This window comes from Prionailurus viverrinus, chromosome X (assembly GCF_022837055.1).
Source record: "Prionailurus viverrinus isolate Anna chromosome X, UM_Priviv_1.0, whole genome shotgun sequence".
Classification (NCBI taxonomy): domain Eukaryota; kingdom Metazoa; phylum Chordata; class Mammalia; order Carnivora; family Felidae; genus Prionailurus; species Prionailurus viverrinus.
Genome location: NC_062579.1, coordinates 31,877,988 through 32,159,645, shown reverse-complemented (window position 1 = coordinate 32,159,645; position 281,658 = coordinate 31,877,988). Strand labels below are relative to the sequence as shown.

General features: G+C 54.2%; 2 protein-coding genes, 1 long non-coding RNA gene and 1 other non-coding gene across 18 annotated transcripts; all 4 read left to right on the top strand.

The window, feature by feature from the left end:
- The first annotated feature begins 17,173 nt into the window (after positions 1-17,173).
- On the top strand, positions 17,174-20,628 carry LOC125156943 (60S ribosomal protein L28-like). Its single transcript, XM_047843243.1, has 4 exons — positions 17,174-17,274; positions 18,089-18,250; positions 20,012-20,393; positions 20,596-20,628. Exons 1-4 carry the CDS (start codon positions 17,174-17,176, stop codon positions 20,626-20,628), a joined length of 678 nt encoding a protein of 225 aa, XP_047699199.1.
- Positions 20,629-63,149: 42,521 nt separating this feature from the next.
- BCOR (BCL6 corepressor) lies at positions 63,150-178,476 on the top strand. 11 transcript variants are annotated; one of them, XM_047843513.1, is made up of 16 exons: positions 63,150-63,298; positions 154,188-154,313; positions 155,673-155,751; positions 156,769-159,618; positions 160,303-160,356; positions 160,844-161,030; positions 166,670-166,930; positions 167,322-167,666; positions 168,218-168,543; positions 168,848-169,102; positions 173,390-173,556; positions 175,142-175,287; positions 175,753-175,830; positions 176,023-176,179; positions 177,346-177,633; positions 177,887-178,476. In XM_047843513.1, exons 2-16 carry the CDS (start codon positions 154,228-154,230, stop codon positions 178,008-178,010), a joined length of 5,403 nt encoding a protein of 1,800 aa, XP_047699469.1. In that variant the 5' UTR covers positions 63,150-63,298; positions 154,188-154,227; the 3' UTR covers positions 178,011-178,476. The 11 variants fall into 11 exon arrangements, with proteins under 11 accessions (XP_047699469.1, XP_047699472.1, XP_047699468.1 ...); XM_047843516.1 differs by lacking the exon at positions 63,150-63,298 and adding an exon at positions 94,533-94,553; XM_047843512.1 differs by lacking the exon at positions 63,150-63,298 and adding an exon at positions 94,556-94,576.
- A 16,201-nt stretch (positions 178,477-194,677) lies between these two features.
- On the top strand, positions 194,678-194,779 carry LOC125158003 (U6 spliceosomal RNA). Its single transcript, XR_007149136.1, has one exon. It is a non-coding gene; the product is annotated as a U6 spliceosomal RNA (small nuclear RNA).
- Positions 194,780-209,565: 14,786 nt separating this feature from the next.
- Positions 209,566-223,783, top strand: LOC125157755 (uncharacterized). Of its 5 annotated transcripts, none has more exons than XR_007149061.1 (3): positions 209,566-209,649; positions 221,174-221,357; positions 221,871-222,246. It is a non-coding gene; the product is annotated as an uncharacterized LOC125157755 (long non-coding RNA). The 5 variants fall into 5 exon arrangements; XR_007149062.1 differs by lacking the exon at positions 209,566-209,649 and adding an exon at positions 210,792-210,924; XR_007149059.1 differs by lacking the exon at positions 209,566-209,649 and adding an exon at positions 212,345-212,458.
- Positions 223,784-281,658: the final 57,875 nt, after the last annotated feature.

Here is a 281,658-nt window from a genome sequence, read left to right as displayed (position 1 = left end):
TCCGGGGAGCAGGAGCAGGACAGGTTCAAGGTCATCATGGAGTGCTGGTAGCAAGGGTGGGCTGAGAGATGGGAAGTCACCCCACCCGCAGACTGTGGTGGTTGGGCCATAAACACCAGCCTACCATAGAGCCAGCTATGCCATTCAGTGGACGTGGCATTTTAGGTAAGTCTTTTTTTTTTTTTTTTTTTTTTTTTGAGACTGTTACATGCGCAGCCCCTGATGAGCCATGCTCCCCGCACCTGTGCCCTTACATCGTCCCTTCCCACGTCAGCTCTGGGTTTGGTCATGTGACTTTCGTTGGCCAATAGGACATTCACAAGCACGATGCCAAGCAACCTGCATGCCGAGGTTGGTCCTCTTGGAACGCTCTGTCCTGGAATCCAGCTGCCATGCGGGGGGGAAGCCCAAGCCAGCCTGGTAAAAAGACCTAAAGCAAAACACCGAGGCAGCCCGGCCAAGAGCCAGCACTAAGACCCCCAGGCGCGTGAGAAGCCCTGTTTGACCTTTCAGCCCAATCTAGCTGCCCACCGACTGTATCCACATGAGGGACCCCAGGTGCCTTCAGCTGGAGTCCAAGAACCACCCAATTAATCCGTAGAATCGGGAGACATTATTGCCCATTCATTACCACCCAGCTCTGCTTTGCAGCCACTAAGGTTTGGGATGGCTGCTAGACAGTAATAGATAACTGAAAGACTATTTAATCTTTCTCAGCCTCAGCTACCCCCTCCACAAAATGGGGTGATGATATCTGTTACCAAAAGGTATGAGAAGAAAATTGAAGACACAGGAAGATCATTTGCTGAGCACCTGCTGTTTCAGGAACCATGGTCGATGCCTTATGGATATCATTTATTTTTTAGTTTATTTATTTAGTTTGAGAGAGACAGCGTGAGTCAGGGAGGAGCACAGAGAAAGAGAAAGAGAGAGAGAGAGAGAGAGAGAGAGAGAATCCCAAGCAGGCTCCATGCTGTCAGCACAGAGCCCCGTGTGGGGCTCGAACTCACGAATGACCTGAGATGAAACCAAGAGTTGGACGCTTAACCCGCTGAGCCACCCAGGCGCCCCTTTACGTATGTAATTCAAAGCATCTACTCTGCAGAGCCTCCCTGGGCAGGAGGTGCTGTTTGGTCCACTTTACTGGTGAGGAGACTGAATTCCGAGGGTTCAGTAAGTTGTCCATGGCGGTGCATATAGGATCAGAACTGGGACTCTAACCCATGTCCCTCTGGTTGTAGCCACTGTGGCCCAGCAGGGTCTCCGCTGTCACCCATAAATGGATGGCCTTCCAGCAAAGCACCAAACCTTCCTACCTTTCAAGAACTCGGTCTCGGGGCGCCTGAGTGGCTCAGTCGGTTCAGCGTCCGACTTCCGCTCAGGTCATGATCTCGCGGTTTGTGAGTTCGAGCCCCGCGTCGGGCTCTGTGCTGACAGCTCGGAGCCTGGAGCCTGCTTGGGATTCTGTGTCTCCCTCTCTCTCGGCCCCTCCCCTGCTCACGCTCCGTCTCTCTCTGTCTCAAAAATAAATAAAACATTAAAAAAATTAAAGAAAAAAAAAGGAACTGGGTCTTTGTCAGATCGCTGGAGGAAGGAAGCAAGCTTGTGTCCCCTTGAGAGCGGGTTAGCATGGCTCCTGTTGGTGGCCAGTCCTGTGCTCTTGGTGCTGCTTCTGCCAGCCCCGGGGTCACCAGGGATGACAGAGCTCAGAGCAAATCCATTTTCACTTCTAGGAAAGCAGCTAATGGGGGTCAGCAGCTCCACAGTCACAGCCAAAAGGTAGCTTGTTTCTCAAGAGGCAGGAAGTGCCTGGGCCACGGGTGCCCTGCCCCCATCACTGGAGTGCCTCAAGAAGCCAGAAGCCAGCCCATTTGTCCCCCCACGAGACAGCCCCCCCAACACTAACCCATGGTGGTGGGGGTGGCTGTGGGGACCTGGCCCACAAGGGAGGGGGAGTGGGGTGCCACCAGAGAGGCCCCCGCTGGCCCAGGCAGACACTGCTGGGAGGCTCCCCACCCTCCCAAGAACTGGTGAGTGACACTGAAGAAGGAGGCAGAGGAAGCAGCTGTCCCCACCCCGGGGGGCCGGGGGCAACCATGTCCTGGGTGGGCTAGAGAACCCCCCGTGAAAAGACCCCACGGCCTCCCTGTCTCCTCGATTCCACCCACCTTACTCAGAAAGCCTTTGTCTTCGCGGGATCAGAAATGCTTTCAGAAGTGCTCACCCATTCGGAAGGTGTATTGCTAGAATGATCTCAACTCTGCCTAAAGATCGTATGTATTTTGGGCACCTGGGTGGCTCAGTGGGTTAAGTGTCCGACTTCGGCTCGGGTCATGATCTCACCATTCGTGGGTTCGAGCCCCGCATCAAGCTCTGCACCATCAGCTCAGGGCCTGCTTGGGATTCTCTCTCTCCCTCTCTCTCTGCCCCTAACCCACTTCCTCTCTCTCTCTCTCTCACTCTCAAAAATAAACAAGTAAACATTTTTAAAAATTAAATGTATTTAAAATTTATACGTATATATATCTATGAAAAATATATGAAAATGAGTGGCAAGAACCATCTGGAAATGTTGACAATGATGGTCTCAAGTGGTAAGGTGAGGTTTCTTTCTTTTCTTCTTTGTATCTTTCATCTTTGACTTCCCTACCAAGGGCATGATTGCTTTGCGAATCTGAAAATAAACTATATTGTCTCTGCTGCTTTTTATGAATGCGAGTGGCCTGGAAAAGTCACACCTTAAAACTCCTTTCATCCAGCACCTACATAATTGGTGCCCACCCGCATTATTAGCTGGCGTCTCAGGACATTTTAGTCTTCAACCAGGGGAGCGGTGGGGAGAAATCCGCACCAACCCTTAAGGCAAAAAGGGCAGGACCACTGAGGCAAACGGAAGGGGGCAGGTCAGTAGCTTAGAGACCTGGGCCCCGCCGCCCGTGCAAGCCTGGGCTGGAGAAGTTGCCGGAATGGAGGGCCACCCCTGCTCGGCCTGGGGGTGGAAATACGATCCTGAGGTTTGATCATGCGTGCCACCTGGTTCCCGTCGGACCCCATCACTCAGAGTGACGGCCCTACCTCGCAGGCTGAGCGCGGATTATCGGAGGTGAGGTGGTATACATACAGTGCTCAGCACGGGTCCCAGCACACACCAGGCACTCAATAAATGCAGGTAGGATTGTTAGGGATAAATGATGCCCATGAGCACCCGCTCTCTGGGTGAGCTCCGTGTCTCAGTCACCCGATCTCAGTGCCAGAAAGGGAAGAAGCTATGCCACACCCTCAGCCAGTGATCCCCTGTTCTGTCCCTTGATGGGTCCTGCTGTCCATGCAGCCAGAGAAAGTTTTTTCTACCCCCAGAGCGGCTTTTAGATGTGCATTGGCCAATGCAAGCAGCTCGTTAGCATGGGTGGGGAGTGTGCAGGTGACACCACCAAAGGCCATTAAAGTAGCCCAGACGAGGGCCGCCCTGGCAGCTCAGTCGGTGAAGCACCCGACTCTTGATTTCCGCTCAGGTCGCGATCTCGCGGTGCGTGAGTTCAAGTCCCGCCTCAGGCTCTGTGCTGACAGTGTGAAGTGACATTTCCGCCATCGTCTTGCACTTTCAGGCTTGCAGGGACCAGCTGCTCGCTCCCCGCTCTCACGTGCACGCCCGATCCCAGGAAGGGGTTTTGCAGTAAGTCATTTACACGTTAGCATGAACTTCACTGCTCCCGGGGGCCTCTGGTTTCATCGTGGAATAAAACGCTTTATTCTCATCCCTTGAAATCCCACTATATGGGAAGGTCGTTGGCCTTAAGTGAGAGAATGAGAAAGAGTTCTAATTTTGGTGTTGTGACCATCCTGGCCTCAGTCACCCACATCCCCAAGGTCGGGACCTCCTCGACTCTCTGGGTCCAGCAATATGTGCACTCCCTTTTATTTCTCTCATTAAGGAGACTTGAATAAAAACACGAAAAGCTTCTCTCTGTATCCTGAAAAGAGAAGGATTTAGAGAGGAAAAATAAAAAAGTGTTGAACTGACTAAAAGGAAAAAGAGAGAGAGAGAGACAGAACGGAGAAGTCATAAAGGAAAAGATGGACAGATGTGACAACACAAATCTCCTTTTAGTGCTTACAATTTTTTGAACGAGTTGCCAGCGCTTTGAAATTGGAAGTTTTCCCATACAAATGTATATTCCCAGCATCCTCTGAAGAATCGTTAGACCTGGCACCCTTGGTTCCCACCTTCCCACCGGGCAATGCTTGGCGGGAGCCCAGCAGAGGGGGGCGCGCTTCGCGGGCCCGCCACAGCCCCCGAGCGAGCGTGCATCACTTATTGGTACGGCTTGCCTCGCCTCAGCCGGCCCCTGAGCTGTGCCACGAACTCGGCGAAAAGACAAGAGATGCTCCAGGAGAACAGGCTTGCAACACATCCAGCAAAGAGTTAATAGCCATTCCAGATAAATAAGAACCAGACAAACAGTTCGATGGCAACCTACCGGTGATTAGGAAAATGCAAACGAAAAGGAGAAGGTGCTTTTTTTCCCCCCCCCAGAAGCCATCACATTGGCAAAAAAAAAAAAATCAAACCGCTTTTCCAGCATCGCCGTTGCCAAGGGTGTGGGGCTCCCAAGGCCCCTGGGAGCAGTGAAATTCATGCTCACGTGTAAACGTGCAGAACCCACGTGGGTTATCGGTGCGTGTGCAAATTGGTGCGATCTTTTTGGAGGGTGATTTGCAGTTCTGATTATTATTTTAAATACACACGCGTTTAAAGAAATGTGGGTAAACTATCAAAGTAGAGCGCGCATATAGAAAAGGACCCAAATCATGAGTGCGTGTGACTATTGCCTGGATCGAGAAAGAGAGCAGAGCATTATCAGTGCCCAGAAGCCCCCGTGCTCTCTCCTGCTCAGTAAACCCCCCAGGTAACCGCCATTCTGACCCCAAATAGGAGCCGCCTGTTTTTGAACATCCCATGGGTGGAATTACACAGTATATATTCTTTTGTGTCTGGTTTCTTTCACCACATGTTATATTTTGAAGCTTCATCTATATTGCTCCGTGAAGCAGAACATTCATTTTTGTTGCTGTATAGAATTCCATTGCACGACCAGACCACGCTTTATGATTCTGTTGTACTGTCGAAGAACATTTGGGTTGTTTCCAGTTGGGGGCTATTGTAAACAGGACTGCTATGAACATTTTTGTATGTGACTTTGGGTGCACGTAGAAACACGTGTCTGCCGGGCGTATCCCTCTTGACAACACTTTTCCTCTGGAATCTATCTCACAGAACCCCCCCGGACAGAATAAGCCTGAATGTCCGAGGGTGTTTATTGTAACGTTAAAAAAAGGTGGGGTCGGATCACTTCTCGGCCCTTTGGCTAAGATCAAGTGTAAAAATAGTGGGGTCGGGGCGCCTGGGTGACTCAGTCCGTTAAGCGTCCGACTCTTGATTTCGGCTCGGGTCATGATCCCAGGGTCGTGGGATCAAGCCCCGAGTCAGGCTGTGCGCTGAGCGTGGAGCCTGCTTACGATATTCTCTCTTTCTCAGGGCGCCTGGGTGGCTCAGTCGGTGAAGCATCCGAGTTCGGCTCAGGTCGTGATCTCGTGGTTCGTGAGTTCGAGCCCCACGCTGGGCTCAGTGCTGACAGCTCGGAGCCTGGAGCTACTTCGGATTCTGTGTCTCCCCCTCTCTCTGCCCCTCCCCCACTCATGCTCCGTCTGTCTCTCTCTCTCTCTCTGTCTCTTAAAAATAATAAACATTAAAAAATTTTTTGAAAGGTATTGTCTCTGTCAAAAAAATATATATATAATCTAATGCCTAATCCTGACTTGGAATAGTCTGCAGCCAATAAAAAAGGAGGGTGAGCTGGCTGTGTGGGCTCTGATATGTCAGGCTGCCCACCTACCGTCAAGTGGAAAAAAAAAAGGCATGTGGCAAAAATACCGATCCCACTTTTTAAGCCAACAAAAGGCCAAACAGAGCTTTATACGTGGAGACTTGTGTGCATTAACTGTCTAGAAAGACTTTTCACATATGAGCCGGGGAAGGGAGTGCCATGGGGTGGGGACGGTGAGATTTGCCATACATCCTACGTGTCTCCAGTGTATCCACTTTTTTCCACCTTCATCGCCACTGTCCTATACTAAGCCACCATGACCTTTGGTGTCGACTCGGCGGGCCGCCCGTGGAAATGTTGGCCTCCAGAGGACCCTGTTGCAGCAGAGTCCGATTTTTAAAATAAAAATTTTCTTATTTTTTTTAATGTTTATTTTTATTCTTTTTTTTTTAATTTTTTTTCCACGTTTTATTTATTTTTGAGACAGAGAGAGACAGAGCATGAACGGGGGAGGGGCAGAGAGAGAGGGAGACACAGAATCGGAAGCAGGCTCCAGGCTCTGAGCCGTCAGCCCAGAGCCCGACGCGGGGCTCGAACTCACGGACGGCGAGATCGTGACCTGAGCTGAAGTCGGACGCTTAACCGACTGAGCCACCCAGGCGCCCCTTTAATGTTTATTTTTGAGAGAGAGAGCGTGCGCACGCTCGAGTGGGGGAGGGGCAGAGAGAGAGGGGGAGCCGCAGAATCGGAGGCCGGCTCCAGGCTCCGAGCTGTGGGCACACAGCCCGACGCGGGGCTCGAACCCACGAGATCATGACCTGAGCTGAAGCCGGACACTGAACCGACCGAGCCACCCAGGCGCCCCGAAATAAGAAAGTTGAAAGTGAAAACAATACTTCACAAGTGAGCACAAACAGGCGCATTAAAATCTTTGAAAGCCGCGGCTAGCACGCTATCTCATTGTCTACCAAGCGGGTTGCAGGCAAGTGCTCCCCTGGGAACCGCTGCCCCACGGCGTCCCAGTGACCTGCCACGTGGCCGCGCCGGCAGGGCTTGAACCGCCACTGATCTGGGGCCTGGCAGAACGCGAGAAGATCGAGGTCTGTGGGGAACTGCTCTGAGGCCGGCTTCCGGGAGCCTCCTGTACTACGGGCTGGGGGCTCAAACTCCAGAGATCTGATTTGTCACAGGTCCAGCGCTAGACGTCCCAGGTCAAGGTGCCAGCCAGGTGGGCTCCTTCTGAGGGCTGGGGGGAGGGAGGGGGCCCGTGGCAGGCCTCTCCTTGGTTTGCAGATGGCAGAAAAAGCCCCGTGTGCTCACGGCTTCCTCCCTCCGTGCGCCCTGTCCGTGTCCTAGTCTCCTCACGAGGACAGCAGTCACGTTGGATTAGGAGCCACCCGTAGGATCTTGCTTCTGTGCAATCAGTTCTTTAGAGGCTCTGTCTCCAAATACAGTCACTAGGGGCTAGGACGTCAGCACACGAAGTGGGGTAGGGGGCGCAAAATTCAGCCCATAACGCCTCCCCATCTCCCCTGGGAGGCTGTCGGGAGAAATTCCTGGATTCTGATGCGGTAGGAGACCTTCCTACCACCTGTCACGGGACAGGGCTGCAGACCACAAAACCGCCTCGTTTGATGCTTATTTCAGTGGCATCCTTTTTGGTGATCTTCCTTTCGCTGTTTTTGTAAGTAATAAAGCGTCCAAATCGAAAAGTGGCTCACTGCGTCTTTACCAGCCAAATTAGCCCAGCCTTGGCCTTGGCTTTCCTGGAAAGTCTCGTGTGTGCTTGACGACAGACACTGGAATGTACTACAAAAACAAAAACACAGACCTTGCTAACAGAGGTGGGAGGAAGGGAACGCGAGTTCCACGTTCCTCTCCCCCACTGCATCCCGCGCCCAGTGCTCTTATGCCGGGATTACCCAGCCCTCCCCACCCCAGCTTTCGGATTCACTGCATTTGAACTTGCTTGATGTTTACAAAATAGGGGCGCCTGGCTGGCTCAGTCAGAGAAGCGTGCAACTTTTGATCTCAGGGTCAGGAGTTTGAGCCTCACGCTGGGTGTCGAGGTTACTTAAAAAAATAATAATAATAAATAAGGCGCCTGGGTGGCTCAGCCGGTCAAGCATCTGACTCTTGATTTTGGCTCAGCTCATGATATCCTAGTTTGTGAGTTCGAGCCCCACAGCAGGCTCCGTGCCGACAGTGTGGAGCCGGCTTGGGATTCTCTCTCCCCTTCTCTCTCTCTCCCCTGCCCCTCCCCTGTTCCCTCTCTCTCTCTCTCTCTCTCTCTCTCAAAAAATAAGTAAATAAGCTTAAAAAATAAAAGTAAGTAAATAAACTCCAATAAAATGAAACAAAACATAAATTAACAAAAGATAAAATACAATTGTGGGTGCATATCTGTGCACATTGAAATATTCAGAAGAACGTTCTGCGCATGAAGTGATAAGGTACGTGGAAGGGATCTGAACATGTCATAGGTATCTTCTACAACGGGCCCCAGAGAGCCGGTGAACCTGTCAAGTCGTGGGAAGGCTGGCCTCCCGACGCCCCAAACTGAGTCCACTCACAGCAGGAATCACTACTTTGCGCCCATTACTCTCTGCCGCTTCCCCAACAAGTAAGTTTAGCTACAGCGCCAAACCACAATGAGAGACCCGTCGGCACCCGTTCAGATGACGGTTGGCAAAAAACAAATACACAAAGCAACAGAAAATAAACAGTGTCGGCAGGGATGCGGAGCAATCGGAAGCCTTGGGCCCTGCTGGGGAGAATGGAAAATGGTGGCACCCCCTCTGGAGAACAGGAAGCCAGTCACAAAAGGACAAGTGCTATACTCTACTCTAGAGTAGTCATATTCATAGAGACAGAGTGGAATGGTGGCTGCCGGGGGCTGGGGCACCGGGGAAAGCTGGGAAGTTAGTAGTTAAGGGGGACAGAGTTTCTGTTTGGGAAGATGAAAACGCTCTGTACGCTTAAAAATGCTTAAGATGGTCAACTTTATGTTATGTATGTTTTACTATATTAAAAAGTGGGAGAGGGGTGCCTGGGTGGCTCAGTCGGTTTAACGCGTCCAACTCTCGGTTTCCACCCAGCTCATGATCTTGCGGTTTGTGAGTTCGAGCCCCACATGGGGCTCGGAGCTGACAGTGGGGAGCCTGCTTGGGATTATCTCTCTCTCCCTCTCTCTGTGTCCCTCCCACGCCTGGGTGGCTCGGTGGGTTAAGCGGCTGACTTCGGCTCAGGTCATGATCTCGCATTCCGTGAGTTCGAGCCCCGCGTCGGGCTCTGGGCTGACAGCTCAGAGCCCGGAGCCTGCTTCCGATTCTGTGTGTGTGTCTCTCTCTGCACCTCCCTGCTTGCACTCTGTGTGTGTGTGTGTGTGTGTGTGTGACTCTCAAAAATAAATAAACTAGCATAAGAGACTCTTAAAAACCGAGAACAAACTGAGGGTTGATGGGGGGTGGGAGGGAGGGGAGGGTGGGTGATGGGTATTGAGGAGGGCACCTTTTGGGAGGAGCACTGGGTATTGTATGGAAACCGATCTGACAATAAATTTCATATTAAAAAATAAATAAACTAAAAGAATTCAAACAGATAAATAAACTTAAAAATTAATTAAAAATTTATTAAAATTTTTTAATGTTTATTTTTGAGAGAGAGACAGACAGAGCATGAGCAGGGGGGGCGGGGGGGCGGGAGCAGAGAGAGACAGAGACACAGCATCCAAAGCAGGCTCCAGGCTCCAAGCTGTCAGCACAGAGCCGGATACGGGGCTCGAACTCACAAACTGCGAGATCATGACCTGAGCCGAAGTCGGATGCTTCACCGACTGAGCCACCCAGGCGCCCCACCCACCCCCCCCCCCCCCCGCCACCACCAAGAATTTTTAAAGTGGTAAAGTGCTCGCTTTGGCAGCACGTATGGAACGATCTAGAGACAGTCAGCTGAGCCCATGCACAACAGTGGCATGCAAAATTCAGGAAGCACTCCATGCCGGGGTTGTTGTTTTTTTTTAATGCAGAAGAGATATGAAGACTGGAATAAAAATGTTCTAGTATCCTACTACCTATCTCACCACAAAAAAAAAGTATAAAAAATGATCTCTTCTAAAATAAACTTTATACTACACGCACGCGCGCGCACGCGCACACACACACACACACACACAGAGTTTAGCTAAAGATTTGAGAGGCCCTGCTGCCTGGAGATGGAACTTAATAAAGACACCAGCTCCCTGGCGCCAGCTGCTCACCTGTTGAGAGTCAGAATGAGCTCATCCACCTTCGAGCTAATTGCCAAACTCCCCGTGGGAGGACAGTCTCCCGCCAGAGAAATGGACACACTGTGGGCACGTCATTTCCCTTTTCTCTCCTCTGTGTACAGCCCGAGGGAGAGGACACAGGGTCAAAAGCTGAGACACGCGCAGCCTTCCTGAATCCCCTCTTCATCCTCTCTGTCTCGCCCTGTCCCCGACCCATTGCACTTCCTCCGTGGAACCTTCTCGAACTCTTTCTGCCCCATAGCTGCTGCGGCAGTTATTTGTCCCAGATGTGTCTTTCGGTACGTCTGACTTACTACTTAATATCATTAGCTGACTTTGTGTGGCTGTGCGTGTCTTCTCTCTCCAACTAGACGAGAATTTCCTCAGCGGTAGACGCTGATCCTTTGCCCCTTTTGAATCTCTTTAGCGCTCACATCAACGTCTAGTGTATAGTAAGGGGGCAGGCACATCCAGACAACGGAATACCATTCCATGCTAAAAACAAATGAGCTGTCAAGCCATGAGAAGATATGGAGGAAACCTAAATGCATGTAACTAAGTGAAAGAAACCAATCGGAAAAGGCTACGTACCGTATGAGTCCAACTATGTGACGTTCTGGAAAACAGAAAACTATGGAGACAGTAGAAAGATCGGCGGTTGCCAGGGGCTCGGGGGGGCCCAGGGAGGGATAAATAGAGCACAGAGGATGTTTAGGGCAGTGAAACTACTCTGCGTGACACCGTCACGGTAGATACATGACATGACCTATACGTCAAAACCCATAGAATGTAAAACACAAAGCGTGACTCCTAATGCAAACTACGGAGATCGGTTGGTGATAACGGACCAATACTGAACCAGTCTTCTAATGGGGGAAATTGGGGTATATGGGAACTCAATCCTGTCTGCCCAATTTTCCCGTAAACCACATCCACATCCTCCCTCAGTTATGAGGGAGCTGGAAAGGTTTATCCAGGCCTGACATTTTTTCTAATTGAGGTATAATTGACATATAACATTTTATTGGTTTCAGGTGGGCAACATAAGGATTCGATATTTGTATACACTGTGAAATGATGACCACAAGAAGTCTAGCCTCCCCCCCCCCCCCCCGCCCTTGCCCCCACATAAAGTTACATAATATACAATCCGATGTTGTTGACCATAGTTGTCACGCGGTACATTACAGCCCCGTGACTTATTTATTTTATGGCTGGAAGTTTGTACCTCTTGACCCCCCTTCTCCCACCCCAACCCCCTTCCCCTCCGGCAACCACCAATCTGTTCTCTGCATCTGTGAGCTTTGTTTTGTTTTGCTTGCTGATTTGTTTTGTTTCGTAGATTCCACATATAAGTGAAATCATATGGTATTTGTCTTTCTCTGTCTGACTTATTTTATTTTATCCTGTAGGTCCATCCATGTGGTCGCAAATGGCAAGAGCTCATTCTTTTTAATGACTGAGCTGTAGTTCTCGGTACGTATATGCCGCATCTTTTTTGTCCGTTCATCCATCGACGAATTGGTCGATTCCCTATCTTGGATATCGTAAACGATGCTGCGATGAACAGAGGGGGGTGCCTGTAGCTTTTCAAATTAGCGTTTTCATTTCCTTTGGATATATACCTAGCAATGGAATTACTCTATTTTTGACTTTTTGAGGAACCTCCGTTCTGCTTCCCACAGTGGCTGCACCAATTTACATTCCCACCAAGAATGCGTGAAAGTTCCCTTTTGTGCACACCCTTGCCAATACTTGTTAGTTCTTGTCTTTTTGAGTCTAGTCGTTCTGACAGGTGTGAAATGATATCTCATCGTGGTTTTGATTTGCATTTCCCTGATGATGAGCGACGTTGAGCACTTTTTCATGTGAGTGTTGGCCTTTTGTATGTCTTCTATGGAAAGGCATCGATTCGGGTTCTCTGCCCATTTTTTAATGGGACTGTTTGGTTTTTTGCTCTTGAGCTGTAGGAGTTCTTTGTATATTTTCGATATTAATACCTTATTGGATATATGATTTACAAATGTCTTCTCCCATTCCATAGGTGGCCTTTTAATTTTGCTGACGGTTTCCTTTGCTGTGCAGAAGCTTTTTGGTGTGATACAGTCCCACATCTTTATTTTCGCCTGTGTTGCCCTTGCCTTTGGAGTCAGATCCCCCAAAAAAAAACCAAAAAAAAAAACAAAAAAAAAAAAAACCAAAACACATCGCCAAGAGTAATGTCAAGGAGCTTACCGTCTATGTTTTTCTTCTAGGAATTATGTGAGTTTTGGTCTTCTATTCAAGCCCTTAGTCCATTTTTTTTTTATTTTTCAATGTTTATTTATTTTTGAGACACAGACAGTGAGAGCCAGGGAGGAGCAGAGAGAGAGAGAGAGGGAGACACAGAATCTGAAACAGGCTCCAGGCTCTGAGCTGTCAGCACAGAGCCCGACGCGGGGCTTGAACCCACAAAGCACGAGATCACGACCTGAGCTGAAGTTGGACGCTTAACCGACTGAGCCACCCAGGTGCCCCTTAGTCCATTTTTTGAGTTGACTTTTGTGTGTGATGTAATACAGTGCTCCGGTCTCATTTTTCTGCATGTGGCTGCCCAGTTTTCCCACCACTATTTATTGAACAGACTGTCCTTTCTCCATTGTATATTCTCGCCTCATTTGCCGTAAATTATGTAGCCATGTGTGCATGGGTCTATTTCTGGGCTCTCTATTCTGTTCCATTTGATCTATGTGTCTGTTTTTATGCCCATACCATACCGTTTTGATTACTATGGCTTTGTAGTATAGCTTGAAATCAGGGAGCGTGATGCCTCCAACTTTGTTCTGCTTTCTCAGATTGCTTTGGCTACTCAGGGTCTTTTGTGGTTCCATACAAATTTTAAGATGGGTTGTTCTATTTCTGAAAAACAAAAAATGCTGCTAGAATTTTGGTAAGGACTGCATTGAATCTATAGATTGCTTTGGGCACGGACCTGACACTTTTCAAAACGCAGTAAAACATAGTTGGGAGTAAATTAAAGTTTCTCCCTGAAGCCAAAGAAGAAAAATTAGAAGATGAGTCAGCATTTATCTGTGAGCTAAAATTTACTCAGAAAGTTGTGCTTCTTTACATTTTGGCCTAATTAGTGTATTGCATTCTGTATTGAAATCGCGCGTAATTTTTACAGAGAATCAAAGTGTCCTTATTTACATCCGAAATCCCCTATCGAGGCCTTCTCCAGCTCTGACCTCTGAAGGGAAGGAACAGGCCACATATCGCTTCTTCCATAGGACTCGGGAAAGGAGTTAAAACCCAAACGTCTGCGGCATCTGGCAAGCCCAGTCGGTAGAGCATGCGACTCTTGATCTCGGGGCTGTGAGTTCAAGCCCCACGTTGGGCACGAAGCCCACTTAAAACAAACAAGCAAACGAAAACATGTCCCCCATTGTAGCAGTTGTATTACCTGCCTACCAAACGGCTTCTGGAAAGACAGTAGTCAGGGAAGGTGCAGAAAGAGACACAAAGCCTCTGAGGTCAACAGGTATTTGTCAAGAAAGTGCTAGGCCCAAAGGCAGTGGCCCGTGTCAATTTCCGCTGCCTTCCTGCCTCTCCAAACCCACGATGCAGCGTGCAAACAGGTTGAAAACCCTCCTGGATGTCCCAAGAGCCCAGCCTTCACTATATTTTGCATGTGCAGCCAGCGGCACTACCGTTATCCTGTAGGCGTTGGGGGCTCCCGACCTCAGGGTGCCAGTGTGTGGGAAGGAGAGGCAAATTGGTGCCTCCAGCCAGTGGTCCTGACACTCGGTTTTGCGTGGGACCTTCCCACGGTTCCTGGCTCCCAGGTGACTGCGTTTCTCAGCTTCACACCACACCACGGCTCCCTCTTGCATTTATCATTCTTTACCCGCCCCCCGTGCCAGCCTCTGATGAGAGGCTGGAAAACCGGCCCTGGGAGGGAGCCAATTACTTACGTGGGGGACCCAGAGGCCAAGCGATGGCTTGGTAACGATCTCTGTGCACCGTGAGGGTTATTATCGCGGGCCATGGTGACCAGCAGCGTCTCAGGTCAGGTTCCCTGGAATCAGAGCCCTAGACACGGATTCTCGTGCTAGTGGATTACTGAGGGAGGGCTCTCGGGAGTAAAAGGTCGAGGCAGGAAGGAAACAGACTCGGGCAGGAGAAGAAGCTATAAGTGAAGATGGAGGTTTAGCCTCAGCCTGACCCCCCGGTGGAAGGCGGGGTGGGGGGGATCACAGAGTCTTTTATCCACATACATGACAGAGGGGGTCAGGAGTTTATATCCCCCCGTGTCGGTCAGTCCTTTACTACAGGCCACCCCCACTGGGGGCAGGGAGGCACATAAACCCCAAGCCGTCGGCTGTGGGCCAGGCCGTCCCGCGGGCAGAGAGCAGTTCCCGAGAGCAGACTGAAACGGTGAACCGCTCGGCTGGGGATGAGCTCTGTGGTCGGCGCGGGGAATCTGGCCGGACGCCGCAGCGTCCATAAAGGGCTGCCCGCTGATCCAACAGCAAGAGAGAAGGAGGACAGACACAAGGAAAAGCCTCTCGAGGAAGCTGGACGCTCTGGAGCTCCTCGTAGCCGCCAGCCGCCAGAACAGACAGACAGGGAACGGCCTCAACCTCACTGGATCCTTCTAGGCAGGCCCAGCAGGTGCCTTCGGAAAAGACCCAATCTAAGAACCACCACGTGTGCCGCCCGGTGCTGTCCCTCCAGCTGGGGCAGACCCGGTGTTAGAAGGCAGGAGACCAATCTGGATGCCAGCAGATGAGCGCGTTTGTAAACCTCGGCATACATCAGAATCACCCCTGGCTGCTACACTACAGAACCTAGGGCCTCATCCCGAACCTACTGAATCAGGACCCAGGACAGAGAGGCAGGTGACAATCTACACACGGAACAAGCTCCCCAGGTGTTCTGACACCGGCGGCCCACAGGTCATTCAGACAAAAGAGCAGAGGCCACGTTCAAGGCCCAGCTCTTGCACTTCCTACCGGTGCGACCTCAGAAAAGTGAAGCAACCTCCCTTGGCCTCAGTTTTTCTCAAATCTGAACGAAAAATAACAGGGGTGCCTGGGTGACTCAATCGGGTGAGCGCCCAACTCTTGATTTCCGCTCACGACATGATCTCGCGAACCGTGAGATCCAGCCCCGAGTTGGGCTCTGCGGTGACAGCAAGGAGCCTGCTTGGGGTTCTCTCTTTCCCTCTCTCTCTGCCCCTCCCCTGCTCATGCTCTCTCTCTCTCTCAATAAATACACAAACTTTAAAAAATTAAAATAAAATAATTATAATAATAATTGTTCCTCTTAAGATTTTATGAAGTTTAGGGGCGTCTGAGTGGCTCAGTCAGTTAGGCATCCAACTTGTAATCTCAGCTCCGGTCTTGATCTCAAGGTTGTGAGTTCAAGCCCCATGTTGGGCTCCAAGCTGGATATAAAGGGTACTAAAAAAAAAAAAAAAAAAAAAAGATTTTGTAAAGTTTAAATTGCTATGCACACCTAGCATATATATATATATATTTTTTTAATATATGAAATTTATTGCCAAATTGGTTTCCATCATATATATTTTTTTAACTATATGTAGGTATATCTTACATATATACACATATATAATGTAATATATATTACATACATACATGATATATCATCAGAGAGCATATATAATATGTATACATTATGTATGTAATACATCTATATATAATGAATATGTGATATATATGCAATACATCTGATCTCCCGATTACAGAGATTATGCGCTATGCGATATATATGTGTATATTAGACAGAGGTCAAGTAGACCAAACTATTACGGGTGGCCACTTGTAGGGAGAGAAATGAGGGGGTGGGGTAAAAAGGGTAGAGAATGGCCTGGAAGAGGCGTTCACTTTTTCCTCTGCCTATTAAATTTTAAGTTTTTACAAAGAGAATATATTAAAGCTCTGCATATATAAAATGTATTGCACCAAAACCAAAAAGGCTAAATGGAACCATCTAGATAAGGTGCCTGGCACACAGTAGGTACTCAGTGGTAGCTGTCAGTATTATTATCATCATCCACAAACATTTGTTGAGTGTCTATTATGTGCAAGCCATCATACCGAAGCTCCATAGGGAGGCAGAGAAGCACAAAACAAAGTCCCTGCTCTTACGTGCACAAAAACCCCCCAAACGCCCAATGGCAGTGTTTACTTTGGGTCCAATGAGTGCTATAGAAAATAAAGCCTTTAAGGAGTTGAAATGAGAGAGAGATCATTTCCAGCTGGCCTCTTCAGGGGAGGTGGGGCTTGTGCGAGGCATTGAGGAAAAGGGAAGATTTCAATAGGCAGAGAAAGGGGGAGAGAACATTCCAGTGGCAGAAAAGAGCTTGGTTCAAAGGGCAAAGGGACTCCGTAGGCATGCGCAGATGCTGAGGGGACATTTGGCTTGGCTCCCCGGGTCTGCAGGAGCCAACCCCGCCGGATCCGAGGCAGGCAAAGGCTCCCCTCCCTCAACTGAAATAACACAATCTCTAGCCCCAGCCCTTCCGGTGCCTGGAAGGGGGCCAAGATCGACTTTCTGTAACAATTCTTGACCCTTGTGGGCTGAGCCTAGAACGGGAAGCAAAGTAGCCACGGCGATGAAAAGCCTTTAAAAAGGGGATCCTCTCCCTTCCCCGCTGGGGCCCAAGGGTCCGCAGGGCACACGCGGGGAGTTCCGGGCGCAGGGTGGAGCGCGCGTGGTAGCGTGGGTCCGGGCGCAATACGTGCGTGTGCGTGCTGCTACGTGTAGCATGTGTGGAGACCGACGCGTGAGCGTGCACGTTGTAACGACATGTGGTATTTCCTGTGATTGTGTGCTGTGATATACTGGCTGGAGTTATGAGTTCAGTGTGTGCTAACCACATTCCTGGAGGCTAATCTCTGTGAGAGACCAAGAAGGGGGCAGAGGGAAGCAAGGAGCCAGCGGGGCATCTATCCACAGAGCACGTCTCCGCCTTCCGTGGGCGGGGCTAGAGCCCGGGGGGGGGGCGGGCCGGGGGGGCGGGGGGGGCGGGGGGGGCCGGGGGAGGGGGTGGGTAGCCGGCCGAGGTTGCGTGGAAATGTTCCCGCAAGGCATTGAAGTGATCAGGCCTGCAACTGGCGGCGTGTGGGTTCTCCGCGGGCCCCGGAGTCGCCTCGTCATCAGCAAAAGTGCCGCACGGTGGGTGTGCGTTTGGCCCTGCCTGTAAAGCACCCCGACGTCTCCCTAGATCTGGTGCCTGTGTGCGTGTGTATACACAGCGTGTCTAGAGAGACTGGAGGTAAACACTTTTTTAAAAAGTGAGAGCTTGATTAGCCGAACACCACAAGGCCCTGGGAAATTGAATTTAAAGGAAAAATTGGGATAATTGGAACAGCGTATACTATCGAGAATGTTAAACACACACGTCAGCTGAGCACACAGAGTTTATGGCGAGCCCTGATTAAAATGAAGTTTCTGATAATCAAAGTTTTAATGGCAGAGGCTCATTTGAATCTCTTCTGTCTCAAAGGGAGATTAGATATCGTGTGCACAGAATATCTTGTGATGGTTTCCATTCTTCCCGTTGGGTCACATGCATGCTCCGTATGTATTTATTTCATAAAAAGTAACCTACCCTTTGGTCTGCCCCCAAATAGCCAAAACAGGACTTGCCACAGATGTGTTTATCAGATTGCTCTGCAAATGTAAGGAGAGGAAAAGTCTGCCTATCGCCTCAGTGATTTCAAAATCAAAGCCATCCCAGGCACACCAGAAGCCTCAAGCGGCCAAGAGATAGGCCGAGTTTATAAACTTCCATAATATGTTTATTGCAAGGATGGCAGTTACCCAATATCCCTGCCCTCCTGGGTCTGAGATCAGAATATTTCCACAGAAAGAAATCTGTGTTTGACTGCATTTAACTGGTCATAATTCCAGATGTCTGGAATGTTCCAACACCAGGCGCAGGGTTGGGGAGGAGGAAGAAAGGAAGCTGACGATCACTCTGTTACAGCTTTGTCGTCGTCGTCGTCGTCGTCGTCGTGTGTGATGGCATGTGGCTGCTGGTGCCTCGTCCTGTCCCCCGTGGCCAGGTGTCGGGGAGCATGGTTGTTTTCGGGGAAAATGGCAGCCTTTTCTGTTCACCTCTGGAAACGCGACACGTCACATCAGAAATGTAATTTCTTTTTCTTTTTAATGTTTATTTATTTTTCGGGTGGTGGGGGGGGCAGAGAGAGAGAGAGAGAGAGAGACAGACAGACAGAAGATCCGAAGCAGGCCCCGTGCTAACAGCAGACAACCCAATGCGGGGCTCGAACCCACGAACCGTGAGATGATGACCGCCTGAGCCACCCAGGCGCCCCCCACCCCCCCAGAGATGTAATTCCTTAATGAAATGACTGCAGCGTGCGTAATTTATGCCAGAACAGAAACAGCTGACATGGCAGAAGGGACACTTGTCCCTGTGGTTGCAGGAGCACATGTGGGCCACATCGCTCAGGACTGAATCAGGCCAGCATTACGGGGGCAGCCGGCTAGGAGAATTGCCTCCTCACGCGCTCCTGTAAAGTGTTAAGGTTATTTACGGCGTGCGTCCACGCCGGCCCATTCTACCCGGGGTTGTTGGAACACAAATTTGTGTGAGCCCAGCCGGTTGTCCCGGACTCCTTCCCGAGCACGAACAAGAAAGGCAGGGTAGTTCTGCAGAATCACCGGGAGGATTTATTCTGCCCTTTCCTCTGGGGCTCTTCTGGCAAACATTAAACATCACAACACCCCATTAAAGGAAGGTGAAGTTACTCATTTCACGGGCAGAAAGACTGATGCGGAGGGTTTGCCTCCGTGGCAAGTTATAGCCAACGGCACAGATTCCGCACCCCCTCCCCCCACCCCAGCAAACTGTGAGATGTGGTGGCAAGGGTATGGTATGGCCAAAGAGGTCACGGTTTCTTCTGATCGTTGCGGGGCGGGGGTGGGGTGTTAAAGTCTGAAGCCTTTACCCTTTTCTCACCACTGGGCCAACAGGAAGACTTTCTCCACTGGTCTCTATGCCAGAAAGTCTCCAAAGCCGGGTAACACACACCCTACGTGATAGACCAGACACTCCTCTGAGCGGTAGGGTTGATGGGTTGAATTGGCGTCCCACCAAAATTGGTATGTTGAAGCCGTAAGCCCCAGTACCTCTGAACGTGACCTTACTTGAAGATGGGATGTTTACAGAGGTCACGGAGTTAAAAATGAGGCCATTACGGTGGGACTAGTGTCCTTATAAAAGAGGGAAATTTGGACACAGACAGACGTAGAGGAAAGACCACATGAAAAGACACAGGAAAAAGACCGGCCAGGGAGAGAGGCCTTGAACAGAGGCCCCCTTGGGGCCCTCGGAAGGAATCCACCCTGCCGGCACCTTGATCTCGGACTTCTGGCCTCCAGAACCGGGCGACGGCACGCCTCTGTTGTTTAAGCTACGCAGCGCGTGGTGCTTTGTCACAGCAGCCCTAGGAAGCTAATACAGGTACGAAGAAAATGCCAGAACTTTCATTTCTGTCACTATGGTGGTTTGGCTTCTTGATCCTAATTCACGGCCCACTGTAGGTCCTAGGTGGCTATAGTCACATCAGCCCGGGCTCCAGACCTGCCCCAAATCTGTCGCCTGGAGCTCCTGATCAAAAGGAACAAGCAGGGGCGCCTGGGTGGCTCAGTCCGTGAAGCCTCCGACTTGGGCTCAGGTCATGATCTCACGATTGGTGCGTTCGAGTTCCACGTCGGGCTCTGCGCTGACAGCTCGGAGCCTGGAGCCTGCTTCCGATTCTGTGTGTGTGTGTGTGTGTGTGTGTGTGTCTTTCTCTCTCTCTGCCCCTCCCCCACTTGTGCGCTCTCTCTGTCTCTCTCTCTCTCAAAAATAAACTTAAAAACAAAGTGTAATTTAAAAACACAGAGAGAGAAACAAGCAGACGTTCAGCACTGACCCCAATAACCCGAAGGCTCGCAAGTCCTCTAACGACAACGGGTTGATTCACCTCTACACTGTGGGCATGAAGTCTGGGGCTGATGGCAAACGGGTAGTGGTGGTCACGAAGCGGAGATCCCTCCAGGGAAAACCCACCACCCCCTACCTGTGGACCACCACGAACAAGAACGCCCGGGCCACCCTCGGAAGCATCGGGCAGAGGATCCACAAAAACAAGGACCACCCAGATCCGTACGTGGTCGCCATTCGCACAGCCAGCGCCATCCCTCGCCGCCAGAAGCCTGTGACGGTGAAGAGGAAGAGGCCCGCCCCACCAAGAGCTCCTGAGCACCTGCCCCCCACCTCCAAAGCAATAGAGATGTCAACCACTTCAAAAAAAACAAACAAAAACAAAAAACTGCGACCCGGAGCCACTCCCGGCCAACCCGCAGCCTGAAATAGCCAAGCCCAGCCCAGATCAATCAGATCCCCACAGCCCTGCCGGACCCCGAGCAAGAAAAATAAATTCCCATTCTTGTAAGCCACTGAGTTTCGGAGTGTTTGTTCCGCAGCCTTATTGCGGCAAGAGCCGACTGTTACAATGACCAATATGCAACGTGCAGATTGACCCCGGGCCTTGTTTGGGCTGTACGTCACCGCTCGGCATCCAGGGTGACAGGTGAGGAATGCTGAGGCAAGAGTGGCAGTCCTATGACTTGGACAGCATCCACCTCAAATGATTTTTCACCTTCAGCAAATGGCCTGTTATAAGTGCTATATTGAGTTAATTTACAGATTATATTATGTCACTCTAACCAAACTAATCATCACAAAGCAGACAAGGGGCTTGAAATGATTCCTCTAACGAAACTGTGGCTTAAAGAAAGTACTGTAAATGGAAGCATAAGCTTGGAAGAAGCTGGCAGAGCTCACAATTCTCTTAGATTGAGAGCTAGTTCATTTAAAAAATTTTTCACACCCAGTGGCCCCTCGGTGGCTCAGTCACTTGGGCGTCTGACTCTTGATTTCAGCTCAGGTCACAGTCTTGTGGTTTGTGGGATTGAGCCTCGCATTGGGCTCTGCACTGGCAGCACAGAGCCTGCTTGGGATTCTCTCTCCTCTCTCTCTCTGCCCCTCCCCTGTTCTCTCTCTCCCAAAATAAATCAATATTAAAAAAAAAAAATTCAGGGACACCTGGGGGCCCAGTCAGTTAAGCATCTGACTCTTGATTTCAGCTCAGGTCATGAGTCACGATTTGTGGGTTTGAGCCCCGCATCAGGCTGTGGGCTGGTGGCACAGAGCATGCTAAGGATTCTCTCCCCCCGCCCCTTCCCTTCTCCTGCTCGCACTGTCTCTCGCACAAAATAGATAAATACACTTAAAAAAAAATTCACACTTGACAAGAAGATAATTTGAAATATGGCTTTTTGACTTCTATCGTTAATAATGGACCTCACACATAGGCAGATGGCCTTATGATCTTAGCAAAAAGCATTAGCACGTGAATATAAGTTATAAGTAATTAAATAAACCTATGGTGGGGGGGGTGTACTAAAATGTTTCACTGTTGGGATTGAGACCACGTGAAAGTCACTTGAAAGCTCACAAAAAAAGAAAAAAGGAAAGGAAAGAAGAGAAGAGACGAGATGAGAAAAGAAAAGAAAAAAGACTCTTAACCGACTGAGCCACCCAGGCACCCCAAGATTTGATCTTGTTTGGGGTCATGAGTTCGAGCCCCGCATTGGGTATAGAGTTCACTTTAAAATCTCTAGGGGCGGGGCGCCTGGGTGGCTCAGTCGGTTAAGCATCCGACTTCGCTCAGGTCATGATCTCACGGTTCGTGAGTTCGAGCCCCGCGTCAGGCTCTGGGCTGACGGCTCAGAGCCTGGAGCCTGTTTCCGATTCTGTGTCTCCCTCTCTCTCTGCCCCTCCCCCGTTCATGCTCTGTCTCTCGCTGTCCCAAAAATAAATAAACGTTAAAAAAAATTTTTTAAAAATAAAATAAAATCTTTAGGGGCGCCTGGGTGGCTCAGTCAGTTGAGCGTCTGCCTCTTGATTTTGGCTCAGGTCATGATCCCGGGGTCATGGGATCGAGCCCTACGTTGGGCTCCACACTAAGCTCCTCCCCTACTTGCTCTCTGTCTCTAAAATAAAATTTCAAAAAAAAAAGGAAAAGGAAAAGGAAGTCAGCTCACCATATCAAACTGATTTCTGAACTTGTTGGATGTTTTCATTTGTTTTTAATGTTGTGGAATTATGATGGTGTTCTCACTGAAAGACCCATCCCCTTGAGGCACAGAGTACACAGAACCATGGGCTTTTTCCAGTGTTGTGCTGTGTTCATGCTGTTTCTGAAGCCTAGGGGAGACATGCTGTCACGGAAAAAGTGAGGACAGACCTCGGTGCTGGGCTTAATGAACACCATCCACAGCCAGGATCTGCAGTGCTCTGCGGCAGAGAGGGTGCCTGGGGCCCCTCACGGAGGCCCCGCTCCCAGCCCTAGCCTCCTCCTAGCTTTGCAAAAACCTCCGTTGACCTTCCCCATCTCCAACACCACCATTCCAGCCATGGAGACAAAGTGTGGCCTCGCTGTCGACCAGAAACTCTGCTCTGAACCCATTGGGTATCCTCCCCCTCCCTTGTGCAAACCTTGCTCCGGGCAGAGGCACCGAGCAGGGTTATGGAGTAAGGGCTTTGTCACGGAACAAGACTCCCCAAGGAGGGGGTGGGGGGTGGAGTCTGGGAAAGGAAGGGTCTGAAGGGGAAGTTGGAGGGTCAGAGGCTAGGCTGCCGGAGCGGGGCCATGAAGGAGAGCTTGGGGAGAAGCCCATGGAAGATATGTCTCTACACCTGACGGCCGGCCTGGCATGATGTGGCTGTGGTGCAGCAGGGCCAGCGGTCGAGAAGCAGAATTGCATGCAGGGCAGAAGAGAGTAAGGACAAGCTGGCACCTTCTGGCACCTTCCGGCACCTTCCGGCACCTTCTGTCGTTCACCGCATCTAACCACGATGACCAAAGAGGAGTGACAGCTGCTTCTCCTCCACCTTCCAAATGTTGTGCAGATTTCCCTTCTGCCCTGATCTGGAACCATAAAAGGAAGGGAATTGGGGGAGACTCCCCTGCAGCCCTGGTCAAGGTGACACGACACAAACTCCCCCCGGGGGTCAAGATTTGAACTGATTGCCAGAGCGTCTGCTGTCGCTCTTCGGCCCTGCCAGTTTCAAGGGGAGGATTACGTTGCCAGTCCTCAGACATTCCTGTACCCCAGGACTGGGCAGGTGCACTTGGCTCGTGAAAGGAAAGACCTTCACGGGCAGCCTCTTCCAAGCCTCCCCTGCAGGTCAACCTCAACGCGGTCATTTTAACCCACTTACCACTTGAGAAAGATGATTTCAGGCTGGGAGACTCAGAGAGGGGGGGGGGGAAGGAGAGACAGAAACAGCTAAGGGCCTGTGGCAGGTTGTATTTTTCAAAGATGGCCACTGCTATGGACTGAGTAGTGTCCCCCCTACCCCGGAAGTCATACATTGAAGCCCTAATCCACAGTGTGACTGTATTTGGAGACAGGGCCTATGAGGAGGTAACTAAGGCTAAGTGAGATCACAGGGGTGGGGCCCTAATCCATTAGGAGTAGCATCCACATAGAAAGAGGAAGACACTCCTGGGACGTGCGCGCAGAGAAGAGGTCATGAGAGGACGCAGGGAGGACAGGTCTGCAAGCCAAGGAGAGAGACCTCAGGAGAAACCAAACCTGCCAACACCTTGCTCTTACACTTTTAGCCCCCAGAACTGTGAAAGAACAAATTTCCATTGTTTAAGCCCCGCAGCCTGTAGGATTTTGCTGTGGCGACCCCAGCAGATGAATACGGCCACCGCATCCCTCCCCTCCCGCAGGCTCTTCCTCAAGGCGACGCCGGCTTTCCAATGACGACGACGTCTCCAGGGATGGAGTCTATGTCCCCTTTCCCTTGAACCCGATCAGGCTGTCGTGACTGCGTCCACCAAGGGAAGACAGCAGAAGCTAGGTCATGAAAATGCTGGGGCGCCTGGGTGGCTCGGTCGGTTGAGCATCCGGCTTCGGCTCAGGTCATGATCTCACAGAGCCCGTGCTAGATCTGTGAGTGAAGGAGCCTTCGGATGGCTCCAGTCCCCAGCAGTCAGGCCTCCCCAGAGACACTGTATGGACTAGAGACGAGCTGACCCCCACTGGCCTCGCCCAGACTACAGATTTGTAAGCAACATACGTGATTGCTGTTTTGAGCCGCTAATTTGGAGGCGTTTTGTTATGCAGATAACCAGAACTAAGGGGCTTCGGAACAAATGCATCCAGGACACCCCCTGGGGGGAAAGGAAGCCAAGTCAGTAGACAGGCTTTACCTGCTTTGGGGGTCGTCGCAGTGATTCCAGACAATCAAACCGATACAAACCTCTGGCATCAAAGGCGACGGAACAGGCTGTCAGCTGAGCGTTTCTGCAAAGACCACACCCACTTTTACCATTCCCGTTCGTTTTCGGATGACTGTGAAAGTCTTCCCAAGGAGATCTGTTCATTATTATTATTATCAAGGTTGATCAGGCTCCGGACAGAGTTTAAAGGGAACAGATGTGCAGAAAGAAGATGGTGGAACCTGGAGGTCAAGCTGGAGGCGAGAATAATTAAAGGTCAAACTCCAGGTTTGCATTTGGTATTTATAGAACGTTCCGCGCTTGGTGTGACGGTTTTAAAACCAGGCTGATGAGGGAAGCTCCCTTCAGCTCTTAACAGGAGGGAAAGGATTTTACCATAAGGAATCCAGCCTGTCTAGTTCAAAGTTTTAAAAGGCAGAGTGATTAAGCGGCTTTGTTGCTTCGGGTGATGCTGTAAAGGTGAACAGGGCTGGGAGAGGAGGCTGTGTGAACAAAACAAAGCCAAACAAAACACTTTTTTCCCCGACCGGGCACCCCGGGCTGTCAGCCGCGGGTCCCCGGGTCATCAAAAGCTGTTTTCTCCTCCGTTGCTACCGGCCCCCCCTCCTCCCCCCAGGCTCGCTGCTTATGGCATTTGACAGGGGCCAAGGCAAATCAGGGAGGTGGCGTTCCGGTACATTGTGAGAGTCACCAAAGGAGGCGCACCTCTGCTCTGCTTCTCGCCCCTCTTTCCCCTCCCGTCTTCAGCATAGAAAATCACAGAAACTCCTCTGTGTGTCTTTCAGCTTGTTGTTATCGGCTTTCGAGAACTGGATGTCTCCTTTTGTTTCCTGAAGCTTTGATGGGGGGGGGGGGGGAATGGGAGGATGGGGGAGGCGAGAGGGACCCGTGCTCCAGGCTCAGACCGATCTCCCAGGGATCGTTTTGCAAACGGGTCCCGGTCCAAACCTTCCAAAGGCGCGGATGGAGAGGCTTGTAAGAACTTGTCTACGCCGGCACTGCATTTCTTCGTGAAAATGGGGTTGCTCTGACGGACTGTACGCAGCTATTGAGGAGGAAGAAAGATTATGAAGACCACGTGGCAACATGGAAGAAGGCAGGCGTGATATAACGTTACACGAAATACCAAACTGTGCCCGGGTGCCGTTGCAACAATGTTAAAAGCGGATCAGGAAGCAGTGACTCGAACGGATACAGGACCGCCACAGTTCATATACAGTGGAAATCACCCAAGTGCCCACAGACAGATGAAGGGAGACACAACCCGTGGATACAATGGAATATCATTTGACCTTGAAAAGGAGTGAAATTCTGACATACATATGCTCCAAGGCTGAAGCTTGAGGATGTTATGGAAATAATATGAAATAAGCCAGTTGCAAAAGGACACCTACTGTATAAGTCCCCTTCCTGAAGTCCCTAGGGTGGTCAGATTCATAGAGACAGGAAGTAGATCGGTGTTTGCTGGTGGGGGTGGGGGGGTGGGAGTTAGTGTTTAATGGGGGCAGAGTTTCTGCTTGGGAAGTCGCAAAAGTTCTGGAGATGGACGGTGGTGATGGTTGCCCGACAACGTGAATGTGTTTAATGCCTAAACACAAAATGATGAAGTCTATGTTATGTATATGATACAGTGAAAAAATTAATTTTCCTAAAAGTTAAGTCGGGGGGGGGGGGTGCCTGAGTGGCTCAGTCGGTTAAGCAGCCGACTTCGGCTCAGGTCATGATCCCACTATTCGTGAGTTCAAGCCCCACATGGGGCTCTGTGCTGACAGCTCAGAGCCTGGAGCCTGCTTCGGCTCCTCTGTCCCCCTCTCTCTGCCCCTCCCCCATTTGTGCTCTCCCCCAAAATAAACAAATCTTTAAAATAAAATAAAATGGTTAATTGTATGTTGGGTGAATGTCACCTCAATATTTTAAAAAGTGGATTAGGAGGACCTTGAAAGGGAACATAAGAAAAGGAGAACAGATTAGGATCGTATCGGTGGCTTCATTTTGGTTTCTGAAAACAAACAAACAAACAAAAACTGTTAAAACAGTTTGGGCAATGTACTTTTCATGTGTTTAAGATAAATCGGTCGGGCAAAAAGTCTATTATAAAAAACAAACTGTTAATCAACTGTAGCATAAGTCTTGTACAGAGAGAAACACCATAAGGAAAGAGAAATCGAGGACTGAGCTAAGATGTGGCTTGTCACTTTTTTTTTTAAGTTTATTTATTTTGAGTAGAGGGGAGGGACAGAGAGACAATCCCAAGCGGGCTCTGCACCGTTAGCGTGGACCCCGGCGAGGGACTCGATCCCACGAACCCCGAGATCGTGACCTGAGCTGAAATCAAGGAAAAAAAAAGAAATAAATATTCAACAGCCAGTGTTGCCAGCATGATGCTGGGCCCAGAACATAGAGAAACGAGAGAAGCTGCCGCACGCAGAGGCTGCCTAAAGGGAGACAGGGCACGTCGGCCGGACCTGGGGCCATGATGGGGTTTTCAAAGGCCAACGGGAAACAGCAGACCCTCTAGCGTGACAGAATAGGCAGGGGGCAGGAATGCCAAAGTCTTTGGTCAGGAGAAGGGAGGGGCGGGCAGGGGGTGTGCCAGGTGAGCTGAATGCAGCACAGTTAAGCAAGCTGTGACCGGCTCCCCGAGGGACAAACGCTGCGGGCAGTAGGCAACGAGGAGCCGTGGTTGACTCCTGACCCAGGGGGGCCGGAGAGGCCCAAACACGGCCGGAGCCTCAGCCCTGACGCGGATTACGGTAGCAGCAACAAGGAGCCATTCTGGAAACCCTACTCTCTCATTGATGGTTTATAGTTTCTCGTCCCCGAAGGGAACGCTTTTGGAAAATACATTCATTCCTCTGCTTCTTTCCCAAACCTCATGAAAATGAGAGTAAAGGAATTTTTAAAAGGCATTTGCCTGCAAGTATAGAGGGAACAGGAAAGGAGAAAATAGCCCAGAGTTTTGGAAGCTGGAAAGCAGAGGGTTGTTTAGTGACTAACTTACAGCAACACTAAGAAAACCGAACCCTGGGACGCCCGGGTGGGTCAGTTGGTTAAGCATCCGACTTTGGTTCAGGTCATGATCTTGCGGTTCGCGAGTTCAAGCCCCACATCGGGTGAGCACAAGACCCGCTTCTGATGAGCCCCCACTTCTCTCTCTCTCCCTCCCTCTCTCTCTGTCCCTCGCTCACTTGCACCCATTCTCTCTCTCTCTCTTAAAAAAAAAAAAAAAGGCTGAACCTTAAGCTGGCAGTGGGGAAACGCTGAGAAACTACCAGAATTGCATCACAGAACCTGTCTCGCCTCCAAAGACCCAGAAGCAGCCACGCAGGTGCTTCTGGAAGTGCAGGTGACACTGATCAACTGCAAGTCCTTTCTAGAAGCAGTCAGGTATTCAGGTGCCTTCCCTGCTCTGTACATGTAAGTAAGTGTCCCCTCACAAACACCCCCTCCAGGCAGAAGGCTGGACCTCTACTATCCGGACAGAAGCCAAGAAAAGAGTCTTTGGACAGAGATCCCAGGCACTGCTGAAAGTACTATGCTCAAATGCAAACAGAGAGATTAAGTGTAAGTTTTCTTATCAATATCGTGCCCCCAGCCAAGCTCTCCTGCCCACTGAACTCCCAGACACTTGACCTTCCTGCTCAGGGGCCCTCTAGGGAGGAGGTTGGATACTGACATCAGACATTTCTCCATTAAAAAGCCTAGCCAGATCACCGTAGAACTGTGGTTCTCAGAATCCCCTGGACGGTTTGTTAAAACACAGACAGCCAGGGTTTTGAATCCAATAAATCTAGAGCGGGGATTAAGAATGTGCATTACTTAGAATTTCCCAGGTGATGCTGCTGCCGGCCGGGGGGACCACACTTTGCAAACGGCTGCTCTAGAGTGAAGTCTGCGTTTGGCAGGCCACATGCACACACACAGAGGGTCCTAGCAGCTTTTGGGCCGACACACAACTGTAAATGTCAACACAGAACTGGTGATCGCCAGACATCTAGGAAAACCTCTAATGTGAACGACAAAGACCAAAAGGAACAGATAAAGCCTCCTGAAGGGAGCAGACTATGCTGGGGAATGTAAACCCCACCCGAACACACGACAGGTATGTGCACATGCCTATCAGTAAGGTCCCAGAGGAGACATTATTTTAATAGTATTAAAAAGAGGGGCCTCTGGGTGGCTCAGTCAGTTACGTGTCCGATTTTGGCTCAGGTCATGATCTCACCGTTCATGAGTTCGAGCCCCGCGTCGGGCTCTGTGCTGACAGCTCAGAGCCTGGAGCCTGCTTCCGATTCTGTGTCTCCCTCTCTCTCTGCCTCTCCCTCTCTCTCAAAAATAAAAAAAACATTTAAAAAAATTTTTTAATAGTTTTAAAAAGAAGCATTCAGGGGCGCCTGAGTGGTTCAGTCAGTTAAGCATCTGACTTCCGCTCAAGTCATGATCTCACACTTTGGGAGTTCGAGCCCCATGTCAGGCTCTGCGCTGACAGCTGAGAGCCTTCTTGGGATTCTCTCTCTCCCTCTCTCTCTGCCCTGCCCCCGCACTCTCTCTCTTTCAAAATAAATAAATAAACTTTAAAAAGAAGAAGAAGAAGAAGAAGAAGAAGAAGAATTCAGGGAATAAAAAGGAACTTCCAGAGAATCAAATTTGAGCTATTGGAAATTTAAAATATGACAGCATAAATGAAAAAAAAAATTAAGTAGAAGAATTTGAATATAAAGTTGGGAATGTTTCCTGGAAAATCGAGAAAAGAAAAAAAAGATGAGAACTGGAAAAAAATTATAAATGATTAGCTTGAAAGTTCAAATAAACAGAGTTTTAGAAAGAAAAAACAGAGATGGAGGGAAGAACACATCAAAGAAAGAATTTAAGAAAACATCCCATACCTAAAGGACATGAGCTTATAGATTAAAAGGACCATTGAAGGGGTGCCTGGGTGGCTCAGTCATTTGAGTCTCTAACTCTTGATTTTGGTTCAGGTCATGATCGCAGGGTCTCAGGATTGAGCCCCTCATGGGGCTCTGCACTGAGCGTGGAGCCTGCCTGAGATTCTCTCTCTCTCTCTCTCTCTCTCTCTCTCTAAAATAAGGAAGGAAGGATGGAAGGAAGGAAGAAAGGAAGAGAGGGAGGGAGGGAGAGAGATAGAGAAAGAAAGGAAGGAAGAAAGGAAGAAAGAGAAACAGGAAACCATTAGAATACATACAACAGTGGATGACAATAGACCCACATAAGTGCAAACCATCATGAACTTTCAGAGCGCTGGAGACAAAGATCCTGAAAGCTTCTAAAGAGAAAATATGTATTATACACAAGGATTGAGAGTCCGTATGGCCCTGGACTTCTCCATAGCAACCCTGAAATTTGGGAAAAAAAGAGAAAAAAATGCCTTTCAAAATTCTCGGGGGAAACGATCCAACTTAGAATTCTATATCCAGCCAAACTATCCGTTAAGTGTGAGCATAGAAAAATACTTCTCTGACATGCGAGATCTGAGAACATTGCTGCCCATGCATCCTTTCTCAGAAAGCTGCAGGACAAGATGAGTCATCAAATGTTGGGAAAAATCAAGAAAGAGGAAATGTGGAATCCAGGGAACTTGGGGTGCCACCGAAGACAGAGGCAGAGAGAATCTCCAAAATGAGAGGAGACACAGAGTGACCACTGAACAGTAATCACAGGAAGTGACTCCTCTAGATGGGGACTGCTCAGAAGCTTCTTGCTAACCCATGGCCAACAAGGTCTTGAGCTGTTTGGACACAGTGAGAAATCTAGTAAATTGCAAGGGTTTGGGCTTTAGCAACCTCCTTAAACCGAGGCAGCCAGAAGGTGGTAAGACAGCTCAGTGACTACAGCCTGGCCTGAATTCCGATTTTCCATGCAAAGATGAAAAGGCCCAGATCCCGCCTCTGCCTTCCTCCACCAGCAGCCACATCCCCGTGCACATTTGGAAAGGCAAAAATATCTAGGCCAATTTTATCACACTAAAAAGGGAAAAGAATCATCAAAGTTCAAACTCTCCATCATCAAATGACCTCAGAGTCTCCCCAGTGTGAAATTCCAAATGTCTGGATCCTGGCACTCTCATGGGTAGAGGGAAAACGGGTGATTGGCAATGGTCATTGTTTTATTGAACGAGAACTTGCTAGGGTATAATTAGACGACACAGATTCCTTTTTCGTTTTTTATAGGGAAGCATTTTGCCGTTACATCGGACTATGGCATATGTTTTGTGGCCAAGGGATTTTTCACTCAGATAGTATCTCTTTCAGTGGTTCTTTTAAAGCCAAAATGACACCAAAATGGACCAAGTGGTCCAACTGTTCTCTCCCCAGCCCCACCCCAGAGCTACCGGGCAGGTAAGTGTCTGTCCCCTTTTATACTTCCCTTCCGTGGGCCTACAGTTTTCCTGGTATAAAATGTAGGACTAATCGGGGGTGGAAAAGTATCTCAGTAGGTGGAGGTAAATAACAAGTCTTGTCTAGGTGCCCCCCCCAAAAAAACCACCTGCACCCTCCAAATAATCCATCGCATGACTCCATGATATAATCAAGAGTCTTTCAAAGAGGGACGAATCCCTGTAGGCTTTGGCCTCATCCTCCTGCCTGTCACGCATTCACATGCCCACCAGCCGTGAGGACCCTTTCCAATCTCCCTACCCCAACACATCTCCTCCGACCAGACGAGGGGTCACTTCCAGACGGAGCCCCCAAGCCCCAGTGCCCCCTACCTTCTGTCCACCTACATAGGCAGCCTACTCTCAGAGGCCCAGGACTGTTCGCTGCTCGTCTCCCCTCAGATTGTGCCAAGGGAGGGTGGAGAGCGGAGATAATTCATCTTTGAACCTGAGCACCTAGCAGAACCTCGCATGAAGCAGTGCTTAATGCACACTTGTGGAATGAACGAACAAATGAATGAGCAAACAAAATAAATGCATGCATAATATGACTTCGGCGGAGGGGCGCCTGGGTGGCTCAGTAGGTTAAGAGTCTGACTCTTGATTTCAGCTCAGGTCATGACCTCACAGTTCGTGGGATCGAGTCCCACGTGGGGCCTCGCGTGCGGAACCTGCATGGGATTCTCTCTCTCTCGCTCTCTTTCTCTTTGCCCTTCCCCTGCTCTCGCTCTGTCTCAGGATAAAGAAATAAACTTAAAAAAAAATATGACCTAGGGGCTTTGGTAAACGCCACATAAATTTATTGTGTCATGTGACTGCCAAAAAATGCTAATACCAAAGGCTTATCCTGTTGAGCTGTTGTCCTCAGCATTGTGCTGTGGTGCATTGACAACTTTAGTTTCTCTCTGATGATTTAGGATTTAAAAATATACATAAAAGCCGTAAGGTAAATATTAATGGAGATTCATTTCTTTTTAATTTTTTTTTAATGTTTATTTATTTTTGAGACACAGAGTGCGAGCAGGGGACGGGCAAAGAGACACAGACTCCAAAGCAGGCTCCAGGCTCCGAGCTGTCAACACAGAGCCCGAAGCGGGGCTCGAACTCACAAACCGCAAGATCATCACCTGAGCTGAAGTCGGACGCTCAACCGACTGAGCCCCACAAGCTCCCCGAGATTCATTTCTTTTTATTTGTAGATTCAAATCGATGTGACTAGTCTCTATGTTTACTGTGCAGCTTGCCAGTTGCGAATGCCCTTACTCGGCCAGTACAACGGTAAATGTTTGTCACCCGTGGCACCTGCGTGACCAGGAGAAGAACAGGAGGCCGGCCGACTTTCTCCTCCACTGTCAGCATATTGTGACGCATTGCAGCTTACAGGTGCCTAGCGATGTGGATTTACTGATCATATGACCTAGTTTTAACCTAACTCTGATGAACGGCAGAAGCCTCCAGAACGGAGGTCCTTAAACGTAAATAAATACAGCGGATTGCAAAGGAAGCCAACAGCATTTAAATCATTGCCAAATTATTAAAACAAATTTGTGATACAGATATTTATGTGCTTCGTTCGTAAATCATTAACTAACAAGTTCCTGTGGCAGATCGAATAACTATCATCATTTCATAGTGCTGATGAGCATAAATGATATTTCAAGATATCTGCCACAACGGGAATGTGATTTCAATTGGTGACGGTCGCAGGTACGGCTAATGCTACAGAGGTTTGTTGCTTAGGTTCGAAATCGAAGGAAATGCTGAATTTCAGTGAGAAGCTAGTGAAAATGAAGATACCGTTTTTATCCCGCATCCAGTTCACAGACCCTGTGAATTTTATCCTTGAACCTCAGGTTAAGAGCCCTGGCCTATGACAGAGTAAAGGCTACTGGTCCCGCTTCTCGCAACCTGGCTACCAGGTGTTCTGTCGAATATCATTTAAAAACAAGTATAGCCAGCCTCCAAGTGAATCACGAATCGCACATGAAAGCCCCCTTGTGTGTGGTCCCTGGGCTTGTCAGATTCATAGACCCCCGCTCAGGCGATGGCAGAGGTGCTAGTATATTTCCAGTCAATTCCCCATGTCTGGAGCATCGCTTCTTTTATCCCCGGAAACTTCTTTCCCACAGAGGTAAATCCTCATGGGTGAGCCTTCTGATGCAGATTTAGATATCGTGGATGTGCTCGAGGTAGTTGTCTTTGCAGCTTGGATTTCTGATTCGGGTTTTTCAAATGCTAACCATCCCTGAGGTGTGCATGCTTCATTAGTGTTTCAAATGTAAACCCACCTCTTCTACGGTGGATATTAAAAACAGCAAAGACTCGCAGAGCCACACTGAAGCACTTTGTTACAGACTGGATTGTGTCGTCCCCCGACCTCAAATTCATAGGTTGAAACCCTAACCCACAATGTGGCTGAGGTTAGAATCTGTAGGGAGATAATGAAGGTCATATGAGGTCATAAGGGTGGGGCTCTGATCCTATAGGACAGGTGTCCTTATGAGAAGAGGAAGAGACATCAGAGAACTCTTTCTCTGCATGCACAGGGGGAAGACCGCGCGAGGACAGAGCAAGAAAGTGGCCATCTCTAAATCAGAAAGAGAGGCCTCACCAGGAACCAAATTTGCCAGCAGCTTGATCTTGGAATTCTAGCCTCCAAAACTTGGGAGAAAACAAATTTCTGTTGTTTAAGCCACCCAATCTGTCATACTTTGTCACAGCAGCCCGAGCTGGCTCGGACACCCGCCCTCCATGGATGGGCTTTCGACTATTTCAAACAACAGCAGAAGTGACACTTTGTGACTTCCAAAGCTAGATTAAAAAAAGCCATGCAGATCCTGTCTCGCTTGGGGGGAAGAGGGAGAGGGGGAACACTCGCTCTTAGAGTCTGAGTCATCGAGTAAGAAGTCTTGCATTATGGGTTAAATTATGTCCCCCCAAAAGATATGTTGAAGTCCTAACCCCCGACAACCTCAGAAGGTGACCTTATTTGGAAGTAGGGTCCTTGAAACCGGTGGTTAGCTAAGTTAAGACGAGGTTGGGGGTGCCTGGGTGGCTTCATCGGTTAAGTGTCTGACTTTGACTCGGTCACGATCTCACGGTTCGTGGGTTTGAGCCCCGCGTCCGGCTCTGTGCTGACAGCTCGGAGCCTGGAGGCTGCTTTGGAGTCTGTGTCTCCCTCTCTCTCTCTGTCCTTCCCCCACTCACACTGTCTCTCTCTGTCTCTCAAAAAATGAATAAACGTTAAAAAGAATTTTTTTTACAGATGAGGTTACACTGGCGTAAGGTGGGCCCTAATCCAATCTGACTGGTGTCCTTATAATAAGAGGGAAATTTGGGGGCACCTGGGTGGCTCAGTCGGTTAATCATCTGACTTCAGCTCAGGTCCTGCTCTCACAGTTCGTGAGTTCGAGCCCTGAGCTGTCAGCACAGAGCCTGGAGCCCACTTCAGATTCTATGTCTCTCTCTCTCTCTCTCTCTCTCTCTCCCTCGAAACTTAATAAACATTAAAAAAAAAAAAAAGAGGAGGGTAATTTTGGACATAGAGCCACAGAGATAAAGGAAAGTTCATGTGAAGATACAGGAAGAATGCCGCACAAAGACAAGAGCAGAGGTTGGAAGGATACATCCAGAAGCCAAGGAATGCCCGGGGCCACCAGAAGCTGGAAGAGATAAGGAAAGATCCACCCCTAAAGGCTTCAGAGGGAGCCTGGCCGACACCTTGATCTTAGACTTCTGGCCTCCAGAACTGTAAGCCCATTCCTGTTGTTCAAGCCGCCCAGCTAGTGGCACTCGGTTACAACAGCCCTGGGAAACTCATCCCTCCCTCCAGCCCGAGGCTGCCGTCAACAGTCGCAGCTGATCCTGACCTTCAGCTTTTGCGGGCCCAGGTGCCCGCCATGCTAGGGAAGAAGCCATCTTGGAACCAGACATGACGGAGCCGAGACAAGCTGTCCCCTGCATGCCCTTGCCAGATTCCTGACTGGCAGAGTCTGGGCGCTGTTCCTCTGCTTGTTTTCTGCCCCTAAGTTTTAGGGTAGTTTGTTCCGGGCAGAACAGTAGTACTCAGTATATTTGGCCTTCGTTTCTACACTTCAGTGATCATTCTTCCTCCTTTCTGGCAGCCAGAGGGGCCCCGTATTTGGTTTGATGCTTTGCTGTGTCCGTGTGGAAACTCTGAATAATCTTTCGAACGCAGGCCCTGCATTCGAATCTTTTCTTTTTCTTTTTTTTTTTTTTTAAATTTTTTTTTCAACGTTTATTTATTTTTGGGACAGAGAGAGACAGAGCATGAACGGGGGAGGGGCAGAGAGAGAGGGAGGCACAGAATCGGAAACAGGCTCCAGGCTCTGAGCCATCAGCCCAGAGCCCGATGCGGGGCTCGAACTCCCGGACCGCGAGATCGTGACCTGGCTGAAGTCGGACGCTTAACCGACTGCGCCACCCAGGCGCCCCATTCGAATCTTTTCGAATGCGGGCCCTGCATTTTCATGTTGCGCCAGGCCCTACAAGTTAGGCACCGATCCCGGCTGGAGCCTGAGAAGGCACGCTGAACCCCGAGAGGACTTTAGGAAGGAAGGACACACGCCACAGATGAGAGGACGCTGACAAAGGGTCTGGATGCAGGAGCATTTCCCAGAGAAGAGCTACCATACTGGTTTTGGACGCCTTCCTCCACACTTCGATGTGACCGGGCATCTCTCTTGTTGAAGCCACTGTTTTTAGGGTTTCCAGTCACTCTCGGTTGAGACCAATTCCCCCTGCTACAATGTGGGAGCGTGAACTCTGAGTCTGCCAATCATCGTTCTGGAAATACAGCTGCCGAGGCAAAGCCTATACACCCCTGGGTCTCTTACAGCTGGACGTGACCACGAGACTGCGTTCTGGCCAATGGGATATAAGCAGAAACTTCAGATGCAATTGCCAGAAAGTGTCCTTAAATGGAGATTGGGTGCCCTTTTTCGTCGCTTCCTCCTTCCTGCTGGCTGGAATGCAAACATAATGACTGGAGCTTCTGCAGCCATCTTGGGCCATTAGACACAACCCGTGCTGAGAATGTCAGAGCCACAGGACTGAGGGAGCTCCAGTCTCTGACAGCTTTGCACCAGCTCTCGAATGCCTATCCTGGACGTCTTTTGTATGTGAGAGAAGTAGGGGTGCCTGGGTGGCTCAGTTAGTTGACGATCCGACTTCGGCTCAGGTCGTGATCTCACGGCGCGGGAGTTGGAGCCCCGTGTCGGGCTCTGTGTGGACAGCTTGCCCTGGAGCCTGCTTCTGATTCTGTGTCTCCCTCTCTCTCTGCCCCTCCCCCACTCATGCTCTGTCTTTCTGTCTCTCTCTCTGTCAAAAATAAACATTTTAAAAAAAGAGAGAGACGGGGCGCCTGGGTGGCACACTCGGTTAAGCGTCCAACTTCAGCCAGGTCACGATCTTGCGGTCCGCGAGTTCGAGCCCCGCGTCGGGCTCTGGGCTGATGGCTCAGAGCCTGGAGCCTGTTTCCGATTCTGTGCCTCCCTCTCTCTCTGCCCCTCCCCCGTTCATGCTCTGTCTCCCTCTGTCCCAAAAATAAATAAACGTTGAAAAAAAAAATTTTTTAAAAAAAAAAAGAGAGAGAGAGATTCGGGGGCACCTGGGTGGCCCTGTTGGTTGAATGTGCGGCTCTTGATCTCGGCTCAGGTCATGGTCTCGCGGTTCCTGAGATCAACCCCCACGTCCAGCTCTGTGCTGACAGTGCTGAGCCTGCTTGAGAAGGCCAACAAGTCCCAAGATCTGCAGCCTACAGTCAGTAGTTCCAGCCTGGATGCCTTCAGCCTCAAAACCCGGGAAAGTCATAGTTTCAGTCCGAGTTGGGAGTTGGAACTCATGAGTCACCGATATGGCAGCTCAAGGCAGTCAAGCAGGGGGAGTGCCCCCTTACCCCCCCCCCCCCCTCCGCCCCGGAGAGGCAGCGTTTATCGTGGCACTCGGGCCTTCAACTGATTGGGCCTTCACCTGATCGGACGAGGCCCACCCACGTTAGGGCGGGCGATTGGCTTTCCTCAGTCTTACCAATTCACACGTGAATCTCATCCAAAACACTCTCACAGACACACCCAGCGTAACGTTTGACCAAACATCTGGGCGTACGTGATCCGGTCAGGTGACACCTACAGTGAACCATCACAGGGTCCTCCGTGAGCTCAACTTGTTTACCCCTGGACACTTTTCGCTTGTACTACCAGTTTTGCTCTTACTTGGCCTAAATTTTCTGCTGTAAGGAGTCCTGCCCTCACCTATACATAATTTATGTGTTTTCATCTTTTTATGGATGTTGATAATATCTCTTCTTAAATTAGGAGGAAATAGGTAGAGACAAGACAAAAGGGGCGTCCTAGTTCTAAATACTTTTTCTTAATAGATCTTGGGAGAAAAATCAATGAAAAATACCTTAATAGGAAAAACTGAGGAAAAGTTTAATAGTCTAGTGCAGTGGTTCTTACACGATCAAGTGCATCGGAGTTCCCCATGTGCTTGTTAAAACACAGAGGGCTGGGTCCCTCTCTCGGAGTTTCTGGTTCAGTAGGTACGGGGTAGGGCCTGAGAATTTGCAGCTCTAACCAGTTCCCAGGTGATTCTGATTTGCTGGTTCAAGACCACATGTCAAGTAGGAAAATGTTAGGGGACCACGCCTGTCCATAATGTGCCCAGAACTGATATGGCACTTAGGGACCCATGTTCCTTCCATCTTGGCACTCGACCCTTCTATGCCACCTCATAGCCCAAGATGGTCACCTGAGCTCCAGCCATCAGGACTAGATTCCAAGCAAATGTTAGAAGGAACCCAGAACCACCCCTTCTTTTAAGGACACTTCCCTCTTCCCAGAAGTTGCATCTACGACTTCCGCTTACGTTCCATTGACCAGAACGTAGTCACGTGGCACCCCTAGCTGCAAACAAGCTGGGAAATAGAGGGGCTTTTTTTTTTTCTCCAGGAGGCTATGTGCCCCAACGAACATTCTATTACTTACAAGCAGGGGGGGAAAGGGCGATTTAGGGTCAACTGATGGCCTCCACCCTGGGGATCTTCCAGCTTGTTTGGAACACGAAACAATTCATTCCCTATGACAGTGTGTAACCTGGGCCTGTGTTTCCTTCCGAGCCGGAAGCACCATCGACGCAGCCCAATAAACAGGACTTAGAACCTGGAAGACTGACCATGAAATCCAAAGCTCAATACATTTTCATGCTCCCTCTCACTGGGTTAGTTAATTGGTTATCCTGTTAACTGGCAAAGGTTTGCCTCCTCCGGATCTCTGGTCTCCCGAAGTCCAGTCAAGACCAGACATCAGCAAATTCAGGGGGAAATGTCCTCTGGAGGAAAGACCAGGAACGCCAGCAATGCACATAATTACACTCACTCAGCTCCAGAGAGAACACCAAATAAATGAACTTTTAACAAACCCCGTAACTGGGCCAGATGACAGAGGTTTAATTTTTAAGTGGAGCCCTGCTTGGTAGAACGGAGCAAAAAAAGAAATTGCTAGGGGCGCCTGGGTGGCGCAGTCGGTTAAGCGTCCGACTTCGGCCAGGTCACGATCTCGCGGTCCGTGAGTTCGAGCCCCGCGTCGGGCTCTGGGCTGATGGCTCGGAGCCTGGAGCCTGTTCCCGATTCTGTGTCTCCCTCTCTCTCTCTGCCCCTCCCCCGTTCATGCTCTGTCTCTCTCTCTGTCCCAAAAATAAATAAAAAACGTTGAAAAAAAATTAAAAAAAAAAAAAAAAAGAAATTGCTGTCCCCTGAGTAACCCTGGTAGCCCCTGGGGGCCACTAATGATTTGTTCCGTTAAGCAAACTGTAAAACTGTTTAACTTGGGGGAGGGGGGAACGGGGGCGGGGGGATGCTCAATGCAGATGACTTTGGTAAAGCAGGAAAGGAATGTTGGGAAAAAAAAAAAAAAAAAAGCCTGTGCGTCTATATATTCCCTTAGATGTATGTTGGTTATTTCTTTTCCCTTGACTTCCTGTCGCCAGACAACATCATACTTTTGTTTCTTTGTAGTATCTCCTCCTTGATCATTCTCTCATAATAAATTTCAGAGCAACATTTTCACAGCCGTTTCAAAAATTATGTTTCCTAGGGGCGCCCGGGTGGCTTAGTCGGTTAAGCGCCCAGCTCTTGATCTCGGCTCAGGTCATGATCTCAGGGTTCTGGAGACCAAGGCCCTTATCGGGCTCTGTGCTGACAGTACAGAGCCTGCTTGGGATTCTCTCTCTCTCCCTCTCTCTTTCGACCCCTCCCCCTCTTGCACACATGTGCACTCCCTCTCCCTCTGAAAATAAACTTAAAAATATACATATATAATTATGTTTCCTAAAGTCCCCTACACCTAGAAAGAATTAAGAAAGAAAGAAAGAAGAAAGATGTAGGAACTGTACTGCTCTATGATTTCATAATTATTTATGTATGTCATCATCAACAACAAATGTTTATAAAGTGCCTGCTATGTGACTGGGGCTGGGGAATAGAAAACTCAACAGGGTTCTTGCCAGCAAGGTTTTATACTCTCTCTTAAAAAATAAATAAATAAATAAATAAAATAAAATAAACGTCTTGGGGTGCTTGGGTGACTCAGTTGGTTAAGCGTCTGACTCTTGATCTCAGTTCAGATCTTGATCTCAGGGTGGTGAGTTCAAGCCCTGTGTTGGGCTCTGCACTAGGCAAGGAACTACTTAAAAAATAGGGGCGCCTGGGTGGCGCAGTCGGTTAAGCGTCCGACTTCAGCCAGGTCACGATCTCGCGGTCCGGGAGTTCGAGCCCCGCGTCGGGCTCTGGGCTGATGGCTCAGAGCCTGGAGCCTGTTTCCGATTCTGTGTCTCCCTCTCTCTCTGCCCCTCCCCCGTTCATGCTCTGTCTCTCTCTGTCCCAAAAAAATAAATAAATAAATAAACGTTGAAAAATAAATAAATAAATAAAAAATAAACTAAAATAGGGATGCCTGGGTGGCTCAGTCGGATGAGCTCAGGTCATGATCTCATGGTTTGTGAGTTTGGGCCCCATGTCAGGCTCTGTGCTGACAGCTTGGAGCCTGGAGCCTGCTTTGGATTCTGTATCTCATTCTCTCTCTGCCCCTCCTCCACGTGTGCTCTGTCTTTCTCTGTCTCTCAAAAATAAATACATGTAAAAAAAAATTTTTTAATAATAAAATAAAATAATCAAAATAAAATACATCTTATCTCCCACAAGAGACATTTTTTTTTTAAATTTTAAGGAGGCTTCACATACAACGAGGGGCTTAAACTCACAACCCCAAGATCAAGAGTAGTATATTTCACCCACCGAACCAGCCAGGTGCCCCCATACTCTCTTTTAATGGAAATATGACATACAGTTGAGAATAAAAAGGTAGGTAGGTAGATTGGTAGGTAGGTAACTGTGGCCAAGACTATGGGTTGCTTATCCAAGGGTCATTTCTGTCCTTCTGTGTCCCCAACTTCCCTCCATCTCCCTTGATGGCCAAGCGTAAATTACCTTCTAGTAGTCACCATTCCCTGTGGTCACAGAAGGTGACCCTTCCCCAGTCCTGGGAGCAGTGAATCATGCTTGGTCTAAGCCAACCATGGTGGCTTCATATATATCCCTTTCCCAGGATGACTGAGCACGGCCATGTGACCCAGTCCTAAGACAATGAGACTAGAAGTGAAATCCACTAAATACTCTCAAAGAAGGAAGTATCCTTTTTTTTTTTTTTTTTTAAGTTTCTTTATTGTCGAGAGACAGTGAGAACACAAGCGGAGAACGGGCAGAGAGAGAAGAGAGAGAGAATCCCGAGCAGGCTGCACGCCATCAGTCCGATGCGGGACTCGAACCCACGAACCACAAGATCACGACCTGAGCCGAAGTCAAGAGTCAGACGCTTAACTGACTGAGCCGCCCCGGCATCCGAGGAAGTATCAGTTTCTTTAAGTCGAACCTATCGTGGCTGGAATTGCTTTGGTCATCTTTAGACCACGAGGAGAGTCACCTCCAACAAGCTGAGGACAGCAGAGCAGAGAGGTGAAAAACTCAGTTGCTAGACCCACCCGGGAACAGGTGTGCCTCAGGAGTCCTTGTCTTGGGAGATACACCCCCTTCTTGTTAAGCCACTTTAAGTGGGGTCTTTGGTTCCTTGCAGCTGATGGCACCCCATCTGATGGCCATATGTATTGGCTGCTTTCCCTATGTTAGCTCATCCATCGTCCACCTGCCTGTGAAGAAGACATTTTAAGCCCATTTTAGGGATGGAGTCTGAAAGGCTGATATCACATCCAAGGTCACACTGGTGGAGCCGTCTTTTTATTTTTTGTGTAATTTTTTTGCAGTGTTAATTTAATTTGAGGCGGAAAGAGAGAAGGCAAGCAAGGGAGGGGCAGAGAGAGAGAGACACAGAGACAGAAACAGAGAATCCCAAGCAGGTTTCGTGCTGTCAGCGCAGAGCCCGACTCAGGGCTCGAACTCACGAACGGTGAGATCATGACCTAAGCTGGAATCAAGACTCAGACGCTTAACCAACCGGGCCACCCAGGCGCCCCTAATGGAGCCCTCTTTTAAACGCGGTCTGTGCCCAGTAAAGGCGCAACGGATGAATGAATGACCGAGCAGGGGGTGCTGCTAAGGGGCTGAAGGTCACCGCCCATCCTGGGGGCCCAGAAACACAACCTCGTGTACGACGCACCCTGTCCCAGTCTTCAGATCGTTCCTTGACTCTCCAGCCTCAGCATCTTCAAATTCACCCCAAACAACAGCTTTCTGTGTTCCATCAAAGAGCCTCCAATCAAAATCCAGATGGAAGACAATCCTTCCGGACGGGAAGTCCTTCCTCGGGTCTCACCTCAGAGTCCTCTGCTGGAGTGCGGTTTGGTCCCTGACCCGAGCACAAGACAGCCCTGCCCTCTTCCTTGGACTCAGCACCCCTCCCTCCGGGCAGAGCAGCGACTATCAAAACAGATCTCACTGGGGGACAAAGGCTGCCGGGCTCCGGGACCCCACCCCCCCCCTCGCTTTCAGGCGTCCTTCACTCTCCTTAGCCAAATGGAAAGCCCACACGGCAAAGTGCTGCTTACGCTTCCTTTTCTTTTGTTCGGCGTCCATTACAGGACGGCGACGACTGTTCAGACGCATTTCCCTCTGGCTCGCCACCCGGCTCCGGAGCTGGGACGTGAGGGCTGTCCTTCACCTGGTGCCACGCTGCATCAGATCACCGCCAGCTTCCCGAGGGCGGTGTTCCAGGCGAGGAAAATTGCTCCCGAGATTGCTTAAGGCCCCTGGGGAAATGACAAGGAGAGATTAATCTTCCATTGCTAATCTTCCTACGCGGCTGGATCAGAACGGTTGCCTGCAGGAGACCGCCGCCTGGCTCCCGCGGGGGCCCCGGGTCCCTCCACGTTGCCGCCGGGAAGGGGGCAAGGCAGAGGTCGCGAAAGCAGGCGCGGTGTGTGATTCTCCGGCGCCCGGCCCTGTGTCTGTCCGCATGACAGACTTCCCCAGCAGTTTGGTCCAAATCGCTGCTGTTTGACACTGAGCGTCCGTCTACACCTACCCCTCCGGGCCCACGGGATCTGGATCTGCTCCAGCCTCTGCTGACAGCCCGCCCCCTCTGGGCTCCGGGACCCACGCCCTTCTTTCCACAAGGCCTGGACTTCCGCCGGGCTCTCTGCCTGGAGCCCTTGATTGTCCCCGGTGTGAGGACTTTCATGTCCGTTTCCCTGCTGGACCGTGAGGACGAGTACCCCATCTGCCCAGGTAATAGGGGTGCGAGGAAAGAACCCGTTCTGGCAGCTGACGACGTGCAGGCACCGGGGAGGTACAGAAGGAGCACGCGGCTTTCGTGGTTGTCACCGTAGCCAGTAAACTTAATCTGCGCCGGTGACCTCAAGGGGCAGGTACAATTATTCTCTCCATTGTACAGAAGGAGAGGCTGAGGCACGGAGAGGCTAAGTACCTTGCTCGCGATGCAGGCGACTGGTTCTCGAACACCTGCTAGCCATCCCCGTGCCTCTCTGACTACAGGTTGCTGTCGGGGGGACTCCCCTGTGCCTTCCCCCCCAGGCCGCATCTTGTTTTAGGACAAAGCACCACTCAGCCCAAAGGAGCCATAGCCTGCTTTTCGCGGGACTGCACGCTCTCAAAAACAAGCCAGAAAGGGAGGAGGAAATGCAGATCACGGGGAAATCAGGAAACCGTCCAAGACGCCGGGGCGGTTCAGTCGGTTGAGCATCTGACTGTTGGTCTCGCCTCAGGTCATGATCTCTCCCCCCTCCACCACACCCCCCGGTTTGTGGGTTCGAGCCCCGTGTCTGGCTCTGCTGTGGCAACGAGGAGCCCGCTTAGGATTCTCCCTCTCACCCTCTCTGTCTCTGCCCCTCCCCTGCTTGTGCTGCCTCTGTCTCTTGCAAAATAAATAAATAAAGCTTAACATTTTTTTTTTCTCAAAAAAGAAGGAAGTTGGGGCTGGAAAGTTAGGTAAGGGGGCCAGAGACCTGCCCAGCAGTCTCTGAAACCGCCGGCATTCCTTGTGCTTTCGGTGCGGGAAGCAGGAAGCAGGATTCCCAGGGACGCCTGTCCAGCCCGCTTGGTCACTGGCAGGAGAGGGGAGGCTGTGCTGGCCCGGAGAAGCCTGACTCGCTGGCCCCAGGACTCAGATATCTGGGAAGCAACCCCTGCTGACTTCGGTGCCCTGAGCAGCTGTACCCGTTAGAACTGCCGTCCGATGCAAATAACCACCAACTCCACCAACAAGCATCCCGAACAAACCTAAGCGTTATTTTGCTCACCCAAGAAGAACTCGAGAATGTGGTGCCTACAGGCGTGAGTTCAACGCATAAAGCATCAGGGACAGCATTTCGGGGATTCTCTTGCCCCTGCCTTCGGGCCTCAAAATGGCTGCGGAGCTTCCAAGAGCATGTTCAAGGTCAAGGCACAGAGGTGGGAGGAGGTGGGGCGGCACCAAAAATGTCTGTTCCCTTTATGAGGAAGTGAAAGCTTTCCAAGAAATCTTCCGGAGGACTGCAGCTTATGAGGCACCCATAACTGTGAAGGGGTCCCAGCAAGGTAAGCACTCAGCCCCTCCACCTCCTACATCAGGGGAGGGGGTTGGGAATGGGGGTCGGTTGAGGTTTCCCCAAAAGCAGAGCCTGAGAGGAAGGCTTGGGTCGCTGTGCAAGCAGCTTCCTCAGAAGGTGACCCCAGGAAGTATGGTGAGGGAGGGGGGGAAGTGAGACCGAGAAGGAAGCTGAATCAGGGGGCTGTTGATGAGCGAGTTACCGCTGGGAGCGGCTGAGGCTCGATCCCACCGGAAACCCCATGACAGGCTGCGTACGACACGCTTCCGGACACACCCCCCACTCTAAACATCCAGCTTGGGGCACCCAGGTCCAGGGTTCCCCCCCATGGTGCTAGCTCCGTGGCATTTGCACGTTGCATGCTTACAGCAAGATCTCTGACGCCAAGGAAAGCCCAAAGGCCAAGAAGAAAAGAGAGGAGAGCAGTGTAGGCATTCCAGAAACAGCCCACGGCAGGCGGGCTCAATCAGGCTCTGGGCTGACGGCTCAGAGCCCGGAGCCAGCTTCAGATTCCTTGTCTCCCTCTCTCTCTGCCCCTCCCCCGCTTGCATTCCGTGTGTGTGTGTGTGTGTGTGTGTGTGTGTGTGTCTCCCCCCAAAATAAATAAACATTTAAAAAAATGTTTTAATAAAATAAATAACTTAAAAAAAAAAAAAACTAGTGCCTGCTGTGGGCACCAACACTTATTGCCAGAGTGACAAAGGGAGAGTCTCCTACCGTCCTTCGTCAGTTCCACCCCTCAGGGTCGCTCCCATCAGCCCTCTCCCTGCTGGGTCCTTCTCCATCCACGCATCCACGTATTTTCACTCTCCCCTAGCCCCCCTACCCTCAGGCCCTTTGGCACTCCCAGTAGAATGTGACGAGCTAAGTTACACTACCTTGTATTGATATATCAATAACAGTAACATCTGTATGGTTCCTTGGAGTTCACCGTGAACTTTCACATGCGTTATTTTGTTTCAAACTCACACCATTGCTTAGACGGGAATCGACCTCAGAGATGTTAAGGAATTTTTCCAGGGATACGCAGTGAATAAATTGACCAAACTGAGTACCTTCTAAATGCTAATACTCCTGGGGCGCCTGGGTGGCTCAGTCGGTTAAGCGTCTGACTTCAGCTCAGGTCACGATCTCGCGGTCCGTGAGTTCGAGCCCCGCGTCGGGCTCTGGGCTGACGGCTCAGAGCCTGGAGCCTGTTTCAGATTCTGTGTCTCCCTCTCTCTGCCCCTCCCCCATTCATGCGCTGTCTCTCTCTGTCTCAAAAATAAATAAACGTTAAAAAAAAATTTTTTTTAATAAAAAAATAAATGCTAATACTGCAGGGGCTCCTGGGTGGCTCAGTCGGTTAAGTGTCTCTTGATTTTGGCTCAGGTCACGATCTCCCGGTTTGTGGGATCGAGCCCCTTGTCGAGCTCTGTGCTGAGCGTGGAGCCTGCTGGGGGTTGTCTCTGCCACTGTCTCTGCCCCTCCCCCCCCCAAAATAAATAAATAAATAGATAAATAAACAACTTTAAATGCTAATATTCCAAATATCAAGCTATCCCAACCTCTCCACGATGCCTCCTGGTTTCTTGTCATTAGTAGGCACTCAATAAATATTTACGTTGGACGGACTTTTTCACCAAAAAAAGAAAAATTGCTAATTGTGGGAACGGTCGACATCAAAGAGTCTGTTAGGAAACAGGTTCTAGAAGAAAATCCAAACTCTTTACCCTGGCCAACGTGGCCCACAGGGTCCGGTACCTGACCACCTTCCCTTTCATCTGTCTCTCTCCTCCTGTCTACCTGCCCTCCCTTCCACAGGCCACTTCCTTCATTAATTACCCTCCTGTTCCTTGAACGGGCCAAGCTGTTTCCTGCCTGTGAGCCCTGCTTCTGCTGTTCCCTCTGCCTAAAATACTCTTCCCCTTGTTCTGTCATTATCAGCACTGACTCACCCTGAAGCTCTCAAGTTAAATGTTGCCTCTTGTCAAGATAGGAGTTCTCCCTCGGTGGCTCCCTGGGTGGCTCAGTCGGTTAAGCGTCCAACTCTCGATTTCAGCTCAGGTCGTGATCTCACAGTTTGTGGGATCGAGCCCCAAGTCGGGCTCCACGCTGACAGCACGGAGCCTGCTTGGGGTTCTCTCTCTCTCCCTCTCTCTCTCTCTCCACTCCCCCATCTCTCTCTTCCTTGCCTCTCTTTTCCCCTCTTTTTTTCCAAAGTTTATTTATTGATTCTATTTTTTTTTAATGTTTATTTGTTTTTGAGAGACAGAGAGAAAGAGAGACGGAGCATCAGCAGGCAAGAGGCAGAGAGAGCGGAAGACACAGAACTCGAAGCGGGCTCCAAGCCCCCGCGCTGTCAGCACCGAGCCCGACACGGGACTCGAACCCATGAAGCTGTGAGATCACGACCCGAGCCTGAAACCAGGAGTCGGAAGCTTAATCTGTTGAGCCTCCCAGGCGCCCCATCCCCCCTCTTTCCCTCTTTCTATCTCTCTTCCTCTCTCTGTCCCTCCCCCCACTCAGCCCCTCTCCCCCCTCCCCTCCCCCACTCCGGCCCCACCCCTGCGCTCAGCCTTAGAGCCCAGCTTCCTTGCTGTGAGGAGGCCCAGGCCACCGGCATGGGTCCTATGCAGCTGTTCCAACAACACACCCAGCGTCAACCCACCGAGGAGGCCTTGGGGTGATCCCAACCCCCAACCTTCTACCCCCGCCGCTGACATGGCTGTCGCTGCCAAGCCCTGCTCAAATCACGTATTTTATGGGGAAAATCAACGCTGTGCTCGTTTTAAGTCTTGCCGTGGTTTGGTGCGCAGCTGGAGACGGGCGAAAGTCAGTGGGTCCCTGTAGGGGCGTGGGGACCCCTTCCTCATGCCACGGCCGGCCGGGGCTCAGCCCATGGGGAGAAGGGAAGCAGGAGGGAACTGGGGGGCTGGGGTGTGTCCGGCCACAGCCCTGATCCTAGCCCGTGAGCAGGCACTCAGTTCACATACACAAAGACTAAGCCGGAAATCATGACTGAGCGGTATAGAGTCACGGGCCCTGGAATCCAGTGGGTCTCTGCCACACCCGGAGCCCCGTCCTGAGGCTTCTGGCAACGAGGGAGAAGAGGAAAGAGCGGAAAAGATCAGTGCGGTGTGGACAGGCCCGCGCTGCTCCAGCGTGGGGAGGGGGGCACACACGGGCGAGCTGCTCAGAGGGTCGTCACATGCTGGCCTAGTCGCTTTGTGGACAATCCAGACAGAAGGCAGCGGCCGATGGACCAGATGCGCCTCCAGGCATCCCCAGCCTTCCAATTCTGAGACAGATGTTTTATGACTCAAGAGTTTTGGGAAAGCAATCTTGCTTCAAATATTCCTATTGTAATCTACATCTGAAGTTTTTACAAAATACGCTTTTTTTTTTTTTTTTTTTTTTTTTTTTTTTTTTTAACTTTAAAGTACCTGAAACGGCTCTCTGTCCCCAAACATGTGTTGGGAGCTCTTTGGCTCAGTCCATACAGCTGAGCGGGACTGTAATTTTTTTCCCCCCTCGAACAAATTAGGTGCCTATTCTCAGGAATCACACATGGTTGCCATTAACGCTCGTGATGTTTGGGGTTTGATGTAAACCCACATTTTATCCATTGAACTATTTCTTTTTTCCAAAATAGTGAAAAGAACTACAAAACACAAAAGCAATTACATGATTTAACTTTCCATCTCTGTCAAGCCGTGATTAAAAGTGGAAAATAAGTTGCAAGTTGAATGCCATCAACTGCCAGCGGAAGAGACGAGACGAGAGACGAGAGACGTGGAGAGCAAGGCTGGGGATTCCCGAAAGGGCAAGAAGCTAAGACAAAAGGACTGTCTCGTGAGTGACAAGGGCTTGGTGACCTCTCCGGTCCTACAAGAAACGTGAGATCTCCACCGTCGTGATGCTTGGGATTATTGCTTAATCTCTGATGCCTCACTTATTTCTGGTAGAATCCAAGAAGACTGGCTGTGATAGTGTGATTTATAATAAGAAATAACACAGTTGGTCTTTGCCCCAGTCTGGCTCCGAGCTCCTAAAACCCTTGGAATTTCTTAAGCCTGAGAATGATAAAGATGTCTTTTGTTATGTTAACGAGATGACTTTTGGAAGGCCCTAGATCACCTAAAGATGGGGGGGGGGGGGGCTGGTCAAGAGAAACTAACCAAGTGATTGCAGAGTTGCAAGTTTCAGTCCCACCCCCTGACCTCTGGGGAGGGGAGGGGGCCTGGAGGTTGAGTCAATCACCAATGGCCAATGATTGGATCAATCATGCCCGGGTACTGAAGCCTGCATAAAACCCCCCAAAAAAGCCGGTTTGGAGAGCTTCCGGGTTGGTGAGCACGTGGTGATGCGGGGACACTGGCGCGTGGCATACCTGGAGAGGGCGTGGAAACTTCAAACCCTTTCCCCAGACCTCGCCCTATGCATCTCTTCCGTCTGTCTCTTCTTGAATTATATCCTTTTATAATAAAGCAGCGATACAGTAAGTGAAGTGTTTCTCCGCGTTCTGTGAGCCGCTCTGGCAAATTAATGGAACCCAAGGAGGGAGTCGGGGGTCACTGGAACCTCCAGTCTAGAGCCCATTAGTCAGAAGCACAGATGACAACTCGGGCTTTTCTCAAGGCGGGGAGAGGGGAGAGGGGAGCAGTCTTGTAGGACTGAACCCCTAACCCGTGGAATCTGATGCTGTCTCCAAGGAAGCAGTGTCAGAACCTAGTAAATCTCCCCATCCAACGTGGGGCTCCAACTCACAACCCCAAGATCAAGAGTCACGTGCTCTTCGAACTGAGCCAGAGGGGCGCCCTTCCCTGGAGATTTTATTTTATTTTATTTTTTTAATTTTTCTTTAAAAAAAATTTTTTTAACGTTTATTTATGTTTTGAGAGACCGAGACAGAGCATGAGCTGGGTGAGGGGACGGGGCGGGGGGGGGGGGGGGGGGGGGGGGGAGGTCACAGATTCCGAAGCAGGCTCCAGGCTCTGAGCTGTCAGCACTGAGCCCAACGCGGGGCTCGAACTCATGAACCTGATCCGAAGATCACGACCTGACCCGAAGTCGGATGCGTAACCGACTGAGCCACCCAGGCACCCCTTCCATTTTGTTTTTAATGTTTGTTTATTTTTGAGAGACAGAGTGCAAGTGGGGGAGGGGCAGACAGAGGGCGCGCGCGCGCGCGCGCGCGCGCGCGTGAGATAGAGAGAGAGAGAGAGAGAGAGACACAGAATCCAAAGCAGGCTCCAGGCTCTGAGTTGTTAGCATAGAGCCCGACGTGGGGCTCGAACCCACAACCCTGAGATCAAGAGCCGTGTGCTCCCCCAACTGAGGCGGCCAGGCGCCCCTCCCAGAAACTTTCAAGTCACCATCCCAGGACTTATTTTATAAATGCAAGTTTGTACATTTTGACTCCTTTCACCCATTTTGCCTGCTGCCCACGTCTGGCAACCACCTATCTGTCTTCTGCATCTATGAGCTTGGGGTTGTGTTCGTTTGATTGAGCTTTTTTTTTTCTTTTCTGTAGATTACTTAGCAGAACATTCTCAAGGTCCATCTGTGTTTTTGCTGATGGGAGATTTCACTCCTTTTGATGACTGATTAGTATTCCATTGGATATATACCATGTTCCCTTTAATGATGGGGTGGGTCATGTGTAGACTTCATTTCAGCCAATAATGGGCTGGGCCTTCCAGTGAGCACCCTGCCATGCGCAGTTTAGAAATGGTTTCGACCCAAACTCCTCGGTGTTTCTTAAATCCTATTTTTTGATGTTTACTTACCGTTGCGACAGAGAGAGAGACGGAGAGAGAGAGCTTGAGCAAGGGAGGAACAGAGAGAGAGAGGGAGACCCAGAATCCGAAGCAGGCTCCAGGCTCCCAGCCGTCAGCAGAGAGGCCAACGCGGGACTCGAACTCACAAACCGCGAGATGGCGACCTGAGCTGAAGTCAACCGCTTAACCAGGACCGAGCCACCCAGATGCCCCCAGGGTATGTTTTTCAAAGTTGGATTCAACAGCCAAGAACGTCCCTGCTGAAACTGGCTTCAATTCCGATTGGGAGATATATTGGTTCCTATGACCTTAGAGTCCAGAGATAGAACTGGCTTCAGGCAAGCCTTGATCCAGCCATGTTGTATTATCCCCTATGCCCTGGTACCTCCCCGTTTCACTGTGCTGGTTTCCAAGGCACAGGCTCCCTCCTCGGCTTTGCTCCCTGAGGCCGACACTATCGATGCCCCATTCCTGGTTCCCCCAACCTGTCTGAGTTCAGTGCAGCTGCTGGAGACAGTTCACTATATAGTGTCACAACTTCCTTTCCTCCAGCATCCACATATCTCTGATCTTCCTGGATACCGTCTTCTTCAACAGGGGGCTGAGACTTGCTGCTCATATATTGTCTGTGGCTGTTGTCACTGCCCGTGAAGCCTCTGTCTCTGACCCTTTACAGAAAAAGTTTGCCAATCTCTGATAGAGAATATTGACCCTGGCAATATTTCTAGGCTGCAAAACAATATTGCTGGGTGTCCGTAAAGAAGAAAAGTTTCGTTGTTTTTTGCAATGTATGAAAAATATATATTTCATATGTGTGTATGCACATCATATGTGACTTATGTGACTATCCCGTACGTGTGTATCTCTTGGACCAGGACGTTGAAGTCCCTGCTTCCAAGTGATGACCCACCCCACATGAATTGTGGCTAAAATGGGAAGCGTTTCTAACAAGCTCTGAACAACTTGCCAGAGAGGTATAAAAAATGTTCTTATTAGACTCAGGATGGCAAAGTAACATGCCCAAAGTCACACAGCTTGTAGGTAACGGAGCCTGGTCTCCAGTCTTTTTTTTTTTAATGTTTGTTTGTTTATTTATTCATTTAGAGCTAGTGTGTGTAAGCAAGGAAGGGGCAGAGCTAGAGGGACAGAGAGAATCCCAAACAGGGTCCGTGCTGTCAGTGCAGAGCCCGACATGGGGCTCGAACCCGGGAACCGCGAGATCATGACCTGAGCCGAAATCAAGAGTCAGACGTTTAATGGCCTGAGACACCCAAGCACCCCTCCAGACTTTTTTTTTTTTCTTCCCCAAGGAAACTATCTTAAACCTCCAAAAGAAAAAAAGTTACCAAATAGAGTCAAGCTGATACAATGTAGCTCGTTACTTTGGTCTGTCCAGAACTCCTTTTCTCGCCTTTTCTTCTGACACTCGCCTCCCCTTTGGTGAATAACTCCAGCGGTGGGGCCCTGGTGTGGCTGGGTGTCATGACATCCTTACCTTCCCTGAAGGAAGCTAGACGGAAGCTAGTTTACTTCCTCCCCCACGCAGTGAGTGGCTCAAGGGATAAGCATGTGACCGAAGCCTGGCCAGTTGGAGACCTTTCCCAGAATTTTCTAAGAAGGAAGTGGAAGGCTGCCTGGGTGGCTCGGTGGGTTAAACATGGGACTCTTGATTTTGGCTCAGGTCATGATCTCTCAGTTAGTGGGATTCTTTCTCTCCTCTCTCTCTCTCTCTGTCTCTCTCCCACTGACCGCTCTCTTTCTCTCTCAAAACAAATAAATAAACATTTTATTTGTTTGTTTGTTTTTAAGGTTTATTTATTTGGGGGAGAGAAAGCATGAGTGGGAGAGGGGCAGAGAGAAGGAAGGACAGAGGATCCGAAGCGGGCTCCAGGCTCCGAGCTGTCAGCACAAATCCCGACTCAGGGCTCAAACGCACGGACCGCCAGATCATGACCCGAGCCGAAGTCGGATGCTCAACCGACTGAGCCGCCCAGGTGCCCCCCAATAAATAAATACTTTTTAAAAATATGTACAGAAGGCAATGTGCTAAGTACTGTGGGGGCGGAGGGCACAATGTAGTGAGTGAGACACAGCCCGAGTCACCGGCAAGGAGTTGACAGGTGGTATTAGTCTGCCCGGACTACCATAACGAAACACCACAGATCGGGAGGCTCAAGTGACAGAAATCCACTCCTCACGGTTCTGGAGCCTGGAAGCCCAAGATTAAAACATCGGTAGGTTTGCTTTCTTCTGAGGCCTCTCTCCCTGGCCTGCCGTAGGCCGCCTTCTCGCTGTGTCCTCACATGGCCTTTTCTCTGCGTGCATCTGATCCTGGGGTCTCTCTGTGTGTCCGCATATCCTCCTCTTATAAGGACACCAGTCAGATTGGACTAGGGCCCACACTCACAGCCTCATTTTAACGTAATCACCTTTCGTAGGGCCCTCTTTCCAAAGGCAATCGCATTCTGAGGTTTGGGGGGCCAGGGCTTCAACATACGAAATTTGAGGGGGCACAATTCAGCCTTTTCGGGATGATAATCGTGAGAGACTGGAGTGTCGTTCGGCAAACAGTCACCCGCCTCCCCGCCCCTCTCCCTCTGCTGTGTTCCCCGGGCCCCGCTGACTTTGGGCTTGACCCTGTGACTTGCTTTAAGTCAATGTAATGTGAGCAGATGCGGTGCCAGCAAAGGCTTTAAATGTGCTTGCGCCGTTTGGCCTGACTTGCACGCTGGTGATCTACCATAAGCAGAATGCCCCAGGAAGCTGCCGGTCCGAGGAGAACAAGGAGACATCAAAGCAGGCCTTTTGTTACACAGCATTATTGCACCAATAGCTAGGCAATGTGACAAGTCATAAAATAAATTACTACGCCATGTAGACAAAAAGCTTCTCCTCGGGGCGCCTGGGTGGCGCAGTCGGTTAAGCGTCCGACTTCAGCCAGGTCACGATCTCGCGGTCCGGGAGTTCGAGCCCCGCGTCAGGCTCTGGGCTGATGGCTCAGAGCCTGGAGCCTGTTTCCGATTCTGTGTTTCCCTCTCTCTCTGCCCCTCCCCCGTTCATGCTCTGTCTCTCTCTGTCCCAAAAATAAATAAACGTTGAAAAAAAAAATTTTTAAAAAAAAAGCTTCTCCTCTACGCTGAGGCTTATTTTATCGAAGATTTCGAAGACATATCATTTCTTTTTGTCTAATGGTCAAACCGACGAGGCATAAATTGTTTTGATTATCTAACGTATTTGACAGGGAGGGGAAGTTTTTCCCAAACACATTGCATATGTTTTCACTTCCAAGAGGATTATTACTGTTTCGTGAGTGTCAGCAATGCGCTAAGTGCTGACCTGGGAATCCAGGAAACTCAGCTCATGCCCAGAAACCTCAATCCCGGAGTCACCTAAGGACCATCAGACGGATGAGGTCATGAGCTAAGAATTCCTTAAATATGTGAAAGGATTGTGAGTAATTATGTAATTACACTGGCGATTAGAAGTCCAAGTTCACATACCATGAATCTCAGGTATGAATCCCTACCTGTTTCCAAACTGACATTTTTCAGACTTGCGTAGCCGCGGTCTGTTCCAGCTTCTTCTTCCGAACCCTGTGAATCTGCTCCCAAAGTTGGAGGCACGTCTTACACCCGACAGGGTTCGAACACTGTGGTAACCTGCCATGATTCAAGATTTATAATCAACGGCGTGGGATTTTGGACATTAGTTGAAATTACGCTTTATAGGGTCTCCAGATCATCCGTTTTATTTCATTTGGGCTCACCCGTTTCCATTGCATCTAGAAGCAAAGGTCACGACCTCTCTTGAAAAGGGCTCAACGGAAGGGAAAATAGCAAGTCTACGTGTTGAAGTAAAAGAATTTGGTTCACAAAATAAAACTAAGGCAACAGAAGGCAAAGGGAGTTTCCACTGTTTGAAAAGGGGCTTTCTCAGCACAAGCTTGGAAAAAAATGTTGATGATTTATGCAAATGAGAAAGGAAATGTGCCCCGAGGGATCTTGGCACAGAAGCTCGAGTTGGAATTCTGAATTCAAGGCTGGCGGTGTCTCTGATTCACTCTGTGACTGGGGCTGAGCCATTTAACCTCTCTGTTTCTAAATACCCTCATCTATAAACGCAGGCGAACAACGCTGTTTTTCCTGCCCCTGAAGGGGAGGCAGTAAAAATGAATGAAATGTCGGGGAATTACTTCTAAGAGCCATCGATTAGAAATACAGCATATGGTCTTAATGAGAGCTTGTTTCTGCCACAAATTTTTCCCCGCTCCCTATGATCACTCCAGCTAGAGTGCCACAGAAATCAACTTCCCTCTTCAGCTATCTTTACACGCTGCTCTTAAAATCACAGAGGTCTTTAAAACAGAACTCCTGCCTGTTCTGGGTATGCATGATGAGGCCGTGGCTCCTGGCTCTTTTCTCCACAGAGCCACGCAGCCCGGATTTTCCGAGACGGTGATGATTTAAAATATTCCGTCCCATTGTCAGACCATGTGTTGGAACATGTGTCGGATCACGTGTCCTGATCATTGCTTCAGAAAATATGGTCGCTCACACCTTCACGGGAAAGGAAGCACCTGCTTGCCGCCTAAAGTCCTCTTTGGAAACGGATGGGAATAAGCAATAAAGCCATAGAGGGACCAATTGATTGATTGAGCGGCGGGTGTATAAATAGGGGAGGGGGAGCATGCTAATTTGACTCGAGCATTACTGTGTGCCAGGTGGGGTGGGATGAGTTATGTGCTTATTAAGTAGCTAGGCTTGCGCTGGGCGCTGGGCTGAGCCCTGCAGTTACAGAAAGTGACAGACAACGTCCCTGGCCGTGGCGGCCTACAGTCCAGTGAGGGAGAGGGGCAGGTAGCAATTAACGAGCCAGCAACAGCAAGCTCTGTTGGTGCCCCACCCAAGTCCCTCCAGCCAGCTCGGAAGGCACCTGGAAGGACTTCCCACCTACAATGAGGACTTCCTGAAACTCCATCAGAGGGAGTTCTGTGGCCTCTGAAGCACACTCAGCTGGCCACCATATGTGTGGGCAGATCCTGAGTGCTTGGCTTCCCAGAAATAACCCCCAACTAATGCAGAATGAGCACAGGGGTGTGTTGGAGCAGGGGTACTGGCTCTGGAGAACCTGATTGTGACATATTCGGAAAATGTGCAAGCCAATTGTTAAACCGTCGCTAGCTCGGACTCGGCCACGGTGGGAACCTGTTATATCATGGCAATTGGAGAACACTACAAATCGGGACTTTCTTGGTCCTCCCAGGAGCTGGTTACCAGCACACCCCTGGATGGGAGTTGGGGGATAAATACTTCCTCAACCCCTCACTGGGACAGTTCGGAGGGACGTGCTACACAGAGAGGCCTCAGCGGGACGGAGTCCCCTTGCCCGCATCGGTAACCTGCCCACCAACGCGCCCTTTGGCCTCTCTCCATTCCCACTCTCTCACTGTGCTTCCCGGGATCACTGCTCTTCTGCGCCCAAATCCTTGGCTCAGGGTCAGCTTCTGGAGGTTCCAGATCAAGACAGGAAGGGAAGCAAGACAGCATGGAGTTTTACGTTATGTGAGTATGTTACCGCGATACACAAAAAAAAAACCGGGGGAAAAAAAAGAGACTGAGGACGGGCAAGTCGAGGACTAGGTCGGTGAGAGAGTCCAGGGAAGAAATGATGAGGGTGTCAGACCATGGTGGCGGGTGCCATCCACATTGACCATGATGGAGTGAACACAACTCTGAGCGTGGCCAACATTGTAGGAGCAGATACCAGAAGAGGAGGCTGGGAGAGAAATCTGGAGGGAAAGGAGGATAGTGTCAAGGAAACCAGCGTAACGGGAATGTCAAGGAGGACGTGTCCGCAGTGCCACAGGCCAAAGAGAGGTGGTTGTGAGATTTCAATAGGTCGAAGTTTAGTATCCGATACAAATGTTTCATTAAAGCCTCACGAGAGTCCTACATTAAATCCAGTGACCTTGCTGAATTCCCTTACTAATTCTGAAGGTTGGATTGTAGGGTTTTTCTTTTGTTACCTCTATGTGCACAACCATGTCACCTGTGAATGACAGTTTCATCTCTTGCTTTCGCTTTGGATGCTTTTTATTTCTTTTTCTTGCTTTATTGCACTGGCTATGACCTCCAGAATAATCATGAATAGAAGCAGTGAGAGCAGGTGTCCTTCTCTAGTTCCTGATCTCAGGAGGGAAGGCTTTCAATATTTTACCATTAAGTATGCTGCTTGGTGTAAGTTTTGTGTGTATAGGCTCTTTATCAGATGAAAGAATTTCCTTTCTCTTCTAAGTCTGTTAAGCATTTATATCGTGAATGGGTGTTGAACTGTATTTTGGATTTCTCTGGGCGACGCCGGGAAAGTTACTTGAAACTGTAAACTCTACGCTCACCTTCTGTGTTGGCATTAGCTATATCTGAGTTCAAATTCCAGCTGTACCATTTTCTAGCTATGACTCGGGGCAAATTTTTTTGTTAATTTATTTGTTTTGAGAGACAGAGACAGTGCACATGGGCGTGCACAGGCGCGTGCAAGCAGGACAGAGATTATGACCCTAGCAGAAGTCAAGAGTCACACGCTTAACCTACAGAGTCACCCGGGCACCCCCTGGGCAATTGAATTCAGTTTTCCCCCAAATATAGAAAATGGAGATAATTATAGTAACTCCCTCATAGGAATCGGAGGTGTTTTTCTGTAAGTTCAAGAGCCTGAGAGGCTGGTTTTGAAGCAGGACTAGGGTTTAACATCCAAAACCCAAGAACTTAGTTCTCAGATACTCTGCAGAGGTTAATGTTCCCAAGAGCCTTTCCGTCTCCTGCTGCTCTCTCAGCATCCCCCTGAACCCTTTTGATGACGACGGGGATGGACCTGAGCTCTTCCGTCTGTGCGCTCACGCTCCGCCTCCCAGGACTGAGGGCACAAATGTATGAGTGGTTGGTCCACTGTGACGGCGAGTCTTCAAAGATGGCCCCTAGGTGACCCGCATTCCTTGGTATTCACGCCCTTGTGTGTGTTCTGGCTGAACTTGTGACTCTCTTGTAACTAAGTGAACTGGCAGAAGTGATGTCCAAGGCTGCCTCACGTCCAAGGCTAGGTCAGAAGGAGCTTTCTAGATCGTCTTATTCTCTTGGAACACTCCCTGCAAGACCTGGGCCACATCTACCACCCGGTACCACTGAGAGACCGTAGTCAACCCCACATGGAACAGAAGAATCACCCGTCCTAGTCTTGCCTCAATTCCTGGCTCACAAGATCCCAAGATATGGTTACACGGTTGCGATTTTAAACCTCTGACTTTGGGGGCTGTTCGTCGTGCGGCAATGGAGAAGTGGGATTATCTACCTTATGTGTTCAGGCTTTCGCCATGGAAATGCGCTAAGCAAACCTATCCAGTGCTCAAACCTACGACCTTGTTTGACCTCAAACCTCTTGTTTGACCCTACTTTATTGTTTTCAATGTTTATTTATTTATTTTTGAGAGACAGAGAGAGAGACAGAGAGAGAGAGACCGCACACAGGCAGGGGAGGGAGATACAGAAGCAGAAGCAGGCTCCGGGCTCCAGGCTCCGAGCTGTCAGTGCAGAGCCTGCTGTGGGGCTTGAACCCACGAACCACGAGATCGTGGCCTGACCTGAAGGCGGATCCTCAACCGACTGCGCCACCCAGGCACCCGCACGCTAGTTGAACCACTTGAGTTTCCCAAATTCAAACAAGCAGTTTTTAAGTACTGAGAAACCAGTGAGAGAAGGAAGTCGTTTTGCTCTAAATTTCCTGCACCCTTTATGCCTTAAAGGCCCTCTATTACCAAGAAAGGGCCCAAACGTTGAGCAAATGAAGGCTCCGAGAGAAAAACGAACTTGCCAAATATCGCAGAATTAGTGAAATGGCGCCGTTGGGACTGGAGCCCAATACTACGAACTGCAAACCAAGCTTTCTTTTTGGGGGCGGGGGAAGGGGTTGGGGAACTTGCAGTTGGCAATCTGAGAAATCCGTTCATAGTAGCACAGGGAACAGAAGAGGAGCAGAAGCCCCTCCAGGCTGCCCCCGAGGGGCGGGGGGAGTGAACAGGACCCCGGCACGGAATCCCCTCCAGGCAGTCATCTTCGCCCTCTCTGGGGCCCCGTGTTTCTTTTCTTTCTTTTTTTTTCTTCTTTCTTTAACACTTTTTATTATTGAGAGACAGAGAGACACAGAGCGTGAGCACGGGAGGGGTAGAGAGAGAATGAGGGAGACACAGAATCCAAAGCAGGCTCCGGGCTCCGAGCTGTCAGCACAGAGCCCGACGCGGGGCTCGAACTCACACACCGCGAGATCATCACCTGAGCCGAAGCCAGACACTTAACTGACTGAGCCACCCAGGTGCCCCTCTTTTTAATTTTTTTTAATGCATGCATCCATCTTTCTTTCCATCCATCCCTCTGTCCTTCCATGCATCCATTTTTCCATCCATCCACTCATCCATCCATCCATCCATCCGTCCGTCCGTCCTTACATCTATCTACCCGCTCACCTATCCACTCATACTTGCAATCAAGATATTCCAACCAATATTACTCTCTGTGTTTCCCCAGACCGGCTTTCCCTGGCCCGACACACACAGGCTGGAACACAATGGCCCCACGGTCGGGCAGGGCTGACCACTTAATTTGCAGGGCCCAGAATGAAGTTAAAACGCAGGGCCCCAGCCAGGGGCAGGGAAAGCTGCCTCCTTGCCCCACCCCAAGATGCCGTGCACACCTGACCCTGACCCTTCCCAGTGTCAGCACCCAGGTCCCTACCAGGGGCAGAAGGAGGCAGCAGCCTCAGCCAGGACGGTATCGGGGAAGCCAGGCAGGGCTGGGGGCACCGAGAGTTGGGGAGCAGGCATTCGAGAACCCATCTCAGGGAGGTAAACCAGGAGGTGGGACCATACATGACCTGAGGCTCCAAGCCCCTGGTTCACGCTCCCTTGTCCCAAGAGCTTCACCTACCGAACACGAATTCGAAATCACATTGTTCAGAATGTCCAGACAGCAACCGCAGAGCACTGAACCCTGAGCACGGAGCTGCGTGACGGCCACGGTCACGTGCCACAGAGCCAGCCCTGGCCTGACTGACCAGCTTTCTCTTCCAATCGGCCACGCTCGGGGGGGGGGGGGAGGAACAGAACTGGCTCGGCCAGGGGCAGGTTCCACCAGCAGCTACAGCAACAGAGGCTGCTGGCGTCCCAACCCCAGGCGGGTGGGGGTGGGGGAGACAAAGGGCCATTTCCCGGGGAACCGGGATGGGAACCAGGAACAGACCCCACAAGGCCCCTCTCCTACCACGTACTAAGCAGTATCATACGCCCTGTCACACACTCTTTGCGAGTAGATGAGCAGAGGTGACTGGCTGCCTACCCCAATAGCCATCCGTCCTCTTGGTAACTCGAGGCAGCCACATATAACCTGCAAGGCAACATCGCTTAGCCTCCCTTGCAGCAAAAGGTGGCCAATGAGACGGAAGTGGAAATCACTGGGCAAGACTTCTGAGAAATCTTTTTAAAGGAGGCTGACTCAGTTGGAAGGGGGTGTCCCTTGTGCCCCTTGTCCCCTCCCCTTCTGGCTGCTTAGAGGATTTTCAAGCAGTGCATGGAGTGATCAGACGGAGGAGGTAAGTTTGGGGAGGGTGGGTTCAATTGCTTCACCAAGAGTCCCAGGGGAACGGAACGAAGGCAGTCACATGTGTCACGATAGATGTTATGGACGCAGGACCCAAAGGATTTGACGGTGGCACCACAATCCTGCGCCATTTGTGTGCCAAGCAAAGTAGAATGTAAGCTCTGTCCTCGCAGACTTCGGCTCGGGTCATGATCTCACGGTTCGCGGGTTCGAGCCCCGCATGGGGCTCTGTGCTGCCAGCTCGGAGCCTGGAGCCTGCTTCGGATTCTGCGTCTCCCTCTCTCTCTCTGCCCCTCCCCTGCGGGCGCTCTGTCTCTCTCTGTCTTTCAAAAATAAATGTTAAAAAAAAAATGAAAAGAATAGATGAGGGACGCCTGGGTGGCTCAGTCGGTTAAGCGTCCGACTCCTTTTTTTTAAATTTTTTTTTTACATTTATTTATTTTTGAGAGACAGAGACAGAGGGCGAGCGGGGGAAGGGGCAGAGAGAGAGGGAGACACAGAATCCGAAGCAGGCTCCAGGCTCCGAGCTGGCAGCACAGAGCCCATGCGGGGCTCGAACCCATGAGCCGTGAGATCGTGACCCGATCCGAAGTCAGACGCTCAACCGACTGAGCCACCCAGGCACCCCAAGAGTCCGACTCTTGGTTTCAGCTCAGGTCACGATCTCATGGGTTCATGGGTTCATGGGTTCGGGTCCCACACCGGGTTCTATCTGCTTATCTCCCACTCACGCAGCATGCACACTCTCTCTCTCAAGGTAAATAAATAAACTTAAAAATAAAGAATAAATGAAAAGTGCTCCAGAAGAAAGCAGGCTCAAGGGGTCAGGAGCGTCCCTCTCCCAGGAGACCCTTTGTACACAGGAAAGTATTACTTCTCTTGCTTTGTGTCACCTGTGATTGCCCACCATCCCCACGCTCAAAGCCAGGCTGGGTCGCTTGGGGCCTGGAGGAGAAAAGCCTTAGGAAGGAATGCCACCCTGCTTCGAGCTATTCCCAACTCCGGCTCCGAGGCGGCGTGCGGGCCAAGTTAATGCCACTGTTTCCACAACATCACTTCCTCTGCAGCGTGAGAAAAGAGGAAGAAAACTCGCTATGTGACTCTCCTCTTCCCCCAGGGAAAGCACAAAGCTGTTGGGAACAGTAAAAGCAGCCCTGGGTAAAGGGGGGGACTTGTGTCTGTGCCGTCAGGGGTTGCTGCGCCTGAGACTTCCTGCAGGGACATTCGGCAGCTTTGCAGATAAATAAATGCTCACATTCAGAATGACCAGCCTAGAACACTTTTATGAGCCTTTTCTCCTCCCCAGGCTGTACACAGATAATAAATCAAATGAGCATCCCGAACCTCCCGTTCAGCATCACTTATCACCCGTCCGCCTGCACCAGGGTGAGCAAGGCTGTTCTCGGCTACAATCCGGCCACGTGGGACTGAGGCCCGTGGTCTCTTTGGAAATCATCTGATGCTTCCAACCCGGGCTGGCCCCAGGCTGAGGTCACAGGGTCCCGCTGGTCACTCGAGAGCAGACCGTGAAAGAGGCTGCCGAAACCCCAGCCTGAGAGTCAAGGCTGGGCTGTTACTCAGAAAATAAACGTTTTCATTTCTCGGTTAATAATCCTAGGAACATGAGCCAAAGTAGACAACCGTCAGGAAGGGCGGGAGGGAAGGAGGAAGGGAGAGAGGAGGCAGGGAGGGGGAAGAGGCTATATCAATAATCAGAAACAGAGACTAGGCATTTTCCTCCTCCGTGTTCCGCCTCGTGTAGTGACTTACACCACAGACGCGTCAACAGATGCTGGAGGAATCAGATTGGAAAGGAGACAGTTTACTTCCAGGTAACCTGAAGTGAAACTTGTCCTCATTTCAGATTGCCCAACTGGTGACACGAAAGGGACAACTGGTTAGGTTTACAAAACGGAGAGGGAAACGGCGCCTGGGTGGCTCAGTCGGTCGAGCATCAGACTCGGGCTCGGGTCAAGATCCCGCGGTCCGTGAGTTCCAGCCCCACCTTGGGCTTGCTGCTGTCGGCGAGGAGCCCACTTTGGATCCGCTGTCCCCTCCCCTCTCTCTGCCCCTCCCCCACTTGCTACCTCTCTCAAAAATAAATAAAAGTTGGGGCGCCTGGGTGGCTCAGTCGGTTAAGCATTTGACTTTGGCTGAGGTCATGATCTCACGGTTCGTCGGTTCGAGCCCCACGTCGGGCTCTCTGCTGTCAGCAAGGAGCCCGCTTTCTGTCTCCCTCTCTCTCTGTCCCTCCTCTCTCTCTCTCTCTCAAAAATAAGCATTTAAAAAAGTGATATTTTTAAAAAATAAAACAAAATAAAAGTTAAAAAAAAAGACAATGAGGAAGGAAGAATAAGAAGATGATATACAAGTCCGTTCTTTTGGATTATCTAGAGAAGTTTGGTGGGTTTTTTTTGTTTTTTTGTTTTTAGAGAGAGGCGGAGCGCAAGTGAGCCAGGGGCAGAGAAAGAATCCCAGGAGGGGCAGAGAGAAAGACAGAGAGAGAAGTGGGGTTCACCCGAAGCGGGGGTCGTGCTCACCCGATGCAGGGCTCGAGGTCACCCGATGTGGGACTCAAACTCACCAACCTTGAGATCATGACCTGAACCCAAGTTGGATGCTTAATGACGAAGCCACCCAGGTGCCTGAGACACTGCTCGTAAATGTGAAGCTTTCCATCTTTTTTTTTTTTTTTAACGTAATGTTTATTTATTTTTGAGAGAGAGACAGGGGTGGGGGTGGGGGTCGGGGCAGAGAGAGAGAGAGAGGGAGAGAGAATCCCAAGCAGGCTCCGTGCTCAACGTGGAGCCCAGTGCAGGGCTCGATCCCACAAACCAGGAGATCGTGACCTGACCCGAAACCGAGAGTCAGACGCTTAACCGACTGAGCCACCCAGGTGCCCCAGGAATATTTTCTGTTTTAATCGCATCCTCTTTTGGGTCCCCGGCGGGAGGGGGGACAACACAGGGCACCACCAGGCGCAGCTCTGTAAAGGGCAGACGTGGTCCCACTGACCAGCATCTCAGAGCTATATGGGGTTAAGGTAGGTCGTGGAGATGTGACGTCACAGCGGATGAGGGCCGTGACTGAAGCTACCTTCGCAGGACGGTGGTGGTCCTTATGGGGTCTGTGCCTACAACAAGTAACCACTGAGCTGCCAGCCATATGCTTCCCCCAGCCCACCACCACCCGCCTGTGGAAGGGAAGCCCACGAGCCGTGTCTTCCCTAAAATCACTGGCCATCGGTGACCAGGTCAATCACTCATTCAGGGACCCGTTCATCCCACCAATGTTCGAGTGCCTGCTATGCACCAACCCCAATGCCTCCTGCAAAATACAGAGCCCTCCAGCGATCACTAGGTTTTGCAGACGGCTCTGTACTTTTGATTCCAAGGTGAGCACCAGAGCAGAATGTTCAACCACCCTGGACTCTGGGCCAACTGGGCTCGAATTGTCGCTAAGTCATTTAACTAGTTGGGTGACCCTGAGCTAGTTATGGAACTGACCCTTCTCTGTGCCTCAGTTTCTTGGGCTGCAAAGTTGGAGAGTTTCTGAAATTCTCAGCACAAAGCAGAAGTGGGAGCTACTATTAATTATTTAACGCACTCTCTCTCCACCCCACCCCAGCTCTGTTCGGTGCCACAGCCCACCGCTGGGTGGTATTTCCGAGGCTGGCCAGGCCCTCTGCCGCTGGGCCGTGACCCTGGAAATCGGGTCAGACACTAGTCAAGGCGGCATATGCGTAGGGTGGGGGTGGGGGTGTGTGCTTTCTTTGCGCGCGGCTGCGAGCGTTTCCCCAGGGCCTCCGGCTAGTCTAAAAACTCACTTTGGAGGAGAGGAAGGAGCGTGAAGTGGCTCTTTCGATCTGAGACACCCCCTCCTGGAGAAATCACCCCCTCCCCCCAGCCCAGCGCGGAGTGAAATCTTAGAAGCTGCCGCTGCTGGGTTTGAACGGAATGCCGGAGTCGGTGGAAGCCGGAGCTGGTCCGCCCGAAGGTCAGCGAGTTGTTTTGAGTTCTCGTACCCGGAAGAGGGGGGCAGGGAGGAGAGGACGCCAGGGCCCGAGAGACCCCGCGTCAGAGCAGAAATTGTTTGTGCTCCGGAACAGGCAGCTCAGCGGAAGCCGCGACGGGGGCGGGTCACGTGCGGCGGTGGCGGCGCAGCTGGCGGGGGAGCCAGGCTGGGACAAGGGCCCGGCCGGGCGGGGGTGGCGGTTTTCGCAGCCGAGGGTAGAGCCGGCGTGCTAGGGGCGCTGAGAGCGAGCGGCGCCCCGAGCCCGGGGCGAGGGAGGCGCGCGAGTTATGGGGGGTGGCGGGGGTGCTGGTGTGGGAGCCAGGGTGCTCGGAGCTCCGCGTGGTGCGGCACAGGCGGGACGAGGAATTGCTGGGGGGTGGGGGGGGGTGGGGATAGGGGTGCGGAAACGGGCCCCCGAGGCCGGAGTGGCGATGGCGGGACCGACGCGGAGACTGCGAGGCCGTCTGCACCCCGAGAATGGAGGCGCGGCTCCTCTCGTCGCCGGCCTTGTTTTCTTCTCGCACGCAAATCCCGGAACGACCGGAACCGCCATCCCCGCCTGCGTCCCAGGGGCGCCCCGTTCCGCGTGCAGGAGGCTGCATCCCGCAAGGCGACTCCGGGCGGGGATCGGCTGAGGCCGTGGCCGGGGAGGGCTGCCGAGGTGGCTCCGCGGAGGGTGGGAGCCGGAGCCGTGGTGCACACGACACGCACGCCTCCCCCTCCCCCGGAAGAGCCGGCGAGCGAAGGCGCGGGCCGTCTCGGGGGGCTCTCTGGGGACTCCCCGGGGGTGTGCGAGCCGTGCGGCGGCCGCAGAGCGGGAGAGGGTGCTGTAGAGAAACCATCGGCCCCACCTTGCAGACAAGAGTGGCCTCGTGGCCGGGGGTGAGGAGTCTCACGCTTCCCCCAAAGCGGCGCGCGCTACTCCAGCGTGGGAGGGAAAGGACACAAACTTGGCCACCCGCCAGAGCCCTTGAAGACGCCCGACTTTGGTGTCCTCCCCCACCCGGTGGCTTGAAATGTATTCCCCGCCGCCGTAGCCCACGAGGTTCAGGTCCGAGGCCTGGAGGAGTGGGGGAGTGTGGTCAGGCCCCGGACGGGAAGCCCACCTACGTTCCTCTCCCGCGCCACGCGAGGAAGGCGCGGAACAGTTGTCTCGCAAAGTTTCCCGCGTCCCCTCTCCCCACCCCACCCCCCAGTCGGGGAAGGGCGGCTTTTCCGGACGTGGGGGCGGGGGAATGGCCTCGGAACGGGGAGTGGCGCTAGCTCCTTTTCCCGAGACCCCGGCGCAGGAGAGGGGCGCGGGCCTCCAGCGTGTTCGCGTCCCCAGAGTGGTGGCGCTTGGCCCGCTGCGACGTCTGCTCGGGGTCGCGGGGCAGCGGGAGCTGGGCAGAGTCTGGGACGACGTGAGACGCCATTTGCATTCCCCCCTCCCTCCTGCAGGTTGGCGGGGGCGGGGGTGTCGCCCGCCGCGGAAGCGTATTCCTGGCAGTGACACTGATTAGATGCTGTGTCGGTACGTGCACAGAATCGGGGTGGGCCTTCACCTCTCCTGTGCGCATACACTTTCTGTTGGAAAAGTTGCAGTTCCCCCCCCCCCCCCTCCTCCCCTGCTCTCGCCGCACAGCTGCTGTCTCCAGGGCGGAATTAGGCGAGCACGTTTGCTCAGCCCGAGGGAGAGAGGATCGCGCCGGCGCGGGGAGGCCGCCGGCCCCGGGCCGCGAAAATCCAGCCCTGGCTTTGCGTCGAGCTGCAGAGTGCGGCGCTTACGCGCGCCCGGCCAGCGGAGGCCTGGTTTCCATCTGCCCCTTTTGCCTCCGTGTTAAGTTCGCCGGGGAAAACCCAATGATCCGTGCAGAGCCCCTCGGAGGAGAACCCCCCCCCCCAGCCCGATTCTGACCGATGGAAAAAATGACAGTATAGGTCAGAGCCGGCTGCCCGCGAGTATTAATGCGGCCGCCTCCGCTCCCGGTGCTTGGGGAGGATGGGCGCCTCGCCAGGAAACCGCCGGAGGGGGAGCCACGAGGGCCGCCTGCCCCTTCCCGGGCTAGAAAACGTGGATTCTTAGAGAGACTAGACAAATGGGGTCAGACAGCTGCGGGAACTTAGCCTATCTAAATACAGGTCGTCCATGTATCTTTCAGGCAAGATCAATTTTTTTTTTTAACCGAGTACACGTTGAGTCAGTTATAAATACTACGAGAACTGGTTAATCAGTAGATGGGAATGAAAACCTCGCTTTCTGCCTGGTATTAAAACGTAGCGCAGGAGGCGCTGGGCTGAGGACGATGTCTCTTGGCACGGTTCGTGTGTGTCCTTAAGAAGGCGCGGTCCCCTTTGCACTCCACCTTGGAGGACTTTTCATATAACTCTAAAAGGGGATTTATTTTAGTTGTTTCTATTTGGAGGTTGCTTACTCCTTGCAAACGCCTGTCTAGGATTGTTTGTACTTAGATTGCCCTGGGTTTGGGCTTTTAAAGCCCACGTTTTTCACTTGGCTTTTTCTTTTCCTGTGTACGTGCAGCTGGGTACGGGGAAGCTCCCCACCCCCGCCCCCCTCCAGCCAGACGTGTGCTGCACCACCTTCAGTCAGTCGCTTGCGCACCACGCGGCCTCGGAAGAGGGGAAATGTGAACTCTCCGGGTGGCGCTCGAGAACTGGAATTCTGACTTAGGGCTGCGGGTGTGTTCCGGGCAGCGGCTTGGGGGCCGGTGGCTGTAAAGGGGAAGCCCCGTAGGTGACCCTGAGGCTGCGGGAGCAGACCTGGAGTCAGCCGCGTCTTTGTCTTCCGCGGGGCTGGCAACCTGGCACGCAGTTCCGATAAGGATCAACCAAGAGCGAGAGCGCACCGCCAGCACATTTCAGTGATTAGGCGAACGCCTGCAGCCACGTTAGCGAAAGGCCATTTGCGTCGTCTTTGAAAAGGCAAAGGCTGTCCCACCTAATGAATTATGGGTGACCTGGGAGAGGCCAGACCCCGGAACGAGTGGCGCTGAGGCCTCCTCAGACCCTTCTCTGCCCCACCTCCTCCCCATCGCACAGGAGACCCCATTTCAAAGGAAATGGGAAGCTTCTCGAAGTTAGAAATCTGACCAAGTCTAATTACATAAATAGTGGCGCATGTATGTGTCCTTAAAATGAGGCCCACCGACAGCCCGGGAACTAGGCCTACCACATCCCAGCCCTGGACCAGGGTTAAGCTCCCGCTAAAGTACATCCCCAGAGGATGTGGCATTTGCCCAGCACCTCCAAGAGCTGGTTTACAGGAGGTGGCTTTGAGCCATCAAAAAAGGGCGGCCTGGAAGAGTCTACTGGAGGTCCTCTCCACCAGTGCTGTTTAACCACGGCCTCGGGGAGAGGGTGGTGGGTAATGGTGCCTGAGCCCTGGCAGAAGCTTCCCATTAATCCAGTCTAAATGAGCCCCATTAAAGCGCACGTCCGTTCCTCCCTACATCCCAACGGCACACGCAGGCCTTTAAGGGAAAGTGTAGTCCAGACCGTTTGAGCCCATTTTGCCTTCTGGCCCTTTTTGTGTGGGCAGCACTGCCCTGTGGTACCTGCCCAAACCCCTGACTCCATATAGGCCTTTGGGGTCTTTAACCTGGCTGTTTTTCTTACCCGCGCTCTATTCAGAGGTAAGAGAGTACCAAATCATAACAACGGACACATGTATGAGAGACCGCCTTCTAGGTGTTTTATGTATTAACTCATATTATCCCCAAGACAACCCTATGAATTAGATTAGAAGGAGGTCACTGAAGGCCAGAAGTGTTAAGCAGCTGGACCAAAGCAACGCTGTTTAGGATGGGGCAGGGATTGCCCTGAGGGAGAGAGAGCCGTGTTGGTCACCAGTGTTGTGTAGTGAAGGCGAGCCCTTTGGGGGATGTTTCCAAGTGGACTGCCTGAACCCCCTACCTTCCAAAGGAAGAAGTCATGGAGAGAAACAAGAAGGCCCAACATCTGGACCTTATTTTGCAAAAGAAAGTTTTGAGGCTTCATAGTTATCGTGGCTCCGCATTGGAGAAGGGGTCAGAAAAGGCAGTGCAAAGGCCCCTCGCCCCACCTTGCCGCATAGCATCCGGTGGTCACGTCCACCGGAGGTGACTGGGGGCTGGGGACAGCCGATTTCGGAGGAACTCCTTATCACCAAGTGTCAGTGGTCCCGGGAGGCGGAGCTAAACGGACGCTTGTGGGGGCGGCTGGGTCACACGGGTCCCTGGGCTCCGGGTGCATCCCTGGGCTCCTCCCGCAGAACTGGACGGGTGTCGTAGCCTCCCCTCCTCTTGAGCCGCCAGTCCCGGGCACGGAGCTCCATGGCTGGGGGTTTGGAGAGGTCAGCTTGTCAGTCCCGGTGGGGATGGCTGGTTCTGGGTTGTTCACACTCACCCTGCCTCTCGTAAACTCTGGACCCCCTTTCCGGGCGAGAGCGCGCGCGCGCGCGCGTGCGCGGGATCCAAGCGCACAGCCGGCCCCCCAGGCCTCTGCCTTCCCTTCCTCCTCCCAGCTAGGGCGCGTCAGAAGCCCTTGGCGGTTGTGTGCTGCCCCGGGTGTGGAATCAGGGTGGAGGGGGGCCGAGCTGCCCTCCACTTCCCCAGCGTCAGTGTGCACGCTGCACGCCTGGGGCCCGAGGTGGTCAGGCCTGTGCATCTCTCCTCTACCCCACCCCCTCCCGGCAAGTGGCAGAGGCTGGCCTGGGACCTGTGCGCTGTGTTTCCTGATGGGTCGGGGCTCAAAGGGGAGGTCCAGGCAGTAGGGTGGGCGCATGGATGAGGATGGTGATAAATCTCTCCGGCGAAGGCTGGCCCGGCCGGTCCCCGGCCACGGCTAGTAGGAGTGTACCCCGCAGGTCGCAGGTCTCGCATCGGCCATTGGCCACAGCTTGACGCCTTTGCGTGCCCGGGGCCGGAGTGGGGGGTGTGGGGGTTGGTTCGTGGTCTGATCCGGCGCTGGGCGATCAGCTCCCCACCTCCTCGAGCCTTTAATTTTAACACGCGGGGACTTACGACCCGCTGCCCTGGCCACTGAGGGGGCCCGCAGAGGGGCAGACCGGCCGCCCTGGCCGCACTTGCGGGCGTTGAGAGCGGGCGTTGAGAGAGCCTGGGCCGGCCGCCGAGCCAAGGGAGGGAGCGCAGCAGCCCGCGCGCCTCGAGGCAGAACACACGCCTTTCCCGGAACCTTGAAACCCAGGGGAGCCGCTGCCATCTTCGCGTGACGAGCAGCGAGACGCCGGTGATTAAGTGTTTCTTTCCGGCTCCCTCCCCGGGTTGCGGCTCTGCTCCTTTCCACAGGGCTGGGAGAATAAAACCTGGGGAAAAAACACAACTGCGCTCTCCGCTCGCACTCCACGTCCCTGCTGATCTCCCAGGGTGCGTCTACCCGAGGCGCCTCGGGCTCCCTACACCTGGCCTCGCCAAGGATCGAGGTCCTGGGCCACATGCCTCAGTTTCCACCGGCCTCGGCCCAAGTCGGAGAGCTTAATGGGGAGGGGGCACACATTACCAAAGTCACGCGACCCTCCCCCTCCGCGTCTCTCTCCTCCCATGGGAATTAAACCTTAACACAGGAATCCCCCACCTACACCAGGGACTAATCCTGCCGCCCCTCCTGGGATTAACTCGGCTCACAGGTCCATAAAACACTTCCGGCGCGGCCAGAGGGTCTGTCTGCAGAAACACTTTAAAATTGTCCTCCCGGGTCTGCAGTCGAAATTGACTCGGTGGAGGCAAGTGAGTAAACAGGAGGCTGTAAGAGCTGAGATCCCTGCGGTTTGCAGGCTGTGGAGGAGCTGCCCCAAATGTGGGCGGTGGGGGCTGCCTCAGCCCCCCCCCCCACCGCCGCCGAGGGTGGCCCAGGACCCCAGTAGATACATCTCACAAAAGGATGCAACGTTTACTAAATGACACTAATCTGGAGGACGGTGGATGCCGGCAGGGGCAGGTGGGTGTCAACTGGGTTCTGGGTTCAGTGAGGACGACTAGATTCCTAAAATTTATGGGGAGGAGGGGCTCAGTGTCCTTGGCTGGAAAATGGGAACAATAACAGTTCCCCTGCCCTGCTCAGGTGGGCGTCTGAGGACCAAATTGTCACAGCACTTTGTGAAAGGGGCTTGACCCCTCCACTTCACGGGCGATCAATGTTCAGCCTCTCTTGCCCTAGAAAACACAGCGATTTTGACCATTAGAAAACAAAACAAAGTAAAAATCAGCCCTTCCTCAAATCCATGCAGGAATGTGCAAGATAAAGGGAACCCAAAGGCAACTTAAGGCGTTGAACCTCGTTTTCTTTTACGTCACTTCAACTTAAGCTTCTCAAGTGGTGGGAGAATCCTTTGGAATGTCCTAAGGAAAATCTCCGTCAAAAATTGAGGGGTTCAATGGAAAGAAAAGGGACCTTCAGATGAGCTCCAAGCGCACTGTAAGGAGAAGAAACCCGGATGAAGAATATAAATTCGAAGTAGCTTTCTAGCCACTTCAGTTAGTCCGGAGAGCAGATGCCATAGACAGCCACCCCCCCCCTCAGGACCCCGGAAGTAGGCCCTGACTCTGGCTGGGTCAGCTAAGTATGAGGTGACGTTGACGTTCAGGGTGGGGACAGTGAAGAAGGACAAGAACATGCTTAAAATGAACATCAGAAGACCTAGGCCTGCCCCACCCCCCACGTCCTGAAAGCCCAGAGCTGCTAAAACTGTGTATGGGAGGGGCTCCCCCTGACCTCCTTCCCACAGATGGACTCACGCAGCGTGACCGGCCCCAGGTGGCGCCCAGGCACGCTGGGGACAGAGGCCCAGGCTGCGCATTCACCCAGCCTAGCAGATTGCAGGCGGGGGCCTCTGGCTGGACCGCCCACCGACCTTCGTCTCCACTCCGTGGCCCTGAGGCCTCGGGGCAGGGTCAGCTCGCCTCCACCCCACTGCCCCTTGTGCCGCGCCCTCCCCTCCCTGGCACCCAGCCCGGATCCCGAGGCCTCCTCCGCCCCGTAGTCCCCGCTCTTCCCCCTCGTGATTCATTTAGCAGCGGTGCAGAAAGCCTGTTTACCTCTGCAGCCCAGGGCGACTCGATCTGCCGTAAAAAGCCCTAACGCCAGCGCCGACCAGTAGGGGGGGATTGTCCTATAGATTATTTCTCCTCCTGTTTTTTTTTTTTTTTTTTTTTTTTAATGAGAAGGCTCGGTTGGAGAGGGGGTGGGGTGGCGTGTTGCTGCTGTTTTTTAAAACACCGTATTTGAAAGAGAAACAAAAGCCGCACAAAAGCCGTTTAGGAGGTACCAAGGCTGTTTTTGCATATAAAAAGTGCAGCGAATACCAAGGGGCCCCCAGCAGTGATAAACTAAATGGTTGGCCGATTCCGACAATTAGCAGTTAATCTGTTATCTGCGATCTGCAAACAAGTTTTGAGGCTCGAAGGACACCGAATTCCTGTTCCAGTCCGCAGCATGGTTCGTCCTCGGATCCGGTGGGCACCTCCGATGCTCTCGGTTCCTCTGACTGTGAAGCCAGCTTCCGCAAACATATGTTTCTGGGGTTGGAGCACAGACTTGAGCCACAGAAAATTCACTTCGGCAGCCGAGGAGCCTCCGCCTGCATCTCCCCTCGGGCCTGAACTTGTCTGTTTGGTTACGATTTCTCCAGATCGGTTTTTACCCTCCCCCCACCCCCAGTTTCACAGACCTCCTAATTTTGCACGTAGTAGGCCTCCAGCGAATGTGGCATGCGTGCCAGCAACTAAAATGAGGCTCTCGGCCTGGAAGGCAGCGTGGTGCGCGGCCTCGCCTTCGGAACCCCATTACGGTGCCCAGAGCCCCCTGGTCGCCGCAGCCTGTGCGCAGCTTCGCCCTGCGCGGGCCGGGGCGGGCGGGGGAGGCCGGGAGGCACGAAGCGCCTGGAGCCTGCACGATGATAAATATTGCGCAGACAGCCCATAAATAATTTGCATTATGTTCAGCTGACAACGCAGGGCGATTAATTTTAATAGCTACATATTTGCCTGGGCTGCTGCTTTCGTAGGCCCGGTAATGAAAGGCGAGAGGCCGCCCTGGCTCCGTGCTCGCGGTCTCAGAAGGCAGCCGGGAGGTGCAGGAGGGCCCGACGTGGCGTCTCCTCCACGCCGTCCCCCGGGAAGCCCTAGCCCCAGGGCCCCCCCTCCCGCCCTCCACCCCGGGTAGGGATGGGGTGCGAGCGCCCGCCCGAGCATCCCGGGACCCGAGCAACAGGAGCCACCATAATGACACTGCACATTTGCCTGTATGGGGAGAGCCACTTGTGGACCAGGAGACCCTCCCCGAGGCGATGCACCCCACCCGGACCAAGTCCGAACGAAGTGAACTCCGGAGGGGATTTCACGTGTTCCAATTTGGTGGCGGTGGGGGGTTGCTGGCGTTGGCCACCGCCAATTCGCCGGTGGGCCCCAGGGCGGCAGAGACTTTTCCGCCCTCCGGACCCGGACAAGGGACAGAACAAAGCCCGGCTGCCCACGCGTCCTCTCCGCGCGCGTCCTGAGTCCTGCCGTCCCGCGCCCCGCGGGAGGCCCCCCCTAAAATGCTTCCCGAGCTCCTCGATTAAAAGGATCGCATACATAAAGGACGGAAGAAAGGGTTTGGTGGAGCTCTTAAAAAGAGGGGGCGGGGAGGGGAGCGCAGGGAGGAAGGACACAGCGCAGCGGCCGCCGCGGTCCCGTGGTGGCCGGGTGCGCGCGTGTGCGTGTCTGTGTGTGCGTTCCGATGACAAAGCCCCGCCGCCGCCAGCAAGCTCCTGGCTGCCTGAGCATTGGTGGGGGAGGGGAGGGGGAGGAGAAGAGCCAGCGCTCGCGTAGGTAGCGGGGAATCGAAGCTTCCCTAGAGAAAGAGTTCATTCATGAGCTGGAGGAGGCCTCCTGGCCGGGCCAGGTGGAGCCTCCTGAAGCCAACACCTGTGTATTTCCCCTTTTGGAAAGCGGGGGGGGGGGGGGGGGGGGGGGTGAGCGCATCGATCATTACCATATTTTAATTGCCTTTTGCAAAGGTCATCTCTAATTATGGGTTGCGAGGAGGGTTGGCCAGAGGTCTGTAGCCCTTTATTATCTGTGTGTGTGCGTGCGTGCGTGTGTGTGTGTGTGTGTGTGTGTGTGTCGCCACTGAGACAATGCATCCAGCTCTTCTCGAAATGCCAATCCGAGGGTGTCCGTGCGCGCCTGCGAAGCGGTCACGACGTGCTGAATCCACGCAGACAGACCAGGCTGCGTGCACAATAAAAGCCGAGCAGGCGGCGAAGGGCCGTGCAGACCCACGGTTTTTCTTTTTAGAAACGGCGGTGCGAAGAGACTTGACAATAATAACACGCAGCAGGATTGAATCAGGGCGGGAATAAGAAAATGCATTTTCGTTTCGAGAACCGCGGACTGTGTTTAACCCATCCGATCCCCCAAGAGCTTTTTGTTCCCGCGTGGAGTCCCGCGCAGGGACAGGTGCTGGGCACTGAGCAGCTCGGGACTGCCTGATGACGTTCTGGGACAGCCACTTTGTTTTAATATTAATCTCTTTCTTTACTCCAGCATGTTGTCAGTTACAGTGCGGTGGAATTCTGAATGATGCCTGTTTGATGGGAAATGATAACCGGCCAGTTGAAAAGGAGAAAGAAAACGTTGAGGGTTTGTTTTTTTTTTTTTTAACTTCTCAAAGTCTGCATTTCCTTAATTTTCGTCACTTGCGCAAACCCTTGAGGCAGAAGTCTATTTTAACTTCGTCAGAAGGAGAAGAGCAGTCCAGAAGGTTGTTGGATGGTCAGGGGGTTCTTGGGAGGATATTTTAGAGATGAGGTGTTGGTGATCAGTAAAGAGCTATTTGTTGGTCAGGAGTGGGCAGCGGCCACTATGAACTTGACTTTCTCAAAGGATCCTGGCACCTCTGACCCACCATGCTGTTTTTTTGGGGGGGAGTCCTGCCTGGCAGAGCCAGGGGCTGGGGTCAGGAGTCTTAGTAGAGAATTGGGGAGTTTCCTACTGGCTCTGCTTCCTGCCTGCTAACCCTCCCCACCCCTCCCCTCCCCACACACACCTGGCCTCCTGGCCTCACCAGCAGCCAGCTCTGCCCGGAGGAAGACAGAGCCAGATGACTGGTCCAACCCCCGAGAGACTGCCTGGCTTTCTCCTCCCCTGTAATCAAAACCAGATGCACTTAAGCGCCTTTCATCAGAGGAAGCCCAAAGCCCTTTAACAGGCTTCCATAAAAGCCTTACTAGGGCCTACCAGCCTGCTCAGTGTCTGGGCCCCTGTGCCCATTTTCCAGCTGAGGAAGTCTGGGACTGCAGTCAGGGTCTAGGAAGGGTACCAGGATTCCTGCCAGGTGTGTGGGTGCAGACTCCTTTGACAGGAGAAAACAGACATGGGAGGGAAGCCAGCAGCTAATGCCCTAGGAAGGACAAGAAGAGTGGCCTATCAGAAGGAACCAAAGGAGCTAAGAAAGTAGAGGTGGGCTGGAAAGGCAGTAATGATCAGGATATTCAGACGGACCCCATGGTACTTAGACCATCTCGCCTTCAGCCCCCTTATCCCACTGTGTTGCCGTGTTTCTGCCTCCCCCACTAGACTACCAACTCCCCAAGGGCAGAGACTCTTTTATTGATCTTTGCAAGCCCACCTCAGGGCCTGGCACAACATACATGATCAAAATGTTTGGGACATTAAAATATATATAAATAAATTTCAGGGGCGCCCGGGTGGCTCCGTGGGTTGTGTCCGACTTCGGCTCAGGTCATGATCTCGTGGTCCGCGAGTGCGAGCCCCGCGTCAGGCTCTGTGCTGACAGCTTGGAGCCTGGAGCCTGCTTCAGATTCTGTCTCCCTCACTCTCTGCCTCTCCCCTGCTCTCTGTCTCTCTCTCTCTCAAAAATAAACATTTAAAAAATGTTTTTAAATGGGGCGCCTGGGAGGCTCAGTTGGTTAAGTGTCCAACTTCGGTTGAGGTCATGATCTCACGGTTCATGATTTAGAGCCCCGAGTCAGGCTCTGTGCGGACAGCTCGGAGCCTGGAGCCTGCTTCCGATTCTGTGTCTCCCTCTCTCTCTGCCCCTCCCCCACTTGTGCTCTGTCTCTCTCCATCTCTCAAAAAATATATAATAAAAAAACCCAACATTAAAAAAAAATGTTTGGGAGGTTGGGATGCCTGGCTGGCTCAGTCGGTAAAGCATGTGACTCTTGATCCTGAGTTCCAGCCCGTGTTGTTGGATGTAGAATTTACTTTAAAAAATGTTTGGGAGGGGCGCCTGGGTGGCTCAGTCGGTGAAGCGTCCGACTTCAACTCAGGTCACGATCTCTCGGTCCGTGAGTTCGAGCCCCGCGTCGGGCTCTGGGCTGATGGCTCAGAGCCTGGAGCCTGCTTCCAATTCTGTGTCTCCCTCTCTCTGCCCCTCCCCCGTTCATGCTCTGTCTCTCTCTGTCTCAAAAATAAATAAACTTTAAAAAAAAATAAGAAATGTTTGGGAGATCACAGGTGTGATGGAAACCTTTGGAGCAAGACACATGTGGGCTTACGATGGGACCCTCTGCCCCCGCCCCCACCCTCCCCCCCCCCCCCCCCCCCCCCCCACACACACAGTGCTTGTATAACCTATCTGAGCCTCGGTCTCCTTATCTGTGAAATCTGTTTGAGAATGCCTCCATCACAAGATTGGGGAAAGATTAGATGATACAATTGCATGGAAAACACCGGCAAGGTAATAAGATTTTAATGAATGTTGTGCCCTTGTTCTTGAAGGCGTGAGGGAGTTTGGGCTGGTATGATTTGAAGTGTAGGCAGGAAGGTTGGTGCCAGGCCCTAGCCGGACACAGGTTTCGCTGGGCTGGGATTTGGGTCAGAAGACAGAATTGGTTCTAACAATGTGTGTGCCAGCGGCCCTGTGAATTGGAGCCAGGGACCCCACAGTCCAGCAGGGGCGGGCAGCCCCCGTGTGAGCGCTGGACTCGGGTTCTGGGGAAGGGGCAGGTCCCAGGCCCGTGGGCTCTCCTGAGCAGGGCTGACTTGTGACTGAGCCCTGGCTGTGCTCCGAGGGTCAGGCCTCCCGGAGATGAGTGAGCGGCTGATAATCCCAGTCGGTGCTGGCTTTCTGTGGTCGGGGGAACTGTCCCTTCCGCCTGACCTCTCCGCCTGTTCCCTGGCTGCTTTGCTTGTTGGGGGGAGGTGGGGAGGTGCCACCGGGAATCCCCATATTCCCCACTACAGTTCTCCGCTTTCTACATGGTCGCAACCCCTCCCCAGGACTCATCCTCTGAGCTCAGCACTTCCCCAGGAGGGCAGGCTATGAATTAGGGTCTGTGGGCCGCCGGGCAGCAGGGGCTAGTGAAGGAGGAGGTGCCGAGGGACAGACCAAAGGGCACTGAATCCCTGGGTGATTCTGTGGCCGTACGGCCTAGCCAGTGTGACAGAATGAGAGTTGGAGACAGAATGAAAGATGTGGAGTTGTGGGGGAAGAAACTGACGCTGACCTCCCTTCCATATTCCATCCCTCCCCATCCCTGATGGGAGAACCTTCGAGAACAGGCGAGAAGAATGTGGGGAGAGAAGAGAATCGATGGGAGAGCAAAGCTAGCCGGGTGGAGGTGCTTGGTCCCTGTCTCCTGCCCGGTGAACTGACTCCCTTGTGCAGCCAGTGTAAGTCCGGCGGGGACAACAAGCAGGGTTCTTTCAGCCACGTCCTTCGGGAAGTGTGAGATCAGATCTGAGAAACAGATGGACCACTGTCCTATAGGGTTTCCATGAAGAACAACAGGTTACTTAGGTCATAGAAGGTGGAGGATTTGGGTCATGATCAAAAATGTCCTGCCTTCTACGCTTCTATTTTTTTTTTTAATATTTATTTATTTTGAGAGAGAGAGAGAGAGAGAGAGAAAGTGCAAGCAAGGGAGGGGCAGAGAGAGGGAGAGAGAGAGAGGGAGAGAGAATCCCAAGCAGGTTCTGCACAGCCAGGGCAGAGCCTGACTCAGGGCTCGAACTCACGAAGCGTGCGGTCATGACCTCACCTCCACGCTTCCACGCCTAATCCAGCTCACCGTCTTCCATGGCTTTCACAACATGTTATAATACTGGTTTCCCCTACTTACTATCACAAAAATAAGGGTCATCGCCGTGTCAGCTGCAAGGGAGCTCACTCAGAAGCAACTGAATTCTGCTCGTGGATTCTGTGGGTTCAGAATTGGGTGGAGAGACTCCACAGCGGGGAGCTAGAATCGCCTGGAGGCAGCTGCCCCCCGCCCCCGCATGTCTGGCTGCTGGGTGGGACCTCAGCTGTGTCCCACAGCACAAACAGGGGGCTCTCTGTGTGGCCTGGGCTCCCACATAGCATGGCGGCTCATGAACTTGAGGTTACATAGCGGCAGCTCAGGGCCCCAAGACCAAACCCGCCAGCAAATGGGATGAAAACTGTATCACCTTTTCTGACCCATCCTCAGAAGTCACGTGGCATCATTTCACCTGTTATTTGCCTGGTTACGACAAGCCCCAAGCCCGTTCGTTCAGATTCAAGGGAAAAGGACTTAGACTCTACCTCTGTTGGGAGGAGTGTGAAAGAACTTATGGCCAGGTTGGGGCTGGGGGGCAGGGTGTGGAGCCCTGCCAGGCTTAGCTCTAAACAGAATAGTCTGTGTTATAATAGGAACCGGTACTCTCAAGAGGCCGCGGGCGTTATACAGGGGGTGGGGGAGGCAGTTAAAATTAGGCCAGGGTAAAAAAAAAAAAATAGATCCAGGGGCGCCTGCGTGGCGCAGTCGGTTAAGCGTCCGACTTCAGCCAGGTCACGATCTCGCGGTCCGTGAGTTCGAGTCCCGTGTCGGGCTCTGGGCTGATGGCTCAGAGCCTGGAGCCTGTTTCCGATTCTGTGTCTCCCTCTCTCTCTGACCCTCCCCCGTTCATGCTCCGTCTCTCTCTGTCCCCCAAAAAATAAATAAACGTTGAAAAAAAAATTAAAAAAAAAATAGATCCATAAAGCAAATATGGGGTTTATGAAAAATAGACATTATCGAAGGACAGCTCTCTCTGTGGAGCTCGTCAAGGATGGGAAGGACGGAGGAAGAATTGTGTGTTGGGATCAGATGGGTTCTAGACCCTTCGGCATTGAAAGGGAAAGCGGGTAGGGGACAGGACTAGCAATCTGGCTGCCCCCAGCCTTTGCCCTCCATCTGTGGGGGGGATCTGTGCCGGCCCTTCATTGCTTCAGACAACATCATTTTTACCATTTGCTTACAAGTCCCCCCCCCACCCTTCTTTTTCCCCAACACACCGGTATCTTTATGTTGGTACAAAGCTGGAAATGTGGTCTATGCGCTTCCTAAAGTAGGTGCGGAAAAAATAACATATTAGTCTGATAATAAATTACTCTAATACTTAATGTGTGTCCCCTACCCTCAGGTGTGGTTTTAAATATCCAGCATGGAGAACACTGTGACTGAAAGGGGCTGCGTACATCTCTAGGGCCCCAGGTTCCCATTATCTTTGTCTCTAACCCCTGAATGGAGAGTTTGACTTCTAATTTCATGCTAGGGGTTTCACAGGCAACATAATTGTATTTGCCTCTGCCTTTGATCTGCTATTTGATCCGCTATTTCATTGTGGCTCAACTAGGAGACAGAGATAGAAACGCGGTGAAAAACATGATTTTGTTTTGCTTTGGAATTGGCAGTTATTATTTTCTCTGGCTGTCTTAACGTGACACACCTTCCCTAAATCTGAAATCCAATCATTTTCCCGTTTTTGAAAATCCAAAAGGCATGTGCACCCTCTGGCCTGCTTTCCTTTTTGCTCATGAAGACTTCATTTTCAGCCAGGCTTTGGGGCCGGAGGCTCACGGTTTAGATCCCAATGAAAAAAACGAAGTCCCCGGGTTAGTGGAGAAGTCCTGGGTGAACTTCGACCTACCTGCCCCTTTCCTGACCTCACCTCCACCGTCCAGGATGTTCCGGGATGTACCAGGATGTACCTGGCTTACTCCAGCCTCCCTTCAGGTGATTTCAGTCTGTGGGGCTGGCTACTTCTCTTTTGGAAACCAAAGAAACCCAGATGCAGCGGGAGCCTTGTTGGTCGGAACCAAGCAGCATTCAGGGAGGCCCCTGAAATAAGCTGGCTTCTCAGGCAGGGCCGCCGCATCCGTTTGTGAGGTTCGTGTATTGCACAAAGGTTCCCCGGCCAAGACAGGGAGTGAGGGCTGGAATTCAGGCCCAGGGCTCCTCACTCACTCCCGTTCTTACAGTCACCAACTGGGCCAGTGGCAGTCTTCCTCAGGGCAGAGGAGAAACAGATTCTCTCTCTGATCAAGAAGAAAAGGGATGGTGACAAAGGGCAGGACAGGGGTCAAAAGGGCATCTTGGGAGCAGAGCAGGACAGCCGAAGGCTGCAGACCAAGCCAGTGTTGACCCAGCAGGTTGGAGCACTAGGGCCCATTTACTCTTTGCTTTGTCACCTCTCATCTGCAGGGTCCAGTGTTCATAAATCACTGGGTCTCTCCTAGGTTTTGTTTGGAGATAAAGAAAGAAAGAAAAAAAAAGACAGGGGTGTCACTCTATCTATGTCTTGTTTAGCAGGCAAGGTGGGATTATTTTGGAGGGGGCGTGTTTTCTTTGGTTTTGAATGTGAAGACTTTAAGGGATGTTAACTGCAGGCCTTTATGTACTGGGTGTAGGCGTTTGAGTGTAAGACCCTAACAGGTGGTGCAATAGAATTTGACATCCTAACAAGTTACCTGTGAAAGGAAATTCACACTAATGTGTAATGGATGAGGATCATTTACATTTAAAAGTGGAAGAACGGATGCCTGGCTGGCTCAGTGGGTAGAGCATAGGACTCTTGATCCTGGGGTCATGAGTTGGAGCCTCCACATGGGGTGGAGAGATTATTTAAGAATAAGAAAAAATAAAAATATATAAAGTAAATGAAAGTGGAAGATCAGGGTGCCTGGCTGGCTGACTTAGTGGAGTTTGCAACTCTTGATTTCAGGGTCACGAGTTTGAGCCCCATGTTGCGCATAGAGCCTACTTAAAAAAAAAAAAAAAAAGTGGAAGATCATCCCAATAAAGCAATTAAACAACTCCAGAGAGGGTTTTTTTTCTTTCTGGTGTCAGCAATAGGCTGGTAGGGAAAGCCTTTGGAAGCCTTCTAAATTAGCCCTGTAAAGTCTACTCCTGTTCATTTCCATCAATACTTGGAAAGGTATTTTCACAGGAAGGCCATAAATGGCGTCTCTCTTGACAAGGACAAATTTAGAGGATTTGCTCTTCCTTTTTAACCAGGAATGTATAGTCTGGGAGCCCCAAAACCATTCACCTCCCTCCCCGTTTCCTTCCACACTTTGGGTAATTTGAATTGGGTGTGTTGAAGGAAGATAGTTTCAAAGGACATTAGTTACATCATTGTGACTGAGTCGTTCTCAGAGTTTTATGCTTCCAAGAATGTGTGTTTTTAAATTTTTTTTAATTGTAGTTTTTCACAAAGGAATATTTGCCCAATGAAGCCAAATAGTATATAAAGTCTTGGTACAAAACGTTCTGCAGACCCCTCCCTTGTTCTGCTTGTTTCTTCTGGTAGATACCACCATATTTCTAAAAAAAAAAATTTTAATGTTCATTTATTTTTGAGAGAGACAGAGTGGCAGCAGGGGAGGGGCAGACAGAGAAAGAGAGAGAGAGAGACACAGAATCTGAAGCAGGCTCCAGGCTCTGAGCCATCAGCACAGAACCTTCAGCACAGAGCCCGGTTATGGGCTAAAACTCACAAACCATTTAGATCATGACCTGAGCCAAAGTCGGACCCTTTACCGACTGAGCCACCCAGGCGCCCAGATACCACAATATTTCTAATACACAGATGTGGCCTTCTCTTGAATAATCCATGGTAATTATCATCTGTCGACCTCCTAGTATGGTAGAAGAGGATTTTAATTTTTTAAAACGTTTATTTATTTTTGAGGAAGAGAAAAGAGAGAGCACAAGCAGGGGAGGGGCAGAGAGAGAGGGAGACAGGATCCGAAGGTGGCTCTGTGCTGACATCAGAGAGCTTGATGCAGGGCTTGAACTCAAGAACCATGAGATCATTACCTGAGGAGTCAGGCACTTTTTTTTTTTTAATTTTTTTTTTCAACGTTTATTTATTTTTGGGACAGAGAGAGACAGAGCATGAACGGGGGAGGGGCAGAGAGAGAGGGAGACACAGAATCGGAAACAGGCTCCAGGCTCCGAGCCATCAGCCCAGAGCCTGACGCGGGGCTCGAACTCACGGACCGCGAGATCGTGACCTGGCTGAAGTCGGACGCTTAACCGACTGCACCACCCAGGCGCCCCCTTTTTTTTTTTTAGAAGTCAGACACTTAACTGAGCCACCCAGGTGTCCCATGATTTTAATTCTTTTAATGTTTATTTATTTATTTATTTATTTATTTATTTATTGGGGGGGGGGCAGAGAGAGAGGGAGAAAAAGAATCCCAAGCAGGCTCCGAATTGTCAGTGCAGAGCCCGAGGCTGGGCTCAACCCCCCAAACCATGAGATCAGCCAAAGTCAGACACTTGACTGACAGAGCCACCCAGGTACCCTTGGTAGAGGAGGGTTTTAGTCCTCTGTATCATACTTTAGCTCTCCCACTCTTATGATAGAGCTATATCATAATTTCTTATTAAATACATATGCAGTGTTTACTTTATGACCACATATGTATTGTTTATTGCCCAGACAAATGAACTTCAGTGATTGCTTTTCCTTTCTTGTCCGCTTTTTTTTTCCTGGGGTTAATAATTGCCTCACTTTTTAATTTGCTTAATTTTCTTCGACCTATGACTAATTTTCCCACACTCCCCAACTTCTGTACAAATTATCTTGGGACAGTTTTCTGCACGTTCACCTCCTGGAGACCATCTGCACATAAATAGGGTGATCTTTTTTGTTCTGTGTGTTTTCTTTTAATTCCCATTATCTGTAAGCCTGAAACCTTTCTACAAGTTTCTAATCCTCCATTTAGTTTTATTTTTAAAACCTTTGGGTTTTGATAGAAAATTGCATCATCTCTACCACCCGGCTAATGTCAGGAGCTGATAAATGAATCCGAAGTTTCTGATTCTTGGTATTCTGCTTAGTTTAAATAAACTTTCGCCATTTTTCCTAAACATCAACCTTTGAGAAGTGATGACTGTTATTCCCTGGAACCCTGGAACTCTCCAGTGTTAGTAAATTTTTATCCTTTCCTCTCCTCCCCTCCCAGAACTGGGTTCTGTATTTTTAGGAGTAAAAGTTATTTTTAAAATCATTAATTGGCCCTTCCCCAGGCCATTTACTGCAGGATTCATGCCCTTTGTTTACATTCATTTCGCGTTGCCTTTTATTTGTGTTTAGTTAGTCATTTACAAGTCTGCCTTCCCACCTAGATTGTAAATCACTTGAGGGCCAGGGGATGCCTTTTTAAAAAATTCACTTTTGTACTTTTGCATTCCCCTAGGACCTAACACAGTGCCCTGCCCTTAGCCAGCCCTCCATAAACGCATGTCAAAAAAGTGGACAAATAGAGTGGCAGTCTTCTCCAATCAAGATCCCTTAAAGAGAGGTAACTTTCCAATCTTATCTTGCCCCGAGAGCGACTGAGAAATCTCTTGAACGGTGGGGATCGCGCCGCAGGCCTCGCCCCCTCCCCGCCCCGCCCCGCCCGGGGAGCTGCCACCGCACGCTGCGGTCGGGGACAGCAGCCCAAGTTCGGCGGGAGAGGTGACAACGTGTTGACCGTTGCCGGAGTCCGGGAACCAGAGGTCGTTTCTCGGGATTAAAATCCGCTCGGGCGGCGCGGCGAGGGGCGACTCCAGACTGCGCCTTAAGCAGGGGCGGCCGCCCGGGGCCGGGGGTCGGCCGTGCCCCGCCGCGCGGAGGGGGCTCCGGAGGGAGCGGGCGCGGCGCCCCGCGCGCCACCCCCCACCACCCCCCACCACCCCCGGCTGCCCGGGAACGCCCGCGCGGCCGCCTGCGCCGGGCCTGCGGCTCTGCAGTCCCACCGCCGGGGGCAGCGCCGCCCGCGCCGCCCGGGCTAAGATGGCGGCCGGCGAGCAGCCTCGCGGGCCGCCGGCGCCGGGGGTGGCGGGGGAGGCGGGCGGCGCCCCCCACCCCACCACGGGAGTCCGTGCGGGCGGCTATGTCCCCCCCCCCGGGGCGGGCGGGGGGGAGGCCGCTCCTCCGTGGCCCGCTGGGACCCCCGAGGACCCGGTCCTGCGACTTCCCCAGACAGGCACCCTGCCAGGCGCTCTACCTGGACTAGCCCTAAAGGGATATTTTGTCACCCAACTCCCCCAGGCTCCGGTTCCGAGGAGGTAGGGCTAGGCCCTGGCCAAAATAAGGACCGTGAGGATGGCTGTTGGAGTAGACGTGGTGGGCAGAGGACCGGCAGGTACCAGTAGATGCAGGCCTCACCGCCCCCCCTGCCCCCCGCCAGAAGACTGTCCCACCCCACCCCGCCACTCCTGCCTTGGCAGATCGTCCTGTAAGCCTTGGAACACCTTTGGGGCACGATGACAGAACGCCAGTGACCGCAGGTAGGGGCTCGTGCCCGGGGAAGACACAAGGCCCAGAGCTCTTGAAATCAGAATTCTCTTGGAAAATCTGGTACATCCGGTTATGAGATCCGTAATGGTACCTAGTAAAAGACTACAAAACGTGTGCCGCTCATCACATGGGCTCTGACATCGGTATGCGCACAGCGTAGGCTGCCTTCTTCCTAGGACACTCCAAAACCTGAGGTCCAATTTACCAGAAATGGCATTGATGAATGCGGTGCATTCTGAGTGATCTCGCCTCGGGCTCAGGTTGGGAGGTCACAAGGGCTCCCCTAGGGAGCAGCCGATGCAGGTAGAATCACAAATGGTGGCAACAGAGATGTACCTGGAAAAGCTAGCCCTTGTCCTTTGTAAACTTCACGGCTGGCCCCTCCCACCAGTTCAAGGTTCCATCCAAAGTTTGCATGTTGCTTATCAGCTCAGCGTGAGAGGCTGAATGAGAACTTTTTTGGTTTTGTTTTGGTGAAATAAACTCGTTCTGCGTAACATTTGCACAGGCTTGTTATTCTTCTGGAGAACACTTCCTCCACCCGCCTAAGCAACAACCACACAGCCTTTCCTTCCTTCTGCGGCCCCTCTTTTAATTACCTCTCTTGCCCCAGTTTAGACAGCTCCCTGCGCTTTGTTCAAGTACAGCAATAAACCCAACACCGGACCTAGCCGTCCCTGGTCCTGACCTTCCCTCTAGCGGGCCTGGAGCCTGGAGGAGCGTCCTGACTCTCCCCAACCGATCGGGGCCAAGAACGCTGCATGTTGTGTTTATGTGCATTTTCTCCCCTCTGCACACTCGTTGGTACGTTTTAGACATGATGCTTTACCAAAAAATAAATCGTATACAAGACAAAATTCAAAGCGGCCCTTTGAAGCCAGGCCTCCAGGAACTGAGGGTCCATCCTGCCACCAAGCCAACCATCCGCTTTCCAAATTGTAGTCAGCACCAAAGGGTTACTGCTGACCATGTGCCCACCGAATTCCTCTAGTAACACCAGCACGGGTGGCCCCGGCGCACCCACCTCCGGCCCTGTCCAGCCCTGCGACCCTCCGGGAAGGTGCGGTAACCATAAAAGGCACGACAGACGGCCCACGGAGCAGGTTCGGTGAAGGCTCCCTGCAGACCGCCGCCTGGAGCGGCAGGCCCCATCTGCAGTGCAGCTGAACGAGTTAAGCTGCCCCAAGCGGGAGCGGTCTGGGTGGGGCCTGGATGAGAAAGAACCAGCCGCGGCTGGGGGCAACCTCCGTCTCAGGATCCCCCAGTTACAGAACCTGGTGGATCTGACTCTCCGCTTTCCAAGGGCTGTGTGAGGCCCGGAAGACCCCCGTCACGGGTTGGGAAGGGGCCTCGGAGCCAGGCCCGGTGTGAAACTGTGCTGGGGACCTTGGAGATGCAGGGGGACGCCCCCTCAAGGTGCCCCCGGGGCGGGTAAGGCGCTTCTGTGAGGAGCTAGCAGGGAGGAGCTGCAGCACGCGACCCTCAAGCTCCTGAGACCGAGAGGAGTCCACGATGCAGGCAGGCAAAGGAGGCGAGGCTCTTGGTGTGGAAAGGTTACTCGCCATCTCTGGGACAGCCACCCCCCGCGGAACCACCCCTGCCGTCTGCCCTCGGGCACCGGCCAGAACCGGGGCTGCGTGTGCCACCGCTCTAGGACCGCCAGGCTCAGCCCAACTCGACCCCGCCTCGGCCTCACAAAGGCCGCGTGCGGCTGCCAGACGAGGACCGGCCACGACTCTCAGATCTTTAATTACGCCCCTACCCTTCCCCCTACCCCATCGCCGGCTTCCAGCCCTTTAATCAATTTCACGATATTAAATATTAATTTCCCGCCAGCCAGGCTTTCTCAGAGGAGGGGGAAGGGACCGGCAGGGCAGCTCTGAGGGAAGGATGGCTTTGTAGGGTGTGACCCGGGTGGTAGGGCGCGGAGGACGCGCGGGCTCCTAAGTGACCTGCGCCGGGAACTCGGTCTGCGCTTTGCGGCTGGAGAACTTGGAGAGTAATGCAGACCTCCAAGAGGGGCAGCTAGGTGCGCAGGGAGTCCCAGTGCGCTGGGCGACAGCTTCCTGCTCCACACCCCCCGCCCCCAGCCCCAAGTCAGCCTCTCGCGGGCCCGCGGCGCGCAGCGATGATGGATCGCGCCTGGCGGGGGTGATTTGGTGTTGATCGCACATTATCACTGGCAGGTTGGACTGGTTGCTGATGGACGACTTCTAGCGGCGGCAGCAGCAGCGTCTTCAGACACCGTGCGGGGACTCGCTGGTTCTGCGAGGGTCTCTCTTTATCCCCCAACCACACCTCGCCCACTTGCCAGCGTCGGGAGGATCTGAGAGTCCGAGAGGGGTCTTGCGCACCCAAGGCCGCTCGTCCCCGTCCGGGTCCTGGTGTGGGCCGCAGGCCGGACGAGGAGGGGAGCCAGGACGCCTCTCCCACTTCCTCCCATTCCTCCTTTCCTTGCCGCCTGCCCCCCCCCCCCCCACCATTATTTCCTGCTTCCCCATCGAAATCGGGAGGGCCTGGGTCACTCGCCCGGTGGTTTCCCCGCCGCGGGTCCAGGCCGCGGGGGACGGGGGGGGGCGAGTTCCCCCGCCCTGCGGCCCCCGCCCCTCTCTCGGGGCTCGCAGCACCGCGGCGCTGCGGTGCGCCCCTCCTCGCCTCTTTTTCTAAAGTGCCTGCAGATACAAAAGCGGTTTCGTAATGCCTTCCGTCTGCGAGAGCCGGAGGACCTTGGCTGACCTTTCGGAAACTGATTGCAACTGCCTGTTAACAGCCCGTACTGACCGCACCGAGCAGAGCGGAGGACAATCATTTAAGTGACAGACGGCGAGGTGGCCTCGGCTCAGTCGAGCGGCCTGGTTAAGCCCGCCCCGCCCCTCCCCCCCCCCCGAGTCCCCCCGCCAGCCCCGGGCGCACTGCGGGCTGTGGCGGGCGTCCGGGCGGGCGGGGAGGGCGCGCCGCGCGCGCGCGTGAGAGTGTGTGTGTGTGTGTGTGTGTGTGTGTGTGTGTGTGTCTGTGTGCGCGCCCGCGATTACCGGTCGACGGGTTAACCCTTCGCCGAGCGGCCGGCCCCTTTGAGGCCGGACGCTGCCGGCTTAATCTGCCATCTGCAAAAGAGGAATAAAAGGGCCGCCTCCGCCGACTTTCCCTAATGGATAAACTGTCCCCCCTCAGCGCGACCGGGGCTGCGTCCCCGCTGCTGCCGGGGAAAGATCCCGACCCTCAGCTCTTCCGGCACGTCCCCGGGTCCCCTCCTTGCGCCCCCCTCCCTTCCCCGAACAGCAAGACGCCGACACAGGAACAGCACAGGGACTGCGCGAGGGGTCCAAAGGCTCCGAGAGACTCGCGGTGCAGTGGACGTGGGTGTTCCCGGTGTTTTCTGTTTTGGAAACTGGAGAAAGGTGGGGGGGGGGGTAGGCCCGCACTAGGAAGACGAGGTGGGGGAGGGGAGGCTGGTGACAGGGCACCTCGGGCTGCGCTCGCTCCCTCTCTCGGGAGAGATCGCCAGCTGCTCTCCAACAGGCAGCGCCCTGAAATCTATTTAAAGAGAGGGAAAGGGGAGGAGAACAAAGGGGGAGGAGGGGGGCGGTGAGCGGAGCCTGGGCGAGAGCGAGCGAGCAGGGAGGATCCGCCGCTCCGCGGGCACATCAAGCGCTCACATCTGTACACTCCGCGATCGATGGGGAGAATGGATAATATTTGTCAGCTGCAGACCTTTCTCTTCCCGGTTCCCGGGGAGGGGAGGGGGCGAGGGAGGGGGAGGGGCGGGCAGGCCAGGCGAGAGAGGCCGCCTCAAGGACAGCGCGCTTCCCCCTGCAGCCACACGGAAACCTAGAGCCATGAAAGCCCGGGGATTTTTCTCTTATTATCATTATTAATTATTTTTTATTATTCCACAGCAGCCAGCGAACGCTCAGCGGCGCCCCTCCCCCGCTCGCCCGCCGCCTCCCTTTGTTGATTCTCAGCTGCGAGCGCGGCGGGCCCGAGCTGCTGCCGCCGCCGCCGCCGCCGCCGCCGCCGCCGAGCACGATCTGCTCTTGCGCCCTCGGTCGCAGCTGCGGCCCAGGAAGCCGGGGCTGCGTCCCCGCCCCCCACCCCCCACGGCGCGGCAGCCCCGGCACCCCCTCCCTGCCGCCCGCCACGAGGCCAGCCCAGCCTCTTCGCTGCTTTTCGCTGCGGCTCCGCGTCCCCAACGCCGAGCAGAGGCGCTGGTTGCTGCCGCCCCGAGCCTCCGGCTGCGCGGGGGCCTTCGCCACCCCTCACCCCCCGGCGGCTACACTCTGATGCCGCCGTCCCCACACATGGTCTTCATTTCGCACACTCGCGGCGTGCTTCCTCTCGGCTCCTCTCCTCGGGGCTTTTCGGAGCGAGGAGGGAGGTTTAGAGGAAGTTAGAAACCCAGCGAGCCCAGGGGAAAGGGGGAAAACCCTGGCTCTGTGTCTGAGCTTCCAGGCGGAGGGGAGCGCCCCGCGGGGGGTGGGGCAGAGCCTGGGTGCCCTCCCGATCCTTAGATGCGGGAAGGTGAAGTGAGGGGTGGCGGCCGGAGGAGGACAGGGCGCTGGAGAGCGAGTGAGCTCCAGGTTTGCTTTGGCTCGTCCCCATGCCCGATCCTGCCGGCCAGGGCAGAACTGACCCGCCCCCTCGGAACGGCACAGCGGGCCTGGGAGCCGATCGGATTAGCGGTCATCAAATGAGACCAAAGACACCTCAGACTGTCCCCCACCTTCCGCGAGGGAGTTCCCTGGGCCTTTACCCCCACCCTCCTCCAAGGTGTAAAGCCTAGAGCTGACGCCCACAGGCCCGGGGTCCGGGCCCACTCGGGGAGGGGGGGCGCGGGTGTATGTGCAGAAAGTTCTAGTCGGGGTTTACTTGTGGCTTCGCGCCCCCACCCCCACCCCCGCTGTCCTCCTGCGATTCCGGGCCAGCCTGCGGCGGCGTCCCCGACTGCTCCGCGGTCCTGGGCAGGGCAGGAAGCTGGCACGGCCGCCGGCTGGGCCGGCGCCACTTGGCCGGGCCGGCTGCTCGCTGGAACTCGCGCGGCACCTTCGCGCCGAGTCGGGTTCCCGGGTCTCCCGCCCAGTCACCCTGAGCGGCTCCCCCCGTCACCCCCCTCCCCGCTCTGTACGTCGTCCTCTCTCCGGAGTCTCCCGGTCGCCGCCCGCCCTCTCAGCTTTTCCCCTCCTCGGTCTGTCTCGGGAGCCCCGTAGCGCAGTCAACCGCCCTTCCCGAGATTCAAAAAGAAGTTTTGTGTTTCCCCGGGGGCAGCAGCCTAATGCTTCCCTTGTTTTCCGGAACAAAGCAGACATTCAGTGGGGAGGGGGCAGGCGCTGACTCCTTCCCCTCCCCGCAGCACCCCGCACCCCTGCAGGTTCAGAACGCTCGCTCCCGGGCCCCGGTGGCCTGGGCATGGGGTGGGGGCCCTCTTTCCCCAGGCTCGACTACAAAAGCCGCGCCGCCCGCGCCCCAGTCTCCCCTAGCCTCTGCCGGGAGCCTGAGAGAAGGCGACATGGTGTTTGGGTGAGGTTCCCAGCCCGGGCTGGGAGGGCGCGCACGCAGCTGTTTACAGTGTGCCTGTGCTGCTGGAAGCTCACCCACCGCCGCCTGACAGCGTGGGGCACCCGCGCGCTGCCAGCTCAGAGGAGGCGCGGAACGGCGAGCCCTCCGGCACTCGGCCCGAGGCCTCCGCAGCCCTGGGGCCAGGGCGCACCGGGAGGCTCGAGGTCTACGATCGCGCGAGCCTCCTCTAGCCCACAGACCGCCCCCTCCTCCCCAACAATGGCCTGAATCGGGTAGTATATCAAAGGGACTGGAGGGAAGGGGTGAAGAGCTCGCGAGGGGAGCTCACAGCAGCCCCTGCGCCTGGTTCTCAGCAGTCCTTCCCCTCCCAGGGGGAAGTTCTCCGGCTAGAGTAAGCAAAGCACCCCACTCTGGCGACTCGGAGATACCTCTCGCTGCGGGTAGCTCCCCGCAGCCCCGCCCTTCGCGGTGGACTTCCCCCTCACCCCACCCCCGGGGGGACGGCTGCACTAGCTGTGCCCACGCGAGCCGGGCCTCGTCCGCGCACTGCTGCCTTAGATCCCGCTCCAGCTCTTCCCCTCTCCCGGGCCTGTGGCGGGCCCCCGGCGCCTCCATCGCGTCCTGAAACTTGATCCCGTGTCGGAAGGACAGTGTGTAAACACCAGGCGCGCTCCGAGAGCCCGCGGGAGGGGCCGGGCGAGGGCCGCCCGGGCAGCGCCGAGGCCCCGCGCCCTCGCCCGCCTGCTCGCCCCGGGCACGATCAGCGGGGCCGCCGCCTCGCTCTCTGCCTTCCCAGTTGGCTTAGCTAATTGGAACCGCCGCCGCCGCTACCGCGGCGGCCTCTTGTTGAATTTTCTAGATCGCAACCGTTCAGTCGTGGCTGCCTGCGGCTCCCCTCCCCCTCCCACAGCTGTTATCTCGGCCGGCAACTTGTTGGTGGTGGGGACGCCCCTCCGCTGACCCTGGCCTCAGACTCTGTGTTCACCCCAGCAGTTCGGGGGTGTTTTTTCTGCGGGACGTGGGAAGGGAGGTAGAGTCTTATGGAACAGTGAGGCTTTGCGCCGGAATCCGAGGCTCGTTTCGGTGAGCACGAATACTATCCAGAGGATCCTCTCGGGCCGAACGCCATCGCCCTTGCTGTCCTGCACCAAGAGTAGTGACAGTCCCCAAGGGGCTTCAGGAGCAACTCCACTAAGTAACTTCAGTTCATTCCAGGAAAATGTTGCAGAAGGGTGGGGGGTGTTGGGAGGCACCAAGATACCCGCTCTCTCCTGCCCTGCCCCCAATCCCTCTCAGCATTTGGGACTTGCTACAACAGGGTTCTCCTACACCTGGGGCCTAGCCCACCTGAACGAGAGAGAGGGCCGCTTTCCCTCTTGGTTTGAAGTATACCGGGTGGGTCCAGGGGGCACTTGTCTGGAGGCGTACCTCCCTCAAGCTGGGTCAGCTCTACGCTTGTGCCAGCAGGCCCTCCTGGGCCTTGGGTCTCCCCTGGGGAGCCTCCCTTCTCCTTGGCCTGCCGCCGTGTACCGTAGCCACATGCCCGTGCTTGATGCAAACGGTTGGCTCTGCATGGGTCTATAGGAGGCCCAGAGCCTGGCCCAATGGCCAAGGTGGAAAGAAGTGAGGCAGTTTGATAGTAGCGAAGTATTCAAGAAAACACCGCTCACGATGCTGGAGCACTGCCCTATAACCAACAACCGCCTTAGAATAACTTTTCCTCCGAGTAGAACGTTTTGCTAGTGGGTTTCACAGGCCCAGAGCCGATGTTATAAAAGCGGCTGCACCCCCAGCCCGGAAACGCATAAACACACACAGGCAAACTCCCAGAGGGCTGGGTCTGCAAAGCACCGCTGAGGGGATCTGTGGCAGCCGGAGAGCGTCAGCTTTTCCTGTGCCGGTTCTGAGAAGGGCGCCTGTTCCCTCCCCTTTGATGGCTCTCTGACAACTGTTAGGGAACAAAGAGGCAAGGCCACTAGCCCATTAACTGTCACTTTCCAACACCTCTTTCCTTCCCTTCTAACTTTTACCCAAATCACCTCTTTGGGGTTTTTCCCCCCGAGGTGTTCTCTCAATCTATTCATAACCAGAGCAAGATTTCCAGCTCAGTCCATATCGATCTGAGCTACGATAAGAAGGGAATCTATAAAATTAATATTGTAACTTGGTGTCCGGGACGGCACTTTGGTAGGTCAAGTTCACCTAGTTCTTTGGCGTCTAAAAGCCTCCAGGCCCTTCCAATCAGATCATTGAAGTTATTTCCCCCACTGCTAGTTTCTCTTCTCTTTCTGTAGTGGAAAAAAAAATGCTCAAAGATGTTTATTCTCCTTCACCCCTATCCTATCAGTCTGTGACAACCTTGTTTCTGTGCAGGGTAAAGTGAATTCCTGTGTTTTGATAAAGAAGAGAGTAATTTGTGTCCCTCTTCAGGCCTGAAAAGATAATTATGTGTCCTGGGAGCTCGCTCTTCTGGCTCTCTAACAGACAATCTGGATTCTCATCCTGGAGCAGGAGTGCTTCCGTGTCCCAGCCTCCTCATCGTCGCCCCCTTCCCTCTGTCACCACCCAGCCATCACCAGGTCCTTGGGTGGGCCACATGGCCCGAGGGTTTCTGTCTTGAAGGCTAGGGGTACTTCAGAAGACCTTGAGGCTCTGAGTCTGGTATCAGGCATTCACGTTCCATTGACTGTGCAAAGAATATTCTGAGCCATTGGAATTCCTTTTCCATCTCCCTGAAAGCTTATGCCAAGAGCGCCCCATGGGGCCTATGGTGATGGATGTCCTGAGGCCAGAGGAAGGAGCCATCATGGTGGGAAGAGTTGAGTGCTTGCCCGCAGGACTTAGACCTGACCCAAAGCAAAATGCAAACAGCAACCAAAAAAAAAAAATAAATAAATGAAAGAAAGAAAGAAGGAAAGAAAGAAAGAAAGAAAGAAAGAAAGAAAGAAAGAAAGCAAGCAAGCAACTAGCTCCGTCCACCTGGTAGCTGGCTCGGAAACAGATCCTACCCAACCCCACCCCGCAACTAGTAAAGCCTGGGGGCAAACCATTCCTTCGGCCTCCCTTTAGCTCGACTTACTTACGACTTACGGGTGGTGCAGTTAAGCATACCAGGAAGCTGAGAGGCATCCACTACTCCTCACTTCCCCTGGCGCTGGGCTCGGCTTGGCTGAACTCGCCGTTCCTGTCTTTTTAGAGGAGCTGGTTGTGTTCCCGAAGCAGGATCGCACTGTGCCGCCTCCCTAGGGGTCCTCAGCTATTGATTTTTAATATCCGTATTCAATATTGTGTATTAAATATTGAATCCATGCACGAGAGGATGTGATGCAAATCACCAGCCGTGCCTGAGACTTTAATAGTTGTTTTATTGCCCGGAAACCACAGTTGGACGCAAGGCATCCTGCAGCCGAGGCTGGGGGCGGGGATGACAGGCAGAGAGGAGAACCGAGCAGACAAGCAAAGCCATGCCTCCCAAAGATACAAGACCTCTGGAGTAGCCACTGCTGAGGGTACGGCCAGGCACTGACAGCCCAGCAGGGCAGGTGGGCCGGGGGCCAGCTCTCAGGCGGCTATGGAAAGAGCGGGCCGTTCGGTGAAACCTGGGTAGAGGAAGAGGTGTGGGGCTGTGTCCTTCCTTCCTGGACTTCCCTAACTGGACTGTTCATTCCTGTCTGGCCATCCCCCTCCCCCTCCCCATGGATCTTCACCCAGACACACACACACACACACACACACACACACACACACACACACACAGCTGTTGAACAGGAAAGTGAACTTGGGGGCAGGAAATTCAGGCCTTGGGCCTCCTCCACCACTCTTAGCTCTATGACCTTGGTACAGACCTCTCTTAACGTCTCTGGGCCCTATTTCCCTCCTCTGCCAATGGGGGTAATGCTATCTGCCTTAACTCCCTCACAGCCCGGCGGTGAGGCTGGCACAAATGAGATAATATTCAGGGAAAAGGCTTTTGTAGACTGTCAGGCCCCACCGTAGGCAGGCTGAGGGATTAGTGTTGGCTTTCCCTTTATACTCCCCCTCTCCTGCAGGCTGTGTCTCCCGGCTGGCTTCTTTCTCTCCGGCATGAGCCCCCTCCTCCATTATGGGCTCCTCTCCTCCTCTCCCTTGGCCACCTCCACTCCGTCTCCGGGGCTCCTGGCTCAGTGTGGCTCTGAGCTCAGACTAGGCACTCAGGTTTCGAGGACGCCCAGCAGGAGACAGGAAGGGCAAGAACAATTCTGAGTGTGTGTGCGGTGGGGGTGGGTATAGCTAGTGTGTACAAGGCCGACGGCCGCAGGAAAGCGCCGGGCTCGAGCTGGGGTTTAGGGGAGTGGGGTTGGGGGAAGCAGTGAGTTGGGTGTGCTGCTGGCCCAGTGGAGGGGCTGCTGGGCTCACTGTGGGGGCAGTGGGAGGGAGTGGCGAAGAACCTGAGGCTGGGGACCACTGTTTCGGGAAGTCCAGTCTTGATTACCGATTGTTGGAAAGCCAGGGTGTGGGCTTTGCCACAAGAGTCTTAAGATCGGGAAACCCAAACGTGAATTAGGTGGAGGGTGGCGACCCTCCAGCGGCCTCCAAGGCAGATAAACAGTTGCCCGAGGCCCCCAGGAGGAAGACCAGAGTTCTCCCAATGGCCGTGCTCCAGCCCTGAGAAAGTGCTGAACTCCTCTAGCCCATATCTTTGTCCGGGGCTCAGGGAGGGGCAGAGACCAGAGGGGTCCCTCTTAGCTAAGACCACCCCGGGGACCCCGCCGTGTGCCAGGAAGGCTCAAGCTGACTCGCCAAGCTCATTCAGGCCCAACAGAGACCACCTCTGGCAGTAAGCTCCGCGGGGAATCCGCGTCGTTGTCCCCTGGGCGCACGAAGTGGGGTATGCCAGGCCGGGCCTGGCCGTGCACGTCTCCGCGTCGGGGCTCGGGCGTCTGCTGCTGCCTGCGTTTCCGGGTCTGCGGCTGAGCCTCCCCGGCTCTCTCCTCCCGCTTTGTCTCGCTGCCAGCTCTTCGCCTGCCCTCGCCAGCCTCCTGGGTCGGCTGGTCGCGCTCTTCCTCTCCGAGTGCATCTTGGCATTTACGCTGCCTCGCTCTCGCGCGTGTGACCCCCTTGCCCCCACCCGAGCTCAGCCCGACCTCTTCCCGCGGGCTAGTTGGCACTGCCTTAGGATCGCTGCGAGTGTCCACTCCTTGCGCCCCCTCCCCCGACCCAGAACTGACGTGTCCGGGGCTTTGCGACCGCCGGGACTGAAACATCCCGAAGTTCTGCTTTAGCGCCCCAAAGCAAACCCAAGAGGGTCGGAGTATCCCTCACTGCGTTCCGTGATGCTCCCAGCCCTAGGCAGCAACTGAAGGGGGGCTTTTAGGAGACCTACTTTCCAGAGTTAAGGGGGGACTCTTCAGCGGCCGACCTCGAGCCGTCTGTGGCGTTCTCCGAACTTGAGACTGTAAGCCGCGGAGCAGAATTGGACTACAGGATTCTGCCGCTGACCCGAAAGTTGGCCAGACGTCTGGGTCTGGGTAGAGGTGTCCGGAGTGCGTGTGCATGTGCGGATCGCAGGGACTCTCGATGGATTTGCTGCTACAAAGCGGGGGAGGGGGCGCTGGCCTCGGGCGCCCGGGGCCGGGGGCCTGAGAACACCCTAGGCCGCCGGACAGGTGAAGACACCCTTCCGAGCCCGGCCCCTCCCCCTGGGCCCGCACACGGCCGGCCTTTGAGGTGGAAACGGCGTCCAACTCCTTGAAAGTAAACTTGCCGCGAGGGGAGCGAAGGAGGGAGGGGGCTGGCAGGAGTGTCTGCGTCGGGAAGGCTTGTGTCAAGTTTCAACCCCTAATGACACTCGGTGGCAAGGTGCCAAGGCCCTGGGAACGGCGGCAGGGGGAAGGGCGGCCGGGGTCCGGGCGAGAGTGACCGCGCCGTGGGGCCGGACTCGCGAACCCCGAGGCGCACGGCGCGCTCTCGGGCCGGAGGAGGCCGGGGGGCGGGGGCGGCGGGCGGGGAGGGGGCGCTCCGAGAGCCGCCTGAGCGGAGAGGAGCGCAGGCATCTTCCGCAATCCATTCATGCACTGAAGCGCGTGCAGAGCTGCTGATCGCTGCCATTGTTACTCGCGGGCGGTGTGGGAGCCGAGCCTCCACTCTGGCGAGAGATAAATGGCCTCTGACAGCCCCTCCTCGCCAAGAGAGCTCCTCGGATTTCACCGCGCGGCGGCTCTCAGGTCTGTGCCTCGCTCGCTTCCCGGTGAGAACCTTTAAATCAGCCTCCCGGCCCTCCCTCCTCTCCGCCGCTGCCCCCCGCCTGCTCAGGCCCCGGCAGGGCCCCGGGCGCGTCGCGCGCCGTCTCTGGCCCCCTCCCCGCCTGGGGGGGGGACGAGGTGGGGAGCTCCGGGAGGACCCGGGGGCCGCGGGGGAAGCGACTGGAGCCCCCCGCCCCGGGTCTGCACCTCCCCCGGAGCGGAGCCCCGCGCCCCGCCTCCGCGCCCACAAGATGGATCAGGCTACCGTGCGGAGAGCGGGTGTAAATATTTAAAAAGTCTCTCGCGCGCCGGCGGTAATGGCTTTCGCAGTCGGAATGTGTGCTAGGAGAAGAGAGGAACGGCGATGTGTGTAGTGTGTTGCGAGGTGGGGGAATTGTTCCTGTGCCTCCCCCACCCGGTCCAGGGTGGGCTGCAGGTTCCGGCTTCCCGATTTCCCGCCCTCCGCCTCTCCACGGCCGCGTCCCACGGTAGCGTCGAGAACGCCAGTCGATAGGGAACTTGAGCATGGAAGGGCGACGCAGATCCGGACGAGGTGACCTGGAGCCACTATCCCCTTCGGGGTCTCTCAAGGTCCTAGGCTAGAACTGGCCGGAGATCCCTCGTCCAGATCCGCTTCTCGCTGATGCACGGGGGAGGGCGGGAAAAGCACAGGTTAGAACCCCCTGAGTTTGTGCGGTCGCTAAAGCCTGGGCCAGGGTTTCTGCAGCGGGGGCCTGGGCCCTGTTTGTGCCTTGGCTCCCCTCCCCGTGCCTCTCTTAAGCCTCCATCCACTCCAAAGGCGAGCCCTTCCCCCGGCCTCCCCGCCCCTTCTGAATCTGAAAGTAGCTTTGTGGCTGCTGGGACAGAAACCTGGGAGGTGGCGACGCGGAGAGATGGGGTGGGGGGCGGTGGCTAGCGCCCAGGCTTAGTGGAGGTCACACGTGGATGTGGAGGGGGATCTTTTGCTTCTCTGGCGAGTGTGGGCCTGGGATCTTTAAGGCCGATCCCGGCCGGATGGAAGAGGTGGGGGAGGGGGCATCCAGTCTTCCCGGCTGGGAGAGGCTTAATGGGCCCACCACAGGGTGTGTGCCGGGTGAGGCTGTCGCCTTTGCCAGCAGCCCCTCCCTGGCGGGGCGGGGGCGCCGAGTTGCCCAGGGCTGGGGCGGGCCGGGCGCCACGGGTTCGAGGGGAAGATTGGAGGGGTGTGCGCCCAGGCTGGGGCTGCCCCCCCTGCACTCCTCCGCTCCGCCCGCTCGGGGACCCGCCAAAGTGTGGGTGCTGGCGGCGTGTCAGGGCGCGCCAGGGCTGCTCTCCGCGTTCGAGCGCGTGGAGCTCCCGACTCCTGGCATCCCCGTGCGCGCTCCGCTTCCAGGGGCTTGTGTTGTGCCCTGCTCGCTTGTTTGTCTCGTGTGAGTCTCGTAAACCGCCCTGATTTATTACCCAGACTAAATGCTTAATTTGTGAATATGAAACAGATTAAAAGGGGCGGGGGGGGGAGGGGGCTTGAGGTCGGCATATTTTAGCAATCAGACCAAAGCAGCCCGGCAGATGTTTCAAATTTGTCGACATTTTCAGGCTCATGTGGAAAGGCAGCCAGAATGGTCAAGAGGTCTTCTCCTTCCTTCAACCTGAGAACTTGGCAGTGATCAAAAGGAGGTGATTAGTAGCTGCAGTGAAAAGACACCAGCAGGCAAGGAGTTAACAGAGGCTGAGCCCTTTACCTCCAGGATTGGGATTGGAGTGGTGGGGGGGGGGCGGGGGGGGGGGGGGACCTGGTCACAAAGGCTAGAGACATCCCGGCTGAAAAGGCTCAAGTCCCAGAAGCCTACTCTGAAGAACAAAGTAGAGGATCCATTTAAAAGTTAATTCAGTAAATAAACTTTATTGGCGATGAAACAAACAAGAAAGATGGAAACCCCAGCTGCAAATGGCCAACAGATAATAAAAATAGTTTGATGTGGCCGAATGTGCTTGTGCCTTTCGCCAGGCTTCACACAGGCCTCACCGGAGCACCCTCTCCCTTTGGAGAGCCCTCACGTGTGCAGGCGATATTTTTTGGCATTTGTCATTTTTAGGCAACTTCACACATCAAAGGCGAGCACGGTGTGCTCTGGGGCTCCCTGGTTGCAGCCGCCCAGTGAAGCAGATACAATTTCTATAAATTGGCCTTCTCCTCTGGGTTTTGATTGATCATCACCATATGAGATTATTGAAAGTCTAATGTCTCATTTCACTTTCTCCAAGGGGTGAGGAGGGGGACAGTTTATTGGAAGTCAGGCCACGTGAAGACTCTGGTGTTGTGCAATCGTAATTTCCATTAGCCTGGGGAGATCACCCTCCGGAAACTCCTATGCATCTCCTGCCCGGTCCTTGTATCCCCTCCCCCCTCCCCCCTCCAGGTCTCAGCTTCTGCCTTTAACAGGTACAGTACAAACTAGCGCCTTCTGGAGCCTTTGTAGTTGTAAGGAGACAATGGCTGTTGACTAAAACAGGGCAACAAAAGATTCCTTTTTAAACATATTTATGATAACTCACGAATCCCCTCTTGAGAATTGTTGCCTACTCCAAACTTTTTTGTTCCCCTTTGCCTCGGTACCGTCCTTCGTTTTATTAAAGTTGATTATGGTTCCTCTGCCTTGTCCTCAGCCAGACAAAGGCTTAGGGAAAGTCAGAGAACGTGTTAATTACATGTTTCTTGTAAACCGACTTTTCATTTCCCCCGAACACATTTAGTTGGCTTGGTGTTTAGTGTAACACTCAATTGCTGCAAATATGCTGCTTAAAAATGCTGTCTTTATTAAAACAAATAAATGAATGCAAAGACCTTTCTAATTTCAACTCGCGTGGGCTAGAAACAGAACAGAAAACCGAAATCGAGAGCAAGAACGAAGGGAAAGGCAGCGGGGAAGGGAGAGAAAAGAGACCAGGAAACACACACACACACACACACACACACACACACACACACAGTATTTCTTCTGCCATCCCTCCCCCAGCCGTGTTAAACTGGTCCATACAATTGTCCCTCGCTGCGCCCTGCAGCTCACCAGCCCGCCTGGATTTTCCATCACTTGGCGCCTAAGGCTATCATTAGCTGAGAATGGACAACCTCTACCTGCTGGCAGCCCATCACTTACCAGCGGGGGGAGGCTGGCTGCAGGCTCCCGTGCCTGGGCTGGGCCCCATTTGCTCAACCCGAGAGGGGTCCTTGGTTCTTGCCCCTGGGTGCATTGGTGCCTAATTAAACTCTATCCAGGGCAACGTGCACTAAATATACGGAGGCTGAGAGGAAGCTGGGAGGAAAAGGGGGTCATTACCTGGGCAGAGAAAGTGACTCTTCTGAGAGACAGGAGGACGGGATCCCTCTGATCACACTTTCTGTTTACCCTCAGCAGAGCCTCTGAGCGCACATTAACTGTCTTGCTGAAATCAAGGAGAAATGGAAATTAGGAAGGAAAAAAAAAATCTAGAGCCCACAGATAACTAAACAGGGTCCGTGTCACCACCAGGCAGGAGGGAGGTCGACCGTAGCTCCAAACAGACAATGCTAGCTGCAGAAAAATGACTCGGGTGCCCTTGTGGCATTGGAGTTATAGCTCATGTGCCACGGCCCCGTCGCACGCAGGAGCTGGAGCCGTATAAATGGCTGTGACGACAGAAAGGAACGGATATGTCAGGAGCCCAAGGACCAGGTGTGTGTTGTGAAGCCAATCAGACCGTGGCAAAGGAAGGGGAGAGTCCCCACTAAGACCTGGGCCCCCGGCAGGATCAAAATGGCCTGACCTGGGGATACAGTGACAGTCTGCAAGCAGGAGTGTGTGCAGAACCCCTAGAACACCCAGGCCCCCAGGGCTTTAATTGAGTCCCCACTGTACCCGGCTCCAGAAGTCGCTTCTGGAGCGTTAAGGTGCTAGCTCGAGGTGACCCGTTACTGGCAAAAGTAAGACCAGAACCCAGAGCTCCCTGCTTCGGGAAATGGAGTCAGAGGAGGAGGGTGGCTTGTGGTTAGAGGGAGATCCAGGGATGCTCTTGGTCACTGCAGAGGAGGCCCAGTGTTTTAGTCGTTCAGCATTTATTAAACACTTGCTGTGTGCAAAGCACTACGCAAGCCACGGTGCTGCGAGGCCTCCAAGGGATGATGAGCAGGGGACCCTGGGTCCTTTTTCTGTGCCTGGGGACAAAGGCCTTAAAGGAGAAGGGAAGAAAGAAGCCGACCACTCTCGGCCCACAAGGGAGGTTTACAGCGGGGCAGCCTGGACTGTGAGACTGTTCTCCCAGACGTGGAGGTGGCAGGGAGGACATCTGGAGCAGGCCCGTCACTTCAGTTTCCTGGCGGGGCCTGTGTTTCCTCGGGCAGGCCGGGAGAAGGAGTCTAAAGCAAATCCCTGCGCCGAGCGCTCCCTGCACTTGTGTCTGTTGTCCTGGACAAATAGGAGACTGTAGCTTATCCCCAAAAGCTCCTGGACAAATGTAGGCTCTCTGGGGGAGCTGGTAAGGGAATACTGCCTCCCTTAACAAAACAAACCCGACACTCTCCAAGGTTTAGCACTGGAAACGGAATCTCCCAGCAGAGAAGGGGAGCTGGCTCAAGTGCCCCCCCCCCACTCCGTGCCCCCCGGATTCCACCTGCCCCTTGGGGCGCTCGCAGTGTGATCACAGGTGCCCTCCCTGCAGCCATCTGGCCTCGGCCCAGCCTCCGCTCTTGGTTTCCCTAAGCAGAGGCGAAACATGCTGGAGCCTTCAAAGCACATTCCTAAACACTAAGGGAGATCTGCGGGGAAGTGAAAACAAAGAGGCCCAAAGAGTGTTGGAGCGGTTCAGCTTACAGAGTCTGTGGGCCAACAGGGCTGGCCCAAGTTCAGTCAGACTCCCTGGCTGTGGGCCAGCCGGCGCTGGCAGCGTGCCCTTTCCAGCCCACCACTCAGCCCTGCGTTGGCCCCCAGACCTGGTCACACCCTCGCACCCAGCCCAGACCCCAGGAAGCCCTGGCCGCCCCTGGGGTTTGCTGGTTCCAGAGGCGGTCAACGGTCCCTGCGGCCCCTTAACCCAGAACTTCGCAAGAGTGAGTGCGTTGCCAGTGGGCCGGCCCCTCGGGGTGCCCTGTTGGGTCTGGGGGTGGCCCAAGCCCCCAACTGGGCCTTGAGCAGCCATCTTGGGCAGCTGTGAACACTCGGTCACTGTTTCCCCGTGTGCGTCATAAAAATATCACATTCCGCGTGCTAACTTGTGATAAGCGTGACATCCAGGCCCCAAGAGGTGCCCACACACGTAACGGGGAGAGCATCAGACCCAGGGCCCTTTACGGAAGGTGAGTGTTCATACGACATCTAGCCCCTCTTGTTTGTTGGGCGTTGTGCTTGTGGCCGTTGGGCGTGGCCGAGGGAGACCCCCAGACCCCGGGGGCCCCTCCTAAGGAGAACTTAATAATTTCCCCCAAGAGAGAGAAGCCCCACGGAGCTGAAAACCCCACTGTGCTCGCACTAACTAAACCCAGGAGAAAGAGCCTCCCTTGGTTTTCCTCCTCAGGCATATATTTTTCAAGCCAAAGGGTGGATGGTGTATTTCTGCCCACTTTCCACTTACAGCTGGACAACCAGGGATCCCCACCCCCCACCCCCACCCCCAGCTCTGAGCTTCTGACCTGCTGAACAGGCACACTTGGGAACGGGGAGTTCTGTGCTTTCTTTCCTGAAGTTCCACCCGGACAATGTCACGGTAGCGGCAGATGTTACGGGCAACACCTTCATGTGCCTCAAAATTCTAAGGATACGTATCAAGGGTGTGCAGAGAAGTAAGCCCCTCCCACCCCCAGTCCTCAGTCACCCGGTTTGCCTCTTTGTAGGGAGTCAGTGCGCCCGAATTCTTGCTTACTCTCCCCGAGATGGTCTATTAAGGCTAATTCTTTTTTTAAAAAGTTTCTTTTATTTTTAAAAACCCCAAACCCACATAAAAATCGAAGGAACAGTACAATGAACACCCATATAGGAAGGCAGATTTTTCAAAAGCGCTATATTTATTCAACACGCCTACCCTTGGAAAGAATTCAAAACCCCTTCAAAGATCTGAATTAATTTAACTTTATCTTAAAATGTTAGTTAGAGGGGCGCCTGGGTGGCTAGTTCGGTTAAGCGTCCAACTCTTGGTTTCAGCTTTAGGCATGATCTCGCGGTTCGGGAGTTCGAGCCCCACATCAGGCTCTGTGCTGACAGCGCGGAGCCTGCTTGGGATTCTCTGTCTCCCTCTCTTTCTGCCCCTCCCCCGCTCTCTCTTTCTCTCTCTCAAAAATAAATATGTATTTTTTAACGTTAGTTAGGAATACTTTGCCCTCGTAGATATGTTGCTTGTCTATCCTTCCCCACCTGCCCTCGGCACCTTATCATAGTGAGTCTTCAGTAAATCTTGTGGGGTTCAACAGCAAAGACCACGCAGTAGTTGTCAGGGTGGAGCCAGACTGCCGGGTCGGAAATCTGGCTCGCCACCTGACTAGTTGCATGGCTGTAAGCAGTTACTCTGGGGCCTCACTTTGCCCACCTGTAAAATGGAGGGTGATGATATGACAGATTTCAGAATGTTGGGAGAATTAAATTGGTTGGTAGACATGCATCACTTAAAATGGTGCCTGGCATAAATATATATCTATCTCTATCTATCTATATTATATCTGTATCTATATGTATATGTATATGTATATGTATATGTATATGTATATGTATATCTATATCTATATCTATATCTATATCTATATGTACATAGTGCTTAATAGGTACTGGGGAGACTGGAGATTTAAACACATTTGGTATCAACTTTGCTTTGGTGATTGCACGTGAGTCGTTTGGCCCCGAGTTCACGGCCTCTGGGTTTTCACTGGTAACCGTGAGAGAGGCCCCAGGAAAGCCGGAATGCAGCTGTATAATCCTCCCCCTGAGAGAATTACCCTAGCTCAGCTCTGCTCCGTGCTGAGGCAGAGTGGCGTCGAAGGGGCAAGGGTTTCCCGTGGACAGCTTCCACACTCATGGAGAGTTCCTAGCCATGCTTATTAAAAAGGCATTTGGAGAAAAAGTCTACACGCGCCCCCCCCCCCTCCCCGCCCCATTTTCTAGTCTAGCTGGTTGCTGCCCTGCTGATAGAACCATCTAGCATTGACTTTAGGGAGAGAGCCGGGAAGAGCATGCCCCTCTCTGTTGGGGAGTTTCAGGCTCACAAAGGCCCACTTCGGACCCAAGTTGAGGGTCAGACAGGCAAGTGCGTGCATCCCAGGAGTCGCCCTGTCTGACAAGTCGGAGAGGGTCTTATGGACCCCCAGACGAAGTTGTCCCGGATGCTCTTCACATAGGAATGGTTGAATGGTGGGTGTCTTAACAGCCAGAGGCAAGAGAGGACACGGGAAAGATGAAGAAATTTGTTTAAAGGTATGCTTTGCTCTGTGCTATAAAATACTATGCCTAATGTTAGGCTTTGACGGCTGTAATATCTGACCTTGACATTGTAGTGTTTCTGCCATATAATTTAATTAACGTGTGATGCTGGCACGATGCCAGAGAAGTCAAACGTTTTGACAGCTCTTGGAAGCCACATAAGTCCCTTTGAAGTTCCCCCCAGTGAACAAGCACACGGAGAAACCTCCTAAGGTTGAGGACAGCCCCCGAGACGGGGCACAGAAATTTAGCTGTGTTGTGGTTACATTGGATGGCACTGGCCAAGCCACCAGCTGACCTGTCACAGTTCTAGAGGCCTGCCGTGCTTTCTGGGGGCCCCAACCACCGCGAGTGGCTCCTTGAGGAAGAATAACTCATCCTACATCAGGGACCACATGCGGAGGTCTCCTGTTTGCAGACTTTTCTCCACCAAATGTTTCCTTCTTGTTCCACTTGGCCTCTCACCAAATCATCGAGCTTCATACAGGAACATAAATTAGATAAGAGGCATATTAACTAAGGACAAAAAGGACTATATACATCCACTCCGCACATAATTAACACTCACTAGGCACCTACCAAGGGTCTGGGCATTTATGGCAGGGAACAAAACAGTGCCTTGGCCATCATAAAACTCCACTTTACTGGAGAGAGAAAGAGGATAAATAAATGGGCAAAAATACGTAGGTAGTGATTTAGATTGTGATGCGTGTTATGAAGAATTAAGAAGGGTGAGGGGATAGGGAGAAGGTGGGGTTTCCTTTTAGATCGGAGACTGTGCGCTGGGAGTCTGGGGTTGGCAGGATCACGTTGCTTACGCGATGTATCAGCCAGTGCTTGCCACAATCATGCTGTGTAACAAACGACCTCAAAACCTAGTAGTTTACATCAATAAGAATTTATTTCTCACCTACATGTCTGTGAGTCACCTGTGGTTAAGCTCTTCTAGACTGGGTTCAGTTAGGCTTAACTCCCAAGCGTGGGTTGGGTCTGGTCTCCTGCATGTGTCCCTCTTCCTCTGTGGCTAAGTGGGCCACCTGGAGCACGTTCTTCTCAAGGCAGTGGCAAAAGTGCGCGAGAGAGGGCAGAGTGGAAGGGCCATGACTGTGAAGTCCTAGTCTTGGAACTTGTACGCTGGTATTTCTGCTTACATTCCGTCGGCCAAAAGACGACATCAAGGGACGGGAGGTACACTCCCATGTCCGGCGGGATGAATGGCAAAGTCCCACGGTGCAAGGGTGTGGATACAGGGTGAAGTGAAGAATTGAGAACAGTAATGCAATCTGAAACAGATGGTTCAAACCAAAACTATGTATCTCTAGCTATGGCATTTATATATACAAATACATATATCAAATGATATAACCGCCCTTGCTAGAATCTTCTGTTTTAGATTAAATTTAAATAAATCCATGCAGTAATTACACAGTAGCATCCCTGAGGTGGTTCATTATGGGACCAGAGGCTTCTGGGTCATGGCCACAAACCTCAGGAAACCTGGGAAGGTGGACCACAGACCATCCCAGTGCTCAGAGAGAAGGCCGTTGATAGAGAACTTTCCTCCTGCCTGAACTCCCCTCGTGGGGCTGGTGAAGGTGGGAAAAGCCAGAGGAGACCCCCGCCCGCAGACCCAGCACGTGTCCTTGCCAGCCTCTGAGCACGTCTTGGAGTGACACAAATCTGGAGTAGGACCCAAGAGGTGTCACACTGGGCCTCGCTCTGCTACTAAGTAGACGTTTAGCTAGTCTCACTGGCTGTTTAGGACACCTAGACTCATGCATTCGCTGTATTAGGGCATAGGACAAGAGCTCCCAGAACTTTCTTGCAGTTCTTTTTCGCCTAGCCCAGTCTGTCCTTCCTCATGACATCCTTGAATAATGTGAGAGGGATCCCTAAGTGTCTCTTCAGCAAGCGATGATGTTTCAAATCGGGCCTCTCTTCAATGAATTCCTCCAGGGCTCTGCAGTCAGCCAAGTACTGGAACCTGGCCCTTCCCTTCAGGAAGGAAAGCGTGCTGTTCAATTGATTCCGATGGCTAATGGAATCTAACCGCCTTTGCCCAAAGTGATTCCAATGAAAGGAATCCACTGTCTAAAAATCCAAGGTAAGCAGAGATAATGGAGTGCAGGGGCAGATGTTTCATGGTGGGGCCCCGTGGGGATTCAGACCATCTCTTATTTGGGAGAATTCTGACTCCTGTCTCCAAAGGTGCGCTAATCTTCCGTAACGAATCCTAGCCCAGAAGTAGGAGGGGGACCAGCTGGGTATAACCGCCTCTTAGACCAGCCGCCATCACGGAGCGCCCTGGGCATGCCTCACACTGTAGCTCAGTCTCCGATTTCACTGGCAACTTTGCCTGATTTAACGGGGTCTGTCTTGACCTTATCCGTGTCGGAACCTCCCAGAGGCTCCTGTGTGCTTCCAGCCTTCATTCCCCCCGTTAGATGATGATAATGATGGTGGCGATGACTTGCTTTTCATTGAAGCAAACTAGCTGCACAGAAAAGCACACACACCATCGGTGCTCAGCTGGACGGGCACACCCATCGAACTAGTACCCGGATCAGGAGACAAAACAGCACCAGCACCCCAGAGATCAATTCATGCCCCCTTTCAGGTACTAAGGGCCCAAAGGAAGTTGTTGTCCTCACTTCTCTTTTTTTAGTTATTTATTTTTTAAAGTAATCTTTACACCCAGCGTGGGGCTGGAACTCCCAACCCCGAGGTCAAGAATCACATGCTACGCTGACTGAGCCAGCCAGGTGCCCCTATTGTCCTGACTTCAAAGAGCATTGATTACCATTGTCTGATTCGATACCTGGTAGGAAACGGACTCCACAGGGTGAACTTTGGGTGCCTGGCTTCTTTCGTTCCACCTCCTGCTTGTGAGATCCATCCATAGTGTTCACAGTGGGGTTCATTCGTTCTCATTGCTGAGTATTATTCCACTGTGTGAAGACACCACATTTTATTTATTTGTCTGCTATTCTGTGTGTGTGTGTGTGTGTGTGTGTGTGTATGCGCGTGCGTGCGTTTATTTTTGAGACAGAGACAGAGGGCGAGCGGGGGAGGGGCAGCGAGAGAGGGAGACACAGAATCGGAAGCAGGCTCCGGGCTCCGAGCTGTCAGCACAGACCCTGACGCGGGGCTCGAACTCACAAACCCCAAGACCACGACCTGAGCCGAAGTCGGACGCCCAACCGACTGAGCCACCCAGGCGCCCTTATATTTGTTTGCTGCTCTATTGTTGATGGGCATCTGGGTAACCTTGCTAACAGTGCTGCCCTAAACACTTGTGCACATGCCTTCTGGTGAATAGACACATTTCTGCCGGCTGTATGTATACCCACCGGTTGTATTGCTGGGTTATAACTTGGGCCTCCGTTCAGCTTTAATAGAGCTAAAGTTTTCCCAAACACTCTTACAACCGAGTATGAGAGTTCTCCTTGCCAGCACTTGGGATTTTTCTCTTTTTCGTTTTAGGCATTCCAGGGGACCCTAGTAGATTTCAAAGTACTTTCCCTCGGGGTGCCTGGGTGGCTCAGTCAGTTGAACGGCGGACTCTTGGCTTTGGCTCAGGTCATGATCTCGCGGTCCGTGGGTTCGAGCCCCGCGTCGGGCTCTGTGCTGACAGCTCAGAGCCTGGAGCCTGTTTCAGATTCTGTGTCTCCCTCTCTCTCTGCCCCTCCCCTGTTCATGCTCTGTCTCTCCCTGTCTCAAAAATAAATAAAACATTAAAAAAATTAAAAAAAGAAAGCACTTTCCCTCTCTGAAGATTCTCCCAAGTGTTTCCTGTAAAACTACCATGGGGAAAATGTTAACTGATGCCCTGGGACATAAGAGCCTGTGGTTTTCTTTCACTTTTCAGGAAAATCTGAAATTTGGTCCTTGATCTTTAAAATGTATGTGTGTGTGTGTGTGTGTGTGTGTGTGTGTGTATGGCAGGGAGGGGCAGAGAGAGAGGGAAAGAGAGAATCCCAAGCACGTTCCAGACTGTGAGCACAGAGCCCAATACGGGGCTCGAACGCACGAACCGTGAGATCATGATCTGGACCGAAATCAAGAGTCGGGTGCTTAACCAACTGAGCCACCCAATGCCTCTGGTCCTTGAGCTTTAAAGACAGTAGCTTTTGGAAAGGGAGAAAATAAAAATCTGGATCCAACTTCAAGCCCCGGCTCCCCTTCTCCCAGTCTGGTCCTGTGCTACACCGGTTTCCACAAGCCACAAACACGCCCTCCTGCCTGCTCTGACCCTCTAGGGAGCCTCAGCTCCCAGGCCCCCCGCTGGAGCCATCTCCTTGCTCACCCTGACACCCAACTCCAGGCTCACCTCCTCCACAGAGCCGGCTGTGGCAAACAGCAAACGACCGGCTTAATTGTCCCAGATGTCTTTGTGCTCATTGTCACAGCCACAAAACTTGCCATCTGGCCTCTCTGTTATATGTGAGTTCCTTGATTCAGTTGTGAGTTCTTAGAGGGCAGGGATCACAGAGCCTAGAAGGAGCTGACACACACGAATTGTCCACAACATTAGGGTCAAGAAAGTCTGAATGTAATCAGATGAGCACATATCATGAGTGATTTCCTGAAACTGGGTCTATTTTGAAGAAAAGCTTGTGGTCTCCTCTAATTGTCTGTAATAACCTGGCTGAGCTCCAGGGCTTACGGGCTGGTTCACACCCTGACGGCCCCGTGCCTGAAAAGTCTGACCAAGTAGGTCTAGGGTAGGGCCCAGCATTCTCTACCTTTAACACTCACCACAGCTGACCACAGCCAGATTTGGAAACTAGTTGAGTCTGAAAAGAATGTTCTCTTCCACAAAATGAGAAAACGTTGGGGGGGGGGGGGCGGTGAGAAGGGGCTGTGATATAAGGCTTTGGGTTTATTTGTTTATTTTTAAATGTTTATTTTTGAGAGCGAGAGACAGACAGACAGAGCCTGAGTAAGGGAGGGACAGAGAGAAAGAGGGAGACACAGATCTGAAGCAGGCCCCAGGCTCCCAGCTGTCAGCACAGAGCCCAAGGTAGGGCTTGAACCCACCGACCGCGAGATCACGACCTGAGCCGAAGTCGGATGCTTCACCGACTGAGCCACCCAGGCGCCCCAAGGTTTTGGGTGGAGAGAGATGGTGTTTGAGTCTCTGCTCTTTCGCTTACCAGGTGTGTGACCATAGGCAAGTCACTCAACCCCTCTGAGCCCTAGTTTTCTCTTCTGTGAAGTGGGCACAAACACCTCGGATCTGTTTCAGTGCAACAAGTTCCCCCGGCTTTGTTGGGAATTTACCCGGAGGCATTCCAGGAAGGGCTCGACTGGGCGGCTCTCACGTGGGGTGTCTCGTGCAATTGCACTCGGTTGAGCGGCTGAACTTCAGCTCAGGTGGGGCTGTCGACTGGGACAGCTACCTGTGACTCCCCAGCATGGTGGTTGACTTCTTTCTGACTTCTCCCAGAATGGGTGCCCCGAAAGATCCAGGAAGAAGCCGCGCAGCCTTTTTCTGACCTAGCCTTAGAAGCCTCATGGCATCACTTCTGGTGCGTTCCAAGCAGTCACGAGGCCACCCAGATTTCTCGGAGTGGGGGCATCGACCCCACCTCTTGGTGGGAGTAACCTGCAGTTGTGTTTGAAACCACCACAGGGTCTCATGGGTTCTTTTATTTATTTTTTATTTTTTTTAATGTTTATTTATTTATTTATTTATTTATTTTTAATATTTATTTATTTTTGAGACAGAGAGAGAGCATGAACAGGGGAGGGGCAGAGAGAGAGGGAGACACAGAATCGGAAACAGGCTCCAGGCTCTGAGCGGTCAGCACAGAGCCCGACGCGGGGCTCGAACTCACGGACCGTGAGATCATGACCTGAGCTGAAGTCGGATGCTTAACCGACCGAGCCACCCAGGCGCCCCAAATGTTTATTTATTTTTGATAGACAGAGCATGAGCGGGGGAGGAGTAGAGAGAGAGGGAGACAGAATTCGAAGCAGGCTCCAGGCTCCGAGCTGTCAACACAGAGCCCGATGTGGGGCTCGAACTCACAGACCGCGAGATCATGACCCGAGCTGAAGTCGGACACCCAAATGACTGAGCCACCCAGGCGCCCCTCATGGGTTCTTTTAAAGATTGAATGAGGTGATCTCTTTGTGGATTCCCCTTGGAATTTGAGGCCCGGGAGCTCACAGGTCAAAGTCAGTGCCGGGTGCCAGGTTTTCAGTCACAGTCGTTCCTATTTACGGGGCCGTAGGGATGGGGTAAAGGGACAGTCTTTCCTGGTTTCTAGTCACTTATGGTCCCTTTGGATAGTTGTTACAGGGCAGCAATGGAGCACTTTCTGATTCCCCGGTGAGAGTTGCTGGCTGTGCAAGGTGTCCCATGGTTCCATATGACCCCATATCAGCTCTGCCCCTGTGCCTGGACTCCACTAGAAGCTTCTTGAGCTCCAAATGGGAACGCTGACTGAGATCACAATGTCTTCAGGACAGACACCCTGGTGTGGGGCCCTCAGGAGGCTCACCTGTGTTGGGATGGTGAGTTGAGTGGCAGCTGGAGAGTAGCTTTTGTGGACATGGTTCTTGTACGTCATGTTCAAGAATGGGTCCTTCTCTGGCTTTGCTTTTTGTGGTTGTTTCTAGATTGCTTTTTTTTTTTTTGAATTTTTAAAAGTTGCTTATTTATTTCTGAGACAGAGAGAGAGAGAGAGAGAGATTGCAAGTGGGGGAGGGGCAGAGAGAGAGGGAGACAGGATCCCAAGCGGGCTCTGCACTGACATCCGACATGGGAGGAGCCCCGTGTGGGGCTCGAACTCACGAACTGTGAGATCATGACCTGAGCCGAAATCAAGAGTTAAGTTGGACGCTTAACCAACCGAGCCACCCAGGCACCCCTGCCTTCGCTTTTTTTTTTTTTTTTTTTTTTTTTTTTTACCCCGGGTCTGGAGAGAGTCTGGGAGCTGAGGAAGTCAGCGGGAGACCATTCGGGCCAGCTCCTGGGCTCCCAGAGGGAGGTGGGGGATAGACTGCTTTCTAGAGCTGCATTCCGGGGTGCCTCAGGGTACAGCAGCATTAAAAGGGGGGCTGGGTTCCAGTTGATGCCAGGGTGGGTAGGATTTGCCCAGTAGGGTATACTGGGGAGGCAGGACAGAGGAGGAGAGTCATCACGTGTATGCCGCAATCTGCTGTCATTTGGGGAGGGGGTGGTTGAGAGCTGTCTCTGAGGAAGGGTCCCACTTACCCCTCTGCCTCACACTCTTGTTCTGGAAAAAGGCACTGGAGCCCGTGTTTGGCAGCGTGAGGAAGCTGGCCTGTCTGATCTTCCTGCTTCGGTTTCTGGGGCTCTTTCACCTCCCCCATCACCGCCACTAGCCTCACACCGGACAACTGTTGTTCAGAGCAGGGAGGGGGCGAGGAGGGGGGCGGGGGTCGGAGCTGCCCCAGGCGCTGAGCTGAGGGCGACACGTAGTCCACAGGCCTCCATGATGGTGGCTGGGGAGCACAGGCTGACAAGTACACACCGGAGAACTGAGGGCGCCGGGAGGGGACTCCTGCACCGAGTAAGTAGGCTGGGCCACACTGTGGGCTTCCCCTTGGCTCACAGCTTCGGGCCTCCGGGGCCCCGTCTGTAACACGGGGGCAACGAGGTGCCTACCTTGGCTTGAGGATGAAACGTGGGGGCGCAGGTGAGCGCAGGCCAGGCACCGTCAGCCCTGTGCCGGGTTGGGCTTCGGGTAGGGATTTGCATAAGCAGGAGCCTGGGAAGAAGGGACGGGTCGGAAGGGAGGGTGGGGTCATTGAGATGGAGAAGCCAGCAGGAGGTCCGGGGGCGGGTGATGGAGGGGCTGTTGGCTCCGTGGGTGGGTTCTGTCTAGAGCCCGGACCCCCCCCCCCCCAAACTCCGTTTGTTGTTCATTGTTCCTGCTCCAAGGTGAGGACCGTAGGGGAGTTTCCGCCCCCATCCCTACCCCCACCTCCCCAAGGCCTCTCAGCTCCTCCTTCCTTCCCTCTAGACTGATTCGCCTCCCTGAGGCACTTCTGGGCGGGCAGCTCCACCCAAGGTTCTGCCCTTACGTTACCCACTTGGCCGGGCCCCAGCCCCGCCACTGAGGCCTGCCCCTCCCTACCCCATTAGACGACCAACTCCTCCCATTCTTAACTCACAGGGCCAAAATCCCCATTCTCCTTCAGCGGCAAACCTTGAGGGAGGGGAAAGACCATCCGTTTGGGAGGGCAGGCCCAGCGGCTTTGTGACCTCGGAAGAGCTACTCACCCTCGCTGAGTCTGTTTCCTCGTCCACAAAGAAGCATAATGATTGCGACTGGTGGCTTTTTTCAACTTACGTATTCATTTTGGGAGAGAGGGAGACAGAGAGAGAGAGAGAGAGCAAATAAGTGGGGAAGGGGCAGAGAGAGAGGGGGAGAGACTCCCAAGCAGGCTCTGCCTCACCGGTGCAGAGCCTGATGCAGGGCTCAAACCCACAAACCATGAGACTGTGACCTGAGCCGAAGTCGGATGCTTAACGGACTGAGCCACCCAGGCGCCCCGACTAGTGACTTGGTCCATGAGGATTAAATAAGGGCATGCATCAAGTAAGCACCTGCTACTTAGTAGAGGCTTAATAAACCGTGGCTATTTTCATAGTGGTTCTATGGCTGTGTGTCCAGAAGGTGTTTGGTTCGTCAACATTCAGGTATTTGACTGGCATAGGACGGAGGTCCTCCTCTCCCTTCATGATTCGGGGAGAGTGCGCCCTGCCTCCCTTTCTTCCTGCGACGTACCCCGTGCTATGCCCCAGAATTGGAAACAGCGGGTACAGACGCAGGGCCCGGGCAACCCAGAGGTAGCTGGGAAACTCTAAGGGAAGAAACAGTTCTGGACGAAGGTTTTCCCCATTTCCTTGAGAGCTTGGCCCAGTAGACACGAAAACATACCTTCCGCTAACACTTTTGAATGGAAACCTTTCTACACTGTTTCTTTTTTTTTTCTTTAATGTTAACTTATTTTGAGAGACAGAGGGTGCGTGCGTGCGTGCGCGTGCGCGCTCGCAGGCGGGGGGGGAGGGGGGGGGAGGGGCAGAGAGAGAGAGGGAGAGAGAGGATCCCAAGCAGGCTCCGCACTGGCAGCACAGAGCCCAATGCGGGGCTCGCACTCACAAACGGTGAGATCATGACCTGAGCTGAAGTCAGGAGTCAGATGCCCAGCCCACTGAGTCACCCAGGCGCCCAGTGCACCGTATGTCTCAATGCGATGTATCGATTGGTTATTGCTGCGTAACAAAGTATCCGATACCGTAGTGGCTGATGACAACAATGTATCCTTCCTGAGTGTTGGGCAGTTCCCTCACCCAGGCGGATGGGGTCAGCTGGAAGACGGCAAGGGGAGGCACGAGCTGGCCTCGCGCACAGCCTGGCAGCTGGTGCCAGCCCCCAGCTGGGGTGAAAAGTGGCTCTCCTCCCTGTCACCCCACACCCTTCCCTACGGGGACACCGGCTTCCTGCCGCGGCATTTGCAGAACGGCCCGAAGGGGGGGAAGCAGGTTGCTGGCAGCAATGTCGCCTCAGGCCTTGCCTCCGAAGTCACACAGCATCACTTCTGCTGCGTCCTGTTGGCCAGAGCAAGTGTCCAGGCCAGCCCAGGTTCTGGGGGGAAGGGACGCAGATTCCACCCTGTCTCGGTTCGCCTGGGCCATCATGACAAAGTACCGCCCGTTGAGTGGCTTAAACAACAGAAACGTCCTGCCTTGCAGTTCTGGAAGCCGGAAGTCCAAAATCAAGGTGTCGGCCCAGGTTGGCCTCTGAGGCCTCTCTGGGCTTGCACATTTTAGTATAATTTCTCCCCTAATTCCAAATACAATCACATTCTGAGGTACTAGGGGTAGGACTTCAGCCTATGTGGACTGTCTTGGGGGGGAAGGGGGGGGTCGGAATTCAGCCCGTAACCCAACCCCTTGGTGGGAGGAGCTACGGAGAAGTTGTGGCCATGTTTAATCTACTATGGGAGATTATGGAGTCCCCAACCCTAGTAAATGCTCACACTTGCCAGCTGCTAGTATTAGTATTTTATTACCTTTGCATCGTGAGGTTAGTGAGGAAAAACTGTCTCCAGCAGTCACGTGCCTTCCCCAGGGTGGCTGCCCTCACACCTGACTGCCGAGCGCACAGCAGGCTGCAGGGACCTCACCAGCCCTTGTCACCAATCTTCCCACTGAGTGGACTGTGTGGGCAGCCTCGCGGAACCGGACGAGCCGGGCTGGCCCCGGCAGCCTTTGTCACCCCCACGCCCCCACCCCTCCCCCCCCACATACCCCTCCACCTTCTGTCTGACCCGCCGCCTCCCTCAGGGGCAGAATCTTCACGGTTCCCTTGAGCCCGTAGCTCAAAATCCCAAAGTCGCAGAGCCCAATGGGAATCCGGAAGGTTCCTCCTTCTTCTTCTTTTAATGTTTGTTTATTTTTGAGAGGGGGGAGGGGCAGAGAGAGACAGGGACAAAAAAAGATCCGAAGCAGGCTCTGCACTGACAGCAGGAAGCCCCAAGGCGGGGCTCAAATCTGGGAACCTCGAGACCATGACCTGAGCAGAACCCCGCCGCTCAACCGACTGAGCCACCCAGGTGTCACTTGGAAGGTTTCTTCTATCACAGCTTCTCTGATGCTCACGCCTCCCTTCCGAGGCCCCTGCCCCTTACTTGAATCCGTTCCACATCTGCCCTCCCTCACCATGTAACACCTTCTGAAGACGCGGGGTTTTGACATTGACCTGATGTGCACCTGCCATGCTTTGGTGGGATGGCGGTGCAGGGAGAGAGGAAGCATTTCTGCTCCCCCCCCGAACCTCTTTACACACACACACACACACACACACACACACATACACACACACACCAGGGAGCTATCCTGTGCCCCAGCCGATATCTCTTCCCAGGCTGTGCCCCTGCCCTCCCAGAGCAGGATAAATGAAGGAAAGTTAAGACACAGCTATAGGCGCAGCCGTGCCGACAGAAATGAGAACGTGGGAAAGAAAAGGCGTAGAGTTGGGGGAGCTCAAACGCCCGATTATTTGCAGCTCTGATGTGCCCAGTGCAGCTCAGAGACACGGCGATGGTGACAGCCCAGCAGAAAAGGCCGATGAGGCCAACACCGGTTGCCAGAGCTCCAGGCCTGCAGGCCAGAGGACTTTAGTTCTGTCTGTGAAACACCATTATGAGCTGATGGCGAACGTGCCGGAGGCGTCACCCTAAAACATGCTCAAGTGACTGTGGCGTCCCTACTGACCCTACGCAGCCCTCCCCCGCCCACCATGCTCTAGTGGAAGGGCCCCGAGACCCTTTCTCTACCCCCGTCCCCACCCCACTACTGCAGACACGGGGGTAGACACAGAGGAATTCACCCAGGGATTCCGGGAAAGGTAGAAAATGGGGGATTTCTGATCCCTGTGCCCCATTTCTTTTTAAGTCGCTGTTTGACCCCCAGGGGATGTCTTGAAACCTCTAAAAGGAAGGTCAGCTGGTCAGTCAGGCTTGGGGCAGCAGTGGGTAGCAACAGGCTAAGTGTGACTGCTGAAGTCTGTACTCTGAGCTGCCTGCTTGGGAATGGAAAACCTCTCTGCCCTGGTGGGGAGGCATCTGAGCCCTGGTGACAGGGAAGTTGAAATTCTTGGGACCAGCGGACAAAAGCTGCTAAGAATATCCAGCCACAGATCTGACCACAGGCCAGTTAATGCCCAGTGGCTTCCGTGGCCCTCCGGGCTTGGGAGGTAGGACGTTCCTGGGGAGGTAGGACGTTCCTGGGCCTCCGGTGCTCCTACAGTCCCTCAGTTACGAGTCTGCAGACGCAGAAGTAAAGAATACAGGAGAGGAAAAAAAAAAAAAATCCAGTAAAGCAAACCAAACAAACAAACAAAAAAACCAATAGGTCCTTCCTGCCCTCAAGGAATATATAATCCGAGGAGGGAGGACATTGACCTATCACACGGGACTCACTAGATGTTACAGATAAATGCAAGGGCAACCACACCGAGGGGGCCGGAGGCTACAGGTGCAAAGGAGAGAGCCCACCCTGGCTGCCCGCAGCCAGAGGGGCGGATCTGTGGCCGAGCAGCTGGCGGTCTGCCGTGGAGCCCAGGATACATACACTGGCCTTCCTCCGGCCCTCCGTTTCTGCATCTGCAAAGCCAGGGGTTTGGATCCGTTCCATAAACGTTTCATGGTCAAAGGTGACTCCCGGGTTCCTGGACTGCAGTTCATGCGCAACAGCATGTAATGGCCAGGTGACCAGCGAAAAGAAGCAGGACTTGTCACTATCCCCTGTACAGGCTGCAGGGGAAGATAGGAGGAAAGGCAGGGTGGGGGCCTGGCCCTCGGCCAACGCTGCCTGCTTTCCGCTCTCACTCTGGAGTCCTGGGCCACGGGCAGGGCCGCCGCGAAGCCGCGCCGTGCCTCCTCAACCCGGGTGGGGGCCTGGCCCTCGGCCAATGCTGCCTGCTTTCCGCCTGAAAGTTTGCTTCTGTTCACGTGATTTTACCCTGTGCTTCCTGGCTGTCTCTAGGACAACCTCACTGCCCTCCCCTCACACCCCCCTCCTGCAGCCGGGTCTCCGGCACAGAGCTCACACCAAGCCTTATTCTTCCCCGGTTTGCTTCTGTGTTTTTCTTTAATGTTTTTTTTTTTTTAATTTTTATTTTGTTCACATTTTATTGAGGTGCATCGCCCAGACAGAAAAGTGTGTAAGTTGCTCAGGGTAGAGTTTCATGAATTTTTACAAGCTGAACACAGCCGTGTAGCCAGCATCCAGATCAAAATGCAGAATGTTCCCTGCCCCACAGAAGTCTCCCTCCACGGTAGCCCCTACATGCGCCGACTTCAGACACCTTAGATTGGCTTTGCCCAGCCTCCCGAAATCTCTCTGGTCTGTGGAATCCTTCGAGGAAATCTTGGAGAATCCTTAGTAGAGGCAGTAGAGGGCCCGTGGAGACTTGGGGTGGGGGTGGGGGAGGACCACATGAATGTTTTGCACAAATGATAGGCTAAGCATTGTGTTAGGTGCTTGGAGGGACAAAAACGTGGAAGATGGGGTTAGGAGGGAATGAAAGGAAGGCGAGCCTGGAGGGGAGTGACTCCTGCCTCCCTGAAGGATATCCTCCAGGCTACCTGTGCTCTCCTGGGAGTCCCGCTTTTAGCTAAAGATTGGAAGGAGGTGGGGTCCTTGCCTTAGGGGTGGGGGTGGGGGATGACAATTGTAGTTTCATTGTCCCAGCCTCTGCGAAGATTTTTCAGTGTGTGTGTGTGTGTGTGTGTGTGTGCGCGCGCGCGCGCGCGCGCGCGCGCGCGCGCACAAACACACGTGGGTGAGAGAGAGAGAGAGAGAGAGAGAGAGAGAGAGGAAGTGTGTTTCATTCCTAAGGGGCTTCCTGCCAGATGGGCAGTGCTGGCTTCTACCTGCATGATGGCAGGGGTAGGCGAGAGGGAGGAGAGAGTCCCGGAGATTGACAGAGACAGTTCAGAATTCCAGGATCCAAAATCCAGAGAGGGTGCGTGGCTCTCTTGTCCCCACCATGGTTGTTTCCGCTCCAGTGTACCGCCCCCCCCCCCCCCCCACTTTACAAAGAACCTAGTGTTGCCACCAAAAGAGCCGAATTACCTCATTTTTGAAAGACGTCATGAATTTAGTTCTATTTTGTGGACCGGGGCAAAGATGTTGTGAGCAGGCATGACATTACAATTCATGTCCCACTTCTATTTATCTTTGCTGTGGTTTGTGTATCTTTGGAAGCATCCTTAAATCATTATCGGAACAAAGTAGGGCGAAAAATAATAATATGTAATTACGAATGAGGAATAGACTGTGTGATCCTATCAGTTGCCTTCCCTGCGATCCTTCTTCTTGGTGCTTTCCGAACAATGAAAAGATGAGCTTCCATCGGTGGACGTAGTGGGTTAGCACTGAACCCTAAACAGTCACGTCACCTACTCCAGAAATGGCCCGGTGCCACCTGCCGCCCGCGATTCTTTGAGTAACGCCGAGGGCTCTGCTCCAGTCTCGGAGTATTTACTCTCTTCGGAGGAGAAACTCTGGCAACAGCTGTAAAATCAACCCCAAAGCAAGGAAGAAGCTGAGGAGAGCAAATCCTTGGTGGTGCATTAATCATAGTCGTCAGACCCAGAGCAGAGGACAGAGGCTGGTTCGAGGAAAGACAGAACCTAAATTAGCTTGGAGATTGATCTTCCCTCCTCCACGCTCCCCGTGCCAGCAAGCAGGTCAGAAAGGTCCCCGCGCAGCCACTGGCACTGAACCGGCGAGGGCACCCCACGGACTGACCGGAGGGCTTTGTCAAGGAGCCGGGCAGGGATTACCACACTCTGTCTTGGGGATCGTACAGGAGCTTCCGCTCGCCCTGAACAGGCCTCATCTTGGAAAGCCCCAGAAGTGAAGAGGCCCCTCGGAGGGACCCGCGGGACAAATTCACTGCCGTTGTGGCCTCAGGGGACATCGTTTGCATGCCAGGATGCCGGGAAGGCCACTTTCTCCGGATCTGAATAAAGCACCCCATTATGATGAACCTGTGGAATTGGCAGAGTCATGAAGCTGACCACAGGGGCCTGGAAAGTTCGAGAGACCACGTGGATAAAAGTTTGGGCTCTAGGAATGGGGCAATGAGTGTCCAGGCAAGCGCAGTAGGTAATTGTCCTGTAAAGCCTCAGTTTCCTCATCTGTGAAATGGGGATAATGGCACCTTTATTATAGGGTAGTTTTCTCGATGAAATGAGATTTCTTTTCTTGTTGTTGTTTTTTTTAATTTTTTTAAAAATGTTTTATTTATTTTTGAGACAGAGAGAGACGAACGTGAGCAGGGGAGGGGCAGAGAGAGAGAGAGAGAGAGAGACAGAATCTGAAGCAGGCTCCAGGCTCTGAGCTGTCAGCACAGAGCCCGACGCAGGGCTCGAACCCACCAACCGCGAGATCATGACCTGACCTGAAGTCAGACGCTTAACTGACTGAGCCACCCAGGCGCCCCAACTTGTTATTATTTTTTAATGTTTACTAATTTTTGACAGAGAGACAGAGAGAGAGCGTGAATGGGGGAGGGGCAGAGAGAGAGAGACAGAGAATCCCAAACTGGCTCCAGGCTCTGACCTGTCAGCACAAAGCCCGACGCGGGTCTCGAACCCACGAACCGCGAGATCATGACCTGAGCCGAAGTCGGACGCTCAACTGACCCTGGCGCCCCCTTAGCTATTGTTTTTCTAAGAGCCGACAACAGCCAGTGACCCTCTTCTCTGCAGGTCTCAAAAGCTGTCCAGCTTTAGAAGGGTTGTGCGGGGGATTCTTTCTATATCATATGTTCCCTGCTCTAGCTCTACCCGTGGTAAGAGCCGAGCAATGTTTACCAAAGCTCAAAGCAGGAAAAAAACCCAAAACATTGCCCAGAGGTATGAAAGGACAAGGTGGTTTATAATCTTGCCAAACGCTGAGCCATAATTTAGTATCGGTGGAGTACAGAAACCTTCCAAACAGCTAGAGAATAGACTTGTGCTGGGGAGGGAGGCCTTCCCTTGAACTTGGTCCCACACTTTTTCCGAGCTTACCTGGGAAGGAGGCAACTCTTCATTCAGATGATAAACTTTTAGGTTCCCATGGTGTATGCAACAGATCAATCGACACAACGGAGACCTGCTGATCCCAGAAAGAAACAAACTCCTTTGGTGATATTTACTGCACTTGGCGAGTTGCCAAGATGACCACAGAAGGACATGATTAGAGGAGCTATGTAGGATCTGATCCCAGAAATAGTTTAAGGTTTGGGGGAACAGTGCCTGTGGTTAGAAGGAAGACAATATACTTCATTGGAAAGAGTCCAGATTGGGAGTCAGGTAGAATCTCTGTAGACAACTCGGCTAGATTAACTGCGCGTTTTTTTTTTTTTAATGTTTATTTATTTTTGAGAGACACACAGAGAGAGACACACACACACAGAGGTGATCGGGGGAGGGGTAGAGAGAGAGAGAGGGAGACACAGAATTCAAAGCAGGCTCTAGGCTCTGAGCTGTCAGCACAGAGCCCGACTTGGGGCTCGAACTCACGAACTGTGAGATCGTGACCTGAGCCGAAGTCGCTCAACCGACTGAGCCACCCAGGCGCCCCAGCTATGGTTTTTGTTTGTTTGGTTGGTTGGTTGTTTGGTTTTGAGAGACAGAGAAATCTTGAGCAGGGAAGGGGCACAGAGAGGGAGAGAGAGAGAGAATCCCAAGCAGCTTCCACACCCAGTACAGAGCCTGATCCGGGGCTCAATGCCACGACCCTAGGATCATGAGCTGAGCCAAAATCAAGAGTTGGATGCTCAAAAGACTGAGCCACCCAGGCGCCCCCACCACTATTGCCCCTTGCCTTTTTTGGAGGGCAATTGTAAGAGCTTCAGTTTCCAACTATAAAATGTGAATAGTAATACCTAAGCCATAGGTTGTTTGGGGGGCTTATGGGAGGTACATAAACAAACACTGGAAATGTACCTAATAAAGTAACTGAAAAGAGCAAACAAAGGCCCTCAATAAGCAGTAGCTATTTTTATCACATAGGAATCATTCATGGTCAAAAAGGACTTTGCTGTGCTACCAAAGGCATTGTAATGGCACAGTTACTGTTAGAAGTCAGATGGCATGGGGTGCCCGGGTGGCTCAGTCGTTAAGCATCTGACTTCGGCTCAGGTCATGATCTCACGGTTCGTGAGTTCGAGCCCCATGTCGAGTGAGCTCTAGCCCCGCTTCGGGTGAACATGAGCCCCGCTTCTCTCTCTCTCTCTCTCTCTCTCTGCCCCTCATGGGACTCTCTCTCTTTTTCTCTCTCTGCCCGTCACTTACTTGCACCCCCCCCTCAAAAAAAAAGAAAGAAAGAAGAAGTCAAATGGCATGGAATTGAGGGAAGAACTCCAATTGCTTAAGGTCAAGTGTGAGCAGAACCCCACTCTTAAGGTTTCGGAGGGTCTCAAAAAGAAAGACAGTGACGAGCGCCTTGGTGGCTCAGTCGGTGAAGCCTCTGACTTCGGCTCAGGTCCCGATCTCGCAGTTCGTGAATTCGAGCCCCACGTCGGGCTCCGTGCTGACAGCTCAGAACCTGGAGCCTGCTTCGGATTCTGTGTCTCTCTCTCTCTCCCTGCCCCTCCCCTGCTCATGCTCTCTCTCTCTCAGAAATAAACATAAAAGAATATACATATATATGTATATATATATATATAGAAAGAAAGAAAGAAAGAAAGAAAGAAAGAAAGAAAGTCACAACCTTTTGCCACCAAGTAAGGACCAAATGGTTGGCAATAGGCAAGTTACTCTAAGGAGGTTCTGGTTTCGGCTCTGGGTTTCTGGCTTGCTCCTGGCTGTCCCTCACTAATCTCCTGGGGATGATACTCTGCGGCACTTAGCAAGGATACTGGGGATGTTCAGGCCTGCCCCCCAATGGGTACACCCAGGAACCTTGGCTTCTCTGACGAAGACCTGTATACGTGCATCCCATGCATCCATGGGGCTTCATCTTTCCCTTTCTTAAATTCCTCAGCCTCAAGCCACACCAGAACTACAGCGGCACTCCGTGCAAGCCCAGGCTCCCGCCTTTTCCTTTTAGCCCACACCCACGATTGTCTTGCTGTCTTAAACTCGGTTTCTTCTCCGGCCATGAGAGAGAGCGTTGGCTCAATACCGTCTTGTGGAGGATGGGCCGGAGGGGGGCTCAGAGTGGCAGCACAGAGACCGGCTGGAATAATAATCCTTGGTTACAGGAATATGGTGGCCTGGCCTAAGGTGGATGAGGGAGAATGGGAAGTAGGCTTCTCGGACGGGACATTTGGAGAGAGAAACAGTTTAGCCCTGTCAGTGGAAGATCACGTGGTAGAGGAAGGAGCTAGGTCAAGAATGACCGCCTGTCCCCCAGGATTCTGCTTTAACTACTTGAGTGGCTGAGACATTTTCTGCGATAGGGAAGGGAGTGGGGACAAAGGGCAGGTTCCAAGCAAAGGGGTCATTCCCTTTTTAAGGGACAGTGTGTCCTGCTTTACCACTATTTCCCCAGCACCTGTCACCGGGCCTGGCGGTTCGTAAACACCCCCAAATATTTGTCGATTAACCCGTGACTTTAACAGTTCACTTCCAGGCGTGCTAGGACACAGTGAGGCAGAATGGCTGGGAACATGGCCTCTGGAGCTAGAACTGCCTGGGTTTGAATCCTGTCTCCACCATTTTCTGAGTGACCTTGGGGATGTTCTATAACCTGTCTCAGTTTTCTCACCTGTAAAATGTGGGTAACGATTAATGGTGAATTTGCATAAACCACTCAGAAGGCACTGCTTGCATTATGCAAATGTTAGCTGTTGTCATGATTACACTGGACATAGATTGCCAAGGTGAGACGTCAGGTCCGAAGCTTGATATAGGGGTGTGGAATGGGGGGACGGGAAATGTAGGATTCATCAGCCTGGATGAGATTGGGGAGGGGAGGGGAGGAGCGGAATGCAGGCAGAAAGCAACTAGTAGAGCATAGAGTGGAACCCAGAAAGAGGCTCAGAGGTAGGATGAAAACCATGTGTGTATGGCATCTGGGAAGCCGAGAGCAGTTCGAAGGGGTGTGGTCAGGGGCGCTGAGTGATTCCAAGGCCAAAAAAAGGAGTGGAAAAATGCACACACACCCCCACTCCTGGCAACAAAGAAGTGGCCAGTGATCTTCAGCGCTCTCTGCAGAATGGCCAGGGAGGCTGGAGGTGTGGGTTGAAGAATGTGATCAGTGATGGACCTATATACAGTGCAATTCCACAAACCTCGCACAGACAAGGCCCATCTCCCTGTGCTGGTGGAAAATGATCCGGGAGCGCCTGGGGGGCTCAGTCGGTTTAGCGTCTGACACTTGGGTTCTGCTCAGGTCATGATCTCGCAGTTCATGGGATCAAGCCCAGCATCCAGCTCTGTGCTGACAGCGTGGAGCCTCCTTGGGATTCTCTCCCTCTTCCTCTCTCTCTGCCCCTCCCCCACCCTCTCACGGCACACTCTCTCTCAAAGATAAGCAAACTGAAATGAGAAATTTTTAAAAAGAAAATGATCGGTTAAGAGGTAGCGATAAGTTTCATAGGTAAGGTACAAAGCAGTTTGTGTAATGTGTATCCCAGCGGTGCTGAAGATGTTTCATGCACATAGTAATATGTGTCGATATTCTCCCCTACTTGGTTTTTACACAAACCGTAACATACCCAAGGTGTAACGTACAATATACACCACTTCCTTCTGCACCCAGTGTTTTCTCTTAACAATAGACCTTAGGAGTCACTCTGTGTCAGTCCACAGAGCAGATCTTCATTTTTTTAATAGCCACGGACTATTTCATCCTTTTTTTTTTTTTTTTTTTTTTTAATTTCAGGATATTTTGTCCTATGCATGTACCATCAAGGCCATTACTGGACATCCAGGTTTTCTAATCTTATGCTGTTGCAAACAAACCTACTACAATTTTCCCCAAATCATAGAATAACTTCAAAACTAGCCAATCTTTAGAGTGCACCCGACGTAAGGGAACAGAAATGCCCCCATGGCTATAGACACCTCTTGCAAGAAGTACAGCTGTGCAAGGGGACAGATAAATAGGGAGCCGGGGAAGGAGATGTGGGGTCAGGGAAGGGCATTCTGAAGGTAGGAGATGTTGCAAGGGAATGAATACAACAGGGTAATTCAATAAATGCTGCACGGGGTTGGGGGAGGGGCAGTCTGGAAGAGCGTCTGCTGTGATATTTTAGCAGGTGTAGGAGGATGACCTTTAAATGGTATCAGGCCCTGTGCTGGGTGCTGTGGGAACACCAGGATGGATGGATGGTCGGACCCAGGCCTTCAGGAAGGATCCACTCCAGCAGGGAGGCTACTATGTTTCACAAAGGTACAAAGATCTACAAAGTTCCCAGTGGAGGGTGCTCACCTTTCCAGTGGGTGCTGGGCTCCTGATAAGACATTAGCTGGGGAGAGGAGAATGATATTTTGTGGGAAAGTTGTCGATTATTCCCATAGGGATTAAAGGACACGCATGCCCTGGAAGGCTTTAAAAAAAAAAAAATCAGAAATAAATAAATAAAAATCCCAAGAAGAATTTATATTCCTGATGGCTTTGCTGATGGTCTTGTAAATTGTATATTTAATCAAAGGCACTCGAATGTCTTTTTTTTTTTAACTATTGAAGAGCCATTTAAATGTCAACATAAGTGATTCCCTCCCAAATAGTGCTGTTTATACATTACTTCCCCTAATAGACCATAATGATTCATAAGGAGGCATTTCGCGCCTCCAAATTGTAGGCCTATTGAAATATAAATTAAGATGATAAATAATTTGACCTTACCTGAGAGTACTAAGTATTTACATGTGTCAAATACGAAATTACCCTGAATATCAGGGTCCCTAAAAAGGCTTCCTCTCCTGGCTGAATTCAATAAATGACACGGGTTTAGAAATTTCCTTTAGTGTGTGCAGGAAAGAGAGGGGCACACACAAAAGAATGGGCCCAGGGACCCGGCCATCCTCGCCCTCCAGACAGATTTCCCATTCGGGCGGGGAGGGAGGGGGGAGGCGGGACCCCCCCCCCTCCCTGGGAGTGAACGGCGGGTGCCCGTCGCCCCCGCACGCTCCGCGCGTTCTGGCTCCCCCCCTCCTCCCGCAGCGCCGCTGGAGTTTCTAAACAAGGAGTTTGAACAGGAACTTTGCCAGGCCGAGCTCGCAGCCCTCCCGGGTCCCCGCCGCGGGATTCGCCCAGTCGCCGGCGCCGCGCCGCCTCCCCGCCCCCCACGCCCTCGGGGAGCCGCTGACCCGCCGGTCTCCAGCCCCGCAGAACCGCTCCGCCGGGTTCATAACCCGAGAAGGCGCGGAGGCTCCCGGGCTCAGCGCCCCCGCCCGACCCTGCCCGGGTCCCGGAGGGTGGCCGCTGGGCGCCCTCGGCGGGGCCCGAGCCGAAGCTGCCCGCCGGGCCTGTTTGTCGGCCGCCGCCCGCGCTCGGGGCCCGGGGCTCGGCGAGCTCTCCGCCTCCCGGGCGGGGGCCGAGACGCGGGGGTCGCCGAGGCGGCAGGGGGGTGCAGGCCGCGGCGGGCCGAGTCGGCCGCTCGCACTGGGTTTTTGTTTTGTTTTGAAGCCGGGCGTGGGGGAGGGGCGGCACCTTGTCAATGAGAAATTTCCTGTTCGCAAGACTCCGCTTGCAGAGTTTCTGTCCTGCCCTTGAACTGACAAGTGGATCTCGGCAGCGCCAGCCCCCGAGAGTCCATCCAGCCGCGCCGGGCGTGCGCGGGGGGTGGAGGCGGGGGCACCCGCGCCGTGGCGCCGAGGCCCCGGGAGCCCGGCTGAGCGGGGCCGACGCCTGCCCTCCCGGTTCTCGGGCGCACCCGTGAGTGCCGAGCCGAGCGGTGACTAATCTGCGGCTCCGGGCCCCTTGGCGCGCAGCCCGGGCTCGCCTCCCGCCCCCTCGCCCCCCCCCTCCCCGCCGCCGCCGCCGCCGCCGCCGCCGCCGCCGTCCTCCCGGCCCCGCCGCGCCGAGCTCCGCCAGGAGAATCGCGCGGGCCAGCGCCGCCGCCGCCGTCACTGCGTTCCCGAGAGTGTGGGAAGCGGGTCGAGGCAGGCGGCTCCGAGCCGTCTCTCCAGTCGGCCTTCTTCGACCTAAGCCCGAGTGCGCGTGTGTTTCCTTCCCCGTAAGCACTTTGATCAGCGTTTCCTCAGCGCCGCCAAGGAGCCAGGGCGAATCGGAGCTTTTAACCCCCTGTGTGCCGTCCCACGTTGGGCTCCGTGGGGAGGGCGCCGCAGGGAGGCTGGTCTACACGGGGGCGAGCAGTTTGGTTTGGCAAGCCCGAGTATGGAGGAGCCCAACCGGATCTGAAGAGCTTGCCCAAGCGCGGCAGGCTCTCCTGGGGAGACCAGGCCGCGAGGCCCCGGGCGCCTCGTTAATGTTCAAGCCCGCCCCGGGGCCGCACAGTAACCCGACCTGCCTGGCGAGGCAAGGTGCGGGCTTCAGAGGCCCGGCAGGCGGAGGCTTCTGGAGGGGATCGACAGGCCGCCGGGGGGACCCGTCTTCACGCACCCTGTCCGCTGGCGCGGACGGGTCCCAACCCGGGGTGGGGGCCTTGCGCTCGCCCCGCACACTCGGTTCTGGCCGCTGCTCCCTGTCTCCGCTGGCCAGGCCTCACCGGGGAGTTAATGATTGATTTACTGGCTCCGCGAGGCCGGCGCCCTCCCAGCTATTTGTCCAGGCTGAGGAGTTGCTGGCGAGCAGCGCAAAGGCCGGAGAGCGGGGGTCGCCTGGGATGGGAAGCCGCGCTGCCGACGGGACCGAGCGGCCACTTGATTAGCCCCAACCGAGCGGCTCTAAGCCGTGTCCCGGGCGAGCCCGCTGGAGGCCCGGGCCGGGCGAAGGGAGCATTGGGAAGCGCCACACGTAAACGGGTTGGCAGCTGGTGATTAGGCCGCCCGGTTTTATGAGTCATAATGGGCCGCCCGCCTGGCCCTCAACCTGCTCGCTGTGGACTCGGAGCGCTGGGGTCCAGGCGGTGGACTGTTCTGGGCCGCGCAGAGGGGGATGATGCTCTGGGGGGCCTCGGCCGCCGAAGGCGTTGCGCAGGATTTCCTCTCATTTCTCGCAGAAGGCAACACAAACACCCTAAATCAAACCGCTCCGACAACCGAGGGCTCCACACAGACACATCAATAAGGATTTCGCCTCCCGCGTTCGAACGCACTGAAACACTTGTCCTATTTTTATGCAAATGACACCACACAAATAGATCTCGCAGGCCCCGGAGTGGGGCGAGAGGAGGAGGGGCGCCGCCTCCCCAGCCTGGGGGCTGTGAAGGAGGAGGGAGTCCCAAGCCCGCACCCTGGGGCCCGCGCCGGCTCCGGCGCAGCGGGGCTGGTACTGGCCAGGCGGCCCGCCCCGCGCGCGATGGCTCCCTGCCAGCGCCGCCAAGTCGGCCGCGTCCCCAGGCTGCCTGCAGAGGCGGATTAGGGAAGGAGCGAAGCGAGCCTGTGACTAATCGCGGGGCCTCGGACCGGAGCACCAAGGCCATGTGCGACTGACAGGATCGACACTAGCAGAGGACACGGCGACGCCTCGCTTAATTGCAGGCTTAAAAAATTGCCGCCTGAGCAGCTCCGGTGCGGAGAGCCAAGGCGTGCGCGTTGGTCTGGGGAGCGCGCCAGGGGGGGACCTGCGCTCTCGCCCAGGGGAGGGACGTCTGGCGTTTCCTGGATTCAGGGACCTGGCCCTCCCGTCCCCGACTCTGCAGGGTCGCCCCACCCTTCATTCGGGCGGTGTAGCCGAGCCAGCCAGTAGATTAGGATCCAGCTCCCAGGCCTAGGTTTCTGACCCTTTCTCCCGTGGAGCCCACGTCGTCTCCCCCCCTCCCCCCTTCTCGCCCTAGATCCTATAAAGGATGCTGTGCTGTTGGGGGTGAGAGATTCCAACAAACCCTTAATATAAAAGCCACACACACAAACCACTTTCTTCTCTTCCCTCCCCTTCCTTCTCCATCGGCTGATACAAAGCCCCGAATGACCAAAGGGAGGGAGAGGCTAGTCAGGGCTGCAAAGATCGAGGTTACCGAGTGCCCCCAAACTACTCGGGGCTCACAGGCACGCACCCTGGGCTCTTCACCCCTGGACACAGTCCCTCTGGCCCAGACCTCCTTCCTGGAGCGCTGAGGCCTCTCGGGGGAGAAGGGGGAAGCTTCGGCAGGCCGGCTGGCCTGTGTGTGTGAGGGGAGGGGGGGGAAGGCGGGGTGGCGGGGAACCCAGCGAGAGAAGTTTCCACCACGCTCTGGTCGGCTGCTGCCAAAATCCCCGGGTCCCTCCCCGCCCGCACCGCCTTCCGTTGCCACCACAAGTTTGGTTTAACGAGAGCTCGGGACAAAAGCAAACGTTTTCTATAGACCCGGAAAACAAAGGGGAAAGAGACGCGCGGGGCCGCCGAGAAGCGGCTGCTAGCGTAATGGTGCCGGGCCGACAGCAGAGCATTAGAACTGCAAAAGCCGCGCGGGCGGGAGGAAGTGCGAGGCGGGAGGCGGGAGCGCGGGGAGGGCGGGCGGGGGAGGGGCGCTGCGCCATGTTTCCGTGTCACCCGCCGAGTCGCCGGCGCTGGGCTCGGCCGCCGGCTCCCGCCTGCCTCCGTAACGGCAGAAAGCGTGCGATTAGCAGCCAGACAGGCGGGGACTCCGGGCCCGCGGGGCCGCCGCACACGCCGCCCGCGGCCCGGGCCTGCGCCCCCCCGCCCGCCGGGTAATCATCCTCCTCGCTGCAGCGCTGTGTGCACTCTCATTAGAGCAGGGAGGCTTTTCTCTGCGCACTCGCTCGGCCCCCGCTGGCAAAACAACGCCTTCCCCGGCCGGGCCCTGGGCCAGGAGCGCTGGGGAGGGCGGGACGGGGGAGGGGGGGGGGGAGGTGAGGCAGGGCGAGCAGCGCAGGTCATCTCGGCCGCCCGATCTCCTCGGGGCACGGAGAAGATGCGGAGGGTCCATCGGCCCTCCCCACGCAGAGTGGCAAAGTCCGAACCCCAGAACAGCCCCTTCGTGGAGGGTGGGGGGTAGTTGCCGGTGCCGCCATGACCTACTCTCGTCCCCCGCCGGAGGCTAGAATCGAGGCCGAGGGGAGATGAGTGTGTCTGGTTTGGAGAGCGGGGGCGGTCACCGGGAAGGCTCCCAAAACAGGTTTTGCCCCATCTGTCTTGCGAACGACCTCTTAAGGCCAGAAGTCGGATCCGAGGGGTGGCGGCCCTTCGATCCCTAGGAGACCCGAGTCCCCAGGCTTCGAGCTTGATCGCACAGAAGGGGTGGGAGACGGGGGCGGCCGAGACGCGGCTGCGCCTGGCCCAGAGCTTCGGAGCCCCGTGTTCTCCTCCGCGATCCCTGCACACAACAGTAGGCAGCCTCTCCCGGCATCACGCGCCCAGCTGCAGGGCCCCGGGAGCAGGTGTTCCCGCCCGGCCGGAGTGGCGGCTCCGCGCCCCTCCCGTCCCAGCTGCGGGGCTGGGACTGGGGCCGGGGCGGGGAGGGTGGGTGGGTGGTAGTGGGGCTCTTATGGCGGTCACAGAAGGAGATCTCACTGGACCGCGAGAAGGGTCCTCCGGGCTTAACTGGGGATGTCCCAGGGCGAGGGCGGCCGCCTGGGGCCAGGAGGGATGGAGGGTGACGCGCGGCCAGCTCTCGTCTGGAACAACCCTGGGGGCCGGCAGAGGCCGCTCGGAGCGGCGCGAGGGCTTCCGGTCCCGGTGACTGCGGCGGCGGCGGCGGCAGCGGCGGCGGGGCGGCTGGGAAGTTCCCGGGGCGGCCGCGAGGAGCACCCTCCCCTGGCTGCTGCCTCCGCGCAGCTTTCGGAGCGGCGCCCTAGGAGCCTCTCGGTGTCTGGCAGCGCCGCTCTCGGCTTGCGCGGGGACGGGGGCTGCGGGGTGGTCCCGGCCCAGCCCCCAGCGCGCAGGGGGGAGGCGGGGGCTGGAGACCCCGCGGGAGCTGCGGCGCGCCTCCCTGCCCCCTCTCCTCGCCGCCGCCGCGGCCGCTGATATGGCGGGCACGTGAAGCGCAGCTCGGCGCCTCGGCGCCAGCCAGGGAGCGGCCTGCCCCGGCGGCTCAGCTTACCCGCGGGCCCAGGAACGCGGAACCGAGCTCGGCCGGGTCCCGCAGAGCCCGCGCCCCCGCCCCGTTGCCCGCTCGCAGCGGCCCCGCACCCCTCCCCGCCCGCGCCCGGCCTTGGGGCCGCGCCAGACGGCTCGCCCGAGGGGAACTCAGGCTGACTAATGGGACGCGTGTGGGCCTTACGTGAGGCCCGGCTGTCAGCGGATGCCCGCTCGCTCGGCGCCTACGCCGCGGCCAGGCTTTTCGGGGAAGGGCGAGAGGAGGGGTTTCCCCGCTCGGCGGTTTCGGCTCCCCGGGGGACAATCCGGCCGCGGCTGGCCCCGGGCTTTAGGTCGTGCAGCCTGGGCCGGAGGGGGCGGACTCGGTGTGCGCCCAGCGCCGAGGTGCGAACCCGGGATGGGGGCGGGGGGGGGGGGGGAGTGAGGTGGTGGGAACCTCGGAGCTCTAAGCCGGAGGTGGACACAGAGGCTCATCAACTCGGTCTGGGGCGCCCGCCTTGATGTTTGCGATCTGGAGCCAGCGGCCGGGCTGGGGGTAGTTTACCGGCCGCCCTGCGGGCCTGGAGTTCAATACCGAAACCTCCCTAAACAAATACAAAGTCTTCCGGAAACCCCTGCGTGATGTATTTGTGCGGGGGGAGGAGGAGGGTTTTATAAAACTCCCCGAGAGTCCGGTTCGGTCGAGAGTTCTCGGGTTTCTGGGGGCGCATGATGCCTTTTCCTTCCTTTACAGGGGCCTGCAAAGCCCAGCAGAGTTTCTTATTATTTCGCATTAACAACCACTTCGTGTTGACATAGTTATATGACCCTCCCAAATATAACTACCTGTTTAGTTTCAACACGCGAGCGCGATGGTGAAACGCAAACACTGGACAGTAACTAAGAGAAGAAAGCCCGGCTGCGAGCTTGAGGTTGGATGCAAGATAAATCCTCATAACGCATCCCTGGTTTTATTCAGCCTAATTACCTTAGTAATCCTGCCCCTCCCCGCACCCGCGCGCGCGCGCGTGCACACACACACACACACACACACACACACACACCCGAGAAAGCCTGAATCCCTGTAGTAGAGGTGCGACTTTTCCTGGGGAGCCCCAAGGATGGGTAAAGGGGTGGTTGCTGGTGTACAGGAGGTGGGTTTTAAATGTCACTTCCAAATGAAAATGCTTTCCTTCGGCCTTTTTCTTTTTTTTGATGCAGTTTTCGAAAGGAGCATTTTTGCGAGATAAGAAGTGACCGATCAAAATCGCTGAGGGGAGGTTGTAAGCGGCCGCTTTGCCCCAGCTTAGCGTTATCTTATCTTTCACACTTGCATGGCGGAAAAAAAAAAATTGGCTTATCTTTATCCCCACCCCCTTCTCGCCTTAATTGCTAAAAAACACTGGTGTGTTAAACGGGGAGGAAGGAGGTCTCTGGATTGTCAGTGGAAAAGGAAGATTCAAAAATGGGGGTGCCTGGGGGGAAACAAGGGTGGCCGGATCTAGTCTTCCTCCCGGGCCTTTCTAGTACAAGGTAGAGGGTCCAGTCCGGGATGGAAGGCTTCATGGCCAGATTAAAAAAAAAAAAAAAAAAAAATCTGGAGATGGCCTTGGATCGTGCGCCTTCCCTAGGCCTTGCTTTCTCCGTGCTGCGCTGACCAATCTCTCCTTCCCTTCGTGTCTCAAAGCTGCCGATGGGTCTCGGGTTGGGGCCTCTCACTCTGCCCTGGTTCCTCCTCCCCATACACATCCCCCTTTTGGGGAGGGGGATGCAAGGCTGGGACGCCTGGCCTGCTGGAAATCATTAAAATATATGCGAGTGTCTGCAAACACACACTTTTAAATCATGGCGTTTCCCCTCCACGCTGGTATATTTAAACTCCAGAGCGAGCTGGATCTCCTCCCTCTCTCTCAGTCGTTTGTCTGTGTCACCGACAGGCCGCTAATGGCCGGGCTTCCAGGCGCTGTGCATTATGCATCAGCCTCCTCCCTCCGCCGCACACAGAAGGTTCTGTCAGGCCTCGCAACACAAACCACCCTGCGCCCCCTCCCCCCCCCCCCCCCCCCGCACTCTCGGCCAGGGGCTGCGCGGCTGCAAACGCACTGGGGTCGCAGGGATGGGGAGGGGGGCCCTAGGAGTGAAGGCAGAGCAGAGTGGGCCAGAGGGGGAATGGGAGCGGGTGAAAAAGTGCCGTGGATTAGGCCCTGTGGAATCCCCAGCCTCGCACTGCCCCCAAGCTTTGCTCCTGGCCGACCTTCCCGAGGCAACCACCTCCCGCCACTCACCTCTGCGCCCGACTTTGCGAGGGCCTCAGAGGTTTTTAGAGAGATCAGCTCCGCATTTCCATCTGCTGGGCCGTAGTCCCCTTCTTCCCTGAGAGAGGGGCTAGTGGAGCCTTCCAGATCCCTCCAGGCCCCGGGTGGTGCCTGCGAAGGGGCTCGGGCTCAAGGTGATGCGTTTCCGCAGGGGTCCCCCGGGAGTGGAGGAGGGAGGCAGGATACAAAATGGCTGGGGTTGGAAAGCCAGCCTGCTGGTTCCGCAGGCAAGCCGTTGGTGGTTCTCCGTCCCCTTCCCCGGGGCTCCCACTCACTGCCCCCTGGCCGGGTAAAATATGAGCCAAAGGCGCCTTGCTAAATAAGCAGCCAGGGTGGGACTTGGCGTCCGGGTTTATCGCCAGGAGCATCCGGCCCTCGCGGTGCTTCGAGGGCTCTTAAGGGGGGGGGGGGCAGGTGGAGCGCAAGACAGGGCCTCCCTGAAGCCACCCTTATTTATGTTCATCAGGCTGACACCCGTCTACCCAGCGAGCCCCTCGGTGTGAACTCCAAGAGGCAGTGGGTACTAACTTTCTGCCTGCCTCTTGGACCCTCCTCCCCCAAACGCCCAATAACCCCTCAAAGGCTGGGCTGAAAGAACAGCCCTCTTCAACCTAGCGACCTCTCAGTCTAGCAGACTTCTGCCATGGAAAGCAGCTCCCTTTAGATGTTTCTTCATAACTGAAATCCGTGGAACGGAGGATGCCCTGTGCTTGGAGGGGGCAGGCTAGTGAATCTTTTCAGTGCCACTGGGTAGCCCAGAGTTCTTTGCACAAAGCAACCGGTTAGTATGGGTGTTTGTGTGTTATTTAAAACGTTTAACATTAATAGGCCAGCTCACACCATGTAAGGTAAAAATACATCGCCCGTGACCACCCAAATCCCACCTATCCCCATAACCAGTGTCATAAATGTGAGGACAGCCTCTGAAGAGTGTCATCAGGGGTCTACAGAGCTTTATGATTTAGATCCCACGCGTTTGTTACAAACGAGCCGCACCCACCATGCTGGAACCCCAGGGTCCACGAAATACCAGGTAAGGACCTCACCACGGGAGGAATGGCCTTTCCCCTAGGCCTGGGCGGTGGTTGAAGGTGTGGAAGAGGCTCTGACAGGTCTTGCACAGTCAGTCTGGGCGGAAAAGGGTGGCCGGGCTCCAGGCCTGTTCCCTGAGGCTCCGGCCTGCTTGCCTGATTGCAGAGCTTGGATAGAATGTGCAGGAGAAGAGTGCCTGAGAGCCTGAGGTCTAGGTGGGTGGGAGAGGGGTAGCCTTGCACCTCTCCTGTTTCTTTATTTCTCCACTGCCTGTGCTGCCTCCTCTCCTTTGCACTCACTCACTGGCTCTCTCCGCCTCCTCCTCTGCTTTCATTGAAATCCTCCCCTTGCTGAGTGCTGGGTATAGCGGCCTGACCCCCAGGTCAGCTCCCGGGGGACTCGTGGGAGGGCAGGGGAGGAGGGAGCCCAGAAAGGCCCTAGCTGCCCAAACGCTCCATAGGCTCCGAGGTGTCCCCAGCTCTCGGAGTCCCCTCCTGAATGGGGACTCAGGATGGGACTGCCCTTCATGAGCTTTCTTCTCCTCCTCCCTGGAACAATTCCAACTAACCGGGCCAATAGGTGTAAACTCCCTACCCCTCCCCTGCCTTAGAGCACCTCCGGAAAATCTCACATTTTAATTCCCAGTGAGTCACGAACCACCCTCCCCACACACACACTCATGCCTCTTAGGACTCCCTTAATAAGATATTTTTAAAATCCCACAGAGTTGGAAAATGTATCCCTCAGAGATGGAAACGAAACCCTTTAATCCCACCAGCCCGCACGGGGATACCATGGAGGCCCGGCTCCTTAAAACAGTGTATGTGTGTGTGTGTGTGGGGGGGGGGGGGGTTGAACGCTGCAGATTACGTCAAAGGCGAATGTACTGGCCTGTTTGTCTCCAGCATCGAGGCCCCCTCACATTTACAGCACCGCACCCCCCCCCCCCCGCAATTCATTTTAACTCTAGGACTTTTAAAGTTAGACAAACAGGCCCCTTTGTCAGCAGCCCCAGGAGGCCACAGGACTCAGAGGCAGCAGGCTCCGTGTCTCACTTAGTTCCTGGATTTTCCAAAAGTTCTGGACGGTTACATGCGACTCTTAACTCCGGGAAAAGCCTGTGCCTGGGGGGAGAGTTGGGGAGGCATGGGAAGGGGAGAGAAGGTGGCCGGGCACCGTGCCAGGGTCTCGGCGGCGGCCTAACCGAGCCGGAAGGGCCTGGCATGGCTCCACACTCGCCCAGGCCAGCTCTCCTGCGCGGCCCACAGTGGCACAGCGGCCTCCTCGCCTGAAACCACGTTCAGAGAGTTTCCCCACAAATACCCAACTTCAGCCTTCCCGGTTATTTTAGACTTGTTTTGAATAAAAGGAGTCGCTTCAAAAAGAAATGTTGCTACAACACACAACCAGAGGCCTTTTCTCCAGCTGTGTCTGTAACTCGCATGCGTTCAGTCTAATAACTTTTAATGTCTGGCCCTAAAATGTCTTTATAAAAAATAGCTTTACAGCATAATAGTCCAGGTGTCTTTCTGCTTGTTACCGGAGATTAAAAAAATGTGTGGGTTAGCTTTCAGAGACATCCACCTCCAGAAAGACTGGGAAGAAAAAGGCGTGCATTCCATTATGCAGGCGCGAGTCCTGGAAGTGGCGCTGGCCCAGCAGGGCTGGGCACTGTTCTCGGGGGCACTTGCCTGCCTGTCTTTTACATCAGTTGTTATAAGCAGCTCTGGAGCATGAAGATTTAATTCTGCCCGAAGTTTCGGGTTTCAAACGGTAGAGATGTTTCACTTCTGCTTTGAAAAGGGCTCTTTTTATAACTATGTACCGAGAACTAAAACAGCACAAATAACATCGCACCTAACACCAGTCCCGCAGTCAGTATTAAGTCTAATTTGTAAAAGGGATCTGCTAGCTAGAGCTGATTTTGGCCTTGACCTTGACTTCGTAATCAACTTGAGATGCTTTTGATTATTTTTGGCATGGAGACACTCCAGGATATTTTAAAACTTTCCGTGTGGATTTACAAGCTACCTCCATTTCGGATTGATGTTCTCATCGAGCCTGCACCATCTTGTCCTTAGGCAGAAAGAGACTTCCCCCACCCCCAGCATAAAAAGACTAGCGAAGGGCCCAGTAGGATCACCTTTTGCCGCGAGGTCCGGGCCCGCGGTCTGGGTGCGGCTAGGCCGGAACACCCCTCCCCCACTCCCACCCCTTCCCGCCAGCTTCACGAACTGGGGCTTCACGGCTCGCCCTAGAGGCTCTGCGCTCCGGGGAGGCCGGAACCTCGCCTCTCCGCCTCCCCCTCCCGCCCGCCGGCCCCCGCCCTCCCCCCCGCAGCCAGCGCCGCGCCGGGTGCGCTGGAGAAGCTCAATACGTGTCAATTGAATTGAACTGCTGCGGGCGCAGGCTGTACGCCGCCGCCGAGCACCGATCAGCACGACGTTACCGAGTGGAAATTTATGGGGCGAACGGTGTAAGCCAAAAGTTGCTCCCTGCCAAGGAAAATAAAACGCGGGAGATAATCTCCCGAGGCTGGGGTGAGGGGCCAGGACGGAGCCTCCAACCATCTGAGGTGCAGACTATGAAATGCCCGCGAACCGAGAGAAATTCTGGAGGATCTCCGCTCCCCTACCGTCCCCACCCCCGCTTCCTTGTGCCCCACTGGCTGCCCACCCCCTCGCGTATCCAAACAATTCCCACACAATTGAAACGTCCGGGGAACTCGGGTGCGGAGTTCGGGCGGAACGGCCACTGGGGCCCGGCGTGGGGTTTTCAGGTAGCTCTGGACACCAGAATGGGCAAGGGCTCCTCCCGGAGGAAAGGGCGACCCAGGCAGGGCAAGGGTGGGCGCCGACGCGCACTCGCCAGGCTCTGCTGGGTCTCGGAAGGGACGCGCGAGCGGGAGAGCGCAGCGCTGGTGGCGAGAGGAGGCAGCGGCGGCTGCCGCCGGGGTTTGACAGCTTTGGCTGCGCGGAGTGCGAGGCGCTTTATGGTAATTGCGGTCCTCCACTGGCCTTCTGGGTAGCGAGGGGAGTCTCGGAGCGCGGCTGGGAGAGCCGCCCCCGCCGCCCCCCATCCCCTCGGCTCGGGATCAACGGGCCGCCCTCGCCGCCGCCGCCGCCCGAGCCGGTCTCTGGCTCGCCCAGGACGCGCGCCCGGACCGGGTGTGCGCGGCCAACTCGGTCCGAGCGGGGGAGGGGAGGGCAAGGGGCGAGGGGGGGAGCCACCCAAGTGGTCCGGGATTCGGACCCAGAGAGGCGAAACGCGCCGGGGCAGGAATCGATGACCGCTGGGGAAACTCGGGCAAACCTTTCCCGGGGAATCACCCCTCCACAACCCCACCGCCGAGGCGCCGCAGCGGAGGGTGAGTGGAGGCTGGGGGAGCTCAAACTTGCGAGAGCTGGAGGCGGCGGCGGCGGGCGGGCGGCTGTCGCCCGAGCGCTGCGCCTGCGGGGGGAGGGGAGGCGGCTGCTGGGAGGGAGGGAGGGAGGGCGGGCGGAGGGAGGGGGAGGAGGAAGAGGAGGGAACCAGGGAGGGGGACGCGTTGGGATCGCGGCGTGCGGCGGCAGACGGAGCCTGGGCTCCCAGCGGCAAGGTGAGGCAGAGCTACGCTCCTCGCTGAACGCGGGCCGAGCTCGGCGGCTGCGGGGGAGACGCGCCGGAGCCCAGACCGCGACCGAGAGCGGGAGCGAGGCGGGCGGCGGCGGCGGAGGGGGAGCCCGCGAGCCGCCGGGCGGGGAGCCCAAGCCGCGCTGTCGCCGCGCAGGGACGACTTGGCCAACACACTCGCACACACACACACTCACACTCACACACACACACACACACACACACACACACACACACACACCCAGCCCGAGCGGGCGCTCGCGGCGATCCGTCAACATGGCGCTGGGGCTCCTGCCCGAGCGCGGGCGGCAGCAGCGGCGGCGCGGGAGCTGCTGAGCCCGGCCGAGCCCGGCCCAGCCGCGGGAGCCCGGAGGATCGCGCGGGGCTGTCGCCACCTGCCCGGAGGCTTTGAGCCCGCCCCGCCCCGCCCCCACCCGGCCCAGAGCCCACCCCTCGGCGGGGCCGACCCCGAGGGCAGCCGGCTGGCAGCAGACGGCGAGGGAGACGAGCGAGCGCGGCGCCGCGAGCGGGCTGCGGGCAGCCGGGGACGGCAAACTTTGCTGCTCGCCGCGCTTCCCCGGCCCGGCTCCTTCTCCGCTCGCTAACGTCGCCACCCCACTCTCCTCCAACCCCGCACACCTCTCCCCATCCAGCCATCCGCCCCTCGCTCCTCCTCGCCGCCTCGACTCTGTTCGGGGGGGAAAACTTCAAAGCGCCGAATCGCAGGCTCCCAGCTCACTCCCCGGCCGGGGATTTCAGGTCAGTGCTCGGAACACCTTTCCCCGGGGAGGCCGCGCGGGCGGCGGGCGGGCGGGCGCGCCGCGGGCTGCAGTCGGCCCCCTCCCTCGGGGCCCCCGCCCGCAGCGGGTTGCTCCTCCGACTCTCGCGTACCCCGCGGAGCTCGAAGCTTTCGCCTTGCGCTTCCCTTTGGCTGCTTGGCTCGCTTTCGTTTTTATCTCCTAGCTGTAAGTTATTAAAAATGCAGCCAGCCTAAGCGGCCCCGCGTGGGCATCGGGGAGGGAGGGGCGCGGCGGGGGGCCTGCCGCCTCCCGGGGGGCTGGGAGGAGAGCAGGGAGTTCGCCGAGTGGAAGTTTGCAGCCTGTGTGTGTCTGTGCGCGGGAGCGCGGTCGCCGCGGAGCGCCGCGAGTCGGGCGCGGGAGGGGGGGCAGCTGGGCTGGAAGCTGGGAAGCTCGGCTCGGCGTTAGCTCGCGAGCAGGAAGGGGAGGGCGGCGGGTTCCCGTCTGCTTTCTTTTTCGACTCGGGAAAGAACTGTAAAAACCCCCAGCCGCCGCCGCCTCGCCTCGCCTCTCCAGGGGACGGTCGTTCCTCCTAGTGGAACGACGGCGTGTGCGTGCGCGAGGGTGTGTGGCGGGCGCCCCGGGCCGAGCCGAGCTCGACCTGCTGCCGCCGCCGCGCAAGTCGGGAGGGGAGTCCCGGGTTTTTTCTTGGCTTGCCCCAAAGCGCGAATCACGTGGATTAAAAAAAAAAAAAAAGAAGAAGAAGAAGAAGAAACTACTAGGAAATCGAGCTGTGCTAGGGGTTCCGACTCGGCCCGTCGGCCCGCCCGCCCGCCAGGTCAGACGCTTTGTTTTTAAAATGTTCTTCTGAAATTATAATCTGCGGTTCCCTCCCACCCCCACGCCCTCCCCGACGTTGCCTAGTAGGTTTTAAGTTGTGAGCCCCCCGGGGCGGGGGTAGAATGTGCGGGGGCGGCGGCGGGAAGGGAGGGTGCGGGCGGTGGGGGGGGTGAGACCTGGGCCCTCCACCCGGCTGCTGGGAGTCTGGTGGGGAAGCTGGTTGGGCGTGTGCGTGTCTGCGGCCGGAGGAAGTTGGTCCCACTCGGAGGGCGTGCGGCGCAGAGGCTGAGGGCGAAGAGGAACTTGCGCACCCGGGCGCGATCCTCGGCCGAGGTGGGGAGGGCGAGGCGGGCAAGGCGCCGCCGCGCCGCGGGGCCCGCGCTCGGAGCAGGCGGGCCGCTGCGCTGCAGAGCCTCTGCCAACTCGGGGGCTCGGGGCGGCGGCGACGTGCGCCTGCTGTTTACCAAGCAAGCCCTGGGGCGCCGTGAGCGGAGTAGGGCGGCTCAAGGCACGCGTGGTCCCGGCGGGCTTCCCGCCGCTCGCACTTTCGAGTGGGCACTTCCTCGGGTCCCTGAGACGGCGGAGTCTGGCCGCGTGTAGGCCGAGGCCAGGCGAGGCTTAATTTGCTGTTAATGAATCTTCTCCAGAAAGTCCGCGATCTCCAGCTAGAGGCTGTGAGTGCCTGCGCGCGAGGGCGCGCGCCGCCGGCGTCTGAAGGGTGGGGGTTGGGGGAATTGCAGAGCGAAGGAAGGGGGAGGGTTATGTGTATTTAAAAACAAACCTTAAAAAGAAACCAGCGCGCTTCAAATAGGTATTCTCACAGCCTCTCTGTGTCTAGACCAGACAGCTCATGGTTTTAGCTGGGGTTTTTTCTTCTCTTTTTTCTTTTTCTTTCTTTCTTTCTTTTTTTTTTTTTTTCTAAAATTTTTTTGGAGAGGAGGGGAGGGGAGGGGTGGTGGTATTTGGTGCCAGGGGTAGCCTCTTGTCGAAAAATCCTTAAAATTGGCCTGGAAGTGAAAACAGGGAGGAAATGGCCCACCCCAGAAGGTAGTGGGTGGCGAACGCAGACAGAGTTGGGTATTTCTAGCCATCTGACACTTCCTGTGGCCCTGGAAACGGACACCGCGGGCCGAAATCAATCCTTACGAGGTGTTGGATTCGGTTTTGCTAGCGAAATTGCTTGTGTGGAAGGCATTTTAATTGTCGGCCTCGGAGACTTCTGTACGTGGGCACTTGGAGAATACGTTTGCTTCTCGACCCTTCCCACTCCACCCCCGACCTGTTATCTGGTCTGGGCTTTGCAGTGTTGGTTCTCGTGTTTATTTTGGGCATGATTTCACCGCGTGGAGGAAGGGGGGGAGGTGAGATGGCGGTGATTAATATGCCGTCCAGGTTTAATGGGAGGCTAGCCTTCAGTGTGCGGGTATCCGCCGCCACTCACCCAGAACCTGGGGTAGTTAGGGGAACGCGCGGGGTTCGGGCGCCAGGCGCTTGGCGGGCAGGTCGGGGCTGGGGCTCGCACGGCCCCAGCGCTGTCCTTTGAGGCGCTGTCACCAGTAGGTGACTGAGAGTTAATTAGGAAGTGTTCTCCGGATCAATGGGCCGCACAGCTCATTAGCGATTCTCCCCAACCCTTTGCAGGGCCGGCCGGGCCTCTGCCTCCCACACAGGCCAGGGCCCCCGCGGCCCGGGCTTCGGAGAGCGCCGCTGGGAAGTGGGGAGGGACTAGCAGCGAGGGGTGGCGGAGAGGCGAGTGTGTAACTTCGCCGGGCTGCGCTTTGCGTGCAGCGCCGCGAGGCCCGCGCAGCCCGCTCTTTCTTCCTGCTCTCGGTCGCCTCGACTGTGTCTTTAACTCGCTCCTGCTCGCGTCGCTGCCTGGCTGCTCCTCCCCGCCTCCCTCGCCTATCTCTTGTTCTCTAAGCACGACGCCTGTGCTCCCCGCCCAGTTTGGGATTAGACAAGATAAAAATAGGACTGCCCAGCGCGCAGAGCTGTGACTGCCCCGGCAGCCGGGCTGGCGGGAGCGCCGGGGGCCGGGGCCAGGGCCGGCGAGAACCCGCGGTGCGCTCGGGGCGGCCCGCGCGGGTAGGCTCCCACCCCCACCCCGCAGACGCGGTCACGCTCCTCGGGTTCTGCCCGCCGGGAACCGTGCGAGCAGGGGGACCTGGGCAGGGTCTCCGCGCTCTCGCGGGTGTTGTTGGTGTGCCTGTGATAGATCGGTCTAGACAGGCATGCAGGCTCCCTCCCGGCTGAAGGACGGGAAAGGGGGGGGCGGGCCGCGGAGGCGGCGGCAGACTCCCGTGAGCAGCGAGTGAGCGAGCAAGCCTGCGGGCTCTGCGAGCTGGGTGGAGGGAAGGCTGTGAGGATTTCTCTTAACCCTTTAAAGGCAACGGAGTGTAATGGGGGTGTGGGGGCAAAGATCCTAGTAGAAATTCCTGGAGGCAGAGTAGCACCCCCCGGGGGGGAGAGGGGGCGGGGCGGGAGTCTGGGCCTAGGGTTTTCCTTTCTCTTCTGTGCACGCACGCTCACATCCTGGTGCATTGGACTCGATTCTTGGACGAACCAAACGTAGCTGCTGGATGATCTAATTTGACCCAGGACTTCTCAGTGGGAATGAGGTGTGAACACACATAGCGGGCACCCTCACTTAAGGAACTGAGTTTGGGAAATGCAGATATAGACCTCAGCGTTCCCAGAGAGAATTCATGCAGACATCTAGTAATAGGAAGGTCGGCCCTGAGCTGTAGTGGGGTGGGGCCTCTGACCAAGACTGCTGCAGACCTGAGACCTGAGGCTGAAATGTCAGGCCCCGTGTGTCCAGGTATGCGTTGGACACAGCATAGAGGTCCTTGGGTTGTCTGTATAAATAGACGCACCCTTAACCATGAACTTGTGGGTAGTTAGGATCAGATATGTGCAAGGAGACAGCCTCTAAACAGGAGTTGGATAGCGATGTGTACAAGATCGATCATTCATATATACACATACATGGGGTCGATATTGAATCCATCTGAAGATGTAACATAACTTTGCAGACAGTGGTCTAGTTCTTTCTAGAGGTTGAAATTGGTGGGTGGGTTACCCTGTGTATAAATGAATCATTAGTTAGCACACCTCTGCCTCCTTCCCCACCCTCTTCCTTGTAGGGTTTGTGGTCCAGGGGATCCTCTAGTTCCATTTAAACTGCAAACCCATATTGGTGTAGCCTGGGAACGGGCCACATTACTGGCAAAGCAAGAATTGTACGTAGTGGGGAGGTGTAGGAGCTAGACAGGAATGCTCAGATTAAGATGTGCGCCTGGATGACAAGTGCTGAGACAAATCAAGACACTTGGGCTCCCATGCCCACATGGAACAAGAGATACAGAAGAGATAAAGAACTGGCCGAGAGGAATGTAAACACGGGCATGCAAATACAGACACCTATAGTGATATCCTAAGAGAAAATCCCAGACTCTGTTGAGCTGGAAACTGGGGCAGAATTTCTGTCAGTGCGTTCCAGAGACAAAAGCCCATTTAAAGGTGTGAAGAGGGTCACTTGGAAACACAAAAAGCATTCATATGCATACATCCGTGCTTAGATACACAGGCTGAATGACAAAAACGCCTCACTGCCTGACTGTGGACTTTCCTGCCGGGCAGGAGCTCCGTGGGCACCCACGTGTGGGCCGCACCACCGCCTTCCTGCACTCATTCACAGGGAAATCGCGAGTCGTTGGCTGGAAGGAAACTGAGGGCAAAGTGGCCTAGCTTAAGGGTGGATGGCCCTCACTACTATCACTTTTGGTTATAGTTTCTTCGCTTCTGGAGCCGGGGAGAGGGCGTGTGTTGAGCAGGTAGGATTTCTAAGAGGTTTTGTGTTCTTGACCTTGAGCGGATGGAAGGTGGAGGAAAAAAGAGGAGTAGCTTTCAGCTCTGGGTCAGGAGGAATGGGTGGTGGCACTGCTCTGAAGTCCTGTCTGCTAATGTGGCTCTCAGCCTGGTGGACTGATAAAGATAGAACCGAAAGAAGTGCGAAGTTCGGCCTCCGGGAGGAATAAAGGGGAGGTAGGCTTTCATATTGGCATGCTTTAGGTTGTTTTTTTTTTTTTTCCCCCTCTCCTGGAGGAGACCTTGCGGGGACGGCCTGTGTAAGAGTGGATTAGCAGGCGCCTGTGTGACCCCAGACGCGCACGTAAACTAGGCTAGGGTTTGGTTTGCCCGCGGCGTCGATTTGCCGCGGTCCCTCTTTGTCTGAGCCCAGCCGGGAATTCCAGCTTTTATTGGGAAGACCGCACTCGGGTGGAGCCCGCGCCGGGTCGGGCGGGGCAGGGCTGGGCCGCGGGCTGGGCGGGAGGCTTGCAGGCCGCAGTGCCTCCCGAACTCCAGGACGGCCTTCTGGAGCGCCCGGCAGCCCTGACAATGCCACCTAGGCGGTTTCCTCGAGGGCGCGGGGCGCGGCGAGGCGGGGTGGGGGACCTCGAGGGTCCACTTCGGCCGGCGAGCCCCACCCCTTCCCCACTGGCCCCACCCCTCCCCCGCCGGCCCGGGGCCGAAAGGAACTCTGAAGGCCCTTTGTTAGGCCCCAGGGTCACACCCGTGCCCTGGGGGCCGCAGAGGGGCGGGAGAGTGGTGCTCTCGGCGAGAAAGGACCTTATCCTTGCTTGGAGGCCTCGGCCGCCCGCTCACACGGTTCGGGGAGGGGAGGCCGAGGCCGGCCACGGCCCGCCCCGGCTGCTTTGCCCAGTGTGTACGGCCCGCGGGATTCCGTCTGTTTGCAAAAGCTGGTTGCGCTGCTGGGGCCTAGGTGGCGGCGGCGCCGTTGAGAGGCTGCCGGGGCAGGAGTAGATGGCCTCCTCAGGCAACCCCGATGGTAGCCAAGCCGCTTTCGTCTGGAGCACTTGGCCCGAGACTTCCCCCGACCACCAGCCCGGCCCGACGGCTTTTGCTGGTTGTCTACAACGTGTTCCTCCGGAAGGGGTATCTGACTTTGTGTTGGATGGGGATTAATGAACGATGCTTTTCCGCGATATTTCTGGAGAAGGCCCCCTTTCCCAGCACAAGCTCGTCTGTGCCGGTCTCCAGCCGAGGGTCTCGGAAATGAGGGGCCCTCACTTGGTTATTTTTTTCGAGCCATGTGTCCCCAAGCCAACCATTGCCTCTCCGCACCCACGGGCTCGGCTCCCTGTGATTAGACTAGCGGGGAAGTCCGCTAGAAGATCCTGACAGCATAAAATATAATTTGTGATCTAAAAGACAGTTTCCAGTATAATCTCATTATGCACCACAGACTCCCGGTGTTATTTTGTGGAAGGCGGACAATGATCAATTTACATTGACCCGGGGCTGGGCGAGCTTTTAGATGGTAATTGCCATATTGATTTGCATGCAAAAAGGAGACCTGCTAAAATTAAAGACCGGAAGCTAAATTAAACTAAATTTATTGTCTAGGTGCAAACCAGAGAAACTACTGGGGGGAGGGGGTGAGTCAGGTTGGGGTGCCGGGAGGGAGCAGGTGAAAGTGGCAAAGAGCTCCCAGAGGTCACAGATTTGGGAGCGATCTTTGCCCTTACGATTTCATAATGTGAGGAGGGGGACTTGTTTAGGGTATGGGGACCCAGCGGGGAAAAGTTATAAACAGGCACCATTGCATGGAAGGCACTGGGGTCTTTTAATGCCAACAGTAAATGGCAAGGGGAGGAGAGGTTTATAGGGTTATGGGGGGGTCTTCCTGCACCATTTCCGGCAAGCCCCCATTTCTATTGTTCTACCCGAGCGCTGGCTGTCGTGCCAGGGACACCCAAAACTCTTGCAACTGGAGAGTTTAAAAAAAAAAAAAAAAACAACAACAAACCCACAGGCCTGCCCGCCCCGCTCCCTCCCCTCCCCTCCCCAACCCCCTGCAGAAGTTCTTTCCGAGAGCGCGCGGGTGTGGGGCGCACTGCACGCGCAGCGGCCAGGCCCTGACCGTTGGAAGCTGCGGGAGTTCCTCCCCGGTCGCAGCGGTCGCAGTCGTCCCAGGCTCTACCGGATGCCGATTGCTTCGGGAAACCGCCCGCTCCAGGTGGCTCTAGGTGTGGGGGGAAGGCGTCGGCCCGGGCCAGTGCCTCGTGGTGCCGGGGCGGGGGTCGCCTTCCCGGGGGTTGGACGGACCTGCACCGAGTTAGGGGGCCGGGACAGGGCGGAGGCTGGAAACCCTGTCCCAATCGCCAACGCCGAAAAGTTTAAGAGAGAGAGAGAGAGAGAGAGAGAGAGAAAGCCACTGGCAGGGAGCCAGGGGCCGCCGGGCGGCGGGGGCGTGTCCGGCTGGCTAGCGGGGTGAGGACCCGGCGCCGCCATTGCCTCGATCCCTCCGGCTGCCGAGGCCCTTGCCCGCCCAGTCGCCCCTGGAGCCATTTCGCACATCCGGAGCCTCGGCCTCTTGGAGGAGAAACCGGTCCGGGGTCGGGAAGCCCGCAGGGGCAGCCGGCTGTCCGGTGCCCCTGTCCTTCCCAGTCGCCCCGAAGCGGAGCAGGAGATGGCCCTCGGCCTTAGAGGCTGTGGAGCCTGTGTCGTCGGGTGTGGGGAGTTCCCGGAGCATCTGAAAGCCTGGAGCAGATCTGGAAATTGGGGAAGGGGTGGGGTGGGGATGTTAGGCTCCCACCCCCCTGCTTCTGGGATGAGAAGTTGGGAAAATGAAAGATCAACCAGTCCCCAGCTTGTCCGCGGGCTTGGGCTTTTTGTGGGGACCAGCCCCCCCCCCGGGGGGGGCGGGGGGGGGAGTCCAGTAGGGCTCCGCCTCTTGCAAGCCACTTCCCTTTTAATTTCCTCCCCCATCCCACTTTGGTCCCTGAGGTTTTACCTTAAAACCCTGGGAAAGGTAGGTGTAGGCACTGTTTCCAAAGGGCTCTTGCTCTATCTAGATAATGTGATTTATTGCTTTATGTGGCAACTATGGTGGCGGGCCCAGTTCTAGTACCAGGAGTCAGCGCTTTTTTTGGAGAGATCTGGGAGGAGCGACCCCCCCCCCTACCCCCTGCCTATTCTGGGCTCCTCCAGTGTAGGGAGGTGTGGGGGGAGTCGGGAAATTGGGAAAGACTTCAACTGGGCCAAGAGATTCCTGGGTGTAGGAGAAACTGGGTTCCAGTCTCCTTGTGGCCTGAGTCGCAAAGGTGTTAAACGCTTTCCCCCTGTACTCGAGTACAAGGGCCAAGGAAGCTTTCCGAAGTTCTTGGGGATTTCAAATGGTACAATTAAACCAATAATTGGCTCCTCTCCGCAACTCCAGGACTGAGTTTGACCGTGGCCCATTTTTACTAGCTGTGTGACCTTGGGGGCAAGTTATTTATGGCCTCTGAGCCTCAGTAAGTTTCTTCATTTGTAAGACTGGGAATAATTATCCACCTTTAGGATCAAAGAAGACTGCCTGGCACATAGTAGGCCCCGAGGATTAGGGATTGCTTTGAATGACTGGTCTTGTTCCTATAGGCTGCTACTCTTTTCCCTGCTGCCCCTGCGCGCCCCAGAGACCTGCTCAAGCCAGTGTCCAGGGACCAAGGATGCAGGTTTAAATTCCCCTCCCAAGGATATTCCTCTGGCCTGCCCCCCCCCCCCCCCCGTGGGTTCCTCTTTTGTTGCAGTTCTTTGCCCCTAAGCGGGATCACTATATGGTTAGGAATTGATTCCAGAACCTGGTATCTAGGTGCTCTTTGGCAAGCCTTCCCGTCCTTCCCTTTCACAGGAGAGAGAACAGCCAGCCAGTGGCTGGAGGGGAGAGACCTGGTTGGAAGAGGTGAGGGGGTGGCCTGCTGCAGAGGCCAGAGGTGCTGTGGTTTGTTTGATAGGGATTAAGTCCGGATGTTACGAGGTCTCAGTGTGGTTTTCAATAAAGTCTACCAGGGATTGCTTCTTTTTTTTTTTTTTTTTTATATCGATATGTATTTTAAAAAATTACCAGCATGAGAAGAAAACCAGACCTGTATGGATCCAGGCCGGTAGTAAGCTACTGTGATCAGGTTTCCTACTCGACTCCCAGAGGGGAAGTCAGCGTTTGATTGAAGCTACACTTGGTTCTTGACTCTCAGGGGATGCTTGCTCTGAAACAGGAGCCCTCCCTTTCTCTCCTCCTCCCCCCCCCTCCTCCCTCTTTTTCCCTTCTTCCCCTAAAAGCCTTTGTGCTGAAAGAGCTTCAGTAGGCACGAATCCCTGGTCCCTCTCTAAAGAATGCCTTCCAGCCTTTGCTGACATTGTTTTGTGAACAGTGGGTTTTACCAGGCCAGCAGTTTCCCCCCGCATCTCAGCTCACTATTTTAGAGGTAGAGTGTGGCCAGGGTGCGCGTCACAGCCATGATTTCCACACTGGGTAGCCAGGGCCATGCCTGTAATCTGAAGACACCTTAACCTTTGCCCTGGATGCCCCCCAGAAGGGGTGAAGGTGGGGAGAGCAGGGACAGGGGGTTGCTGTTGAGAGTGTTTGTTTTCTCCCGCAGCAGGGGCAGAGGGGCGAGTCAGAGTGTAGGGACGGTCCAGCTTTGGGTCTGATTTAAAACTTGGTCTAATTGGAGAAGCTCTTAGGCACTTAACAGTTCTGTACAAATGCAAACTTGAAATAGCTCTAGGCCTACGTCATTTAGGACAGAATAAATGAAGTACAGAAATGTCCAAACTATGTAAATCCTGGAGTTGTCTGCCCTCCCATAAACACATGACAAGTGCCAAGGCATTTCCAGTCAAAACACCCGTGGAACCAGCAGCCTCCATCCTTTGTATTTATTATTTTATTAACAGCATTTTACACAGCATTTAACAAGCACGGCCTGCCTGCTTTGCACCAAGGCTGAGAGCCGACCAAAGGGTGCAAAGCGGATGGATGGGGGGGGGGGGGGGGAGGAATGGTCTCTAAGAGAGACGTCCAGCTGGAGAAATCTCTTCAGATGGGTAAGGGAAAGTGGCTTTGGGGGGTTGTTTCCACTGGCCTGAAAGAGAAGACAACAAAAGTAATGCTGTGCAGGGGAAACCCCCCCCCCTCCCCTTCTCAGGAGGAAAGTTGCGCAGATGTGGTTATGTCTGGTCTCTGCTTGGATTCCAGAAGGTGAAACAGTATCATTTCATGATACTCTGCCCATCAGTTACTGGTGATTTTCAAAGAATAAGTATTTGTCTGGTATCGTTAGTCTATATCCTGGTGGAAAGTTTATAACGAAAAGTAATGCCTTTCTTAAGTCATAAAATGAGCCTTGTATGATTATTTAATTAAAATCTATTTAAGGACCGATTAGGCGTGTAATTTGCGCTAATAATGACGATTATGGAAATGTTCGCCTTAACCAAAAATCATAAAGGAGACATTTTGATCAGTGGGGCGGCCAGTAAGTATTCAGGGAGTTGGACAATTTTCGAAGCACTGGAGGCAGTGGGGCCGCGCGGGCCGCGGGAAGTGCAGAGGCCCGGAGAGCGGAGAGCTCGCAGGCCTCCCTGCCCCGACCCCAAGCCCGGCCCGGGGGCAGGCCAGCCCACGCTTTGCTGAGCACAGAAACCGACCCTGGGAGCCTGAACAACCTTTATTCCCAGCTGAGGAAGTGGGGGAGGGGCGCCTCCCGAAGCCACCGGGAGGGAGGAGAAAACTCTGGGAGAGGGCTGATAAACCACACAGAAATCCCTGCGAAATGGCCGTGTTCTTTTTGCTTTCACAATCAGCGGCGACAAACGCACGCTGCCTTGGCCAGCCTTGGCTGGAGCCTGGCGGGGTGGGGGAAGAGGGGGGTCCCCTTGTTCCGGAGAAACCTGCCAGCTGCTGGGCTTGGTGCGAAGGCAGCGGAGGCAGACACAATGCTGCTGTTGTTGGTTTGATCTCTAACTGTGGATTGTTAGTCTGGCTTTAACTATGTGGTAAGGGGGGAATGTGAAGGCTGTTTACAGCGAGTGCAAATAATGTGACAGCTGTTGGTGCACGAGCAGCCCTGCGCCTCCTCGGCACTTACACAAAGCGTGCACTATGCAGGCCCGCGGAGAGCCGCAGAGGTGGCCGCCGCTCTCCGGCCGGAGCGTCCTCGGGTGCGAGCGAGACTCAGCAGCACCGTGCGCCGCCCCCCCTCCCCGCCACGGGTCCCCGACACACACCTTTGGGGCTCCCGGAATTGGGATGGAGGTGCGGGATGTGTGTGTTGTGATTTAGGGAGCTTGTCACGCAGAGAAGGCCCACAGGGTCCTGAGTGTCACCCAGTCGGGAGGGGTTTGGCCAGGATCTGTGGACCTGGGTCCTCCTCAGGTGCTTTTGCAGGCAGGGTTTTCAAGATGTGGGAAAGGAACTTTGAACCCTTAAGCAAGCTTGTTGGAAACAATGTATTCACAACTGAAGGCTTTCTGGAAGTTGCAGAGGCTCTGACGGTCCTTGTTCCTGCTCTGAAATGGCTCCGGTACTCAGACAAGTTGGAGAGACAGGCATGTAGGTTCAGGACCCCAAAGGGGGGGGTGTATTGGGGGGCAGGGGTACGGTTTGGCTTTTGACCGCCCACACCCCTTAGCCTTCCCATTTTCTTTTTGTTTTTTAATTTTTTTAATGTTTATTTTTGAGAGAGAGGGAAACAGAGTGCGGGTGGGAAGAGGGGGAGAGAGAGAGGGAGACCCAGAATCTGAAACAGGCTCCAGGCTCCAAGATGTCAGCACAGAGCTGGGCGCGGGGCTGGAGCTCACGGACCCGTGAGTTCATGACCTCAGCCGAAGTCGGTCCCTTAACCTACTGAGCTACCCAGACATCCTAGCCTTCCCATTTTCAAGAGCACGTTCGCCTTCAGCTGCAGGACGCAACCGTGCGGGTCCTGAGGTGTGCCCACAGCGCCGCCCACTCTGTGACTTAATCAACTAGATGTCTACCAGCCACAGGCCTTCTCTGAGTTCCTGGTCGCTGGCCAGACACTGCGGGGAGGCGGGGAGGCGCCGGGGTGGACGGGAGAGCAGTTGGTGGCGGCAGTCATCGCCTTGGCCACTCCTGGAGATGCATGGCTGGCCCAAGCAGGCGGGTTCAGGATGGCCAGAAAGGTGGGCCTGCCTCTGGGCAGTCCTGGGGCAAACTGGGTGTCAGAATCGCTCCCCTCCCCATCCCAAGGTTGGAGCCTTCACAGCCCTGGCCTCTAGGGTTTGGAGGATCATCCAGAGCTGATTTAATTCCATATCTTGTCCTTCTCTGTGACTTTGGTCCCTGAGAGTACAGCCTCCAGGATATCTGCAAATTGAGTTCATTGCCCCCAGCCCCCCCAGGGCTACCCTCTCCGAGTTTCAACGTGGACTTCTCTATCCAGTTGGGTTCCCCAGTGGGGAGCTGGGAGATGCTTCTGGAGTGATACATGAACTTCGGTGCCAGTTCTATAAATTGGTCTCTTTTTATGACGTGTGCCATTTTCTGTAGGAATGTTGCTTGCAAAACGAGTTTCGCCTTGGAGGAAAGGCGGAAAGATAAACAAGCCTGTAACGCCAAAACACTGGCAGTCTTTCCCTCCTTCCAGCTCTCTTAAAGCAGCCGGGCTGTATTTCCAGGATTAGACTCGTGCTTGTGAAGAGGGACTCTGGTTGGCTTTTTTTTTTTTTCCCCAAGCAAATGCAAATTAGAGAAAAATAATTTTCTTTCAACGATATGCAATGTATTAGTCACTTGTTATCGTGCTCGGAGGCAGGCCTCATTTGCGCGTCTGCCAGCTCGCTCACATCTGCTCGGTGCTGTTCGGGGCATTTTAACCTTGGCGGTGTCGTGTCTAGTCCCACGGATCAAGGAGGAGTAATTAAGCTCTGAACAGCTACAAAAATTCATGGGCCCCCATCTCCACCGTAGTTGCTCCACAGCTTTGTTTGGGGTGTTCTGAGTTCCAGGATCGAGTAGCAGGCATGGGGTTTCTTTTGTTCCTTGTAAAGAAAGTGGGCACCCCTCTCCTCCTCTGACCCTCTCATCCCCGGCCCTCCCAGAACTCCCAGGCAGCGCACAATCAGCAAGGAACCCGGGTGCAGATCACAGGACCCAATGTATTATGCATCTTTTATGCGTAAAAAGTTCCTTTGTGCTTCCTGTGTACTCATGATAGCTGTTGTTAATAGCCTTATGGTATAGCTTTTTCCTTGGGGTGGGGTGGGGAGCATTAAGTGTGTTTCATTCCTACAAAAGCCTGGTAGGGATTGCAGTGCAGTGACACCCCCTCTGGAGTTGTGACATGGCTCGTTTATTCTGGATTTGCCCCCAGGTTGTGCACACTCCCAAGGGGGTGTGGGGTTGGGGGGAGGGGGAAGTAAGGGTGATTAATCGCATCCAACCTAGCTTTCCTGTCCTGGGCGCAGTCCTGTCCAGGGACACCAGCTTCCAAATGGGCCCTCTCTTGCCCACGTGGTGGTGTGTGGCATCACCGTGAAAGAAAGTGAAAGGGACAAGGGGGCAGCCGTGTCAGGGGAGAAGGGGAGTGTCCCACGTTGGTCCAACTGCAGAGCCCGCCCCCCCCCGCCCCGCCCCACGGCTGTGCCAGGTGGGGGTGGGGGTGGGTGCATGGTGGGGGGCCCACCCCCGGTTTGGCAGCGCCTCTCCCCGTGGATCCTTTGCAGGGGCCTCCCCCTACCCGAACCCCTTCCCACTTCACAGTTGGCTACATTTGGCTTGCATGGGGTCGGGGGGGGGGGTGGTGGAGCATGTCCACGGAGGATAACACGCCAGTCTGCTCCGGAAGGAGCCCAGGACGACGGCCAGGAGAGGGTGTGCGGTGCGCGTTCCCCGGCCGGGCTCGGAGCACCTCCTGGGTTCTGCGTGCGCCCACCCAAAGTTCTTTTTTGTCAGAGGTTCAGCGGCGGGGGCCTCGGGAGGGGGAAACCCCAGAGGAGCGCGCGGGGCCGCAGGGCCCGAGGGGTTAACCGGGGTCGGGGGGACTGGGGATTGCGGAGGTCGGGCCGCCTCCCGGAGAGAGCCGGAGTTCCTGGAAGGCGGGGCGGGGGCGCGTCGCGAGGGTGTGGGTGTGTGTGCCGTGGCGCGGCCCCGCGCGGGGACCTCGGCGGAGGAGCGGCGAGGAGGGGCGGGCGAGCCCGGAGCAGCACGGGTGTGTGCGGTGGGAGAGAAAATCCCTTTGTTGCCGACCGATCGCGCTCGGGGCTGAGGCAGGGGAGGGGGCGCCCTTCCCCCGCTCGCCCTAGCCGCCGCCGCCGAGGGCCAAGTTCACCCCCCGACAGACCCGAGTGGCTCTCTGCTCTGACCCAGGCGCCCCGGGAGGAGGCAGGGAAGGTTCTGGTTGCTCGAAAGGTCAGGGCCGCGCGAGTTTCCCATCCTCGTCGCTCCCTCTCCCCTCCTGCTCCGCAGCTCAGTCTGTTACTAATGCAAAACTTGGGGCGTGGGTGGGGACGCCCCCGGAGGCAATGGCCGTGGCTTGAAGTGTGCCAAGAGACGGCGCCTGGGCAAGCTGGATCGCTCCTCCCCACCCCCCACCCCTCCAACACCGTCGGAGGGCGGGAGGGCAGAGCCAGCCACCAACCTCAGCCACATCTCTGGAAGCCCTGTCCCGACGCGGGGCGGGGGGCGGAGGGGGGGAAGGGGGCTGTCTTGGGGTCCCCCTCTCCCCGCTGCTACCCGCCCCGGGAAAAAGGGGCCCAGGAGGACCCGCCCCCAACAGTGCACATCCGGGAGAGCTTTTCCCTCACATCTTCTACCCCCACACAGCCCCCCTCCCGCCATCCTAAAATAGGAACTTCTTCACCCCTCCCTTCCTTGACATCGGGAGAGAAGTGCCGCTGGGCGTGACTCAGTCTGCTCTTGGAGCGGCCCCAGGAAGGGCTCCCGCGGGGTTCGCTTTGGGCTTTGATGAAATCCACACAACTCTGCTGAAGGTCACCCCTCCCTGGCCTGGCCCCCTCTGTGTCCTTGCCTCAGCCTTCCCACTGCCACAGAGAAACTCCGCAGCCATTCTGGGCTTGTTCCACAGTGTGCCTCGTGGAGTCAGATGCTGTTTAATGGGGTTAAACGCCGCCTATACTCGCTATTGCCGGGCAAGACTCAAGTCCACAGTGCAGTTTAATCCTCTGGAAAACACGGTGCCAGATATTTACAGATGAGGGGACCAAGGTTGAAGAGGTTCGGCCACCTGCCCACGGACACCCTGTGGATGAGGGTGGGAGCTGGGATCCCGGCTGTGGTCACCGCGTTCTTGCATGTTTTGCCCAGAGAACCAGCTATGACGTGAGGGAGGTCCTTTCCCCCCAACAGGTCTCCAGCCCTCGCTGCACACCGGCTGGTCTCCCTGCTGCCAGCTCAGCCTCCTGAGCCAGAAGCCCCCCACAAACCTGCCCAGGCCTTCTTGGCCACTGGCCGGAAAACTGCCTGGTGGAGGAGAGGGGTGCCAAGTGAGAGAGACCCTGGGAAGGGGCACCGTTCATGCTTGCGTGCCACGTGAGAGTTGGGGTGGTTTGCTGGCGATGCTTTCCATTTTGTCGGTGAACTTGACACGTGTGACGTGCAGACTTGAACCGATCACCCCTTCAAGGGTGGAGGCAGTAAAAGTGGCCTGGTGCCAGGAGCAGCCCGGTGGAGAAAAAAGAGGGGTGCCAGGAGCGATCTGGTGCTGCCTTCCCTCCCCTGGCTCCTCCCAGCCGCTCAGGGTCACTGTTCCTTCTCGTTTCAACCTGCTGTTTGCTGTCTGCCAGGGTAAATCGCCTTTAAAGAAAGACCAGCAGCTCTCACGGCACGAATGGGTCAAATGGTGGAGGTGGTGGGTGCGTCTCGGGGGCCTGTGTGCCCCTCCTGTCTGGTCTGAGGCTTGGCAGTGTCCCTTGTCAGGGACGCCAGCTCTTAATTTTGGTCCCTGTGACCCCAGGGACCAAGCCAAGCCTCATACTCACACCATCACCCTTGGCTTCCAGAGCATATAACCACCCTGGTCTGTCCTGGGGTGGGGTGGGGGAGGGGGGGGCACAAGGTCTCTTGTGCCTCTAGTCACTTCCAGTCCAAGAGCTGGAGGCTACTTCGCAGGGTGTGTGTGTGTGTGCGCGCGCGCGCGCGCGCGTTTTGCAAGCCAGGTCTCTCCCCGGAATTGGGTGTGCCGGTGGGCACCCACTCCAATCCAGTTCCTGGGTCTCTTCTTTAGAAACCAGCCACTGCTCGGTCTCCCCGTCGGACCTTTTCTCTCGGCCCACCTTCCCCTTCTCTCTCCACCCCTATCCTGCGTCCTCGGCCCCCTTCTCTCCAGTCCTGGAAAAAAGGGTTAAACCCCACAGCCAAGGTGTAACTTAGCAGCTCACAGGGAAACAGGTTGGTGCCTGTAAAGTGCTCTTGTGGAGTGACTTCACGCATCCTGGCGCTTCTGGCCTGCACGCAGAAGAAGGGGGGTGGGGAGCACACGGGGAAATAGAGCCTCTCTCGCGGCAGCAAAGTGCCTGCTCCTGTTTGTCATCTAAAGCACATTATTTGTCCTCTCCACCGTGGCCCAAGGGTCAGCGAAGTCAGTTTTGAAGCACTTTCTCTCAGAGTTAAAAAAAAAAAAAAAAAAGACCCCAACTATTTCAACAGCCCCTTCTAGAAGTGGAGCATGGGATGAGCATCGCTGCATCTCCGCCTCTCAGTCTCTTTGTGTTTCTTCCCCCAACGTCCCCTTGGTTCTACATCCCCAGAGAGGTGGGGGAGGGGGGGTCCCCAGCCTTCAGTCGCCGCAGGGTGGGCGCAACATGGCCTCTGCCTACAATGTTCCTGCTGGGGATTTGGGCTGTCACCTTGGAGAAGGGCCTCCTGCCAGGCAGGGCAGGGCCCTTGTTCCCTGGCCCTTCCCACTTGGCTCGGTGTTTGGCCAGGAACCCGAAGAGTTAAAAGTCTTTAGCTTGTTGCAATGAAATTATGGCTGGCAGTGGCGCCGCTGTTTGTTCAACAGACCTCCACTTTTAAACAGTTCACAAAAAGTTCATGGGGCAGCTAAAGATTGTGTGTGTGTGTGTGTGTGTGTGTGTGTGTGTGTGTGTATGTGTGTGTGTGTGTAGTCAGCAGGATCCAACAATGTACCTCCCCCTGCCTTGTATCTTCAGTGTTCAGCCTCGTCCCTCTGCCCCCCACCCCCAGCACTCCATCTGACCCCGTGCACGCGAAGCCACTTCGTTCTGACGCCCGGTGTCATTTAAGTGTGCGGCGTTAATGTTGAAAGCCCCACAGGACGAGTCCTGGAGAGGGGCGAACAGCTCTGAAAGCACCCAATGGCCCCAGGTGTCTCTAAATCTCATTCACCTTTCCGATCAGCGCAGGCCTCCCCTTCTCAAGAAAACCCCTTTCAAGGGAAAGGGGTCACTGGCCCTGGGGTGGGGGGGGAGACAAAGTAGGATGATCTGAGACCGGCCGGGCCACCCAGAATGTCTTCCTTTTGTTAGAAGGGGCGGCAGGGGTTAGGGAGGGGACAGTCCCTTGAATGTGCCTTGTGGTCATCCCTGCACTAGGGGCGGACGACCCCCAACATGATCTGTATGTCTGTAAGAAGGGAGACAAACCCACAAGCCCCGACAGAACCTTCTTTAGGACCCCAGATTGTCTTTTTGGGGCACCGCAGCTAGCCCATCGGAAACGCCTCTGTCTCGAGAAAGAGACACTTCCTAGGCAAGTCGTGCGCTCGGAATCCCACCAGGCCTGCTACAACTGCAGATTTCTGCCTCCTCCTCCTCCCCTCCTCCTCCTCCTCCTCCTCCTCCTCCTCCTCCTCTTCCTCCTCCTCCTCTTCCTCCTCCTCCTCCAGCCTCATTGTTGAGCTCCAACTCTGAGCCCTGGTGTCTGTGTGTGTGGCTCTTGATTACCAGACGGTGTTCCACGTATAGGGGGCCGACGGGGATACTGGTGGACAAAAGGCCTAGTTAGGACAAAGAAATGCCGAGGGCTAGCCTAGCCCTGGCTCTTGGAGTCTGGTCTCCCAGGTGCCTCCCCCACCTCTCCCCTCAGTTGCTCTCCGAAAGAGTCCCCGGACCCGGTGCCTCCAGCCCAGCCGACCTGGCAGTCTGCTCCTTGTGCTCAAGTGTAAAAGCGAGCATTTGCATATTTTTCCCTGCTAACAAAGGAAATGTGTCGAGTTAGGGAACATTTGGGCTTTCGGAAACTGTGTGGGTGGGTGTGTGAGGGAGGAGAAAGAAAAGTTCCCCCGACGATCTGCACACCCGTGTTTCCACACTCAGATTTGGGTCCCACGTAAGGATGCCATGGCCCGGCCCGGACAAGGGGGATGACGATGTGTTTGTGAGTGGGGTTGGGGGGGGGGGGGCGGGGGGAGATTGCCGAGGGCCATCGGTCCCAGGCATTAAAGGCTCCCCTACTTATTAACCCAGCATTTAACAGCAGGATATGGGCTGAAGCGCAGTCAAAAGAAACGGCTCAACCTCCAAAGAGCAATTAAAATCCTGCACGAGGATAAATCACGCGCCGTGATAATCCTGTTAATAAAATGCAGCTTGTCCTGACCCTTCACTCATGCAGCAAACTAGAATGTGATGTGGGTGGGGGTGGTGGGCAGAGAAGGTAAGGCAGGGCGGGGAGAGGTGCTCTCCCCTCCGCTGCCCGGGCAGCCACCCCCTCCCCGTGGGTGGAAAATGGGTGCCTTTTGCCCGCTCCCAGCGTGCCAGTGGCTCGCAGCCCGGCAGCCTGGGCTGCTAAGACTTCTGCACTCGCTAATGATTTCTTGTCCCCAGTGAGCAGGCGTCATTGAATTACTCAACCGCCTCCCTCTGCAGCTCCCAGGCCAAACCACCCAGGCAAAACCACCCGGGTTCGGCGCTTAATCTAATCTAGGGCCGGGTGGGATGGTTCACCAGCCCACCGACTCTTTTTAACCCTCCATCCAGATACCGCACTGCCAAGTGTGTTCCCGAAGGCTGGGAAAGGAGAAGGGAGGCCAGCGGGCAGGCCGAGGCGGCCGGGGGTGGTGGTGATGTGTGCGGCACCTGGACCCCTCCCCGCCCGCCAGGGAGTTGCGTGCGGTCAGCCCGGGACCCTCTGGGTCAGGTGTGCCCCTTCCGTCCTGGACGTCCGTAGGACATCGAGTACGACGTGCCCTCCCGAGTCTGCGCTCTGTATGAATTGCTTGGAAAGACAGCCTCTCCGGTTCCCTCTTTGGCTCTTCTTTAGTCAACCTCCTGGAATTTTTTTTTTTTTTTTTTAACAGACTAGACGCTTGAAGAAAAGCTGCCATCCAAGAAGACGACATGCTTTCAGCAACCCCCCTGTATGGGAACGTTCACAGCTGGATGAACAGCGAGAGGGTCCGCATGTGTGGGATCAACGAAGACAGGTGAGTGGGCCTGTCTGGCTGGGGCCCCGGGAGAGAGGGTGGGTGCCCCCCTCCCCCCTCCCCCTCCCCCCTCCCCCCAAGCTCCTGAGCAGGGCCCATGCGGAAGCCCCCCTCACCTTCTCAAAGCCAGAGTGGGCGCAAAAGGGGTGGGGGGAGAAAGATCTCCCGCCTAGCCGGCGGCCCTTGATTTACAGTTTTAACAGGCAACCCGGCTCAGCGAAGCATTGCCGCCCTTTAAAAGATTAGCCCCTAAAGCGGCCTTTCAGTGCACTTTCGTCCTTAATTTATTATTTCATATTTATGAAGGAGAATTAATCCCAGTCTATATGCTGCTTTAACTCTAAATGTCAGGAGTGTGGGCCCAGGTGGATCGGCATTCGATGTGCTTTTAAAACAAATAGTTTGCTCAGTAATAAATGGGGAGATAGCCACCCCTCACTTCCTTTAAGCCCAGGGTCTCTCGGTGTCCTCTGCTGGGTGTTCAGTGAGGCCCTCGGCTCCTGGTCTCAATCCCCTGACAGCTCTCTTACGCTTCCTAATCCGTAATTTTGGAGCGTGGGGTAGGGGCGGCTAAGCGGTAGATGATTGAAGCTGCTGTTCGGGGTATCTGCTGCTGCTTGTCAGCGATTTCATCCTGGGGAGTTGCAAGTTGGCACTGAGCGCTTTCTTTATCGATGCCGTCTGATAACAAGTCCCAGGGCAGCCGCAGCAGCCTGGCACAGGTGTGCGGCTTTCTCGGGAGCCTAGAGCAGCTGGCATTTTGTATGATATTCGTGTGTCTCCCCGCGCCCCCCCCCCCCCCGCCCCCGTCATTTTGATAAAGGCAGTCAAATATGGCTTCATTATCACCATGGAAACCGGTGTTGTAGAACAGGGTCCCTAAACTTTGTTTGGGGAAAACTTTTCGAAAGCCTGCCTTTCGTGAGGAACGCACAAGTGATGGATGCGGCCAGCCGGGAGACTCCGGCCTTGTGTGTCTTTCCACTTTGGCGTTTGGCCATTGGACTCCCTAACGTCTGCCCTCAGGTAGAACCTGGAAGGGTCGGCTCGCACAGCCTACTTGGCCTCTTGGGAGAAGGCGTCGCGCAGGATCTTAATTTCTGCGTCCTCCACCTTGGGGACGGATTTGTGACTTCACGTCCCCGTTGCTCCCCGCCTTTCCTTTGTTTTCTCCCAGCCCAGTTGAATCACCATTTGGGGACAACTTTCAGTGCCGGGCCGTTGGTGAGGAATGTTTTTGTGAGGGCGGTTTGAAAAATAGAGCTTACTAGAAGCCGGTCTCTCCTGGGGCCATCTACGTACGGAAAGATGCGTTAAGCAAGGAACGCTTTCACGAAGTTGGTGTGTCCTTTTAAATAGGAAAATTCCTGTAAATGATGGTGACGCTTCAAAGGCCAGACTGGAACTGAGGGAGGAGAATCCCTTGAACCACAACGTGGTAAGAGATTAATGGCTTCTGTTGACGGGCTATCTGAATATCAGTGATCTGTAATCAATCGTGCATTAATTTGCATGCCATTAAAGGGCTTTTGGGGAGGGGGGGGCGGGGCGGGGCTGTTTCAGGGCAGGGCTGAGTAGAATGTGCCCTCCTCAGGCCCTCACCCAAGCTCTTCTCCGCTCGCCTTCTTGGCCCTTGCACTCCTTTGGGCACGCTGGCCACTTATGTCCGAGCCGTGTAGTGACTGGTGGGATGCGTGCCTCCCTTTCTTCGATAAGCTGCGTGCCACATCAGTGCTCCCTGGAGCTGGATAAATCTCCAGCCTCCAAGGAGACCCTCAGGGTTTGCTTTTCCAGTAAAATATGAAACACAGAACCGTCTTCAGACAGCAGGGAGAGGAAGTCAAAAGACACAACCACAGTTTGACCCATGGCCTCTTTATTGATTTAGAAATGAGACCGCCAAAGTCCTCCTTCCCTGCTGTCCCACTGAAGATTGTTTTCTTGTTATGTTAAATCATAATGCTTCCCTGCGTCCAGCCAAAAAAAACAAAAACAAAAAAAAAAACCAACCCAACCCCGTAAGCACCGCCCCCGCCCCCAACCTAACAGGCCTGGGAGGCTCAGGTCTGTACCCCATGGGGGGCGGCGCTAAGAGGACTGGAGCTGGTGTCCTCTCTGTAGCAGCAGAGAATTTTTGCTGAGAAGGTGAATTTTCCAGAGTTAATAGATGACTGAATTTAATGTATGGGCCCCAAGTCTAAAGGGATCAACCTTTTACAGGCTTTCAGGATACTAGTTGAACCGAGGTGAGAAGGCGGGCGGGCGGGCAGGCGGCAAAGGCCTTTGGAGAAGTGGGCAGGGGGTCGCAGGCCCCGTGGGACCTGTCTTTTTAACCCTTCCTGCTCAGACGGCAAGGCTGATGGCACATTGAGCTAGATGGCGGTTTCTCTTCGGGATGGGCCCTGCCGCTTTGAATGCTCGTCTCGAGTCACACCCGTGTTGTTCTTCCGTAAAGGTGGATGCCACTACTGGTCATAGGATCGATGGCCTGGCAGCACTGAGCATGGACCGCACTGGCCTGATCCGGGAAGGGCTTCGCGTCCCCGGCAACATCGTCTACTCTAGCTTGTGCGGACTGGGCTCCGAGAAAGGTCGGGAGGCTGCCGCGAGCACGCTAGGTGGTCTCGGGTTCTCTTCTGAGAGAAATCCAGAAATGCAGTTCAAACCGAACACCCCCGAGACCGTGGAGGCTTCCGCCGTCTCGGGAAAGCCCCCAAACGGCTTCAGTGCTATATATAAGACACCACCCGGAATACAAAAAAGTGCTGTGCCCACAGCCGAAACACTGGGCTTGGACAGGCCTGCCAGCGACAAACAGAGCCCTCTCAACATCAATGGTGCTAGTTACCTGCGGCTGCCCTGGGTCAACCCCTACATGGAGGGGGCCACTCCAGCCATCTACCCGTTCCTTGACTCGCCAAATAAGTATTCACTGAACATGTACAAGGCCTTGCTACCTCAGCAGTCCTACAGCTTGGCCCAGCCGCTGTATTCTCCGGTCTGCACCAACGGGGAGCGCTTTCTCTACCTGCCGCCGCCTCACTACGTCAGTCCCCACATCCCGTCGTCCCTGGCTTCGCCCATGAGGCTCTCGACGCCTTCGGCCTCCCCGGCCATCCCACCTCTGGTCCACTGCGCAGACAAAAGCCTGCCCTGGAAGATGGGCGTCAGTCCCGGGAACCCCGTCGATTCCCACGCCTATCCCCACATCCAGAACAGTAAACAGCCCAGGGTGCCCTCCGCCAAGGCGGTCACCAGTGGCCTGCCCGGGGACACAGCCCTCCTGTTGCCCCCCTCGCCCCGGCCTTCACCCCGCGTCCACCTGCCCCCCCAGCCCACTGCAGACTCCTACTCCGAATTTCACAAGCACTACGCCAGGATCTCCACGTCACCGTCCGTCACCCTGTCAAAGCCATACATGACGGTCAGCAGTGAGTTCCCCTCGGCCAGGCTCTCCAACGGCAAGTATCCTAAGACTCCGGAAGGGGCCGACAGTGCCCAGCCGGTTCCCGGGCACCCCCGGAAAACAGCAGGTCAAGACAGAAAAGACGGGGGCTCGCCGCCTCTGTTGGAGAAGCAGACGGTTACCAAAGACGTCACCGATAAGCCCCTCGACTTGTCTGCTAAAGTGGTAGATGTCGATGCTTCCAAAGCTGACCACATGAAAAAGATGGCTCCCACGGTCCTCGTGCACAGCAGAGCTGGAAGCGGCTTAGTGCTGTCCGGGAGCGAGATTCCGAAAGAAACATTATCTCCTCCCGGAAGCGGCTGTGCTATCTATAGATCTGAAATCATTAGCACGGCTCCCTCGTCCTGGGTGGTGCCCGGGCCGAGCCCTAACGACGAGAACAATGGCAAAAACGTGCCGCCGAAAAACAAGGCCTTGGACTGGGCCATACCACAGCAGCGGAGTTCATCGTGTCCCCGCATGGGCGGCACCGACGCCGTGGTCGCTAACGTCGCAGGGTCGGTATCGAGCGCGGGCCGCCCAGCCTCCGCGTCGCCTGCGCCAAATGCCACCGCAGACGGCTGCAAGACCGGCAGGAGCTCCATGGACACCACGCCGTCCGTCATTCAGCACGTGGGCCAGCCCCCGAGCACGCCGGCCAAGCACGGCGGCAGCACCGGCAGCAAGGGTGCCAAAGCCAGCAACCCGGAGCCGAGCTTCAAAGCGAACGAGAATGGCCTCCCGCCGAGCTCGATATTTCTGTCTCCAAGTGAGGCTTTCAGGTCCCCACCGATCCCCTACCCCAGGAGTTACCTCCCTTACCCAGCGCCCGAGGGCATTGCTATCAGTCCCCTCTCCTTACACGGCAAGGGACCCGTCTACCCCCACCCGGTTTTGTTGCCCAACGGCAGTCTCTTTCCCGGGCACCTTGCCCCAAAGCCCGGACTGCCCTACGGGCTGCCCACAGGCCGGCCGGAGTTTGTCACCTACCAGGACGCACTGGGGTTGGGCATGGTGCATCCCATGTTGATACCTCACACGCCCATCGAGATCACGAAAGACGAGAAGCCAGAGAGGAGGTCCCGCTCCCACGAGAGAGCCCGCTATGAGGACCCGACGCTCCGGAACCGGTTTTCCGAGATGCTGGAAGCTAGCGGCACGAAGTTACACCCGGACGTCCCCGCCGCCGCCGACAAGAGCCTAAAGCCGAGCCCCGGCTGGAGTCAGGGGAAGACGGTCGTCAAGAGCGACAAGCTTGTCTACGTAGACCTTCTCCGCGAAGAGCCAGAGGCCAAAACTGACGCCAACGGGTCCAAACCGGGCTTCGCGGCGGAGAGCGTGGGCCAGAGCGCCGAGCCCGCCAAGCCCCCGGCCGACCCGGCCCTGCAGCCACACCGCGATTTCATCGCCCTGAGAGAGGAGTTGGGGCGCATCAGCGATTTCCACGAAGCTTACGCGTTCAAACAGGCCCCGGGCCAGTCAGTCTTCAGCCTGAGCAAGGAGAACGTTCCAGCGGGGACCAACAAGGAGAACCTGGGGATGCCGGTGGCGACTCCCTTCCTGGAGCCGACTCTGGGGAGCGATGGCCCTGCTGTGACTTTCAGTAAAACCCAAGAGGATCCCAAACCATTTTGCGTGGGCAGTGCCCCACCGAGTGTGGACGTCGCCCCCACCTATACCAAAGATGGAGCCGATGAGGCGGAATCGAACGATGGCAAAGTTCTGAAACCGAAGCCGTCGAAGCTGGCAAAGAGGATCGCCAACTCCGCCGGTTACGTGGGTGACCGATTCAAGTGTGTCACTACCGAACTGTATGCAGATTCCAGCCAGCTCAGCCGGGAGCAGCGGGCCCTGCAGGTGAGCGCCCCCCCACCCGAATCTCAGGAACTGTACCAGTTGTCAGTTCTTTTTTTTTTTTTTTTTTTTAATGTGGAAAGAGGATTGGGGGAGTGTGGTAGGGCAGGACGCCAGGCAGATTTGGTTAATGGAGCTTATGGTAAATGTAAATGTATGAAATGCGTCCAGTAAGGGGACGTGAGCGGTAGCTCTTAGGAGGTTCGCGTGTCTGGATACTTGAAGTTATTCTGTAGATGATAGTAAGGGAACGCCGCTCAGCTGCTGGTAACAGAAGTGGTAATTGCTGCAAAGGATATCGAAAGACTGCATGATGTTTGCCTATCAGTTGCTTTGAATTCTCTGCCATTACTGTACGTTAACAAAAAGTACCTGTAGCCGCTGAGAATGCCTTATGTGAGACTTGGTGGAGGTGTAGAACAGGCGCATGTCTGTGGGATTCGTGCGATTTCTCTCACCAAAAAAAAAAAAAAAAAAAAAAGCTCGCTTAAAGGGATAGAGCATGTGTTTAACTTGCTAGCGAATGATAGATGTTGTATAGGCATTTCCTTAAGATATTTTACTTTTCATTAAAAGATAAATACCGCCAAATTGTTTTTGCAATGTTAAGAAAAAAATCGGTTTATGCTTATAAAAATGGATGAAGTTATCTAAATGATCCATTGAGTGCCCATTTTAATTACATAGATGGAAGGATTACAAGAGGACAGTATTTTATGTCTCCCCGCTGCTTACTGTGAGGTCAGTTCTTCAAATTTTTATTACTAGAATCTTACATAAACCTTTTGAGTTAAATTTCATTTCCAAATATACAAAGGGAAGTTTGTGGGCCATGGTCGTCTTTATTCATTGTGCATTTTGTTTTCTTTTCTGTTGTGTTTTGTTTTGTTTTGTTTTGTTTTCTTTGCGTTGTGTTTTTGTTTTGTCTTATTTACCTTCGAAAGAGAATGTCTCTATGCAGTGGTGTATGTATGGATGTACATGCACGGCACATATATATCTATACACATATGGCTTTACGAGTAAAGAATGTGTGATGACTTACGTATAGATACTCATAAATTTTTATCTATTACATTTTAAAATATCTCCGCTGTATCGTAAATTGTGGTTGGCTTTGGGCAAACTTTTCTTTGAACATACTTTCCTTTAAGGTAAGGCACACGAAATAGCTTTTATGGTAAGGTGTTGTGTTTTTTTTTTTTTCCCATCTCCGTTCTCTTTCTAGCGTGCAATGATGCGCTTCTCAGAGCTGGAGATGAAAGAGAGAGAAGGTGGCCACCCAACAGCCAAAGACTCCGAGGTGTGCAAATTCAGCCCCGCCGACTGGGAGAGGTTGAAAGGAAATCCGGACAAAAAGCCAAAGTCGGTCGCCCTGGAAGAGGCCATTGCCGACCAGAATGACAATGAGAGATGTAAGTAAACCCGGGCGGCCTCCGTGTGGTGCCGCGTCGGTGGGAACAGCGGGCCACCGCTCCCAGGGCTGACGGAGGGGACAGGAAGCAATTCACTGCTAGGGCCCGACGTCCAGCGGGTTGCTCAGAGAAATGGGCCGCCCTTCCCGTCCGAGGGAGCCAAGGGCCAATTGTCCTTTTGACCGTGGTGGCATCCAGGAATGAGGCACCTACCGACGATTATTTCCTGGGACACCTCTGCAGAATGACAGCGGGAGATGTAAATGTGGCACGTATGTTACGTTCTGTTTTGTAGCAGGTACAGATAGGGTTTCTTTTCTCTTCCCGTTCTTTCTTTCTTTCTGGTAGCAGTGGAATGATCCTTCCAGCCAGAGGCACCCCCCCCCCCACACACACACACAACATAGAGATGAGATGACTGTTTTCTGCGGCAGGTTCGTCTGCCATCGTTAGGTGTCGGACGGCACGATCCGAGGGCGTGGTGTAAATGAGCGCGTTCTTCCCACCAGACCGAGGTTGTGTTCTGTTTTGGAGGCAAAATGGAGAGAGAGCTAGTGCTTTTGTGAGTGAGGGCTGCTGGCTGAACGTCAAGTAGACGATGGGTGCAGAACCCTCGGGACGCGGGACAGTCCGGGATGGCGGGTGCATCGTGTGAGCTCTGTGCTGTTGGACGTCACGGGCGGGGCGTTCCCGCACACACGCGGTTCATGGGCGTCTGGTGGAGTTGGGGAGGCTTTGCGGTCCAGGAGAGCTTGCTTCTCGCTGCCCGGGGCACAGCCCCCTCCTCCGTCCACCCGCCAGTCCGCCTTGGGGTCAGACAGTGGCCTGTGGCCAGGTTTCTGGATAGGCCCACCCACCAGGACCGGTTTGTTTCACGTGAGTCTCAAAGAAGGGAGTTTCGGTGGCTAGTCAGTGGCGGGTCCTCTGATGTACCTGGACTGAAGATTTCCTTACTCCCCCCGCTCATGGCGTTGATAGGCAGACCTGGAGAGTCTGGGCCGCCCTTGAGTAAAGCAGCAGACAACGCCTTCCCCTTTGCGTGCGCTCGCCCTGGCCATCTGGGTAACTTGCCTTTTTTTCTGACGTGCCTCATAAGGCCGGCTCTTGGGGAAATCTCTCAGGGAGACCTTGTAGAAGTGGACAAGGCCAAGTTAATGGGTAGGTGCTTCTCTGAGGAGAGGGAACTACCCGTGCCCGACACTCCCTCTTTGCTCTGGGTGCACTTGACCTTTGTCTGATTTTTCAGTCAGATGGCCAGACCCGGCTTCACATCGCAGCGGCCTCACCCCGGCCGTCTTCCCAGGGAAGTTTATGTCCCTCCTCGTCTTTCCTGCGGAACCTAGAGACGAGCATCAGACTAGGCCAATGGGGAGCGGAGCCCAGACGCCTCCGAAAGGCCTCCTTTCTGCCCTCCCCTGAGTCTGTCCAGGCTCTGACCAGTGGGTACTGTTCCTGGAGCACCCAGGACGTGGCCCGGCAAGGCCTAAATCGTCCCCGAGGGCAGGAAGGGGATAGAGGAGCGGGGGGGGGGGCTCACTTGTAAAGACTGGGGCGACCAAGGAGGTGGGTCCCCGTCCCCAATCTTCTAGGGGACCTGTGGTTTGTGTTGGTCAAGAGGAATAACTTGGAAGAGCCGTTGGTTGTCTTTGCCGCCATCTCCTCATGCAGGGGACGGCAGGTGCTAGATTCATCCGGCCGCAAATTAACGGGCCTTCTTGTCCTTTTGGCCTTCATGTCTCATGTCTTCATGTCCCGTGTGGGCTCAGGCCCTGCTTCACAGTTGGTTCTCTCCTCGCGGGTGTCCGTGTGGCCGAAGGTGGAGCTGTGAGCACGTGAGACGTGGGGCAGGGATCTGGGGTAGGCAGGGGTGATGAAGAAGGCACGGGATGCCTCCCCGATGCCGTCCCTCTTCCAAAGCAGCCCCCCACTCCTGCGGACCCCAGGAGCTTCTAACCTGGTGGGTGCTTCCTGTGTGGCCTCTGCCGCCCAGGCGTTCGGTATGCACTCGTTGGGAGGGGCTGGCCTGAGAAGAGTGAATTAAGTTGAAAACACCGCGGCCGGGATTTTCGTTTATGCTTTATGATAGTAGGCGTGGCTGAATTAAGTTTTTATTTGAGAAGGTCAACAGAGGACCTAGGCGGGTTCTCAAGCTTGGAACTTTGCTGATGGTTCCCATCAGTGGCATTTTGAAGGCGGGGGGTGGGGGGCGGGGGGGGGCGGGGAGGACAAGGAGACCTTGGTCCCTTCCCTCGTGAACTGGGAGTGGCCGTCTCCCTTGCCAGCCACTTGGCTGGGGCAGACCCAGGACCTGCTCAGTGGCCGTGCCTGGGCAGGAACTGGAGGAAGCCTCAGTCAAAGGGCTTCACGAAACTTCTCTTTGGCCGAGCCGCCTGCATGTTGATGAACTACGCTGAGTTTGAAACCGCGATTCCCCATGCTTCTTTGTGGAGGGCGTAAGTTTCCACAAGGTTAGCCTTTGCTTGAGGTGTCACAGTTATCTGCAGAGCAGGGAATTTCCATCGTGGGGAACCCTCCCACCTTGTTTAGGGCTGACTGGTCATGGCTCAATGGTGGAGGGTGCTTTGTTGCCACGGTGACTTGTAAATGTTGCCATGGCGATGCTTCTTTGAGGTGGTGCTATGGCACAACCATGATAAATTATGGGATGTATGGTCCGTGAGTCACGTGACCACACTGCAGGGACCAAGTGTTAAACCACGAACAACAGAGCCACATTCGCATCCGCTTGGATCAGATGACCAAGAGCACATAGCTTCCCACGTTTAGAAGGGAACGGGTGGTGGACTGGGTAGTTAGGACCCCTGTGTATCTGGCTCTCCATCTCCTTTGCTTTCAAGGGTAATCCCGGCAGCTGTGGCTAGAATAGTCTCATCGAGGAGCTCCCGGCAGATCAGGTGTGTGACATGGCACATGTCCCCCATAGCTGGTGGCCACGTGTATCTAGGGCAGTCATGGCGGGTGCTCTTTAGGATTATTAATTACTGGCCTGGGTAAGGTCATGGCGCATGAGGTCTTGGGCACGGTAGGGGGGCAGTTTCCCTCGGCTGAACTGGGATCTTTGCCCTGAGAGGCTCGGGAGTTGTGGGAAGGATGGATGGATCTAGTTTGGGGAAAGATCCTTTCGCCAAATGGGGACGAAAGCAGCTCAGCTACGTCGCGTGGGTGGGTGATTTCAGTGAACCACGGCTCCCCATCCTGGCGGGTGAAGGGGAAGGCTGTTGTGCACCTGTAGGGCGGCTGTCGTTCGGCGAGGAAGGGGAGACGAGGTCTCCGGTCGGTCACGGCCTGCTGACACGGTGAAAGGCCAGGTAGGGGAGAATAGAACCGAGCTGCACTGTGGGAAGTTGGCAGCGAGGGCCAACGCGCCCGGAAATCCCTCTCCCCGAGCAAGACGTGCCTCTTTCGCCGGATAGGGCCCGTAACAGATACAGGTGATTTCGAGACCTGCAGCTAAGATGTCAAATGTAGAAGCGGAATCTGAAGCACTCGGGGGCGAAGAGAGGCTTAAACCGATCGGGGCACATCGCAGGTCGCTGGCTAAGCTTTTCTGCCTGATTGTGACCCTAGAAGGCATCCGTCATCTCCCGATTACCCCTGCTTTCAGCCCACTTTGTTTGAACCATCTTTCCTACCTAAGGGTGGGGGAGGCGGATACACTGAATTGACTTTAAAATTGCACACGGTGGTTCTTGAGCTAGCCCTTATATCTGTACACTGATCCCCAGCGCCTCCCACGGGGCTTTCGGGGAAGGCTGGTTGGACCAGGAACGTCAAATGGTGTTAACCAGGAGGGCTCACATGTTAACATCTCATGCATACAGGGCTAACACTCAAGCCTAGCCTTGACAGCCTTGGCATCCCGTCCGTTAAAGTGATTTCTCCGGCCTTTCCGTTAGCTGGGCTCGTGCTGTTCACGGAGCCCACCCCCGGGAGGCAGCTCACCGGCGGGAGAAGAGCTCGCAGCCATATTCCCACTTGACAACTCGGTCCCCCCTTCGGTTGTAAAGGAACGCTGTTACCGCCAGAGCGGTTACGAGGGTCACAGCGCGGCAGGCGTGCGAGTCACAGCCTGTCCCCTTTGCTCGCCTGGGCCGAACCCAGTCCGCCGGTCATCCCGGCTGCATCGCCCGGAAGCATGGGTCAGAGGCTTGCGCGGGCTTCCTGCTGCCGCCACTGAGCTTTGTGTTGGGACACTGCCGTGACAGAAGACCCACGTGGGCAGGTCCTTCCACCATTGACAGCTCAGGCTAGCCGAGGCCAGGGTGAAATTCCCCCCACCCCCACCCCACCCCCCACAACGGAGTGCCACTGAATGCTGCCAATGCCCCCAAGGAAAGTCTGATCAGGGGACCAGCTGGGCTGGTCAGGAGCGGGAGTGATATTTGAAGTGGTCTAGGCGGGGGAAGGAGGAGGAATGGGGTCAGCATATGATGAGTGTGTTTATGACTTCCTGTGGAAATGGACTTGAGCAGTTCTGCTCAGTGTTACCATCGAAATACTGAACTCCCGCTCCTTAACGTCACAGTGATGGTTACAAAACTATTCAGGGATTAGAAGAAATGGGACCAGAGGCGTTGATGAGCCATTTCTTAGGCTGGAGCAAAAGCAGCGCGTGACGTTGGGCCGAGCCGATTTAAGGGCACCAAAGGGGGCGGATCCTTGCGTTTGGAATGTCCCTAGATGTTTGCGTGTGAAGGAAGGCATGGTGTCACCCAGGTGTTGGAGTAAAACACTACACTTTTTTCACTCTGCAGATGTCAGAAAGACCGAGGGAAGTGTGGTAATCAGGTTGAGTTCTTTGAAATTGCCTTTGACCCTTCTGGGGCACGTGGGTGGCTCAATCAGTTACGCGTCTGACTGCGGTTCAGGTCATGATCCCACAGTTCGAGTGTTCGAGCCCCCCGCATCAGCCTCCTCGCTGACTGTGCCGAGGCTGCTTGGGATTCTCGCTTCCCCTCTCTCTCTGCCCCCGCCCCCCAAAAGAAAGAAACCTAAAAAAAAGAAAAAAGAAATTGCCTTTGACTCTTGTGTGCACACCAGGAAGCCTCTCCTTGGCTTCCCCAGGCTCGTCTTCCCCGCTTGGTCCCCCAGCTTCCCTGCCTGCCAACACACTCCTTGCCCAGCCCTCTCTTCCCCGTCTCCCCTGTCGACCCAAGGGAACATTGCTGCTGTCCCTTCTGCAGATGACGCGGCGGCGCTATTCGTTCTGTTTATTACGTAGCTTTCCTTTGATTTCAAAATCATGCCTTCAGCAAATGATTCCGGAGAGATTTCTTGGGTCAGCCCTGGCTTGGTTGGATCTTGCTGCAGGGTCACTTGCCCCCCGCGGGACAGGGCCCTGGAAGGGACCTGAGCATCATTGAAGTCGTGAGGATGCCTCGTCTCCCGACTCTCTTTGTGCCCCAACTATAAAAAGGTAGAAAGAGAAAGCCGAGGGTGGTGTGTGCCTCCCTTTTGAGACGTTGTATTTCTGCGGGTTTTGTGCCGCCAACGCGTGAGGCCCCCGGTCATCCAAAGAACGGTCTGTTGGTGGCAGACGACCGTGGGCATGGAGGTCCTGCCTTCCCGTGGTGACCTTCGGGCCTTCATCCCTCGTATTCCTGTCTCCCGTCCGCCAGGCGAATACAGTGCTGGAAACAAACACGATCCCTTTGAAGCGCCAGAGGACAAAGATCTTCCCGTGGAGAAATACTTCGTGGACAGGCAGCCTGCGAGCGAGCCCCCCGCCGACCAGGCGGCCGGGGACATGCCACACAGCCCCACCCTCCGGCTGGACAGAAAGCGCAAAGTCTCAGGTGACAGCAACCACACCGAGACCGCAGCGGAAGACCTGCCGGAGGACCCTCTGCTGAAAGCCAAGCGAAGACGGGTCTCCAAAGGTGAGCTCGGTCGGCTTCGACTGCCTGCGCACGCGGCCAGAGGTGGATGGACATGACGTGTGCCGCGCACCCCGGCCGCAGGGCGCCCAGGGGGAGTCCTAATGCGGAGCAGTGGAGACCCCCCACCCTCACCCCCCCCCCCCCCCCCCGTTCCCGCCCCGGAGCCCTGGGGAAGCCGCTCACCCTTGCCCCAAAGCCAGATGCAGGAGCTCCAGCCCCAAGACGGCCAAAGATGAACAGGCCCCCTCCCAAGACTTGGTGACAGCCCTCGGGCGGAGGCTGTGACCACTCCCCTCCCCTCCCCCACCCCCCATTAGTGATGCTTAAGACAGTTTGTTCCCCCCCCTCCCCAGGGGGCTTGTTGATTAATTTGTAGTTATTTCTCCATTAGATGACTGGCCTGAGAGGGAAATGACAAACAGTTCCTCTAACTACTTAGAAGACCCACATTATAGTGAGCTGACCAACCTGAAGGTGTGCATTGAATTAACAGGGCTCCATCCTAAAAAGCAACGCCACTTGCTGCACCTTAGAGAACGGTGGGAGCAGCAGGTGTCGGCAGCAGAGAGCAAACCTGGCCGGCAGGGCAGGAAGGAAGTGACCCAGGCAGTTCAGCCTGAGGTCACTGCCCAGGGCAATAACAGCCCCGAAGAGAAACCTGGCAGGAAAAGGGCAGAGGCCAAAGGCAACAGAAGCTGGTCGGAGGAGTCCCTCAAATCCAGTGACAACGAACAAGGTACGCGGAGGCCACCCCGTGACCGCCTGCCCCGCTCGCGGAGGGTGGATCACCTGCCTGGGGAAGGGCGCCATAGAAAATGGACGGATTGTAGGGTGTAGGGTGTAGGATGTGGCGGGCGGGGAGTTCTCTCGGGAGGTCCTTCCAGCCTCCCCACTTCCCTGCAGAAAGGGCAAGTCTGGGTGACCCCGCGGGCCCGCCAGCACCCCGGTGGCAGCCTCAGACTGTGGCCGATGGCTAGGTGCTGAGCACCCAGGCCCCCACGGGTTGGGGGTGGCAGATCCGGGAAGGGCTGGCTTGTGCCCTCTTGTCCCGGCCCTCCGGAGAAACTTGCCGCTTGGCGTTTCGTGGGTTAACCTATTTGCCGTTTGAATGTGGGATAATTAAAATATTAATGCTTTGGAAACATAATTGGTATATCTTTAAAAACTGAAGCCGCTCCAGTGATCAGTGCTAACAATGGGCTTTTCTTTCCGCACCGGCTACAACCGTGTAACGCCTGCTTCTTCTCCCCCTCCCTCCTTCCCGCCCGCCACCCCCTCCGGATTTAGGCTTGCCTGTGTTCTCCGGCTCTCCGCCCATGAAGAGCCTTTCATCCACCAATGCAAGCGGCAAAAAGCAGCCTCCGCCAAGCTGCGCGCCAGCCTCGAGGCCGCCTGCCAAACAGCAGAAAATTAAAGAAAGCCAGAAGACAGATGTGCTGTGCACAGACGAAGAAGAAGATTGCCAGGCTGCCTCCCTGCTGCAGAAATACACCGACAACAGCGAGAAACCATCCGGGAAGAGACTGTGCAAAACCAAGCATTTGATCCCTCCGGAGCCCAGGCACGGCTTGTCGCTGACCGGAGACTACTATGTGGAGAACACTGACGGCAAGGTACCTCTTGCCCCCTGCTTCTCGGCTTCTGGGGACAAAGCTTTCCTTTTCCCAGGTTCCCCTCCCAAAACGTCACTCCCCCATCCTAGGGGCCACGTCTCCTGGGTGGTGGCCAAGTTTCAAACTAGTTAAGAACGAAACCCTTCCCCCCAGCCTCCCTCCACTCCACAGCCCCCCTCCCCCAAACAAACGGAAAGGGGAAAGTGCCTCCCCCACTCGGGTTTGTAACTTGCGGGGAGGAGGGGAAGAGACGCGGGGGCTGGAAGGCCGGCTTACCCACGAGCGCTGCCTGGTTTCGTGATAGGTGACCGTCCGGAGGTTCAGAAAGCGGCCCGAGCCCAGTTCCGACTACGATTTGTCACCAGCCAAGCAGGACCAGAAGCCCTTCGACCGTTTGCAACAACTGCTGCCGGCTTCCCAGTCCTCCCAGCTGCCGCGCTCAAGCTCCCCTCCCGAGACCACCCAGTCGCGCCCGATGCCGCCAGAAGCACGGAGACTTATTGTCAATAAGAACGCAGGCGAGACCCTCCTGCAGCGGGCAGCCCGCCTTGGCTACGAGGTGAGTGTCCTTGGGGGTGCCCGGATTCCAAGAGCCTGGGCTGTCGCTCCTCGAGGCTGGGGTGGGGGTGGGGGAGGTGCCCTGGCTGAGCCCGGGCAGGGTCTCGCAGGGTCTCGGAGCCCAGCGCCCCTCCCCTCCCCCATCAGGGGCTGGGCTGGGTATTCCAGCGGGATGTTTGCATTAGCCCCACTCGCGTTCCGACTCTTTGCTGGCTTGTTCAATCGCCATGTGAAAAGAAAGGCCTCTCTGATGTTCAGTTCGTGTTCAGGCAGGTAGGCTGCTTCGGCATCCTCCAGTCTCGCTCACTTATCTCTGATATAAAATCTGACATAACCCAGGGCTTGGCGACTGGGGGAATTTTAATGAGCCCTTTTGGATTCTGATTAGCAAGGGGGAGAGAAGTTATTAGCTCTATTTTGGGTTGCTTGCGCTGTTTCTCGGGCAAAGCGGTGCCCCTGTGGGGAGCGGGGCGGGAAATGTCTGGGCAGGGGTAGGGGGTTGGTGGGGGAGGGGGGCGGACCCGAAGAGTGAAGAGTCTTTTATGTGAGAGGGCGAGGGAGCCTGAGGGCTGCTGAGGAGGAGGAGGAGGAGGAGGAGGAGGAGGAGGAGCAGCGGGACTCAGGCCTAAGACTCACTGCCCCCTCCCCCACCCTGCTCCTCTCCAAGACTGGCTTACGTCGGAGCTGCCCTCTGAGATAGATGACCCCCTCTGCCCTGTGCGGCTCCCCCACCACACTTGTCAGATGAAATTGTGATGTAATAGCCCACAGGGCAAAGGCATTTTTTATGCTGGCATCAGCCCTCTGGGAGTTGAATGGCGAAAATAAAACGGGGCTCAGCAGGCGGAGTGTGGAGCTTGGAGGTGTGGCCGAGGGCTGCGGTGGCAGGGCTCTGCCGGGGGCTCCCGGGATTTGCCGAAGTCCTGGCCCCCACACCCTGACCGGCTCTGTGCTTCCATCCGTTGTGGGGGCGGGGAGGGGGCTCTGGTCGGTGTGACCGCCTTGACCCCAAGCCAGCCCGTCCCCTGCCCCATTTGCTCGTTGGTGAAATGTGCTGTCGTTTGTACGGTCGTGTCTTTTCTGGAGATGTCCAGATTACCCGGAGGGAGCTCTCTGGGATGATTTTTAGTTCGGGAAGGTGAAACCCACGGGGGGGCCCCAGAGGAAGCCTCACCTGAGAGCTGGAGGGGGAGCAGGAGGGCAGCGGGCTCCACCCCTCGGTGGAGGGCGGTGGAGGGTGGGGCTCCCAGCCTCACCTTTGATCTTGACATTTCCACCAGTCTCCCTTTCAGACCAGGGACGGACCCTGGTTGGTCCTCTGAGGAAGTTTGCATTTTGGTTTTCCGTGGAACCAGTGGGTCTGAGCCCTGGACCAAGGAGCACTTACTTGATCCAGACATTTGTAAGCTACCTAAAGGGCCTTCGATGGCACGTGAAGCCGTAGAAGTGTTTATGTCAGGACGACCGGGGTTTTTTCTCCCCCCTTCACATGTAAAGTTCAATATGTAATTTGCACAGATCAGCGGTTCGGATGCTGAACATTTTAACTACCGACTTTTAACTTCCAACTTCCCAGGATTTCTCCAGGCAGGACTTAAAATGTTGCGATGATGGCCAGTTAGATGTGGTGGGCTAAAACTTTGAAAGGTGAAGGACAATTTGTTTAACCCCGTAAAGGTGTGTTTCACGAAGGCACTGGCTTGGGAAGGCCTTCCTGAAGTTAGTCTTTCCCACTGTCATTTTCTGCTGAGCTGGACATACTATGTGAAAGCAAAAGGCTGTCCAAGCTTTGCGTTGTGTTTATCTGGTTCTGAAGGTTCAGAAGCACCCTCTGTGTTAAATAGACCACGTGCATGGCCAGAGACGGTCAAACCTTTCCCTTCCGGTAAAAAGGTTTCTGTTTCTTAGGCTAAAATGCCAATGTGCAACCACATGCTTGTGCGTTTAGTGGTGATGGTTAAATTTTCTATGAATTGAATAAATCATGTTTTTAAAAAAGTTAATGAGGCATTTAATTAATTAACAATGTCGGGTTTATGGCCTTTATGGTTACATTTTGCGGTTAATGGCATACGGCTTATAGCCGCTTAACAGAGAATTGTCCAACAAAAACAGTTTGATTTTGTTTGGAAATGGGTGGGCTGCCCTTCAAACCGTCCCATTTCTAGTGTGGAAAATAAACCAAGAACCGTACTGGGGAGGCCAACTTGCCCAGCCTCTTCACCATTGTCTCTGTTGGTGACAGCGGTGGCCAGCCTATAGAGGCCGCCGCCGTCCCAGCTAAGAGAGAGCGGGTCGCCTGCTCGACCCCCTAACCGAGAGAGCCTGGCGTTGGGATGGGATGCTCGTCACAGCACGATTGCACCCCCCTCGCAGGGGCCCTCTTGGGCCTTCTCAATCTTCCTAGCTGACCAGGTACCAAAAGACTGGAGCCATAGGTCTAGGGTTTCATGTGAATTGGACTTGGGCTCCAACCTCTCCGGACCTCTGTTTCGAAACCCGAGTGTTGAACGAGAATAGTACCGCCTTCCCTTCCTGAGGTCTCCTGGATGACCGCGGGATAACAGATGACATACTCATTTGGGGGAGAGGGAGAAGTCCTTTGTAAACGGCGATAGCCACACGGCTCAGTTGGGGCAGCCCATGTCAAAGAGTTTGACCTGGCCGTCGGGTTACTACTGCCTTCCCCACCACCCTCCAGGAAAAGAGGGTTGACTTACCCATCAGCTTTGTCCTTTCATTTCTAGGTACCCTCAGATCCGTCCAGTAGCGACAAAGGTTTCCAGGTGAAGGCCATAGTTGTCAGAGCAAATAAACCCTGGGTTGATAGGACACCGGGCCGGCCGCCGGGCCGCGGGTAAATTGATCTGTGCACAGCGGTGGTGCTCAGACCTGATCCCAGAGCCACGTGACGGGGCCTCTCCCTGGCTGGGGCACACAACTCATTAGCTTGCAGCCGTCCACTCGAGTCTGGCTAGTGAGGGCCTGCTAAAAGAGCAGCAGCTTCATGCGGTATCCTGGATACGAGGGCTCAGGGCAGGTGGCCTGGGAGCCCAGAGGATTGTGGGCTTCCTGGCAGGTTAGGGTCTGAACGAAGACACTCATTTGTTGGCCACACCTTCTTTCTTCCTCCTCCTGGTTTGGAAGGGAGCTGCCTCGGTCGCCTGAAGCAGCAGGGCCCCAACGGCCAGGGTTACCAGCGTGCCATATTAGGTCCCCAGGGTGAGCATATGGAACCTTCCGGTTAGCTCCCAAGGAAGCGGTCGCTTTTGATTGATGGGTCCTAGAAAGGCCACGAAAGGTTTTCAGGTCCCACCTTACATCTGTGGGCGGCTGGAATGACCCCTGTTTGAGGTTTAACAGATGAGTTATTTAAAAGTTGTCACCGGGAGGCCTGCTCTGACCCCGGCCAGCTCCCTCTTACCAAGTAGACCACGTGTGGGCAGGCCCCGCCTACCCCCAGCTCTCGGAACCTGACGGCTCTCTGCTGGACATGACTTGTAGGAGAACAGTGTAGTGTGTTTTCTGGTGGCAATTGCTGTTCCGTGTGTTTGAAAACTTTCTTAATCAAGGTAATAAAACACTGAATAAATTACTGCTCTGCTTACCGGGAGCAGTTCATATTAATATTTTAATACACCAAAGAAGTCAGATTAATAACAGTGATTCTAATGCAAACCGTTGACACAGAATACCTTCCTCGAAGGGGGAAGGGTAGACTTGTTTTATTTAGTTCTTGAGACGCGTAGGCGGCAGCGTGTGGTATGTCGGATGCTCATCTTTAACTTCGGTAAATCCGTAAATATCATATCGATTCCGCTCCGAGGGGGGTGGAGCGAGGTAACATATAGGGCGGGGCTTGTTTGAAGAATTTCGTGTCCCTTCTTGATGTTTTCTGTGGTGCAAAGAGTGTCTCTTTTACCCTACTTACCCTGCAAGCGGGAGCGTGGGAGGACCTGGCTAACCTAACCGGCCACCCCTCCCTCTCTACGTGAAGGAATGTTCTCCGGCTGATTTAATCTCTGCGCGTCGGTCATCCATGCTTTCATCCAGACTTGCGTTGTTCTCCACTACCACCTACTGAATGGGCCCGTTCAATCTTTGTCACACATGCCCTCGCCCCCTCACCGACACGTCCACCGTCTGCCCACCCCGCGGTGGCTCTCGGGCCCGGGGGGGGGGGGGTGTGCCTTTGAAAGAAGGCACTGACGGGCTCTGGAGAGGTCACCCTTGGAAGGTTCGCTGTGTGATGATGGATGATGGCATCCCTCTCCCCCTCTCCCCGCAGGAAGTGGTCTTGTACTGCCTGGAGAACAAGATTTGTGACGTGAACCATCGAGACAACGCGGGTTACTGTGCCCTGCACGAGGCTTGTGCCAGGGGGTGGCTCAACATTGTGCGACACCTCCTTGAATATGGCGCGGACGTCAACTGCAGTGCCCAGGACGGAACCAGGTCAGTGGCGGTGGTTCTCAGGGCATGTGGGAAACCCCCAGAAGGAAAGATAGATAGAGACTGATATGTAAGCACGCGGACGGCAGAGTCCTCGAATGGAATGGAACAGACCTTTCTGGCAAGTTTAGATAGAACATTAACAGTTAGTAACGTTCCCCTGGACAGAAGTCCCTGAAAATGTCGGAGCCTTCACGAATAATCGCAGGTGTTGCCTTTGAAGACCCTGGACTTATTGTCAGCAGTTTCTCTTAACGTGTCTTTTATTTTTGACGGAGAGCACGAGCGGGGGAGGGGCAGATAGAGAGGGATACAGAGGATCCCAAGCAGGCTCCTCCCTGACAGCAGAGAGCCCGATGCGGGGCTCGAACTCACGAACCGTGAGATCATGACCTGAGCCGAAGTCGGATGCCCCATGTCAGCATGTATTAAAGCACTGTATTTAAAATACACGTGAGTTGAAAGTCCCAGGAGTACAGACAGAGGGCCAGAGGCCACTGGCTCCGTACGACCCGCTTTGTCCACTCACATCCCCAGGCCTGTCCCCTACCCTGCCCTTGACCTCGGTTTGTTGGTCAGAGGCCTAGGTCTGAGTCAGCCCAAGCATCTTCCTGGTTGTGTGCATGGGATGCCACCAGGAGGCGGGGCATAGGGCTTTCCTGACAGGCATAAAATTAGCAAAACTGAAAGGTATTTGGTGTTTCGTGATTTCCAAATAGCCTTCCCTCAGGACGGGACTGTGGGCAACCGCCTGACCCCAGTGGACACCGGCCGGAAGAGTGTGTACCCTCCCAAGGTCTCACCCCAGGGACTCTGCTTCTGGGCCAGAGGTTTGATCATTGATCTCTAAGCTGCTGACATGCGCCTTTCAGGAAAGGCTCCACTTCGTACCTAGTTTCTTTCTGAAAAAAGGAGTAGGCTTGGGCCACCTGGGTGGCTCAGTCGGTTAAGCGCCTGACTTCGGCTCAGGTCACGATCTCGCGGTTTGTGAGTTTGAGCCCCGCGTCGGGCTCTGTGCTGACGGCTCAGAGCCTGGAGCCTGCCTCGGATTCTGTGTCTCCCTCTTTCTGCCCCTCCCCCACTCACATTCACTCTCTCGCTCTCTCGCTCTCTCTCTCTCAAAAAGAAACATTTAAAAAAAGGAATAAGCTTTTCTTTTTTCTTTTTTTAATGGTATAACAATTGCTTGGTGTTTTGGCTTCCATAATGGTGCGATTCCCCGCGCCCCCCCCCCCTCATAAATTCTCTTTTTCTAGTCTGTCACTGCTTAAGTTCATTGAAAATGATTTCCTTTGGACTTGAGTTCCTCCTGGGGTCCTGGCTTAAAAATAGACTTGCAGTTGAGAATTAAGCCTGAAATGTGTCCCTTCACCTGCCTTGTAAGGGGTTAAGTACAGACATCACAACAGAGTGCTTCGTTGCTTGACCTCGGGCCACTCACGGTGCCTCAGTTCCCCTGTCCGGAATGGCAGAGGCAGGCGCACACCTTGGTGAAATGGCCCCCCCGGGAAGCTTGGCCCGCGCGTGTCCAGTCTTGCACGTTGTCAGAGGCAAGCACACGTGTAAACCCGCCGCGTGTCTCTCCTAGACCTCTCCACGATGCCGTCGAGAACGATCACTTGGAAATCGTCCGTTTGCTCCTCTCTTATGGTGCTGACCCCACTTTGGCTACGTACTCAGGTAGAACCATCATGAAAATGACCCACAGCGAGCTTATGGAAAAGTTTTTAACAGGTACGACAGAGTTCAAGACGTGGGCTTAACTACTCAACCATTTAGATGGCTTCTTCGCGCGTTTCTGTCCAGGGAATACCACTCGGTCGTGGGGCCCACCCTCGTTTACCTTGAGTCATACTTCCTGGGGAAAGTGAGTCTATCAGAGAAGGGATACGAAATTCAAAGACAAAATATACACTCTTAATTTGCTTTCGAGGGCTGAGAAAATGCGTAGCTGGCCCGTCTAGGTTTTTTGGTGGGCTCCAGGGGCAGTGAGGGTGGCCCGTCTGTCCGGAAGGCAGGTGGACAGGTATGCAGGTCCTGGTCTGATGTGGCAGAGAACCGGGTGTTGGCAGCAGGGCACAAAGGGGGCGCTGTGGGATAGCCGGGAAGTCGCATGCCAGGCCTGACGGTAAAATGCCCCCGAAAGCGGCCAGCATTTGATTCTCCCCAGCGGGTTTTATCTTGGTTTTCTCCCTCCAGATTATTTAAATGACCTACAGGGTCGCAGCGACGAAGATTCCAATGGCTCCTGGGAGTTCTATGGCAGCGCTGTGTGCGGTGAGCCGTTGTTCCTTCTGGTTCGGTGGGAAGTGAAGGAGTTTTCTGTGCTGTGGGCGAGGGGCGGTGGGCAGTGGGCGCCACGAGCAGGGCCGACTTGGGAAAGAGTTTTTCACGGCGTCCTCTTTCGACAAGAGCTGATACCTCGCGGTGGCTTACTGATTTCTCTCTCTCTCGTTTGCCCGGCATTAGAGCCAGATGACGAAAGCGGATATGACGTTTTGGCAAACCCCCCGGGGCCGGAGGACCAGGATGACGACGATGAGGCCTACAGCGACGTGTTTGAATTTGAGTTCTCAGAAAGCCCCCTCTTACCGTGTTACAACATCCAAGTGTCCGTCGCTCAGGGGTGAGCATTGAGCATGGCCGTCACGTGCTCGTGGACTAGTTAGGCTGCTCGGCGGCAGGAGTTAGAGACGCCTTTAAGCAGATGGCGGGCGGGTGGGTAGGTGAGTGGATTCCTCGAAGCCCACGAAGCCCACAGCAGGCCTTTCCCAGAAAAGGCGTGGAGGTTGGGAACACAGCACCCCTGGAGCCCAAGGGACGTTGAATTCAGTGACCGGAACTTCACAGAAGAGTCCGCAACTTGGATCCTTGGGTCACTAAACTCTTTGGAAAGGGGTCCTCCTTAGGAGTCGCCCCGTCCCGCCCCCGCCCCCGCCCCGCTCCAACAGGCCACCGTAGGGACCTTCCAAGGCATTTGAGGTCTGTTGGCCTATACCCACGTGGCCCCTTCTCGTGTGAACTGGAAAACGCGTCCCAGGGCACCTCGGGTCTCGTGTGTCCTCAGATTTGGTCAGATCCAGTCTTGCCCCCGCGGCCAGGCCACTGGGCCGCAACTGACCCATCCCTCGGGGGGTGCGTACATGTCAGGAAACTGTTCTGCTGAAATGTTGACAGAGGTGCTTAACCAGTAACATCCTCCTCACGTATGCTGAGGGTGTACAGAGGGAACGTAACACCTTCCCTCTCAAAAGCGTCACTCCCCAAAGCACTGAGGGGTGGGGGGAGGGGGGAAGAAAGCCAGCCAGCCTTCTGGGTGTCTAACGCTCCGTTCATGGGGGTCGGAGGAGACGAGAGACCAAAGAGGCCTCTGCATCACTGTCAGGCGCTGGGAGACCGAAGGCTTCCCGCGGTGACGGCAGCGAGGCACTCCCTTGGAGAGTGGTGACCCGAGGTGTGGCCAGAGCTGAGCGAGCAGGTGTTTCACCTGGAAGGTTCTGGCAGCACTGAGATCCCCACCCCTCCCAAGAGAAGGCTCTTTCAGAGGTGCGGTCCCTGCTTCCGTTTAAATCGTCTCTAGACGGTCTCTTGCTAAATGCAGCCGAGTCCGGAGTTGTCGCCGCGTAAAAGTAGATGTCGCAGGGCTGGTGAGACCCGGGGCGGGGGCAGAAGTAACCGCTGGCCTGGCCCAGGGACTCGGCTCCTTGGGGGGGGGGGGGGTGGTACGGGGAATAGCGGGGAACGCTTTTAAGTTGGCCGCAGCCTCGAACCACTCTCCCCTCTCACGCGCAGGCCTCGAAACTGGCTGTTGCTCTCGGACGTGCTCAAGAAACTGAAGATGTCCTCTCGCATATTCCGGTGCAACTTCCCAAATGTGGAAATCGTCACCATCGCAGAGGCAGAGTTTTACCGGCAAGTTTCGGCAAGTCTCCTGTTCTCTTGCTCCAAAGACCTGGAAGCCTTTAACCCCGAAAGCAAGGAGCTCTTAGACCTGGTGGAGTTCACCAGCGAGCTTCAGACTCTGCTGGGCTCGTCCATGGAGTGGCTCCACCCCGGCGACATGGGCTCGGACGACTACTGGTGAGCTCGCCGGGCCCTCCGTGTACAGTGTGGTATAGTGTTAATCTTTGTGCATATGTGTCATAATACGACTATTTCTGTAAAGAAAGGACACTATTACATACGAAAATATCTCTTCTTTATATAAGAGAAACGTCTCCGTCAGTTTTTTATGAAGTTGTTCTAACGTTTCTTTACTGTTGCGATGCACACACGCTTTGGGATACGTTCGTTTTTACCGGGACTGTTTGTTTTGTTCCATTTCTCTTTTAAGGAGAAAACAAACAATGAGGAAACGGAGTGCCACACTTGGACGCGACGTCACACAGAGCTCCCTCGTCGGAGGCCACGACTCTTGCGAGTGTGGTCCGAGCCACGCGGCTGGTCTCGGGGAGTGAGTTGGGTGAAGGCGCTTGGGAATTGGTTGTACCTTCATGTTTTGTTTACAGAGTACCTGCTCGGGCCAGGTCAATGCTATTGGATGTAATCCGGTAGTGTGTAATATAAATTCAAACCATATCCACACACAACAACTAATTGTATGAAACTTTTATATCCTAATTTAAAAAGCTGTGAAATTAGTTTTCACGCATCAAACCGGATTGTTTATATGTTTAAACATTTTATGCTCTTATTTAAAGAAGACTGAGCTATTTTTTTCTGTACCCTGTAAAATACTGAGAACTAACATAATAATGTCGAGGTTGCTTGGAAATGTACATAAAACTAAAATTTTCTGAATTGTGTGTTTATGTTTGAAATCTGTGTTTTAACTTTGTAAGTAAATTCTCTGCCTTTGTATTTATATTTTACAAAAATTTTCTTAAAAGGCAATAAACCTGTTGCGGAAAGGAGAAAATTGGACATCTTGTGTCCTGTGTATTCCTCAAACACCACTTTCGTCACGGATGTTTTTTAAGTGACCACGACGGTCCGTTCCCTACAGATGACTTCAGGGGAATATATGGTCTCTGTATAAACCAGGGCAAATTGGAGGATTTCAGGGCAGTTATACTCAGAATCCAGTTTGCAGTCCTAGGGGCGCCTGGGTGGCACAGTCGGTTAAGCATCCGGCTCTTGATTTCAGCTCAGGTCATGGTCCCACGGCTCGTGAGACCGAGCCCCAAGTCTGTGCTGGGAGCGCAGAGCCTGCTTGGGGTTCTCTCTCTCCCTCCCTCTCTCTCTGCCTCTCCCCTGCTTGTGTGCATACTCTCTGTCTCAAAAATAAACTTCCAAAAAAAAAAAAAAAAGAATACAATTTGGAGTCCTGTTCTAACATCTCAATTCGTGGACGTATAGTTTGGTGTCTCTCGGATCCTTCTCTCCCCCATTCTCTTGGATGCCCTCGTATGGTCGTACGTTGTCTTTGGCCTTGATGGAACGTGGTAACTCCATCATGGCCAACCCTTTATCTTTAAGGAGTGGTCCTTCCAGAAACCGAGCTGTCCCTTCTCCCTCCGGGCCTCATGTTTTCCATTATCTTTTACCGCTCTTAGTTTTTCTAGCAGTAGGCACCCAGTTTCTGTCCCACATCCTTTTATGGCCTTCCCTCGTTGCAGAGGCCAGAAGGCTGAAAGCTACCAGACTCTCTTGCAGCTAGGATCTGATCGCCCCTGCGGTTTGGAAGGCAGAGTGAGGTAGAGACCTCTTCCTGCTCTAGTAACGGCTGATAAAAGAGGTCATCCAGACACATTGGCCAGTTGGAGTGACTAGACCAAGCAGACTTCCAACATGGGGTCTTTAGAAGCATCAGTGGTTGCCGAGGCCCGTTTTCTGACGCCTGGATGACAACCCCGGTAGATTGTTCTGGAACCCAGTGGTCCCCCCCCCCCCCCCCCCCCGCCCGCCCCGAAAGACTCTATAAGCACACGATTCCTTGTATCAAATCCATTTGTGCTCAGAATGCCCTGAGTACTTTCCAGGCCTGCCTCGGACTCTGAGAACACGAAGGCAGAACAGATGGGAGGCGGCTCCGGAGACCAGGAAGAGGTCATGGAGCTGATGTACTTGATGAACGGGGGGAGTCGCCAAGGCTTAGCAGCAGGAGGGAAAATCAAGGGGTGGCCGGGAAGGGGGAAATCCGGCGCCGTTGGCTAACCCGGTAGGTGGAGAGAGCCCCTTTGTTGGGGAAGACCTGGAATACCAGATGACGTTTGGGATGTATTCTGAAGACAGAAGGCAGCCAAGGACTGTGTGTGATCCATTCTTCTCTTAGAAAGAAACCCACTTTCAGGACGCCTGGGTGGCTCAGTCGGTTAAGCGTCTGACTCTTGATTTTGGCCCAGGTCATGATCCCAGGGTCGTGGGATCAGACCCCTGCATCAGGCTCCCCGCTGAGTGTGGAGCCTGCTTGGGATTCTCATTCTCTCTCTCTCTCTCTCTCTGCCCCTCTCCCGCTCGAACGTGTACGCGACCTCTCTCTCAAAAATAAAGAAATGAACATTAAAAACAAAAGGAAGAAGAAACTCACCTTTGTTGTGACGAGGACAATCCAAGCGTTTCAGAGAAACCGGCTCCTGTCACCCCTCCCAGGCCAAGTTTTCCTCCCATCCCCCATTCAGGTGAGCGTGGCAAGAAGCAAACAGCAAGACCTGTCAAACAGGCCCCGTGGAAGTAATTTAAGCAAAAGAGTAGTGAGCCTCCACTACTAAAGGCTGCAAGGGGCTCCCGGGAGCCCAAATTAAAGCAATAATAATAATAACTCCAGGGAGTTCAGCTCTTTGTACTTGTGTTTGGGCTGGAGGCAAAGGGAGGGCCTGAGGCCAGCTGAGGTTCCATCCCGGATGAAGGTCATTTCTATGAATTAAGCCAAGAAAACAGGTGGGAGCCACAGGTTTAAGGGGGTGGATGGGGAAGTAATGAGCTTGGGTTGGGAGACTTTCAAGGTGGTGGCTCATGCACTTGAAAGGGGGGTATTAGTATAAAGAACATTTATTGGGGCGCCCGGGTGGCCCAGTTGTTTGAGTGTCCTACTCTTGGTTTCGGCTCAGGTCATGATCCCAGGGTCATGGGATCGAGCCCCACGTCGGGCTCCGTGCTAAGTGTGGAGCTCGCTTGGGATTCTCTCTCTCCATCCCTCCGCCCCTCTCCCCAGATCGCACACTTGGCCTCTCTCTCTCTCTAAAATAAATTGAAAAAAGAAAATGTATTGGGGCACCTGGGTTGATTAAGCGTCCGACTCTGGCTCAGGTCATGATCTTGCAGTTTGTGAGTTTGAGCCCCACATCCGGCTCTCTGTTGTCAGCGTAGAGCCCACTTTGTATCCTGTCTCCCTCTCTGTCCCTCCCCAGTTCATGCACGCGTGTTTTCTCTCTCTCTCTAAAAGATAAACATTAAAAAATAATAATAATAAATACCTAAATCTTTGAAAAGTCATTAAAAAAATTATTGAGGGGTGGCTCAGTCAGTTAAGCGTCCGGCTCCTGGTGTCACTCTTGGTTTCTGCTCTCGTGGTGATCTCTCGATTCGTGAGATCGAGCCCCACATCAGACCCTGCACTGACAGTGCAGAGCCTGCTTGGGATTCTCTCTCTCTCTATCTCTGCCCCTCTCACTCGCTCTCTTTCTCCCAGAGAAATAAACATTAAAAACATAAAGAACAGGGGCGCCTGGGTGGCTCAGCCGGTTGAGCGGCCCACTTCGGCTCAGGTCACGATCTCGTGGTCCGTGAGTTCGAGCCCCGCGTCGGGCTCTGGGCTGACCGCTCGGAGCCTGGAGCCTGCTTCGGATTCTGTGTCTCCCTCTCTCTCTCTGCCCCTCCCCCGTTCATGCTCTGTCTCCCTCTGTCTCAAAAATAAATAAACGTTAAAAAAAAATTAAAAAAAACAAAACAAAACATAAAGAACATTTCTCGAGCCACCACCATGTGTTTGGAAACGCGGAGGAAGAAGGGCTGAAGAATGGACCCTGAGTAGAGACGAGATAGTATGTGTGTCAAAGCTCCCCGAGGGAATCGAGAGGGACCATAGGAATAGACCACGTAGCACCGGGCATGCAGGACCATAGTGCAAATACGATGTAAGATACGGAGATCACAATCGCTGTAGTGGGACGGCAGGTAGAAATTCACGCGTTGCGCATCACGGGTGGAGATCAGAAGTGTGGTTCCTTCCACTTGTGAAGGTGTCCCTAAATATGTCCTAGCCTCCCTCTCCTGGCCAAAAAATGTGGTTGTGGTAGCTGTAGCCAGAGTGACCACCCCGGACCCCCGGACCGTGAAGCGTGGAAGTCAAGCACTCAATGTGCTTGTTGGGTGGGTCCTGGGTCCCTGAGGACCTGGTGTGACAGAGCCACCACCCCAGCCCTGTCCCGCCCTTCCTGGCTTTTATGGCTCGGGAAAATAAGCGCGTACGTTGAGGCCACTGTTATTTTGAGGTTTTCTACTGCTCCAGCCAAACCCGATCTTCACACACTTACCACCTGTGTGAACTTGGGCCTCACAGGTGTTAACAGTAAAGGACCAGAAGCATCCAAGTCTCTGCCTCCTGTGCTCTGGGTGAATTCACGGTGGTGCATCCGTGCAAGGAACTGAGGACCAGCTCTCTGAAACTGCTTTAGAATGTTCTTCAGAGTATATCATTAAATGAAAAAAACAAGGTGAAGAAAAGTATGCGTGCCTTCCTACTGTATAAGATGGGGAAGGGGAGTTAAGCCTATACGTCTATCTGCTTTATTTTTAACAGTGAAACACCTCCGGGGCGCCTGGGTGGCTCAGTCGGTTAAGCATCCAACTCTTGGTTTCGGCTCAGGTCATGATCTCAGGGGGGCTTGAACTCACAAAACCTCGCACTGTTTCTGTCTCTCTCAAAATAAATAACCTTAAAAAAATAAAATGGGGTGCCTGGGTGGCTCAGTCGGTTGATCATCCAACTTCGGCTCAGGTCATGATCTCATGGTTCGTGAGTTCAAGCCCTGCATCGGGCTCTGTGCTGTTGGCGTGGAGCCCACTTGGGATCCTCTGTCTCCCTCTCTCTCTGCTCCTCCCCTCCCCTCAGAAAGAAAGAGATATTAAAAATGTTTTTTTCATAAAAAACATAAAATGCAGGGGCGCCTGGGTGGCGCAGTCGGTTAAGCATCCGACTTCAGCCAGGTCACGATCTCGCGGTCCGTGAGTTCGAGCCCCGCGTCGGGCTCTGGGCTGATGGCTCAGAGCCTGGAGCCTGTTTCCGATTCTGTGACTCCCTCTCTCTCTGCCCCTCCCCCGTTCATGCTCTGTCTCTCTCTGTCCCAAAAATAAATAAACGTTGAAAAAAAAAATTTAAAAAAAAAAACATAAAATGCATTAAAAAATGTAAAAAATACAAGTAAGTCAAATAAAAATGAAAAACCTCTGAGAAAATGGTTACATCTGGGGAAAACAGTGTCGGCCGCAAGGGAAAGAGGATGGAAGCTGCCCATCTCTGATTTAACTTCTTGTATCGATTTGACTTTAGAGTTTACACAGTTTTAAACTGAAAGCAATGCCTATGAATCAAAAGGCAAAACGAAACAAACCCAACTTGTATCCAGTTGGTGGCACAACCACTCAGAAAAGAACTGTCCCAAGCGTCTGTAAAACACAGCCGGTTGATTATATAATCCTTGGTGGATTAATCCTGACGACAGAAAAGGGCGAAAAACATTTCAAGTTGTTTTCAATAATCCCATCCTTGGTGCGAGTGTCCGCATTGTTATTCCGAGCCGGTCCTGTGTGCGTTGTGAGATAAAGCAAAAAGCGTCTGTTGTTGAGAACTGAGATTTTCTGCCCTTGAATTAGAAGTATTGCTGTGAAGTCATGGTGAACTCGATCTTAAAAAAATATTTCATAGCTCTGTCCTCTGAAAAGTCCTCGAAAGGATGACCTACAGAAATGAGCACCACCAGATCCCAGACTGTGGTTTCTAACTACCTTATCCGGCTAGGAGGAATTGAGGTTCTTTTGAGAGAAATTGCTGATTGCGGCGTGCAGAGGGAGAGAGTTGGAGGGGGGTGTGGACGTACACAATAAGCTGGTGGGGCTATGTCAAAAAGACCAGCCACCAACTTGGAGAAGCCCCCACACGATAAATGTGGGCTGCTTTGAGCATCAGCGAGGATAGCGTCAATGAATATAAAAATCACGGATACGTTCAAATCGGGAGTTCATCACAGCAGGCAGACACAAACTCACTGAATCCCCCGGGAGGAGTGTTGGGGAAAACCTCATCATCTGAAAACGGGCAAAGGGAAAGAATCCAGCCTTCCCCCTGCCTTTCCTATATGAAGGGAAATGTTTTGCTCTACGACAGCATTCTAGCATCTGAAGACATTACAGAATGTTACCAGTGTGTAACCCTCAATGAAATAGTGGACTAGGCGATGATCATTTATGAATGTCAACATTACCAAAAAGAAAGGAAAAGAAGAACAACCAGGCATGGTGTGCCTCCTGAGTGGAAAACCCTTTCTCCCCTATGAAGTTGTCTTGCCAAGAATTTGAACCCGAAAGCTGATCAAGGCTCTAGAGCCGTGCTGCCCAATAGAAATATAACGTGAGCCAGGTACGTAATTCAGAATTTTCTAGTAGCTACATTTCATTTATGTATTTATTTTTTCATGTTTACTTTTGAGAGAGAGAGAGAGAGAGACAGAGAGAGACAGAGCACGAGCATGAACGGGAGAGGGACAGAGAGAAAGGGAGATACAGAATCCAAAGCAGGCTCTAGGCTCTATCAGCACAGAGGCCGACATGGGGCTCGAACCCACGAACCGTGAGATCATGACCTGGGCCGAGGTCTGACGCTCAACCAACTGAACCACCCAGGCTCCCCTAATAGCTACATTTTAAAAAGTGAAGAGAGGGACGCCTGCGTGGCACATCTGACTTCAGCTCAGGTCCTGATCTCATGGTTCATGAGTTTGAGCCCCACATTGGGCTCTGAGCTGACAGTGCAGAGCCTGAGATTCTCTCTCTCCCCCTCTCTGCCCCTCCTGCTCTCTCTCTCTCTCTCTCAAAATAAATAAATAAACTTCAAATAAATAAATAAATAAATAGTGAAGAGAAACAGGCGAGGTAAATATTTGTATTTCAACTCAATATACCGAGCGTATTGCCATTTCAACGTGCGATCAATACAGAAATTATTAATGAGATATTTCACTTTTTTTTTGTACTGCGACTTGGAAAAATAAATCCAATGGTATATTTTACACACACAGCGCTTTTCCGTTTGGACTGGCCACAATTGCAAGTGCTCAACGGCCGCAGGTGGCTAGGGTCTACCATACTGGACAATGAAGGTCTAGATCTATTCACAATTCACAGGAATTATAGGAGACAGAGCATGTTAGGACACCGTGGGCGTGTATTCAGCAAAAGCCAGACCGAGACTCTGCCAGGAACATGGCTTAGCTTCTTCAAATAAGTTGTGAGGGGAGAAGTAGGTGACGGGGCAACGTATTGACTGAACGACCGAAGATGAACGCCACGCGTTGAAGAATATGGATCTCGGAGTCTCAATTGAACAGAAAAGCTAAAAAACAAAATGTGTGTGAAAACTAGGGGCGCCTGGCTGGCTCAGTCGGTAGGGCGTGCAACTCTTGATCTCCGGGTGGTGAGTTCGAGTTCCATGCTGGGTGTGGAATTTACCTAAAAATAGATGGATAGATAGATAGATAGATAAAAAGTCTGAAAAAATGTATTTGTGAAACACAGGGAAATAGGTACACTGAACATTTTTTGATAGCGTCCTTAGCTTTTAGTAATATATGCTAAAATATTTATGAGTGAAATAACAAAATATCTGGGATTTGCATCAAAATCATCCAGTAGGAAGGGAGAGGAAGACGTATAGATAAGTCTGCTCAGCAGCTGGTAATTGTTGAAACTGGTGATGGGTACATGGTGGGGTGATTTCTATTATGCTCTCTTCTCATTTTGGTTATATTTAAGTTTTTCTACCATAAAAAACTTTATGGGGCACCTGGATGGCTCAGTCAGTAGATCATGTGACTCTTAACTTTTTAAAATTTTAATGTTTATTCATTTTTGAGAGGGAGGTGGGGCGCAGAGGGAGAGAGGGAGACACAGAATCTGAAGCAGGCTCCAGGCTCCGAACTCTGAGCCCGGAGCCCGACACGGGGTTCGAACTCACAAACTGTGAGATCATGACCTGTGCCGAAGTCTGACGCTTAACCTACTGAGCCACCCAGGTGCCCCTAGAGCATGTGACTCTTGATCTGAGGGTTGTGAGCTCAAGCTTCACACTGGGCGTGGAGATGACGTTAAAATAAAAATTAAAAGGGGCGCCTGGGTGGCTCAGTCGGTGAAGCGTCCGACTTCGGCTCAGGTCATGATCTCGCGGTCCGTGAGTTCAAGCCCCGCGTCGGGCTCTGTGCTGATGGCTCAGAGCCTGGAGCCTGTTTCAGATTCTGTGTCTCCCTCTCTCTCTGACCCTCCCCCGTTCATGCTCTGTCTCTCTCTGTCTCAAAAATAAATAAATGTTAAAAAAAATTTTTAAATAAAAATTAAAAACATTTTTAAAATTTTTGTTAGTGTTTATTTATATTTGAGAGAGAGAGAGAGAGAGAGAGAGACAGTGTGCTAGCAGGGGAGGGTAGAGAGGAGACAGAATCTGAAGAAGGCCCCAGGCTCTGAGCTGTCAGCACAGAGCCTGATGCGGGGCTCAAACTCACAAACTGTGAGATCGTGACCTGAGCTGAAGTTGGATGCTTAACCGACCGAGGCACCAGGCTCCTCTGTTTAAAAGAAGTTGTATACTTGGGGCGCCTGGCTGGCTCAATCAGTAAAACATGTGACTCTTGATCTCAGGGTTGTAAGTTTGAGCCGCATGTTGGGTGTAGAGGTTACGTTTAAAAAAACAAATAAATAAATAAAATTTAAAAAATTAAATTAAATTAAAAAGTTGTATACTTAAAAAAAAAAAAAAAAAAAGGATCCTGAAATGAACCTGACCCTTCACACACAGTTTGCAAATTTCTGCAAACTAGATTTGTGTTTGTCTTATCTCTACCATCTGGCAATGACCTGCTCACTGGGAAAACACAGAGGAACCATGGCAAATGCTAGCTCTCGATGGCATAGGCTGGAGGGGTCAGGGACAGGGCAAGACTTCCCTGTGTCTGGCCAATTAGATAGTTTTAAGTGGTTTAAATATCCCAAGTCCAAAAACCAAAAATAAAAATAAATGAATAAGGACAAATGCTGAATTTGAATATAAGCAGGAACAAATGGAACTTTGTATCACATCGATACCACCGCAGAGAAAAGAAATTAACCAGCAGAGAAAAGAAATTAACCTGTTTTGAACATAGTGCTCAGAGTGTACATCCTTAGTGGAATGTATTTTTTTTTTATTTTAAAGTTTGTTCACTTATTTTGAGAGAGAGAGAGTTCCAGTGTGTGTGCCCACGTGAGCGGGGGCGGGGGGTAGGGGCAGAGAGAGCATCCCAAGCAGGCTCCATGCTAACGACACGGGGCTCAAACTCAAGAACCTTGAGGTCATGCGTGGCCTGAGCCAGAATCAAGAGTCGAGTGCTTAATTGACTGAGCCCCCCCAGGCACAACCTTAGTCGAGTGCTTAATTGACTGAGCCCCCCCAGGCACAACCTTAGTGGAACACATTCTAAGGCCAAAGATAACTACAAAGATATCTTGAACTTTACTTAGCAGATCTCTTGTAGTGGGATTTGTATTGTAATCCTGAAAATATTTTATGTGCATCATTGGAAAGAGCAAACAAATGTATTTGGGGATGTTGGAAACCACTGTGTGAGAAGAGCCGGGAAGAGAAAGTACCTTGTGATGTTGGATTTGCATAGTCAAGTCAAGACTTAAACAAAACAAACGCTACGCGGATTTTCCAGTTCTGCCGCTAAAAAGGCCTGAAAAGCATTGACACTCCCATAACTATGAGCACATCTAGCACTAAGTTCTTGGCTTCTAACTACCATTCTCCCCGATCCAGAACCAGAGGCTGCTCGAAGAAATGGCTGATCCTGAGCCTGAAGCCGGGAACATACAAGGTGAGCCTTGCCAGCGGAGGGACAGACCCGTACATGTGATGAGTCAGGACACAGCATCATCTTGCTAATATTCTCGTCAAACATGTGTAAGCTGAATCCAATCGGGAGGAGACGGGTAAGTATGGAATGTGGGACATTCTGCAAGACAGCTGGCCTTTATTTTATTGATTGATTGATTTTTAAGGCTCATACTGCCCCTCCCCCACTGCTCCCTTCTTTATTTTTATTTTTTAATCAATGTCATGAGACACAAAAGCAGGAGGGAATGTTTTCGAGAAGATGAAGAGACAAGGCAATCGAATGCAGTTCATGATGAACCTTGATAGAATTCTAGATCACAGAAAAAAAAATAGCTATAAAACAGTTTGGGGACTACTGGAGAAATTTTTTAAAATCGGTGGAGGGGCGCCTGGGTGGCTCAGTCGGTTGAGCGTCCGACTTCGGCTCAGGTCATGATCTCACGGTTCGTGAGTTGGAGCCCCGAGACGGGCTCTGCTGACGACGGCTCAGAGCCTGGAGCCCGCTTCGGATTCTGTGTCTCCCTCTCTCTCTCTGTGCCCCTTCCCAGCTCACACTCTGTCTCTCTTCATCTCCCTCTCAAAAATAAATAAACATGAAAAGAAATCGATCGTAATGAGGTATAATTCACATAAAATAAAAGACACCCATTGTAAGTATACAGTTCCATGGGTTTGGTTTTTTTTAAGATTTTACTTTTTTAATATTTTTATTATTTTTTATAAAGCTCTTTTTTTTTAAGTTTATTTATTATGAGAGAGAGAGACAGAGCACAAGCGGGGTGGGTGCAGAGAGAGAGGGACAGAGCGAATCCCAAGCAGGCTCTGTCGCTATGTGGGGCTCAGATTTATGAACCGCGAGGTCAGGATGTGAGCCCAAGTCAAGAGCCAGACGCGTAACCAACCGAGCCACCCAGGTACCCCTAGGATTTTATTTTTAAGTAATCTCTGCACCCAACGTGTGGTTTGAACTCACAACCCCGAGATCAAGAGGCTCACGCTCCACGGCCTGAGCCAGTCGGGCGCCCTGCAATTCTACGAATTTTGACAGTTTTACACCACCGGTCAAGCATCTAACATGCCCATCACCCCAAAAAGGTTCCTGGTGCCACTTTGCTTTCAAGGCCCCCCTCACCCCAGGCAGCCACTCATGTGGCTTCTATCACTGTAGAGTGAAATTGAAATAATTTGAAATAATTTGAAATAATTCACTGTAGAGTGAATTGAAACGGGAAATTGAAATAAAGACTATAAATTAGAGGGTATTATTGAATAAACGCAGATTTTCTTAGTGATAGTGGCATTGCGATTATGTAGGAACGCGTTATTCTGAGGAGATGTATGCTATGGTATTTAGGGGTGAGTTATCATATTGTTTGTAAGTTACTTTCTTTTTTTAAATTTGTTTTTAGTGTTTATTTATTTTTGAGAGACAGAGAGAGAGAGAGACAGAGCATGAGCGGGGGAGGGGCAGAGAGAGAGGAGACACAGAATCCGAAACAGGCTCCGGGCTCTGAGCCGTCAGCACAGAGCCCGACGTGGGGCTCGAACTCACAGACCGTGAGATCATGACCTGAGCCGAAGTCGGACGCTCAACCGACTGAGCCTCCCAGGCGCCCCCAGATAGCTGCTTTCTTCCCATGTCCTCATATATGGGGGCAACGTAGCCAGGCAGCTCTGTGATCTCTTTGAATCGGGGCACTAACCCAGCTCATCGGGGCTGGGCCTTCACGACCTAGTGCTCTCCCAAAGGCTATGCCTCCTAAGACCATCACATCAGGGTTAGGGTTTCAACATATGAATGGGGGCGGGGGGGGGGGGGGGGAGTTCATAACACCTTCCTTCCCAGAGCCTCCTGGTTTGGACAAATGGATTTCTTTTTTTTTTTTTTAATTTTTTTTTTTTTAACGTTTATTTTTGAGACAGAGAGAGACAGAGCATGAACGGGGGAGGGTCAGAGAGAGGGAGACACAGAATCCGAAGCAGGCTCCAGGCTCTGAGCTGTAAGCACAGAGCCCAACGTGGGGCTTGAACTCACGGACCGCGGGATCATGACCTGAGCCGAAGTCGGCCGCTCAACCGACTGAGCCACCCAGGCGCCCCGACAAACGGATTTCTGACGATGGATTGGTCAGCCGAGTCCCCACCTGGGCAGGTAGGTGCTGCACACAGGCAGCCGGAAGCAAGCTGCTGGCCAGAGCCGCTGTGCCGGCCACGAGGGCACGCTGAGCACACCTTACTGGGGAGCAGAGTTCATGGAAGGTCCAAGCTGTCTCCTGCTGGATCCGGCACCACATTCGGGCCAAGGCCACACTTCCTGTGGGCTCCTCCCAGCCAGCGACTGAGCAGCGGAGGCAGGCTCAGTCTGGCCAGATGTGGGGCTCCTCCCATGGGCACCCGGGCTTAGGACCCTACCCCCCCGGGAGGAAGGGGAACCGCACTTCGGGCCCTACCCAGCCCTCCTTCCTTCCCATCGCCTTCCCCAAGGGTCCCACCTGACCTTTTCCGTGAAAGAGGACGGGGGCCAGGGTTAGCAGGGGCCAGAAACGCTTTCGGAAGCTGGCGTTTTGCCTCGCCTCGCTTATATGAAAGGGAGGAAGAGAAGGAAAAAGAATGGAAAGGCCCGCTCCGGACGAGTGGATGCATAAATTGGCTTACAGTCAACCGGCGAGATACTAGACCCCAGCTACACCGGCCAAGGCGGACGCACGTCACAGACGTCACGCTGACCAAAACAGAAGGTAATCTACCAAGGATGCGTATAGCGTGACACACGTATAGAAAACATTACAAATCGGCAAAACCCCATGTTTATAGTCTTAGTGGGTTTCTGACTAGTTAGTCAAGATGTGAAAACAAGAAGAGTGACACCTAATTCGGGATAGTTGTCAAGAAAGAAGGGAGGGGAGGGAGGAAGGAAAGAAAGAAGGGAGGAAAGAAGGAAGGAAGGGAGGGAGGGAGGAAGGCAGGAAAAAGAGCAGGCTAAGGATATGAACTTTGGATGCAGAGGTTTCTTCTGACCACAGCCTGGGTGGCGCACCCTAGGTCTACAATCCTAGAAGGAAAATCCTAAGTGTTGGCAATTAGCTCTTAGCAGCCTGGCTCTTCTCTACAGATTAATCTTGCTGGCGGGGGGCGGGGGTGGGGAGTCTGACCCTGAACGAACTTTGGAGGCAGCTATGAGGCTGGGTGATGGGCCCAAGGCTTAACTTCTGCCTGGGCCTCCTCGGCCCCCACTCTGCTGGATTTGCAAGGTCTATACAAGGGCTAATAATGTTCCCGACCAAAGGCTTCTCTGTCAAAGGGCGAGGGCTTTCTAAGCTGGCCTAGTCGCGGTATCGCCCCACTAGCTTTCAGTTCTCCGGTAACGAGCGGCCCTCAGGACCCGCTCCTGGGGCCCGTGCGTGTGCAAAGCGGGCATTTTTTAAAAAAATGTGTTAGTGTTTATTTATTTTTGAGAGACAGAGACGGAGCGCGAGTGGGAGAGGGGGAGAGAGAGAGGGAGACACAGGATCCGAAACAGGCTCCGGGCTCCGAGCCGTCAGCACAGAGCCCGACGCGGGGCCCGAACCCACGAACCGTGAGATCATGACCGGAGCCCAAGTAGGAGGACGCTTAACCGACTGCGCCACCCAGGCGCCCCAAAGCGGGCATTTTAAAGATATACACATTTAAGCAAAGAATCGGCTTAAGACGAGCCAGAAAGAAGCAAGGAAGCTTCCTGTCATGCCTTCCTTCCGCTGCCTCTCTCTTTCTCCATCCTTCACTTTATTCCTTCTTTCCATTCTCCCGGCCCTGGACCCCTCCTCCGGTCCAGTTGTGATGGCGACCTAAGCCACCCCACCGTATTACATTTTGTTGCACTTCTCTGTTGATGTGCCTGTCGTCCGTCTTTAAGAAGGTCAGCTCAACCTGCGGCACCTGGGTGGCTCAGGCGGTTAAGCATCCGACGTGTGGTTCTTGGCTGCAGCCGCGATCTCCCGGTTCGTGAGCTCGAGCCCCGCATCGGGCTCTGCACTGACAGTGCGGAGCCTGCTTGGGATTCTCTCTCCCTCTCTCTCTGTCTCTCTCTGTCTCTCTCTCTCTGTGCCCCTCCCCCGCTCACGCTGTCTCTCTCAAAATAAAATAAATAAACTTTAAAAAGAATGATGGCCTAGCACATGCCACAACACGAACGATCCCTGAAAACATGATGCCGAGTGAGGAAGCCAGACGTACACGAAACCCATTGGATTATACACTTTAAGTGAGTGAATTTTATGGCATGTGAGTTATATTTCAATAAAGATGTCAAAAAGAAACTTCTTGTTTGGCTGGGTCCCAAAGGCAAGCTTCCTTTAAAAGCGGGGACCGCTCAGAAGCTGTATTCCTCTTTCCAATCCCAATTGTCACTCTCCTCGCATTCTTTTTGCTCCAAGTGAGTAACTGAGGCCAGCCTGTGTTCAAAGAGGCTTGGATCGGGCTCCACCTTTTGTGGGAAGGGTGTCAAAGAACTTGGAGGCATGTTTGTTGGGTTTTTTTTTTTTTTTTTCTCTCTCTGGAGTTTATTTATCTGCTTTGAGAAAGAGAGAGAGCTGGAGAGGGGCGTAGAGAGGGACAGAGACACAGCCCCAAGCAGGTTCCGTGCCGTCAGCACAGAGACCGACGCGGGGCTCGAGCTCACGAACTGCAAGGCCGTGACCCTCAGCGGAAATCCAGAGTCCGATGCTTAACTGACTGAGCCACCCAGGCACCCTGGAGGCATGTTTTATTTTTTTTTTTTAATTTTTTTTTTAGTGTTTATTTATTTTTGAGACAGAGAGAGACAGAGCATGAGCAGGGGAGGGGCAGAGGGAGAGGGAGACACAGAATCCGAAACGGGCTCCAGGCTCCGAGCTGTCAGCACAGAGCCCGACGCGGGCCTTGAACTCGCGAACTGTGAGATCATGACCTGAGCGGAAGTCGGACGCCCAACCGACGGAGCCACCCAGGCGCCCCTGGAGGCATGTTTTAAAGGCATCACACTTCCTCTGCCCCACATATGTTCCAAATCTTTCCAGGCGGGAAATCACCGAGGGAGTGTAAACCAAGGACCCCACTGACGTGCACGCCTGCCCTGAGGTTACCTGTGGACTGAATGGGGTCCTGTGGAAAGGGACCAACACTGCTCTGCGTCAGGCCATCGCCCTGAGGGGACACTGGGTGGCCGGGCCCTCTGACTTTTCAGAAGCGAAGCCAGAAATCTGCACTTTATGGGAACTCTCCCAATCGTTCGGCTTAAAAAATTCTTTTAATTTAAAAAATTTAAATTTTTTATTATACAAATGAACTGCAGGCCCACGGGGAGGGGGGAGGCAAGGTTTCGGGGAATATGCTTTCGACTTTCTTTTTCTGTGCGTGTATCTGTTTTGTTTTGTTTTGTTCTCCATCTGCTTTATAAGCAGCTTTTATTATTTTTATTTTTTTATTAGTTTACTTGTTAATGTTTATTTTTGAGAGAGAGAGAGACAGAGCACAAACGGGGGAGGGGCAGAGAGAGAGGGAGACACAGAAAATCGAAGCAGCCTCCAGGCTCTGAGCCGTCAGCGCAAACTCCGACGTGGAGCTCGAATTCTCGAACCGTGAGCTCATGGTCTGAGCCGAAGTCGGACGCTTAACCGACGGAGCCACCCGAGGGCCCCTGTAAGCAGCTTTTAAAACAATATATTGGAGGGGGGCCTGGGTGGCTCCGTCGCTTAAGCGTCCTACCCTTGGTTTCAACTCAGGTCATGATCTCTTCGTGAGTTCGAGCCCCACATGGACCTCCGTGCTGTTCTGCACTGACAAGTATGGAACCTGCTTGGGATTCTCTCCCTCTCTGCCCCTCCCCAGCTCTCTCTCTCTCTCTCAAAATAAATAAACTTAAAAATAAGGAAATAAAACAATATATTGTAAACACCTTTCGATGCGAATAAGTATACTTCCTTGTTAATATTTCTGATTGTTGACACAGCATGTTGCTGTGCTAGGATGTATTTAATCAGCACCCTGCTATATCAGTAAGGGGTAGCTTTGGATTTGAGGGCCCAAACCAGAAGGATGCACAACAATGACAGCACATGAATAAAATAATAGTGGCTTTAATAAGATAGAAGTTGAAATCTCATTCACGTCGGGGAAGTCTAGAGGTAAGCAGTGCTGGGTTCCATATCATCTCTCTTGGCTCTGTCTCTCTCCCCACATTGCTTTTACCTCATGGTTCAATAACGCCGCCAGAGTGCCAGCCATCGTATCCACATTCCAGACAGCAGGAGGAAGGAAGGGACAAATCCTATGTCCCAGAAGTCATCTCCAACAGCTCCCTTTGTATCTCATCGATGAGAACTTAGGTATACGCTCACAGATAGCTGCAAAGGAGGCTGGAAATAACAGCCTTGGCTCTGGACATTCTGCACCGCTTTAGAAATCCTGGTGTCCGGAGGCCCCTGGGTGGCTCAGTCGGTTGGGCGTCCGACTTCCGCTCAGGTCGTGATCTCACCGTCCATGGGTTCGAGCCCCGCGTCGGGCTCTGTGCTGACAGCTCGGAGCCTGGAGCCTGCTTTGGATTCTGTGTCTCCCTCTCTCTCTGCCCCTCCCCCGCTTGAGCTCTGTCTCCATCTCTCTCGAAGGTAAATAAACATTAAAAAATTAAAGAAAAGAAATCCTAGTGTGCAAACTGTGGCCTCTATTTTTTTTTTCTTTTTAAGTAAGCTCAATGCCCAACGTGGGGCTTGAACTCATGACCCCGAGATCAAGAGTTGAGTGCTCTACCGACTAAGCCAGCCAGGCGCCCCTAACCTGTGGCCTCTAAATACCATTTTCCCCCCGAAAAGAATCAGGACTTTTCCAGACCTGGGGTACAAGCTGAGTACCAGCTGAGTCTGGAACATCTTAAACTAGAAAGCGAGGAAACTTTCAAAGTTGATCATGGATTATGTGAAATAAAGCATCTCTCTTGTCAAGCAACTATTATTATAGCCTTTCTGTGCCACATAACCGACCCAAATCCTAACTGATATAGCAGTTTACCTTAAGAATGAGCCGCAGAATGCCTGCTTCGGCAGCCCATATACTAAAATTGGAGCAATGCAGAGATTAGTATGGTCCCTGCTCCAGGATGGCATGCAGGTTCCTGAAGCCTTCCACTTTGTTCAAAAAATTTTTTGGTGTTTATTTATTTTTGAGAGAGAGAGACACACGCAGAATGTGAAGCAGGCTCCAGGCTCCGAGCTGTCAGCACGGAGCCCGATGCGGGGCTCGAACCCGTGAACCGTGCGATCATGACCCGAGCCGAGGTCGGACGCCCAACCGGCTGAGCCACCCAGGGGCCCCCCATTTTGTTTGAGAAGGCAGCTGCACTTGTAGCCCGCAGAACATAACATACAGAGAAGTTGAATCACTATGTTGTACACCTGAAACAAATGTAACATTATTACATTACTCAGTGCTAAATGCATGGTACCTGCTGTAAGGATTCCTATTATTTGCACAAGTACCTCAAACTCAAAACTGTTCAACATTGACCTTGTGATCGTACTTCCTCAAGGGCTCCTCCTCCAGGGTTCCCCATCTGATAAGTGGCTGCATCACCTTCCCAGCTGTCCACACCATGAACCAGGGCGTGGTCCTCTCCCCGGGATCAGTCCAACCAATGGCCAACTCTCCCTCCCTCCTAAACACCCCCACTTTTGTCTCTTCTGGCCACCCGTACAGCTCCCCTCCCCCACTCTCATTCAGTCCCTATCCACCCTGCTTCCTGAGAGTCCTTTGCAAAGGCCGATCCCCTCCAGTCCCTCCTGCTCTCGACTTTCTAGAACTTTCTATGGTTTTTACAGAGAAGTGGGTCCTAAGACTTGCATAGTTCAGCTCTTGCCTAGGTCTCCTCACTCATCTTGGTCCCCCTTCTCTCCTTTCACACATGCAGTTCCCTCTGCCTGGAAACACTCCCTCCCCCCACCCCCCACTCTGGGGGCATTTGAAGGATCAGCTTGAGTTCACTTTTCCAAGGAAGCTGTATCCGATTCCTCTCTCCCTTTTCAAAAACTCTTTGGCCCAGCACATATTTCTTTTCTTTTTTCTTTTTTTATAAAGATTTTATTTAAAAAAAAATTTTTTTTTTCAACGTTTATTTATTTTTGGGACAGAGAGAGACAGAGCATGAACGGGCGAGGGGCAGAGAGAGAGGGAGACACAGAATCGGAAACAGGCTCCAGGCTCTGAGCCGTCAGCCCAGAGCCCGACGCGGGGCTCGAACTCCCGGACCGCGAGATCGTGACCTGGCTGAAGTCGGACGCTTAACCGACTGCGCCACCCAGGCGCCCCTAGATTTTATTTTTTAAGCAATCTCTACACCCAATGTGGAGCTTGAACTTACAACCACGAGGTCAAGAGTCACACACTCCACTGACGGAGCCAACCAGGCACACTCCATTACTTTTTTTTTTTTTTTTTAATGTTTATTTATTTATTTTGAGAGAGAGCAAGCGAGCAGGGGAGGTGCAGAGAAAGGGAGGGAGAGAATCCCAAGCGGGCTTTGCACTCTCCTTGCAGATCCCGATGCGGGGCTCAAACCCACAAACAATGACATCATGACCTGAGCCGAAATCAAGAGTCAGACGCTCAACCAACTGAGCCACTCAGGTGTCCCTCCCTCCATTTCTTTGTAAATAACAGTCATGCACATGATTACATGGAAACATGTGTGGTTGTGCGTTTATTATCTGTCCACCCTGTCAGACCGGAAGCCCTGGGAAGGCAGCAAGGGCATGGTCTCTTTCGTGGTGTTTCTATTGACCCAGTAGCACACAATCAACGTTCCTGTCAAACTGTTGTATTGAGATGTAACACACAAGAAAGTACACAAGTCAGGGGCGCCTGGGTGGCTCAGTCGGTTGAGGTGCCAACTTCAGCTCAGGTCATGATCTCACGGCTCGGCTCGTGGGTTCGAGCCCCGTGGCGGGCTCTGTGCTGGCCGCTCAGAGCCTGGAGCCTGCTTTGGATTCTGTCTCTGCCCCTCCCCCGCTCTTTCTCTCTCAAATATAAATAAACATTTAAAAAAATTTTTTTAAAAGTACACACATCGCAAATGTACGCATTGATGAGTACATGGGTTTTCACAAACTGAACATACCCATGTAACCAACAGTCAGAGGAAACAGAACATAGCTAGCTAGCCACCCCCGCCCCGCCCCCCCCCCCCCCAGAAGGCACCTTGTGCCCCCTTCCGGTTGCGTCCCCAGCAGGGACAACCCCCAGCTTGTTGACCGCCAAGATAGATTAGCTGGCACGGTTTTTCTACTTTATGAAATGGAAGCAGGCTGTGTGTGTTCTTCTGCGTTCGGCTTCTCTTGCTCGTCGTGTGATTTGTGAGATCTGCCCACGTGGTTCTGCGTGGTTGTAGCTTGTTCTGTCCCCGTGTTCTGTAGTGTTCCATTCTGTGGACAGTCCACAACTTACCGATCCATTGGCGTGGTGACAGTTGCCTTATATTTGAGTCCCAACACAAGCTCTTCTTGCTTTGGAGAACACTGTCAATGACTCTTTTCATCAACAACAACAACAACAAAAAAGAAAGACACAGAAAGAAAGAAAAGAAGGAAGGATGGAAGGAAAGAAGGAAGGAAGGAGAATTGTCTGAGTTCGGGCTGTTGTAACAGAACGCCATGCACTGGGGGGGACTTATCAACAGACATTTAATGCTCCCAGATCCGGCCGATCCTGTGTCTGGTGAGGACCCACTTCCTGGTTCTTGTCACTGTGTCCTTACAAAGTGGAAGGGACCAGGGCACTCAAGGAAGCCTCTTTTAGGAGGCATTAATCCTTTACTAGAAGGTTCCACCCTCGGGACCTAATCACTGCCCCAAGACTCACCTCCCCATGCCAGCACCTTGGGGGTTAGGTTTTAGCATATGAATTTGGTGGGAGGGGTGTTGCCCGAAGGAAGGGGCAAGCATTCAGTCCATTGTGGAGGCAAAGAAGGTTAACCAAGGTTTAGTCATTGTTCCCGGTTACAATACAAATATTGCCTGTTGTTGTGAACAAGCCCTCTAAAGCCTGCCCTCAAAAGCAACAGTTTGTGGCTCAGTTGTGGGGGCCACTAATACACAGAGAGAGAAGACGCGAAGGAAGGAGCCTAATGGTCAGACAGAACAGTCCCAACTGAATCCGTTATTTGAAAAAGAGGTTCTTTCACATACATGGAGGTAACTGTGACGGTCCAAAGGGAAAAAAAAAAAAACGTAGCTGGCTTCTAGGGAACAGAATAAAGGGGGGTGGGGGGAGGGCATGGGGCGTCGGGCTGGCTCCGTCGGAAGAGCGTGTGACTCTTGAGCTTGGGGTCGTGAGTTTGAGCCCCATGGCGGGTGTGGAGATTACTTAAATACATACACTTGAAAAAAAAAAAAAAAAGGAATAAAGGGGACATAATGTTGTGTGACTCTGGCAGCTAGGTCACAAGGCTCTGTGACATATGGTTACTCTGTCTGTCGCTTCCATCCACCCATCAACCAGGCGTGTTGTGCGCTACCCTATGGAAAGGCCCGTGTGGTGAATGAGGGAGGCCTTTGGCCACCTCTAGTGAGGAACATATGTGCCTGCCAACGATGTGTGACATTCCAGCACTTTTAGTCCTGCTGCCTGCCTCCCATCTAACACTGGCCGCCTAAAAGTTTGAGGTAGTTATAAAAAGTGTTTGGGGACCTTCTCTCTCTCCTTCTTTAATATTTATTTATTTTGAGCGAGAGAGAGAGGTCAGGGGAGGGGCAGAGAGAGAGGGAGAGACAGAATCCCGAGGAGGTTCCGGACTGTCAGCGCAGAGCCCAACCCAGGCCTTGACCTCACAATCCACGAGCCCGAAACTGAGCTGAAATCAAGAGCCCGAGGCTTAACCGATTGGGTCATCCAGGCGCCCTGGGACCTTCTTAGGAAAACAGGGCATCATTTTGCATTTGGCCATAGAGGATGTTTGATTCATTGACTGGATGGATGCGTGGATGGGTAGATGGGTGAGTGAATGAATCTGGGCTTCAGAAAGGAGAAACTGGGGGGCGGCTGGCTGGCTCAGTCGGTTGAGTGTCCAAATCTTCGCTTTGGCTCAGGTCATGTTCTCACCGATCGAGCCCCGAGTCGGGCTGTGCACTGACAGCATGGAGCCTGTTTGGGATTCTCTCTCTCCCCTTTTCTCTCTCTCTCTCTCTCTCTCTCTGCTTTCTCCGCTCCCCCTGCCCCTGCCCCTCGCTTGTGCTCTCTCTCTCTCAAAATAAATAAATTAAAAAAAAAAAAAAAGAAAAGATAGACTTTGGAAGAAGGATTTGAGGTGGAAGAGCCCGATGGCTCTTCTGAGGCCAGTGAGGGCAATATCACAGTGGTCTCATCATAAGAAAAGAACCATTTTGTAACTGTCTATGGACAGAAGGAGGCTGTTTATAAGTCAGAGGGACATTTTGGAGCAGAGGTTCTCCATTATGGACCCCCATGCCCTTCTGAGAAAGCTTATGAACCCCTTCTCGGCCGAGTGTTTTATAACCGACACGATAAAACAATACAATTACAAAGGAAACCAGGTATATTGAAAAATGTTACCAAAACGCCCAAACCGCACAAATTTGCGCTACAGTCAATGTGACCACAAATTCTTTGACACTTCCCTCCCGGAGAGAAGGAGTCTGTGTTGCCGCCCCACGTAACTCGGCTGACCTTAGTAAGACATTTGCTTGAGCAACGGAACATGGCAGCAGGCACATCCTGGAACTTTTTCTTTTAACTGAAGTGCAGTTGGCGTATAACATTCTGTTCCTTTCAGATGTACAACACAGTGATGTGATCTTCGTATATTGTGAAACGGTCACGATAATAAGTCTAGGTAACGTACGTCACCGTAGACAGGTACAAAATTGTTCTTTCCTTGTGATGAGAGCTTTTAAGGTTTACTCTCTTGGCAACTTTCAAATATGCAACATAGCATTCTAAACTACCGTGGCCCTGCTGTACATGACATCTCCATGGCTTATTTATTTCGTAAAGGGGAGTGTGTATCTTGTGACCCCCTTCACCCATGTGGCCCCGCTCAACATTCTGGAATTTTTTTTTTTTTATGTTTATTTATTTTTGAGAGGGAGACAGAGCATGAGCGGGGGAGGGGCAGAGAGAGAGGGAGACACAGAATCCGAAACAGGCTCCAGGCTCTGAGCCGTCAGCCCAGAGCCCGACGCGGGGCTGGAACTCACAGACCGGGAGATCGTGACCTGAGCTGAAGTCGGACGCTTAACCCATTGAGCCACCCAGGCGTCCCTCAACATTCTGGAAATTCTAGCGCTGGGTCAGAAGAAGCCCGGCAGCTTCTTCTTTATTCTCTGTAGCACTCTTTATTTATTTATTTGTTTGTTTGTTTGTTTGTTTGTTTAAAGAGACAGAGGGGCAGAGAGAGAGGCTGCCATGATGGAGGCACAGACAGACGCCCAAGGAGTCCCGGTCATTTGGATCATCCCATCTGAGGCCTCCAGGACGTTGCCTGGAATAGAGAGACAGAACAGCTCGCCACGCCTTGTCCAGACTACAGGTTCAAGAGGAAAAGAAATGATGGTTGCTGTTTGCAGCCATTAAATTTGGAGCCAGTTTGGGGCGCCTGGGTGGCTCAGCCGGATGGGCGTCCAACTTCCGCTCAGGTCATGATCTTGCGTCGTGAGTTCACGCCCCGCGTCGGGCTCTGTGCTGACAGCTCGGAGCCTGGAGCCTGCTTCAGATTCTGGGTCTCCTCCTCTCTCTGCCCCTCCCCTGCTCATGCTCTGTCTCTCAATAATAAATAAATGTTAAAAAAAAATGTTACGGGGGGCGCCTGGGTGGCTCAGTCGGTTAAACGTCCGACTTCAGCTCAGGTCACGATCTCGCGGTCCGTGAGTTGGAGCCCCGCGTCGGGCTCTGGGCTGATGGCTCAGAGCCTGGTGCCTGCTTCCGATTCTGTGTCTCCCTCTCTCTCTGCCCCTCCCCCGTTCATGCTCTGTCTCTCTCTGTCTCAAAAATAAATAAAACGTTAAAAAAAAAATTTTTAAAAAATGTTACGTAGCAAAGATAACCAGACCACTAATTGATGTGCCTCTTTAATTAGGAATTAAATAACAAGATCTAGCAGCAGGTCTAACAAATCCGATAATTTTGAGTTAGCGATGAGTGTCATCAATATACTGAGGTCTTGGCACCAACTGTCATACGATAAGAAAATATCGGTGATTTTGATTGGTGACCAAGTCGCCAGTGCACGGCCGAAGGAAAGGCTCCCTTTCATTTCAAGACTAATGAAGAGAAAAATAAAAAGATGTCCCAGCCAAGTTCACAAGTCCCCCAAATTCTAGCTGCAGAGCCCGAGTGAAGAAGCCCTAGTTTAGAGAGAAATCGGGGCATCCCTTTGATGGCTGATTCTGTCCTTCTTAAGGATTCAGTGAAGTTGCTTTTAGAGACAGCTGAACAGACTATATTTTTAAATGTGTTCCATTGGAAGCTTTAAAAATACCCCTTTTCATTCTTCTCCCTTCCTGATGTGCTATCTTGATTTTCTTCTACCGCAGCCCTTGCTGTCCCTTAGCGCTCTCCCCTCCTCTCCACCCCCAGAGCCCAGCGGGTCAGGCCCCGGAGCCCCTGGCATGGACCACACGGAAGTTTCTTTCAGTCTTCAGTCATGCCTGTTGCCCCCCCCCCCCCCACACACACTCACTTCCCTGTTCCCGAGGAAGCTTCCTAGAACACAAATGCAATCCCATCCCTTCCAGATCCCAGGTCGACTGTGTGAGCGAGGGGGAGACAAGTTTCCATGACAAAAACATGCCAGAAGCAGGTCCCGTCTCTCCTGGCCACTGTTACTTTGCCAGTGTCATACGACAAGCTCCCCGGTGCTCACGCTGGTCCCAGCCTCGCTGGGTTTGCTTTTTGTATTTCCACCCTCTGCGAACGCCTTCTGCGTTCATCCCCAAGGCTGACACGGACTGATTTGGGAAGACGAGGCCGGCATCACCTTCTCCAGGAAGCGTCCCTGAAGCTCCCGCCCTGAGCTGAATTAACCACTTCTTCTATGGAAGGATGGAGTTTTTCTCTTATACATTCTATCAGAGGACAGCACACATGTATCATAAGTGTATGTATCATAAGTGTATCACTCGGTGGGTTTTTAAAATCATTTTTAAAGCTTTATTTATTTTGAGAGAGAGAGAGAGAGAGAGAGTGTAAGCACTAGGGGGGGAGGGGCAGAGAGAGAGAATCCCAAGGAGGCTCCACACTGTCAGCGCAGAGGGTTGACTCAGGGCTCAACCTCACAAAGGGTGACATCATGACCTAAGGGGAAATCAAGAGGCCGACGCTTAACCGACGGAGTCACCCAGGCACCCCTATACTTTTGTATCGGTGTATTACATTGTTTTAAATGTTTTTAATTTTGAGAGAGGGAGAGTGTATGTGGGGGGGTGGGGAATGGACAGAGAGAGAGAGAGAAAGAGAGAAATAGAGAGAGAGAGGATCCGAAGCAGGCTCCACACTGACACCAGCAAGCTCGATGCAGGGATTTGAACCCACGATCCGCGAGATCATGACCTGAGCCGAAGTCCGATGCTTGACCGACTGAGCCACCCAAGTGCCCGCCCCTACATTTTTTTTCTTTTTCTTTTCTTTCTTTTTTTTTTTTTTACAGATTTACTCAAATCTTTTTTTTTTAATTTTTTTTAACGTTTATTTATTTTTGAGACAGAGAGAGACAGAGCATGAACGGGGGAGGGGCAGAGAGAGAGGGAGACACAGAATCCGAAGCAGGCTCTCCAGACTCTGAGCCATCAGCCCAGAGCCCCATGCAGGGCTGGAACTCACAGACCGTGAGATCGTGACCTGAGCCGAAGTCGGACGCTTAACCGACTGAGCCACCCAGGCGCCCCTGATTTACTCAAGTCTTTCGAGGACGAGTGTGAAATACACACGAATGCACGCACACACACGCGCGTGCGTGCACACACACACACAGATTCTCTTTTCCCATCTAAGCTCACGGAAAGGAGTGGGACACAGTAATTTGACTATGTGATGGTTTACCTACTCCTTTTGAGAAGGAGAGTCTTAGCGACACTACCAAGTCCCCGTCCCTGGGACAGGAAGCACCCTGAGTCATTTAGGTCACCCTTCAAATGTTTTATCCTTTCAGTTGTTGAAAAATACCATGCACATAGAAAAGAAGTTCTTTTATCTTTCAACAGCACTTTGGGGCATACCTATAGGAGATTCGCTCCTCTAGAACTTAGTCATCTTGTTGTTGCTTTTCACACTTTTGGTGGCTTCTTATAGGGTATGAATGTGTGTTTCGTCTCATTTTGACTCTGTCTCCAAGAATGGTTCCTCTCTGTAAGTTAAAATGGTAATGAATTCTTACAAAGATCTGACTTTCAACTGCAAAGTGATCAAAGGACTATTTAAAACTGTTTTACTTCTTCTGCTAGTTTCTCATCCCTAATGTTATTGCCGGAAACATGTGATGTAGGTCACATTCCTCATGGCTTTCTGAAAAGGGTTCTCGGGCTTGAGAGAAATGGGTGGGTGTCTTCCTTTGGGGTTACAAGAGGCACATCCACCCATCCAGGCACAACAGAAATGTGTTTCGCGGTATCAGAATGGTTTAGAGCTTCGTCCGAATGCAGGACTGACTCATGTATTAGTTATCTATTGCTGCATAACAAACCACCCCACAATTTCGTGGCTTAACACAGCAAACAGTTGTTATCTCAGACTTTCCGTGGGTCAGGAATGCAGGAGCAGCTTAGCCGAATGCTTGTGGCTCCGGGACTCTCATGAGGTTGCAGTCCAGATGGTGGCGGGGGCTGCAGTCATCTGAGGGTTCCGCCGGGGCTGAAGACCTTCTCCCGAGGTGGCGGTGGCTCATTCCCACGGCTGTTGGCAGGAGACCTCGGCACTTTGACACACGGCTCGGTCCATAGGGCTGCTCGAATGTGCCCAGGATGTGGCAGCTGGCTTCCCCCAGATAGCAACCAGGAAGCCACAATGCCTTGTATATCCTACTCAGGGATGTCACATACAGTCACTTCTGTCGCATTCTATCCATCAGAAGTGAGTCACTGAGTACCGCCCACAACTATAGGAAGGAAAAATCGGGCTCCACCCTTTGAAGGGAGGAGTATCAAGGAATTTGTGGACATATTTAAAAACCACCACAGGCGGTAAATAAGTTAATTGAATCCAATCGAGCGTTGAGGCAACATGGGCGGTAACCATGTACTTCCCTCTCCTCCAATCAAATGACAGAGTGTTAGAACAGAAGCAGCGTGGGATTTACCTTGAACTTGGAACCCGAGGTTGAGAAAATAATTCCACCTGAAGGGTACGTATGGCCTTGGAGGCTTCGGTTGTCATAGTAACTATAAACAGGATTAACCGGGCTCTGTTGGGGTCTGTCTGGGGTGTAAGCAAATTCTCCCTGGAGCTTTGTAGGGCCCGTATCCTGCATCCCGGCCTCCGATTTCTAGCTGGCCACAAATATTATCTATATAGCATGAGGAACCGTCGACCAACGTCAAAGATTCCCAAGAAGGCAGAATCAGGACTCTCATACAAATGTCAAATGAAGTCGTGTCCAAGATCTTATGTAACTCATTAGTTAAATGAAAGAATGGGCGAGATATTCCAACCCATTTAAAGGCAAATTTCAAGAACAGAAACACGTATAGATAGGGAATATTGAAATACGTTTGCAAATGGCTGCAAACCCGGCTTTTGGGGTGGGGGTGGGGGTGGTCCCTTTCCTAGGTGGGAAGTTTCTGTGCTTATTTGTAGGCGAGAAGGCAAGTATTCACAGTGTTAGTAAGTCTCCGCACCTTCTTCAGTTGTAAAATAGCCTAGTCGGAGACAAAGGGTCATATCCCAGTAGGTTTCGACAACCCCACCCACCTCCCTAGGCTCCATTCCAGTGAAAGAATAGCCAGTAATCTCTTGCTTCCTCCAAACCCTTAAATTTGTCTTTACATCGAGTAACCTCAACACCCTTGAGAGGCCCAAACAGGGTCCCCAGAGGGAGTTCTCTTAACCTTGGGAAGGTTGAGAATGAACAGGGGATAGATTAAATCAACCGAACGTACTGTAGTAATATTTGGGTGTTAAGTTCAGGAACAATCCGCGTGTGCCATTTACCTCGTAATGTTTATGTAAACTTGGGAGTTAGTAAAGAATTCGCCTTATGATTCCAACTTGAAATTGTACAATAGACTTTAGGCCAGCAGTTTTCAGGGAAAGGGAATTCAGATTTGACTCGGAAAGCAGAGTGACAATTGTTTAAGACAACTGGAGCTTCGCGGGGCACCTGGGTGGCTCGGTCGGTTGAGCATCTGACTTTGGCTCAGGTCATGATCTCACAGTCGGTGGGTTCGAGCCCCGCGTCGGTTGGCAAGCCTTGCTGGCAGCTCAGAGCCTGGAGCCTGCTTCGGATTCTGTGGCTCCCTCTCTCTCTGCCCCATCCCCTGCTCGTCCTCTGTGTCTCAACAACAATTAAATGTTAAAAAAAAAATTTTTTTTAAGACAAGTGGAGCTTCACTATATTTACAAATGTAATTGGTTTGATTTATAAATGAGTCTTCAGGGAGGTGTTCGTTTATGAGGGTCCTAACTGTCCATTCAAGTATCTGAATGCCTGAAAAGACGATAAAAACAAGCTATATATATAATTTTATTTTCAGACTGGGAAAATGTTTAGGAGGGGTGCCTGGCTGGCTCAGTCGGTAGAGCATATGACTCTTGATGATCTCGGAGTCATCAGTTCGAACTCCACGTTGGGTGTAGGGATTACTCAACAGAAAATGAGGGGTGCCTGGGTGGCTCAGTCGGTTAAGCATCTGACTTCTGCCCAGATCACAATCTCGCGGCTTGCGAGCTTGCGCCCCGCGTGGGTAAAGCAGGTAAAGGAGGCGTGAGACATAAGGCAGAACGGGAAGGCACATATTCCGTTTTCATTTAACATGAGTTACGTGTCAGTTTTAAAACACAGCCCCAAGATTCTTTGACTCACCTCCCATTGAGAGATAAGAGGGAAGGGCCCACGACGTCCCCACCCCTGGAAGCTGGGTTGCTTGGCCAATGGACTGTGGCAGGACTTAACACTGCTAGCTTCCACGGTCAGGCCTTAAGTAACTGGCAGCTTCCATTTCCCCCTCTCTCTTGGGTGCTCGCTCTTGGCAACCAGCCACCATGCTGCGAGGAGGCCCAAGTGATCTTTGGAGAGGCCCACATAGAGAAGAAACAGCGCCAGGACCAACTGGCCAACCGTGGGTGTGAGCCATCTTGAAAACGGATCCCCGCGTTCCAGCTGAGCTGTCCCAGCTGACACGGAGTGGCGCAGAGGTGAGCCGTCTCGAGAGTCTTGAGCAAAAGAAATGATTATTATTGTTTACACCACTAAGCTTTGAGGCGGCCTCGCGTGGTCATAGATAGCCCAAACACGATATATAACTCACACATAGTAAAGTGTACAAGTCCTAAGTGCGCAGCCCGCTGAATTTTTACATTTGTATATGACCGTGTAGCCGTCAGTCAGGTTGCATATAGACTATTTGCACCTCCCCAGAAGGTTCCCGAGTCGAACAGCTTCTTGAAATACTACCCAGGCACCTGAACTATTAGCCTACCGCTCTGGGCAGCTCAGCATTTATTTATTTATTTTCTCAGAGACGTTTCCAAACTTCACTGGATTCGAAACATTCTCTCCAGCATCCATCGATGAAATAAAAACAGGCTGTGATGTGCGGGCCAGAAAGGAGCCAAGCAGAATGCAGTCTGTAACCTCTGGGAAGTAGGTCGGTAGGAAAATGAGCCGATCTGCTCTGAAACTCCCCATCAGCAGAGTCACCTCGTAAAATGCAGGCACATAGGGTGTTGTCTTAAAACCTGTGGTCAGGCCTGCGAGGCCTGATTTGGTCCTTATGGGTCCTAACTGCCCAAAGCAACCGAGGCCGAAAAGGCTGTGGGGAATCTTTAAGCTGGGCCGGGGAGGGGGGAGGGGGAGACTCCCCCTCCAAAATCTGCCTCACCAACTGCTTTACTTCAAACTGTGGGCTGATTTCCATTAATCACACTTGGCCCTAATTACCCTGGAGCAGCCTTTCTTCCTCGGGCCGGGGCAGGAATTTTAAGGGGCTCCCGATAATGCGCGTCCCTGAGACCAAACAATAGCGGAGGCTCCAGGAAGAGACTGGGTGAGGAAGCACCCGTGCCCGCTCCCTTCTTTCCTGGAGATCCAGGTTCCCGGCCGGCTTGTGATCTCCCCAGGTAGGAAACCGAGTTCCTCCACTAAATAGATTTTCCTTTTGTTGTCACATTAATTTGCAACTCATTAATAGTGACAGAAGTGAGGTACTGCACCGATGCCATTTGCATATTCATGAGTGACTTATTATTAAACAAATAAGATTTTCCTATCTTCGCGAGCACCCAAAGTAAGGCTGAACAGTACATTACACCGGCCCCGATGCTTTATTCTCTCTTTAATATGTTAATAGATGCAGTTGATTTCTTTAAGTAAATACGCATCTATAAAACAACACGTACTTTATAAAAAAGAAATCATTTAAATAATAATCCATTAGCAAAGTTGGCAACAATTTAAGAGGAACAACCCATTAATACCAACGCGTGAGAATCAATTTGCGAATTTTAACTCGGTTGGGTGGTGGGCCGCGGACGACCGGGGAGGAGGACCTGTGAAAGTGTGCGCGCTTAAAAAAAAATATTTTAATGAGTTTCCGGAGACAGGCACTCGAATCTTGCGCGTCTTTCGGGTGCCGGCTCCCAGTAAGGCGAAAACTGCCCGCGTCCCGATCCGGATCAGCGTTTTTCTGGCGTCCGCAGAGCACTGGAATTGTGAGCTGAAAGCAGGCCCGAGCGCCACGTCGACCCGGCCGCTTTCCCGGTGCCCAGCGGCCCCCGATTAGCACCGGGTTCAGCGGGTGGGGGCGGGGCAGGGCCTGGTCTCCCGGCGAGACTCCCCCACCGGGCTGGGACTGGTGGCCTCCCCTCCTATCCCCCGACCTCCCCCCCCCCGCCCCCCCCCCCGGGCATGGCTTTCGTCACAGCCGGCTCTTTCCTGCCGGGGTCAGGGCGGGCTCCCCCCGCGGCGGCGCGGAGCGCGGGGCCAACCGCGCACCCTTATCTCGGCCGAGTCAGACACTCGCCGCGCGGAATCTGTTGACATTTACTATTGTTCGCAGGAGTCCGGAGCACGGGGCGGGGGCGGGATGGAGGCGAGGAGAGGGAGGGCGGCGAGTGTGGGGCCTGCAGTCGGCCCGAATGTGTGTTTGTGTGAGCTCGCGAAGGAAGGGGGTGGGGTGCGCGCCGTCTCCTCGGAAAAGAAAAGTGGCCCGCGGGCCCGGAAGCTTCCAAGCCGGCTGACCGGGCTACGCCAGGAATCGTGGCCGTGGTGGGTGCGCAGGAAGGAAGATGGGGCAGCCGGCGGTGGGGTCCGCGGATGGAGGGGGTCGGTTCCAGCCGCACGGCCCCCGGTGACCCGCAGGACACAAGTGCATTTGTGCCGAGCCGTGGCGGGGATTAAAGTGCCATACGGCCCGAGCGAGGGGGGCGAGGCGGGTGGAAAACAACTCCCCGCGCGCACAAAGCGCGCATTGTTCCAGCCACCTCCATTATGCCGCGCTGCAGCCAAGAGCCCGTTTCGCAACTGCCCGCCCGGCGCGCGCGCGCGGGCGCGCGCTCACACACACACACACACACACACACACACACACACACACGAGACAGACATACAGACACACACACACATACACACACACACAAGAGATATACACACGACAGACAGACACACACACACACACACACAACATACACACGAATTTGCCCGGGCCGAGGCTGGGGGTGGGTGCGCTCCGCTGGGACTGGGAGAAGCCGCTGGGGCCGGGGTGGGAGGGGGGGAGTGCTCGTCTATTCAGGGCTAGGCTTTTTAATGTCTTCTCTCCCTAATCTCTCCAACACTTTTCCTTTTCTCCGTCTCCTCGGGCCTGCCCCGAGCGCACCCCAGAGCGTCGAGCTCCACAGGAGAAGCGGCGACGGCGGGGGTGGGGATTGGGGAGGGGCGCTCTCAGCCGCTGTCACCCGCGGATCGCAGCCCCAGGCGCGCAGCGCTTGCCGGCTCTGCTGAGGACACGTGCTCGGGAGGAACGGGGGAAGCATCCCGCCTTCCAAGGAGAAGCTCCCGGAGCGCCCCCATCCCGGGCTCTCCAGGACTTCCCCGGGCCCGGAGCGGGAGCTGCGGAATCCCGCGCTGCACTGCCGGGCCTGCCGGCTGGTGCTTGCCAACTAGGACAGCTCGGCCGTCCCTACCCTCGCCACGCCGGTGCCCGGGCCCTGTCCTCTGTCCTTTCTGGCTTTCACGGCGCCGATAGGCACCCCGAGAGGAATTTAAGGCTTGCCAGCCTCTTAGGACCCTACCCCGTTCTCCGCCGGGAGCGGAGCGGGGATGGGGGGGGGGGGGAGTAGGGAGAGACTAAGGCACCCCCTCCGCCTCCCGCCGCGCCCTCCCTGGTGGGCAGGTGGGGAGCGTAGGAGCCGGAGCGCGGCGAGCCAGCGCGGTCTGGTTTCCTTTACGTTTACAAGCTATAAATAAACTTCCCCTTGGGCGGATGCGCGTTGCGTCCAAGGGCGGCTTCCCGCCGAATCGGGCGGGTGGTTTACGATCCCGGCCGGGAGCTGGTGCTAGCGCGGCCTGAGCTCAGGGTGGGGCGCTGGCTCTGGGAGAGCTCAGAGGTCGGCCAGGAGTGGCCGAGTGACCCTCCATTTCCCGCGGGGCTGGGGCGCCTCTGCGGTGAGGCCCGAGGGTGGGGCTGGGTGATTTATGAGCCGTCACCCCACCCCGCCCCTCCCGTTTCACTTGTTTTCCTCGCCTTCTTCCCAAAGCCTCGCCTCCAAGCTTGCCCACGGACGATTTGGCCATTTCAGGCTGCTGGAGCGCCAGCACGGGCCCCAGCGGGGCGCGTGTCCGCAGGACGTGGGTGAGGCCCTCGGTGCTTTCACCCCCCGCGCCCCCGCTCGGGCTCGGGAGCCGGCGGGCTGAGCGCGACGAGGCTGGGCGGCCTTGGCCGGAGAGGCGGGGAGGAAGGGCCGGCCGCGCGACTCCGGAAACCGCGGGCCTGCGGGGTGGATCACTGACCCTCAAGGTCACCGGGCCTGGGGAAACCACCGGCCCCACGCCGGAGCAGAGGCCACCGCCCCAGTCGGAACCCTATGGGGGGGGGGGGCGGTGCGCAGCTCCGCACGGAAACCCAGAGGACAGAAGACGTGGCGCAGAGGCCGCCACGAGTCCCAAAACCGCTCCCCCTCAAAGGGACGCCGTTTCACTGGGCCTTGGCGCGCACACGGAGTCCCCAGCACATGTGTGTGGGGCGGCTAGTGTACGCGTATGGGCCTATGGGGACTGCTGAAGGAGTGGGGTGACTCTGGCAGCTGCTACGCTCGCTTCCGTTGAGACTTGGGAGGCTGCGGAGGAGAGAGGCGGCCAGCCGAGTGGGCGAGGGCCCGGCTTGGGAATGAGGAGGGGGCGTCTTCCCTCCGGGAGGCTCCGTAGCGAGCGCCCCCAGCGTCTCCTTCTCTCCCGTGTCTGCGTCTCGAGGGCAGCAGCCCCACAGCACCCCAGGCTCGCTCTTCTGCGCGGTGTTTGCTTAACCCTCAACCCCTCCGCGGCAGCTGCGGGTAGACGGATTCCTGGCGGCGCGAACGCCGGGGCTGGACCCCAACCTCGGGCCGTCGGGAGCGCCCCCTCCCCCGCCCCCCCCCCCCCGAATCTCCAGGCCGACGGTCCCAATGGGCCGTCGTCTCCACCACCTACATGGGCTTGGGGGCCTTCAGGGATTGACAGGAGGGGACCCTTGGCAAAGTCTCCATTGTTCCCCGGGAGCTGGGAAGCTGACTCACGCTCTGAGCACAGAGCGATGCCGAGTGTTTTCTCGGCAGCCTTTACCCGAGTGCTTTATTTAGACAGGCTTTATTTACAGTACACATGTTTTCGGCTCGTTATTCTGGAAGCAGGAATGGAAACTGGGCAGAGCAGGAGTTCTCCCCGTGAGCCTCACGTTTGGAAGGGGCTGAGGCTCAGCGCAGTCGAAGGATCCCTTTCTGGCTGGCTAGGTTCCCTGGTGAGATGCTTGGGAGGAAAACAGCGAATGGATGAGAGTAGAGGACGCAGGGCGGCACACAGGGAGTCACCTCCCCCCCCCCCCCCGCCCCCACCCCCCAGTGCTGCTCTCCAAAACGCACAGCACGCCAGAGAGGTGAGACATCCCCAGGCCCATTTCACAGACTTCCGGGAGGGTGAGGGCCAGCGGGTCATACAGACAGCACAAGCTTAGTGAGAAAAGCAAGTGTCTTTAACTTCATTTCCTGGGCTTCTTTCTTCCTTACCGCTTTGGGCCTCCCAGGTAACCCAGACCTGGTGTCCCTGGATTCTGTGAAGGGCCTTGTCCAGGCTCCTGCGTGGAGGGTACAGGCCGGCCAGGCCGCTGGAAGGCCCGCGGTTGCCAGCCCGCAGTCAAGCCTGCTTTTTGGCAGTTGTTCAGTAAGTGGGGTGGTCCGGTTAGGGACTGCAGGAAATTGTCTGAGCTAGATTAAATATTTTACGAAACCTTCGGGGGGCCCACGGTTGACTTGAAGCTGGCAATGTTAAACCAAACAAAAGTGAATGAGTTCTCTCTCCTGACTTTTTAGGTACAGTTCAGAGAAAACTGGGGGTAGTGCCCCTTGGAGGAAGCAAGTTTAATGGCGTTTCCTCTCATTTTTCTCCACATCGGGATGTTGTAGTCTTCCTGCGGCTTTGCAGAACTCAGGAGCCTCCCTGGGGTTGCGGTGGAAGAAAGGCCTCTCTTGGGGTCTCTCTTTGGGGCGCCGCCGCTGACCTGATACCCGTGGCCTCTGAATTCTCCGTCCTGGCCGGTTTGCTTGCTTCTGACTCCTGCTAGGAGCGAAGCACAGCCTGACGGGAGGTGGTGGGGCCCCAGGACCTGCGCCGGACACAGTGCGGACACTGCGGCCATTTCTCCCCACCTTCCCCTAGGGCAACCCCTGGCGGGGGGGGCGGGGGGGGGAAGGCCTCCCCTTCAGGAGTCAAGGCCCAACAGCCTTTGCCTGGGTTTCTCTCCCTCTCTTCGGTCTCAGGCTGCAAGTCCTGAACTGCTTTTGGGGTCTGTCTGCCGTGTTGTGTTTCCCTTCCTGAATCTCACATCCCTTGGTCCCTGCCCCCCACTGGCTTGGGCCGCGGGGCTGGGCGGGGGACTGCTCCCCTGCATGGACACCCACCCCATCTCCATACCCAGGCTGCAGCGTAGGAGCTCTGCGGCCAGAAGTGCACCACGGCCATGCTGGAGGAGATGGCTTGACCTTTGCAGGAAGGGAAGAGAAGGCCGATTCACAGCTTGCCGCACACGCTGCAGGGAGACCCAGGGCTGCACCGGGAGCCGCAGGCAAGCGCCGCCACAGCCCCAACAGCTCTGACAGGAGCCTGTAAGAGGAAACCAGCTCCGGGAGGCAGAGCTTCTGTGCTGCGGGGTGTGTGTGCCCGGGCGAGGTGCTCAGGCCTGCTTGGGCGAGTGGAGCTGTTTGGGGGTGAGGGCTGTGGCTGCTGCCAATGGAGCAGAGTCAGGGTTGGTTGGGGGGGGGGCTCACAGAAGCTGGGGGCCAAGGTTGGGGTTGCCGTGGAGCATGGGGCCTCTGGAGAAGACAATGGCTAAAGGAAGCTGCTCTGGAGGCCCAGCCACCTGGAGACTGGCTCGTCATACGAGAAGGAGGAAGGCTCCAAGCAGCCTAGGAAAGGTACAACTGCCAAAGAGTGGAGAGCCCGGAGCCCGGTTGGGTCCGTAAACTTAAGTATTTGGGGTGGCGTCTTTGATGCCACACCTTCCCAGGGGAAAAGAATCCCTTATAATTTATAAGTCCCCAAAGACCCCAGGCACAATGATCTCAGAGCCAGCATGCCGGTCCAGGCGCACCCCAGGGGCGTGTGTCTTGGGAAGGGGTCCACGCTGGACCTTTCCTAGGCTCTGAGGGAGGGGTGGGCAATGATGGGGGTGTTTCCCACCATACGCTGAGGCTGCTGCCTTTGGGGGTGAGGTGGGAAGGTGCCTCCTTTCGCTCCGCTGCTGGAAACCATTGTTTGAGTCTGCACCCAGCACTTCTCCAGCCCGGCTAATTCTCCACGTGTCCAATTTTCGTGTCTGAAAAAAAGCAGCAGCACAGAAACAAAACCATATGACAGGACTGGGCTGCAAACCTTGAAGAATCGAGAGGGTGGGGGAGGTGGCGGCTGGAAAGGGGGAGGGGAAATTATGTGTGCGTGCGGGGCGGGGTGGGGGGGAGGCGAGGGCGCACAACTCTTAAGTTTCCACGATTTCCTACCCGATCTCACCTCCCGGCGTTCTCATCTGATGCAGTTCCAACTCAAACGATTCCGCAGCCCCAGCGCTCGCGGGAGTGTGGGATTACAGTTGGGAGGCGAGGCGCTCGGGGACAGGCGACGCGCAGAGCTGGGGGGTGCGGAAGCACAGGCCCGCGGCGGCCAGACGGCTCCGTCCCCCTCCAGGTCCAGAGCGCGGAGGTCGGTCACCGCACACGCTCTGCTAGCTGGGGGTTGGGGGGGGGGTGAGGGGGACAGGGCTTCTCCCTCCTACCTCTCCGGGGCGCGTGGTGCCTCCTCCCCTTCCTGAGATCCATTTCCTTAAAAACTAGCCTAAGGGCCAAACCTTTAGCTACGGGTTCCGACTTTCCCCACCCCCTGTGCCCTCTCAGCGTTTTTCCAAACCTGCGAGGGCGCTTTAGGCCCGGCCTCTCTCCCTCCCCCCGCTTCCGCCTGTGCACGAGCCCGTGGCGGTCACTTCTGCGACTCTTGGGAGGCCGACGGCCCGGAGCTTTGTTCTCCCAGGGCTTCCCCCTCTCCCCTAAGTCATCCTTTCCTCCACACTTTATCTGCCCGCCTACCCCCCCCCCCCCCAGGTCCGAGGACATAAACAACCCTGGTTCGTAATCTTATTAGCATAGGCCTGGGTCCGGGTGACGGCGAGGCTCCCCGCGCGCCCCAGCGCAGCGCTCCACTTCGCCGCGAGCCGGAGTTTCCACCGGGCGTGCGCCCTGGGCGGGGGGCGGGGATGGTGCGGGGGCCGGTGTTGGCTCTGGGGCAGGATTGGGGCCGGCCGGGAAGAGGAGGCCGCCCGGGGCAGCCGGAGCCGCGGGAGGAAGGCCCCTCCCAGCGCCCAGTTGCCGTGGTCCCCGGAGCAGATGGCAACTTTGTCTCCTGGTGTGCGCGCAGCGACTTTCAACACATTCAAAAGGCTGCGCTCAGCCTGTCGGGGAAGCCTCGCTGACATTCAGAACCGATTAAAGACCCGAGACGGTGCCAGGCGCAGTGGAGAGTTATGAATTAATCATGGGGGTTACCGATATCTGAGGCTCCCCAGGGCAGCCCCTCTATTATTAAGCAGCCCCCACTGCCCACTCTTAACCCCCCCCCGCCACAAAGGGGTAGGCTCGGCGTCTTTTGCACTGCCCAATTAACAACCACCGGGTAATGTGAAAAGTGTTTGCCCTGCCACCCTCGGTGCAGGCTCAGGTCGCGCCGCTGGGCCTGCCAGACGCGCGTCGGGCAGAAAGCGTAGCCTCTGGGACAGGCCTCCGGTGAGCGCCGGGCTCCGGGCCGGGGGTGGGGTGGGGTGAGGCGCGTTCTCAGGCTCCGTGCCCCAGGCTCGGCTCCCTTCACCTTCGCAGGGGAGGAGGGGAAGGCCTGGGCTTGGGGGCGACGCCGGCCCCCACCCCCCACCGCCGGCTACGTGTCCTGGGTCCCCCAGCGCGGTGGCAGATTTGCGGTTTCGCGTGGAGGCTCTGGTGACGTTCCAGGCATGCAAAAACGAGGTTCGTGTGTGCTGTGAAAAGCCGCACAGTCCCTGGGCCTTCTAGCAGGCTCGCTGGCTGGAATCCTCGTGCTCCAGGCAGCCCAGAGTCACCCTAAGTGTCCGGCACCCCTGGGAGCCCAAGCATACATTTGCCACCGAACCCCCTGTCTGCATATTGTTAAATCACGTACACCCTTCTAATCTTCCCTATTTATTTCCCGGGCCTGCCTGGCCACAGATTTCTGCAAGACAGAGCAGTCTTCGGGTTCCTCCTGCTTCCAGAGGGGCCATAAAAAACAGATGGTCTCATTAGGAACAATTTATGCATATATATTTCGAAGAGTTCAGCAGAGCCGAGGTAGGTTTGCAGCCCCTGCGTCAGGCAGGAGCAAAATATCACCACTTGCAAATGTTTCCAGTTTGCAAAATAATGGCCTATCCAAAGTAGCTAAGCAACGAATTACTCAAACACTAGAAGGTTAGATGCCAATATTATCACATTCCTCGTGTTCCTTAAACCGTCCTCCTCCGCGGTCATTGGATTTTGGAGGGAGGTTCGCGGGCCTCGCACCCCTACGCCCGCGGCTTCCTTTCAACGACTATTTCCAATCTCCAAGTCAAATCACTTATTAATTATAGAGGCAACTCGAGCAAACCCAATTACCCGTAGGCAGCCCTTCCCAGATGGGAAGTCTGTCTCGCGGCTCCCACGGTGGCCCAATTTCTGGGGAGCCTTTTTTTTTTTTTTTTTTTTTTCCTCGTCCGATTTCTTTTTGCCAGTGGACTGCCAGCGGCCCTGAATGTTTCCTCTCCCTGATTCCTCTTCCTGGAGGCAACTCCATTTTCTTACCCAGTTCCCTTTCCTTCCCCTTAGGAGACATCCCCGCCCCTTAGCAGGCGCTGCCTTCAGGCTAAATTTACCGCCGCGCCAGGTTTAAGCCTTAGGCGTTGCAGACAGAGCCCTATTCATTTGCAAAGGCGGAAGGCTGAGTGTTTCGCTCCCTTGGCTGCCCCTCGACTCCTCTGTCCTCCCTTCAGGCCTAGCCGGTGGCTTGGGCTCACCTCGACTCGTGAGCTGCGGCCTTGGACTCCGCAGGGGTTCACTCTTGGTCGGAAGAAGGCCACCTCACTTTTAGTGCCGCCACAGTTCTGGCCATATGGTAATAATCATGCTAACCACCAGGATTTTGTACCAAGTCATTTCCACACACATCTATCTTCTTTAAACCCCACAGCCCCGCATTTATATGGGCACGATGTCTCCCATTTTGCAGATAAGGAAAGTGAGGTTAAGACATTTGCCCCAAATCACAGTCGGGTGGAAATGAAGCTCTTAGTCCAAAACCTGAGTTTTCACTCACAGCTTCAAAGACACCTTCTGTAATAGTATAAAACCACGGCAGGAAGGAGGGGGGCGGTTTGTTTGTGGCAGTGGACGTCTGGTAACGCAAAGGCCTCGGAGGGTTTCAGACAAGTGGTCTAGGCATCCACTTGGCATTTGGAAAGCACACCGGCCGGACGCAGGAGAGACCTGGAAAACGGAGGCGTGCTTGGGATTTGGGGCGCTGGGGTGGCTGCACTGGCTGGGGACAGGATTGCGGGGCAAAGCGGGGCTGCAGGGGTCTTGCAGAGCTTGGAGAAGGCTCCTGTCGCCCCTTCGGGACCGCAACAGCCGCTTCCGAGGCTGCGGCGCTCGTGGGACGTGTTGCGGGGCGTGGAGGGCTCGCCCGGGCGACCTGGGGGGCGCGCAGCGCGACAGCCACCCGGGGAGGTCCCCAGAGGCGGTTGGCCTCGGCGGGGCTTCCCGGGCGCGCTCGCTAAGATGGAGCCAGCAGTTCCGCGGAGGAGGGGAGGGGAGGAGAGAGGAGAGGAGGGGGGAGAGGGATGCGCGGGCGAGCTGGTAACCGTCTGCAGCGAGGAGTGTAATTGCCCCTGTGACCGCGGGCGGCGAGGGCGGGGCGCGCGCCCTGCCTCCTCCCTCCCACTCCGCCGCGGCGCGGAGCTGGCTTTTGGCTGGGAAGGCACGGAGCACCTCGAGGGCCTGGCCGGCTCTGCGCAGGGCGAGGCCGTTCCTAGCCCTCGCCGCCAGGACAGCCGGCCTCGGTGCTCCCGCCTGGGGCCTCGCCCCAGCGCGAAGGCTGCTTCCTTTGGCCCCCAGGCCCTTCCCGGCACCAGCCTCCCTCCGCCTTGTGGTGCGCCTTGGCCGGGGCCTGGGGCTGTCAGCTGCGCCCTGGTGACGTCGTTCTCTGGAGAGCGGCGGCCAGCCCTCCACCCCACCCCCCGCTTCGGGTCGCCCTGGGCCACCCCAGCCGGACGAGGCCGAGCTGGGCTGCGCGGCACTCGGCCGCCGGTCCCCGGGTCGGAAGGGAGACGGGACTTTGGGCAGTCCCTGCGCCCCCCGGGTCTCCCCGCACCGTCGGCGGGCGCGTTTTGCCCTTTAGTGGGTTCCTGGCCCCGCGCCGAGCAGAGGGGCCGCGTCGGAGGTGGGAAGGGGGCCCGGGCCGGCCAGGGATTCCGGAGTTTGTAACCCGTGTAGTTTCTGGCTTTCACGGCTCGTTTGAAATCCTCCCACAGGAAGATGTCTGCCAAGGAGGCCTGCGCCGCTCGGAGCCCCGCGCGGCCACCCGGGTGTGCGAGTGTGAGTGTGTGCGTGTGCGTGAGCGCGCGCGCCCGCGCGCGCTCGAGACCCGGGAGGGAAGGGAGGGAGCCGGCCCCGGCACTTTCTCGGCCGCAGAGTTTCGAGCGCGGCCTGTAACGCGGGGCCTGGCACCCAGGGCTCGCCCGCGCCCCAGCTTCGGCCTCGTGGGTGCCCCGGCGGCCTTCTCGCGCCTTCCTCCCTGCCCCCGCGGCAGGAACTGTTAACCCAGGCAGGTGACTGCGCCCCGGCGCCCGTCGTGCGTTGGTCTTTATACCTCGTGAGTTCAACACTAATGAGTTATGGGTTGGCCCACGAAAACATAATGTGTAAATTAGGAATTTAATGATGTGTAAGATTAAAAGCTGCGCAGGGTTGCATTTATTTAAGGCTGCCATCTTGTGTTCGCAGAGAAATTACTTGAACGACATTGACCCCCCTTGCCCGCAGGACTGGAGATGGCACGGGCGCGGTGGGTGGGTTCTGGGGGCTCCGGGCGGTGCCCCCGCGGCTCTGGCACGGTGGAAGGGAGGCCTCAGCGCAGCGTGGTCTGGGGAGGCCTAGACCGAGGGCTGGCTTTGGGTGGGCCCTTTCCCAGGAAGACTGAAGAGGGGTTGACGAAACCACGCGCCCCCGCCCCCCTCCGCCACCCCTTTCCCGGGTCTGGAATTGGCAGGGTCCACGGGGTTTGCCAATTTCTGGATAACTTCCAGCTCTTTCCCATCCTGGTGCTCTGCGGCGTTTGTCGGGGTTGCCTCCGGATTTCAAAAGCACCTATGGACATGTCTGGGGGAACCCTGGCTGCTTCAGGGGATAGGTTTCATGTCAACGAAGGGCAGACCCAACACTCGCAGCTTGGACAAATGAAGAAAAATGGATTAAACAAAAAAATAGGCAAACCCTGTGGACCCTGCCAATTCCAGACCCGGCAAAGGGGTGGCGGAGGGGGGCAGGGGCGCGTGAACCATTCCCTGCTTTTATGCTCTGACACTGGGGCGGCCTGGTCTGTGACAGCGTGCCTGGGCACAGGCCAGCAGCCACGTCCGTCCTGCGGGTCCCCGCTTAGGTCTGCAGAACTAGGGAGATTCGTCTGGTTCTGCTGCCGTGGTGACTGGCAGGTGGGATGCCTCTCGTGAGCACCTTCCCCCCACCAGGAAAGGGGATGAGTAAAAGCAGCCGGAGAAAGAACTTTTATTTAAGGAATGAAGGCCTGCCTTGGTAAATTCTAGAGTCCCCGGGCCCCTTGGGACATAGGCCTCCGGCGTGTGTTTTCTAGACCTTGAAAGAGTTAATGGGAGAAATGTTCATGGTTTGTCTGTTTGCTCAGGCCCCACACTTATCTGACCAATCGCTGGGAGGGTATAACTTTAGAAGTTTCGTTCTCTATCCCACTTGGCTCAGAGTTCCAGAAAACCCTTGTTTAAGTAATCACGATAATCCGTTCAGATTCCTTAAGGCCTGAAGCCATTTGGTGTTCCCACTTGGGTCCTGTAAGAAAAGACGAGGAGAGAGAAAGGCAGCATATAATAAAGAGCGTTGTAACAAAGCCCCTCTGAAAAACTTTCCTCCCTGACGTGGCTGTGTTGTCCAGGTAAACTTCCTAAGTGCGTCTCCGAGCGTCTGAGAAATGGTCCCGTCGGGCCTGGATGTTGGCAAGGAAGGGAAAGATCAAAGGGGGGCCGGGTGCAGGGGCCATATTTTCCCTTTTGGTGAAAACGTGAAGGGGGTACTTGACCTCCTTGGGGAGCCGGGGGAAACATATCTCATCGCGGGGAGCCCGTCAGGGTGGCGGGCCTTTGAGGCACTACCGATAGGACACCTGGCTGTTGGTATCGGAAAGAAGGTGTGTGGGGGCACCTGGCTGGCTCAGTCGGTAGAGAATGGGACTCTCCATCTCGGGGTCGTGAGTTCGAGCCCCCTGTCGGGCTCGGAGCTTGCTAAAAAGAAAAAGAGAAGAAGAAGAAAGGTGCTGTGTGGTTTCTTACAGCCCCTTCAGCCAACTTGTTCCATTGCTGTCTCTAATGTGATGTCTTAAAGGGGTCCCTCAGCCCTGGACCTGCCCTCTGAAGCCCAAGTCAGCCTGTCATGGAAAAGCGCCCTGCCACCCCCTCCCTCTTTAGCCACGCTGTCCCTGATCTGGGCCCGAGGGCCTCAGACATCCAGGCCCTTTATGCAACCCAGCCTCCGTCATTCCCAAGAGGATTCTTTCCCCCTAAAGAAATTCTTCGCTGAGCTATCACAGTAGGCTGGCCAGACCTGTCCCCATTTCTGGTGACATTCTCCAGGGTTTTGCTTAGTCGTTTATACACCATTCCCAGAGAAGCTGCAGGCGGAAGTGAAAGAATGCTTGGTTGACTTTTTGTAAGTCTTTTCTAGTCTGTTCTGCGGCTGATCTAGCCCTACACGCTTAGGCAGGCCTGTTTCCCTCTCCGCGCCCGGGTGTGGGGAGAGATGAGTTCAAAGGGCCTTTTCAGTTCAGTCTTTCTGACAATTTCTTTGACAAGGCTGGAAGTAGCTAGGGTTCTAATCCTCAGGTCTGGATACAAGGAAAAGGCAGTTTTTTGTTTGATTGGGAGGTTTTGGTGTTTCTGGCTTCTTTGCCTGTCCAACGTCTGGTCCCCCTTCTAGATCCAGAACCCACACTGTGTTTGGAGAAACCATTCCTCTCTGACTCTCAGTCCAGGGGCTTGGTGGCAGGGGTCTGACTCCATCTCCTGGCTGCAGCAGTGGGACGCACGGAGCATTTGAACCTGTCCCCTCATCCCACTCTGGCCACACTGATTGGTTCAGAGGTTGGTCTGTGAGCCGAGTGTGTCCCAGAGAGACCGTTGCAGAACTTGCTGTTTCTCGCGGAGAAGAGAATCACGCTTTGTCAGAACCTTCATTGTCTGAGCCCCTGGATCCCACTGAACCTGAAGCCAGCCCTGCCCCAGGATATTTCAGTTATGTGTGCCAATAAATCCCTTTCCTTTGCTGAAATCACCTTGACCTGGGTTTTCTGTCGTTTGATTTCCCTGCCTCCCTAGGGAACGGAGAGGTCACTACCCCCAGGCAGGTTCCCAGAAGTTAGATCCAGGTGGTACAGAGCCAGAGTGGGAACCCTGATCTCTCTCCTGCCACACTGCTTGGCCCAACGAGCTTCGTCATCATTTTAGTTTCCTTTCTGTGGCCTCTTTGCACGTTTCCAAGGACCCATCCGGCAAGTCAACCTAGAACGCTGGGGCATCTCCATCCTGGTTGGTTGCAGGGGAGAGTGTTTGCTTTCATTTCTGGCAGAGGCTGTTCAGGATTTCACCCCTCCTAAGCTGACCTCCCAAGATCAACTTCCTTTCGTTTGGTTTTCCGTTTTGTTTTCTTGCCCTCGTTCCAAGGACATTTTCTTGACTCCCATCCATTCCTTTAATCTGATCTTCTATATTCCACTTTCAAGACACTTCCCAGGCCTGGGTCTGGAGACCAAGTGCCTTGTAATTAATAGTTTGTTGTGGCGTAAACGACCTGCCTGCTTCCCCTTGCCCACCAGACCTCGGCACTTTGTCTCCCTTCTTTCGAGCAGCTTCTAGGGCCTCGAGTCTTTCAGGAAGCCTTATCAATATCTGAGAAAGAGGTGGCCATCTTCCCTGGCTCTGGCCCAGATAAAGTAGTGTGGCCCCTCACCCCCGCCTACCCCAGCGCGGCCAGCCCTGTCACAGCATAAAATACTGAGAGCCCTGGACCAGGAGATAAGAGACCCGGTATCAGGCAAATATTCCAGTTAGTCTCACTCACACCCGTTCCGACTCCCTTCTGCTTTCTCACGCTCTACCACAGAGGTGAGATAGTGAAATTCTCAAATTGCTAGGTTACTTTAGAGAGGCTGGTGGCCATGTGACTCAGTCCTGGCCAACGAGAGGTAAGCAGAAATCTCCGGGAAGGGTTTCCCTTCCTAAACAGATAAACATTTTCTGGAAGAGAGAACACCTTTAATCCTTGTCTTTTTTTTTTTTTTTTTTTCCCCTGCCTGGAATACAGATACTGTGCCTGGAGGTGCAGCAGCCATCTTGGGACCATGAGGATGAACCCCACAAGCAGTGGACAGCAGAGTAGGAGGATAGAGGGGTCTGTGATAACCTAAGTAGCTGCATGAGCCCTGGATTCCGTATGTTTCTCTGGATTTTTCCTACAAGAGAAAAAGAAACTCCTTACTCAAGCCACTGTTAGTAGGATTTCTTCCTTTCTTCTTCTTCTTCTTCTTCTTCTTTCTTTAAAGTAGGCTCCATGCCCAATGTGGGGCTTGAACTCATGACCCTGGGATTAAGAGTTGCATGTTCTACACCCCAGCTGTGTTCCTAGCTCTGCCCTAACTCATTGTGTGGTCCTGAGCAAGTGACTTCACTTCTCTGGCCCTCAGGTTCCTCATTTGTAGAGTGAATATTTGTGAGTACATGCTTTAGAAGATTCTGTAGAGGTACCTTATTCCGATTTTATAAATGTAGCTTTGCATCTTTTTTCCGTCGTCCCTGCCTGCGTTTAGGCCTTACCGTCTAAGGCTGCTGCCCAGGCTCCTGACCTCCAGGTCTGCTCTACCTTGTACATTTCACACACCTCCCTCTGATTAACTCCAAATATAGGAAGTCTGCTTTGTTATGCTTGAAAATTGCTAATGGTTCTTCTTACCCACAAAATAGAATCCTGAATCTTTTTTTCTTTCTTCCCTACAAATGTCAAGGGGTGGTTATGCGGCTGTGATAAGCAAGATCCTACGTAATTGGCTCTACCACGGAGAACTGATCCACTGAATGGGAACGATTCTAGAAGAGACGTAAAACCCGGTGATGACTTAATCCACGACAAACCAAATAACCAAATAGCAGATATAGGAATGATTATTTAATAAATGCCGTGCGCACAATTTATTGGTACGGAGGCCTAACTTGGATTTGTAACTTACGCCAGGCTCTGTCTGTGCACCCCACCTCCCACCAAATTCTGGATGCATTCGCGTTAACTATAAAAACAAAGCAGGGGCGCCTGGGTGGCGCAGTCGGTTAAGCGTCCGACTTCAGCCAGGTCACGATCTCGCGGTCCGTGAGTTCGAGCCCCGCGTCAGGCTCTGGGCGGATGGCTCGGAGCCTGGAGCCTGTTTCCGATTCTGTGTCTCCCTCTCTCTCTGCCCCTCCCCCGTTCATGCTCTGTCTCTCTCTGTCCCCAAAATAAATAAAAACGTTGAAAAAAAAAATAGAGGGTGCTCAGTTAAATTTGAATTTCAGATATAAAACAATTTAAAAAATAAAATAAAATAAATAAACTTCACATTAAAAAAAAAAAAAAGAAAAACAAAGCAAAAATATACCAACGGTAGCAAGCACAGAATCAGAAGAAAATAGGAGGGTATTTGTAACATACAGGTAAGAGGATAAGGTGGACTTAATAGAAAAATGACAAGGGCAAAATGCCATTTTTTTTTACTGTTTATGTTGGAGAGAGAGACAGAGACCGAGAACGAGCGGGGGAGGGGCAGAGAGAGAGGGAGACACAGAATCGGAAGCAGGCTCCAGGCTCTGAGCGGTCAGCACAGAGCCCGATGTGGGACTCGAACTCATGAGCAGTGAGATCATGACTTGAGCCGAAGTCAGACGCTCAACCGACTGAGCCACCCAGGCGCCCCGGAAAATGCCATCTTTTGACGTAACAATAAAGTGTGGGTGTATTTTGGGAGTTCTGCATTCTTCCCCGGGGATCTGTGCTCCTGCCCCTCCATCAGTACCCCACCGTCTTGAAGATTGTAGCTGTCAGTAATCTTTCGTATCAGGTAGAGTGAGAATATCGAGTCTTTCGACCGTGACCTGACTCAGTTTACCGTTCCCGCTAACGGGTCTGATCTGTCTGATCTCACGCCCGCCCCTGAGACCAGCTCTCCCTGTGGGATTTACTTCCGTTCCTTCCTTTTCTGTGAAGCCTTTCTTGGTTCCCGCTGCCTCTTTTGAACCTGAAAGGTGAGGGTTCCTTCCCTCTTGAGTGCCCTGCGCTCTGTATCTGTGTCATTCACTTGGACTTTCACACGTAATCCCTTCTCTGTGCTCGCGTTCCCGAGGAGCGCTCTCGCCTTCTTGGTGTGGTGGATTCCAGGTACCAGACGCCCAGGGTCCGGGATGCAGTCGGTCCTTGGCGAATGATTCGTTGTGGGAGAGAAAGGCTAAACCAGACTCCACTCCTACTTCAGGAAGGCATACGTGCGCGGTCGTAAGGGGGCAAAAGTACGCACGTGTCCTTTCGTTGCTGGTTTGCCAGGAGGTCCCTGACACCACATCGGTGCAAAGCCAAGTCTTCCCGGATCGACAAGCTGATCCAGGCTCTCTCTGTGTGTTTCAGGTTGGTTTATTTATTTTGAGACCCCGAGAGAGGGTGCGTACGAGCCGGGGAGGAGCGGAGAGAGAATCGCAAGCCGGCCCCTCGCTGTCGGCGCGGGGCTTGAACCCCGGACCGTGAGATCGTGACCTGAGCCGAAATCAAGAGCGGGACGCTTCACCGACTGAGCCGCCCAGATGCCTCTCGGGGCTCTGGGCTTAAGCAGGACCTGGAGCGGTTGTAATAATTATTGGTAGCACCCAGCTGCATAACAAATGACCCCCAAATCCCCGTGGCTTACCACAAACCCTGATGCCTCACCCTTGGATGCTTGTGGCTTCTCGGCTGCAGCCTAGGGGTTGGATTGAGGTCAGCTCCGTGCATCTCTCATTCCAGAGTCCCACGCGAAGCTGCAGCAGCTACCTGGAGACACGTGCTTCTCCTGGCGACGGCAGGGGTTCGGGAGGCCAGGCCCAAACGAGGAAGCGCGTTTGAAAACCTCCGACTGGATCCTGTTGACTTTGGTTCCATCGACCAAAGTGAGTCACTTGGCTGAACCCCACATTAGTGGGGACCGGGAGGGGGTGCACCGAGGGGCTGGGGCTGGGGCAGGGGCGGGAGGAGGGGGTGTTTGCGGAGCAAGGACGCAGTGGGCCGCACCGCGTGCTGAGCCGAGGCTGGGGGCCCGGCTCCAAAGGCCTGCAGCCAGAGGTGTGGCCATGGCCTTGCGGGGGTCTCAGAAGAAGATCTAGGAGGAAGCCAAACTAGATAGGGGCCCGCTGCTCTCGAAGGCAATCCCGTCTCGGGTACAGGGAAGGACGCGGGAGCTGCCGTGGGCGTTGCCAATCAATGTCCCCCCTCCGTGGTTTCTCTGTCTGTCATTCCGCTGCTCATCCTTAGTGGGGAACAATCTTGATTGCCATTTTCTCGTTAGGAAATACTAGGTCCTGGGAAAGCATAACCTTCGAAAAGACGGCAGTCAGGCTACTCTGTGGCGAGGCTTTTCTCTCAGGTGGCTGGTGTTTGAGTCCTTCAGAAACCAGGAGAGGGGCGCCTGGGGGGCTCACTGGGTAGAGCCTTCGGCTCAGGTCATGATCTCATGGTTCGGGAGTTCGAGCCCCGTGTCGGGCTCGCTGCTGTCCGCACAGAGCCTGCTTCGGATCCTCTGTCCCTCTCTCTCTGCCCTTCCCCTGCTTGCTCTCTGTCTCTCAAAAATGAATAAATAAACGTTTTAAAAAAGCCAGGAGAGATTGGGGGCGGGAGGCGGGGGGGACAGGGGATCTTCTCTAGATGAGGGAGAATAGCTGAGGCTTTGCTGGAATGTTTCCAGGTTCTCCTCACTGCTCCTCCTGGGAACAGAGTCTGGGGGGAGCCAGTGTGTTCCAGAAGAGTCAGCACAGTCCGAGGGAGAGAACCAATTATACACATCTCTTCCCAACTCTGCATCGGGTGATGTCAAGTCGAGAGCTTGAAATCTGACCACACTGGGAGTATTTACACCACAGGAATCGGCGAGCACTACAGACGGGCCTTCCCCACCCCGGGAGAGCCAGTTGTTAAATATTTACCAGCACATCGCTGCTGCTGAGGGACAGGTCTGTGCCATCAGAACCTTAGAAGTGCCTTTCTCGAGATTTCTTGGAAATCTCCTCCCTGCCAGGGAGGGAGGGAAGTGACCGAATCTGTAGGAGGCCGGCCCTATCTAGCGCTTTCTATTGAGCACATGATTGTCATTCATCACCTGAAAAGGTTATAAATCTCCCCGGTGTTGAACAGCTCCAGAATGAATGAAATGGAATTAAATGTCCAGGCACGCACAAGCTCACGCCTGGCACGGAGCCCAACACGGGGCTTGAACTCACAACCCGGAGATCAAGACCTGAGCTGAGATCAGGAGTCGGACGCTTAACCGACTGAGCCGCCCAGGTGCCCGTCCTTCTGTATTTTCATTCAGCAGATCTCTTTCGAGCGCCCGACTTGTGCGGGGCACCGTGCCCCCATGACTCCCTAGGCCCCAGCGCGGGCAGCCTTGCCCAGTTGTGGCTTCTGGTCTCGCCTACGTGATCTGCGACCCGAGGGCAGGATTTGGGTCGTCTACTCCCCGATCCCCTGCCCTACCCTCACAAAGCCCATCATTAATTCCTGCGGGAGCTGCCACCCCCCACCCCCCCCATCCTTTGGCATGGTGTTGGCAATCTCTTAAGGAGAAAAGAATAATTTTGTCTCCTGTCACGTAGCAAAATCAAAGCTTTTGGCGAGCACGAAGCCTGGGAGGCCTTTACCGCCACACATATAATTAGAACTTTGGGCTAAACCCATCCCAGAGGAGCAAAACATTACATTTTAAGGCACATGCTTTTGGATTTATTTATTTAAAAAAAAAAAAAATTTTTTTTTTTTTTTCCGAAAAAGCCGTTCGTTCCCTCCCTTCCCTCGGATGACATCACGCCTGAACACAGCACACGGCTCTCCATCACTTTAAAGGGGGAGCGCTTTGCATGCTGTCTTTCCCTTCAGACCCTTACGAACCAGACCTTCCCTGGGAGCCCCGGGATGGGCATTTTCCTTCAGGTACAAGGATCATTACAAGGCAAGCATTCTTAAACCGGGTCTGCTCCCAACACAGCATTTCCACATATGGATATTAATTTATGTGATCACTTGAATACAAACGCTCGGCTGTCTCCATAAGTTATAGAAGCAATCATCCCAGGGAGCATCGGAGACACCGAGAGTCAATTCCTGTGTAATAATTTCATATTCGAGCCAGGGATGCCAAATCACGGCCCCTTTGGATAAAATGTGAGCCTGTGGAAACACTCCCCTCCCCCTTTTTATTATTGTGCATTTTATTTCTCCATAAAATACGTTTATGCCCTGGAAAAACAAACCAACCCAGGGGGCCAGGCTGACAGCGTGATGCAGGGGGTGCTCTGCCGGGAAGCTTCTGACTCAGCCACTAGCAAGCACGGCGATGAGGGAGTGTGTCCGTGAGCTGCTGAGAAAGCCCTCCTGGGGCCAAACCTGGAGGGGGCAGGCAGCCAAAGATCGCCAAGCCTTGGAACAGAAAATCACCGAGCCTTGGAATGGAAGAAGGTCATCTGGCCCCGCTTCCCATCTTGGTGGGAAGCCTCTTTTTCCTTTTTTTTTTTTTTTTTTATACAGCTTTATTGAGATATAATTCACATACCGTATAATCCACCCACTTAACGTGTACATTTCAGTGAGTTTTAGTGCATTCCCACAGAAATGCAACCGTCACCACTTTTTATCATCCCCCAAAGAAACCCCATCCTCATTAGCAGTCGCTCCCCATTTCCCTGCAACCCCTCCGCAGCCTTGGGCAACCACTCATCTGCTTTCTGTTTGGGTAGGTTTGCCTGTCGTGCAGATTTCGTATAAACGAAACCACGCAGCATGCGTCTTTCGTGACTGGCTTCCTCCACTTAGCGTGATGTTTCTGTTTTTCATTGCTCTTGGGTATATACCTAGGAGCAGAATTGTTGGGTCCTGCGATGACTCTGTGTTTAGCCTTATTGAGAAACAGCCAGACAAGTTGCCGCGGTGGTTGCCCCGTTTTGTAGCCTCACCAGCGGTGTATGTGACTTCCGTTCCCCCCACTTTTTAGAGAGACACAGAGCGCGAGTGGGAGAGGACAGAGAGAGAGAGAGGGGGACCCAGAATCCGAAGCAGGCTCCAGGCTCTGAGCTGTCAGCACAGAGCCCGACGCGGGGCTCGAACTCACGGGCTGTGAGATCATGATCTGAGCCAAAGTCGGCCGCTTAACCCACTGAGCCACCCAGGCACCTATAAAATTTACCATTAAAAAAAAATTTTTTTTTGATGTTTGTTTTAGAGAGAGACAGAGAGACAGAGGACGAGCGGGGGAGGGGCAGAGAGAGAGAGAGGGGGACACAGGATCTGAACCAGGCTCCAGGCTCCGAGCTGGCAACACAGAGCCCGACGCGGGGCTCGAAGCCACGAACCGTGAGATCGTGACCTGAGCCGAAGTCGGACACTCAACCGACGGAGCCACCCAGGCGCCCCTCCCCCTGATAGTCTTTATTCTACTTCCTATCTCTCTGAATTTACCTGTTCTAGCGTTCCAATTCCTTTTATAGTTTTCCTGACAGATGTTTCTCTGGGTCCCGCTTGAATACCTCCAGCGACAGAGGGCTCGCTCCTTTGCCAGGCATCCCGTTCCGCTATCAGAAACATCTGTTGAGAAGGCTTTTATAGCTTCCGCCCCGATCAACTCCCATCAGACCCGTCCACAAACCTTAGTGTTGCCCTCTGGGTTTAAGGCATGTCGGACAAGTTGACTTCCCCATCTGCAAGAGAAGCTGTAATGGAAAACCCCCCTCCTTTTTCATACAAAACCCGAAGCCTCCTGGGATCTAGCTCTGGGAGGACAATCTCTTAGCGGGATGAGAAGTGAGCAGCTCCGACCTTCTGGCCCCTGAGCCCCCTTCCGCTGGGGGATCCTCACTTTGAAATCTACAAGTACCACCACACCAGGGCCCAGGGGTGCCCCCTGTTCATTTCACACTTGGGTCCCTGGGATATGCTCTACCCAGCTTGGCTCTTCTTGAGACCTTTAAACACTAAGGGACACGAGTAGGGACACTGACATGGAACACACAAAACAAAAGCCCCCAGCCCCGCAGAGCCGGCCTCTTCCAGGGCTGCCCTAAGCCACAAGGGTTGGGACGATTTGTAGATTCTTTCCCTCTGTCTCTGCTAGGCTTTCTTTCTGAAACTTCTGTTGTTCTCACGTGTTGCACCTCCCGGATGATTCTGCATGTCTCTTATCTTTTCTCTTATGGTTTCTGTCTCCTTCATTATACTCTATGTTCTGGAAGAATCTCTTGATTTTTTTTTTTTTTTTTCTTTCCGGCCGTCAGTCAACTTCTTCCACTCTGTCCTCATATTTGGAACTTCCAAGGGCTCCTCCTTTCTCTAATTGTTAGTGCCACCTTCTTGCTTTATGGGTGCGATAGCTTCTCGCGGCTGAGCGGAAAGCGTTGTTTTCTCCTCCCCCTCCCCTTCCTCCTCTTTCTCATCTTTCTTCAAACTCTCCCCAGTTTACCAAAGTATCTGTTTCCTCCAGGATCAATTTTCCTGTTGTTCTTCTCTGTCTTTCTCTTTGATGTTGCAGCCTTTCTTTGGATGAACAGCCGGGGTGGGGGGGGGCGGGGCGTCTCTTCCTGTGTAGCCGGAGGAGCGACGTGGACCAGAGCGTTGTGGGGTTGTGTGACACGGGCGGGGACTGGTGGTTGGGGGACTCCACTGAGGTGAGCCTGCGGGGAGCTGGGTCTCCCAGATGCTGGATCATGGTGGGGGGGGGGTGCGGGGGCAGCTTTCTTCGAAGCCACTGTGTATACACAAGCCTCTCCAGTTCTCCGCAGAAAATGTGTGCCGTGTCTTCAGAAGAGGGTCGTCCCTGCTTTGGCGTGAACTCTAAGAAACCAAGAAGTTTGCTCATGGCTCTCCTGCCCCCAGAGGTGGGAGTGGTAGGGGTGGTGACCCTCACTCAGTCAGTCCTGTTTGCAGCCCCGGTTCCCACTCTTGCCCTCAGGGACACCCCCCCCCCCGCCCCCTCCGCGGTCTCCCCCTGGAGCCTCCCCCTTGTGCTTCCCCGCCTGGGAGGATTCCAGCTGTGGCTCTCTCTGCTCTGTGTCACCTGTCACCACCCTTCCTTCTGCTCTCTGTCTTCCAGAAATGTGTTGAAACCCCTCATCTGGTGACACCCTGCCCCCCCTCCTCATTGTGGCTTTATACCTTTTTTTGTTCCTTCACGATTATATTAAAGGGAGCTTGGGAGGGAGGGGTGATACATACACGTGCTCTAAGCATGTAAAACAGATAATCTGCACAAAGCACTCGGCACGGTATCTGCGCAGCAAACGTCAGCTCCTCTTAAAATTATCACCTGCCCTTGTCGTGTCTTGGGGTGTGCGGGGAGAGGTATGAGGGTCAGGGGGACGGCGGGTTCTCAGTCAGGCCAACAAGGCAGGGAGCGAGGCTGTGGTCTCTCTCAGTGAATCTTCTGTGGCTTCTAGCTGTAGTTTTTCCTCTTAAAAATTTATTATTTGAAATTGATTTTTAATTGCATCAATAATAAATGAATACGTGCCTTTGTAAAAAACGTAAACCCTCGAAATAGCCTCACGCCAGTTCTGACCCCCTGCCGCCTGGTGTCTCAGCTCGGGTCCCGGAAGCAGGACCTGACACGGGTTTGAGGGCCAGCCCTTTATTTGGGTGGTGGTCCCGGGAAGCCGGGGTAGAGGGGTGCAGAGAGGAGCCGGCGAAGGGAAGGAAAGAGAACCCACAAAGCGATGGTTACCAAGCAAGTTAGCTCTGTGGGCAGCTGGGACTCAGTCCTCCTGGGGATCTGTGGCCATCAGTGGAGAGCAGCCCACCCCAGGAGCCAGGGCCCTGGGGGATTTATTTATTGATTTATTGATTTATTTATTTAACGGTTATTTATTTTTGTGACAGAGAGAGACAGAGCATGAACGGGGGAGGGGCAGAGAGAGAGGGAGACACAGAATCGGAAACAGGCTCCAGGCTCTGAGCCATCAGCCCAGAGCCCGACTCGGGGCTCGAACTCATGGACCGTGAGATCGTGACCTGAGCTGAAGTCGGAAGCTTAACCGACTGAGCCACCCAGGTGCCCCGTGGGGCCCTGGGGGATTTAGCTGCCACCTTTGCTTCTTGGGCACGCTCCGTGACAGGGGTATTCGCTTATGGCTTCTGAGGCCACAGCTTGTGTGGTTCACTTCACCCCTCCCCCGCCCCCCGCCCCCGCCCCCGCCATTCCTGCTAGAGGTGACAGAGGCTGCCAGTCCCTTCCACTCCTGGAGCACATATCAGGCTGCCTCGTCCACAGTCTCTGGGGATGGTGGTGGGGACGCTCTTCAAGTCTTTCTCCAGCCAGCCTGCTCCCCCTTCCCCTCCAAAAGCCTTATCCCATCCATCGGGCAGCAGGTGCTGGAACTGGTTTCAGCTGGCAGATTGCGTGCATCTGTCTCTAACTCTGAATTCGGGGATGTCATATTGGTGGCTTGAAAGCAGCCACGGTGGAAGCATTTACACCACAGAAATGGGCCAAAACCCTGGGTGGTGAAAACTTGCCACCACACCAGCGAATAACTTCCGATTGAGAGGAAGTACAGGGGAGAGAGACAAAGACAAGCTAAAGGGCATCACAGGGAAGCCACTTGGTGTATCCAGAAAGTGGGGCATTTTGCAGAACAACTGTCTTATTCTCTTCAATACGTTAAGTTCAGTTTTAAAAAAAAAATATATTTTTTGGGGGAGCACAAGCGGGGGAGGGGCAGAGAGAGGGGGACAGAGGATCCGAAGCGGGCTCCGTGCCGACAGGCTGACAGCAGGGAGCCCGGTGTGGGGCTCGAACTCACGAACCGCAAGATCACGACCTGAGCCGAAGTCGGATGCTCAACCGACTGAGCCACGCAGGTGCCCCTCATTGAGTGCATTTAAAAACATTTTTGGGTCCGTCGAAGAGCTCTGAATATGTTCTGGGTATTAGCTGAGATGAATATTTACTGAAATGGAAAGGTGGCGATCCATGACTGGAAAAAGCAGGTTGCTTATTGTAGGTAGAATACAAGGACATCTTTATGAATACATGTGTGCTGAGAAAAATCTAGAAAGATACCATGGTAGGCAGAATTCTAAACACGTGGCCCCTCAAGATCCACACCTTAATCCCGGAACCTGTACGTGTGAGGAAATTTCACTCTTGTGATTGTGTCGTGTTATAAGCCACCACCTGGGTGGCTCGGTCGGTTAAGCATCTGACTTCAACTTGGGTCACGATCTCATGGTTCGTGAGTTCGAGCCCCGCGTCGGGCTCTGTGCTGACAGCTCGGAGCCTGGAACCTGCTTCGGATTCCGTGTCTCCCCCTCTCTCTACCCCTCCCCTCCTCACGCTCTGTGTCTCTCTGTCTCTCAATAATAAATAAACGTCAAAAAAAAAAAAAAAATAAGACCGAGACAGATGTGCACTTAGGTGTTAATGGCATGATATCTGGGACATGAGAGCGTGAGGTTTTTATTTCAACCTTTTTGATGATCTGTATTTTCTAACGTTCCACGGTGTGCTTGTGTTTCCATTATACTAAAAGGGCACATTTTTAAAAAACCCTTTTAGATTGCTGGGGGGCGACGGGGGGGGGGGGAGAGAAGCTCTTTCCTTCATTTCTTCCCCACCCAAGACAACCGTACTGCAGCTTTATTCTGTACTTCCTCTCTGACAGTGGCTGTATTTTGTGTGCTATGTATAACATAATCTTTTTAATTTAAGTCACCTTTTGAAAACAAAACCAAACCACCCCGAATATTTTAGCCTCCCCCTGAGCGATAATATTCATGAAGTCAGGGGTTGGTTCTGCCGGTTCCTTTTTTTCCTAGCACATCCAAATACATAAGCATAATTATTAAAAAAAAAAAAATACGGGTCTGTGTACCTCCAGCGGTATACAAAACAGGCTCTCGGAACGGCTGATCCCATATAATCCTTTCGAAGCTTTGGCTGCAGTTGAAAACAAAAGCCTGGGAGGGGGTTGGCTCCTGGGTGCCTGGCAACTTCAGCCATGACCCTGCCCACAAAAAGCCCAAAGGCTGGGGACGCCAAGGCCTGGCTACCATCTGGGCCGAGGAGCGGAAAAGACCCAAAGGCCGGAGGAGGTAAATCCAGATTTGTGCTTCTGGAAACTGCCCTGTGCACGGGTGGGTGTCGGAGCCCGGGTTGAGCTCAGCCCGGCCCATCCGACTCCTCCACCCTGGACTCCTGCCACTTTGCCTCCCAAGGAAAAGACCGGAAGCACGAGAAGTCCCAGAAGATTCCAGCATCAGCCACAGACCGGTGGACACAACAGGGCTTTTGGCTTTTTGCTTTACCCAGAGGAAGGAGGGAGCCCTTGAAAGAGCTTACCAACTGGGCAACTTGATGAAGTTACTTAACTTCTCTGGGTCTGTTTCTTTATCTCTGAAGGTGGGTTTTGCCAAATGCTGGCGATGAAGGTGAAACCAATTCCTGCTGAAATAATATTTATCGGCACATTTGTGGTTCTCAATATCCGGATGTGGAGAATCACTTGTTGTGTGACCTCACCGGTGTCCCCCCTTCTAGCCTCTACAGTTTGCTCTGAAAACAACAGCCATAGGGGTCCCCTAAAACCTGAGTCAGGTTGTGTCCCTTTTGTTGTTTTTCTTAATTAAAAAATTTTTCTTAATTTATTTTGAGAGAGAGAGAGAGAGAGAGAGAGAGAGAACAAGCAGGGGAGGGGCAGAGAGAGAGAGAGAGAGGGAGACAGAATCCCAAGCAGGCTTCGTACTGCCCGCACAGAGCCCGATGTGGGGCTCGAACGCACAAACTGTGACACCATGACCTGAGCGGAAATCAAGAGTCAGACGCTTAACTGACTGAGCCACCCGGGCTCCCCTAGGTTCTGTCCCTTTTGGCGTAGAATCCTCCAGAGCCTTCCTGTGTTATCTGAGTGAAACCTGACGGCTGTAAGAAGGCCCTGCCTGATCTGGTGCCTGTCCTGCCCCTACTTGCCTCAGCTCCAGGCCGGTTATCTCCCCTCCTCCGTTTCAGCCACACTAACCTCGTTGCTGTTCCTGGAATATACTGGGCCACTCCCACCTCAGGACTTTTGCACTGGCTGTCCCCTGGCCAACCCTTTCTCCATTGTCCACAGGGCTCCCTCTCGCACCTCCTCGAGGCCTTTGCTGAAGTACCAGCATCTCAGCAAGTACATCCCTCGTCGCTCTTTTGAACCCTGGAACCTTCCCCCTATCCCCGGCTCCTATCTATGTCCCCTATTCCCTTCCCTGCCCTACTTTTCTCCTTCCCACTTCCCGGCACGCGACACGCCGCATGTTTTGCCTATTTATCTGTTTCCTACCTTTCTCCCCTACGAGAATGTAAACTCCGTGACTACAGGGATTTTTAGAAAAAAATCCGTTTCGTTCGCAACGGTTTTCCAGCGCCTAGAACAGTGAGTGACATATTGCAAGTGCTTAGTGATTACACGTTGCGTAACGAACGAATGAGCGAGGGGCGGAGTGGGCGCACAGTGGCCTGATTTTCGGAGGGTATTGCCCCGGGCTCACGCAGGCCTTGGCCCCGAGAGCCCGCTTCTCTCCCAGGACCCCTTGCGGTTGGAACGCCAGTGGCCACGCTGTCTGCTTTTCAGCAGCCATCCGGAGCAGTCCTCAGTTGGCTACGCTTTTGCTGGATTTTCGATACGTGATTTCCCCCCATGGACAGAACAGGAATCGTTTAAAATCATTCATGAGAAACTCATGGCTGTGCTTTCTGCTGGCGGCTTTGCAGGCCACGGGCGCCCGGTAGGGGAGGTGAAAAGCAGAGAGGGAAAAACATTGCCAAAAACATTGCCACCGCCGCCCCCCCCCCCCCTTGCCACCCCGCTACCCTTCCAGTTTTTCCTGAGGCCTGGGTCACAAGAGCTGCTGTTCTTCTCAGCAGCGAGCATGGTTATGGTGGGCTTCTCTCCCCGCTGCCTCCCCCCCTTGTGTCCCAGGCCCCGAAGCTGCTCCCCCAGGGGCTCAGCCTGGAGCCTCGAGCCTGCCCCTGATTCTGGCTGAGGCCGCAGTCCGGGAGCCTCTTCTGCCCAGGGGCAGGTCTGTCCCCAACCTGGCCTCCAGTGGCTCACCCAAGAGGAGTCCCTGCTGTGCCCTGCTGTGCAGCCCTCACTGGCTCGCCTTGGTCTGATTCACATGGTTATGGGGGCAGCCCCTGGGGTTCATCTACGTAGGCCCATGTGCCCTTGAGCCTTTTACTAGCCTAGCGGCTTACCCCGCGCGGTTGGGATTTTGCCAGGCGGGCAGCTAGGCTCCTCCAGCTGGCTTGCCTTGACCTGCCCTTTGGAGCAGACACTTTCCGGGCTCCACCCACCTGCCAGGAACCCTCGCCTCCACGCTGGGAAGACTGCTTGCTGCAAACACCTATGACTCGGTGCCCCAGGGAATCTTCTGGTAGCACACTCTTCCTGCATGCGGGGCACAGGGCAGGCTAGGGCACCAACGAGGGGGGGATCAGCGGACGAATATGCCTGCAATAGCAACCGCCTTCCCGTTATCCTCTCTCAGACCGTGCTGGGTTAAAGCTGGCTGCAAATTCCGTGTCACCCTCCTGCCAGGAGGTCGTATGTTGTCCCCTCTCCGTTCAAGTCCCGACCCCCAGGACCCAGGAGAGTGACCTTGCTTGGAAACAGGGTGGTTGTAGATGTAATCAAGTTAAGATGAGCTCAGGTCGTGATCTCACGGGTTGTGCATTCGAGCCCCACGCCGGGCTCTGCGATGACTCTCTCTCCCTCTCTCTGCCCCTCCCCACCTCAAATAAACTTTTTTTTTTTTTTTTTTAAAGGGAGGGTTGCCTGGGTGGCTTAGTCAGTTAAGCATCTGACTTCCACTCACGTCGTGATCTCACAGCTTGTGAGATCGAGCCCCGCATCGGGCTCTGTGCTGACAGCATGGAGCCTGCTTGGGATTCTCGCTCGCCTTGTCTCCGCCCCTCCCCCACGCTCTCTTTCTCTCTCTCTCAAAAGTAAATCATCGTTGAAAAAAAAAAAAAAGGCGCCTGCGTGGCTCAGTGGGTTAAGCGTCTAACTTCGGCTCAGGTCACGATCTCGCAGTTTGTGAGCTCGAGCCCCGCGTCGGGCTGGGAGCCTGCTTCGGATTCTGTGTCTCCCTCTCTCTCTGCCCTTTCCCTGCTGTGTCTCTGTCAAGAATAAATAAACATTAAAAAAAAAAAGACTTCTTAAAAAAAAAAACCAATAAATCAATAAAGAAGAGGGACCGAAGACACAGAGACCTGATCCGGATCGGGACGCGGGCAGTTTTCACCTTACTGGGAGCCGGCACCCAAAAGACGCGCAAGATTCGAGTGCCGGAGACAGACTCTCCTTCTGAGCCCTCAAGAAGGAGCCAGCCCTGCCGACACCTTGATCTTGCGCTTGCGGCCTCCAGACCTGCGAGAGAACGAATTTCGGAGCTGGCGGATAGCAGCTTGCGTCAACTTGCTGGCTGTTTAGGAAGTGGGTCCTCCAGCCCAGCTGATGCTCAAATTGTAATATCGTGAGCAAGTAAGTGACTGTGATTTATTTCAAGCCGCCAAATGTGGGGGCGGTTGGTTGCCTGGCAATAAACAACTAAAACACACATGAACTTCTGGCCCTGGGATCCTCGTTTTAGAGTCTGCGGCATCCACGTTTCTTCTTGCAAATGGGCTGTGCTTCAGACTCGGTCTGGTGCCTACGTCCCCTTTCCAGGCCCGGCCCCTGTGGACGGCGCTCCCACCCTCAGCCGCCTGCCTCCCGGCACCTGGCTCCCTTACCTCGACCGGGTGTCCCCTGCCGGCCTTTCCCGGAGGTGGGACTGGGACCCAGGCCCCTGCCCTGCTCCCTCAACGCGTCCTTAGCCCTCCAGGCTGCCTTCGAGAACCAGCCTCCTCGGACTGGTAAGGGTGAGTGCCCTTGGGGGAAGTTAGTCTCTGCCAGTTCCCGGTTTGCGGCCCTGCTCGGCTGGCTTCCAACCCCCACAGCCCAGCACGCTCACTGGGTGGCCACTCTAGGGTCCCTGTCCTTTGCCACATTAAACCCTGTCACCTCTGCTGCAAACCCCGGGAGATCGATTTTGTGGTTCTTTGGCTGGCAGCCGTAACAGAGGCCTGCCCTTGTGGGCTTGTGGAGGGCACGGTGGCTCACTCCCTGATATCTGTCACTCCACTGGGTGGTTGCTCTATTTCTCTGGCTAGGGGTCGGGTCATGAACGGGCCTGTGGCTCCGTCCTAACCAATGAGACGTGAATGGGGGAGGGGGAGGGAATACTGGGGGCTTCTGAGGAGGGGTGAAACGCTCCTGGGACAGGTGCTCCGAGTCTGGCCTGCCTGCTTTTGCCCCTGTCACCTCAACGTGTCATCTGGGATGGCCAGGAGCACCTTACGGCCTCCAGACAAACCAGCCCGAGGGCGAGGCTGACCCGAGGCCAGCCGAGTGGGCGGATGGAGGCACCCGGGTGCTCGTGGACATCACTGAGCTGACGCGTGTCCCTTACCCGGAGCCGAGCTCTGTCTCCGCTCTCCTTGTTGCTGGCATCATCAATTCTTTCAGGGCGTAAGCCAGCATTTTCCCAACTGTGGACCGGAACCCATTACTGGGCCATGGAATCAGTTGGGTGGGTCACAACCAACAATGAAAACGAAGTGAGTTAGAATAAGGAGGAACAGAATCTAAGATATCAGAGTGCACCGATGCCGCAGTGTTTTGTGAAACCTTCGTCCGCTGACGCGGATGGGCAAGCACAGAGCCAAAATGGAAGGACCGTTTCTTCACTGCGGACTGTGGTCAAAGGGGGATCTTCGCAGTATCTGTCTCACAGGGTGGTGAGGAGAATCAAATACGCGAATTAAGCGTGAGTAATGTTTGCAGAATGCTAGAACGGTGCCCGGCGTGGCCAAAAACGCTTTATAAGTGTCTGTGAGATAAAAAATGGAAAGGCGTCGTCCGGCATTTGCTATCGCATGTGTCCGTGGCCTTGGGTCTCGCTCTTCCCGGATTTTGAACTCCCTTCTAGGTTCCCGGCTGGCCCTGTTCTCAGCCTGTCCACCCCGCGCCCTCGCATCTGGCCGCTCTCGCACTGGGTGGCCGTGTCCATCCCCTGGGGGCACACTGCTCCGAGCTGCCCCTTCCAGCCTCAGCCTCGGCCCCGGGTGCCTTTCTTGCCAATCTGGGTGGGAACCCCGGAGGTGGCTTCCGCAAGCTGACCTGATGTCGAACTCCTATTTTCAGTCACTAGGGGAGAAAGGGGCTTGGGAGCCCTCGAGTATCATTGCATCGCTGGACAGGTGGCTGGAAGGATCCTTTCGCTTGCCTAAGGTTTGAGGAGCGTGGCGATACTACCCATGGTAAAAAAAATAATAATGGTATCTCTGAGCAACGCCTCGCAACATCCCTGCAAGGGAGGGGCCGTCATCCTGGCTTTACAGATGACAGGAGGGGCGCCTGGGTGGCTCAGTCGGTTGAGGGTCCGACTCTTGATTTCTGCCCAGGTCATGATCTCGTGGTTCGTGGGTTCAAGCCACACGTCGGGCTCTGTGCTGATGGTGCAGAGCCTGCTTGGGATTCTCTCTCCCTCCCTCTCTCTGCCCCTCCCCTGCTCTCTGTCTCTCTGTCTCTCTGTCAAAAACAAATAAATAAAACTTTAAAGATGGAACCGAGCCCCAGAGACGAAGAGTCACTTTTCCGAGATCACACAGCCAGGAAGAGGCTGGGAGTAGAGAGGAGGTGCGGCAAGCTGGGAGGAAGTTCAAGTCTGACTTTTCCCAAAGCCCGCTCTTCCCTCCTCCTCTTCTGGTGACCTTCCTTGTGCGCTGGCCTGAATCCTCTTGAAAGCAGGGAGCCCATAGCCGCTGCTCCTCTGGCACGCCCCGCACCCGCTCTCAGCCTGGCCTGGGCTGTCCCTCCCTAGGCCAGCTGGGTTTTGCTCTAGGAAATGTGATTAAAGTTGGTCTCTCCAGAGAGGGTCTGTTCGAAAGAATCAAAGGCTCGGAGCAAGCAGAATGTTCATAATGTTGGAATCAACCCTTGCGCTTGGGCGGCTGTGGAAATATTAGACCTCCCAGCAAAACCTGCCGGGGCGTCAATTCAGAAACGGAGAAGGGGAAGACGCGAATGAAAGCAAAGCCGCATCGCCAGCAAATGCTAGAATTCCGACGGCAGCTCAGCTCCGTCCCTGGAATCCTTGCAGCGTGAATTCAGACGGAAGAAAATATCTATCTGGGGGAGCAGGCGGGTCTCCAGCTCGCTTTTAATTGCACCTGGAAAGAGGCTTAATATCTCAGCCAATTTCTGCATCATCTTTTGCAAATCTTGGGCTGCTCAGGTCCCCGGGGGGGGGGTTGTGTAATAAAACGGGATGGTTAAAGGGCATGTTTCTGCATTAACGAATCTTTCTGCACTGGCTGGGCCCAGTGAAGAGTCACCCGAGAAGGAGAACGACCAGAAGAAGCAGAGAGCGGAAAAGGTGGAAATGTGTGCGTCCTATGTGGCTAACCCGGGGGGATAATCGTCTTGGTTATAATGTGCCCTTCAGCCCCAGATACGAGGAGGAGCCAGGGCCACGGCTGGGGAGGGCACGTGTGAGCGTCGACTTGCCTCCCTGTCCCTGCTGAGGTGGGGTGGCCACGCGTCTGTCACACGGCCTTGAGCTCCAAGGAGGGTTTCTCCCGCCTGATGCCAAAGCTGAGGGGATCCGTGAAATTCCAGGACCTTCTAGTTGCTTGTTTGTTTCTGGAGGGGGGCGTGGTGGAGAATTCCAGCGTTTCAAAAAAAAAAAAAATCGGAGTATAATTTTCATACAGTGAAACACACATCTTAACAAAAAAGTACGGCTTTCGTGAGGTATAATTGACATACGATAAACTGCACATATTTAAATTATACAATTTGATCTGTTTTGACATATACATCCACCCGTGAAACCATCACCGTAATCAAGATCATGAATATATCCGTGGCCTCCCAAGGTTTCCCCATACCCCCCCTGTAATTCCTCCCGCCTGCTTCTCCCTGTTTCCCGTCCCCAGGCAACCACTGATCTGCTTCCTGTCACTGTAGACTAGCATGCATTTTCTAGAATTTAATATAAATGGAAACATGCAGTATGCCCTCTCTGGCGTCTTTCACTCACCATGATTATTTTGAGATTCATCCACGTCGCGTGTTTATCCATTCATCCGTTGGGGGATATTTGGGTTGCGTCCACGTTTGGGTTATTATAAGTGAAGCTGCCATGAACGCTCGTGTGCATATCTTTTCATTTTTCTTGGGTAAATATCCAGCAGTGGAATGGCTGGGTCATACGGTAGGTATATATTTAACTTTATTGTTAGCTATCCCAGCTTGTATATCAGTGTGCATTTTATTTTATCTTATTTTAAAGTTTATTCATCTTGAGAGAGAGAGCGCGAGAATGGGGGAGAGACAGAGAGAGAGAGAGAGAGAGAGAATCCCAAGCAGGCTCCACACCAGCAGCACGGAGCCCAACGTGGGGTTCGAGCTCACAAACCGCGAGGTCGTGACCTGAGCCAACACCAAGAGTTGGGCAATTAATCAACTGAGCCACCCAGGCGCCCTTATGTGTGTGTATTTTAATTACAATCTCTTTTTTATGCTCCTGAAACTTTGGAAGGTATGTGAGTGTGTACGTTTGTAAAAATTCATCAGGTTGCGCACTTAAGATTTCTGCATTTTACTGGAGGTAAATTATTTCTCAGCCAAATACTATAAATGACATTGTAGGGAGAAGATTCCCTTGAATTAAATCACCTTCTATTTATATCCTTCGAAATGACTTTCCCAACCAAGTCAGGGATCCAGCTATGCTAACAGGACCTTTTTTTTTTTTTTTTAAATTAAAAAAGATAGTTATTTTTGAGCGATACAGGGAGAGAGCGGGAGAGGGGCAGAGAAAGAGGGAGACCCAGGATCCGAAGCAGGCTCCAGGCTCCGAGCTGTCAGCGCAGAGCCCGACGCGGGGCTCAAACTCGTGAACCATGAGATCATGACCTGAGCCAAAGTCGGATGTTCAACCAAGTGAGCCACCCAGGGACCTCTGTTACCAGGACTTTAACAACATCTGCTAGTTGGGGCGCCTGGGTGACTCAGTCGGGTTAAGCGTCCGACTTCGGCTCAGGTCATGATCTCGCGGTTCGTGAGTTTGAGCCCTGCGTGGGGCTCTGCGCTGACAGCTCAGAGCCTGGAGCCTGCTTCGGATTCTGCGTCTCCCTCTCTCTGCCCTTCCCCGCTCATGCTCTGTCTCTCTCTGTCTCTCAAAAATGAATAAACGTTAAAAAAAAATAAAAAAAAAAAAAGAAAAAAATTCCCCTCTGCTATTTGTTGGTGACAAGGTGAGGCTTGGGCCTCATAGGTGTGGTTCAGGTTGAGGAAGTCCCAGGTGAATCATCCAGTTTCCTGGATCCTGGAAAATTGTGCCCTAGGCTTTTTTGCGAGGCTGTTCTTTGAAGTCCTAGCCAAGAAGGGTGGAGCCCACTGCCCTGGGGTGGGGGGTGGTGTATGGGTGGGGTGGGCACAAGGGCAAGAGACCCCTGCGGCTCACCTGGTAGAGGCAAGCCCCAGACCCTGTCCCCTTCCCGAACACCCCAGTGAGAGGGTGGCCCAGTTCTGTGGGCCTACGCTGGTGGCTTAGTCATTTCTGACTAAAAACCCACATTGATGGCCCAGCACACCTGGATCAGGGGTTCCCAACCTTGGAAATGGTGTGTGTGCGGTTTTTTAAATTTGTTTGTTTGTTTTTAACATTTATTTATTTTTGAGAGGGCGAGAGAGCGCGCGCGCGTGAGAGAGACTTTGTGTGTGTGGGGGGGGGAGGGGCACAGAGCAGGGGACAGAGGATCCGAAGCAGGCACCAGGCCCTGAGCTGTCAGCACAGACCCCAATGCAAGGCTTGAACCCACAAACAGTGAGATCATGACCTGTGCCGGAGTCGGGCGCTCAACCGACGGAACCACCCAGGCGCCCCAGAAATGGTGTTTTGGATGGTTGTGGTGGGGGGGTGCATATGGGGTGAGTGGGCAGGGACAGTGTGTGGGGCAGGCCTGTGCGATGAAGGACTGTCCTTCCCCAAATGCTGACAGTGTGCCCCAGGTTGAGAATCCTTTTTTTTTTTTTTCTTTAAGCTTTACACCCAACATGGGGCTTGAACTCAAGACCCTGAGATCAAGAACTGCATGTTCTACGGAGCGAGCCAGCCAGGCTCCCCGTCCTTGGATTCATCTTGGGATGTCCATGGGAGCCTTCAAATTTTGTTGGCTGCCTCCTTACTGCACTGGCTACTACCGATTAAGCAATCTGTCCGGGATATCAACAGCACGCAAACAGGCCGCGGATCAAAACCCTTCTTAAGCCTGGCCCCGTTTCTAAACTTCCCGGCACTTGGACGCCTAGTTTTCGAGCCGTTTCAAGAGCCCGACTGACTTCAAACGCAATGCAATAATCTCTTAGCCTTATTTCAGTTTAATTTTCTTGTTTTTTGTTTTTTAGAATTCGGGTTGCACCCGGCATTGTGAGTAACCCTAACGTGCCCTGCCGCTCTTGGCGCGCCGCTGTAAGGGTCCCGAGATGGAGGGGCTCTGGTCGGCGTGACCCGTGCGGCTCTGGTGACGGTGCAGAGAAGGGAGGTGCAGCTTTCTGACATTAAATATTAACACCGGGTATTAATAATGAAGGCTGACAGTTCCTCTCTCGGTGTTTCTGACTGTGTCTCTCCCCAGCTTGCAAGGCCAGCAGGCCGGGGCCCTTCCCCTGCCTGAGCAATGTGGCTTGAGCCCCCTGCTCTCTGAGGTCAGGAGAGGTAAGGAGGAGAGCCCTCTTGTCGCCGAGAGAGGCAGGATTGCCCGGGCCACCCTGCACAGCTCCAGGCGACCTCGTCTTCCCTGGAGACAGGATAAGCAGGAGGTAGATGCGGGGCAGGGGGGACGGTGGGGGCTACGTCGGTGCCACGCAGACCCGGGCCACGTAGGCCTTGACCATGCGGAGCTTGGGCACACAGAACCCGGCGGTGCAGGCTGGAGCCACACAAAGCCGGGTCACCAGACCCCAGTCTTGCAGACACAGGCCGCGCAACCCCCTGGCCCCCGCAGACCCTGACCTCGCCAGCTTCCCCGAATGCCCCAGTGTTCGGCCGTGCTCACCGCCAGGCCGGCTCGGCTCTGGAGACCTGTGGACGAGGGAACGCTAAGGCAGCCTTGAACTTACGTCCGGGGGAGCGGCGCTGGCCGAAGTCTGTGCTCGGAGCTGGAAAATGAGCCACCCGGAGATCTCTTGCGGAACACAAGGTACGAGGACTCAGACGTGACCTCGCCTCCGTTTCCCACACTCCGTTTGTGGACGATTTCCTATGCCCTTTGCATTGATCAAACCTGGCCTTCTTGGATGTACATTGTCCCCTTTTCCCTGCGGCCCTCCCCTGAGGGGGTGAAGGTGGAGCGGGGCGGAGACAAATGGAAGGATAGGAGCCGAGAAACAGAGGCGGGTTGGATGCCCTTGGAGCGGCCCGGCTTCTCTGAGGAGAAAGGTCCTATCCAGAAATCCTCCAGTGACTCCGAGAGCTGGTGGCCCTCTGCCGTGGGGAGCAGAGGCCTCGATGGGGATCCTTTTCTCCCCTCTCGGTCGCCCTGTCATTGCTTGCCTGACGGCCCTGAGATAGGACAAGGCGGCTGGAATGGAAGGGGCGGGGGCCGGAAGCCTCCGTCAACGGTGCTAATTAATTGGGCTCGTGGTCGCCTCGTATCTCTCATTTGAAGCTGTACAGGTGTTCCACAGACATTAATTAATTAGGCCTCCCGCGCTTCCTGTGGGGTTTGGACAGATGTCTGGTTCCAGAGGCCCTGTCTTCCCGGGACCAGGGCAGAGCGCGAGAGGTTTGCTCGGACGGTGAGCAGAGCACCAGGCCACCTGACCCGCCGCCGCCGGGGAAGCCTGGGCAGACGGGGATGCACTCTTAGGTGTGACCGTAGGACTCTTCTGGAAACACACTCGCTGCGTCTTCCCAAGCCCAAGCTCCACTCTCCCAGTCCTCTGCGGAGCGCTACGGCTAGGCCCCAATCCAGTGACCGCCTCTCCAGTCGCGGACTCACCGGTGCAGGGCGAACACGGAGGGCTGAGCTCCGCCTTGGGTAGAAAGCCACGCAGGGGAAGGAAAAGGTTATTTTCACAAGCAAAAAAGTTAATGAGTAATGGTTTCTGGAATTTCTCCTCCGAGAATATAACCTCGGCAGCGCTAGGCTTTTGGCTGCGGAATAATTGTTCTCAGTAATAATACAGAACACCTTCATAATGATACATCCTTCTGTGTGTTCAAGAAGGTAGCAATTTATTCCAGGCAAGACTGGAAAAAAAAAAAAAAAAAAAAGGTTGCCTTTCTATGCCTGCCCATCCCAGAGATCACGCAGTGAGGAAGCTGGCTTTTTGGAGGTCTTTAATGAGCGCCTATGGCATGCTAGGGGGGAGAGGGGCCGTGAGAGAGACGGAAGAAAGAACCCTAAGAGCTAAGAATATTTCCTGGGCATACCGGCCCTGAATACATGCCGCATTTGTTCTCCTTAAGTGCATTTTGGGAAAGGTGCGGTGCATTGACATTGGACATCCCCTTCAACCTTTATTTATTTATTTTTTATCCTGAGAGAGAGAGAGAGAGAGAGCACAAGCTGGGGGAGGGGCAGAGAGAGAGGGAGAGAGAATCGCAAGCAGGCTCAGCACTGTCAGCACAGAGCCCACGCGGGGCTCGGACTCACGAACCGTGAGATCATGACCTGAGCCGAAACCAACTTAACCAACTGAGCCACCCAGGCGCCCCTACCGAGCTTTCTTCTTGAGTTAAAAACCAACATATGGCACACAGTCAAATTCAGTAAAGGGAGAGGCCACCGTTGCCTAGAGCAAGGAGAAGAAATTGTGATCCGGAAGCCAAGATGGCCCCCTTTCTGGGTCTGGTTTCCCCATTTATAAAATGAGGGAGGGCATTCGTTCGTGTTTCATAGTGTGCGTCTCTCTGGACAAGGCTTCCATGAGGTGTTTCTTTGGACACCAGAGTTCTGCGAGCAAACGAGTTTGGGGAGTGTTGGGCTCGGCGAAATTGAACAGGTTTCTCTACTACAGAACTTGCCAGGGCCTTTAATGTACCAATGTGCACCGTGACTTTCCTCTGGAGAGTTCTAGCATGCAATGTTGTATCAGTTGTCTTTTGCTTCAACGATGCTACAAACCCTCCAGGCCCTACAACATTACATATTTACCGCTCGTGTGTCTAGAATCCCCTGGGGGTTAGCTCGTGGTGGCCGACTGGAGGTCCATCTAAGCCAGTCATCCTCGGGGTGACCGTGGCGGGTCGGCTGTGCCCCACCTGTGTCTCATCCTCGGGCCTGTAATGGGAGGGCGTTGCAAAGCTTCTTGGCAGAGGGCATGGAATCCGGGAGGGGCAAAGGATCGGGGTCACCGGGGTACTTTACCACACAGTGTTTCCCAGAGTCACCTGACCGAGGAACTCCTTTGCACGTCTGACCGGTTCTCACAACACACGCTTTGGGAGACACTTGACCGGCAACGCTTAAAATCAGTTCTGACACCCGGGTCCTACACTCCGGGTGGCTTCCGGAAAGAGCTGGGAGCAAATCTGGGTCCTGCTGGTTGGATGGGATCTGACCAGAGGCCTGGCTGGAGGCGGGGGCCCTGTGTACCACACTCCCTCCGGGGGAGTCTCCTTCGGGAGGGTTCCCTGCCAGCTGTTCCCATGATGCCCCTCTTCTTCACCTCTCCCCACCAGACTTTTGCCCCACCACTGCTGGCGAGGAGCGGAACCCTCCCGGAAGCATCACTTCCTGAGAGGCGTAGTTCTAGGAACTGTATGGCAGGCCGGGGGATTCATTTCTCCTGTGCTGTGTTACCCCAAGAAGGCATTTCCCGGATGGAGGCTTGAGTTTGGGACAGCTTTCCTTGTGACGGGCATGGTGCCTTCAGCAGTTCCTTGTGGCTCCAGGCTGGGGGCCAGGTGCCCGCCATCGAAGACTCAGCCTGGGCTTTCGGGGTTGGGGTTACCCTTGTTTCCAACGTATCTGGATGCCCGCCCTGCCCACCTACCTCTCCCCTGGTTGGGGGACAGTCTGCCTGCCCCCCCTCCCCGTCCACCGACAGAGCTGAGCGTCCCAACCCCCCTGACTTTACCCTGACCTCAGGTAGAAATGACACCTGGAAGCCCTGCAGGGCCACAGCACCCGTGACAGCGTCATGACGCCATGACGGAGGTGGCCCTGAGCACTCACTCAGCGCCTCTTTATTTTGCAGACTTGCGTCCATCCAGCAGCCCCGCCTGCGTTCCACTAGGCGCGGTGGAAATACTTCCTGTTTATGACTCCCTGTCTTGTGTCCCCAGAACTCAGAGAGAGGCGGGGTTTCTGACCAGACACCAGGGACGGCTTCAGTTTTATCAAAGCCCACCCGACCTCCTTGTGAATGGCCTGTGGCTTTGGGGGGGGTGGTGGTGGTGGGTGGGCCCCGGGCAGGAGTGGAGGACCACTCAACAGCTCCGGTTCCCTTTGGGGGACATAAATTTGGCCTCATTAAGGAAACCTGCAGGGGGGTGGGGTGGGGGACACAGGGATGAAGGCGATCGTGTTACAAAAGCACACCAGGCCTCTGGGACTTCACCAGAGTCCTGGGGCAGGTGGGGATGGGGGTGGGGCCGAGGCCAGAAAGCCACCTCCAACTAGGCATCCCCCCCCCCCCCCCCCCCCCCGCCCCAGAGCCGGCCCACTCCAGAGGGCGCCCTTCTCTTTCAGCAGTGTAGGGAGACAGGGCCCACCAGGAACAGCCCCTTCCGGGGTGCAGAGCACCTGGAAATGTGGTGGTGATGTGATTTGATCAGGAACAGAAGCTAGGGGCGCCCGGGGGGGGGGGGGGGCTCAGGTCACCATCTCACAGTTCATGAGTTCGAGCCCCGCTTCAGATTCTCTGTCCCACTCTCTCTGCCCCTCCCCCGCCCGCGCTCTGTCTTTCTCAAAATACATAAATAAACTTAAAAAAAAAAAAGTGAAAACCAAGAAATACGTGCAGCGAAACTTATGCATAGAAAAAAAAATACTGAAAGGGAACGCGGGGCTCTGTTACCGGTGGAAAATTGTCGGCTTGTAATTAGAAGGGATTTATATTTCTTTCTTACGTTTGTTTTTTTTTTTTTTTTTTTTTTTGTAATTTCCAAATTTTCTACAGTGGTTATATTGTTGTCAAATCAGATTTAAAAAAAAAAAAGCGAGGGAGAAAATAGAATGGTACCTTCATGTTTTTGGAGAAATGTTCTAGAATGCTTTGTACTGTATATTCAATAGAATCTCGGTTCAGTAAAAAAAAAAGAAAGAAAGAAAAAAAGAAAAAATGTAAAAGTTGGATAGGAAAAACATAAAATTGTTACCAATGCTTATGTCTGGAAAAACGGTGGATTTAATTTTCTTTATTTGTTTTTGTATTTTCTAAAGGGATGTATTACTTTACAGAATTAGGAGACAGTTAACAGAAACTGAATGTATTTTTATTTCTACCTTTATTCCCTCAATAAATATGTGTGCCCGGGCTCCTGGAACTAACAACCTAAGCGAGACCAATCACCAGGTGACCTCCGAGGGTATAAACTTGCCATGTGCCCTTCGGCCATGGTGTTGGGGTGCCTGAGGGTCTTTGACTTGGTTGGTTGCAGGGGTCGGAGAAGTCTGTCCTGCAGAAACCACGTTTGAATTGAAATTGGAAGGTACTATCCAAGAGGTTAAGCAGATGACCGCTAAGGGAAGGGCTCTCCAGGCTGGAGGGGTGGTGCAAAGGCCCTGAGGCAGGACGGAGAGGCCTGGGGAAAGACACAGGAAGGGGTGCAGCCTACCCTGAGGGGAGCCTCAGGATCCTCTTTAGTTGAGGGCTTTTATCAGTGGGATACCACCAAAAAGTTTTAAAGCAAGGAGGTGAGGTGATGCACTGCACATTTAAAAACAAATCCAGGAGAACATTCTAGAAAAGGAAGACGGAAAGCATGGAGGCCTGTTAGGAGGCTGGTGAAGCCTGGACCAGGGTGCGGAGAGGAGGTCGAGGGAAGCACGGGAGTCTGGAGACCCGGCTACGTTTCAAGGTGCAGAGAGGCTTCCGGGCGGCTGGTGGGTAGGGGCCCTGGGGTTTCCCCGCAGCCCCCCTGGTTACCTGGTTGTCTCTTGCTGGCTCAACGGCCAAGCCCAAGTTGGGTCAGGCTGACGTGAGCAGGAGGAGAAGCCCCTGTGGCATGGAAGCTTGTGGGAGTTGCAGGTCCCGAGAACGACCAAACCCAGAGCGGGGGGGAAGGAAGGAAAATCCTAGCTTCCAAAGCCCAAAGTGACAGGGGTGGCCTTAAACCTGCCCCTGCCGCTCCGCTGATCCGGAAAGGTTAAAGGCACGGGGGGTGCGGGGTGGGGGTGGGGTGAGGACGGAACACTTTTGAGAAGGGGATGTCGGTTAATCGAGCGCAGCCTCGTTATTTGGTCTCTGGCCTCTTTGGACACGTGAAGTGCAGTCCCACGCTTCTCCCCAGAGGGCTCTTGGAGGACATTTGCTCCCACCAGCGTGACCCCTCGCTGCGGCCTCCTGACGTGACGTGGCTTCTCTCTGAGAGTGAGTCTGCCTCTCTCGGCCGTAGCCCTGTGAAACTTCTCCCTCCCCCAGGCCCTGGGATCCGGGCGTCTGACTTCTGCTCACCGCCTAGCCTGTCCTGTGCGGCGGCGAGGGGCCCGCAGTCCTCCGGCCCGCATCCGCGCCAGGCACTCGGCATGAACGAAGACTGAATAACTAGGCCATCTCGTACTTGGACATACGACCGTGTTCCAGGTGTCGGCTGTGCTGCTGTGCTGCGTAAAACACGGTATTCGTATTTTTTGTTTTTTAATGTTTTTTATTTATGTTTGACGGAGAGAGCGGGAGCCAGGAAGGGGCAAGGACAGAGGCAGGGGGGACAGAGGATCCGAAGCGGGCTCCGCGCTGACAGCACAGAGCCCGATGTGGGGCTCGAACTCCCGAACTGTGAGATCATGACCCGAGCCGACTGAGCCAGCCAGGCGCCCCTTGTTTTCTATTGTTTTTAACAGATACTAAACTTTGGGGACCTTATAAAGAACGGACCTTGCGTATAAGAGGGCTGGGAGGCGCTGCTCAGAGAGCTGACCCCTTTCGTTTGGGGACCGTCCACGCCTGCCACAGCCCAGCACCTTGGAACATCCCCAGCCCTTGGCCGGCAGTGACAGGTTTCAGATGCTGTCCCAGGGCGCTGGGATGGGTTTTACCACTCCCCTCGCGGGATCCGCAGTCTCGCTGGTGCGGGACAGGAGGGGATGGAATCAGGTTCCAGGGTGCTCACGCTCGTCTCTCGGACTCTCCAGTCTCACGGGTGCTGGTGTCGGCTTTAGAGCAATCACGGCGGCTCAAGCGGGTGGGGGTACACGTGGGATCCCACACTTTGTGTGGAACGTTTCCTCCACAAAACGTACTTCGGCAGGCATTAGATACCTGTTGTTGTTGTTGTTGTTGTTGTTGTTTAACTGGTCCTGCACTCGAACTTCTGGCCTAGCTGACATGGTGGACACAGTGGGCTGGCTTTACACGCTTCCTTCCTTCCTTGCCTTCTGGAAAGCACGCTTCTGTGACCTCCCGGGCTCCCTTGCAGCTGGTGGTGCCCATGTGGCTCAGATCCAGCCAGCTGGACGTATGAGGAAGTTTTTGGCAAAGGGATATCTCAGCTGGCCTGTCCCTTTGAGACCTTTGTCCCCCCTCCTCCGCCCCTGGCCCCATCTTCCCGCACGGAATGCGGGCTCATGCCTAGAGGTACAGCAGCTGTGTCGTGATCATGAGGACAAAAGCCACATGCTAAGGACGGGAGAGGAGAAGGCAGAAGAAACCGGTCTTCAGGGATGTTGCTGGACTGGCAGACTAGTCCTGGGATAGTCACCCCTCTTCCTTCCTTTTTGTACGAGGCAAACAAATCCCTCACTCGTTTAAGCCATGGTTCATTGGGTTTTCCATAACGTAACCAATTCAAATCCCAATGACGCACACGATTTTACCCTCGGAACAACTCAATGGCATAGAACCGACCTCTGTTTTACAGATGAGGGCACTGAGGCTCCGTGAGTTCCAAGCACTCAAGGTTAGACAGCTAGTTAGTTGCAGATTCAGAGTTCCAATGCAGGAGTGTCTGACTCCAAACCCTTTCTATGCTCTTTGCTGCCTCCTTCCATGTAGTGCAGAAGCCGTCACATCAGTCTGGCGGTGGACACCCACCTGGGGTATGGCAGATGTCTGGCGTGGGGTTCATGAGTAGCAGTGAGAGTTTTCCCTGTTATTGATGGGTGTTCTGCCACGATCACAAACAGGGTCTCGGGGATGGGTCGAATTACGTCCCCTCAAGATTCATATGTTGAAGTCCTAAACCCCATTTACCCACATTAAAAAAAAAAAAAACAACGTTTATTTTTGAGAGAAAGAGAGAGTGGGAGGAGCAGAGAGAGAGAGAGAGAGAGGGAAACAGGGGATCCGAAGCGGGTTCTGCGCTGGCAGCAGAGGGCCCGATGCAGGGTTCGAACTCACGAACCGTGAGATCGCGACCTGAACTGAAGTCGGATGCTAAACCGACTGAGCCACCCAGGCACCCCAATTTACCCACATTTAAATAAGAGTGTGGCCTCATTTGGAAATAGGGTCGTTAGAGAGGTTATCAAGTTAAAGTGAGGTCATGAGGGTGGGTGCTAATCCAATATGGTGGTGTCCTTATGAAAAGGGGAGATTTGGATAGACATACACACACACACACACACACATAGAGAAAAGATGACGGGAACACACAGGGAGATGACGGCCCTCTACAGGCCAAGAGGCCTAGATCAGATTCCCTGTCACGGTGCTTAGAAGGAACCAACCCTGCTGACATCATGAGCTTGAACTTCCAGCTTCCAGAACTGCAAGAAAAGAAATTTCTGTTGTTTCAGCCACCCACTGTGTGGTACTTTGTCACACAGCCCTAGCGAACTAATCTGCCCTCCTAGGTGAATTGTTCCTGTTCTTCTTGACCCTTCTTCTTGCCTGATGTATCAGTCAGCTATTGTTGGAATTCCGCTGTGTAAGAAACACTCCCTCCCAAATCTATAGCATTCACGTTGGATTCAGATCTGCTCCATGTGTCTCTTATCCTCGCTGGACCACTGGGCTGCCTGGAGCACTTTTTTCTCATGGTGATGGCACAAGCATAAGAGGCCGCGCTCGGCCACACCGGAGCATTTTAAGCCTTTTCTCACATTAGAGTCTGCTTGAGTCTCATTGGCCAAACAAGATCACGTGGTCCCACACGCTGTCAACTGGGGAGAGGGAAGGGGGTGAATATTTACTAAACTCTAATTCAAATGTTCACCCTTCCCAGAGGTGTTCGGGCCTTGGAGGGAATCCACATGCTTTTCCTTTGTGCCTCGACAGAAGGCTTCTCACATTTCCTCATCCTATATATGCTTTAGTGACATTCCTTCTACCTCCTCAAGGCCATTTCCTTCCTAGCCTTCTGTACCAATTAGAATGGTTTCAACTGCATGTGACAGAAAATCCAGTCTAGGGGCGCCCGGGTGGCTCAGTCGGTTGGGAGTCCGACTCTGGCTCAGGTCATGATTTCGCGGTTCGCGGGTTCGAGCCCCGCGTCAGGCTCTGCGCTGCCAGCTCAGAGCCTGGAGCCTGTTTCGGATTCTGTGTCTCCCTCTCTCTCTCTGCCCCTCCCCTGCTTGTGCTCTGTCTCTGTCTCAAAGGTAAATAAACATTAAAAAATTCTTTTTAAAAGAAAAAAAAAAGAAAATCCAGTTTAGCCTATCTCGAACAACAAAAGAACACAATGGCTTATGTAAGTGATAAATCTGGGAGTTGGATGACCTTCAGGTAAGGTGTGATCAGGTCTCCGACTCCATTTATCTGCCAATCCTTTGGCTCGTTTCCTCTGTGTGTCACCTTGCTCCTCAAGAAAACTTCCCCCGGGGTCAATAAATGATTACACCACTGCTGTAAAACAAACAAACACAATAACTTGAAAACTACACAAGTGCTTAGCAGCAGTAGAACAGATCGATAAATCGTGGCACAGTCACACAATAGAACAGTAGACAGCCGCGAAAGTGAGCAAACTGCCCCATGCAATAGCACGGAAACCTTCAGAAACATAACGTTGACCCAAAGAAGCCAGAGACAAAAGAACACATATTGTAGAGTTCATCGACACCCAGTTCACATCCAGGCAGCACGAATTTCTGCCGTCGGAAGCCAGGACCGTGGTTAGCCTTGGGGGCGCAGGGTAGTCACTGGAAGGGGTCACGGCGGGGGTGGGGGGGCCTTTGGGCTTTCTGTCGTGCTCATTGGCTTCTTGACTTGGACCCTGGTGACACGAATGTAAGTTCATTTTGTGAACACTTACGACGTGCACGCTGTTCTTTGTGTCCATTTTGCTTCAAGTACAAGTTTATTTACAAAACTCCCCCCCGGGGCCGCCGTGTGGGGAACGGGAGAATGGGTAAGGGTGGAGGTAGGCAGACTCAAGAGGAGACTGCTGCCACAGTCCAGGCGAGGAATGTTCTGGATGTTCTGAGGGGAGCAGGAGAGACGCCGCGAGCACTGGCAGAGAACGAGGGAGTAGCCCGGGCCGGCAGGCTGCCCCTCACAGCCAGGGTCTTCTGGGGACCACGTGAGAAAAACAACACTGGACTATTTATTTTTGAGAGAGAGAGAGAGAGAGAGAGCGTGCGCGAGTAGGGGGGAGGGGCAGAGAGAGAGGGAGACACAGAATCCGAAGCAGCCTCCGGGCTCCGAGCTGTCAGCGCACAGCCCGACGCGGGGCTCGAACCCACGAACCGTGAGAGCATAACCCGGGCCCGAGTTGGACGCTTAGCCACCCAGGTGCCCCTAAACCGTGAATCGTATTATGCTCACGGGTCTAGGAGTTAGGAGTGCGGACAGGACGCAAAAAAGCTGGCGTCTGCTCCACCATGACTGGAGTCTCAGCTGAGAAGACCTAAAGGCTGGGGGTGGCCAGTCCAGGTGGCCCTGGACTTTTCTGGAGGCTTCTGGCACCTGTGCTGGGTGGACTCAAACCCTCAGTTCATCCGGGACAGCTGGCCAGAGCACGTGCAGCGTGCAGGTGGCTTCTCATGTTATTGTTTGGGCGTTCTCACGGCATGGCAGCCTCGGCCTGGTCAAACGCCTCGCGCGGCAGCTCAGGGCTCCAGGGAGAGCATTTGTGGGAACCAAGCACAGGCTCCGTGGCCTTTTGTCACCTCCTTTGCAACTCCCCTGGTGTCGCTGCCGCTGTACTCCATTGGTTGAAGTAGTCACGAGCATGCTGGGATTCCCGGGTGGGGGCGGGGGGCGGGACACACTTACGTGTGTTTGTGTGTGGCCAACGCAGTACCTAAGACACAGTAGATCGGTTAGTATTTCGTGGTTTGCGGGTTCGAGCCCCACCTTGGGCTCTGTGCTGACGGCGCCGAGCCTGCTTCCAAGCCTCTTTCTCCCTCCCTCTCTGTCCCTCCCCCCCCCCAATAAGTAAATAAATAAACCAATAAAAATAAATAAAGGACCAGGAGGTATAGAGCTGGTAGGAAAGGACTTGTGTATTCCACACGAAGAGGTCACCGGGACCTGCCCCGTGGGATGCAGCCAGGGCACCTCCCGTTTTGTGTGTGTGTGTGTGTGTGTGTGTGTGTGTGTGTTGGGGGGGTGGTGATGACGGTGGAGGGGTGCTGGGGAGGCCGCAAGTCTGGCCTCCCTCCTGACGGCCGCAGGAAGCCCCATGAATAATTTTAAGCTGGTATTAAATGATGGGATCAGATGAGCTCTTTTCCAAAGGTCATTTCTTACAGATGGAGTGTTTTTCCCACGGGCAGCAGGGATCCAGGCGGGCGCTTGAGCGAGGCCGTGCATGCAGCCCTCCGTCCCTGCTCCCCTCTCGGGCCCTCGTTACGCCGCAGACACGCCTTCTGTTCAGGCTGCGGCAAGGTCCAGGTGGCCCGGGTCTGGAGACTGAAGGTTGTCCCGGGCATCCTGGGAATTGGTTGGGCTGAAGTTGGGCTCCTGGTTTCACTGCCGGGCAGAGGGCCGGCTCCGGATGGAGCTCTTTACCCCTTGACAATGACCCGCTACGTTATTAGGATCGCGTGGGTGAAGTCTGTGGTGTCCTGGGGTGGAGACGACAGACGGTGGGGCAAGACTGGCCCGAGACCGGGCTGCAGGGCGTCGAGGCTGATGATGCTCTCCCGCAGTTCCTTATGTGATTCTCCTGATTTTTGCGTCCGTTCAGAAGTCTCCACAATAAAAAGGTTACGAAGACATCACGCCCACCCCAGTAAAATCACACTCTCCCCTTTCCTATCAAACCATCATGTTGGGCCCATTCTGTCCCAATAACTTTAAAAGCAATAGCTTTTGACCATAATGTCAGGATAACAGCAAGATTATTAGCAACTCACGCAGGATGTGAAAGCAGTAATCTTGTTTTTCAACTTATTGTAGTGACTTAATGGTCATATATTTTATCCCGAAGCGTGGAAAATGCATACTGGAAGCGTGTACTCCAACACAAAAGCTATCATTTTTAACGCTCAACTTTATGCAGAGTACAAAAGCGTCAACTTTCATAAGGCAAGCAGGGAGCCTAAACTTTATTGTTTTGCAGGATTTGGCAACAGATTCTGAAGCCAAAGGCGGCGCCTTTCATGCCCAGCCAAGTACACCTGAGCTCCCCGGGACTGAGAGTTTGGGGTCGCGGGGACAGAGAGTGGCAGCACCGTTTCTGCAAAGAGCCCCAGGTCCACAGTGATGAGATCTCAGTCAGGCCACACCACACTCCAGCTCCACGCTCTTCCGTGGCTCCCCGGTTTGCTCAGGTAAAAAGCTGCAGTCCTTGCTCTGACTGTTGAAGCCTCGGTCATCTGGCCCCTTCTCCCTACCTCCCGGACTTCGTATCTCGCTCCCCACACCCCTCCCCTCCCCCACCCCACTCCGGCCACCTTGGCCTCATTGTCATGCCTGGAACGCACCAGGCACACTCCTGCCTCAGGGCCTTTGCACGGGTTGCTCCCTCTGCCCGGCAGGTTCCTCCAGGTATCTTCATGGCTTGTCTGCTCGCCTCCTTCCGTCTCCCTCCCTAACGCGCTATTGAAATGACACCGCCGTCCGCACCCCCCTTCCTGTTTCCTGCACTCCCCCTGCAGAGCCATTACCGTCACCTACAGGGTGACGTGTTTGAAGTGTTTTTGTGTTTATTGTCCATCTTCCCTCGTTCGCGTAGAAGCTCCCAGGCTTTTCACCTCTTTCATTCACTGCTGCCCAGCACTCAGGCCCTCCACCCCTCGCGGGCCTCTCCGTGCTCCCTCTTGTGCCCTCTCCCGTGGCTCGGCCCTCCGACTGGCCCGAAGGTGCCCTCTGCCTCCTGCTCCCGTCTCCGGGGGCTCTCTCCCTTTGGAGGTCTACTCCATCAATCTCTTCAATCCAAAATCAATGAAGAAAAGCCCAGCAGCCAAGTGCACGGATTAGTTAAAGAAGAAAAGCGACAAAAGAGGAGAGAGAGAATGAAGAAAAGTCCAGCTCACCAGCTTCTTTCCAGTTCAGCTTCTCCCCGGCTCCTCCCATCTCGGTTGGTGGCCTGGCCATTCCCCGGGACGCTCAAGCTGACCATCAGCATCACCTTGAGGGCCCCCAGCACATGCCCCTGGGAGGTCCTGCTGCGTCACCTCTCCTGGGGCTCTTCGAACATCCTCCCTTGTCTCTTCTCATGCCACTGCCCTGCTTCAGGCCTCCTCCATCCTTCTCCTGGGAGATGGCAAAAGCTGTTAAATGGGGCCCTCTGCAGCCAACGTGTCCTCTGGAGCCAACTTGGATCCAATGACCCTGTTTGAGTGAGGGTCTAGCCAAGAAAACAGAAACCACTCTAGGTATTTAAACATAGGGAATTTAACCTAGGAAACTGGCTTCACAGACACCGGAGGAGCCGAGAAGCCAAATAGGACACGGTGGGGTAACACAGAGGCTAGCAACCCAGAGACTAGTAACAGCAGGAAGCTGCTGGCATCCCTAGGGCTGGAGGGACAAAGGGAGAGGGAGTGTTGCAGGAACCTGGAAGCCCGGGTCAGCTAACGGGAGCTGGAACCACAGAGAAGATGCTGGAGAGGCCACGGATGCTGGCGTTGAGTGGGGAGAAATACCCTGGTCTCTCTAGTCCTGCCCGCCCATCTCCCACCCGTATCTCCCATTGGCGGAACTGGGGCGGAGGCCAGGTGCAAAGCAGCCTGGGAAATGTAGTTCCCTGCCATACTGAGCAGAACAAGAGAAGGGCGGTGGGGGGCGGGGGAGGGATGGGTCTGAAAAGACACCAACTCCCCTCTTAGGCAAAAAAGCTTTCTGTAGTTCTCCTCTCCCTACCGAAGAGACTCCTGTCCCCTTTTCTGGCCTTACCTGCCAAGGCCCCTGCGTGCTCATGGTGAATGCCCATGGTACTGGGACCCCTGCCCCTAGCACCTGCCACGTCCGCCCCCTTCCTCACTCAGTATCGTCTGTCCAGAAGGCTTTCCTTTCCAGCAAAGCTTGCGCGCTTCCTGCATTTACGCCTCGCCTCGTTCTCCCTGTATCGTAGTTATTAATGGGCTTGTCTAAGCTCCTCCATTAGACTGCGGGCTTCCTTAAAGGCTTGTTCGAAATGAAGCCACCCCAGCCCCCAACACACAGCGCCCTGCGCCCAGGGAGGGCGTACCGCATTTTAGTTTAATAAATGAACAAGTAAGCGGCAAGCTGCGCGTCAGCAGGTAGCAACGCCGAATCGACATAGGTGAATTAATCTGGACTTTTTGGCAATCCGTGCCTGGCGAGGCCGGGGGGTGGGGGTTGGCGACTGACGAGGCGGGGGGGAGACGTGAGCTGGGGAGTCGTTCAGGGCAGGGAGCAGATGTCCACGTTCTGCCTTGTTATTTCTTCGGCTTATTGTTCCAGGTTTTTCCTTTTAGAGAGAAAAGCATCCGCCCATGTTTTCATGTTGTTCTCGCTGAAATCCACCCACAGGCTTTGAAACGAACCCACGGGCGAAGCGTCGGGAGAGAGGGGGTGGCGGGCCTGTTTCTTCGTGGTGTAGCGCGGTGTGGTGTGGGCCGGGGGCTCCCGGGGGGCTCCAGTGCGGGGAGCCGAGGGCGGACTGCCCCAGTCGGTTGGAGAAACCGGTGGCGAGCCTGGCCTCGGGTAGATGCTGCAGGTTGGGGCTGCAGCCGGACGGTGGGGAGGCCTGGGCACTGGAGCATCGAAAATGTGTCTGTGAATTCACGTTTGTAGGACGCATTTTTCAAGCGCTTGCCTTTCCTGGGGTGAGGGGCTCTCAGGAAGTTGCAGACGCTGAGAAGGGAGGCAGGTGTGAAGTCCAGCACAGGGCAGACGTGGCTCGGGTTTGGGGTCCCCACGGTAGGCTCTGTATTCGTTAATTCGGTTGTTCATTCGTACATTTCGTGAATGTGAACTGAGGACCCACCAGGACGATCAGACTTTTGAAGCTAGTCTAATCCCCGTGTCTGGAAAATGAAGGTTCAGAAAGGTTAAGTGACTTGCTCGACGTCACACAGCCGGCGACGGCGTGAGATTTTAACTTCGGTCTGCTGCCTCCCAGTCCGCTGCTCCCGAGGATTGTAGGGCTGCCCAGAGGAGTCCAGCCTGCCCCTGTTTCAGAGACCTCATACTCCGGTGGACGTTGGGACCAAGGGTCACATTTGGACTAATTTTCAAGAACGGGGACTACCTCTCCCGGCTGGCTGCGGCACAGGGGAGGGACAGCTTTGCCTGGCACACTTTGTGTCGAGCGGGGCGTCCTTCCAGCCGGTGGAGAAATGTGTCTCTCTCTGAGCAGAACCTGGTTAGACCCCCTCACACCTGAACTTGTCTGCAGCGCTGTGCCCTGCCCTGTCTGCAGCATGTGTCTCTGACCCGGGTTCCTTCACAGACTGCATTCTGTGCTCTGTGTTTATTTTATTAAAAAAATTTTTTTAACGTTTATTTATCATTGAGAGGCAGAGCATGAGAGGGCCAGAGCGAGGGGAAGACACAGAACCCGAAGCAGGCTCCAGGCTCTGAGCTGTCAGCACAGAGCCCGATGCGGGGCTCGAACCCACGAGCCATGAGATCATGACCTGAGCCGAAGTCGGCCGCTCAACCGACTGAACCACCCAGGCGCCCCTTCATTTGGCTCATTTTGAGATCTCGCCAGAAGAAATGCAGGTCTGTACCCTTTGGGTCCCCAGCGTGAGTGCAGGAAGCTGGGGCTAATCTTTTTTTTTTTTTTTTTTAATGTTTATTTATTTGTTTTAGAGAGAAAGGGAGAGAGGGAGAGAGAGAAAAGAGGGCAGAGAGAGAGAGAGAGAGAGAATCCCAAGCAGGTTCTGAACTGTTAGCTCAGAGCTCGAGGTGGGGATTGAACCCACGATTGTGACCTGAGCTGAAACCAAGAGTCAGATGCTGAACCAACTGAGCCACCCAGGGGCCCCAAGATGCTGCTGTTCTAAGATGCAAAGGTGTGGGGGGCCCTAAATAACACAACTTCGGTTTCTCATCCTAGATGTATGTTTGAAAAAGCAGGCTTAAGTCTGTCTGTCATTTTAAACAGCTTTTCAAATGACACAGAAATTATACTATTTTTAGGTCAAACACCCTGCAAAAGTTGACATTTGAAGGTTCGGTTATGTGTGAAAACATCCAAAAGGAAACGTGTGATTTCTCTCTCTCTCTCTCTCTCTCTCTCTCTTTTTTCCCCCGGAAACAATAAAGAGGAGTGGCTTTGGTTTATTTGTGTCCGTTCCTATCCCTCTTACATTTGCATCTCCAGTGTTTATTGGTGTAATTCTTCAGGCGCACTCGCGACGTGGCAGATGTCACCTGAAGGCTGCCCTTGGAGATGTGGTCCCTACAAATAAAAGCAGGTCGTTAGACTAGAACCGGCTTTGTTCCCTTAACTACGGCGATTTCTCCCTCTGCACAGAGCACGCTCTATATAAAGCCATAACCATTCAGAGTCACACGTAGACTATATAAAGGCGCTGCTGACAGATGAAAGATGTTTTTAACCCCTTCCTCTCGGGCGCCGGTGGCAACAGCCAGTGCTCAGTTCCAGAACGTGCAGAGTGCTGTTCTGGGCTGAGGTGGGGCTGGGGCTGGGGAGACGAGGGGGGTGTGGGTGGGGCAGCAAGGTGGGACAAATCCTCCTCCCCACCCTTGTCTCCCGCTTCCTGCCTCGGTTTAGAACTGCTGGGACTCCCCCCCCCCAACTCCCCCCTCCCCCGCCCCGCCCAGCCCCAGGATGGGGGTGACCAGAGAAAAGGAAGCTGTATTGACATTGGGCAGGGCTCTGGTCTCGGGAGTGGGAGGAGCAGGTAACCACTGGGGGCTTTCGTCTGTGGTTTTAGACGGGGGTCCGTGGACTCTGCCGTCGCTGCAGGGGGGCCAGGAGGACACTCGGAACTGAGGGGGGGGGGTCCAGGTGGCAGTGTTTCCCGGAGGATCAGTCGTATTTGATTTCTTTTCCATTCTTTTTTTCTTCTAGTTTTGGTTTTATTTTTGCAAGAGCGCAAGTCGGGGAGGGGCGGCCAGAGGGGGACAGAGGATCCGAAGCGGGCTCTGCGACGACAGGCTGAAGGCAGCGAGCCCGATGTGGGGCTCGAACCCACGAACCGCGAGATCATGACCTGAGCTGAAGTCAAGACGCTCAGCCGCCCGAGCCACCCAGGCGCCCCCGTATTTGATTGTAAGCGAGCGTCAGGGTTGCTTTTGTATGAACACAGGCACGGGGCTGTGTGATGGGACAGAATGCAGCTGGGCACGAATGTCAGAGCTGAACGTGGGACGCCAGGGGCATGCCCAGCTGGCTGAGATGCCACTTTGAGCTCCGACTCGGGACCCTCAAGAGGCTGCTAGGGCCCTTTAGTGACAAAGTTTCAGAAACCGTACCCTATAAATAACATGCTAAAAGCAACGTAGAAATGGTTTAGCGCAAGGGGTGTGGCGGGGGTTCGAGGCCTGGCTCTGGTACTTACTAGCTGTGTGCCTTGGGGAGGGCTGTTGACCCTCTCTGAGCCTCAGAAGGAAGAGACGGGTATCAGCCCCTTCCTCACGGGACGGGGCCCGCCTCTCCTTGGAAGTCTCAGGGCCCTGTGCACCCCCACTTTGAGCTGACTTTCCTGTGCAGTTGCCTTTGCATAGAAAGTTGCTTTGACGGGTAACGCGAGCCGTGCGCGGTGGGGGAGGCGGTTGGGAGCCCAGCCGGACTGCATGGAAGCCGTTCTTTACCCCCTGCCTTAGAAGAAGGTGAGAAGCTGGGAGAAGATGTGTGGTTTTGGAGTAGGGCAGTGATACTGCAGGGATACGTGCTGAGTGTTTTCCAGAAACCGCTGAAACCACCTCAACCATCCCGTGGGAGGGCGTCATTAGCCCCATCCCACAGACGAGAACACCGAGGCTCAGAGAGGCTAAGACCTTTGGTCAAGGTGACACAAGAAGCTTGTTTGTTGGGGCACCGAATCTGTGTTTCTTCATCATAACAGGCTGTCTCTGTTTGGGAGTAAAGCCGCTTGGTCAAGGTCCTGGCCTTGCATCTGACTAATTGCATAGCCTTTGGCAACTCACCGTTCTGTGGGGGCCTTTTTCCTTTGTGAAATGGCCCATGTCTCATTCTTGGTAGCACAAGGGGCTGTCAATCATAGTGACCCACTCTCTCGTGGCAGCAGGAATAAAATGTGTGTCCCTGGCCAGGCCAATCAAAATCTCCCCCCCCCCCCCCCAGGGCATCTCTGCGAGAGCCACTGTGGAGGGTGGTGCTTTCTTTCTGCTGGGCTTGCTGCGGGATTGGTGGGCCCGCCTGTCTACAGAGGCAGGTGGACGCAAGCCACCAAAGGAAGCAGAGCCGTGGGTCCATTTGAGCCCCTGGATCCAGCTATGCCTGAAGTCCCTCCTCTCTCTGGACTCCCTGGTTTAATGTCAGTAAATTCCTTTTTTTTTTTTTTTTTTTTTGGTCTCAGCTAGTTTGACGTGGGTTTGTTTTGTTTGCAGTTGGTGGGTAAACTTGGGAGTCGCTTTCGGCGTCCCAGAACAGAACATGACTCCTCTAGACAGTGGCTAAATGTAGCAGGTGCTGGTGGTGCCCTGCTGGCCCGTGCTGGAGGTCATGGCAGACTGTTTCCTTACAGGCCAGTGACTTCCTGCGTCTTTCTGCTTGAGGTGTTCTCTGTTTCTCTGGCTTTAGAACCACGCACGGCCTGCGTGTATGTGTGTGTGCTCAAGCATGCATGAGCGGGGGGGGGGGGGGGGGGGGGGGGGGGGGGGGGGGGGAGTGGGGGGGGGTGTCGGTTCTAAAATGGCACGGAATTCATGCCTCAGGAATGACCCTCTTCCGATGAGGGATGGAGGGGGATGGATACATACTCTGGCCCCCTTGCCCCTTGAGAGGGCGAGGTAAAGGTGTCTTCACAGCAGGACTGGGCCCCGGTAGCCCGCAGCGGGAACCCGCTCAGTAAAGCACGCTTCACTGGCTTCCCACCCACCCCCCCCCCGCGCCGCCCCCCCCCCCCCCCCCCCGTTCTCTTTCCCTGCTCTTTCGCTTGTGATTCCTGGGATCACCCCCTCCCCCCCAGATGAACGACTTGCACTCAAACCCTTGTCTCAGGGTCTGTTTGTGTGTGTGTGTATGGGGGGGGTGTAATCTAAAACTAACCCGTGGATACATGAAATTTTGATTTTTCTGGAGTTGACAGATCTGGAGATCTTTATCATAATTGGAAAGGCTGAAGCTCCTTGGTTCCCAGCCTCAGCAATTTTGTGGGTTAAATAGTCCGCATATCGGACAGGGGAGGACTACGGGAAGATGGGAGCAGAGGGGTAAGACGGGGCGGGAGCGGCAGGGGTTCCAGACCCCACCGACTTTCCCTAGCCAGTTTTTTCAAGTTTATTTATTCATTTCGAGAGACAGAAAGAGAGAGAGACTCCCGAGCAGGCTCTGCACCATCAGCGTGGAGCCCGATGTGGGGCTCGACCCCGCGAACCTCGGGATCGTGACCTGAGCCGAAACCAAGGGTGGGAGGGACGCCTAACCGTCGGAGGCACCCAGGCGCCCCTGCAATAGGCATTTTGAAAACAAGAGCTGATGGGTTAGATGGGGGCTGGGGCGCTTGGGCATTGGGGGTTGCCGCAGGCTGGCACTTTGTGGGGTGCCTGCGTTCTCCCCTGTACCCACAGTCTAGAAGGGTCTCTGGACAGACACACCGGGAACGCTGCAGAGGACAGCGAGGGATGGGCTTGGTTTTCAGCTGTTGGTCTTGTTCGCCTGCCCCCCCCTCCCCCCGCCTTTGTTCTCGCTCCTTCCTTTTGCTGCTCCCGTTTATTTATGTTTAAACACGTCTCGTCCTGTGTCGCCGCCTCAGCGGAGCGGCTGGAGAGTCGACGGGCTCCACCTCGCCCTCCCCTGCAAGGCCTTGGGCTCCTCTGCTCCAGGACCGCTTTGCCCGGGCTCCGGGAGAAAGATGCGTCCGTGGGGGTGGGGCTGTGCGTCTGGCGCGGCCCCGGCTGCGCCTCGCGTCTGCTTTCTGTCTGCTTTCTCTCCTCGCAGCTCCGGGCTCCCGGGGGCCTGCCCCCTCCCCCGCCGTCCCTCCCGGTCACTTCCGCAGTGGCATCTGGGCCGCAGACACTGTTTTCCCCTAATTGCATTGCAGCCGGGGAGACCCGCGCTAATAGATGGAGCGCAGGACAGGGGCCTGGCAGAGCTCGGGCGAAGTGGCCGCGGCTTCCGCACGGGACTTGGACGAAGAGGGACATAAAAAGGTTCACTTCGGGTACGGACTCTCCCTCCCCCTCGGAGAGGATCCCTCTCCTTTCCGTGTTTGGTTTTTTTCCCTCCAAGCCTGCGATGGACGTGGTAACCAGCGCGCGCCGAGCGTGCACCTTGATGGCGCTTTACCTACGTCTACACCACGTCACCACCATCCAGATCAAGATCCAGAACTTCCGGGGCGCCTGGGTGGCTCAGTCGGTTGAGCGTCCAGCTCTTGGTTTCGGTTCAGGTCGTGATCGCTCGGTTGGTGAGTTCGAGCCCCGCGTCCGGCTCTGCGCTGACATCATGGAGCCTGCTTGGGATTCTGTCTCCCCCTCTCTCTGCCCCTCCCCCACTTGCTCTCCTTCCCTCTCTCTTAAGATAGATAAAAATAAAAAACTTAAAAAAAAAAAGATACAGAACTTCCCCATTGTTCCAGAAGGTTCTGTAATGCCCCTCCCAGTTAGCACCCCCACCCCTCCCCAGAGGCGACCATTATCCCCAACCTCTCTCACCGGAGATGGATTGCCTGCTATTTCACTGTAAGATGGAATCATCCAGCATTGTCCCCTTCTTTTTTTTTTTTTTAATTTTAAGATTTTTTTTAAGTAATCTTTACTGGAATCCACAACCCGGAGATCAACAGTCGCACATTATACCGACGGAGCCAGGCAGGTGCAACCATTGTTTGTCTTCTGTGTCTGTCTTCCTTCTTTCTTTCTCTCCTCTTTCTTGCTTTTCTTTCTTTCTTTCTTTCTTTCTTTCTTTCTTTCTTTCTTTTCTTCCTTTCATTCTTTCTTTCAAGTTTTGCTTCTTTTTTTTAAAAAAATTTTTCATGTTTATTTATTTTTGAGAGAGAGAGAGAGAGACAGCACAAGTCGGGGAGGGTCAGGGAGAGAGGGAGACACAGAATCCGAAGCAGGCTCCAGGCTCCGAGCTGTCCGCACAGAGCCCGACGCGGGGCTCGAACCCACAAACTGCGACATCATGACCTGAGCTGAGGTCGGATGCTCAACCGACTGAGCCACCCACACGCCCCTTCTTTTTTTTAAGTTTATTTATTTATATTGAGAGAGAGAGAGAGAGCACGATCGGAGAGGGGCAGAGAGAGAGAGAGAGAGAGAGAGAGAGAGAGAATCCCAAGCACGCTGCACACTCATTGTGGAGCCCAATGTGGGGCTTAATATCACGATTCAGGTCATAACTTGAACGGAAATCAAGAGTCAGATGCTTAATTGACTGAGCCACCCGGGAGCCCTATGTCTGGCTTCTTTCAACCAACATTATGTCTTATGAGCTTGTGTAGAACTGTCCCTCTCCTCTTTTTTTCCTCTTTTCTCCCCCAAATCTGGGACACTGATACCATGATTCTGCCAGAGCCCAGCTCGGGGAGGCCAAGGCAGCCCCAGGCATCAGGTTCCCCGATGATTCCAGGAACCCCAGGTTGGAAACCTCCCTGGCTCTTTGGGATGCAGGAGGAGACCGGAACAGCCCCAGATGGGGGGCGGGGCTCAGAAATACCAGGTTGCGATTTGCGAACGTGCAGACAGTAGCAGAAGAGAAAGGTCCCGGAGGTCTGGTGACTCCCAGCACAGCAAGCCCTCTCCCGTCCTTTCCGTTCCATCTTCCCAGGGAGGTTCCTGGCTAGCCCCGTCCACTATGGAGAGCCTTGCTTCCCAGGGTCACTTCATGGCCCAAGATGCCTGCTTCAGCTCCAGCCATCATGTCTACACTCCAGCCAGTAAGAAGGAGGGACGGCAAGGAAAAGGGGCACACCATCTCCCTTTGAGGTTAGTGATGATGATAGTCACAAGAGCGGACACTCACGCGCTATTTATCGCGTGTCAGCCCCTGTTCCAAGTGTAGCATAATCCCATGAGGTACGTACTATTTTTTGCCTCATTTCACAAATGGGGAAACGGAGACGCAGAGAGGTTAAGTAACTTGCGCGAGGTCACACAGCTAGGAAGTGACGGAACCCGGATGTGAACTCAGACACTCTCATTTCAGCGTCTGGGCTCAGAAGCCCTCTCTGGTTTTGTGCTTTTTGCTTCCAGGTGTTTGTGTACCCTCCCTCCTCCTACAACCTTTTGGCCAGAATTTAGGCACACGGCCATACCTACCTGCCAGGGAGGCTGGAAAACGTAGTCTCTGCTCTCGGCGGTCGTGTATGCAGGAAAAACTGGGGAGTTTGATTGCTGGGGAAGAGGGGAGAACAGATCTTGTGGGGTGGCACCCTGACCGGGGCGGTAATTGCCATCCTAACCGTGTGGCTCTGTTCTGTGACTTGTTCATTCCGTTGGACCACAAGCTTCTTGGAGGTGGGCCCTTGGCTTCCAAGAAAGGCTCTCATGGGGGCCCTGAGTCGAAAATGGCCTTCCTGTCTTTGCCGTTGGCTTTCGGTCTAGAGCCGTTCCTTTTAGGACCCAGAGTGACCCTACACAAAGATTAGTCTATAGTAAGTCCTGGGCCACTCTGCATTTCTAGTGAAAGGTCACCGTGCACGTGCACGGAAGGCCGGTAGGATGCCTATGGCCCAGTTGACCACCCTCTCCGTTTTGAAAGTTTCTTTTGGCTTCCAGAACACCACCATGTCTGGAATTTCTTCGGGCCTTCTGGGGCTTCTTCTCACTCTGTTTTCCCGGCCTGCCTTCCACGGGCCGGCTGTCTCAGGGCTCAGTCCTTGGGTCCTCAAGTTCCCATCAGTCTCTCTCCCTGGATGATCTCATTTCCTTCTTCCATGGCTTTTTATTTAAAAAAAAAATTTTTTTTAACGTTTATTTATTTTTGAGACAGAGAGAGACAGAGCATGAACGGGGGAGGGGCAGAGAGAGAGAGGGAGACACAGAATCCGACACAGGCTCCAGGCTCTGAGCCGTCAGCACAGAGCCCGACGCGGGGCTCGAACTCACGAACCGCGAGATCGTGACCCGAGCCGAAGTCGGACGCTTCACCGACTGAGCCACCCAGGCGCCCCTCCTCTGTGGTTTTTTAAATGCCATCTGTGTGCCGATGGCCCGAGACGAGACCCCGTCTCAGAGGGCTCCAGATGTCCGCGGCTCCCCGCCCCCCTCCGCCTCCCACTGATTCCCCTCCTCGCCAAGCCCAGCTCAAATCTGCCGCTTCTCCGCTTCTCCGGCATTTCCGGCCTTAGTCAATGGCTCCTCCAGCCCTCCAGGGGCTCCTTCCAGAAACCTCGGTACTTCATGCTTCGCATCCAACTCAGTTCCGGGCCCTGACCATCTTACCTCCAGCGCGTCCCCCAAGCCCCTTCACTCGTACCCACGGCCACTGGCCCTCATGCAACCCCCCTCCTCTCTCCGGGACCGCTGAGATGCCTTCTATCTGCCCTCCCACACCCACCCCTCCAGTCCCTTCTCCACACGGCAGACCGCGAAATCTGATCATCCACTCTCCTGCTCACGGCCCTTCACGTGCACATGACTCCCCAGTGCACGAGCCCGACACTCTCAACCCTTGATGTGGCCCGTAATCTAGACGCTCTGGTTCTTTCTGCCTCGTCAATCTCATCTCCAGCCTCGTTCCAGTTCCCATCGCTGCAGAGCAAACCACCCCAAACTTAGAGGCACGAAACAACCACCATGTATTAGGCTTACAGATTCTACCGTTGAGGAATTTGCCAACGGCACAGCAGGGACAGCGGATCACTGCTCCGATGGGTCTGGGGACTCAGCTGGAAGCCTGGGAGGCTGGGGGCGGCTGCGGGGGTGGAGGTGAGATCGGCTGAAGGCTTGGGCTCATACCTGTCACCACCCCACCCTGTGGCAGGGCAAGCCTGCAGTTTGGAGCACCTGCCCTCTCCGCGTGACTCAGGCTTCCTCACCGCACGGGCAGCTTCGGGGTGGTTCCCTTCCCTGTGTGGCCACCCGGGGACCCAGGGTTGCAGTGACCAAGGTGCCAGCTGGTTCCCCTTCTCTGACTCAGCCTCCCAAGTCATGTGGTGTCCCTTCTGCCACATTCTGTTGATTGTGGGCCAGTCAGAAGCCCATGCAGATTCAGGGCAAAGGGACACAGACCCCATGTCTCCATGGGAAGGGCTCCAAAGTCACACTGTGGAAGCACAGAGTCCGGAAAACGCTCTCTGCCGTGCGACCCTCCCCTCGTTCCTTGGGCTGCTGGCACGCTGGTTTTTTGTTTTGTTTTTTTTTGGTTCCTTAAAAGCTCCGAACTCTTTCTCTCCTCAGCTCTCGCAAAGAGAGAGAGCTGCTCTCTCTTCGCTTCCTCTGGCTCACTACAGCTCCAGGCTTCCGTGTCACTGCCGCCCCCCCAGGCCGAAACAGGTCCCCGTTATCTTCTTTCCTGGTTTCTGCTGCCGGGCCTGCATCATCCTTTTTGCAGCTTGTAATTACAGGCATTTGGGTTTGTAGAGTGGTTTAGCTTTCGTGCCCCCCACTGTAAGCGCAGCTCCACGAGCAGGGGGGACCCCCGGGAGGCGGCTCGGCTTGCTGTGGTGTCTCCAGAGCGCAGCCGGGACGGGCACGCAAGGAAGCTTTAGGGTTTTCAGGCCAGTTTGGGAGAAGCGCTGTCTGCAGGCTAGCGATGGTTGTGAGGATGGGTCAACAGTGGTCTATCTCAGAGGGGATGGAGGGGTTTTTAGGGGTGGTGGTGGGGAAGGTGAGCAGAGAGAGGCAATTTCTGTGCCAGTTCTGGCCCCCGTCTTAGGGGTGGTCATGCCGATGCCAGCTCCCCCCCGCACCCCTCCCGAGCCTCACTGCACATTCTGTCAGACTTGGTGACGTTGACCTCTCTGGCACGCCGTGACTTTGCACTTATCAGATCTCCTGCTAGGCACACCCTCCTCCCTCTCCCGACTAACAAACTCCAGACCATCTTCTCTACAACCTTCCTTGGCTTCTGAGGCCGCATCAGGCCGTTCTGCTCCTCCCTTCCCTAACTCTTCCTGCGCGTTTTCATCACGGAATGCACCCCACTCTTACCATCAGCACCACCCGTCTCCTCCCTGGCAGCCTGAGGGCTTCTGGAAGACAAAGCCCAGGCCCATGGGGCCCCATAAATGGTGGGTGACAGGTCACACTGCCTGCTGGCGCCCGGGCTGTCCCAGGCCCCTCTCTCTCTGGGCTGGGCGGGACCTTTGTTTTGGAAATTGTCCTGAGCCCCCTGCAGGCTCTGGGTGGGCCCCGTAGGCATGGAAGGCAAGTTGCTCCCCCATTTGGGCCGCCTCTCCTGACCGTGTGGGCGCAGGCTTCTCAGAATGCCTTCTTCATCCAGATTCCGACCGGAAGTTCCTCATTCCTGTGTAATTGCATTAAGCCTTCAGGATGGGGATCCGGGCAGGCTGGCAGCATGATTTTGCAGGGGCAGGCTGCATTCCTGGTGTCCGGGTTTCCCTTCCTCGTCAGTCTGTGCCCTGGCATGGCAGTCTGTGGACGGGTCCTGCCCCCAAGCCCGGCTCTGGTTGTGGGGTCCCCTGGCGGCAAGCTGGGGCCGAGGTGAGGAGTCAGAACTGTGTCCTCGATCTCCCGAATCCCCCAGGTCGGGAAACCCGTCCTGCCCTGCAGGGCAGAAGGAAGGAGCCGAGGCCGGAAAGCTGGGCAGAGCCCCCTTTTCTGGCCGACACCTGCTCGCTGGGGCTGCAGAAACCTCAGCTGCTTGCTGGGGCTGCAGGCTCCACACGCTGATCGCAACTGTGGGATCATGACCTGAGCTGAAATCAAGAGTCAGACACTCGCGGGGGGTGCCTGGGTGGCTCAGTCGGTTAAGCGTCTGACTTCGGCCTAGGTCATGGTCTCGCCGTTCCTGAGTTCGAGCCCCGCGTCGGGCTCTGTGCTGACATCTCAGAGCCTGGAGCCTGTTTCGGATTCTGTGTCTCCCTCTCTCTTTCTCTACGCCGTCCCCCCCCCCCCCCGCCCCTCCCGTGTTCATGCTGTGTGTCTCTCTCTCTCTCAAAAATAAGTAAACATTAGAAAAAAAAAGTCAGACGCTCAACCCACCGAACCATCCTGGCTCCCCTTAAATCACTTCTTCTTTAGGGGCACCTGGGTGGCTCAGTGGATTGAGTGACTCTTGGTCACTCGGCTCAGGTCAAGATGCTTAGATGGAGTATAATCAAAGAAATGCAAATCAGAGCAACAGGAAGATGCCATTTTCACCTGTCATGTTGGCAAAAACCAAGGAAGGGTGCTCTCACATGCTGTTGGTGGGGGTTTAAACTGGGCTCGCTGTTTTTTGCAGAACATTTAGCCTACCTATGCCCCCTGAAATGCGGTCATCACCTTTGGCTCGGAATGTTTACCTTTTTTTAAAAAAAGATTTTAACGTTTGTTTATTTTTGAGAGACACCGAGCACAAGTGGGGGAGGGGCAGAGAGCGAGACGGAGACCCAGAATCCGAAGCGGGCTCCGGGCTCCGAGCTGGCAGCACAGAGCCCGCCGCGGGGCTCGAAGTCACGGATCGCGAGATCATGACCTGAGCCGAGGTGGGACGCTCAACCGACTGAGCCACCCCCGCGCCCCTCTGCGTGTATATTTATAAAAGCAGAGAGAAAGGCTTTGAGCTCTATGGCAGGGCTGGAGGTGGTAAGAAGAGAGTTTCACCTTTTTCCCTGGGAATGGTTCGAATTTTTGCATTTCTATAAGCGCGTCTTGCTTTCTTGAGTTCGAACAGAATTTTTGTTTTGTTTTGTCTTGTTTTTTTACAAAATCTCCAAAGCAATGATACCCCTTGTAGAAGCCTAAGGAGATCGAGAGAAAGAATTATGATTGTTGTATTTATTGATTCTGTGACTCTCTGTGCCCGACACTGCCCTCAGATGTTGATGTATATAATGTCATTGAATCTTTTTTTTTTTTTAATTTTTTTTTCAACCTTTATTTATTTTTTGGGGGGGACAGAGAGAGACAGAGCATGAACGGGGGAGGGGCAGAGAGAGAGGGAGACACAGAATCGGAAACTGGCTCCAGGCTCCGAGCCATCCGCCCAGAGCCTGACGCGGGGCTCGAACTCCCGCGAGATCACTCGAGATCTCGCGAGATCGTGAACTCACCGACCGCGAGATCGTGACCTGGCTGAAGTCGGACGCTTAACCGACTGCGCCACCCAGGCGCCCCTGTCATTGAATCTTTACAACACGCTGCGATATGTACTCCTATGACCGCATTTTGCACGCGAGGAAAGTGAGCACTGAGACACGAGGTAACTTCCCCTAAGTCATACCGCTAGCCGAGGGGAGCTGAGATTTCGAGGCAAACCAAAGTCATCCGGAACCTCCCTCTGCCCGGAGATGACCCCTATTAGGGTCTTCGCGAACCCCCTGCGTGTCACACGCACTCGCGCGCGTCAGGAGCGAGGCCCTTCAGTTGCAGACGGGTGGCTCCGAGTTAGGACTTCTTCTCTGCGCTTTGGGGGAGGTTTCCAGGACCCGTCTCTCAGTCTCCGCTGCCCAGGTCACGAAAAGCCTCTTGAGTGAAAGAGAAAGGGCCCTTCGTGCCTGGCCTTTTCCTGCGGAAGTGGAGGAAATCAGGGAGACCGCCCGGTGGCAGTGTCCTTAGAGGGAAGGGCGTGTGCTCTGCCTGAGGTGCTGGCCTGAGGTGCCCCGAGTCACCAGCCCAGCCCTTGTCCTTACCAACCCCCCCTTCCCCCCAACCCCCGCCCTCGGCCCCCCCTCCCCCTCCTCCTCCCCCTCCCGCAGCCACACGCTCCCCATTGTGCAGGAACAAAGGCAGTTCAGATCCGTGAAGACGAAGGAGAAAAAAAAACTCGGCCGAACTCATCTTGCTTGTCAGCGAGCAGGTGGCTCTGGCCCCTGAGTGGGGAGTCATACGGGGCGTGCGGCGGAGGGGGGGGCAGGGGGGGGCGGCGGGGACCCCGGGGACAGTTTGGCTGGAAGGGAGCAAGGGAAGCGTCGGTGATTTATGGCGCCAATAAACACAATGGCTGTCTTGCGCTTTTCCCTCAAGATGTGTCTGTGTGTCCTGTTTCAGGCACGGGAGCCCCCGATCCTCTGCGCCCTGCTGGGGGGTGTCCCTCCCCCATGGGGAGCTCCTCCCCCCGCCCCCCGCCCCGCCAAAGGCAGTGGGAGGATGTGCCAGCAAGATCTCAAACGTGCTGTGATAAGGCAGGCGCGGGGTGACGAGGTGGTGAGCAGGGGGTCTGGCTTCCTCTTTGGGAAAGAGCGAAGGACGCGCCGACGTAGAGAGCCTTCTGGAGGGACACCCCCCCCCCCCCTGGCAGGGCGCAGAGGATCGGGGCTCCCGTGTCACTGCTGTGGGCTTTAGCAAGCATGCCCCGAGCGGTCCCGGGCTACGGTTCTGGGGCGCTGCGAGTCCGAAGTGTTTCTTGAGGGCCTACTATGTGCCAGGCACCAGGCTAAAAGGTGACCATTTTGGTAACGCTGTTTCGACTTCATGACACCGCCCTGACGTTGCGGCCGAGGAAGGTTTGCTTTGGGGGCTCAGCTAACTCCCCCAAAGGCCACAGCTGGTAGGTGGGAGAACAGGATTCAAGCCTGTTTTGGGAATCCAGGAACCCTAGCATACACGTCAGTGCTGAAGGCTTGAGTTTGCTGCGGGGCAGACCCAAGGCTATCCCGCCTGCGACCAGGAGGCCAGGCCCCCGGAAGCCCTCCGGAATGAATCTAGACCACTTTCTAACGGCACACTGCTTCTAAAATCGGCGAAGTCTGGGGTCCACTATGGCCTCTGGATCTTTTGCTCTTAAGCAATCTTCACATGCACCCCAAGGACTGAGTTTTTCTTTCTGAAAGTTTGACTTCCTGACTAATTCCATCTGGTTCATTGGCTTCCAGTGCTATTGCTGACTGCGGGGAGGGGGGCGGGGAGAGAGAGAGAGAGAGAGAGAGCACGCACAGCAAGCTCCCAGTAAGCTACTGGGTGTCAGAGTTTTGGCCTACCCCCGCGGACCTTGGCCTGGGCTGCTCTCAGCTGTTGGGGTCACTCAGAAGCTCATCTTTGTTTGGCTATTTGTTGGGCTGCGAGTGAACAGGCAGATGGTTCTCCGGATCACGGGTGCGCACGGCATCCCCGGGCCCCCACCTGTTGACTCCTGTGTGTCCTATCCTTCCCTCCAAAGGCAGGCGCCGAACAGAGACGTTTCTCTTTCCTGTTCAGATACTGGAAATGATTCCACTGTAGCTTGAGGGAGACACAAAACCCACCCAACGCCAACTATCGTCTAGAATCGCAATGCCCTTTACTTCTCTCGTGCTAGTGCTGTTTTGGCAGCTTGAGCCTTGCCCTGGGGGGAAGGGTCCCCTGCCAGTGCTGGACCCCCGGCTCCCGACAGCCTGGCCTCCGGGGAAGGCCATCTCCTGGCTGTGTGGGCCCTTGACAGAGTATTAGGTCCTTTTTGGGAGGGCCTGGCTGAGCACGCATTGCCAGACAACCCGGCAGTTTAGGCCATTCATCCTTGGGCAGTTAGGAGTTTTCTTGCAGGACTTCTGGAATGTTCTTGAGCCGGGCTAGAAGGGGAAAGGAAACACAGCCCGGATTCCCTTCCTCCCGCCCCCGCACACTCCTCACGCGCCAAGATTGATTTCCTATCAGAGCTCAGTGATTTCCAAATGGTCAGCGGCCTCCAGGCAGCTGAGAGGGAGAGGGAAGAGAGAGCGAGCGTGGAAGAGGCCGCCTGCCTTCCAGGTGACGGCTCCGAGGACGAGCGCTCCCCAGGGCCTGGCCACCACCGACCGCACAGGCCCAGAACGGAGATTTGTTCCTCGTCCGCGACGGAGACGTTTTTCAGGCCCCTTTGGCACGGAGATTGCCTGGGGCTTGGTGAACCGGTGCTCTGGGGTGTGACAGGCGGAGACAGCTGGCGTTCACGCGGCAGGGGCCACACAGGGCCACCTGGAAGCCCACCAGCCGGCGGCCTGCGGGACCGGGCGTGTTTTGTCTCGTGCCCTTGGCCAGCACCCTCTTTCCTCGCGTGCCCGCCCTCCTCCTTTGGCCTGGAAACAGTGTCACGTGTGCGTACTTTTGGCCCCTCTCAGCCTCAGGCGGTGAATTTATTTGTTCGGTAAGCATTCACGGAGATCTCGTCCCATCGCATCCTCGACACTATCACTGTGTGCCCACCATGTGCCAGGGGCCTTTGCACCGGCATCGTGAGGAAGATACGGATATCCTTCCCATTTTATAGACGAGGAAACCGGGCTAGACCCTGGGATACCTTGCGTCCTCAACCGCAAAGAACACCGTGTCCTGAGGTGGGGACAGGCCAAGAAAACAGAACGCCGCCATTCAGGAACGGCGGAAGGCGAAGGGTGTCGCGGGCACAGACTAGGGGCACCTGGAGGCGGGGGGCACTTGGGAGCATATGGTTGGGAGCATTATCCCGTGGTAATGCTCCCCTGTGTGGACCCAAAGCCACACACAGCAGCATTGACGTTCCTTCTCCCACCTTCTGAGAACGCGATCCGCCTGTCGGGGATCAGCCCCTCGCCAGCCTGGGAGCACAGCCCCTTTCCTGTGTGAAAGTGACCTCGAGGGCATCCGTCGGAATCAAGAGTCGTGCCCTGTGCCACCGTTCCCCCAGCTCCCTGTGTGTCCTTTCCGGGGATCCTGGAGGATACACGGACGGGATTGTATGTGAATGTATTCTTGGCAAAATCCGCAAAGGCTCGCACACTCTGAGTAAGCAAGCAGATGATGGCATACCATCAACGTGTGACAAAGACCCATCCGTCCTGTGTTTGCACTTAGCCCTATGTCTTCCAGAGCATTCTGTAGGAATACCTACAGCCCTACTGCATTCTTTTTAATGGCAGCATAACATTCTATTATGAGGATGTGCCAGACTTTATTTAACCAGCCTCCTGTTAATGGATATATTCATTCAGGCTGTTTCCGGTCCTTTACAGCTCCAAATAACCCTGCTATGAATATCCGTTTACCTAGGTTCTTACTCACAAGTAGTAGATCTGTATGCTCTTGCTGGATAACAGGGTATGCGTTTTCAGATGAAAAACCATTCAGGCATACCTATGTAAAATCCATCCGTAAAATCTCAGCCAAAGAAATGAATCACTAAGTGTGGAATTCTGACCATCAGCAAGCGGCCCCGCTTGACGCAGTAGAGTCGGCCCGCTCACCCCGAGAGTGGCCCTCCCCTCTCGCCAGCTCCCCAGCCCGAGTGCCAGCTGAGCAGAGATGCCTGGGGCAGCGTGGCTCTTGAACCCTTGCGGGGAGTGGCCCGGTGGTGTTCTCTGTGGACAGAACTTCCCTCTCTAATCGGTTTTCCCACCACATTTCATTGGCAGCCAAGAGAGACTTTCCTAACTCTTGCTATCTTTACAATATGTCGTTCAAATTTAAAACATGCTAAAAGGGAGAAAATATTTATAGAATTTTTCTCTGGAAGTAAAAAAAAAAAAAAAAAAACTCTACTTTTAAGCCTAGCCAATGACATTTCTGGAAACCACAGAGAGAAAACAGCAATAACTCGCAGAAGATAAAATGGACTCATTACACAACAGATCTCTAATTTAAGAAACTAGCTGCATTCTTCTGGGTTTTTTTTTTTTCTCTTAAAGATGACAGAGAATAAAAATACGGGCTTACCAGCTTATTAAAAAAAATAATCCAACAACTCCTAACCTCCTCTTCTGCAGGACGACGTGTGTTTGTACGTGCGTGCGCACAGCAAGCTTGCTGGCCTCAGCGAAGGCTGTAGAGACGGGTCCCTTTTCCAAAGCTCTGGGAGTGTCCCCGTGGCCCCAGCTGTTATGGACACTCAGCCCAGTGGCCTGGCTTTGGAGTGGCCCAAGCGGGCCCGTGTTAACCTGTGATTTGCGCCCTCGTTAACCCAGCCCCCCGAGCAGCCACCAGAAGCCCAATTGGCCGCCTTGAACGAGGACCCCCGGTTTCTAGAACAATCGGCTGCCGGGTGGTCAGCGAAGAGCCTGGGAGCCCCTCTCCCCTCCATGGTTTCTGTGAATCAGAGTCAGAGTGCTTCCAAAGGGGCCACCAAGGGAATCTTCCCCTGGCTAGAATTTCCAGAAGCCAAAAAGTGACGGCAGCCAAAACCTTCCCGTGAACTTCGTTTCTGTTTGGATTTTTATGGAAACGGTTTCTCCCAGACACACATCCTGTGGGACTATGCGCCTTCCCCTTCCCTTATTTTTATGTATGAATGGATTATGGCGGCTGTTTAATGGGTTTGCGGCAAACGCAGGCCACCGAGCGCTGTTAATGAAGTCCCGGGCTGGCCGGCCCGTGGCTCTCCGAGGCCCTTTGAGACCCTCGAGAGGGTTCCCTGGTGCCTGGACGGGATTTGCTCCGTGCTCCCTGCTTGGGCACCGTGGCTACCGTAGCGCTGCTCTGATTTGCTGGGGGATTTGGGGAAAGGTCTTTAATCTCTCAAGCCTGCGGTATAGACCAGAGCTAAAAGCCAGCAAGCACGGTGGACTTCGCTGAGCCAGGATGCGGAATCCTGGTGGGAAAACAAAGAATAATAGTGAGGAAGGAGCGAGGGGGCCCTGTGTGTGTGTGTGTGTGGGGGGGGGGGAGCGTGTGCTTGGTGGGAGAAATTCTCAGCATTGGGTTCAGTGGGAGTGGCTAGGCCTCAGTTTACCTTCTCTGACCCAGTAGGCTCCAGTATGCTGATTTGGGAACGTATTATTCACCTTCAAAGCACAGAGGACCAGGAAGTGAGAGGGGGTGAGGGGGTGCTGGGGACTGCTCTGGACAGCCCGTCTCCCCTTCGGGAGACCAAGGATTCAGCGTGGAATAAACGTATCTCTCCCCAGTGATGCGCTCGGGCCACTAACTAAACCTTCCCCACGGCTGCCACGATTGTTCCCCCGGGTCGGCCAGAGGCAGCATTGAGAAGCAGGGTCCCTTCCTGCCTCGCCTGTCAGCCCCCTGCCCGGCCTGGGGACCCCTTGTCGCCAACGTTCCCAAGGGGGCCCCCCGCCGTCAGCAGCCGCCAGGAGGGCTGACGGATGAGGCTACCCCGCAGAAGGTTCCCGCCCCTTCTCCCCCAGAGCTCCTTGTATGATATCTCTCCCGGGGCTCCCAGGTTGACAGGGGTCCCGACAGTGGCCCCCGTGGGGAAGGCGAGAGATTGCTGAGCCACTGGATTCCACGGGGAGGGGTGGGGTGGGTGGGGTGGGGAGAAGCCGCTGATTCGCTGATTCGGAGGATCCCACCTCCACCCCCTACCCCCACTCGCCTCTGGGCTGCCTGGCCCATCCTTTTCAAATCTGCTCTCCGCAGAACTGCCTGAATGATCTCTTTAAAATGCACACTGGACTATGTTATTCCCTCCGGAGACCCCTTTGTGAGGTTTCCAGGGCCTGGAGACGGAGGTCAAGTTTCTTTTGGTGCTTTATCGCCCCTCTCCTCTCCGCTCTACCTCTCCGGCTTCCGTCCCCCTCACCCTCAGCCTCCAAATCGAAATCCGCATCTCCGTGGCCCCAAGCTTCTGTGTGCCCCGCGAGCACCGCCCACGGAACTTTGCTTAACAGCTTTCTAGAATAAATCTCTCCAGCCCCTTCTGGATCGCCCCTATTCTAATGGCAGGAGGCAGCTCTCGGGCGTCACCTTCGGAGTCTGTCTATAAATTGTTCAGCCATGAATTCATTCGTTTGATTGTTTTCCAGTCGATCGAGACATATGTAACTGGCAATTACCACTCTGGATCAGCCTCGAACAGCCTCTTAGAGCTCATGCCTCGCCCTGGTCTTTGCACACCAACGGATTCCTCACCCCCTTGTCCGGAGGTGCTGAAGGGTGAACTTCTCCGTGAGCAGAGGCTGCTCTCTGACCCGTTGTCTCTTCCTTCAGGCTTGTGGGTCTCCCGGACTTTTAGGTCCATCTGCTTTTGGGGTCCGTGGTTCCCTGAGTGAGGCCGAGAGGTCTCAGACGGACGCTTTCCCGAAGCCTGTGGTCGCCTGCTACAGTGTGGCTCACGGCGGGCCTTTCTCAAGCCCTTGTATGATTCCTCCCCAACCCCCTCCCTGTGCGGCCTCTGCTCTCCCTCCCCCAGATTCCTGCAGCACCCCACCCCACCCGTCTCCCTGCTTCCCCTCTCAGTGCCTCTTTGTTGTACTCTCAACACAGCAGCCAGGCGATCTTGTTAAAACCGGAGTCAGATCACAGCAATCCTGGATCAGAACGTTCCGGTGGCTTTGCGTCGCGCTCCGGTCTTCCCCGTGTGCAGAATGGTGCCGGTCGCCTCTCCGACCTCATTACCTCTCACTTCCCCTGCACTTACTCCACTCCAGTTAACTGCCCCCCCCCCCACTCCCGGATACATCTGGCCTCAGGCCCTTTGCACTTGCTCTCCCCTCTATCTGGAATGCTCTTCCCCCAGTCCTCTCACTTCCTGACCGGTGATACCTTCTCCCACCACCCTCTGGGAGCTGAACTCCTGTTCCCAGCACTCCGTACCCCGTCCCCGCTTTTTTTGTCCTCCCTAGCACTTACTGCCTAAGAGAGTATGCGTCTTGCTTATTGATCTTGACTATTGACTCTTCCTCCCCTGTGGGAATGTAAGCCTCTGTTAGAGCACAGGTTTTGTTCCTTTGGTATCCTGAGTGCCTAGAACAATGCCTGCGCAAAGTTGGCACTTATTAAATATTTGTTGGGTGAAGGATGGATGGATGGATGGATGGAGTGGCAGTTAGATAAATGTTCCACTGACTTCTATCTCACAGGCAATGTCTGAAGACCAAGGATGTTGGTTGGCCCCTGGCGGGACCCTTGTTTACCATTCCTAGGTCTGAGAGTGAAGGCACTGCGTAAACTCCGTGGTCGTCCCTCCTGGAATTTGATTTCTTCCTCCTCAGCCATCTTCCTTTTCCTTGGGCTGCAAGGGAGTGCTCATGGCTTTCTCCTTGGTCTGCCGTGGCTCCTAACTGGCAGGGGGTCTGCATGACTTACTGCTGGGCTGCTGCTCGTGGAACATTCCAGAAACCTCATGGGCCCCGGCGAGGGAGGCACGAGCTGTAATTTCAGCGCTGGTGCCAGCCGCCCTTGGTACACCTCTTGCAGGCTGCCTGGGAGGAAACTTGCCTCATCAGGAGAGCCCTCCGGTTCCAAGCAGAAGTGCTTCATTTACCTGAAAGTCGGGTCCTAGACGACATTCCCTGGGCCGGGCTGTTCAGTCTGCACATCCATAAAATGGGGCCAGTGATATTGACCTCATGTGGTTGTTTGTGTGAGGCATAAATGAGCAACATAAATTAAGAAATCTATAAAAATGTCTGGCTTCATTGTTCCTGGTGGGGCAGACTCCCTCGGGCAAGCCCACTACTCTGCGGGACGGGGGACCTTTGCTGCGGCCTTAGAAGAATTTGCTGCCTTTTGGCAACATCCTGTAGCTTGCAAAGCCTTTTCTGCTCACGTATGGGACCGGGGTATGGCTCTGTGTGCAGCCTTAGGCGACGAGAGGGTGGCCTGTCTTTGCTGCCGGGGCTCCTGGGCAGATGGAAATGGTGTGTGTCGGGAAGGAATGACTCCTGACCTTTCTTAGAGTCTTTGTGTTGTTCATTTACGTTTTCCGGCGAGTTGAGAGTTTATTAGCCAGCAAAGGGACTATCAGCTGCAAGCCAGCGCTGGCCGGTGCGAAAGAAACACAAGGAAGCAGCCTGTTGGCGTGGGGAGAGTGTGGCCCCGGGGGTCTGGGGGTTAGGGGTCTTCCTGCTCATTTCTTTCCTCCACTTGGTCAACGTTGGGCCTGTCGTCAGGTAATCCTGCTGGACCGCAGCTGCCTGTCTGTATCACAAGGGGCTTAAAGTAGACGGTCCGGTTCTGAGCTGGTGTCGTTTTATTCTTGTGACTTTCCTTTTTTTTTTCTTTCTTTCTTTTTTAATGCTTATTTGAGAGAGAGAGAGACAGAGAGACAGAGCGTGGGCAGGGGAAGGGCAGAGAGAGAGAGAGAGGAAGACACAGAATCCGAAGCAGGCTCCGGGCTCTGAGCTTCGAACTTCGGGCTCGAACCCACGAACTTCGAGATCATGACCCGAGCTGAAGCTGGACACTTAATCGACTGAGCCACCCAGGCCCCCCTCTTTTTTTTTTTTTTAATGTTTATTTATTTTTGAGAGAGAGAGCGCGCACACACAAGCGGGGGAGGGGCAGGGAGAGAGAGGGAGACACAGAATCAGAATCCTAAGCAGGCTCCAGGCTCCGGGCTGTCAGCACAGAGCTCCATGTGGGGTTTGAACTCATGAACTGTGAGCTCACGACCCGGGCCGAAGTCGGACAGTCAACCGACTGAGCCACCCAGGCGCCCCTCTTGTGACTTTCCAATGAGAATCGTTTCGAACCTGGAAACAAAAATCCCGCTGACGTCTCCTGTTTTCAAGGTGGTCTCCTGTTATTCTGCATTTCTGGGGAGTCTCCTCTGATGGGCCAAACTGTGTGCCCTGCAAATTCATACGTCGAAGCCCTAACCCCGGTACCCGAGAAGGTGACTGCCTTTGGAGAGAGGGCCTGTGAAGAGGTGATCAGGCTCGAACGAGCCCGTTCGAGTGGGTCCTCATCCGATCTGCCTGCTGTCCTTATAAGGAGGAAATCTGGGCACAGACAGGGGCACCGGGGGGCCCGCGCACAAAGGCACGACCGTGTGAGGCAGAAGCAAGAGGGTGACCGGCCGCAAGCTAAGGGGAGAAGCCTCAGAGGAATCCAACCCTGCCAGCACCTTGATCTTGAACTTCCCGTCTCCAGAACTGTGAGAGAGAAAGCCTCTCTTGCTGATGCCCGGCCTGTGGGATTCGGCTGTGATGGTCCGCATAGACAAATAAACTACCTGCACCCCGATCTTGGGTACGGAGTCTGCTTTTTTGGGGGCGTGGGGAGAAGAAATTTAGGACACCTTCCTCCGGGGACGGCAGGTCGGTGCTACGTTAAGGTTGCCCTGGTCTTATGCTGGATGTCACGGACCCAGTCTCCACGGTGGGGTCTGAGAGCGGTTTGTACAGAAGCCGGCTCATGCCCCTCGGGCAGAGAAGGAGACAAGGATCTGGAGACCTGGAACAAGTCAAAAACATCTTCATAGTCACCTTCTCATGTTCAGACGTGGGGGCCGGTTCACTGAAAAGAGCCGGGATCCTGTGGAGAAGTATACAGCAGGAGCCGGGGCCGGGATAATGTACGGTACTCAGTGCATGAATACAAATGCTTTTATTCACGTGAAATTGCTTCAGAATGAAGGGCTGCTCGAAAACTGACCGCCAAATGGAGCATTTTGTGTTACAAAATAAAATTGCATCCCTTCGGCTCCGAGAAAAATGCATATTGCCCTCATCTGAAATGTGGTGATAATTATATGCCACATTATTCATCCTGTGTCATTTCTGGTCACATTCAGCATTTGGCACAGTGGCAATTTAGGGTGTGCTCGAAACAAAGGCAGTCACGCAAAAGGCACAGGGGACGTATCGCGGGCGGCCAAGGTAGAGCGCGCGGTACCTCAAGGCTCGCTTCCTCCTGGGATGGGTGGACGGCAATTCACACGTTCTCCGTGCCTGAGGACCAGCTCTGGCGGGCCTCTCAGGGAAACGGGAAGGGGGAAAATGGGAGAAGGAAACCCAATTAAATAACGCAAAGGAATCAGAGGAGGGCTGTGTGTGTGTGTGTGTGTGTGTGTAGCAGGTGAGGAAAAGCAGGGTCAGGCGCTCTGGCCTGAGAAGTCTTGGGGGTGAGGGAGGATTAGTTCTTAGTGCACAGTCTCAGGCTGTTAGTTACGAGCTGTGTTATTTATCTGTTGCCGAATAAGGAATCGCCCCCACCCCCCCCAAACTTAGCGGCTTAGAACGACAGTTTCCCAGGGTCAGGACTCCAGGGCCGCTTAGCTGGGCGGTTGAGGCCCAGGGTCTCTCACGAGGCTGCGGGAAAGCTGTCAGCTGGGGCTGCAGTCAGCTCAAGGCTTGAGCAGAGTCCTCCGGCCCCACTTCCAAAATGGCTCAAACATGTGGCTGTTGGCACGGAGCTTCAGGCCTCTCTGCCTCAGTCTCTCGCTCTCTCTCCCTCCCTCAGGTCACCAGCTGCCACATCCTGTCCCTCGGTCCAGCCCACCCTCAGGGGGGTGTGAGCCCCAGGAGGTGGGGATCACTGGGGGCTATCTTACAGGCCGCCTGCCACAGAGGTCGGGCCCTCGATCACCGCCACCATCCCAGAAGGTTCTGGGGCGTGAGAAAGTTCCCGTCACCACAAACGAGCGTCCTTGCCCTGACTCTGTTTCCCACCTGTGTCTCTCAGAGCAAAGACAAAAGTCTCTCGAAGAGCAGGCTTCCGCATCTATAATATAGGGACAGCGATGATGACAAGAGCCGCAAAATGCTGTAAGACGAAAGGAATCGCTACCCGGCCGGGATTGGGGGACCTGGGGCTTATGTGGGTGACAATGTCTGCTGTGGTGGGCTCCTGGCTGCGGGCCACATGGCGCTGGGCAGCCTGGAGCCGTTTGCAGGAGCAGCGTCTGGCCACCCCCTGGGAGCTCCCGTCATGCTCTGGGGTGCGCTGTCCCGGGCAACATCAAGGAAGGCTGGTAGTGACTTGGGGGACAGGAGGACGTCACTTCGCCTACGGCTCTGTCACTTATTAGCTCTGGGGCCAGACAGAAGCTCCCTCTGGACAGGGCTCTGCCTGCCCTGCGCGCTATCGTATCTCCTGCTCCTGGCACAAGTCCTGCCTGAGATTCTTTTTAATTTAATTTTTTAATTAAAGCCTGATTTGCATGCATTGAAATGCACAGGAGGTGTCCAGGGCGATGCGTGTTGGCAACTATATGCTTCCGGGGAACGGCCACCGCGAGATACGGAACGTTTCCATCACCCCCAAAAGTTCCCTTGTCCCGCGCCCAGTCAATCCCGTCGGTCGCCAGAGGCAGCCCCTGTTCTGATTCCTGTCACCCTACGTTAGTTTGGTTAGTTTGGTCTCTTCCATTTGATGTAAATGGATCGCACAGCACGCATCCTCTCACGTTCGGCTTCTTTTGCTCAACGTCACGGGTGTTCACGCATTACCAGTTGATGGATATTTGAGTCACCTCCACTTTGGAGCGGTCGCAAGTAAAGTTTGTATGAACGTTCCCACGCAACTGTTTTTTTCGGAACAGAGGCTCTTATTTCCTTTGGGAAAACACCGAGGCGTGGGATTGTCGCGTTATAGGGTACTTGTATGTTTCCCCTCGTGGAAGGACGCCAGGCTATTGTCCAAAGGGCCCTGCCATTTTATACGCTTGCCTGGCATTTGAATCTTCTAGCACAAGGGTAGAGGTTGTCTGTGTCCGGGGGTGCCTTGGCCCCCGCCGATGCCAAGCTTTCTTACCCAGACTTCCAAGCTGCGATGCCAGTCACCTTCCAGTAAGTCCCCTTTTGCCCAAGTCAGTCAGACTCTGTTTCTGTTGTTTGCGATCCGGGAACTCTAGCTAACGGATGGGGCGCCTGGCACGCAGTCGGTGCTCAACGAATCCAGACAGTGACAGGGACAGGGAGCCGGACAAAGCTTCTGGCTTGCGTGTGTGGTGGAGGGAGGTGGGTGCAGCTGCAAAACGGGAGGGGAGGGGAGGGGAGGGGAGGGGAGAGTTGGACGGTACTTGGGTGTGCACGTGTAAGGCCCGTTTCATACAGCGTTTTAGTCCCTTCTGGTAGGAATGAGGAGCTTTAAGAAGAGTTGCCTGCCTTTCAGGAAGGGAAGAGGGTCTCTGAGGTTCCCGGGACACGGACCTGGTGATCTTCCCATCCCACGGCTTCG

Excerpts from the sequence above, each read along its gene's own strand:
- LOC125156943 (XM_047843243.1), top strand. The coding sequence starts at position 17,174 with ATGTTCCCGCAAGGCATTGAAGTGATCAGGCCTGCAACTGGCGGCGTG. Across the intron at positions 18,251-20,011 it reads CGACACGTCACATCAGAAAT|AGAGAGAAACAAGCAGACGT; the intron begins GTAATTTCTTTT and ends TTAAAAACACAG. Across the intron at positions 20,394-20,595 it reads ACCTGCCCCCCACCTCCAAA|CCTTATTGCGGCAAGAGCCG; the intron begins GCAATAGAGATG and ends TTTGTTCCGCAG.
- BCOR (XM_047843513.1), top strand. The coding sequence starts at position 154,228 with ATGCTTTCAGCAACCCCCCTGTATGGGAACGTTCACAGCTGGATGAAC. Across the intron at positions 160,357-160,843 it reads TCCCCGCTGCTTACTGTGAG|CGTGCAATGATGCGCTTCTC; the intron begins GTCAGTTCTTCA and ends TTCTCTTTCTAG. Across the intron at positions 168,544-168,847 it reads TGGAGAACACTGACGGCAAG|GTGACCGTCCGGAGGTTCAG; the intron begins GTACCTCTTGCC and ends GTTTCGTGATAG.